This window comes from Sphaeramia orbicularis, chromosome 10, assembly GCF_902148855.1.
Source record: "Sphaeramia orbicularis chromosome 10, fSphaOr1.1, whole genome shotgun sequence".
Taxonomy (NCBI): domain Eukaryota; kingdom Metazoa; phylum Chordata; class Actinopteri; order Kurtiformes; family Apogonidae; genus Sphaeramia; species Sphaeramia orbicularis.
Genome location: NC_043966.1, coordinates 47,374,313 through 47,652,423, shown reverse-complemented (window position 1 = coordinate 47,652,423; position 278,111 = coordinate 47,374,313). Strand labels below are relative to the sequence as shown.

The window sequence follows — 278,111 nt, the reverse complement described above, 5'->3', positions numbered from 1 at the left end:
CATAAAAAACTGATGCACTACTATTGATCCTGCTGCTGCTGAAATGCACTGCTGTTTTTATTCTGGTTTAACATGCTGCTAATTTTTTAAAAATCCTGCACTGTAGTATTTATTTATGTATATTTATTCATTATTAGTTTTCAGATTTTTACTGTTATTACCAGATTTTACTATTATTATCTTTAATACAGGATTCATTTTATAGGATTTTACCATGTACATTGCTGGACCTGAGTACTGATTTCGTTCATGTATACACTACATGTAATGACAATAAAGTGAACCTTGAACCTTGAATTGGCTGGAGCTTAAGGCTGCCAATGGCCTAGCCATTCCTTAAATTGGTTACCTTGAACTTGATATCATTCTCTGTGGGAAGCCGATGCCTTGCTGCGGTGTATTGGTGGTCAGGGACCCCCCTGGATGTTTGCCTTCCTAAGTCCCTGATGTTTTGGGAATGAATATCATAAGAAAGTGTTACAAAGAGCTATTTGGTCAGTATGGCCCTGCACTGTTTGGGAAAGTGTCAGGTTCATTTTCCACTGTCATTGTGGACGCTCCGCAAAAATGTCATGTTGCTGGTGTGCAGGATTCCCCCACGCAACTAGGAAATGCTAGGGTCTGCGGGAGGAGAGCCTGTCGGATCCCTGGTGGTATGATGAAAATTGTGGCGGCCACCTGCTCATAATAATTTGCAGGCAGCACAGTACTGTTTGAGCCATTGGAGGCCAGGTTACCAGCAGGCCTCCTGGCCTCCACTGCCTTGGTTTGTGTCATTCGGGGCACAGCATATATACTGGTGGTGAATGTGGTAGTCACTGATGGGCTTCTACATTCTTGCTCTGTCCTTGGCACCCTGGACAATGTGCTAATTGTCAGCATGCCGACAGGTGTGGCTGAAGTGTCCTCAGTGATCGCTGATGGGGCAATACAAACTATGTCCACTTAAGTGCTGGACCAAATAGAGTCAACAGACCTCTCACACCTGCCTCCTGATGAGCAGGAAGCGGCGAGGGGTCTATTGAGAAAGCATGCTTCTGTTTTCTCTTGTAGTGATCAGAACCTTGGGTGCACCTCCCTCATCTCACACAGCATCCCATTACTGGATGATGCACATGTGCAGCAACAACATTGCCGTATCCCGCCACCTGAGTATGAGGTCGTTAAGGACCACATCAATCAGTTGCTTGAGGTGCAGGTCATAAGGGAGAGCTCCAGCCCTTATGCCTCACCAATTTTACTGGTTCATAAGAAGGATGGTAGTTTAAGACTCTGCGTGGATTATTACCAGTTAAACTTGAAAACGCGGAAAGACGCCTTTCCTCTCCCTCAGATTGAGGAGACCCTCGATGCACTTACTGATGCACACTGGTTCACCACCATGGACCTCGCAAGTGGGTACAATCAAGTGCCGATGTCCGAAATTGACAAGCCCAAGACCACATTTTGTACTTCATTTGGTTTGTTTGAATGAAACCGGATGCCCTTTGGCCTTTGCAATGCCCCCAGCACTTTCCAGAGGTTAATGCAGCGCATATTTGGAGAGCAGCTGGGTCAATCGCTTCTCCTTTATCTAGACGATATTGTCGTCTTCTTGACCAACGTGCAGCGACATCTGGAAAGGCTGGATGGTGTGGTAGCTCGTCTACATCGGGAGGGTCTTAAGGTCAAGTTGGCAGTTGCAGTTTCTTTCAGCATAAAGTTAATCACTTGGGGCATGTCATCTCGGACCAGGGTGTGTCCACCTACCCTGGTAAAATTGAAGCAGTGTCTAACTGGCCAACGCCCACAAATGTGACTGAGCTTCGATCCTTTTTAGGATTTGTGAGCTACTATCGCTGCTTTGTGGAGGGGTTTACCACGTTAGCAGCCCCATTACATCGTAGGGTGGCGGAGACGTTAGATAAGGCAAACAAGAAAGCAGGAAAGTCCAACACTGAGTTCTGGGATAGAGTGCCAGCAGAGTTTTGATGTCTTCAAGGCCAAGCTCACCCAGGCACCTGTACTTGCTTAGGCAGACTTCACACGCCCATTTATTTTGGAAGTGGATGCAAGTCACAGTGGCCTGGGTGCGATGCTCTCCCAAGAACAGGAAGGAAAGGTACGACTGATGGCTTATGCTAATCGGGGTCTCAGACCATCAGAAAGGAACATGACCAATTACAGTTCCATGAAGCTCGAGCTGCTAGCTCTCAAGTGGGCCTTGACAGAGAAATATAGGGAGTATTTGTTGGGACACAAATGTTTTGTGTTTACCGACAATAATCCTCTGAGCCACTTGATGACTGCAAAGCTCGGTGCTGTTGAGCAACGCTGGGTCGCACAGCTTGCCTCCTTCGACTTTGAACTTAAGTATCGATCAGGCAAGTCTAATAAGAATGCAGATGCATTATCCCATCAGCAAGGTCCTACCTTGCAAGAGCTTGCTACGTTGGTCCCAGGTACCATGATACCACCTTCCTTGCAGCAGGTTATGCAGGCCAGGAAGGTGGAGGTGGCACAAGTGGCTGTGTCAGCCTTACCCGGTCATTCACACAATGACATTCAAACTCTCCAGAGAAATGATCCAGTCATTCAGGAGGTCTTGAGCTTTTGGAGCCTCAACCGGCAGCCCGATGGCGAGGAGCAGAAACATCTGTCTTCTCCTGCTTTGGTATTCCTTCGCCAGTGGGACCGCTTAGTTCAGAGGGAGGGGTTGTTTTACCACCGAGTATTCCGCCCAGATGGTAGAGAAGCAGAATTTCAGCTGCTGTTTCCCAGAACACTTATTGAAGAGGTTCTGACTCAGGTCCATCAGCAACATGGGCATCAGGGAGTCAAGAGGACTCTAGCACTTCTGCGAGCACACTGCTATTGGCCAGGCATGACCAAGGAAGTGAGTCAGTGGTGCAGACGGTACGAATGATGCCAGATTGCTAAAGACTCCCGTCCCCCTGTTCGAGCTCCCATGGGTCACCTTCTTGCATCCAGGCCGAATGAAATCCTGGCACTGGATTTTGCAGTGCTGGAGCCATCACAGAATGGGTTGGAAAATGTCTTGATCATCACTGACGTATTTAACAAGTATACCATTGCTATTCCAACCCGCAACCAAAGGGCTCAAACAGTGGCACAGGTACTGGTGTCTGACTTGTTTTCCAGGTTTGGTGTCCCAGCCCGGGTACATTCTGACCAGGGACGTTGTTCTGAGAGTTTGTTAATTCAACAGCTGTGCAAATTCTATGGAATTGGGAAATCGCGCACAACTCCATACCATCTAGCTGGAAATGGCCAGTGTGAGCGATTTAACCGCACTCTGCACAACTTGCTCTGTACACTGCCTGTGTCCCGTAAACATAATTGGTGTTCTTGCCTGCCTCAGGTCCTCTATGCGTATAACACCACGCCCCACCGATTTTCCGTTGGGTCGTGTCGTGGATCCCATTGATGGAGGGACAAAAAATTCTCTCACAAATGTCATAAAAACTTTTATTACCTCTGCCAAGTGTAATGGTGGAGGTTATGTTTTCATCAGGGTTTGTCTGTTTGTCTGTTAGCAAGATAACTCAAAAAGTTATGGATGGATTTGGATGAAATTTTCAGGAAATGTCGATACTGGCACAAGGAACAAATGATTACATTTTGGTGGTGATCGTGGGGGGGGAAAGGATGGGGGGTGGATTTGGAAGGAATTTTCAGGAAATGTTGATACTGGCACAAGGAACAAATGATTACATTTTGGTGGTGATCTGGGTCAAACTGGTAGATTCCCAATTTCAGCCCTAGTGACAAAGCACTCGTCTGAGAACTTTTTGACTCTCCTTTGTCAGATACAAGGGAGAGAGTGATACCATTTTGGAATGCCACTGCTTTGTTGATGGACTTAAAGGCGGTAGGGTTACCCACAAACACAACTCTATAAAGCACACTGACACTTGTTAGTCCTTGTGTCACTTGAACAAACTGCGGTTTGAGTGGACTTGCCAGGGAGAGTCAAAGGGGAGAGTCATATTCCTTATTTCACAACAATAGACCCTCTCACACTCACTTAAGTGGGTACTAGCTTAGAATCCTGTACTGACAAGATTGGTTTTCTCTTCTTTTGTGAAGTCCTGTGAGCGTATGTCTGCATTATACTGTAGTGCAATATGTGAGCACATTGTAAGTACTAACATTTCATATTGATCTTCTTGCTGGATTTCAAACTAATGTTTCCTCACATTTAGTTCATATATGTAGGCTCTGACCTGTGAAATTTTCCACTATGTTCACTGTCTGATTTTTCATGGAACACTTATCCTTAATTTTTCTCTGCCAACAGCTATCCTCAACAATTTTATAACACATTCACTAAATCTGGGTCTAAATTTCCTCCTCTGTTCTTTCACTTTTACTCCAGCCTGACATCCCCAGCACTTCCTCCAGAGTTCCATGGGAACATCAGGCCTGGCTCCAGGCAGCACTGGGGGTATGGACAGCACTAGCAGCTGCTCATGAGTGTAGACAAACACAGAGCCACTCTGTGGTGCACTACAGCCAAACACACAAAGAAAGAAAGAAGCACCAAAAAGAGATAGAAATGCTCACAAACTGGTGCTTGGTTAATTGGGTGATAAGAGAAAAGATAAAACAGAAAAAAGTCGAAAAAGATACTAAGAATAACTTAAAAGAGGGTTAACACATGGAGCTGCTGTGACCTGCTGCCATTCTCTTCGGTGCCTTAGGTACCCTACATCTGCACTGGTCTTTGTATTGCATTCCATGTGAAATATGATCAATTTAACTACAGTCACAAAAATAAACTCACATCACCTTTGCTGTGCAGAGCAAAGGTCAGAGACTGGCATAAACCAAAGAAATTAACCCACCGGTTCTAGGCCCTGGAGCAGTTTTCCCTTTACGTTTACTGTGACCCTCTGCTAAAAGTTCATGGAACATTTCTATTCTGTCTGACCTTATTTGAAAAGGTTTGATAATCCTTTCTATTCCCTCTCATTCCTCTGAAATCTTGCTCCCTATGAAGGTCTCCCATTCTCTTAATCCCATGAGCTCTGACCTTCTTTATCATACACCCTTCTCTCTGCCCCATATATCTAGCTCTATATTTCTAATCAGCCTCCTCTTTCTGTTTTTCTTCCCTACATTATATCCCTGTAGGTTGAGAAACACATTTCAAAGCATATCTCCTCTGAAAGCAGCTCTTTGTTGTATTTTCTTTGGCTTTAGTGCCTCTTTCCAGGTATTAGCCTGTGGATTAGACACTTGTTGACTATAGCTCAAGTGATTTCTTGATTCAGCTGGCACATAGCTAAGTCGGCTCCTAAACCTGTGCTGCTTGCTATCTTTTCACTCTTTCTCATGGACAGAAATATCACAAGATATGACAGTGACATTGTGTTCTTTCAGATAGTCATGCTCGTTGAGGTGGGCTAACACCCTATCTTGTAAAAAAAACAAACAAACAAACTTGTAAACTTTTTTTGAAAACAAATTGACAAACAATTGAACCACATCAATGTCACTCTTCACTTTTCAAAAGCCTTGAGTTTGCTTTTTAGCCATCATCGTCTTAGCTTTTAAGAGCCTGAACTCTCCATATTTGTACAAGTGAGGGGTGTTGGGTCCCCCAATGGTAATACTAATACTGTGCTGAAACTGGTAAAACAAAATCATTTCTGATTGTAATGTGAACACTGTGTCGTATATACACACCATGTAACAATGACAACTCAATAAATAAAAACAAAAAAACAAAACAATCTGTCTCCTGACTGTCAATAAAATGTATCAACTTGGGGAGATGTTTGATGAATGCTTATGAGAGCAAGCATCTAGTGTCCAATGATAGCAATGATTTGTCTGTCATACTAATTGAAGTGGACTTAATATGTTACTTTTCTGGATATAATATTCAGTATAATATAGTTATTTGCTGGTTGGGCTGAGCACAGAATGTTTTTGCCTTGAATGAAACAATACTTATTTAACCAGGCAAAATCATAAAAGTTTCCATTTTCTAATTCCACAGTGAATAGTACTGACCAGAGTCCTGGACCAGGTCGGGTACCCAACAGGTAACCTGCAAAAACATACGGGGACTGATTAAAAAAAACAAACAAACAAAAAAAAACAAAAAACAAAAAAAACCAAAAAAAAAACACACACACACATATATATATATATATATATATATATATATATATATATATATATATATATATATATATATATATATATACATACATACATACATATATACATACATATATATATAAATTTGGTATGGGCACAGGTAAAATTGAATGAAATGTGGGCGGGTAGTGGGCAAGGTGTGATAACGTTAGTACAGGCACTGAATCCAAATGCAGAACTCGGACACAAAAAATAAGGTTCAAAAGATTTATTAATTACACACAGGTGTAATAATAGTAATAATAATAATAATAATAATAATAATAATAATAATAATAATAATATCAGTGACAGAATCTTGAGGATAAAGGTTGGGGATTTCCTCCTTAGATTCGTCCTCCGGATCGAGGGCGACAGCCCGTCTCCCCGAGCGGCCTTTGGGGTATTTTTCCCGACTAGGGAAAAGCAAAGGGAGGTCAGGGACGGAAACAGGTCATACACAGGCAGGCTATCAATCAGGCGACAGGACATAAGGACAAGGCAAAACTCACGTACCAGTAGTCAGGGCGAGAAGATCAGAACCAGGGAGTCAGATGAGGCAGACAAAACCGACAGGGAGCAGGCAGAAGGCAAAAAACCGAGGAATCCAAAAACGGGTCAAAACAGGCAGACAAACGAACAGACGAGGTCAAAACGCTGGTAAGAACTGCGAGAGTTACAAACTGGCGTCTGACAAGGGGAAGAGACAGGGTTTAAATACACAAAAGGGAGGGAAGACAACTAGACACAGGTGGCACAAATTAGGGTGGAGACAGGTAATCAGGGGAAAGGTGAGCACGATCAAGGAAAAGGAAGTAAAGACGACAGACAAGACACATGAGGGGAAACTTAACAAAATAAAACAGGAAATGACAGACAAAACATAAAAGACAGACAAAACCAGACTATCGTCTGGCTGCAGGTATGACACAAGGAAGTGAAAAAATAAAAGAAGGTTAATGGATGAAAATAATTGGCAGGACATTTAATAATGATGATCATCTAATTTCACCATGGTTGATCCACAGCCGGTTTGTTTTGTTTTGAAGTGAGCTTCACCTCTGTTTATATCTTCCAAAGACGTCACTGAGCAGCACATATTAGAGATTTATTGATAGTGTGTGTTTTAGCAAAAAATAAAGCCCTTAAAAGTAAGTTACCCTGTAAACAATACGTTTAATCATGGGTCGGGTTGCGATACTCAGCTTTGCGGGTACGGGTGGAAAAGTTTGGAAAATGTGGACCCGTGCAGGACTCTGGTACTGACCACCACAGTGATTTTCCCTCTGAAGCTTCGTATTTTACGTCACATCCATTTAGTTTGCATCCGCTCTTCATTCATTAGCTTCAAAACAAATGCACACCTTGGCCAGAGTTGTGCCCTTACGACAGTATGTGTTAGTGTTAATGGGAAGTGGAGCCTTTGTCCCTTTAAAAACACCACCGATTCCGGCCGAAGGTGTCACTGCAATTCACTTTAAACTAATTCTCTGTACAGGACCTTTTAAGTACAGTAACAAAGTACTTATACTTAGTTACTTCCCACCTCTGGTTAGTGGTATTGCTAATGCTGCCAGATGATTACAATTTAGAGTGACCAGATCATCAGCCAATCAAACTTGTATAAGAAAAGTGACAGAATGTCCCTTGAACCACTTTCTTTTATTTTCCAAACTGTTTAATCTTCTGGAAGGTTGCAGGGACGCTGCCTATCCCAGCCACCATTTAAAACACAAAGGCTACACTGTGGACAGGTTGACACTTCCTAATAGGTCTAAACAACCATTCACACCCACGGGCAGTTTTGGTTGATCAAAGTAATTTATCCTATTAGGGTGCAAATTTTTGGATGGTGAGAGGAAGTGGTAGGTAGGTAGGAAACTTTATTTATCACACAATGGGCAATTCAGTTAACAGCTATCAAATGCGGTTCAAAAAGTGAATCATAGTGCAATATACAAAAACAACACAGTCATCAAATATTTCTGACATCATATATACTGTCAGTGTGAGTAGTGTTATGTGGTCAGTTAGGCATATGTGTGTGCAATTACACACAACATTACAAAAAAACAGGTAAGTCGCAATATAGACTATTCAAACCAACTAGCTTGACTCATTTAGCAGCCTGATTGCAGAGAGAATAAATGAGTTTGAGTACCTGTTCTCCTCTGTGGCACATAATATCATCTCACTCATGGTATTAAAGTGAATCTGTCTATAAGGACATGGTCTGCTTGGCTTAAGATTCTTTTGGCTTTCTGGACAACAATCTAAAGAGAAATGCTGAATGCAGCAATGGTTCCCAAGCATTAACAGCCGATTTCTAAAAACCAAAGAACTCTGGTGTCAGTAGTTCTGATTTTCCCAGGTCGTTTGGAGCAAAACTGTGAAAACAAGACAAATTCAAGCCAAAATTTCAGAGTCCAAAAGTTTAGTTCACTACCAATAACCTGTTCAGATGAGTTTCTAGCTACATTAACTTACCTTGTGTGCAATAAAGTCTACACATCTGAGTCTAGTTTCAGATGATTTTTATTTATTCCAATAAGTTATTCAAAGATGTATTTGTCTGTCAGAGAAGATTTCTACAAATTAAATGTCCATTTTTAAGTTGCCATAAACCCTAACCTTAAACCTTGGCTGCCACCTAGGACAGATGTTGTGGCTCAACTTCCAGCACCCCAAAGTCAAAAAAGGTTTTGCACAGCACTTCAAGCAACTGTAATCAGTATGACTAGCCAATAGCTTGTACAACATAAACCAAACTTTTTTGTTGACTGTATTTACTTTTTAATACCAATGAGGATAGTGTTTTAACAGCCTTAACAGCTTTACTCCAGCAGCTGTCAAACATCAGGAATCTGAGGATGCATTTCGTCACTGAAAGCCCTGACAGAAACATCACAGAGCTTAAAGTGAAGATGATGTATCATCTTTACTTGAAGTCTACCACTGAGCATCTGTCTTAGCCAAATGATATATAGTATATGTGTTTGCGTTCTCATGGAGCTATCATTGTTTATAGGCCTGTGGTATCTCTAATATCCATCAGTCTCTGTGGATTATGCAGACCAGCTGTGTTGTTTTGTCAGCAGTGATGAGATTGGTCTACCTACATCTATTTCTACTTCAGTTCTTGTCACGCACTTTCTGTCTACTCTCCTTCACTCACTCTTCCACGGAGCCAAGCTTCTTTCAACTGATGCACCATAAAACATAAATGTTCCCTTTTAGTTTTATGTCTCCACCAATTCAAGTTTCTCATTTTCTAAGAAAGATGTTGCCTAATTCTATCTTTAAATGAAATTTGTTTTATAGAATCTCCTATACACTAGTACATTTTATGTTTGATATACAGATGTGTGTGTGTTTTTCTTATTTACTCTTACTAAACCTTTAATACAGTGGTGGGCCATGCATTTGGTGGCCAGTGGAGACTTCAGTAGGGACTTACTTGATTTAATCCACCTCTTAATCCACTATGATGTCACAATTATAGAAACCATCAACACAATACAAAGAAAACACAAGATAACAAGGTGTGGCATTACAGAGAGAGATTTTGCGTTTTGAGAGTGAATACCATTACCAAATCTATACTCTACAACCATTACTGTGCCATGTACATCACCTGGAGCAGTTCAGAATCAATATTTATCTAATAACATGACAGAAACATTAAAAAAATGGAAATAAAAAACATCATAGCCTACTTACCAGAGATGCTTATTAGTTAAGGTATATACAAAATCCATCCTCTTTCTTTGCACAGGAAAACTTCAGTGATTCTGTCATAGAGGTGATCTGTGCATTTTGGTTCCATAAATGAGATCAAATCATTTTCCTCCCCTATCTCAGCCATTGTGGGCATAAAAACAATTCTACCTGATATGTATGAATAGTTGAATTTGATTCAGTTCAATTCAAATGAGGTTTATTGGCATGAATCAAAAAGAATGTTGCCAAAGCTAGATCAAATAATAGTTTTGCTCTTGCCATCCAATCAGAGGAAGGATAAATGCTGACAACATTGTGGGCCAGCTAACTGGCCCTGTGAGGCCAAATTAAAATCTGACTGGTTAAAGCTATACTGTATGATGCAGCCTTTTTACACTTCTCTTTTGTCATCTTAAAATGCTCCTAATAAGTATGTGTCCAACTAAAATGTAAAAAAATTCCACCAGGTATTGAAACTCAAAAAAATTTAATTCTCATATATTGCTCATATTTCTGATAAAATTCTGACCAATCATTTTATTCGGTCCGAATAAAATAATTGGCCGAACCTGGCTGAGCCTCCTGTCAATCATCCATTATGGCCATCCAGCATCCGATCCATTATTGCTGTCCCCGCATCCACATATGGGTACCTCTGAATCTGATGCTTCACTCGCGCTGCTTCTCCTGTTACTGACCACAGTCTCCTGTCTAAGGATGTGAATGGATAGAACTGAAATGCACATGTGGAAGGGAAAAAACAGATTTATTAACATAAACAACAACTAAGGGGAACAAACAGGAGTCCGGTGAATGAAGGATGGAGATACAGTCCAGGAGTCTGGTGCACTGGATTCTACGGACAGGTCTGCACAAAGGTCAGCTTTTATGACCGTGGGCCTCATACAGGTACATGTACATGGTGTCACAGAATGTAGGATAATGTAGGATGATAAATGTATGGACTATGAATCCTCAAATGTCCATGCGCGTTCACAGTGTGGGCGCCCATCGCCTAGGCACCTCATGAGGTGCAGTGAAGACACTGACCCAGCGCTGCACAGACCAGACCCTTAAATACAGGGTCTACTGACGAAACAGGAGCCGTGGCAGGTGGATGGGGAAAAGCTCACTTTTATTGAGATTTAATTTGTAGTCTGAAAGTGTACCAAACTGATTAAGCAGCAGCAGTACAGGGGGTAATGAGACAGTTGGATGAGAGACAAAAAGTAACAGGTCATCAGCATAGAGTGAGACCTTATGTTCCATGCCACCCCTCCAGATGCGAGATATGTCTTTACAAGTGCGGAGTGCTGTGGCAAGCGGCTCAGTGGCTAAATCAAAAAGCATAGGGCTGAGGGGACACCCCTGACAGGTTCCACGATATAAATAAAAGGGTCTTGACCGTTGTGAATTAGTACGGATTGAAGCTGTGGGATGAGAATAAAGTAGTTTAATCCATGAAATTAAGTTTGGACCAAAACCAAATTTGTCCAGCACAGCAAATAGATAAACCCATTCGACCCAATCGAACGCCTTCTCTGCATCGAGAGAAACAACACATTCAGGGACATTCTCACAGGTAGAGTAAATAATATTAAAGAGTTGTCTTATATTGAAGTAAGCTTGTCTGCTTTTAACAAAACTGGTTTGGTCCTTGGATATGATTGTGGGAATGACATTCTCCAACCTATGTGCCAGAACCTTGATTAAAATCTTCGTGTCAGTGTTTAAAAGGGAAATAGGTCTGTAAGACGTGCATTCAGTTGGGTCTTTACCTTTTTTAGCTGTAAGAGTAATACAGGCCTCTGTAAAAGAAGGAGGGAGGGAATTGAGTTTAAAAGCATCTCAAAGAACTGAACATAAAAAAGGGGAAAGCAGTGGGGAGAATTTCTTAAAAAATTCTGCTGGGAAGCCGTCAGGGCCCGGGCATTTACTTGACTGCATTGAAGAGAGGGCTAGAGCTATTTCTGCCTGGGATATGAGCTCTTCTAATCTGTTCCTTAGATTTAATGGAAGACTGGGAATGTTGAGACCACTTAGAAAGTCAGAGATTTCATTGTAATCAATCTGAGATTCCGAAGTGTATAGCTGGGTGGAGAAGTCCCTGAATGCTTCATTAATTTGAAAATGATCTGTAGTTAAATGGCCATTCGGTAATCGAATTTTAGCGATATATTGTTTCACCTTGGAGCCTTTGAGTTGATTAGCTAATAATTTATTAGATTTATCTCCATGTATATAAAACAAGGATTTGCTTTTTAAAAGCAATTGTTCAACTGGATGAGTGGTGAGCAAGTCAAATTTGGTTTTAAGTTCCAATCGCTTTTTATAAAGATCTGGACACTTAGTCTGGGCATACTGTTTATCACTTTCTCTAATTTGGTGGGTAAGGTCCGATCGCTCCTTATGGGATTTTTGCTTCATTTGAGCGGTGTAAAATATAATCTGCCCACGGAGCTAAGCCTTAAGGGCAACCCATACAATTGAACTAGAAATGTCTGGAGACATATTAGTGGTAAGAAAAAAGGCTATTTCCTTCTCCATGAATTTGACAAAATGATCATCCTGTCACAACCGGGGAAATGAGAGGACTCAAATGCACGGTACTGAAGGGAAAAAACACAAGTTTATTAAACATAAATGAAAATTAAACAACAGAAAAAAAAACACACAAAACCTGGGTCAGAGTCCGTAGAGGAAGATGGATAAATGTCCGGGTTATGGAGTGGGTAATGGAGAGGAATGGACCAGCGCTGCATGGCTGCAAACCTAAGCCTTAAATAGGCTGGGAGGTGATTGGCTGCAGTCACGCAGTGCCAGCAGGTGAGTCAGATAATGAGGAGATGAGGAGAGGGAGGAGCTGAGGGCCACACAGGTACAGATCATGACACATCCGACAGCAAAGTTGAATTGAATTGCCACTGTCTGTCCCTTTGAGGAAGACCAGAGAAGGACATGGTCAAGACAATAGGAGCATGGTCAGAAATGACAATACTCTGATAAGTACAGGAAAGAACCAGAGGAATCAGTTGGTTATCAATAAAAAAAAAAAATCAATCCTTGAATACGTGTGATGCACATGTGAAAAAAAAGAGTATTCTCTGTCACATGGGTGTAAAAAGCGTCACACGTCGCAAACACCGTAATCAGAGAGAAAAGCCTGAATACAACGAGCAGACCCACTAACTGTGAGGGGGTTTGTAGAGGATCTGTCCAAGACCGGGTCTAGCCAGCAGTTAAAATCACCTCCAAGTATGAGAGAGTATGTATTAAGATATGGAAGCAGTGAAAACACACGTTCAAAGAAACCTACATCATCCATGTTTGGGGCATAAATATTTACAAATACCACTAGTGTGTTATATAATTTACCAGAGAGGATCACATAATGGCCAAACTTGTCAGAGATCACGTTATGCGGCTCAAAGGAAATATCTTGGCTGATAAGAATTGAAACTCCTCGGGCTTTAGCTTGAGAATGAGGAATGAAACCCTTGTCCTGACCATCCCGAAAGCAAACGGGCATTTTTTGGACGAATAATAATATATAATTATATATAATTTGGAATTTTAACATATTAAACGGCTAATTAGAAAAGCAGTCGGAGAGCGCAGACCTCCGCCAAGGCAGATCAGCACCCCGCCAATCACCACCAAAATGTAATCATTTGTTCCTTGTGCCAGTATCAACATTTCCTGAAAATGTCATCCATTGTTCATTTGCATTTGCATTGTTCATGTTACAGACTTTGTCTGCTAGCTGTTTTAGTTGATTTGGAGGACCTGCTTTAACATTAGTACTCTGCTGATCTCATTGAGTTGGGTTGATGTTTTCAGAGCACCTATGATTCTCATGCTTTCACAAGTTGCTAGCTCATGGTCCAACTTGGTTGAGCGTTTGCCACACTGGTGTGCATATATACATATCTATGTAATAAATATTCATTGTGTGATTCATTTCATTATCACCAGGGAGCTTTGGAGCACACCCTAAATTTGTCTCAAAATTAATTTTACATTCATAGCACAATGGGTAGAATCTGCTCATTACAATGTTTTCAGTTTATTAAAAGACTGACAGGACAAAATAGACTATGGTAGGCTGTCGCAGTCTATATCATTAATGGGAAACATTGAACACATTTCTTTGTATCTCACACCTCTCTTGCAGTTGTCTGAAAACCTGTTAGATTTTCATTAGATTACATCACATTACATTACATTAGATAGAACTTTATTGATACTTTGGGCAAAGCCCTCAGGAAATTATGGTTGCCATAGCAGCCCAATACTGAATGTACACACACAAGAAATACCACAAGAAAATAGCCATACAATTTTATTGGAACTGTGGTCTTGATCATGTGTAAAACTGGAATTCAAAGGGGTCCATTGCAGGTGTATATCTGGACAATATCATGTGAAGGGATTTTCGTTGGATCAGACCTTCCTGTGTTCTCTATGTAAGCATTAATGACAGATGAAATAAATATATATTCTTTTGGATCTCTTTGGATATTGGTCCTTTTTGTCTAGCATTACATCAGTTAACTCACTTTTTTGTCTCCAGGGGAAAAATAAATTCTCCCTGTACAGGTATGCACTGTAAGTATAAAACAATCTAATATACTACACAGTTGCACATTTTATTTTACAAAAAAACACCTAATTACATAATGTGTATATAATTCCATACAATTACCTTGAGTAAAATGACAGTTGAGCAGATTTCTGAACACCTCAGACCCCATTCAGGCATGCCTGCTATAACAGGTTTCCTTTTGTGTCCAGATCAAGCTTGATGTTACTCATTCTCATGGTATTTCAGAGTATTACAAGTGTGTCTTAGGCACACTCTCCATTTGCTTATTTTAATTTTATTCCTTCCTGGAATACCAAAGGAAGTGTTTTTCTCAGCATGCCAAAATCTCTCTGTGAGAATGGGAATATGTCAGTGTTTAGCCGTGAACTCCAGATGGGACACACTGTTGGATAAAAAAGGTTCATAGAAGCCAAAACCCACAGACTTTACATTAGGATGATGTCATGCACTTTAAAGACACTTTTCCATGCTCTGAAAACTTTTCTACATAAAACTCTCATGATATATGAATCCCCATTATAAAAGCTGATGGATTTGCAGTTAGACATGTCCTGAGAAATCCATTTGGTCATGGCGGTCTGCTTAGGTCTAGTCAACTGATTGGGGAGTCACAGCTGAGTCTGGAGTTGCTATACACCAGACAGCTACAGCAAATACCTAGCTCCCGTACAGGCCTTTGGGAAGAAGACTTAAGGCCCCCACAGAGTCGCGTATACTTGACTCCATGGATGTCCGGGCATACTTGAGGTGGACTCAATGCGAACCCAAAGCAGACGTTTGCCGGACGCCGTCCATGTAAAACTCAATTTTACAAGTCTATGCATACTCGGTGTCACACAATAGACTGCTCAGCAGGAAGTCTTCACATCAACTTATTTTAAATGTGACACCAAGGTGATATGACTTGATTGGTGCACTCAACAATAAAACCTCAAACGTCCGCAGACAGTGCATGCAGACTCCATGCTGCTCACAGTATGTGCACAGTATGCCCGACTCTGTGGGAGCCTTTAGAGTCCAAAGTTCAAAGACCACACGCTACAGGAATAATTTTGTTCTTGCTGTTCCTTTTTTTTTTAATAAATTTTAAATTAATGTTTTTTAAAAGTCTTTATGCACTTTTTAACCTTCTGCTTAAATGTACCTGAGCGATACTTACAAGTGCAACAGAAAAAACACCAAGTCTACATCCGTTTTTCATGCTTCTTTCTTTCAGCTTTCACCATTTAGCAGAAGCTCGACCAAGGCAGACTCTTGTCTTGTTCCTCATTTGGTCACTCACTCTTTTCTTAGTCCTCCTCTTCCTTTTCGCTGTGATGGTAAACAGATGTGAAATGAAGGTGTGGCTGGCTTGTGTTTACAGCTAGCCAGCCGTACCTGGCTGGGGGTGTGTTTGAGTCGCAGTGCCATAAGCTGTGAAGTTTCTCCTGAGAGACAAAATCTAGGCCACCAGGACAGTGGCAGAGAAGTTCCAAGTGGCATATTTGGTCCTGGAAACTCTAGTGGGAAGGCGGGGGGCTTCCATTCTCCCCCTAACAAGCCATTTAACCATCACAATTACTTTGAAGATGTTTAGTTAAGGTAAAAATCCTGCACAGTGTGACTTTCATATGTTGCAAGTACAGGGGTTGGACAAAATAATGGAAAGACCTTAAAAAATCAACAAAATATAATTTAATATAGTGTAGGTCCGCCTTTTGCGGCAATTACAGCCTCAATTCTCCGAGGTATTGATTCATACAACTTGTGAATTGTTTCCAAAGGAATTTTAAGCCATTCTTCAGTTAGAATACCCTCCAACTCTTTTAGAGACGATGGCGGTGGAAATCGACGTCTTACTTGAATCTCTAAAACTGACCATAAATGCTCAATAATGTTGAGGTCTGGGGACTGTGCCGGCCATACGAGATGCTCAACTTCATTAGAATGTTCCTCATGCCCTTCTTTAACAATTCCAGCTGTGTGGATTGGGGCATTATCATCTTGAGGTGAAGGTGTTTCCATTATTTTGTCCAACCCCTGTAGATTAAAATGTGATTATCCCTGCAATAATGTTACTTTTTCCCATAACTAAAGCAAGAGGAGATGCAGTAACTATATCCTATTAGTGGAGCTCTACTTTATTTTGCACCATTATGCATTATGCTTAAAAATGTTAGGCCTAATGCATCTGTGCTCTGCTTTGTGTTGCTTAGCCAACATACTAAATATTTGTTACTGTGTACTTATTTTATGAAACCTTGACAGGTATGTGAAGTAAACTTTCTATAAAAGCACAGGACTGTGATTTGCAGTAATTTTACACAAGCTTTGGTGGTTGTACGTACAGTGCAGTGCATATGTAGTGCAGCTGTTGTACTGTCACAACAAGCCATGGCCTTCTGGAGCATATTGCTTTATCGAAAGTGATTAGGGGCAAATTTTGCTTTATTTGATTCTTCATTCAATCCAGAAGACTTTCTGTTTTTTCTGTTGTTTTCTCTCTATTGCAGTGGCGATTTCTCATAGACTGCAAGGGAAGCCCGGCTTCCCTAAAATTACGAAAATTAAATGGTTAAATATGTACGGTTGTGTTGACATTTTATTGACTACAAATGTGTTAGAACACGTTCATCTCAAAGATGAGCTCATTCAGAATCAGCTTTATCACAAACCAACGGACATGATGTTGTTCACTTCTCCTCCATTCCCGTTGCGCTGTTTTCTCATTCGATCTCTGCTCAGTGCATTTGTCCGTAGACTGCGGGCGTCTATGGGCTTCAATGGGACTGAATGGAACAGCTTTTTTCATTGCGTCAAAACTGGACGGTAATTGGATAAATGCCACGATGTTGTCCCGTCCCAGGACACCGGTCGTCTCTGGGGGTGAATGGAGCTGTGGGTGGAGCTCGGCCGGGCTGGACGCCAGAACCCCACGTGCTGATTGGAGGATCAGTTGAAAGGCTGAATGCTGTTTGATTGACAGGTAGTTTCAGATCTCCTCCTTCACTGACACGGTTCAGTTTAATACCGTCGCACATTCTGCTGTGAAATCAAGAGAGAAACTACTACGAAATTACTCGTTCTGTCATGTCGGCTTCTGGACTTTGTCTGTCTTTTCTGTTTTGTTTGTCATTTCCTGTTTTATTTTGTTAAGTTTCCCTCATGTGTCTTGTCTGTTGTCTTTACTTCCTTTTGTGTTCACCTTTCACCTGATTACCTTGCTCCTCCCTGATTATCTCCACCTGTGTCTCATTGTCTTCCCGCCCTCTTGTGTATTTAAACCCTGTGTCTTCCCCTGTTCCTTTGCCAGTTTGTGCTCTACAACTTGTTTGTGTTCACTAACCAGCGTTTCTTGGATCCTGTTCGTTTGTCTGCCGTGTTTGACCTGTTTTCGTCCCTCGACCATCGATTCAGCCTGTTCCTATCCTGCCTGCCTGTTCCCGACCTGGTTCGTTTACCCGACTCTGTCTCTGCCTGCTCCTTTAATACCTCAGCCTCCAACGATCACCTGTGCTTCGACCCTCGCCTGTATTACTACCGTGAGTCAGCCTGTCCCCATGTACCGTTGCTTGTTAAACTGTCTTTCCGTGTATGACCTGGCTTGTTTTTTGACCACCCTCTGTCTGTCCCTAGTGGGGATTCCGTTGGGGTTTTCCCGGCTCGGCCAAGCTGGTCGTCTGCCGTATCCACCCGCAGCTCAGACGTTTATCCCCGGAACCAGAGGCTCCACAGAAATTATATTATCTCTGTGTTGTACCTTGTTCTCTGTGAAAGTGTTTAATAAAAACACTAAACCTTATTTACTTGTGGTCTTGCTTTTGGGTTCAGCCTTTGTACTTAGCCTTTCACAGTACAAACTGGCCAACAGTATGAACCCAGCAGACCTAGACCAGGTCCGGGAAGCTATCCGCCTACAGGGGCAACGCATGGGGGGACATGAGCAGCTCTTGCAGTCCCTTATGGACCAGATGTCTCAGCTGTCCTCCCAGATTTCCCAGCTCACCGGTAATCAGGCGTCCGCCCAGAGTCCCCCGAGCGAACCTGAACCCTCAGATCCATCTGTGAGGGCCACGGAGGAACCTAACATCCCTCCTCCCTCAAAGTACTCTGGTAACCCGGACACATGTCGAAGTTTTTGTACCCAGATTCGCTTAATTTTTGATTCTCAACCCAGACGCTTTTCTTGTGAGTCAGCTAAGATTGCTTATGTAGCAAGTTTGTTGGAAGGACCTCCATTAAGTTTTTTCAATTCCCTCATGGAGCAGAATTCCCCCCTAGCTCAGTCTGCATCTTGCCTGTTGGCCGAACTTAAAAGAATATATGATCATCCTATTCGTGGCCAGCAGGCTGCGATGAGACTTATGAGGCTGAGGCAGGGAGACCGATCAATCAGACAATATGTGAGTGAGTTTCGCTCTTTGGCAGCTGAGTCGGGTTGGAATGAGGCAGGATTAATCACTGCTTTTCAGTCAGGACTGAACCGCACCATTGGGCGTGAGATGGCGCTTCGTCGGGAACTACGCACTCTGGATGACGTCATCTCAGCTGCCATCCTGGTCACGGACCAATGGGGCATCTGGCAGACTGAACCGTCTGGGTTTCGACCAGCTGATCGTGACAAGAAGGTTGTAGATCCTCCGTTACCCGTACCGGAACCTGGCCAAGCCTCGAGGCAGGAGCCGATGCAGTTGGGCCGCACACGTCTCTCCGCAGAGGAGCATCGCCGCCGTCTGACAACCGGACTGTGTCTTTACTGTGGACAAGATGGACATTGGGTCGCCAGCTGTCCGCTGAAGCCCAAAACTCCGGCAGGTGAGGGCGCTCTCTTGAGCCATACTGTGTGTATGCTCAACACATCTCGGGTGCAGCCTATGGTTTGTTTGTCTTCTAATTCTGTCTCGCTACAGCACTCCGCCCTGATAGACTCCGGCTCAGACGCTAACCTCATGGATGAGAGACTGGCTAAGCAGCTAAACCTGGAACTGGTACCGGTGCAGCACCCCCTGGAGGCACGGGCTTTGGACGATCACATCATCTGTCGTGTGGTGCTGCGCACTCAACCAGTTACTCTTCAGTTCCAGGATGGTCATTCAGAGAAGCTTAGCTTTCATATCTTCCACTCTGATACTCAACCCCTCATATTAGGTCACCCGTGGCTCTTACTTCATAACCCCCGGGTAGATTGGAAGACAGGAGAGGTCTTGTCTTGGGGAGAGGCTTGTGTGGACCATGGGGTAAAGGACCGGTCCCAGGGTCTCCCATCCGCTCCAGTCCAGCCTGTTGTGGCTTCTGTGGAGGCCCTGAGGGAGCCAGAGACTGATTTTCCTGCCCTTAATAAGGTACCAGAATGTTATCATGACCTGAAAGAAGTTTTCAATAAGGCCCGTGCCACTGCTTTGCCTCCTCACAGACCGTATGACTGCGCCATAGACCTGCGCCCTGGTACCAGCCCCCCTAAGGGAAGGTTGTATTCCCTGTCGGGCCCGGAGACAGTCGCCATGAAAAAATACATCGACGAATCATTAGCAGCTGGTTTAATTCGGCCCTCATCGTCTCCAGCCGGTGCTGGTTTTTTCTTTGTAGACAAGAAAGACAAGAGTCTCCGCCCTGTATTGACTACCGTGGCTTAAATGATATCACTGTCCGTAATAGGTACCCATTACCACTCATGTCATCTGCTTTTGAGCTATTACATGGTGCGAAGGTTTTTACTAAATTAGACCTCCGTAATGCCTACCATCTGGTCAGAATCAGAGAAGGTGACGAGTGGAAAACGGCATTTAACACTCCCAGTGGGCATTATGAGTACTTGGTCATGCCATTTGGTCTCACCAACGCCCCCGCTGTTTTCCAAGCCCTGGTAAACGATGTACTGCGTGACATGCTCAATGTTTTGTATTTGTCTATTTAGACGACATCCTGATTTTTCCCCGGATGTCGAGTCACACGTCCATCATGTCCGCCAAGTGCTCCAGAGACTCCTTCAGAATCAGTTATTTGTAAAGCAGAGAAGTGTGAATTCCACCGGCCATCTGTGTCTTTCTGGGGTTCATCATTGCAGAGGGACGTGTGCAGATGGACCCGGAGAAGGTTAGTGCAGTTAGGGATTGGCCTACCCCTAGTTGTCGAAAGGACGTCCAGAGGTTCCTTGGATTCGCCAACTTTTACAGAAAGTTCATTAGGGGGTTCAGTAGTGTGGCTGCCCCCCTGCATGCTCTAACCTCTCCTAAGTCTGTGTTTAGATGGGGTCCCGAAGCTGAAAAAGCCTTTAGAAGGCTGAAGGACGTCTTCACTTCGGCCCCCGTTCTGTCAGTCCCGGATCCAGCTCTCCAGTTCATCGTGGAAGTGGATGCTTCTGACCTGGGGGTCGGTGCGGTCATCTCGCAATGGTCACCTAAGGACAACAGGCTCCACCCTTGTGCCTTCCTTTCCAGAAGATTGACTAAAGCAGAATGTAATTATGACATCGGCAACAGGGAGCTGTTAGCCATAAAGGTCGCGCTGGAGGAATGGCGACATTGGCTGGAGGGAACGGAGGTGCCGTTCCTAATATGGACTGACCACAAGAACTTAGAGTACCTGCGGACCGCCAAAAGACTCAACTCTCGTCAGGCCAGGTGGGCATTATTCTTTACACGTTTCAATTTCTCACTCTCCTATCGGCCGGGCTCCAAGAATGTGAAGCCCGATGCCTTGTCCAGACTGTTTGCACCTGATACAGCCAGTGTTGAGCCCGAAGCTATTTTGCCTGAGTCCTGTGTGGTGGGGTCGGTGCGTTGGGAGATTGAAAAGTCTGTTTCTGAGGCCTTAAAGGCTTGTGATATCCCGGCTGGCGTCCCGCCAGACCGTCTGTTTGTTCCCCCTAACCTCCGTCCACAGGTGATTCACTGGGCCCATACCTCTAAGCTGTCCTGTCACCCGGGAGTCCAGCGAACCATGTTCGTCATCAAACAGCGCTTCTGGTGGCCAGCCATGGAAAGGCTGGTGGCGGAGTACGTCGCGTCCTGTCCCGTCTGTGCAGCATGCAAGACCTCCAACAAACCCCCGGTTGGTCAGTTGCATCCGCTTTCCGTCCCTAGTAGACCCTGGTCTGATGTGTCATTGGATTTTGTGACAGGATTACCCCCGTCTGAAGGTAATACCACTGTTCTAACTATTGTGGATCGATTTTCTAAGATGGTCCATTTGTCCCGTTACCCAAGCTCCCCTCTGCTAAGGAGACTGCAGAGGCGGTTCTGTTTCATGTCTGTCGTCTGCATGGGTTCCCTAAGGACATTGTTTTCTGATAGGGGCCCTCAGTTTGTCGCACGTTTTTGGCGTGCTTTTGCTCCCTCATCGGGGCATCTGTCAGTTTGTCCTCGGCTACCACCCCCAGTCTAACGGTCAGACTGAGCGGCTCAATCAGGTGTTGGGGGCCGGTCTTAGAGTTTTGGCCTCCCACAACCCTGCATCCTGGAGCCGCCAGCTGATCTGGGTGGAATACGCCCACAACTCGTTACCCTGTGCTTCCTCTGGTCTGTCTCCATTTCATGTAGTTTTTGGATATCAACCTCCTCTGTTCCCGGCCCCTGGAAAAGGAAGTCAGCGTTCCGTCAGCCCTGGCTCTGATAAGGAGATGTAAAAGGACCTGGATTCGTGCCAGACAGGCTCTGCTTAAGGCGTCTGGCATCTACAAGACTGCGGCGGACCGGCACAGGACTCCAGCTCCGGTCTACCAGCGTGACCAGCGTGTGTGGCTGTCGACCCGGCATCTCCCTTTGAGGGTGGAGAGCCGAAAACTGGCACCCAGGTTCGTGGGTCCTTTCCCTATATCAAAGGTTATTAATCCTGTCTCTGTACGCCTCAAATTACCCAGGACAATGAGAATTCACCCGTCGTTTCACGTCAGTCAAGTCAAGCCCGCAAAGGAGAGTCCGTTAGTCCCCCCCACCCAGCCACCTCCACCGCCCCGGATCATCGATGGGGACCCAGCCTACACGGTGCGCCGGCTCATTGCAGCCCGTCGTCGAGGGAGAGGGTTCCAGTACTTGGTGGACTGGGAGGGATACGGCCCTGAAGAGCGTTCCTGGGTGCCTGCCTCCTACATTTTGGACCCGGACCTGATTCGGGAGTTCCATCAGCGCCACCCGGAGGTTCCTGGGCCGTCCGGTGCCGTCCCCTAGAGGGGGGGGTACTGTCATGTCGGCTTCTGGACTTTGTCTGTCTTTTCTGTTTTGTTTGTCATTTCCTGTTTTATTTTGTTAAGTTTCCCTCATGTGTCTTGTCTGTTGTCTTTACTTCCTTTTGTGCTCACCTTTCACCTGATTACCTTGCTCCTCCCTGATTATCTCCACCTGTGTCTCATTGTCTTCCCGCCCTCTTGTGTATTTAAACCCTGTGTCTTCCCCTGTTCCTTTGCCAGTTTGTGCTCTACAACTTGTTTGTGTTCACTAACCAGCATTTCTTGGATCCTGTTCGTTTGTCTGCCGTGTTTGACCTGTTTTCGTCCCTCGACCATCGATTCAGCCTGTTCCTATCCTGCCTGCCTGTTCCCGACCTGGTTCGTTTACCCGACTCTGTCTCTGCCTGCTCCTTTTAATACCTCAGCCTCCAACGATCACCTGTGCTTCGACCCTCGCCTGTATTACTACCGTGAGTCAGCCTGTCCCCCATGTACCGTTGCTTGTTAAACTGTCTTTCCGTGTATGACCTGGCTTGTTTTTTGACCACCCTCTGTCTGTCCCTAGTGGGGATTCCGTTGGGGTTTTCCCGGCTCGGCCAAGCTGGTCGTCTGCCGTATCCACCCGCAGCCCAGACGTTTATCCCCGGAACCAGAGGCTCCACAGAAATTATATTATCTCTGTGTTGTACCTTGTTCTCTGTGAAAGTGTTTAATAAAAACACTAAACCTTATTTACTTGTGGTCTTGCTTTTGGGTTCAGCCTTTGTACTTAGCCTTTCACACGTTCATTTCTTGCACTTTAAATAAAACACAGTCATTGGACTTCCTTGTTTCAATTTAACATAATTTCAGCGTTTTCTTGTTTCAGTTACATAGTCAAATCATTTCTTGTTCGAGTTTAATATCGTTTTGTAGATAGTTAAATCAATCAAACTGTTGGCCAGGTCGGAGTGAAAGGAGCATCTCTTGTTTAAAAAGGCTGAAGTCTTACACCCACAACACACTGGGCCAAGGCAATCTAAGCAGCCTAGCTCTGATGGATATTGAGAGGACACTGGTCCAGTCCCTGGGAAAGATGCCTACGCGGTACGATAAGGTCACTGAGCATTTTCTTAATTTTTTTTTTTTTTTTTTTTTTAATGTAAGCCGACAATGAGCTTCCCCTGTCTGAAAGACGAGCAGCCGCCACTGCTCTGTTGTCATTATCAAAATTTTTGCCTTTTGAATAAAGTCAGTTCCTGTTAGACACCTCATTCAGTAGAAACAGCCAGCAGTGGGAACAGTTTATCAGAGCTTCCAGTCATCCCAGTGACAACTTATTACACAGCTCTAAATCACTACTGTGTGCATCTGTTTCGTTTTCATAAAGGAAGTCAGATTGCTTCATCTATGACCTCCCAGCTGTAAAAGTCCTTTGTCCACATCTGTAGTGGGATACATTTGGTATTTGTTTGGATGGAAACTCCTTTGCAGTTCATTTGTCTATCAGTAAATGCATTAATCTGAGTGTTTATACCCACATTTCATTTTAATAAAGTACAAGATGTTTTTCTGTGCTGTGTTGTCGTACTTCATCTATGTTGTTTTCACTGGTTTTCTGATTTCAGGAAAAACATAACCCGTGTTTCACTATTTTTTTTGACTTTGCAGTAGCAACCATAAATCTCATCCCTTTAGCACATTCACTTCTGTGCACATTTAATCCTCAAAAACCTAAACAGTCACCACTGACCAAAAGCATCTACTGATCTAAAAAAAAATCTAATAACTTTTGAACGACTAATTCTCTCAACAGCCTATGTTTAAATAATTCAGGTTGCAGTTTTTTTTTTAAAGCTTTTTATGGTCAGCAGATATGATCAATTTGGATGTAAGAGGCTCTGTAGTGAACATGAAACATATACCATCATATTCTGTAACCTTGATTCAGCATTAAATTCCATGTAGTTGGCAAATCACAGTGTTTGTAGATGCTTGTTTGTATGTTCAGGAAATTTAAAATTTTACTGAAAAAATTCCTTTCACTTGAGGTTTCTCTGTTTTTGTATAAAAACCTTAATAATACTCTTAGCTTTTATGATCTACATGGTTAGTGAATTATATTTAGATAAACAACTGCTTTTCACTGCAAAATGCGGAGGATAATATTGTAATAAATGGTGATAAATCACTTAAGAACAAACCTTAAAAAAATATTCACAAGTTGGAAAAAAAGTAGTTGTAGGTCTTTAAGAATTAATGTGTTTTAGATGCTTAATTGAATGTCAACACACAACCAGTTCTCATTTCCAATAATGACTAAACTAAAACTACAGTATTAATGTATTACTACATTACTGCAGTATTAATGTCCTGAGTATTAACATTTTATACCAATTCACACAAATATTTGTCTTAATGCATTTGTCTGATCTGCTTTAAAAGGGTTGCTTCAGTTAACAATGGTATATGGAAATTGTTTTGTTTTTATCATTAACTGTAAAATGCTGAAGTCCCTAAAGCCCAGTCAGTATACAGTGTTTTGGGGGCATTCTCATAAAGCCAGTTTTCAGGATCAATATACAGGTATTGGGATTAAAGTCGTAAAGTTGTAAGGAAAAGATACAAATTTACAGGAAAACAGCTAAAGCCAAACCATGATATTTTACAAGACTTTGTAGATTTGGTGTCAAAACTAATCGCTATAGTAATGGTAGCTTTAGTAACCATAGTAACTACCAAACACACTACACACCAAACTACAATGGCAAATTTTGCAAGACTGTATTTTCATTGAAATAAGACTATTTTTTCTCATTTTTTCATTCCAACATTAATTTTGAGTTTAATCAACTTCTAACTCTTATTGTAAAATAGCAGTCAAGGGCATAGGTTTGCATAAGGATGTAGAGACATGTCCTTACCAATATTTTGGATGAACTGAAGTAAACAGAACAGAACTTGACTGTATTGTCCTACCTCTCTGATGGTGAAGCCCATTATTAGAGCATATAAGTACGTATATGTAGGCCTATACTATAAAAAGAGGAGTTACAATTAATGTTTTGTTTTGTTTTTTTCTTTTCTATGTGCTTTACACAGTAGCACATATAAAACAAGTTTGTCCTCAAGTTTGCCCTTGTCAACGCTTTCTGGACTTTGTCAAAAAGGTGTGTGGTCTTCAGAAGTTTTACATTGTTTTAAATGTATACATGCTAGCTAGATCACTAAGATTTATACTGTGGAAAATAATATTAACTGGGGTAAGCTAATCATGTTATTTTATGTTAACTCACAAAATATTCCTACGGTTGCAGACAAGGGCCAAACACATTGCAACAGGCCAATGCGTCTCAGTTAACAGAAAACAGCTGCAATTACAGAAACAATGCAAATTCACAAACTCAAACAGAAGTCTAAACAAGGTTAAAAAAAAAAAAAAAAGAGGAACATAGTTCAAATGAAAAATTGCACCGCAAGACACAAAAAACAAATGCATAATCATCAAATGCCCTGCAAATAAAGAAACAATGCAAGCCAAGAAAATATCTGCAAACGAAAAACGCTGCATAACAAGTCACTACAACAGCAGTGCGTCAGGAAAACATGGATATATCAAATCATCAGATGAATTTACTCTAATAATCCCACAAAAATGTTACTATTACTTACAATATTCAGAAAACAGCATAAAAATTGTGAAAAGATTGTGTTTGGAAAGCTGTAGGAGGCTCCTGTGTCAAATTATAGTTACTAACAATGGCCTGGACATACAGTTCAGTTATTGAAGTTCACTGTATTTTCTTACAGGAGAAAAAACAGACCCATCACCAAACGTTCCATAATAACATGTCACCATATTTTAAGTGGTATGAGAGGCAACTAGACCACTGCACCTCCAACTGACTCTGTTTGCTGGCTGGAGTAAATCTAGTCTGTGATGAAGTATTTGGCAAAGTTCTCTGCTGATGATCTTGGGATGGCAAAACTTTAACAGTTCCATCTCCTCCTTTGGTACAATACTCTCCCCCTCTCCCCAGTCTCTCTCTCTCTTTTTCTCTTCCGTAGGCCCTTTCCCACCAAAAGGCCCAGGAATTTTATTACCAGGAACTTTTTGGGGTAAAAGAGTTCCTGGTAACTTCCACCACACCCGAAAGTTCAGGGTAATTTATTCAAATCAGGTTGATGATGTATGAGGGACCAGTAACAGAAACTGTAGCCCAGTTCATGTACATTCACAAACTAACCTCTAGTTCAATAAAATGACACACTACTTTAAGTGGACGTGTTGGGTTTAACATTTTACTGGTTGTTGAATCACTTAATCCATCTGGAAAACATTTTAAATGAAGTTAACCATCATTACATATCCTTAATTTGTATTTAAAAATGGTAGAACATGTATTTTCAACTTCTCATTCCTTAAACTAAATCACATCTAACTTTATGTGTGATGGATGGTTCTGTTTCATTTCTATTGTTTTACAGATATAGTCCAGGTTTAACCCTTAAGTCAGACAGATTTACTCAAATGCCTGCATTTAATTCAACTGCATATTACTGATAAAAGTACTTATACTCATATTTTGATGCCTTGTAAATGAACAGACAGTATTAGGTTAGATTTTTTTTTTTATTAAAATTTGAAACAAAACAAAGGTGCCTTGAGATTAAAAGGGAAATAAACATGTGTGAAAGGTTCAGGCTTTTGGACCAGGGTCTGGTCCAGCTGGTCCTGGACAGCCAGTCTGGAACTCCATGGTCCTGGTCCCTTTTTCGCTTTCCTGCAGGAAAAGTAATAAAAATGTTAAAATGAATAACAGAACACATGATGACAGATTCCTACCGGTGTGATGTGACATGTCAAATGTCTGACCTGGGCTGTTGTAAACAGCAGTAGACGATGGACCAGGACACAAATGAGCCGCAGGTTCAGAAAAAGAGGCGAGTCCATCCGGTCCATTTCAGGTGGAAATCACAAACATACAGAATAAATCAGTGTTCAGCTCACGGCGAACACACAAAAACATCCAGTTCTGTGATTTAGGTTTAGTGTCAGACTGTTGACCAGTTAGCATTAGGTTAACCGGACTTCACTTCTGACTAAACAGCCTCTGACTACTGTTACAGGGTGGAACCAACTAAACAGTGAATATTTCTGTCATATACATACCATTGGTTTGTTCGACAGCCGGATCCACTGTGACCGTTGTGGTCCTTTAGTTTCTTTTAATTCTGCATAAGTTTCTTCTTCTTTCCTCGTATTTCTTTAGGCTTGTGTCTTATATTTGGCTCCAACAGCTTTTACTTGCTCGTTTCGTGTCGGCGATTCAAAGTCCGTCTGAATTTCCTTGTTGTCCGTCCACTTCTTGTAGCTTCTCTTTCGGCCCATTTTCCAAATTATCAAAATACAAAGCTTGTGGAAATTAAATGAGTTAAATATTGGCGGTGAACAGAATGCGGAAATGCTGCTAGTCTAGTCCACCACTCAGCATTCTCCAGCACACAGCCACACCCCTTAAAATTCCTGTTAATCTGGAAAGTACGACCTCTGTACCAGGAACTTCTTCGGGGTAAATTCGGGGCCAGGGGAGGCTCAGTTACCAGGGTAATTTTTGGTGGAAACGCACCAGGAACTTTGAAAGTTCAAGGTAATACAGAAAGTTCATGCGGTGGGAAAGGGCCTCTTTACTCTCTCTCTTTAACCCCAACTAGTCAATGCAGACGACCATCCTGCAGGAGTCAGGGTCTGCTTGAGGTTTTCTGCCTGTCAAAGGAAGTTTTTCCTTGCATTGTCACCAATTACAAGTGTTTGCTCCTGGAGGACTCTGTTGTGTTCTGTAAATTGGCTTGAGAGTCTGGTTTCAACCAGTTCTACATGTAAAGTGTTGTGAGATAACTTTTGTTATGATTTGGTGCTATATAAATAAAATTTGATTGATTGATTGATTGAATACCAGAAACTTTTTATATGAATGAATGGTTTACATCAGAATATAGTTGTGAGACAATTTTGTCACAAAGTTCACTGCTACTGCTGCAGTATCCAGTCTGTGGGTGGAAATTAGCTAGGCTGGCATGTGTTAGAACTATTTGGACCTGGAACTCACTTTCATGTCCAAGCAAGGTCACTTCTGTTCCTAAAAATCAACAAATTCAATTCAGTTTTATTTATGAAGACCAATATCGTAACAAAGTCACCTCACAGGCCTTTACAGGCATTATTGAATTGATAAAAAAAAACAAAAAAAACCACACACACACAATGAAAATAAGCAACAGTCAAAGTAATCAGTTAGTAAACATTCAGTGAAGCAAATGGATCAATGTCGTGGGCATCTCCATCCTTAGACCCTCCTTCTCGGCAAGGCAAAACTAAGAAAAAAATGAGTGGGAAAAAGAGAAACCTCGGGGAGAACCACAGTGAAGGAGAGATCCACTCCCATGGACGGACAGGCTGTAGATGTGACCAGGACTGATGGACATCCATTTTCTGGTGTAGGTCCAGTCTGTAAGGATGCAGTAGGGTGGGGACACATGCAGACAGCTGAGGGGTACATCTAGTCGGATGAGGCTGATGAGGTCCATCCAGATGGGGGTGAGGAGGTCCATCCAGAAAAGTGAGGGTAAGGGAGGAGGTCACAGGTCAGGACAGGGCACAGATGGGTCACCTTAGGTCCCGTTGTCATTGGGCCTTAAGCGGCCAGATTTGAAACAGTAGCCACTCCCTCAGAGGGGAGTGGGGAAAAGGGACACAAGGTGAATAGCAGTGAACAGAACAGTAAACTAAATATTATTATTATTATTATTATTATTATTATTATTATTATTATTATAATAATAATAATAATAATAATAATAATAATAATAATAATGGATTAGATTTATATAGCACTTTTCTATGAACACATACTCAAAGAGCACAGTGGATCCATTATTCATTCACTCTCCCATTCTCCCTCTGGTGGTGGTAAACTCCATCTGTAGTCACAGCTGCCCTGTGGCAGACTGACAGAAGCGTGGCTGCCAATTTGCGCCTGTGGTCCCTCCGACCACCACTAAACATTCATACGCATTCATACACCAGTGTGAGTAGCAGCACTGGAGGCAAGGAGGGTGAAGTGTCTTACCCGGGGACACAACAGCACATGACTGGGACAGAGCGGGATTCGAACTGCCAGCCTTTTGGTTATTGGACAACCCACTCTACCATCTGAGCCATTAGTAGTGAAACAGATGATAAGACTCAGTGCACTGTACTTCCCCCGGCATTATTACTCCTAGGGCAGCTTAGACTGAACTGTGGGGTTAAGTCTGTTTTTAACTAGCCTGACCATAAGCCTTATCAAAGAGGAACATTTTCAGTCTGATCTTAAACATGGAGACTGTGCTGGCCTCTTTAATATTAACTGGAAGCTGATTCCAGAAGACAGGAGCTTGGTAACTAAAGGCTCTTGTTTAGTGTACTTTAAGAGACCCTGGGAACTATCAGTAGACCTGCATTCTGAGAGTGAGGTGTTCTGTTAGGATGATATGGCATGAGAGCAAACAAATGTATCCACAGTTTAAGTACGATCTAGGAGGAGAATAAGGAAGAGCCATTTGAGTGGTCCTTCAAAGCCAGCAGGTGTCAACACAATCTCTGTATCCATTACTGACATTCATAAAATACAGTTAAAATAAATTGCAGGCAGTAAGTTTTGTACCACTATGAAATTACTGTGTGCATGTGTGTATGGGCTTCATCTGTAGTTGGCTTGTTATGGCCTCAGGGTCTAAATCTGTTCTGTCTAGCATCTGCCTGAGCCTGTTTGTTAAAACACAAACACGAACTCCCTTCCACACACTCATGGACATGTGCCCACTCTAACTTACACTTATCTTTTAACTGTCACTTAGGTTTGTCTTCAGTGGTACAGTACTATACATTTAATTAATCCATGTGTCTATCTATCTATGTACAGACAGGTGACAAAAGAAAAACCTAAATAAATGTCTGGAGGAGCATAACAGATGCAACTGCTTCCACACAGGTGCAGTTTATCGTACAGTTACATTACAAGTAACATCCAGTCATGCTCTGTGGCATGAAACTACAGAGCAGGCCCAATTAATGATGATTTTTGGATCAAGTAGTGAGAAATAAAGATCCAAGTGACTTTGTAAGAGGGATCATTGTTGGGACACAGATGGCAGGAGTTTCAATCACAGACTTGCTCAACTGGTGGGTGTTTTACGTACAGAAACTATTGTCACATGCACAATATTTTGTTCAGCCACCTTTAACACTGATTATAGGACGCATTCACCATGATGATGGAGAGTTCTTTCTAACTTATTTCAGGTATTTATTATTTTTTACAGCTTGGCATGGCAGCAGCCGCCTACTGGTGTATGAATGTGAGTGTGAATGGGTGAATGTGAGGAATTGTAAAGTGCTTTAGGCACCATTAAGGTGTAGAAAATGCACTATATAAGTTCAGTCCATTTACCATTTTATTTTACCAGGTAAACTGAGAGTTGAGAACCATTTCTCATTTCCAATGACAATCTCATTTGTTAAAGATTTTCTATGGGGTTCAGGCCTGCACTCTGTGGTGTCCGTGTGTGATCATGATGTCTCATGCTCCTGAACCACCCTTTACTAATCTGATCCTGATGAATCCTCATCTTGGAATATGTCTGTCATCAGGGAAGAAAAAATCCACTAATGTTCAGACCTGGTCATTCAGTATATTCAGGGTCATCTGACCACATTTTATAGACACATGACATTAATGAACCTAGGCCTGACCAACTGAAGTAACCACAGATCAGAACACTTCAGCTTGTACTGTAGGCATGAGGCATGATGGGTAATCATTTCATCTACCTCTCTTCTCACCCTGATGTGCCGATCACTCTGGAACAGGATCAATCCAGACTCATCAGACCACATGACCTTTTTGCATTGAAACACAGTCCATTTTCTAAGCTTTCTATCAAACTGATCGTTATTTCAGAGATGAGATGCTACTCATTGCATCTTGTTGGAACTTGTTGCGGCTGAAACATATTAATCACTGCAGTAATTATCCAATGGCAGAGAATGTTGCTGCAGTATGTGTTCAGAATGCCAGCTCAAATAAGCCACAGTTACGCACAGAAGAATCTTATAGGAGGGCTGTATGCGTAACGCTGCATAACTTATTGTTAAGATGAACAACCCATTTGAGAGTTCAATACAACTATCAGCACTGGTCTACAGAGATGTAAGAAAAGAATGGTCAGACAGGTCATTCTTTCTTATTTATTATAAAACACTATGGAATAGTTTGTTTATAGTAGTCTACAAAAGTTTTAGGTCTTCATTAAGGTTTGTCTTATTGGGGTATACTGGTCATAGTTTTGTATCTCTCAGTGTCTGTATCAAAGTTCAGTTCACCTTTCAAATTAAGGTAATGGAACTTACATAAAGTGTGTAAATAAAAATAAAAATTCCAATGGAGGTGACACCAAGATACTGACTTTTTTCCAGTATAATCTTTGTTGACCTGTATGATTCATCTTTTTAGTACTGTGCATTTAATTCTTCTGAATGTCTTTTTGTTTCTTAAACTCAATCAGATATGTCTACTATCCTTATATTGTAATGGGAAATATTGAATTATAACCCAAAATTTGTTTTGCAAGGTCACAGTGACATCACCCTTTGACCATTATCATTTCACCCTTGAGTCCATGTGAACCCTAACGTTGCCTGTCTTTAATTAGTAGAGATCCACACAAACACAGATATCCAAAATCATAAATTATTCACATAAATTTAGTTTATTTTACTTCTTTAGTATATTACATTCATTGGAATGTTGACTGAAATAATCTACTATTAATGTGATCTGAGTTTGAATTAGAAAATTATGTTTGTGTCATTGAATGTATCCAATATTTCACAGAACCTTTTGTACCTGTGATCTGTTTGTTTCATGTTGTTGCAAAGACGTAGCCTGATCTCCATTAGCACTGTAATAACATTTTTATTTTTGAGTAGTTGAAAGTCTGAGATGAACCCAGAGTGTACAAAGGGTGCGCACACACAAAAATGTGGTGTACGCACTTTTCCATGCTCACGTTCAGCTGTATCAAGAGTGAAATGATTGTGGAAAAGTGCGGTGCACCACACCAGCTTCATGGCTGGTGTACGTATGTTTCTAGTGCTTTTGAGCCGTTGGCGACACTTAGAGTTGATGCTGGGAAACTGTTCATAATGTGAAAAAGGTCATTCCTCAGAGTGATGTGCACATCAGGGATACACAGATGAATTTGTTTACGTAAACAGGAAGCATTTTCATTTTATCAATGTACAGATCATCTGTGATTCTCGAATGTAATTAAGTAACATTGTTGCGACGTGGCCTGATTCATTCATTCTGACTAACAGCACGGTCGGGAACAGGTTACAAGCTGGCATGGTGCAGGATGGGTGGCTTCTTGGTGAGTAAATTATTGAATTGTTCTAATATTAATCCCCCTGACACATGTTCAGCATGTGCACCCCCAAATATCATCCTGTTTTCACACAGCATCATTATTCGTCAGTGCTTAAAGTTAGTGACTTGCTATTTTTGCTGCTTAAACTACAGAGTCAGAGCTTTCCAACAAGCCCCTCATTGTCTCTGTGTGTAAAGTACTTATGTCAATGAACACTTGCATAAAATTTTAAAGCGACTTGATCAGCCTCACATTTTCCCGGTGCAACTGCATTCACTTACAGTAGTGTGTAATCCATGTTAGTGGCATGTCAAATTACCAAATGGAAACTGAAAATTGATTTTGTAAAGAATATACCTAGATGTCAACTCTGTTTAATTGACCCCAGGTGACCGTGGCTACCCACTGAAAACCTGGCTGATGACCCCTCTCACCAACAGCTACATTGAGCAAGAGCGGAGGTACAATGATGCCCATTCATGCACTCAATCAGTCGTTGAGAGGACCAATGGCACGCTGCCTGGACCAGACTGGGGGTGTGCTGCTGTACAAACCTGACAAGGTGTGCCACATTGTGATGGCATCCTTCACAATGTGGCACACCAGCACACCATTCCACTGCCAGAGCAGCACATCCCCCCACCAGATGATGGACCCTATATTGATGCCAGTCCTGCTCAGGAGGCCATTTGGGTCCAGGCAACATGTGATTTTAACCATATAAAGAGACACAGAATTCCCTTGTTGATAAAAGCATTTAATGCAGTATTAATGTCTGTGAGAACATTTAAAAGTCGGTCCAGGGGCTCGCTGATGCCGCCGATTGCCCTCACGATGTCCTCTTGTGACTCTAGCATGGGTGAGGACATGGCTGTTGGACAGGCATCAGCAGCTGGCTGACCGGAGGATCACTTGGGAGGCTGGAGGAATCCCACAGGTCTGTGACATGAGGCTGGTGTAACGGACCGAGTACAAAGCCTGAACCCAAATGCAAGACCAGAATGCAGATGACAAGTTGAGAGTGTTTATTAAACACAATCACAGAAGAAAAAACACAGCTTAGAATTGTTAACACGTCTGTGAAGGCGTGTGAGTCAGGACTCGTCGTCCGGGCTGTGAGCGGGGACTGTGGGCGGTCAGCACGGCCGAGCCGGAGAAATCCCGACAGCAACCTGACTAGGGCAAAACAGAGGATAGTCAAAAAACAGGCCAGGTCATACACAGGAGAGCAAATCAGGTGGCAACGGGACATGAGGAGAAGGCTTACTCACGGTCAAAGTCCAGGTGAGGGTCAAAACACAAAGGTAACACGTTGGAGGCTGAGGTAATCAGGGGAAAGGCAGAATCAGAAGTCGGATGAACGAACCAGGTCAGAACCAGACGAGCAGGCAGATGAGGAAAAGGCAGAATCGGTGGTTGGAGACAAAAACGGGTCACAACGGGCAGACAGACTGACAGGATCCAAAAACGCTGGTAAGTAAGCACAACAAGTGTAGCAAACAAACTGGCAGAGAAACAGGGGAAGACACAGGGTTTAAATACACAAGAGGGCGGGAAGACAATTAGACACAGGTGGAACACATCAGGGTGGAGTCAGGTAATCAGACACAGGTGAAACAATCAAGGAAGGGAAGTAAAGACACCAGACATGACACATGAGGGAAACTTAACAAAATTAAACAGGAAATGACAGACAAAACAGAAAAGACAGACAAAATCCAGACCAAACCGGATCCCAGTAGCTTGATTCCTTGGAATTGTTTGCCTGCCTGCTTAATGATTCTGCTTATTGATTCCACCTTCATTGCGCATGCACGATGACATCACGTGTACGCTGCATTGTTTTGGTCAGAACGTAGCCAACATGTCGTTGAGGCAGAAACGGTCTAAAAAGACGACACCAGGTCCACTGGAACACTTGCAAAGACTCGGAATCCCTCCAATATGCTCAAACATTTGTCCACACAGCATGTGATTCATTTACAGGAATGTCACATATTTGATTCGCTACTTAGCAGCACTTGTGAATCTAGTGGCAGAGTGAACACCAGACCGTCATCCGGGCCTGGTTCCGGTTCCGGTGCGGGCAACAAACGTTGTACCCCTTCAAATACAAGTTTCCGAAGTAGGGGAAAGGAAATAAGGTGCACAACAACGGGAGATGGTCAGAGTCAAATGGAGTAATAGAAGAATTGGTAAAGTGTCTTTAGTTTCACTTTCACTGTGCCCCCCGCCCCGAACCGGGCCCGACATCAGCTGTCATTATTATTTGTACATACTGTATATGTTATATTTTCTGTGCAGATATGGAAATATAAAAGGCAGTTAATGCAAACACCCAATGAGAATCGATAAGAGAATCGATAAGGAATTGGATCAATAAGCAAAATCGATAATGGAATCGGAATCTTTAAATTCTTATCAATTCCCATCCCTACCCACATGTGCGTCCACCACCCACAATAGCGGTGACTCTTTACTCAAATGGGGTGAGTTCATCCTCTCCTCTTCCCCTGCCTGTTTTGGCCACGCTTTGGCGGTGGGCAACAGTCCTCTGCTTCACATCCACCTGATGTCCGACCACTTCTTCTTGATCTCTGTGAGTTTGCGCTGCTCTGACCCCACAGCATTCACTGTCTCACACAGACTCTTCCACAAACTCCTCTTGTGTTTACTATTGATGCCTTACCTTTCTTACTCATGGCTTGTTACAATTATCTGATCATGTAGAGAAGGTAATCACACCTGCAGGCACTGTTTATACTAATTTGCATTTATTTAAATGGTGAGGGAGAAGTCTGGTACTCCAACATATGCGGTCAATTCCACACTGATTGGGTTGTACAAAGGAAATGTGCTTGGATCCAGGCGTACGCTCAGTTTCATTCATCTGGATCTTTTTGTGTGTATGGAGTTTTCTGGATTTAAGTGTACGCCAGGTTTCAGTATGAAATCCACACAAGTCTTTGTACATGAGGCCCCAGCTCTCCCAATGACTGATTTCAGATTGTTGCTCTTGATGTCATTATACATTAATTTAATATCATCATCATACTGTCAAACTCCTAGAGAAACTTGAAAAAAGAAAGAGAGACTGAGAGTGAGTGACCAATGAGTTTGTACTGAATTACCCCCTTTGTGGGTGCTGTGTGATTTCCATGCAACATTTTGTCTCATTTTCCTCAGTTTAGTGGCTGAAAATGCCATTTAGTCATAAAGAAACTCTAATTCATGATGTTTGTTTTTCCTTGAATTTGTGAAACATCTGTTGGTTGTACACATAACTTCCTGCATAAACTCCTTCATATACTGCAGCCAGTCTAGATTAAAGACTCTGAATAGTCTCTAATGAATTTCTGTTCGGCCTCAGGTCAGTGGGTGGAATGTGGTAGTTTCTAGTAAGCACTTGTGAAAAAAATTGTTATTGGCAGTTATGAAGCACTTATAGGAGTGGGTAGTCAATTATTCTGTCACTACAGCTTTAATCCTGCGTTTGATTTGAAGGTGTGTTACTTGTATTTTATTTAATTTGCTTTAATGGGTTTACACAGCACACTAAACTCCTATCAGTCCACTACATTGCACTACACTACACTGCAGTACACTACACTACACTACATGACACTACTTTACACTGCACTACACTACACTACACTATACTGCACTACACTACACTACACTACACTACACTGCACTACACTACACTACACTGCACTGCACTGCACTACACTGCATTACACTACACTACACTACTTTACACTGCACTACACTACACTACAACTGCACCACACTACACTACACTGCATTACACTACACTACACAGCACTGCACTACACCACATTACACTACACTACACTACACTACACTACACTACACTATGTCCACTATTTTCCACTGACTTTATTTGACTCTAGTGCTGGAGCAGCATGAGCCTTTTCTCTGTGGTCTTCAGCATCCATGACATCATCTGCTGCCTAACAGATGTGGACAATTCACCACATGTGATCTCAGATGACTTAAAAACCATCAGCCTCTACTGCTTTGAAGAATAAACACCACATCCTAGGATGCAGCAGCAGAAGGCTAGAGTTGGCATTGGTGGGAGTCTGCAGCTAGATGTTATTACTGGTCTTGATTGGAAGAAGTGCACAGAAAAGAAAACTTCCTCCTCCAGATGCATTTTTCCATCGTATGTGTTTATGTCTTTAATCCCAGTATGACATCATGTCAGTATTTGTGTATGCACCTTTTGCCTTGTGTTGTTCAACTCAACAGCTGCTAGTGGATGATTAATGGTTTGTCCTACAAGCTGAGGCTCTGAGGTGCATGTGTCACTTCATACAAAGTGGTCTTTGTGATATCAAGCTCCACCCTTACTTGGGGTGATCGTATTTTGATTTCCAAAATAGAGGACAATTGGCTCTGCCTTGAGATACTTAAATGGTCGCAAGCTACGCAAGTACTGTAGTATTCTGTGTAAAACACCTATAACACAGGAGAAAATATTTCAGTGAAACAGGCTGCTTGGAATTATTTTATTATTCTAGCTGTGGAAGTATCATGAAAACTGCTGTGGGTATGTACTTGAGTGTTTTGTTTCAGGACTGCTTCTACTTTCAATATCTGGCAAGGTCAGGTTTTGCTTTACTTCAGTGTTTTTCAACCATGGGGTCGTGACTTCATGTGGAGGCGCCTGGAATTCAAATGGGGTCACTTGAAATTTCTAGTAATTGATGAATAAAAAAATAAAAAATATTTTTTAATGATTCAATATATCGTCCACAGTAATAATAATATTAATAATAATGGATTAGATTTCTAAAAGCACTTTTACATTATTGATCCATTATTCATTCGCTCACACATTCACACACACAAGTTCAAATAAAATGCAGGATATAATATCTGAGAGGGCATATCTTAATTGACCCAATCATGTGACCATGTGTGTTACTACGCTTCAACCTTCCCGGACACAGTCACAGTCAGAAAACCGGACCGAACAGAGAATGGAAAGAATGGAAGCGAGCCTGGGGCTCGTTTCTGCACTAGTTCGTTAAATCGTTAAGCCCAGCACAATGTAAAATGCGTCTATTTAACACATTTTGCGCTATCCCATTTCTGGGCTCACTCTTTGTTCGTTAACAACTAGTGCAGCGCAAAAGCGTTCGTTCGTTCGTTCGTTAACCCCAACACAACGCTAAATGTGCTATCCCGTTTCTGGGCTAGTTCATTAAAAGCGAGCGCTCGCACCAGTTCCTCTTTAAACGCTGATTTTAATGCGGACGTTGGAGGTCTGCGGTAGAAGGAGGATGTATTCTTGTAGATTCATTTCACTTCGTTTCTGTCATGTATTTCCTTCGAAATATTATTTACATTTGTAGAAGAAGATTTTAACACAAGTCTGACAGTATCTTTAATGATATCAGATTTTTGCCATGGACATTTTGCACTGATAAAAACAAATTTACCAAGTAAGTGTAACAGGGTCAATTATCTAGCAGCAATGTGGTTATGTACAGGGTGGGGAAGCAAAATTTACAATATTTTGAGGCAGGGATTGAAAGACAGTGTATGATCAATTAGTTTATTGAAAGTCATGAGAATTTATTTGCCACAAGAAAATTTACATAATAGAAAATGTTTTTATTCTATGTGTCCTCCTTCTTTCTCAATAACTGCCTTCACACACTTCCTGAAACTTGCGCAAGTGTTCCTCAAATATTTGTGTGACAACTTCTCCCATTCTTCTTTAATAGTATCTTCCAGACTTTCTCGTAATAGTTTTGCTCATAGTCATTCTCTTCTTTACATTATAAACAGTCTTTATGGACACTCCAACTATTTTGAAATCTCCTTTGTGTGACGAGTGCATTCAGCAAATCACACACTCTTTGACGTTTGCTTTCCTGATTACTCATATGGGCAAAAGTTTCTGAAAAGGTATGGATAATAGTATTAGGTATGATTATGACATCAATATATGTTTGGTTTCAAAACAATTGACGTAGTGCCTGCTGAGAAAAAACAACTAAATGTTCATTGTAAATTTTGCTTCCCCACCCTGTATATTATATTGTGTATTGTTATAATTACACAAAATCTGTGCATTTTATTTTAATTTCTTTTGGTTTAGTACCTGACATTGTGGGCCTCCGGATCAGTGTGTGTGGAACTTTTTGTTTTGGTCTGTTCCCCATCGAACGGTTTACAGTGTGACGCTACGCACTATAACTTGAGTTTTCGCGCCTTTGCCTCCTCCCTTTTGTTCCGGTTTTCTGTGGGAGAGGTAAGCAGCCGTGTAGTTTGTGAAAATTTTTGGTTTAACTTCTGTTAATTTAATTTTTTTTACATGAACCAACTAGTTTAGGCTGTATTAGGCACTTATAATGTATTTAAACATATTTCTTTATTATTCGGTTTGTGCAGGAGTGTTTTACATGGGGATTGCTGGCCAGAGGTTGTTATGTTTTATCATTTTGTCAGGTATGTTGTATTTTGTTTTCATAATTCAATGTATTTTGTGCCCTTTTGTTCCGGTTTTCTGTGGGAGAGGAGTGTTTTACATGGGGATTGCTGACCGGAGGTTGTTATGTTTTATCATTTTGTCAGATCAATAAACGGAGACTACCTCCAAAGACACACACGTGCGGGTCTCATCATTAAAAGAAAAAAGAACATAACGCAGAGTCCGACACCACCGGTTACATAAGGACTGATCCACTCACTGAATTTTATTTCTATGGATTTATGGATTACTAGAAAAGCACTCGGAGAGCGCCGACCTCCGCCAAGGCAGATCAGTGACCCCCCCATCACTACCAAAATTTTATCATTTGTTCCTTGTGCCAGTATTAACATTTCCTGAAATTTTCATCCAAATCCGTCCATAACTTTTTGAGTTATCTTGCACACGGACAGACAGACAGACAAACCAATGCCAGCAAAAACATAACCTCCTCGGTGGAGGTAAATATAGATTAGTTCAGGACAAAGTGTGTGTGGCTTTGGGAGATGAATGAATGAATGAATGAATGAATGAGAACTGTATGGGACCAGTGCCAGTGAACTGGTGACATACACACCATCTGTGCGTGCGCCAAATGAGATATGAGCACGTGGATGAGAGGAACAGAACAGCGTTCAGTTTTTCTGTACAATCTGTTTGTCCTGTTGTTGCCGTTGTTACGACCAACAGAGACCATTTAGAGTTCTGTTAATAAAGTCACCAGTGCAGAATAACTGGGGTCATCCTAAGACGCACCATGTAAATGTGTAAATAATTCAGTTCAGTTCAGAGTATGCGTCTGTGTGTGTGTGGGTGTGTGTGTGTGAGGGGGTGCAGACAGCTGAGGGGGTCCATCTATAGTCAGATGAGGGTGAGGAGGTCCATCCAGACAGGTGAGGGTGAGGGAGGAGGTCACAGATCCGGGCTCACACATATCCTCTAATACTTCTTCATTCTAACTATAATGCTCAGATCAGATGACTGAAACAGCGGGAGCGGAGGCATTCATTCTGGGTTAAATAGTGAACGCACCTGTTTAGCGCACCCTTCAACGCAAATAGTGAGCGAATGATGGCTTAGCAAATGAAACGAGTACAGAAACAGAATTTGGGTTTGTTAAGCCTCTGCGTTCGCCAAACCATCGTTCACTCACTATTTGCGCTGAAGGGCGCACAAATGGCTGCGTTCACTATTTAACCCAGAAACGTACCCCTGGCCTGCTAAGACATCTCCAAGAGAAACTGAGAAGCAGACACCAAAAAGGTGCATTATAAACATTATATAGCCTAAATGTCATCTAAAATTACCATTTATTTGCAACATAGTATAGCAAACTATTACATGATCAAAAACAAATTAATTTCAGCAAAAAAAAAGTCTCCATTTTTAATGTCTGGGGTCACCAGAAATTTGTGATATTAAAATGGGGTCATGAACCAGAAAAGGTTGGGAACCACTGCTTTACTGTGTGTTTTAGGTGTCATAACAGGGTGGAATAACAGACAAAAAAAAAAAAACACAACAGAATTTTTATAGGTTTTGACTGAATAAGGAAACTTATTATTTATACATGATGAGAAGACTTCCAGTTGCAGGTTTGACGGGTCGAGTTGTAGCAAGAAAGCCATTGCTGAGACTTCAGAATAAGAAAAAGAGGCTTGCCTGGGCCATGAAACAGCACCAGTGGACTACCGAAGACTGGAAGAAGGTGTTATGGACTGATCAAACCTGCAACTGGAAGTCTTCTCTTCACAGTTGAAACTGACACTTGCTTACTATGACCACTATTGAGCTGTGCTTGAAGCTGTTGTCCTGTGAGTCTCCCATCACTCCAGCTGTTGACTGTCATAAACTTGTCTTCTGATTCTGTTGTGTCTTTGGATCTGCCAGACCTCTTCCTATCATCATTTCCCCCAGTTTCTGAGTGCCTTTGGATGGTGAAGGAAACTGGACTAGCTGACACCTTGACTTTCTTGGAAATTTCTCTGTAGGAAAGACCTAAGACCTAAGTAACTTTAAGTGTTACGATGGTCTGTCTCTCTTCTATCGCTAGTTGCCTTTTCCTTTTTTTCCATTTTTATAGTAACACACTACTTTCTGCTGTACAATACTGTTCAAATAATGCTCACAACGGTATGGTACCAAAGTGTGTTCCAACACTACTTTTATACAGACAGAGGGGTTGGAAGGAATTAAGAAATGTTGGGACACCTGTAGGAATTGGTAGCACCAACTTTTGAGGCTTGATCAACTATTTACTTGTTAATTTGTACATGTTGGATACATTTATAATAGTGTCTGACTTTAAAGCCATTAGAACTTTTCAGTTTCACTGATTAGTTGCTATCCTTCCACACATCAATTCTTGCCATTAACTTGTTAAGAAAAATATGGCAACAAACTTAAAAAAATAAATACATTGAATTACTCACATAACTATTTTAGTTGTTTCATTAAACTGATCTAGGTTATTGAAATTACTGTTTTTGTAGCAAATGGTTTGCACTAGGCAATAAAGCCCTAAAAGCATAGATTTGAAGCAGGTATTTGTACTTAAGTGAAGTATGTGAGTAACAGCACTTAGTTCCGTTCCATGACTGCAATGCATATATTTAGTATAGACATGATAACTACTTATACATCTGTCTTCCAAGAGGTCATGTGACAACAGATCTGCACAGCTGTACATAAAAGCAACACCTGAAATGAGATAAGGTTGCTCGTCAGTTTCTCATACAGAGGTTTGACAATATCTAATCTGGCATTCAGTTGTATGACTTGATAGGTTTGTAGATTCATCTATCTTCTTCAACAAGCTCCTATTGTTTTTAGTTACTTTATCAAAATATAGAACAGGATTTATGTCAAGGCACCAATGAAAAGTTGTAAGTATTTAATTCTATGTTCAGTGACAGATTTGAAAGTGTTTAAACCTAGTTTATTTTTCTGGCACTGTTGAACTGAATGAGTTGTAGACAAAAGACAAGTCTGCACAGAGATTCTGAATATCTTGCATCTGAGCTCTTTTACATATGACACACACCAGGCCTAACACTTCCCTGTGTTGAACCTAGTGTAACCTCTTATACTGTAGATAACCCAGTCCAGGAAAATGGTCCCATATAGCTGCAGGCTGAGAAACACACAGCCGAAAGAGAGACAGAATGAGAAGTATATAAGCAAACTATGGAAGAAAAAAACTGTACATCCAGACATTCCAATGCAAATGGACAGACAAGCCAACACACATTTCTGTAGAGTGGAGGCAAGACTGTAGCCACTTTTACACAGAGATCCTGGAAAAAAAGGTGAGACGGTGATCCCACCTTTTTTCCTCCATTTACCGATTTACACAGCCAAGCCAAAGGAGTAACAGAGGTGAGACAGGCTGGACTTTTAGACAGCGGACCTGTGTTCCGGGATCAAAGGGGCGGTGACACAACAAATAGTGTGACATATCACTTCTGTGTTGGAAATAACCTGAGCATAGCGATGTTGCTAACCTCTCCAGAGTTGGCCCATCTTTCACCATTCCACAAATGTTAGCATGGATAGAGTCCTCCGCCCAAAGTGACAACAGCTCACGGATCTCGGCATCTCCCCAGTTTGATATCTTTCTGGTTGCGTTGATATGCTTGTTTACTGTACATGGCCATTCCATGTGTATGCAATGGATGTTGTTTGTTCTATTATTACTTCAAGAGTATCACCAACAACAGCCTTCATCTTTTCACTTTCTACAACATACTTCAAGCTTTGTGTGATATGGCTCCAAAAGACTGGTCTGATGCAGAGGTGTTTGTAGCTGCCAAAAACATTGTTCAGAATCTCAAAGTTGTCAATAATTGTGCAGAGAGAGATTCAGGATTTCAACCCTGTTCTCACTAAAGAGGAAGAACAGCGAAAATACCTGCTACATGTGATTGAGGCTCACAGGCAGTTTGAATCCCGCTCTGTCCTAGTCATGTACCACTGTGTCCTTGAGCAAGACACTTCACCCACATTGCCTCCAATGTCACTCACACTGGGGTATGAATGTGGATAAATGAGTGTGTGTGTGTGTGTGTGTGTGTGTGTGTGTGTGTGTGTGTGTGTGTGTGTGTGTGTGTGTGTGTGTGTGTGAATGTGTTCAGTGGTGGTCAGAAGGGCTCTTTGGCACAAACTGGCAGCCACACTTCCATCAGCCTGCTCCAGGGCAGCTGTGACTACAAATGTAGTTTACCACCACCAGAGTGTGAATGTGAGAGCGAATGAATAATGGATCACTAATGTAAAGTGCTTTGGGAGCATTTAAAAGTGTTTTAGAAATCTAATCCATTAAAAATGAGAACTGCAAATTTCAAGTAGAAACATTTTCAGGAAAAAAAAAAAAAACAACTGTTTCAATGACACTAATTATGTTGTACAAAATAATTGTCAACTTAATAAAGCAACTTCCTTTAAAAAAAATAAATAAATAAAAATAAATAAATAAATATATATACAGGGTGGGGAAGCAAAATTTACAATATTTTGAGGCAGGGATTGAAAGACAGTGTATGACCAATTAGTTTATTGAAAGTCATGAGAATTTATTTGCCACAAGAAAATTTACATAATAGAAAATGTTTTTATTCTATGTGTCCTCCTTCTTTCTCAATAACTGCCTTCACACGCTTCCTGAAACTTGCGCAAGTGTTCCTCAAATATTCGTGTGACAACTTCTCCCATTCTTCTTTAATAGTATCTTCCAGACTTTCTCGTAATAGTTTTGCTCATAGTCATTCTCTTCTTTCCATTATAAACAGTCTTTATGGACACTCCAACTATTTTTGAAATCTCCTTTGGTGTGACGAGTGCATTCAGCAAATCACACACTCTTTGACATTTGCTTTCCTGATTACTCATATGGACAAAAGTTTCTGAAAAGGTATGGATAATAGTGTTAGGTATGATTATGACATCAATATATGTTTGGTTTCAAAACAATTGACGTAGTGCCTGCTGAGAAAAAACAACTAAATGTTCATTGTAAATTTTGCTTCCCCACCCTGTATATATATATATATATATATATATATATATATATATATATATATATATATATATATATATATATATATATATATGTATATATATATGTATATATATATATATATATATATATATATATATATATATAATTTTTTAAATGCAATAAATATAAAATAAAGTAACATTTCAAAAATGCAATAAAAACTAAAATCTGAGATGTTTAAAATTTGCTTTGCTTAGTTATCAAAAGCGCAAAGGAAAAAGTTACTTTTTACCACAACAGACCACTACAGCATCTGCATTTCTGCCGACGCTGCATTGAACCGCCTGTCAATCTCTCATTCCATCCTTCCGTCTCTCATGAACAAGACCCTGAGATACTTTAACTCCTCCACTTGGGCCAACCCAGAGAGGGCACTCCATCCTAGGTTTGATATATCAGAGATAATTAGCCCATTGTTATCAGTGAAGGTATAAAAGCAACATCTGTGATGATGTGGGGCCTCATCAGTGTCCACAGGGCTGACCTTTGTATGTGTGAAGGGACCACTGATGTGAAGACACAGATTGGAATTCATTACATAGATATACATTATGTATCACATAATGCTCATTGTTAAGGCTAATGACGTTCATTTTGTCTTCTGTTAATGTAATTATACATCTAACATAACGTAACATAACATCTAAAAACTATATGTTGCCTTGTCATAAATCATGCTGTCATCACATTTTTTCCTTGAAGTCTGTAGGTACTTCAGCAGGACAATGCCAGGCCTTGCTCTGCAACAGTTTCAACAGCGTGGCTTTATAATCACAAAGTATTGGTGATTGGTGGAGTATTGGTACCGAATCGTCCTGTTTGCAGTCCACATCTGTCTCTTTTTAAAATGCAAGGACATCAAAAAGAGAAGAGTCGCACCTAGGCCACTACCATTGTTGAGAAAAGAGCAGGAATGGACAGAGAATACACTTGTGCAAGTGCAGCAGTTAGCATCCTTGGTTAACCCTTTATCAGGCATGTGACTAATTTTGGTCATTTCTGCATACATTATAAGACAATTACAGCAACAGTTACAGTGAGGACAGTAAGGACAGTGAGGCAACGATCTCAGGTCAAATGTGGTCTACAGGATCTGCAAGGTCCACCTCTGCACGAACAGTGAGTGTAACTGCTTTGTTAGGTGCCATGAAGTAATGGTACTAATGTAAGGAATGATGTTCAAAGTGATAATGTGTATGTTGACAGGTGTCTGTATCAGCACTTATGGTGTTGTAATGTTCTAAAAGTGATGTTGTAATATTCTAAAATACATGATGCTCTCATATAACATGTGTTTTTCTTGTAATTTACATATTTAACTCTTTTACTTTTATTAATTCAGAATCATTTCATTCATTCATTCATTTCAAGTTTATTTAACACAGTGATAAATGTGTCCCTGTTCCAACTTTTTTTGAGTGTTGCAAGCTGGTCAGTTAAAACAGTAAAGATCTTAGTTTTGTACTTTTGTGGATTACATAAAGGTTTGAAAAAATTAACAAACCATACATTTCTTTTTTTTTCTTTTTTTTGCATTTCAGAAAATGGCTGAACTTTTATGTCTGATGAGGTTTGTCAATTAATAGGTCTTGTGATGTCATGAAAGCCTAACATATAAAGGCCGTATATTGAACGAAAACTACATGTAATTGTATTGTTTTGGTTAAGTCATTCCTTAATATAAGTTTTATTATAATAAGATTTAAAGTTGTGAAAGAAAACGTCACTTCCACTCCCCCTCCCCTCTCCGTCGTTACTGTCGCTGTGTGATGACGCCAGCCATTGGCGTTTACTATGGCGGCTATCTGCTAATTGGAAGAAAAATGGGGGTTTTATAGCTGCAAGAACATTCATAGTTTGACGAAAAATAGGCAAGAGACAAGTGCTTCAGAATGACCAATAGAACATCTTATTTTTATGACCCAGACGTGGGCAACTTTCATTACGGTGAGTTTGGATAGCGGAATCTGCAGGCCCACAAAGGGAATGTGTGCTAATTGGGCTAGCAGGCGAATAACGCCGAAGGTTTCTGTTATTTTTATTTTTAGTCAGTTTCACCCAGTGACATTGTTTTTTATTATTTATTTCTGCGTCTTCTACAGTAGCGTGTTTTAATATTTACTGATACACACTTTAATCTGTGAAATTGTTTGTTATATGCTGTTATAGACAGGCTAACGGTATCAGTGTATTAACATTGTCCTACTTTTGACAGCTGTAGGGCTGATTTAGTTGCTATATTTTCGTACATTAAACATTCAGGGGTGACCTGCTTTATCAGTTGTGCTCATTTGCAACCTTAAGTGTAAGCGCTTATGTTCGGTCTTTAAATGTCCACTTTGGTCCACTTTCAGGTGCTGGTCATCCCATGAAACCTCACCGTTTGTCTCTGACTCACAGTCTGGTGCTGCACTATGGGCTCTACAAGAAAATGATGGTGAGATATGTCTTAATCAGACACTGTATGCATATGTAAATCCCATGAATCTTTATATTATTTGTTATTTTCCTCTTTGTAGGTGTTTAAGCCATATAAAGCCTCACAGCACGACATGTGTCGGTTCCACTCTGAGGACTACATCGACTTCCTGCAGAAAGTCAGCCCCAATAACATGCAGGGCTTCACAAAGAGCCTGAACACATTCAATGTTGGAGACGACTGGTAAGAATGACTTGATGTCAAACTTTAAGACAGCAAATATTGTATTTTCAGAGCACAGAACAGAAACTAATGAGAGAACAAACTAACTAATGAACAAACAAAATCTTGATCCACCTTATGTGCTCTGTAGTAATTCTACAGTGTAAACTCCACTGCAGAGATAACACCATTCAAACATTTATATTCCCTCATTTGGTGTGTGGACCTTGCTGGAGGAGAATGCTGTCTAATATACTTTTGTACAATCTCCCATAGCTGTTCAGTTGGCTTGGAATTTGGTGATGGTGAAGGCATAGCATATGATTCACATAATTTTCAGTCACTAAATTATTTAGTGAATCCTCTTACCATGTGGATGGGGACATTATCAATAGAAAGCAACTGATAAGTGCTTCTTAGTAGCTTATGCTCAGTGGCGCAGAAAGGGTCCCCTGGGGCCCCAAGCAAAAAATAAATAAATAAATACATACATACATACATACATACATACATAAATAAGCATAGCACGCAACCTGTACGCAATATCTCACTCTGACAGAGACAGACAGGTGAGGGAGGGGCAATTTGGACTCAAGGGGTCCCTTCAGAGAATTTGAGACAGCTGGTTGTTACTGCAACTTCTCACTGCCGCTGTGTAGTGAACTTATTCTTTAGACAGTTTGTGTCAAGTCTGTTGGTCCTTTGGGGGCCCCTGCTGGCTTAGGGGCCGCAAGCAGCTGCCTGCCTTGCCTAATGGCAAGCTGCACCACTGCTCTGATTACTGACAAACAGTACAACTTTGAGAATAATTATCAGCTGAAATTTTATGTTAGAAACCTGCAAAATGACCTTTTTGTTCTTGAAATGTCAATTGTTTCTAGATTAGTTTTGACAAAAGTAGTGTTAAGTCACAAGGAAATGAAAAGTGGCTAAGTGTCTAGTTTTGCACATCATAGCAATATATTTTCCACTTTAAAACAAGAGATTTTCATGTTATTACGACATACAGCTAAACTTACCACATTATATGATATCTTTTATCATTAAAATATGTAACTCATGCTTAAGGATATGGTGCCTGGGTAATGGATGAAAAGAGGAATATTGACATGTCATATCGTGATACTGTAGTTTTCACAGTTTACATTCAACATGTTGATGTTGTGTCTTGAATGTTACTTAAAGCTGTATGTGTTTCAAGGACAATGTTTAAAAAAGTTTAAGTGCATTTAACGATGGCATTATTAGCAGATAATAACTCCATGTTACTGATGGAGAACGAAAATTCACAGATATATCCACTTTCATTTTTATTTACAGTTCTCATTAAGTAATCCCTGACTGATGCTGATCATTTTACAACTAATTCACAGCTAATAGATGTCTTAAAATGTCTTGAATTTCATTTGATAAATATTTAGAAGTCATAAAGTGGTGTTACATTTGAGGTCTTAAATGGTACAATTGGGAAATTGTGGGTGAATAGGTTAATGTAACCCACTCGAATAACCACTTTCCTCTCTCTGCACAGCATTACATACTGTATACACGACTAGCATCCTTTATACTCCATCATTATATGTGTTTCATGAAGAAAACGTGATTTGTCTAAACCTCAGTCTTAATTTTGTTTAGAAAACTCTCAAAGGTCAAAAGAGTTCAACTGAAGTGTCTGATCTTCTCATTAATTTTGGCAAACTTAACTTTGTCATCCTGTTTTCATCAGTTGTGTACATCTTTCTCTTTTCTCTTGGGTCACTGACATGCTTTCACTTGCTGATTTGTTTTTTGTTTGTATTTCAGTCCTGTTTTTCCAGGTCTCTTTGAGTTTTGCTCAAGATACACAGGAGCATCGTTACAAGGAGCTACACAGCTCAACCACAAGGTAGCACACAGACACACACACACAAGAGAGGGTAGTCTTTTCCCAGCGAAAGTTAACAATGTGTGATTGAGAGCATTAATTCCTCAGGTTCTGACATCTTTGTCAGCATTGAGACACTGCTCAGGGCTCAGAAGACAAAAATGTGACTTTATCTGCAGCGGTTTTTATTGTCATGTTCACATGTTTTCAGGTGAAATAAAATTGGGTCAGTGCTAGTATTATTCCTTTCATTCTTTGCTTTGATTTTGTTTCTACTTTTCTACTTTTCCGTTTATTGAAATGTAACTTTTTTTTTTTTTTTTTTCAGAAGTTAGCCCATAGTCATTAAAAACACTGCCTTTTTCTGATCCTTTGCTCTTTTCTTTTTCAGATCTGTGACATTGCCATTAACTGGGCCGGAGGTTTGCATCACGCCAAAAAATTTGAGGTTGATAAAACTCTGTTCATGGATGTGCTGGTTGCAGAATTGTAGGCTGATGCAGTGTTTAAAATGACAGATAGCTGATGCTGATACCATTTTTTTTTGTTATTTATCTTCACTTTTGTTCCAAGGAAATATTCATTATATTGGCAAAAATAGGTTAACTGAACTTTCAGATCTCCTGGACATTATCCTTTAATAAGCACGAATTCAAACATGCAATTTATGAAAAAAAAAAAAAAAAAGCTTATATAAACTGACAAATATGTACATCCCTGCTTCTTTGTGATGATCTCTGTGTCATTTCTCTCTGATAATGTGTTTAGTGAAGCTTTAAAGATCTAAAAACTTGTGTTGCAGGCGTCTGGGTTCTGCTATGTCAACGACATCGTTATCAGTATACTGGAGCTGCTCAAGTACGAACTCACAGAATGATCTGAATATGTTCTGTGCCTGTTTCTTTGTTTATGACACTGTGTTTGTGTTTATCACAGATACCACCCCAGGGTGCTGTACATCGACATAGATATTCACCATGGTGATGGCGTACAGGAGGCCTTTTATCTGACAGACCGCGTCATGACTGTTTCCTTCCACAAGTATGGGAACTACTTTTTCCCAGGAACAGGTAAAAACTGTTTTAACCATATGAGAGCTATTTTTTTGTTGTTAGAATATTCTGTGGATTTTAATTGTGGCATTTACTGAATTAACTGATTTTATTTTTAAAATCTTACAAATTGAATGTGCCTCGTCAGGTGCTGTGACATTATTGATGATATGTGTGTGATATGTGTTGTGTGTAGGGGACATGTATGAGGTAGGGGCAGAAAGTGGACGTTACTACTGCCTCAACGTACCTCTGAGAGATGGAATTGACGACCAGAGTGAGTTCCTATCATACAAACACTCAAACATTATATGGAGGAGTGTTGAATTTGTTTGGACCGTTTCAGTTGCTCTACTCTTACCTGGTTGTGTGTGTTCCAGGCTACAGGCAGCTGTTCCAGCCAGTTATTAAACAGGTGGTGGATTTCTACCAACCCACCTGCATTGTCCTACAGGTCAGAACGTCTGATACAGTCTGCATCTGTTTAATCCACTGATGTCATTTCACACAGTGCACCATTTACCCTCTGAGTGTGATAAAGCACATACATGCAGAGTTTAGTGGGATTACTATGATACAGATACCTGAAACTTTACTGTGCAGTTGGGGCTCTGACCAAAACATCATATCAGTATATTTTTACTTCAGTCACAGTCCTTGACTTGAATTGTGATCTTTATCCTCAGCTTTTTTACGTCAAAGGTACCACTTTTCCACCATAGATCAGATCTTAACAGAATCATTAATTCTCAGGTTTACTGGACAATTAAAGATTGACTACTTACTACGCCGCAGTTTCGTCCTCAACTAGTAATGTTTCAATACCTCTAAAACATCTCCTATGTTGTGTTTTTAGAGGTTAGCATGTTTGTGAAACTGTGAATATTGCGCTGCCCTTTTTGTTTCCACCATATGTTGCCAGTAACTGAAAATACAATACACAAACTCCTGCAGCTTGAATTGGATTGAATAAACACTTTACACTGACAGACTTAAAAAGACCATCATGGATGGACTTAAATACACTTACTAGCCTAGCACTTTAAACAACAGACATGGTCATGAGAAAAGTGGAATTTAAAGTTATAGTATTTTTTTTTTTTCTGAGCAATTAAATAATAAAATAAACAACAATTAGAGAGAGTAAAAAAAAGCATACAATAATTAACAAAATACAGTTTATATTTATGTATTTAAATGTTGTCACTGAAAATTGAATGATCAGTTCTTGAAAAGTTGAACACTCCACATACTTTATTTAAGTCAATACTCTGCACTGGTCCTACTAACCATGATATCACATAACCCAGCCCTACTTTAGGACAGTTTCCTCTGACTGTGAATGTGAATGGAAGTGTGTTGTCTTTGCAGTGCGGGGCTGATTCTCTAGGCTGTGACAGACTGGGCTGTTTCAACCTCAGTATACGAGGACACGGGTGAGACCATCTTACTGAGTTCCACACAAGTCCACAAGCTTCCATCTTTTCTATTTATTTTGATTTTATAGATGGGAAGTATCTTTTTACACATTTGTACTTTGCAGCCACTGAAGAAATGCATTACTCTAGTCTGCAATGCACCAAGACAGAGGGAATTTGATCCAGACTGTATTTACAACAGACACATTATTAATGTGTTCGGACAAAGAGATAATAAGTAGAAAGAGCTGCCTTTTCAGCTGTTGTCATGCTGTAACCTGTGTGTATTGTTGCTCTGTTTGCAGTGAGTGTGTAGAGTTTGTAAAGAGTTTTAAGATTCCCCTGTTGGTCCTGGGAGGAGGGGGATACACAGTGAGGAATGTGGCTCGCTGCTGGTAAGTCACAACTAAGACATCAGTGACAATAATGTATAGACCTGTAAATGCACGGTGGGACTTTTAAACATGTTAGTCTTACAGTGACTGTACTTGTGTTTTGTAGGACGTTTGAGACGTCTCTGTTAGTGGATGAATCCATCAGTGATGAGCTGCCTTACAGTGGTGAGTGAAGCTGTCATATATTTTTGTCCTGACAGTGTACTTGTATTGTCTTCATGTAATTCTCTAGGTGCCAAAATGACTCCAGTATCAGAGTTTATAGTGCTTATAGGTCTATCAGAAAATTAACTCAAGTAGTCATATTGAGCTACAGCATCCTCTGTTGGAAATACACTGTAACTAAGAGCATTACAAAAGACCACTTTACACTCATTAAGGACTTCTAATGGTTTAGAATCACTAATCTTAACAGCAGGTTAACCTTGGTCTGTTCCTTACCACATAGCAAGCTCTGAAAAAAAGATACCATATAGACTGTATGACCAGCTTTCTCAATTGGTGGGTTGTGACTCCAAATGTGGGTTGTAGACTTGTTCTGAGTGGGTCACAAACTTTGCGGCAAACAAAAATGTATTGCTTTTTGCTGCTTTGAGTATTACCCGATGTTGGACTTTTAACTTGACAGATGTATCAAAAACTACAGTAGGTATTAAATTAAGGATTGTCAATCAAATAAAGTTTCCGAAGTGCAGAGCAGAACCAAAATGTCATTTAGAACTGAAACTATGTGCATTATATGAAAACTCAGTATCTCTGATGAAATTGTATATGTGTATAGTATCCTTTTGTAAAAAAATAAATGTGAGGTAAGACCAGCTGAGAAATACTGCTGTATGTATGACTCTCCTATAGATGGTCAAACTTAACTTTACAAAAACTGCATGAATCCCTTTTTTAAACTAAAAGAGACAAGTGAGTGGAATAAAGATTCCAGATGAAATAAAAGTAGATTTTTTTTTTTTACCTTGACATGTTTCAGCTTCCTCAGAAGAGTCATGTGATGTTATTGTGATGTGTCTTGTCAGCTGTTTTATCCAGGCTTGGCTAGAACAGATCCCTCATTCCTGTTCATAATCCTCAGGGCCCGTTTTCTGATCTCAGTGGCCTCCCTAATCCAATGGTGGTATTTGTTGCTTTCTGAGCGGATGACCTTAGCTTCTTACCAGTCCATAATGTGGTTTTCTCTTTTGCAATGATCTGTTATGGCCGATTTCAGATTCTGTTGTTCTGCTCTTTCTTTAGCTTTGCGTGTCTCTTGCTGATGTCTCTTTCCCCCATTCTTTCTTGTGTTCATTTTTTCTTGTACCAAACACTCTTCCTGTTTCTACAACGTAGGTCTTGTTACATGACAGGAATGAATGAATAATGAACAGGGATGAGGGATCTTACACCTTATCTCACACTTGGGATGCTGACCTTCGTAGGATGCCAGACAGCAGGGGGCATAGTCATCCCGTGTTGTCTGGCAAGCCTGGATAAAACAGCTTACAGTAGACAGTCCGTGCATTTACATGACAACTTTTATTCCTGGTTTAATCTGAATAAACGTTAGATCCTATTTAAGATGCCCATGTAAACACCTTATTCCAGTTGAAAAAGAATAGTTCGGATTAAATTTAAATCCAAATAAAGTCACTGGTTTAATCCCCTTTTTATTCCGAACTAAATTATTCCTCAGACATGTAAACCCTTTATTCCGTTTGGACTTTATTCCTGCCATTCTGCACATGCTCGTGGTCTTGTCCCGTCGCGATGACGCACACATTCTGGCGGAAGAATATGCAATGCAGTGTAGTCAACCCAAACCGTTCTATTCTGATGGGATCTACCAGCCTCTAAAGCCCTGAAGGAAGAGTTCATCCCTTCTGTTTTTTATTAATTCATTTGTCATGCACTAATGAGTTAGATAAGTGGGCAAATCAGTTTGCATTGCAGTGCACCGATTGCCTTGTTCTCGCAGCCCTTCCGTTAGCTTAGCTTAGCCTAATTTAGCATAATCGCTTCATTCCTATGGTCAGACGTAGCCAGGCTTTTATGGGTGATCCATAGTATTTTATGAGTGATTCTGTGAAATTCAGTTCTCCCTAATCATTACTTTAGTCCGGTGGGGTCAATATGATCACAAATTGAGGCTCAAATCATGGCGATGTGATTTACTGCAGTAATAAAATCTTGGGAAATAAATCTAATGCAAAGCTAAAACGGTAAAGGAAGGGCTGCGAGAACAAGGCAACGTGAGCACTGCAGCACAAACCGTTTTGCTCACTTATCTACCTCATTAATACCTCATGTAAACCTTTATTCGGGTTTAAATTTCCATGTAAACAGAAGAGAAAATACTTTAGTTCCGAATTAATTTCTTCTGGAAAAATAAATCGGATTTAAAAAACATCATGTAACCGTACTCAGTATGAACCCGATCAGAATAATAATAAGAATAATAAAAAGAGTTCAAGTGTCTGGTTCAGACCAGCTCTAAATGTAAAGTGTTAGAAGATAACGTTAGTTATGATGTGATGCTATATAAATAAAGTGTCTAAATTCCAAGTATACCATTTAGTTTGTCAAACACTTTTTCAGATGTTACTGAACAATATGCACTACTCAGGTAGAAACAGTGGTGCGAATAAGTCCATGAAGTCAATGAATTGAAATACGGTATAAATCTCCTCCCACTACAAATATAAATGAGTCGATGCTTTAAAATGTCGACCATGCTACTGTTTGACTAACAGATTATTCGTGCATAACCCTATTTACAGTATTTTACTAGTATAGTATACAAATAAACTTAGATTTTTCTGAAACATCATGTGGTGGTGTGACCAGTGATGGCAAAAAGTTGACCAAATTTGAAATAAATGGTCCCATGTCTGTGGCTGAAATATCATACTGTCACGCATTAAATGGTATTTATATAGATATACCAGGAATTCTGTCTGAGATTTTTGTCCATTTCATTTCTAGGATATACTTCATCTGATTCTTTTTAAATTTCACACACACTCAAGTTTTACATTCTTTAAAAATGTTTGAAAAGATTGAAAGTGAAGACTCAAAATTAATCCCTGGGTAGGTAGAATATCAGTGAGCACAAGGGGCAAAGTGTTGTGCAGCTGAGCGGGGGAATGAGTAAACTATGCTTACTTTTTCACTTGTTTAAACATTTTTTTTACCAGTTTCCTGTAATTTTACATTTCATCACCCTTCTATTATCACATTCATTTGTCACCAAACCTAAACAAAATGCATTGTCTTTGTTGAAAAACTTTATTACTGAGAACTTGGAGGAAAAATGTCAGAGGTATTAACTTTAAGATGAATCTTGGTTGCACCATGTGACATTTTTTAAGTCACAGCCAGTCCAAAAACACTGAAATCACTGAATTTATAATTATATATGAATTTATAAAGAACACTCCAAAGATTTGTCTTGTAAAGTTGACCTTATGAAAATCCTTACCACTGTTGAGCCAGAGAAGGAAAAAAAAACAAACTAGCAAGATCACTTGGTTGCCTTCTTTCCAGTTCTTATTGTCTTTTTGTTGTTGTCTGTAGAGTATTTCGAGTACTTTGCTCCAGACTTCACACTTCACCCTGACGTCAGCACCAGGATAGAAAACCAGAACTCCAGACAGGTGAGTGTTTGCTCTCTTCTGTGTGGTTTAAATATTTGGCACGCCTGTCATGTTTGATTATGTAAAGCTAATAAATTACATAATGCTGTAAAACCTTTGCTCCCTTGTCACTGCAGTACTTGGAGCAGATCCGTCAGACAGTTTTTGAGAACTTGAAGATGCTGAACCATGCGCCCAGCGTCCAGATCCACGATGTTCCCTCTGACATGTTGAGCTACGAACGCAACGACGAGCCAGATCCTGATGAGAGGGGAGCTGAGGAAAACTACACCAGGTCTGTGCCCTGAATGCAACACAATCACAAAAGTGTCATGTCACGTGGAGCAAATTTTTTGTCAAAACTTGGCAAATGATTTGCAAATGCACAGCATGTTTCAAAAGTCTTATTTCACCTTTAGCTTCTTGTTTTTGAAGGGTTGAAATAAGCGTACATATTTAATTCTCCTTGTCTTTTCTTTAGATACAACAAGAATATATAGTGAATATTTTCACAGCCTTAAAAGACACAAAAAACTGAACTAAATGGATTATAAAGATTAAAGTCACTCTGTCATGTTGAATGAAACTTTGTATAAAACATCAGAGAATTAATGCAGTAAATCTGAACAAAAGGGTTAAAGAGATGTCAAAGGGAGGTCACACTTGGTTTGTAAAAGCTGTTTTCCTTCTGAAAAACAGCTGTTATAAACCTTTTATAGACCGGTTGAAAAATTGCATGAATTTTCATTTTGCACTGTTGAATCTTAAGGAAGTTCTAAGTAGAGTTTCAAAATGCAAAAAGAACTGGGAGTGAGACAAAAAAAAACTGAGTAAGCAATTTATTGAAAACAACAATTAAATTGAAATGGGCTGATCAAAAGTTTTAGACCACAGCCTTTAAAAGCCAAAATCTGCACAAAAATGTGGATTCAGTGTCGTTTTCTGTCACTGTCATGGCAAAAGCAAAAAAGGTTTCTCTCTCTGAATGTGGTCAGATTGGTGAGCTGCATAAGCAAGGCCTCTCATAAACACATTATTAATGCTGAGGTTGGACGCAGTAAGAAATTCAAATTTCTTAAAAGATCCTGAGGGGTATGGAACAAAAAAGTCAAGTGGTGGACCCAGCAAAATTTCACTGGCACTGAGCCAGAGGATCTGATTGGCTGTCATGACGCGGGACGTTCCTCAACCCAAATTAAGGCCGTTACTGGTGCCGATTGCAGCCCAATAACCATCAGACGGCATCTGCCATAGAAGGACTTTAAGAACAAAAAATGTCTTTGAAGGCCTCGTCTCCTTGAATGCCACAAAATTGCCTGTTTGGACTTTCCAAGAGAGCACCAAACATGGGACATTGAAAGGTGGAGGAAAGTTTTATTCTCTGATGAGAAAAATTTTAACCTTGACTGTTATGATGGCTTCCAACGTTACTGGCATGACAAGGAGATCCCACTTGAGATGTTTTCAAGGCGGCGTAGTGGAGGGGCGGGCACCATCATGATCTGGGGTGCTTTTTCCTTCAGCGGAACATTGGAGCTTCAGGTTTTGCAGGTGCGTCAAATGGCAGCTGGCTATGTGGAGATGTTGAAGGGGTATCCCTAGTAACTGAGGTTTCAACTGTAGTTGACAATGCCCGCCTGACAAAGGACTTCTTCCAGAGGAATAACATCACTCTTTTGGACTATCCTGCTGTTCCCCTGATCTAAATCCAGTTGAGAACATTTGGGGATGGATGGCAAGGGAAGTTAACAAAAATGGACGTCAGTTCCAAACAGTGGATTCAAAATAACTGTCTTGCTGCGTCCAACCTCAGCAGCGATGGCGCGTTGTGAGAGGCCTTGCCTATGCAGCTGAACAATTTGACCACGTTCAAAGAGAGAAAGCTTTTTTGCTTTTGCCATCAGGAGGTCATGACAGTGTGAATATCTGACAGAAAATGACATTGAATCCACCTTTTTGGGCAGATTTTGGCCTTTAAAGGCCGTGGTATAGACTTTTGATCAGCTGATGAACAGCCTATTTCAGTTTCAATAAATTCTTTACTCAAAATTTTTTTTGTCACACTCCCATTTCTTCTTTTACGTTTCGAAACTCTACTTAAAACCTTCTTAAGATCCAACAGTGCAAAATGCGAATTCTTACAATTTTTCACCTGGTCTTAAAATTTTGATCAAGAGTGTATGTAGCTGTTATGTGATGTGTGTGTGTGTGTGTACATATATACAAATATATGTGTATGTGTATATATATATATATATATATATATATATATATAGTACAAATTTTTATTTGCACAAATATAAGAATCATACGACTGTCATTTGTACTGCTGATTTTCTACAACATCCTCTACAACATCAAAAAAAGGAATTTAATATAACAACAAAATATTGTTATTCATGTTAAGTTTTGTTACTCTGGGATTTTCATAGACTCAACACACACAAATCTCAATGACTACAAAATGGACTCTTTGAGGGAAACGGTGATCCTTCTAATGTCTGAAAACAAAAGGATTGGGCTAAACTTGGCATTATTCTGCTTTTAACTGCAACCAAAGTGCCAACTGATGCTGGGGTGGGTAAATTACTCCAAACCACAAGGAGAAAATAGTCAACACTATGATCAGTTGTCCAAAATGTCAGCGTTTTTTGTTGTTGCTCAACAGACGTACTTTGTTTTGCATTTGATAAAACTCGTCATAGGACAGTGTGTAAAATGGGATTTTGGCAGGAGATTAGATCCATAATTCTCCCTGTACAGCTACTTTGATAAAATGTGAATTGACATTTTATTTCCTGTGTCTCACTGTTGATGATGCGTTTCTCCCACAGGCCAGAGGCAGCTAATGAGTTCTATGACGGTGACCACGACAACGACAAAGAGAGTGATGTAGAAATTTGACATGTTACAGTCAAAGGATGATTCTTTCTGAAATTATCCTCTGTTTGAATCGGCTGCAGTTTCCTCACATCTCAGTATGATAAGAGCAACACAAGGCAGCACTTTTTGCGCACAACTTTTTTCCAGAATTTTTTTTTTCTTTTAGCATTACTGTCAACCCTTGGGGCTTAGAATGAAAGATTAACTGCCAAACTTTAGATGAAGAGATATAAAAAATTTCTGGTAAAAATACCGGAATATACAAATACAGACTTTCTTATAACCTCAGTGTAGGTTTTGTCTGAACACTGGGCTGCATCAGATTCAATCAGAAACCACTCTTCTGTCTTTTCATTCCTTTCCTTTTGTCATAACTGTATAAATGTGTGTTGATGAGGCTGCCAGTGTGGTTGTTTTCAATGATCTCATGTTGCTGCATTGTATGTTTATTTACACATATATGTGATCAGTTTGAAGCTGCAGTAGAGTCTGTTTGCTGTCTATCACTGAAGTCCTCTTTTAGTCTGAAACCGCTTTTTGTCATTTTTTTGATAATGTTGTCTGTAGCTTTTGTTTTTAATAAAAGAAAAACACATTTGTGCATTTCCTGTTTTTAACACCACCATCAGAGGGCGACCTAATGACTATTATTTTAGTAAGAGTTGAAAATGAAGTTGAGTACTAGAGCACAATGGCAACCATCAAATAGACACAGAGGCAGAGCCAGGGTCATGTAGACTTTATTCCTCATTCATACAGTGATATGTAGAGCTAGTTACACGACAAATATAATTTAAGAAGAATTCACACAATTACCTGCAGGTTAACATCTCATCAGAATGGGCTGGACATACCAAAGCTACTCTGAAGCTTTAAGCAAAGCCACCATTTAAACCTGTTTCTTCCAAACTACTTCATAACAACAGTCAGAAATAATGTATCTGAGAGAAACATGTCCCTACTTTACATCATAACAGAATGATGATCCCATGTCCCCGATCTTAGCTTTTTTTAATGGCTTTTGTTACAACGAACAGACCAAATAATGGCCACGCAGGGTTACATGTCATGCAGATTCAGGCAAAAAATACAGGATTTTGGGAAAAGAGCTCCTGGCTGGACAAAAAAAACAAAAAAACAAAAGCAGGCAAAACAAGCGTCCTTTTTCATATCGCAGATGTTTTTTTCTGAAAGGCTCAAAGGTCAGAAAGGAGTGAGAGTTTGATGAATGTGAGGCTGACACACTGATAGCGACCATCATGTATTTATGTGAGGAGAGAACTGATTACCTCCTAAAGAGTAAAAACACAATGTATCTGCACTGCAGATGGGAAACTTGTACATGTGTGTTCTGCATGTTTAAATGCAACTTAGTGTGTGTTGGATTGCAGAGCACGTTCTCAGAATGGCAGCCTGTTGCTCTGTGTCCACACCACTGATGTACACCTCTGGTTGTGGTCTTTTGCAGACAGAGGATACATCCTAATATTGTCGATAAATAGCTTCATTCACATACACTGTATAATAGAAACCAACTGGAAGAACAAATATCGGCTGAGATGATTCCACAGCAGAGAATCAGGGCAGTAACTAAGAGAAACATCAGGTTAGTGACAAATACACCCCTGATTTGCAGTCCAGTAAGTGCAGCTTCATAGACACACGTCATCAGAAACAGAAAAGCAACAGTGAGGCTCAAACAACCTGATAGTGAGTTAAAGGGAAGAGGACAGGTGTCAGATGTCAGGATTAAAGTGCAGCGTGGTAGATTGTGGGTTGTACTAAAGTTTTACAGTGATATGGTTGGCCTCTAGGTTAGAACTGGCTGCCACGCTGTATCTGGGCCTATTTATACATGAGTGACCTAAACGCACCATGCAGCTGAGAGCAAACAGGACGAACAGAGGCTTATAGACATGAAGCACATATGAGCTACCCAGAATCCTTCAGGTTTCAGGTTATTCTGAAAGTATTTCATGACCATATTTTAACACATCGCTCTGTGTAAATCTGAAGGACTTGGAGCAAACACTGCACCTTCTCTGTTTTCTTTGTGTCTGACAGAAATAGAGAGAAAATATCCACAGTAAAACTAAGTACAGCCACAACCCTAGCCTGACTGGGTTTGGCCTCCAGAGCTGTGAGATATATCCTGGTCTGCTGGGATTTTTCTGCCTTGACATTTGACTGAAAATGCAGGCTCTCGTGCGTTGTTTTCTTCATTTCTGATGTGTGCGGCAGACAGTGGAGATGTGGCTTTACAGCTCCTCACTCTCATACAGCGGGGCCGTGTGCTGCCCGGGACTCTCCACACTCAAAGTGGGCACGTGGCTCAGGGATGACAGCAGCTTCAGGGTCTTTGAAGCAGGTGGCGCCGTTTTCATGGGTGGGGCTGTACGAGCTGGAACGATAATGCAGTTAGATGTCAATGACAAATTTGGATCTGAAACAGGATCTGAATCATTTGTAATGATGCATAACTTATTTTGTCAAATGATGTTTAGATGAAACAAAAATTTCCATGGTAGCATTAATAAACTCCGAATGAAAGTTGTGCTGATACTGTGTTAATTATGAGTAACACGTTTAAAGGTGCAGTATGTAGGAATTATGTTTTCAGTAATTATAAAATGGCCCTGTCACCAGATATTAAGAAATCCTTTTCATTTCAAATACTGATATCACTGACAGTAGTAGTCCAGCCTGAATATTTGCATTTGAAAAGCTAAGTGTCAGCCCCTAAATAATGTTTATGTTGTCATTGTGTGTTTTGGTCTGATGCTCCGCCCATCATCTGTCTTCCAAAGACAGAGTCAGTAGCCTTTGTTCATCCAGGCTGCCAGTTCCCACTAAGCTGCAGCTGGAACATTTCTGATCATAAATGTCTGACCTTAATAAATCTAAAAGGCCTCTTATTATTCCCAAATACATCGTGACAAAGTGAGAAACAAAACAAGGATATGTATAGGAGATGATTTTGAAACATGGAGATGACTGAAAGCAGAGAAGAATTTGAAGACCGACACCGGCTTTGCCTTAGTCAGTAAGAACCACAGAGAGCCAGGGCCACGGCCTCTTCACCTGGTCCCAGACCGTCAGGCTGGGCTGCGGTCTCTTCTCCTGGCCCTGGTGAAGACACTGTCGGTCCAGGACTGGTGAAGAGACCAGGTAGCGGTGTAGGACTTGTCTCTTGCCATGGTAGCTCCTTGTAGTGCAGTGTTTTCTGTGGAAGTGACCTCTTCATGTAGCGGTGTGTAATCTGAAGGGGGGGGGGGTTCAGTAGTCAAGCGTCTGTGGTTCAGTGGTGGTGGTGGTGGGGGGGGGGCACAGTAGCGATCCGTGCAGCTTGTACTTCACGGAAGTAAAAGTGAAACTTAAGGCTCATTTCTCTTTTCCCTATCTCCTGAATCTTCTCAAACTTTCCTTTGAGTGGGCAGGACTTTTGTCCTGTTCTATTATATATTATACATATGTAGAATAAGTCTGGTGATGATTTTTTTGTATGAAATTTATGGTGTGGTGGCAAGGATTAGTGGAAACGCTAGTAGTAGATGCTCATGCTGGATCTGGCAACCCCTAGCCTGGGGGGAGGCGGAGGGGATACCATGCTCTACAGTATTTTGAATGTGATTGCAGTACCAGTTTTGGCCACAACCCTACATACGGCTCCACTGGTACCACGGGTAGCAGTGACATCCTTTACTGGCTGACCACTCAGGCTAAGCATTCCTGTCATGCCAGGTGACAGGAATAACTACAGCTCAGTATAGCCCACTCACATGTATAACCAACATTTGTTAGCACAAACAATGGGGCCCCTATGCCTGTGGATCATCTGTTTCATTTTGGGATTCAAAGTAATATCACTACTTGTGGCTTTGTAGTCAAAGACACAGTTTTTCTTGATACAACACTTAAACAGCTGTGGGATAAAAAAGAAGAGACCACATATACTGTTAGGCCTATAACATTATATTGGGTGTATATTGAGTAAAACATTTGCAGAAGTTTTAGTCCCAGTTAGTGGAAACAAATTCAACACTTTTGGGAAATGTATTAATTTAGACTTTATTATACACGTTATTAACCTGATACATGCAACATCATTCTACGTGTCGTACGATACCTCCGATTCATTTCCAGAGAGCAAACATTTACAATACGTATGGTGTTCAATAATGGACAGAAAAGTGTTTTACATAATATCAGAATATCAGGGTGACGATAATGTTTAACTTTTTGAGCATAAACGTCACAATTTTTTCTTATTTATTCTTATTTGTGTTGAGTTGTGGCCAAAAATGTGATTCGTTAGTTCAGTTAGTTTGACCTTTGACCCCAACCAAATCTAATCAGTTCATCCTTTCGTCCAAGGGAATGTTTGTGCCAGCTATGAAGAAATTTCCTCATGGGAATATCACAAGATATGAAATAAGGCAAAGTTGACCTCTGGCTTTTTTGGATATAAAATTAAATCACATAAAATATTATCATAATACATATTTGTGTGAAATTTTGTCCTAACTATCATATTAATCCTCGAGTTAAGGCCAAGTCACAGTGACCTTTGACCACCAAAGTCTAATCGGTTCATCCTTGAAATGAAAGGGATGGATGGAAATGCCTCTGGTCCTGCTATCACTGGTGTGGAGGCAGAATTTGACTTTGTGAAGACTTCATAAATCCATATTTGAAAGAATATCTCTGATTTTCAGCTCATCTGATCATGTCCTACACCAGGTTTTCACTTTGCTGATTTCTGCCACTTCAGGTGCACAAATGAAATCAGGTCACATTTCCATTTGTTATGGATGGACTTTGACCATTCATCCTTTTGTAGTTTTCAGGTCCCGATCTTTTCCTTCAGAGCTGAATCACCTTTTCCCAGCTCAAACATAAGCTGCGGGGAGTCAGTAGGATCTATTCTACGTATGCACATTAACTGGGGCTTGACAGGAATCGTCTATCCAATAGTAAATAGAACACATGCTGCTAAAACTCCTCCTTATTTGTATGTGAGGTCATTAAGTGCAGTTGAGGCTCAGATGAAGTAAACTCACTTTCTGGTCATAAGGTTAACAGGGCTGTTCATGTGTAACAGAGGAACCTGTAGAGTTCAGAACAGCTTTTGACACTCAGCTCCGTCCACATGGCAGATGGTGTGTTATGTGAGAGGAGAGAGTAGAAACCTAATATGTGTGCAGTATTTTCAGTGACTTATTGCTGGGTCTCCTTGATTATGCAGTGTTCAGCTCAGTGCCTCGTGTTCATCAAGTTTCCGTTCGATCACCTAACGGGCCTAACAGAGCATTCTCCATCTGCTGTTTGACATTACAGCCTTGGCTACTATGGCAATTTAAAGGCTATCTCCTGCTACAGATAAGCTCGTCATCACATTTGCATAGGAAGTAGAACAGACTTACTGCCTACATCCAGCCTGGCGTTGCAGGTGGACATGCCAGCTTCATTGATGGCAGACAGAGTGTACCACCCGGCATCAGACTTCACCACTCGCTCTATCAACAAGCACTGTCTGCCCGAGCCGTCCTGGTACAGACTGAGGAGGAATTCAGGAAAACAGTTTATGGAATGTCACACACTGCTCTACTGCAGACTGTGACTAAGTAGACACTTTCACAAAATAAACAGCTGATCAATTTGATTATTGATTAACTGTTTACTCTATAAAAGGCAAAAACAGGCCACTGAGATCTCTGACAGAATTACCGGTTCAGTGCAGCTTATCACTTTACTAACAAATCACTTATGCCGCGTTTCCACTGTGTGGTATCTGCTCAACTCGACAAGGCCTTTTTGCATTTCCACTACGAAAAAGGACCTGGAATCTGGTACCCAGTACTACTTTTTTTGGTATCACCTCTGCTGAGGTTCCAGGACTGGGGACCAGATATTAAAACGGGACGTATAAACACTGCAGACCACTGATTAGTCAGAGAATTGTCTCTGTGACCTGCCATTTTACAAAAAAAACAGATGCAGAAGTTTACAGTAAATATAGCAGTAGGTTAATTCACATGATGACAGCCCGCCAAACTACACCATGGTTTGTCGAGGAGGTTCAGATGTAAAAATTCAGCATGAGCTTGACGAAAGAACATGAAACGAGCGAGTTTATCAGCAACTCTCTGAGCAGACGACATGGAAGTAACGCGCCGTATCGCTATGACGTCCAGGTACTGTAAAGTCAATAGTATCCTGTAATGGAAACGGTTTCCAGGAATAGGACCTGGTACCCGAGTCAAGTCAAGCCAGTTCCACGTAGTGGAAACGCAGCATTAGTCAATACATTCTTGCAGCTCTAATATAAACCAACAATCAATCAAAACAAAAAAATACCAAATTCAATTTAATATATAAAATGTACTACATGTTACTTTTTAAAAATGTGTGTGTGTGTGTGTGTGTGTTCAAAGGGAGTGCCCCCTGCTCACACATCCCAACTCCATATTCCTATTACACGCTGAACTATGACCACATTTCATGCATGTACAATATTAAGGATGTGCATGAAATATTGATTAAGTAGTCAAAACAATAGACAGAGTGGACTCTATTTGGGGTTGTGGTGGGAGGAGATTTATGTTTTACTACATAGAGATGGGAAACTAAAGTTTATACAGGGTGAGTCAGAAAAAACGCTCTTTCCATTTAAAGAAATTGTACTGCTAAAACGGAAACACTGATTTTTCTTTTGACCATACAGTCATATTGATGTGGTTATTGAGCATGTCTGGTGATGTAGTCATAGATTTATTGCATTGCATAAGAGAGAGAAGGTCCGTTGTTTATTGGGCACTGAAATACCTGCCAACACAATGTATGCCACAGTGAACAAACTTGAAATTGACAACAATTACAGGAGTCGGGGCTTTGCTTTCACACTCAGGACATAGGCCAACATGACAGTGCCCAGGGAGTTTTCATCATGGCAAGACCACAGCGATTGCAGGTATTATTTCCTCATCGAGTTGTCTGTTTGGGTCAGGAGAGAGAGTGGCCACCTAGATCCCCGGACTTGACCCCCCTTGATTTTTTCTTGTGGAGGTATCTTAAAAACCGTGTGTATCAGACTGTTCCACAAACTCTTCAGGAACTCCGAAATCGCATCACGGCTGAAATCCAAGCCCTACGACGAACACCAATGGCGAGAAGAGCTGTGTTAGAGATGCGACAACGAGCACAGATTTGCATCAATCTGAATGGTAGCCAGGTTGAAGGTCGTGCCGGACGACTTCGTTGAGACAAAACATTTTGATGGCGAGTAAACATGCTGTAATGGTTGACAATTTCAATTTCATTCACAGTGGCATAAACTGTGTTGGCAGATATTTCGGTGCACAATAAACAATGGACATTCCCTCTGTTATGCTATGCCATAAATCAATGATTCAATTGCCAGACATGCTCAATAACCACATCAATATGACTGTATAATCAAAAGAAAAATAAGCATTTCCATTTCAGTGGTACAATTTCTTTAAATGAAAAGAGCGTTTTTTCTGACTCACCCTGTAGTGCTGTTTCTGCCCAAGTGCTACATTTTTTAAAGGTACTTTAAAATATTAAAAGGTAATTTGAGGTTCACTCACTCGTTAGTTTGGAAGGTTTGTTAATGATGACGTTATGACTTTAATTAGATTGATTGGTCAACTTCAAATAGTCATTAAAATGCCCATCCCTATTGCAAATATACCACACTGTTCTAATGTGACCATTTTCAGAAGACAGAAAACAGCCTTGATACTCCATCACCTAAGGACATTGATGACTATCAATTAAGGCCTTTCAACAGCTCTAAATCAACACAGTGAGAACCTGTTAATGCCCTACCAATTATGTAAAAACTTTTTAGAAAAATATACTAATCCTGGTGCTAATTGACATATAATGTTGTCTTGCTACGTTACCATGGAAAAGTAATTTTCGACCACCTGAAAAAGCCTTAGAAATGACTTCATACTCCTCAGCGAGACACTTGTTAATGCCTTGGCAATTATCAAAAACATTGTGGAAACATTTACCAAACCCAGTCCAAAGTTACTGTTTTCAGAACATGCAGTATAACCTTACAACTGCACTACTAGAGGACACTGAACACAACTGATTAAAAACCTTCATGAAAAAACTGAGACACATCTAAAAGCATTTTGTAATAATCGATTATGCAGTCTTCAACAGCGTGACTCACCTAAAAGGAACATTCGCCTCCCAGAGGACTAGAGCTGTCCCATTTCACCCTCCAATTCCATTTCATTCAGTTTTTCTTTTCTCTACTCCATTTGTATTTTTATATCTTTATGTTAATAACAGTTTAAAAGTAATGGGTAAATAGGCCTTAATTTTGTGCAACAATATGGCCTGAAGTTACGATAAATGAGGTTTTGGGATTATAAAGAAACAATGAATAAATTGAAACCATCAAACAAATTATGATTTATATAATATTTGAATATATCTGTAAAGGAATGTACAGCATTTCTATTTTTATGAGGATTCAGATGCAAGGTGACCCACCTCATTCTGTTGGGGTCAATGCGCAGCATGTCTTTATCTTTCTTCCAGAAGAGCTGTGGAGGAGGAGAAGCGTCCACTTTACACTCTAATCGGACAGTGTCTCCCTCTAGAGCTCTGGAGTTTAACATCTTCTGGACAAAGGTGGGAGGGCGCAGAGCCTCCTGGGCTGTGTTGAGATCAGACAAATTTAGAAATGTAGCACTGGTATTCATCCATTACCTGACCTTAGTAAGTTGCTTTATTAATTAAATTTTATTATTTCATTAAGGTGTAATAAAGTAGTCTATTACAAGATTTGGTTATTTCTTTACCTATTACATCAAGCCTCATGGAGAATCTGCTCTCCCCTGCTCGGTTCCTGGCGACACATTCATAAACTCCAGCGTGGTGCACTGTTACAATCTCAATGATGAATGAGTGCATCCCTTTCTCACACACTAACATCTTGTGGTAGTCGTCAGGACGGATGGCTTTACCATCCAGGTACCAGCACACATCTGGGATGGGAAGACCTCCAACCTGAGGGAAAGGGGGACATTGTTACTTGATATATTTTTAACCTCTGGAAATCCCTGACCTTATTCTATGGCCGGGAGTGAAAGTTAATCATGAAGCCTGCGCATGTTCACCTTGAAGTCAATCCTACAGAAGCGTCCTTCCTCTACAGTGAGGTCTGGAGGGATCTGGAGGAAGCGAGGAGCGTAACATTTCTCCTGGATCACTGGGCCCTCATTTCCCCTGTCATCAGTCCCTGAGTGGTGCCTGCCCCTACAGGGAAGGAGATTATTTTTTCATACTGCTGTTATACTTCACTCTCACCAATCAAACTTTACTGAGATGTACACAACAGTACTTACTACAAAGACAGACAAAACACATAGACAAACAGCTGGTCTCTGTTCTGTATATGACAGTATGGTTAATTTAATGTGGGTGAATAGTATCTTGAAAGCTGGACTCCATGATCGATTCTTGAAGCAAACAGTGATGACCTGCAAATTTCACAATGTCATAAAGTACCTGACACTTTATGGTGGTCAAGAAGTCACCCTCTGAAACAAATGATCTCAACTCAATGACATCTGATTTATCTGATTAAAATTAGCAATTGAATTTTAAGATCTGGTAGTTACCTTGTGAGAGAAATGTCCATTGTGTCAAATAACCATATGCTTAACTCAGTGCTTCACTACATAGTTGACAGATTTTTACATTTCTGACACTCAGAGCCATGTCCACTTCTTTGAAATTCTTCACAGTGTATTACAAACACACACCTGAACACATGAGTTCCACTGTGATGCAAAATAGATTTCAGTAACCAAAATACTTAAGCCAAGAGTGGCCCATGCTGCCTTAACTCTGTGTGCCATCTACAATAAGATTGCAAAGCTTTGTTATTGAATCTACATGAACTTGAAGGTTTAAGTTTTACTTATGTTTTAATCAATGTAGAGAAATTCATTCTCTGCATTTTACCTAATTTAATATATACACATTGTACCTAGGTACAGCACATAGCACACACAATAGGGGTAGTGAGCTGCCATTGAAGATGCTCCAACTCCAGATCTTCATCAATACTGTGGTCAGGGGCAACCACAGGAGAATTAACCTATATGTACCTGTTTTTAATGATGGGGGAAAACTGGAGGAACCTAAGGAAACCCACCCAGCACAGAGAGAAGAGGTCATCACAACACAGAAAGGCTTTCTTGCTGTGAGGCATAAGTGCTAACCCCTATGCCACCATATCATGTAAAATGCACTTAAAAATACATACATTACGCATTCTAAAAAAAAAAAAAAAAGCACCTTTTATGCTATGTAACTGTAGCACCAAACAAATGCTGTGAATGTGAAAGTGTGCTCTATGCCTAATGTCAGTTCTGTGCTAAATGTTTTCTGATATACTGTAAAACTGTAAATGAAACAACACATCAGGCTACTACTAGACATCTACTGCAGGCCTTAAGTACACTATTGCCCATGAAGATGGAATAAAACATTTTACGTCTTCTCATTAAATGATACTGACAATATGATCTATGGATGAATAAAGTTTAACTGGGACTCGGTATGTAATCACTGCCCGTGGTCAAAGGTGATAACTGAAAACTGAAAACAAAATTATTCCTACTTCATGGACAGTAGCTCCAGTTCAGTAGTGGGCTGTGACTTTACACGAAAGAACTTCTTTATGCCCTCAGTCTTTGGGGAAATAGTCTTACCCCCTCTCACAATCCTCTCCCACCTATAAATTATTGAAGCCAACCAGCATCATGAGACAAAGAACAAACTGAACAATTCCTGTCATGCTGTACATGACAGGAACTGTATTTACACTCTTGGGTCACTGTAACTTACCTATACAGCAGTGAAAGTGGTAGAATATATTGACAACTACAACTATATTTTACCTACATGCACTTTTCAAATCAGTCTTGTTTTTTGCACTGCTTGGGCCCTAGTTCCATCTCTTTGGGTGTTTAAGCTTAAAAGGTTTGAGAACTCCTTGTCACTGAGCCAAAATGCAGCAGAGTTCTGGTCTACAGATATATTTTACAAGACAGCTACATTTAGCTGGTATTTATGAATTTTACAAATAATGATCATGGATGCATTTTGTATCAAACTATTGTAAAAGCAGTTTAGTTCACGTAGTAATGTGGTTAATTTGTGTTGAAAAACTGGATAATGAGACAAAACAATTGTGAAAACTGTGACGTGCTATTAAGTAAATAATCTCATACTGAATGGAAAACTAACTGGAAAATTCTGTGCCTGATACTGGCTGGTAACCTGGACCATTAATTACGAGCAACATGGATTTCAGAGTATATTTACCACAGTCCACCTGTGTGTCTTCCCTCTGGTGAATCTGGCTGTAACAGAAAAAAAACAATGCACATCAACAAAAACAATAAAAGTGGTGTGTGTGTGTGTGTGTGTGTTTCAGTCACAGCTAATAGCTGAACTGCACTCAAAAACTCAGCAGCACAGTTTGAGGGTCACTGTATGTGTTGACACAATAGTCCTGTTGTCACCAGTGAGGGGACTCTTCTCAGAACTTGGGCTACAAATAGAAACTGATGAACCTTGTTGACTTGAGAGGATGTATGTGTGTGAGAGACAGAGGATAGCTGGTGCAAAGCCCTTTGAGCCACAGAGGCTTTCTAACAGAACAATCCAAAGGCACACAAACACAAAAACACACACACATGCTGAAGTGGTCAAAATGACAGCATGAGAGGCTCACTGGGGCTGCTGATTATACTGGCAGCATTTGTGAAACCATCGGGAGGCCCTGAGAGGGAAAACTGTGCAGTCATTCAAACCAAAATCATAAACACTGTGTGCCCTTTACTTATTGGCTAATGGTTATTGGGCCAGAGCCAACATAAATGTCTCAGCGCAGTCAGAAGAGCCATACACATCTGTACAATGTGAGGACGTACTGTTAGAAATGTTGACTTGTGTCAGAACTCAGCTGACAAAATGACAGTTTGCAATTGTACCTGGTCAAGCTGTGAGTCTGACAGATTGTCTTGGTCGAACATGTAGGAGGCATTGTCTGGACCCAGCAGCCTGCGAGCCATTCGCTCCTCATAGGACAGTTTCTGTTAGAAACCAGGCATCCATGCTGTTAATTTATTGCCTTTGTTTTACTCAAATGCATCGTTCCTTCTAACATGGACATAAAGTCTGTAATGGGAACCTGGCTGTGTCTCCTTCTGGCCTCCTTTGAGCGCAGCTTCTTTTCCAGATCCTGGATCAGGGCATCTTTGGAGCCCTGGATGTCTTCATCCGTGGAGCGAGCAGAAGATGGCCGGGGAGCAATGACAGACTTCTTCAGAATGGGCTTAGGAAGGCTGGAGAGGAAAAAACACAAATGCAGAGTGAAAAGTGACACTATAGTATTACTAAACTATAATTAAAGGTAAAAAGTGTACTTTACATTCATTGTACACTATTTAGAAGTGGCACACTTGTACTTGTTCTTTTAAGTAATGACTACATTCAGGAAACATCTGTGAGGTAAACATCCTTTATCCTTATCCCTTACTGAGAAATGGATTTATAGTACAGATTTCAGTGATTGCTTCAAAGTGTCTCGTAACTTTGCTGTGTTTCCTTTACAGTAAAAGCATTTTATCAAGTGATTTACTCCTTCCATGTATATTTATAAAGTTTTAATATCTTTAATTTCTCTTTTCCTGACGGATAAACTGTCTGACCTCTAGATATACTCAAATGTGGTATTAACATGCACCATTTGTAATTTGATCACAAGTACAAGTAGAGAATCCAAGTCACTTAGACCACATTCATAAGTGGTTTCCAACTGAAATTTCAGTTATAAGCACCTGAATCATCCTTTGTTTATGTTGTAGAAGAGCCAATAAAAGGAAAATAAAGTGTCTTCACTGATTCGTCATGTAAATTCATGTATTAACCCACGAGAAAATACTCCACCTTAAAAGCAACAATTAATCTTCATGCTGCACTGCAACTTGCTGTTGTTGCCATCTAATATTATCTAGCAAATCATCTTGTTAATCATTCTTTCATACAATTTCTGTGTTCCATTATATTGCTAAAAAAGCCTATTAAAATTTCCAGCTTGTGTTAAATCTGAAATGCCAAAGGAAATGAAAGCTTGTTTCACCATGTTTCATTTTATTAGATCAGTGTATGTACTTGAAGTGGAAAAATGAGATCCAATCACCGAAGAAGCATGTTAAAATCTCAGCACTAACCCACATGATCTGGTCACAAGAGGACAGGTCCAAGTATGTTATTCCATACCTGTCATTAGAAAGAGTCATCCTCAATCTATCAATCAGTTACCACTTATGATCTGATCTCACTTTCACACTCTATGCAAATAAAAAAGGATAAAAAAAAAACAATCTAATAATCCCAAATCTAATCCAAATAGCATTTCCTTTTAACAGGCTGGTTGTATAATGTTCATTTTATAAATTATCATAAGAGATATCATATCATATCATATCATATCATATCATATCATAAGAGAGAATTATGAATGAAAAGATGTTTTAACCATTAACATTAGATTAGAAATTTAATTCACTGTGACCATCTTTTTTCAAAATGAGTAAATATGTGTTCTTTCAGTAAATTCTCACATAGAAAACATTTAACTCATGTGATTAATCAGCTGACTGACCAATCGTTTGCTGTGTCTCTAGATATTCTGATAACCCATGTAAACACGTGTGGTACAACAGGCTGTGTAGACTGGCGAGGAGACTGAATTAATACTTTGTTTTATTCATGAAAAAAGACATCACTGTGATTTTAGATGAACAGCAACAGAAGGCTCCGCTTCTTCTGTTTATTAGAATGTGTAATATAGCCAATAGCATCATCTGTTGATGATACAACGTAACTTAATTTACACCACAGCAGTTGATGGAAACCCACATAATTCACATTTTCATGCATAACTGTCCTCACAGTTGGTGTGAGCAATAAGGCTAGCTAGCTCTAAAGTGATTAACAAATGTGATCTGAGTGATCAGATCTCAGTGTGTCCTCAATATGCCATCACTCTCTTAGAGGTTTCCACTTGTGATCAAACCATGAACAAATGTCAAACTATAGCACGACATAGCCTTACGTAATAAACTACTGTGGATAAAACATATTAAAGCTATTCTTTATGACTGCCATGTTGCTGTGGAACTCATGCAAGGGAAATGTTTGTAGAAATGCACATGTGAGCATGTGCAGTTGGACTCACATGTTTGGAGTCCCTTTGTAGTTGGCAGGCAGGGAGACCACAGTAGGCTGTACTCTGTTTATATTGTTGGGCTGATGGAGAGAGGAGGGAGGAGAGAGTGGGGTGTGGGGCTGGGATGGGGACACTGGGACATGCTGCTGAGGAATGGTGGCAGGTGAGGGGGGGACCCTGGTGGGGAGGAGAGGGCTGGAGGGGTAGAGTGGGGAACGGGAGGGGGAGATGTTGGCACTGGGAGACAACTTAGAGGAGGAGTAAGGGGAGAAGGAGGACTGGGAGGGCAGGACAGAGCAGAGGTATGCAACAGGTGCTGACATGCTGTCCTGGTTGGCTGGCAGGGTGGCACTGCCCAGGCCTGTGGCACTGGGAACACTAGGGGTGAGGGTGATAGTGGAGCGCATGGTGTTGCGGGGAACAGTGGAAGTGGAGGGTGGGGAGAGGCTGGCAGTAGGACTGAGCAATGTGGAGGTGGAAGACAGAGGAAGAGCAGCAGAGGAGGCTGGGGTGGAAACAGGAGAGCTGACGCTGGAGGAGGAAGGGGAGGACTTGCTGGTACCATTGGCCTGACTCTGCACCTGGGTAACAGACTGACTCTGACTCTCACTGAGACTCAGGGACTGAAACTGTGACTGAGTCTGGGATATGGTTTTAGACACTGATTGAGCTTGAGAAAATGCCAGGCTCTGTGTGGACATCAATTTAGTCTCAGCAGCATTTGAAGTATTCTGGGAACTTATTATGTTCTGAGAGGAGTTAGTCTGGGTCTCCTGGGACTCCCTCAGCACACTCTCGTAGCTGGGAGCCTGAAAGGCCGGTTGTGACTGAATAAAATGTCTTGGTCGCTCATAGTTGAAGGCGCTGGGAGGGAAAGCACTGGGAGTGAAGGTAGGAAGGTCTGACAGGTTCATGTTGTTGCCTCCTGACTGGGAGGTCTAAAACAGACAAGAAAAATGTCAGGCATAGAAAAATATACCATTTTTGAGCCAAACAAAGCAGAGATAACAACAGCTAATTACAGGCACATCAAACACTCAGTGTGAGCATGGTCATGTACAAACCTGAATTCTGCACTGATTTCTGTTATGTGCTGGGACCGGGTCCTTTGGTGATATTAGCTAACTCCAATATAATGGTCAACATCCATGATAATGATTTGTACATTGATTTATATGTAGAGGACTTGTGACTGTTTTTTATGTAAAACTATCCTTGTTCCCAAGACCTTCAGTGTCTCTCTTCTACTCTTACTTCTGCAACACTGCAGCACTAGATACCATTCATTCATTTATGTTCGGAACCTCTTAATCCTCCAGAGGGTTATGGGTAGGGCTGGGTATCATGGCCAATTTCCATAATCGATTTGATTTCGATTAATAAGGTTCTGAATCGATTGATCACGATTAGATTTGATTCGATCCAATATCAATTCGATTCAGTATTAATTGATTGATTCAAATTAATTTAGTGTAATTTTGAGTTGTAACCTGATTATCTGACTACTGCAGTCATGCAACACATCAATACTGGTATCAATATTGATATTAGAAAGGAAATAAATATGACATTTCAGCAGGGAGTAGCTGAATCTGCTCTTAAATAATGAACGGGACAGAAACATTCCCATGTTTCTACAGTGGCTCAGAACGAGCTTCTTCGTCATCTTTGTTCTGTTTTATGGCTGGTGGCTTCTACTCACTGGGGGGGGTGGCGTAGCGGTCAGTCATTGTCACTTTACTATTCCTCTAACCCCATACTCAGCCATAGGTGATAGTATGGATCCAAGTTATTATTCCACGAACGACCGGCTTCCACGACTGACCACGGGGAACCTCTGGCAGCCAGTTCCTTCACACTGTGGGTTCGAGTTTGAGGCCGGGGGGACCGCCAGCGGAGGGGTTTTCCCCACCCTTCCTCCGCTTCTTTTCTGCGCCAGAGCCGTCACGAGCGAGACCAAAACCCCCAGGGGTTCGCAAGACGGAGCCGCTCGCGCTTCCACGTAATCCTGGTCTTGCTCTGAAAAATCGATCTCATCCACTGTTAATCGATTACGCAAAATTAAAAAGAAATTGATCTAAGATCGATCAAATCGATTTTTTTTACCCAGCCCTAATTGTGGGGGTGCTGGAGCCTACTCCAGCTACCACCAGACAAAGGTATGGTAGACCCTGGACACTGTGCCACCAGGTCATCACAGGGCTGACGATGAATGAATGACTGAATGACCAACGACCAGTACCCAGCACCATATTTGTTTACTTATAAGCATTATGTGTATGACACAGGAAAAAGTAGAATCATTTACAGTACAGTGTGAATAAATGCTCTTACAGTGAAACTGAGCTTGCTTGGAGTGAACAGTTTAGGTGTTGGGGTTTTCTCCTTGACTTGGGCAGGTGGTGGTGGTAGAGGAGGGCTTGGTGAAAAGGCTTGGATCGTGACTACTGATGAGCTTTGGCCTTCTGAACTCAGAGTACACTCCTCTTGGCTGCCACTAAAGGGCTCTTCAGAGGAGTGGTTGGCTGGCTGAGGCTCTGGGAAACTGACAGATAGATACACAGCAAAATGTTAGGAGGGATAAAAACAGAATCAGATCAACAAGTACCAAGATACAAGCTTCTATTTTGCTTAGGAAGGTTCCTAACAGTGAAAAAAATCTAATTTGCAGCCACAATGAGTCAGTGAAATTATCTAACTTAAATGCTAGAAAAACGAAATTAACTCCACTTTCATTCATATCTCTTTTAGCACAAGATACATTGGATCATCAGGCAAGGCCATAGTACTGTCCCACTATTCCTTGCTACACCAACTTCTAAACCAATGGATTGGTTTACTTTTACTGTTATTTGACATTTTCCATCACATGTAATACCTAGACATTTAAGTTGTAATATTCTTATATGTGCTGAACTTTAAACATTTATTGTGTGAACTATAAAATACTTTTGCAAAATGATCAAAATAAGGGCTAAACATGTTATTTCCTCAGTTTGAGTATTGGATTCAGTTTTGTATTGCTGGCTTTTAGAAATGCAGTGAATTAATCTTATTTCAGGTGTAAATGTTGAAACCATTGCCTTAATAAAACATGATAAGAGTGCACTTTAAGAAGTCAAATTTTCCATTTTCAATTAAAGTCAAGAAAAGGTGGTAGGGGAAAAAACCCATTTCTTCAAGTTTTCTTCATCTGTTATATAAATAAGGAAACAATGTCTCCAAAAGATCCAATTCATAAGCTTTCCCGTGCTTTGGTTCATTCGTTGGCAGATAAAGACAGTGTTGACATCTGATAACAAAATAACCACAAAGAAAAATTCTAACTTGGTTGAGACGTTGGTGTTGTGTACAACATAAAGCATTTACATTATCTAGTGAAATCCATGTTTTAAAAAACACATAATGCATCAACGTTATCAGCCAATTATACCAGATCACTGATAAAATACTTCAGCCAGTCTTGACTAAAACCAGTATCTTCCAAAATGAGACTGCAAATTCCCACAAAGGGGCTACCTGAGTATTTTCAAAACTAAATGATTACGGAGACAGACTTTAGAGGCTTTTTGTATGGAGATTCATATAGAGGCTTTTAGTAAACACAGTAAACTCAAATATGGATTAAGTATAATCACCTTAATTAAATCACTTTGTGTTGAGTTGGTGACTTGGTGCTCTGTGTTGTGTACATGCTAACATCTCATGTAAAGGCTGGGGCTAATTTTCATCATTTCTCAATCACTATAATTCCACCAATGGGTAATTCAGTCCTGATTCTGAGCAGCTTATGTTTATAAAGCTGGACACTTCACTGTGGTTTTACTCCAATCTATACAGACTAATAATGGGTTATTCAACCATTACACTGGTGAAAAAATTATGAAGGTATGTCTGCCATGGTGCAGAGGGAGTATTTAATGGACATCGCAAATACATGAGGTGCTCCTGTTTCAGCACACTCGAAGACTGGCTGCTCCCCGACTATATAGGAAAGAATGTTGTTCCTATGACTACCATGTAGTCTGGGCTACGCAGGGGCATAATGACAATAGCAGTCTGTCTCCTCACTCGCTTTTACTCACACAGTTACTTTAACACACTCACTCCCTGTTTGTCTACATTTCTGTCAGTCTCTTTACGGCACAAGACACTTTTAAATGTAGACAGCAGCATCAGTTGGCAAAACAGTTAAGATCTCTCTTACAGCAAAGATCTGAAACTCTTTTAACCAAAGCTATGGAATATCCAGTGTATACAGGGCAGAAGTGGTCTACATGTAGTTAAACTACTGGCTTGTCAAGTTAGTTAAACTACTAGTTTCATCAAGTGGTTCAAGTACTTTCTGTAGTACTTAACTTTTTGCTATGTACAATTGGATATGGAATACAATTATTAGGCCGTAAAAGAAATGTACATGTTCCACTGTTTCCGCTGGTAAGGTTTTGCTACCACACCATACAAAAAAATCATCACCGTCGTCTTACTACTTATTATACATATGTATAATATATATAATAGGTCAGGACAAATGTCCTGCCCTCTCAAATGAAAGTTTGCGAAGATTCAGTAGGTAGGGAAAAGGTAAATGAGTGTTAAGTTTGAGCGGTCCGTGCCATGCGTACCCTTTGTGAGGTACCGCCCCATATCCCCCACCACCACCTATTAATAAGTAGGACAAAAACCGTCCGACCCCCCCAGGATTACACACTGCCACAGGATCAATTCCACAAGAAACACTGTGGTCTTATTTTTATTTCACCTTTAACTGAAGCCCATTTGACCACATATTTTGCAAAAAACTCAACAGAGTGGCTGTTTTTTGTCCTTTTTGAATCCTTTTTTTAAATTTTATACACTACCAGTCAAAAGTTTGGACTCACCTGGCTTTTCTTTATTATCATAACTAATTTACATTGTAGATTCTCACTGGAGTTATCAAAACCATGAAAGAACACATATGGAATTATGTACGTAGTTAAAAAAAGTGCGACATAACTCAAAGCATGTTTTATATTTTAGATTCTTCAAAACAGCCACATTTCGCTTTTATTACTGTTTTGCACATTCCAGACATCCTCTCGATGAGCTTTATGAGGTAGTCACCTGAAATATTTTCCAACATTCTTGAAGGAGTTCCCAGTGATGCTGAGCACTTGTTGGCCATCTGCAGTCCACCTCATGTCATTTAAATGAGAAGGTGAGTCCAAACTTTTGACTGGTAGTGTATAATTTCACATCGCATGAACATTGTCAATGTGTCATTTTGTAAGCAGTTTTATATAATCTGACTAAATTCTCCCTAGTGCAGCTTTAGTGTAGTTCAGTCTCTTCCAGTTTTAGGTCAGTCTCTAAGTTGTACTTTGAAATTATTTTCCCCAACATTGACACTGTATTCTAGGGATTGGCAGGTTTTTTTTGTCTGAGGAGTCCTTTTTGGCTAGAAAGTGAAAAACAAGTGTCTTGATTCCTCAAGGTGGTTACTCTATAACAGACTATTTAGAAAACCTTGGTAAAGAATATATCTAGAATAGGGATGTAATCAGGGCCAGATTAACACTTCATTGTACCCTGGGCAACAATATTCAAGGGCCCTATCATCACAACCCCAGGATCCCTATAATCTGGCAAAATACAGAATAAGTTCCAGGAATATATGTAAATATACCCCATACTTCAATATCTAACTATCATCAAATGCATTTTGATGTACAAATGTGTAAATGCTCGTAGAACTACAAGTGCACCACTATAGCCTCTTGTCAAGGCCACTCACTTGCATATGATATGAAAACAAAACACATTAGCATCAGTATAATCTAAAATTGATCCACTACATTAGAAAGAGAGGGAAGTGTCCTCCATTTTCACAAAAAATAAATAAGAAACCATTTCCAAAGTATCCAGTATATATTTAAGAACACTTTTTGCCAACACAAATGTATTGAATCGTCAGAAAAAGCCCACAGACAAAACACAAACATAATCTGATAGACTCAGATATGAATTTTAACTCTTTCCCCGCCAGAGCATTTTCCAGTGAGTTGGTAGCCAGCGCCAGCCTTTTTGGTCATTTTCACTAATCTTTGGAGGCTCACTGAAAATGTTGTGTTAGGAGTATGTGAACACTGAATACATCAAAAGAAAGAACAGAACTTCAACTTTTAAACACAAAAAACGATTTTATTCTATCTTCATTCGTTCGTGAGATATGAATATTTGAATATTGGTCATTTTCAGGAAAAAAATGAATTTAGAGCAAAAAACTGAGAAAATTGAATTTTTTCAAAGACATTGATTTTCAAGATAAAACTGATTTCCTATTTACATTTTTGACTCTTTCTTCTTTACCAACCGTAACACTGTATTCAAAATCACAAAATAAAATAATTATAACAACAATAACAATAACAAACAGCTCTAAGATATTCCATCATTCCGCAAAATGTTAGTGGAATCCACACCAAACTTTAGACCAAACATCTTCTAAAGCACCAGGTTCCTTCTAAACTTTACACTTTGACATACATCAGTTATAAGTAACAACATATTAGTTTAGCTTTTTGATATAAACACTTCAATATTCCTCATTTTCAAGAAAAAAAGAAACAAATTCACTAAATACTGCAGATTTCTGGCCTTTCTTTGGCTGCACCACATCCTCCTGTTGGACCACCTGCTGTGTTTGATCTGTAAATAATTATATGGACATGTAGTTATTTATCTTTGGATGAATATATGTATTTATTTATTTATTTCATACAAAAGCTAAATCCAACAGTGTCTTACCTCTGTCCCTGCTGACATTCTATAGCTGAATCTGTTCTGTGTCCTCAGTTTGAATCTGAACTCACTCTAACAGATGAACACTAGCTGTCCTTTGTCTTGTCCCACGTCTGGTTGTCTGTCTTCTCCTTGAATGTCCCCTAGAAATGTCTCTTTTCTCTTCCTCCTGTCTGTCATTTTCTCCGTGTCGCTCCGTGCCCCCCCCCCCCCCCCCCCATCTCCGTGTCGGACCTGAGCCACTCCGTGTTTCCCGTGTCCGTCTCCCTCACCTTCTATTTCTCCGTTCCTGTCTCTAAATGGTTCTTCTGTAGCTCCATCTCATATTGAACTGTCAGACTCTGTCTCCATAATCATCTTTAAGGCTTTTGAAACTGCGCGCGGTTCCTGCACAGTCTGCACTTCCTCATTCAGTGACTGCCGCTGGATGTGTTGCCATGGGATACGGAGACTCCAGTGCAAAAAGCGTTTAAACCCGTCCTTCATTTTTCCGAAAAAAACTGCTTAACTGTTTGTTTTTGGACTAAGGAAAGTATTTCACATGATCCGCAACACCTCCAACTATAGCATAACAGTGAAAACACGGATTGACGGAAAATCTCGTCATTGGCGAAGAAAGTGTCATACCCGCAGCCAGACGTTAGTCTGGTCTCGTCTGTCTTTTATGTTTTGTTTGTCGTTTCCTGTTTTATTTTGTTAAGTTTCCCCTCATGTGTCTTGTCTGTCGTCTTTACTTCCTGTTCCCTGTTCTCCCTGACCTCTTACCTGATTACCTCTCTCCGCCCTGATTTGCTCCACCTGTGTCTAGTTGTCTTCCCTCCCTTTTGTGTATTTAAACCCTGTCTCTTCCCTCAGTCAGACGCCAGTTTGTAACTCTTGTAGTTCTTACCAGCGTCTTGACCTCGTTTGTTCGTTTTGTCTGCCTGTTGTGACCCTTTTTGGATTCCTCGGTTTTTTGCCTACTGCCTGCTCCCTGTCGGTTTTTGTCTGCCTCATTGGATTTCCTGGTTTCAATCTTCTCGCCCTGACTTTCTGGTACGTGAGTATTTGTCTAGCCCTTATGTCCTGTTGCCTGAGTGATAGCCTGCCTGTGCATGACCTGTTTCCGTCCCTGACCTCCCTTTGCTTTTCCCCAGTCGGGAAAAATACCCCAAACGCCGCTCGGGGAGACGGGCTGCCGCCCTCGAACCGGAGGACGAATCAGAGGAGGATATCTCCAACCTTTATCCTCAAGATTCCTCAAGGTTTTTGGACTGACCAATGAGGAGAGGGTCTCAGCTCACGGTCACAGACAGCAGGAGCAGGGTTTCTGTGCAGTGCAATAGCTCCGGACAGCGGACAGTTTCATTTATAAGCAAAAGATAACCAGATATTTTCGTTATGCCCGAGCTACCCAGGGCCCTTCAGACATCGCGGGCCCCTGGGCAATTGCCCAGTTGCCCATATGGTTAATCCGGGCTTGGATGTAATGATTACCAGTATAACGATAAACCACAGTAAAATTCACGGTTAGTATTTACTGTTTAAACTCTAATTATCATGAAAACCGTGTTTGATTACCGCACTTTGAGAACTCACGATACTGCTCATTTCCTAAAAAGCAGCAGCACTCCAGGTGTGCATGCACAGTTTGCAATGTTTGGCCTCTAAAAACATGGCAGAAGGCACCTGCACGAACAGCGCTCCAGAGATTCGGGGACAGCGGGCTCCCGTACGGACCCAGTCCAAATGCACAAAGAGAGAGAGAGAGAGAGAAAGAGAGAGAGCGAGATGTATGGGACGGAGATACACACGACCCAGCTCAAACCCATGGACCCGGTCCGAGTGCATGCGTACCTCCGTCCCATACGTCTCTCTCTCTCTTCCCACCTCTAGTGCAGATACCTCTTAAGGCCATGAGTTTGGCACCGTTAATGCACATTTGAATGTTTGATGTTTACATGTTAATATTTTAATGTTTCTTTCAACAGAAAGTACATTGTGCATGTTATTTGTTTGTTTTTTTTTTTCAAAATGCAACTTGGCTAAATTATTTCAGTGTGTATATACATACTTTCTGAACATTTTGAGCAGATTTCAACAATACCGCAATAATAATGATAACCGTGATAATTTTGGCCATAATAACCGTGATATGAAATTTTCATACCGTTACTTCTCTAATCTAGAATAATTAAATCTTTTGGTGGATGTACAAAATTAAACTACGTAACAGTGACAATTTGCTATTCTTCTGTATTCACTACATTCAATGTTTTTCAACCTTGTGGGGTCGTGACCCCACATGGGGTCACTGCAGCTTGGCCCAGGAGAAAAAAATCGCAGCCCGGCCTGAGAGAAAACAACATAGCTTAGCCCATGAGAAAACACCGTGACTCCACCTGGGAGAAGACATCACAGCCTGGGCCAGCAGTCTCACCACCCAGTAAGAGTCACTGAAAGCCAGGGGAGACAATAGCAGAGTCGGCATTGGTCTTCAAATTCTTCTCCGCTTTCAGCTGTCTCCATGTTTCAAAAGCATTTCCTATACGTATCCTTGTTTTGTTTCTCCCTTTGTCACAAGGTATTTGGGAATAATTAGAAGCCTTTTAGGTTAGTAACATTAGACATTAATGATCAGAAATGTTCATAGCTGCACCTCAGTGGGAACTGGCAACCTGGATGCTGAAACACTAGTGACTTGATGATTGGGAGATGGGTGACGGGTGGAGCATCAGACCAAAGCACAAAATGACAACATAAACATTTAGGGGCTGACACTTAGCTTTTCAAATGCAAATATTCTGACTGTCAGTGATATCAGTATTTGAAATGAACATGATTCCTTAATGTCTGGTGACAGTCAGGGCCATTTTAGGATTACTTGGAACATAATTCTTACATACAGCACTTTTAAGTATATTTTCAGTGAGTTGACAAATGGATCACAAATTACCTCATTCTGTTGGCTAGTTTCAGAATATGCACATGCCTTACAGACAAATAAGCAAATAACAAGATCTGACTGAAAAAGATTTCAAAGACAGGTTACAAAAAATAAACAGAAACTAGAAGCACTCGGAGAGCGCAGACCTCCGCCAAGGCTGATCAGTGCCCCCCCCCCCCCCCCCCCCCCCCCCCCCCCCCCCCCCCCCCCCCCGTGGGCCCCCCCCATCACCACCAAAATTTAATCATTTCTTCCTTATCCCATTTCCAACAAACCCTGAAAATTTCATCCAAATCTGTCCATAACTTTTTGAGTTATGTTGCACACTAACGGACAGACAAACAAACAAACAGACAGACAAACAAACAAACAAACCCTGGCAAAAACATAACCTCCTCGGCGGAGGTAATCAGGCCTGTACAGTATAAGGATCATCTACATTGCTCACAGTTGTTGAAATGTTGATATTTAATGCTTGATTTTGTGCTAAATTCAAATATTGTGAGTCTGTCAGTGTCTTTATCAGCATGTGGTGAAGCTTTTAATGGTACTCTGTGTATATGTCAGACATACTGCTGTGATAACCTACGACTCTCTCTGTGTGACTGTGTGTGTTTGTATGATCAAATGGGCAATGCTATATTTGTCTTGGAATTTGGACATCAGCTGGCAGGTGCAGACACTCTACTGTTGACCCCACCCTCCAGATACATATGCATATGGACGTAATGCCTGCACTAAATTGTGCAGACAGACAGAGCAAGCTATTCTGCTTCTATGACCGACAACAGCAGGCAGGACATACACTATAAACACTGAACAGAATCTACTACAGTAATAATGATGGAAATGGAACGTAATTTCAGTTCTGAGAAATCAGCCTCACCAAATTACTGCAAAGACCGACTGAATCCCAAACAAAAGTCACAAACGAAAAGTAACATTAAAACATAATAGATAGCCTAGATATAAAAATTTTAGTTGAGGAGATTAAATATTTACCAAATCTACAATGTTCTTATAAGAAGTTCAACCCCACAGAAGCATCCAATCTTCAGTTGCTCTTCCTCATCCAAAGATCAAATCGGTATAATAACTGAAACTGGATAAACTTCAAGTTGGACAAAGAACCTCATCATGACCTTAACTCCCAGACTACTGCCAACAGTTTCTGAACAACTGCTGTTGTATGTAGCCAGAGGAGGGGATGTAGAAGTAGAGAGGGGGAGAGGGGGCGGGGGGTGTTTCTGAAGGGCACGGACGCCATGTCTGCATTTCACATTACAGATGAGCTCATATCTCTGACCACCAATATAGAGTGGACGCATTACAGAAAGCCTAACATACTTCTGACCAGTGAAGCAGTCTGTGGGCTTTAATGTGAGCCCAAGTATCAAGTTAAAAGGTACAGAACACGCTCTTAAATGACATTCTACACCTCACATTTCACTTTATATCAATTATTTTAATCTGACATAAATTATTTTTAGCAGACAGACTATTTCATATTCCTAATTATTTAATCATTTACTTATGGTGCCATACCTATCTTGTCCAGAAGCTACTACGTCATAATTCCACCATTCTGACTTAAAATCCACACATTAGTAGCTCTTATCCTGCATATTGGTATTACTGTCTGACAATACCTCAATAGAAACAAATTTATGGAGCATGTCAAGCTAATGCTAGTAATAAACTGTATTTGCATAGTGCCTCCGGAACAAATGCAGCTCACGGTGCTTCACGAAAACGAAATTATAAGTTTTTCACATTAAATAAACAGAAACTTAATGGTACTGCTTCTACCATTGCAATCAGTGTTGGTTACTATTTTAATCACTATACAATATGGCGAGTATTAATCTTTTTTCAGTTAACTTGCTCATGGCTAGCGGATTAGTTAGACTAATTAAAATGAGGCGTAACATAGTATTTCCCTCCTCGCCTGTTTGAAAGTTCAGAGCCAGATGACACTAAACCCCAAAATAGAGTCCACTTTCCTAGTGCTCTAAACATAGTTTCACCTTTTTAGGCGGACATAGCATATTAAGTTTCCATGAAAGAAACTAAGGAAGGAAATTCAACCAGTTTAAACATTAACTTCAAAACGGAGTATTATGTTGGTTTAGAGATGCGGCTGCAAAATGCGAAAAAAAAAAAAAAAAAAAAAAAAAAAACTCCGTCAACCAGGTTGAAAACGTCCACACTACCACTGCGAAACAAACAGAGGACTAGATCCTTACCTTGCTTAAATACCTGCAGCTCCCTGCGTTCCTACTTTTGTACTTTGTGAGTGGACTTGGATCCGGTCTGAGTGAGTGGACCGAACTCTGACAGGCTGAAGTGCAACAGGTGACACCGCGCGCTTGACAGGGGAGTGCGTGGAGACGTGACGGAGCGTGCACTGTTTGATTGGTGCAGACTGACAACAGTTGACCATGTCACCGCATCTGCAAAATCGCTACGCCAATTCATCCGCGACATAGGATTAATACGCACAAAACTGATTTACATGGTAGTATAATGTGATGGAAATATTTGTATTTTCTTTAATTTACATGAGTTTCTATTTTTCATCTGGACTTTTTAAGCTTAATTCTAAATTTGCCCATTCGCTTCTACTGCATCTTCAGAGTGATAGTGACCTCTCCTGGACATAATATAGTACTACATAGGAGTGTCACTTTCTATGCCACAGGTGTCAAACATGCGGCCCGGGGGCCAAATCCGGTCCGCCAAAGGATCCAGTCTGGCCCGTAGGATGGATTAGTGAAATACAAAAATTACACTGAAGATATTAACAACCGCGGATGACAAAATCCTTTTAATTCTGATTCCACATAAAGACCAAAAGATATTACGTAGGTCAGACCAGTAAAATACTATCATATTAAACCTATAAATAATGAAAACAGCAAATTTTCTCTTTGTTTTAGTGTAAAAAAATGAAGTTACATGAAAATGTTTAAACTAAAAAACTGTTATTTTACAAAAAATGTGAATAACCTGAAATGTCTTAAGATAAATAAATGCAATTTTACCAATATTCTGCCTGTTATTAAATGTTTTGTGTATTTGTAATTGTAATGTAAGTTGTAAATGATAAACTGATAATCTGAGGCATAATATTGTTAAAATTGCAGTTGTTTTTCGTAGGACATTTCCAGTTGTTCATGTTATTCTGATTTTTGTAGATATTAACATTATCATAATTTAATTTTACTTTTTTCCACTGTTATTATTTTACTGGTCCGGCCCACTTGAGATCATATACTTGAGAGCCACCACCACTGGGGGCCAGCTGCCGGGCCAGGGGCCACCACCACTGGGGGCCAGCTACCGGGCCAGGAGCCACCACCACCGGCGGTAAGCTACCGGGCCAGGAGCTACCACCACCGGTGGCCAGCTACCGGGCCAGGAGCCACCACCACCGGCGGTAAGCTACCGGGCCAGGAGCTACCACCACTAGTAGCCAGCTACCAGGCTAGGCCAGGAGCCAAGCTAACACAGGAGACATGGCAACTAAAAAGCTTGCAGAAGACATGGAAGAAGTTAAGAAGTCTTTGAACTTTATGTCTGAGGAACTAAGCAAGGTGGCAAAACAACAGACGGGACTACTGGATTTAATTGAGGAAATGCGGAAATTGAAGGCGGTGATCAGGGAAAAAGACAAGAAAATAGACGAACTGGAAAGAAGAGTAGACGATTTGGAGCAGTGCATAAGGATGGATGATCTAATGATAACAGGACTAAAGACAAACCATCGCACTTATGCAAACATCACAGCAGGTGACAAGGACGGTGAGGATGCATCAAACACTGAATTACACTCTCTGGAGGAACAAGTTATTAAGTTTTTAAACAGCAAAGATATTCCTTTACACCGTAAAGATATAGCTGTTTGTCACACCTTACCCCAAAAACAGAGTAAGAGGCCAAACATTATTATTCATTTGGTGAGTAGAAAACAGAAGATTGAAGTGCTTAAGCATGCAAAAAAACTTAAGGGCACAGGGGTGTACATAAATGAAAATTTAACAAAGAGAAATGCTGCAATTGAAAGACAAGCAAGAATCTTGAAAAAGGAAAAAAAAATCCAAGACACGTGGGTAAGAAACTGTAAGGTAATGATAAGACTAAATGGTACTCCTGAACGGGCGAAAGTTATTGTTATTAGAGACATAACTGAGCTTGATCAATACAAATGAAAATGAAGAACAAAGTACAGAGGTGGACCAGTGGAGATATGTCATATCTGATTTTTGTTGTGATGGAGCTATGAAGTCAATTACTGTTGGGGACTGAAATATGAGAATGTGTGAATACACTGAATTTAAGTCTTTTGACTTTCAAGATCACAAACCCTGTTTTAGAGAATGATATTGATCCAGAGACCCACTTCTACCAGAGCATTAAAACAACATGTGAATATTATTCAGAAGACAAGTATAAGTCCAAAATTAAGGGTTTTTCGGTGATTCGCTTTAATAGTAGGAGTCTCTATAGTAATTTTGATAAAATTAAAGATTATTTGCAACAATTTCAGCATAAATTTAGTGTAATAGCAATTTCAGAGACTTGGCTGAGTGATGAGAAAGGGTTACATGATGAATTAGAAGGATATGAAATGTTTTGGCAAAACAGAGCCAATCAAAGAGGAGGGGGCGTGGCCCTATTTGTATTAAATGATTTGAAATGTAAGATAAATGGTGACTTTACAATTGCTATAGACAATCTGATGGAATGTGTAACGGTTGAAATTAAGATGGAAAAACACAAAAACATATTTCTTAGTTGTATTTACAGGACACCGGGGTCATGCATTGAGAAATTTAATAAGGTGATTACTGATTTATATGAAAAATATTGTGATAAGGTGATTCTGGTTTGTGGTGACTTTAACATTGATCTACTGAAATGGAATGAACATGCAAAAACGGCAGAATTTGTAAATACTATGTTTAGTTTGAGTTTTCATCCAGTAATTACAAAACCAAGTAGAATCACATTGGAAAGCGCAACATTGATTGATAATATTTTTACAAACATTATTGATGGTGAAATAACGAGTGGTCTATTTCGGACTGACATAAGTGATCATTTGCCAGTTTTTGTACAACTGGAAATGAACAACAAATTATCTTTACCCAACTATAAGCAAAAACCTTGTTTGGTTAGAACAAAGTCACCAGGAGCAATTATGGCCTTAAACGAGGAACTAATAAATTATGACTGGCATGACGTTTATGTAGATGATGTTAATGATTCATATAATGCTTTCTTAGACATATTCCTGACATTGTACAACAGACATTGTCCTGTGAAAGAATATAGGCAAAATTTTAAAAAGAATAAGAAACCATGGTTAACTACGGGATTGGAAAGGGCTTGTAAGAAGAAAAACAGGCTCTATAGGGAATTTCTGAAGCACAGAATGAAAGAAAAAGAGAATAAATATAAAAGATACAAAAATAGATTGACAGCAATCATAAGAACACATAAAAAGCCTATTATGATCAGTTGTTGGAAATACACAAAAATGATATTAAAGGCACTTGGAGAGTGTTAAATGATATGACTAAAAAAAGTAATAAAAAGGATTTTTCTACATATGTTGTTAAAACTGGTGACACTGTGATGGAAAATATTGAGGACATCGTGAACATATTTAATGACTTTTTTGTTAATGTCGGTCCAAATTTGGCAAAAGATATTACCAAGTGGGAAAATGTCCAAGGCTGTTGCGATTCTTTATAAAACTCGAGACTTGTTAAGCAAAAAATGTTTGCATATATTGTATTGTTCATTTGTAATGCCATATATGTCATACTGTGTGGAAATATGGGGTAATGTGTATAAAACTAATATAGACCCGATAATTAAACTTAAAAAAAAAAGCTATTAGAATCATAAACAAAGCTGGTTATCTCCAATCAAGTAATCCACTTTTTGTAGAATCTGGTTTACTAAAATTTTTTGATATTGTGTATTTAGAAACAATGGAATTTATGTTTCGCGTTAAAAGTAAAAACCTTCCTTTTTGTATTCAGAAATTTTTTTAAGTTAAGAGAAGGACATTATAATTTAAGAGGGATGTTTGTGTTTGAAAAATGTAAAGTAAGAACAAACATTAAATATCACAGTGTTTCAGTTATTGGTGTCAAGCTATGGAATGAATTGAAGGATGAAGTGAAACTGTGTAGCTCACTGTCGAGTTTCAAAAAAGACTTTAATTTGTCAAATAATGAAGGGCTATAAAAGTAATATGATTACAAAATGACTTATAACACTGAATGTAGTATAATTTGTGTTTAAGTATTTACCTGCTGCAACTTCAGGTGTGGACTTGGACTAAGGATGTGAATAGGAGAAGCAGAAATAAGCCTCCGGCCTCAGCTTCTTCCTTTTTTCAGTTACAAAATGTGTTAATTTTATGTTTGTTTGTTTTTTAATATGTATGTGTTTTGCTTTGTTGTTTTTTTTTTAATATGTATGTGTTTTGTATTTTGTATTTAACTGAAATAAACATTCATTCATTCATTCATTCATATTGGGCTGAATGTGGCCCCTGAACTGAAATGAGTTTGACACCCCTGTTCTATGCTGTCAAAGGGCTAGTTTACACCAAGTTTTAGACTGGGTTATAGTCAGATGCTTTACCTTCTCTGCAAACACAAAATGTTCTATTATACACAGTCTCACTTGCAGACTATTGAAGTTTCACTAGCTGATTTTCTACTTATTCTTCATACTTAGGGGTCCAGAGAAGTGTTGGGAGGTGCACTTCTGCTACGAACAATTAACATTCATTTTTTATCAGTATAAGTTTGTTCATGTTTGTGTAATTAGCCCTGCTTAAGAATGTCAGGAACTAAACAGCTTTTGTGCAGCAGATACTTTTAGACATCTAACTGATCGGAGTATTAACAGCTAAATTCAAAGATTATGTGTCTTTGTGAAATTGGTCTCATGTCCATTTACCGTCTTTTTTTCTAGAGCTTTCAGTCAAATCAAATGTTCCTCAGCAGCAAATGGTGAATGCTTAAATCAATGCTAGGGGTGTAATGGGGAATACAATCAGACATTTTCTGATACACATACTGGATTCCCATCTTTGCGTATTTATCTATATTGAGTAATATAAAATCAATTAAAAAAAGAAGAAGAAATCGATAAAAGGGTTTAATCAATAATCAGCATACTTCACTGTGTGGAGGGCACTGGGACCATTCTGCCATAAAGCAGCATCAGGCTTCACTTTATACACTTTCTAATGCACTGGCAACTTGGTAAAAATACTGATGGTGTAATATACCAAAGTTCTGACAGTGTTCATTTTTATAAAGACTTATTTTGTCCACTGATAATGTAATGAGGTACATGTTTTAATCATTAGGCATTATTAGAGTTTATAAGTTGGGGTCCCATTGTTGTCTGTGTGTAGATTGGTAATTATTTACATTGATAGTGACACGCTAAACTAAACTGAACTAAACTGAACTAAACTAAACTAAACTAAACTAAACTAAACTAAACTAAACTAAACTAACAGTTGGGAGGAAGGGCCAATGTGGTAGTTTCAGATCACCACCTTAGAAATATGTAAATAAGATGCCGTCTGCTGAAATTCCTCTTGAAAAGGTAAACCCAATTGTGTTATGCTGCACTGACTGTAAAAAGACCACACTATTATGATTATGATGATGATTATTAATGTAACAACAACAACAACAATAACTAGAAAAGCACTCAGAGAGCGCAGACCTCCACCAAGGCAGATCAGTGCCCCCGCCGATCACCACCAAAATGTAATCATTTGTTCCTTGTGCCAGTACCAACATTTCCTGAAATTTTCATCCAAATCTTTCCATAACTTTTTGAGTTATCTTGCACACAGAAAGACAGACGGACAGATGGACAAACCAACCAATGCCGGCAAAAACATAACCTCCTTGGCAGAGGTAATAATAATAATAATAATAATAATAATAATAATAATAATAATCATAATAATAATAATAATAATGTATAACAGTAGGCAATATTTTTGTCAATAATTCTTCAAAATAGAAAAAACAGTTTTGGTACTGAAAGACCATAATGGGCCTAAAAACTAGAATGAAAGAAACAATTTATTCAGGTTTTGCTTATTATATGCAAACAAAACAGTAAAGATAGACAAAATGTTATTAAAGTGAGTCGTTCAAAGCTTGACAAGATTATTTTTACTTTTTCATTGATTTTCCAGTTTCATTATTATAATTCCAATTATAATTCCTTTTTTGCAGTTCATGCAATGAGATGATACAATTCCAATGACCAAATTAACTCATTCAGCTACAGAATGCAACACATTGTGGGTATAATATCTGTATGTTTCATACATATGTATATGTCTGAATGTGTGCCTCTTGGGACCACTGACCAAGACTGCTGAATAGTCCTAAATCTGCTTCACATCAAGGAAGCAGATTCAGATCCACTCTTCAATAGCTAAAGTTCAACCGCTATCACCAGGCAAAGTCTGGAGACTGTCTATTTTTCTGTCTAGTTTCATTGTGTGTGGGTGCTGTATACTGACTCTGCACTGGGGATGTTGCCTTCCAGGAGGGTGTCGGGCCACTCTGGAGGGGGAAGAGTCACACTTTCAGGCAGCACAGGGGGAAAGTCCTCGCTGCTCTTCCTGGAGGAGGACGTCTGGACAGATGCACACTCCTGCTGGAACATGGCCTCCTTTTCCTCTCTGATGATGGAGTCCATTTCCTGTTGATGGACAGCCTCCACCTCCAGCTGTTCCTCCAGGTCTGTGAGTACAGGTGCACAGCATCACATGATGCATACCCTTCAGGGTGACTGTCACCCAAATGTAAATGCATCCAGATGAAAAGCCCACCATTGTAAACCTCCAGGATGGCTGAGCAGGAGACTGTGCCAAACGGGTTGAGGGCCACACATTTAAAGAGGCCGGAGTCTTCTGGAAAGGCCTCGGTGATCACCAGTGTACACAGTTCCTCTGCACAAACAAAACCATGTGAACACACATTGATTAGTCACAATACCACATTTATCTATATGAAGATTTTCCTCTAATGCCATAAAAGCTTTAGATAGTTTACAAATCTGAAAGAGGTATAAAAAGATCATGGGACAATATTTAATGTCACATGGGCTTAATAATTTCTTCATGCACCTTCTCTTCATCTCCACTAGATGCTGCTGATGCACTAATTTGCAAGATGTTTTTACTGTTATACCACTATATTTTAACACTACAGTTATGGCATATCAAAATAACACCTTAATTTCTTCTTTCATTCATTATTTGCCAAATCCTCACACTTTGAGCTCCTGACCAGTGTGTTGAAGGATACATTAGAAACTTGAAAACTCACAGATTACTAGTTACTCTAACTTTTCTAACCACTTAATGCAACTTTTGATAAACAACAAACTTCTATTAAAAGGCCTTCAGTATGACTTGAACATTTTATTATTTTTGATTTTACAGCATAACTGACAATAGAAGTGTCAAGTATGTAGATGCAAACAACTAAATCTTTAAGTAACTGAAACCTTAAACCAAGTCTATATTAAGTTCCAATTCCATTCTGACTGTTACAGAAACTCAGTCATACATTGATCTAAATTTTAAATATACTGAAATAATAAACAATATATAGAGTGATATAAATGAACAAAAATAATTGCCCCACTCCTAAAATACTGTTTTCAACAGAGTAAATTATATAACTCTCCTCGCATTTTTTGTAGTACCAATGACTGAAATAATAACTTACATTTGGATTCATAGCTGTAATTTAATTATATGCTTTTTTCTCACTTAACAATTACAATTACAATGATGTTATCATTTAAATTTATAACATCATATGTAACTGCTTCCTGAACCCCATACACTGAGAACCACCATTATTTGTAAAACAATATTCTTTTACTCACCTGGCACTGATGCTGAGCTGGCCTCTGAGAAAGTAGCAAAAAGAGAAGCAGAAGTTCTAAAGTTATTTCTACTGTAGTGAAATTTATTTTGAAAATGTACCAAAAAATTGCAAAATTACATGACAAAATTCCAAATTTAGTACAATGAAGCTCAGTCTGTCTGATGACTCCTGAAATGATGATTGCTCATTCATTAATTCCATTATTTGTCTGTTTTTTCTTTCTTTGTTTTATTGAGCAGATGAAAAATGTGAATTTCTCACAAAGGAACAGTGAAGTTAATCTATATCTGTTTCTTTAGGTGTTTGATCTATGTAACTGCATTAATGTAAAATGATTAATTCACCTACTTAGTGTATTAGTGAACTTTACTATCATGTCAGTAATAATTCTTCATCTCAGGCATAATGTTAACTTTCTTTGTTTGTGTAGTGTTATAGATTTTGTGTTTTATTTATAAATCTTTCAGGCCTCATATCAGTACATATTGATACCATATTGAGACCTGCATTCCTATACTACTCCTTTGACAGTTATAAACCCAACATTTGCAGATGACAGTGAAACCAGGGATCTGTGGATGGCTGCAGATCCCTTTAATATATTGGATATAATAATATGCTGATGTAGAAGTCATACCCCAGGAACAGAAAAGATATGAATCCTCATTTAACCATTTAAGGGTCTTGTGATTTTGCCTCATGGGCTGAGGTTGAAGTCATGTGGTTTCTCTTTAAACTTACTCTTGCGTAGTATCCTAAAATCATCTGAGTCCAGTATTTGTTCATCCTCTCTGTACCACATGACCTGCAGTGGCGGAGTCCCTCTCAGTCTGCACTCCAGGACCACCAGCTGGCCTTTCACTGTACACATGTCATGGAGACACTGCACAGAGATGCAGAACACAAAGACAGTTAACATCAAATTCATTTTCAGTATGTGTTTTATGATGCTGCTATGTAAAAATACATAACTGAAGGGTTTCACCTTAACAAAAGTAGGGGCCACTCCATTCCCTGAATACTGCTGATTGGAGATGGGACTCTGAGTCTGGAGATGGAGAAAATGTTAAATTTTACTCATTCAAAATCAGTATCTTTTAGATTTTTCTGTACCTCATGTGTATCAGTGTGAACTGAGTAGCTACTGTTACCCTCTGAGGACTGACACTCAGTGGTTGCACTAGGCTGGAGTGTCTCTGCGCGAGGACGGCTGAGGAGGAGGAGCAGGTAGCGGAGCGAGAGGAAACCTCTCGAGAAGATGAAGATGAAGATGAGATGGTCAATGACATGGTGCTGGTCTTCTTCTGCACCCTCTGGATGCTACAGGGTTGTAACAGATTATAAAACACTGTTGTAATGTAATTGCCTGTTATTTGTAATTGTTTACTGTCAAGGACATTTTGTCTGCATTTGTATTTGGTATTTGTACAGCTTGCAGCCTTACACTATACTGAATGTTTTTTAAGTTTTACATTGTTAAAGTGAGTTTGTGTGTCTTAACTTACTGTGCCATGTTTCAGGCGTACCAGGAGGCAGTGACACAGGTTGTTTTTACACTCTGCAAACACAGAAGCACATGCTTGTTACACTTAAAGTACCTCTCATAGCAATGCCAGAAGGTAGAAGCCACCACAGATTTTAGAACACCTGCAAAAAGAGAAGAAAAGAAAGCTGAAAAAAAGCCTGTGGTATGTTCGCAGACATGCACTGATGGAAAACTGATGCTGTACGTATTGGATCTATGTTTGTAATACATATGTGCTAAAATCCAGCACAATGCAGCACGTTATTCAGCAAAAGAATAGGGCAGATTACAGCATAACATGTTTCAGATTTTATTCAGGGTAGATGCCATTTGCAACCAGGTGTTAACAATACTACTGGGTTACTTACACCCAACTGGGTGTATATAATGGCAGATGCAAACTGAATTTGTGTGTCCATAAGTGTACAATTTAAACTTGCATGTTGTATGGCTATAAGTCATTGCAGACCATTTTGGCAGTGAGACAAAGTCACTCTTGAACTGTATGTGACATTTGCACTCAAGTACAAAGCCTTCTAACAGAAAGCTTTTCTAACACATAGATTAACATAACCTGACATTTTGTTACCTAAACCTAAATATTGAGTTCTACTGCCTAAACCTAACCAAACTGCAATGAAAATAAATTCTAACCCATATGCAGCAATCAAGTCAAGTGTCCCAGGGGGCACAGATCTGTTAGATAGCAAATGAAAAAACAAGACATGAGTCATCAGCAAAATAAGACAAAGGATTTTTTTTTTTTTTATATTTAAGCTGGATGAATAGCTTCCTTTTAAGAGCAACATAATAAAAGCCATAGATCTATTTTTGTTTGTTGGTGTTGTTGTTGTTGTTGTTGTTGTTGTTGTTGTTTTTAAATCTCCTTTTACTTAGTTGGTCATCATGACCTGGTCCAGTCTGAATTTGGTGTTTGGCGAACCTAGTCTCACATAGTCATAACCCTAACTTCACATGTTTATAGGTAGGTCTGGCACCATCCATTATCATTCTAGAATTATGGTCATGACCCTCTGGCTTGTTTTGCTAGATTGTATTTCTTTTTGTAAATCACACTTGTTTTGTGCTATGCACAGAACACAGCCTTTGCTGTCTTTAGTGTCAGGGTAGAACATGTTTGCAAGTGGAGGAGTGAGCTGTGGTATTAACCCATAAAGACCCAGTGTGACTTCTGTGGTAGTTCCCAAAGGAATTTTTTTTTTCTCTCTATTTAACTTTTCTTAAGTGATTTATCACCATTTATTCTAATGTTATCCTCTGTATTTTGCTAATGTTCAGTGAAAATCAATTATTTTCTTGCATTTAATTTACTGATCATGCAGATGTTCATTAAAACCCAGATTTAAGTTGAGGGTTATTATATCCAGACCAGGTACTCTAAAGTCGGTACTATCCTGTAATGGAACCAGGCTCCAGGAATAACCTGGTACCCGAGTTAAGTTGAGCTGGAACCATATAGTGGAAATGTGGTTACTGAAAACTAAATTGAGATTATGAGCAATGCAATGAACATAATGGGCACAAGGGTCTTCTTCTCTGTTATTCTGGCCTGTATGCCTGAATACACACCACTCATATTCATGGCTCCATCATAACCCTGTCCATGGCATTTTGATAGATCTATTTTGTTTTTCTCTATAGAGCCCAGTATTTTGTTATCAAGCTTGGATGCTGCTGATGAACCAGCAGTTGCTTCAAAACCCAAAAACACTTCATTGATCTGTATATCTGTTGCCATAACTATGTCATTCTTAACGACAGTTACGTATATAATGGTAAACCCGGCTCAACTGGTCTATCTTTAACACATCTTGTGTTGTGTCCATGATAATGCAATAAAATGGGGTATCCTTTATTTCATCAATTATGTCACCTTTCACCTTCTCAACCAAAGCATGAAGAGGAGACCTGCTGCTTTCATTTTCAGTGTCCGATATGTCCCTTTGAAGCGTGGGTTAGGAGGGGTGCTGCTGGTCAAGCACCAGGACTGGGTCTTCCCTGGAGCACCTAGCACCTGTCCTAACATCACTGCTGTACAGCCATGAGACAAATAAGGGCATATAAGTTTGGAGTTGGGGTAACTACAATAACAGTTGGCTTGAATCACTGCTAGCAGTTTTTTCTAATTCATCTCCAGTAGGATTAGGATTCAGATGGACAAAAAATGTGTCCAACTTTTGTAACTTGGCTTTTTCTTGCTCTCTCTTCTCCTTTTTTTCTCCATTTTTTCACTCCATTTTTATGCCTATATGAACTACCACTCATTATTACAATAGCTTAGATCCATATGCTTGCACTCTCTGTTGACTAGTGATTGATGATTACATTGGTGGACGGCTATTGATGATGATCTTACCCAAAATACATTTGGAGACAATATCGGCAATCCATTTGTAAATTTGCACATTGCAAAGTTAACTGTGAGAGTGAATATGAAACCAGCCACGCAACACACAGTTTTATGCAACGTTTTGAATAAACCTACAAGACCAAAGTCAATCTTCTAAAATTTTTTACTAACCATAACTCAACAAGGCTGGGGCAACCTATATAATCACAAACACATATAGGTTTAGTCATCGTATTGCCCGCGCTCATTAAATTATCGCAGAAAGATTTGAGCGTGAAAAAAATTCATTTCTTTGGAAGATGGGGTTGGGCCTGCTCCTCCATTCCTGGGACCCCCAAGACCCGGGCCGGGGGAACACTGCCCCCCCAGCCCCCACTGAAGCCCCTGTGTACGAACATTCTGTTATTACCCTCTTGTTATTTTTCCGTAGATAACAAAATAAAGTAAAGTAAGGTAGACGTTTGAGGAGCATTGATATATGAAGTAATGTGATGTCAAGTGAAATGATTAAAATATGACCAGCATGTGTTTCATGTGTTAGGGATCATGCGCTGTCCATGGTGCTGAATTACGCAATCCTGTAGAGAATATAGGGTGAAAACACTGACCTGCACTGTTAAACAATAAAAATTAGGAGTCATAGTAAGACATCAAATGAAGAAATTTGAAGTAGAAGATATAAGAATAAGACAAAGATACAAAAGAATAATAGAGAGAGCTGAATGTTAAAAACACTAACCGTCCATCACTGAGTGCCTAACCCTAACTGTCCATCACACATATCCTCTCCATCACCCTGATCCTCACCACCCTGTGAACTCTGCATTATGTCATCCTAGGTTTCGTCTTGTTTCGTCATGTTTATTTTTGAGTTAATATAACACTTTCCCTTCAGCACTGTGCATTTGAGTCCAGTCATTCAGTCTGTCTTGACAATAATAACAGCGTAATGTGTTCTTGCGATATACTTGCGGCCATCGTAGGAACATGGGGTTTCTATAATAGCCTCCTGATCCAAAGTCATGTGTTGTTCTTAGGCTGTTCCTAAGGCATTTATTAGGGCACCCTACGAAAGGGGATTTCATTGTGCATTCGTAGAAAATCTTGCACAAGATCATCCACCTGGCTACAAATTTAGAAATGGTCTACGAGCTCTCCATTCTTATAAGGCTTTCTTGAGAAGGTCGTACGAAAAAGTCCATAAATCGTTTGCATGGTATTCGTAGCCGTTTGAAACTGCATTTGTGGCAGAGGCATAAAACAAGCATCTCCATCCACTGTCATTTATTAAATTCCATGGGTTTTACTAGTGAATCAATGTTGTAGAAAATGATATTTCCACGTTCACTACAGAGCCTCTGCATGTCCAAATGGGTCATATCTGATGACCATGAAAAGATGAAAAACTCCTTTTTACACCAATTATTTACATGTATTGATAGGATTAGTGGATCAACAGTTATTAAACAGTTTAGATCAGTAGATGATTTTGGTTGACGGTGGATATTTGGGTCATTATTGGTTAAAATGACTAAATTCCAGCAAAATGGTGTCTATTGTTTTCAAAGGTTGGTGATTTTCTTTCACATGGAGGTTTTGGATAATGGCGACACACAGGTAGTAACAGTCATCCAGTCATTCAGCAGAGCACATCCAGGACACTGTACCTATTCTATCTGTGACACATAGCTCACTGTTAACTATATCCACTGCCCAACTTATCAGTTTTCTTTTCTACTGTAGACCAAGTGTTCCATCATTGTCTCACTTCTCAGAGACAGGTACTCCAGCTAAGTGAAGTAAGGTATAAGGAGGCTGATCATCACACACCCCAAAGACTAAAAGAAATCAAAAGTGCTGCCTCCTGAGCCTCAGTCATGGACGCTGACGGAGGAGGCTGAGGCTCAGGTTTCCAGGCTAAATTAAACTCTGCCACCTCCAGAACACCAAAGAGGCACTCTGACCTGAGATAAATCTCACAGCGGAGGATGAAACTCTCCTTCAACCCAGATCCCTGCATCGGCTCCGTCTTTATCGCCCTTTTTTACATTATTTTCCTTCTAAGTGGTAGCACTGAGGCACCCTAAACACAGTCTGAACCAGAGGATCACAATTTAAGAAAACAATTGCTGCAGCATGTACAACATACAGGTTCACATCCAGTTTTCCCCTTCGATAATCACTAACAGGTGTCTTTGTGTATGCACCCAGGTTGTATCTTCTTGGTAATACAACAATAGCTGTTTCTGAACCCCAAGTATCAATTGATTGTCTGATACATAAGCAATGCATTAAAATCAGCAGCATCAAGTGCCATTAAAATGATTGTAAATACAGTATGCTACCTAACAAACAATGGATTAATGGAGACATGCAGTCAGCAGAAGCCAACATTAATGATGAGCAAAGCATGTACATATTATACAGCTGTAAATGTGAAGCTCAACTTCAGCAATGAACTACAGCTAACAAAAAAAAAAAACACCATTTTACTCCTTAGAGTAAGCCAGTCTCTAGAATCTATAGTTATAGCTATACTAACTACGCTGTTTTCAAATGGAATCAATCTCAATCCAGTTGAATTAGTTTCAGAAACTATCAGAGAACATCCAAACACACCTTAGACACATATCAAATGTCCAGTAGGTAATACTATGGCCGGACAAATGGTTTATCAAAAATTGCTTGAATAATAGGTTGCCTGTTGTGAATGCATTGTAGTCAGTGGTATGATAAGCAGAAAGTAACTGCACAACAGCTGCTAACAGAGATGACAAAGACAGAATAAGCAGTCACCACCATGAATTAATGTTAATAAATGTATGTTGAATTAACACCTTGTAGTCAATGAATGTGGGTCAATGAATAAATTAGGGAATATATGTAGTGAGTCACCCCAGGGGTTTGCATCATTGTCTCTGAATATCTTAGTTTTGTCTGTCCACATTACAACACAAGTTCCTACCTTTTCAGAGGGTTGAAATACTGGACTAATGTGGATGTGTGGACATGGCCTATGATATGTAATTTTAGTGCTGAGCCAGTGTTGGAGAAAGCCTGGTTTAGATCTTTATCATTGTGGAATACGAGGAAGAACTCTGTGGGTTGATGTTTTTTTTTTAAACCTACCACCATAATCTTTAACAGTACTAAGTCAAGGACAGAAAAGAGAAAGACTGTGCATAAAAATGATTGAATCCCTGTAAAAGAAAACACCACAAGAATGAAGGAAAATTGTCTCATTGCATAATACATTTTCTCCAAAACTTGTCAGTTTAAGGAAGTAGTTTATCACTTAGAAGTTTTTGCTTCATGTAGTGATGAGGGACTGAGACACAGAGATAAATAGAGTATTCCATTTGACTTCACATTACAGACATTACATTTCCATTTGAAATGCTTTACCACTAAATCTGCTTAGTTATAACTGGCAGGACCAAGCAGCACAAACGACCACCTGAAAAACCATAAGCAAAAGCAAAACGCAGCTTTTGAAAACAAATGCTATAGACCACCACTGCTGTTTATGTACTACTAGTGTTGCTGGGAAAGTGGAGATCTATACAATAACATAATTATGTGGCCAACTGCCAGTTGATGTTTGTCTGAACTGAACCGAATGCATCGTCCAAACGTCTTCAAATGGTTGACACAGTTTCTCTTGCTTCTCTGAGGTTTATTACTAATTCTAAAGCCATGACACATCATTGTGAGTTGTAGTCCAGAGTGGGTTGGCCTGCCTTGTCCACTAGGAGGTTGGGACACTGGTACACCTTTATTTACAAGGCCATAATTGGGCTACTGCCTTCCTATATCTATACTTTATAACAAGAAGAAGTATTGATTCTTATTGTCTGTGATTGAATGAGCATTTGTTCCTCTTTGTGCCATTCACCCGTACAGAGCTGGGTAAAAGGGCATTTGTCTACTCTGCTCCTTGTACATGGAATATGCTACTAAGAGACTGGAAACTGACTGAACTGATCTCTCTGAATGCTTTTTAAATCCAAACTCAGAGTGCTAGAGAATAACTCAATGACTTTCACATGTTTTATATAGGTTGACTGGTCCTGTAAATTATTGTATGTTGTAAGTGTATGTTGTAACTATGTGTTGTGGTGCCTCTTGGCCAGGACTCCCTTGGAAAAGGGGTTCTTAATCTCAATGGGATTTTCTTCCTGGTTAAGTAAAGGTTAAATAAAAAAAAAAAAAAAAAGAACTGGCACTGGCATAAGTGCTGGGTGGTAAAAACTGGCTGACTCAGTTACTTCTGAAATGTAAACCATCAACAGGACTACTACTAAATTCCACCCACATCATCAACAGAATAATGTTATATGGTCTTCCCATATACATCAAGTGTTGTGATGTTATGTGGCCGTGCCATGTCTCATCTAAGGCCATATCAGCCAGCAGTAGTATTTCTGTTATCAAGCCCATGAACACATCTGTTTAAGCCCCCCTCCACTCCTACTGAGCCCAAAGTGTACTGTAGTCCCGGACTGACCCATTAAACCACTCGACTGACCTTGAGTCATGTGTGCAGCTGCATGCCGCTTTTGGATCATCATCCATAATTTAAGAAACATGTTTACTACCAGATTTACAACACAAATAGGTCCAAACATACTGGGCTACACTGTTCATCTTTATCTTTGGTTGCACTGACACACATAGAAAAAAAACATGAAAGTCAGTGTTGAGAAATGGAGAGGTACATGTACCAGGAATTGGTTCACATTTCACAATCTGTGATTTATGCACATCTTTAAAAACTGGCTTACTTATCACACCAAATTAAATCAACATAGCAAACAGATGTTCCATTAAGCTGTCGAAAATTCTGACCCATGGCACAGTGAAGAATCACAGCTGGTATTTTTTGTTCCCTGCATCCTCCTGGGATGGTGTTTATCACCACCTGCTCAGTTAGCCGCCCAGGAAAGAGAAAGGACGGCTGCACTCTCTCTGACATTAACAGTTAATACATAATGCAGGAAGTGTTTTTCCAAGTTTCCCAGCAGACAGTAGAGGGTTACAGTAGATGTATGAGGTGAGTCACTGTGGGGAACTTTGTCATTCACTTCGCAATTATATACAGAGTTGAGAATATGACAGAGATGAATGATTGTTTTTTTTTTTGTTTGTTTTTTGTTTTCTTTAGGACAGATCTCTAATAGGCTGAAAGGACATACGAAATTAATGCAGGGGAATCAATTTTAAAGAGGTTGCCATAAAAAGCAAGTATGAGTAATGTGGCCATATATTAGATATACAGTGTACATCTTCTTTTCAGCTAAGATTTTAAAACTTCAAGTAGTTTCCGTTGCTTGCACAAATTCACCATGTGTACAGGGGAGAGTGGGGTAAAATGACCTGGGTAGCATGTGGACCTGTCACCAGTGTCTGAGTAACTATACAGTACACTTTTACCTTTCACATGACCAGTGGCGACTGGTGAAATTATTTTTTGATGAGGCGCAGTATCCAAGTCAGGTTTCAGCTGCACTATAACCACATATCACCACTAGGATACACCAAAATACATGCACTACTATTTAAAAATATGAATTTCAATTAATATAAAAAATATACAGCATGTGTTTTTGGTCATGTATTTTTTATATGTAAATTTCACCCATCTATCCTTCAAACATGGACATTTTTCTATGACTATTGTTAAAGTCAGGCATGTCCTTGACAAGTGTCTTTTCCATTGATAGCATGGACAATGCATTTAGACCAGGGGTGAAGGTAGTGCAGGTACATGTACACAAGTACCAGTGTAAGATGTACACTTTATTTGGTCCTATTCTTATTCTATTTCATCCTCTTATTTTTCTTTCTTAAAATGCAGGGCATTTAACAAGGTGAGGGAGAAACAGTATCTCAGTTCTCTGTATGTCCTGTACATTTAGTGAAATGACAATAAAGAATCTTTGAATCTTAAATCTAGATCACATGGCATTAAAAAAATAGAAAATCAACGTAAGGGCTAAAGTATAACAATGACATGACTCATGCCAGGACACGGTCCCCTGCCTCCTGCATCATAGACAAGTGTTCAGAGAATGCAAACCTCTGCCAAGCACCCCGAAGGGTGTGCGTGTGAGGATCAACTATTTCTTTTTAAATTAAACAGTTTCAAGGTTGTTCCATACAGCAGAAAAAGTTGAAGCTTGGTACCAGTCATGTGTATGTCAAATTATATTAAATTCCAATCAATATTTGTTGAGTTATAATGAAAAATGTGTCATAAATGGGATTTTCAGTGTTAAATTGAAATGTCCACAGAGTCCACGTTCCACAGTGGATGTGGACAATTTTGTGCCAGATACAAGATATTGTTATAAGCTACGGGTGTATCAAATTGGAGGCTAATCGGAGTCATTTTGAATTTTTTTTTAATTTTCGAAAATTGCTCAATGATGAGAGATAGGAAAATTGTAGATTTTATTACCTTGCTGTGACCTTGAACTTTGGCCTACTTGGCCCAAAATTTAATGGGTTCGTCCCAGGGCCTAGGTTTATCTGTGGGTACAATTTGGTAAACATGGCTGTAATAGTTTTCCCGTAAAGTTGCTAACAAGCATACAAACAAACACACAAACAAACAAACACACAAAGCAAAGTGATCACAATACCTCCTGGCGGAGGTAATAATTATGTTAACTGCTGAGCTATCCAGCTGCTTAGTCACAGTTCAGTGGTATTAGTTAGGGACCTATTTGCTGATTCCATTTCTGAGGATGGTTTTGATTCTTTTCAGGATGTGATGTTTATTTCTGTGGGTGGTACTTGTGTGCAATCTTTTGCACCCCGAAGCTCTCCTATCTCTTGTATTGAAGGGGCTCTACTGCTAAATAAATTACCAAAAACATTTTTAAATTACACATGAATGCAGATTGTACATGGTACTCACAGGCTGCATCATGTATAGCTTGTATATTTAAATATAAATGTTTTTGTAAAATTATTTTGGGTGATTCCCACTGTCTTCTTCTTCATGTGAGACAGGTGGGGCAGTGCCCTAGCACCCTCTACTGACAAGCCACCACTGTACATGATCTTAAATTTAGTGTACATTCTCCATCATCCAGTGATCCAAGTGGTAAGTAGTAGTGTAGTCAAAACCACAAAACTGACAGTTATGACAGGACAAAATCAATACTTTGAGGGGTCAAGACCTAAATGAGACTACATAAACAGCAAGGCATCATAGTTATGAAGTTTTTGTCAAATATCAGACATTTAGATGAATGATTCCTGGTGCCAATGAGGAGCAGACTGTGGAAAGAATAATCAAGATTTGGCAAAAAGTTTTTCACCAAACTGAGATGTTTGAAAGCCCTAATGGACTTCTATGATTTAAAACCCTTGGTTCACAGATACCAACCTTTCAACCTAACCTCTTAAGCACAGATCACTGAAGCCTGTGGTTACCATGTAACCATTAGCCAAGTGGGTTTTTTTTGTTTCATATTCTGTTAAATTAGAGTTCTACTTTAAAACACAGATGTGCTGGAGATTAAGCTGAATTGTAACAGGTTGAATAGGACTAAAAATTTGTTACCTGTGACACTTAAAACAGGGTAAATGTCTGCTTCTTGTTCATTCTGGAGTCATGAGAGTGTCTGTATCTTACTCAATGACCCACTGTGACTCTTCAATCTTTCAATGAGAGCAAAGTTTCATGTCACCTGCTCAGTGAAAGTTTCAGGAGCCACATATGAACTCATCTGTTCTATGATTATGGAGCAAGAAAATATTAAACAAAGAAATTTTCCAAATATAGATCAAACCGACTTTAGTAAATGTTGACATGAATCATAAGAGACAGAAAAAGTTTTCTTTTATCCATTCAATGATTTTCTGAGCCACTTATTCCTTGCCTTTCCAAACAATGAATGGGTGAAAGTAGGGTACATTCTGGATGTGTTGCCACTTTATCACAGAGTTGACATATATGGATGAACAACCACCACTCTCACAATCATATTGATCGATTAACTGTAGGAGGATGAAGGTGTACCCCTAGAGAACCCATGCAACTTCTCTATACCAACATACTATCCCTATGTTTTACAGTATATCATAATAATTAAAATATTTTGTTAGTTCAGAGATATTAATACTGCAACCTTACTGTTAACATTTAAAATTCTGTTTCTAATTTATTTCACTTCAATGAAATGACATAACATGAATATATATCAATAATTGTGATGTGAATAAAACTATAAAGTATTTTATGAGTTATTACTCAGTGTACGTTCAGAGCTTTTTATCATGAAAGATAACAACAGAAGTGGTGGATATGCAATGTGTGGCAGAAAATACATACTGTGTGTGATCTTACTCCACTCTCCCATACACATATGTAAATACTCTCACTTTTTTGACCAAATCAAATGACAAACATCCCTGCCAGTAAAACCCAAGCTTTCAGGAGGGAAATCAACACCAACATCTACCCACAATCTACTTTGTTAAATTTAAACAAACCACCCACTGCGTAATTCCAGCCCTGCATACAACACCATGCAGCCTCCAGCCATGAGCAGCTCAGAGCTGAGCCGTGGACAGATTTAGATCAGCAGAGGTATGTAGCAGCAGCAGAGAAGGATGTGTGGACGGTGTTGAAATGCACTGCTCCCAGTCATTACATAAGGCTGTGGGCAATACTGTCAATCATACACAGCCATTAAAATCTATTAAACAATAAGATCAGCTGCTATGAAAACTGTTAATGCAACCCAACACTGTTACCATCCATCAAATTATCACAGACCTACATCATTGCATTGGCTGTCAATCAAATTCATCAGTACACCTGAAATATTCAATAACATAATAAACATTTTTTAATCCAATGGCTGAAAATAGTACTAAAACAAATACATGACATGAAAATGAAATGTTACATCTAATGCAAGAACAAAATCTACCAAAATCCATTTTTTATAACATGTCCTATGTTTTTGTATTTTGATGAGAAAGTATTAGGAACCTAGCAAATATCTTACAAATCTTTACAATGTGACATTTTTATGATCAGTTATGAGCAATGATAAAACCATTCTGTGGTGCACTATACTGCTGTGGATCAGTTTGTGCCATCAATCAAAAATGTTTAATTTTCACAAGAAATTGCTTACCAGTTACAAAAAATTGGACTAAAGAGAATGTTTAGATAACAGAAGATCATTGCACTAGCAGCATGGCAGCACAGTATGGAGTGTCTTTTTGTGCTCCAGTGTGGAACATGGCTTGGTGATCCATTTTAGTTCTACTAACATCTATTGCGATCAGGATAACTCTGTAAAATCTGTAAAAAATGGTGGCTTAGTGACAGTTTTGCAGTATTTTGCAGTAGTTCTTCATTGTTGTTACTAAAGAATTTACGGAAACACATTTTTGCCACTAAGCCAAAATGATGGTGTTACATAGCAAAGTAGTTACTGTGAAATACTACATCAGTAGTTTGAGATGCCAAAGCATTAGTATCCAAAAAACAGATGATTGCATTCAAAAATTATCATTATTTTTAGACACTAATTTTTAAAGTGATTCTCATTGTTTTGAGATACCAAGTCAATATTTTAAGACACTATCTCATCATCTTCGGATATGAAGTTGTTATTTTAAGAACATTTTACATTATCTATGATCACATTTCACACATTTTACATTATCTGTGATCACTTTTTATCCCAGCGGTGCCAATGGGCTTCCATGAACTTTCCCAAAGAGTAAAATCTGTGAAATTTTCTGTCCATGCTAACATTAACACTAACATCACGAAAACACTGGCATGATGGAAGAGAACCTTCTTTGTCTAGTGAGACTTTAATTAAAAAGGTGAGAGGACATAAAACTCTTACAATGAGAGTCTGGTTTCGACCAGCTCGATATGTAAAGTGTCATGAGATAACTTTTGTTATGATTTGGCGCTATATAAATAAAATTTGATTGATTGATTGATTGACTGTACAGAATAGTTTTTTGTTTGTCATTTCATTGCTCCATCTCTACCACCAGCTCTCCAGTTCTCCTAACTCTTCAGTTCATTGGCTTCGGAGGACCGATTTAGCCTGCATCAGGTCACCTGATCCCTCTGTCGGCCAACCATGGTTCATCTGCTGAACACAGCGTCATGCAGGCATGCCAGGCTTGCCCCTTCCCCCGCCTCTGACACCAACTCAGCTTTGGCTGGTATGCCATGGGTTGCCTCACCCAGTGGGTATATAACTGACACACATTACTTTTTTTCATGTCCACCCTTTAGACTCACAAACGGATGTAACAGGTTTTTCATCCACAGGAGCTCTAGTGCGGTGGATGGTTTCATCGCTAACAACTTGCACATAAACAACATACACAGTTAAGAAAAACACATATTAGATATACATCTGACGGAAAAAGTGACAGATATGCACAGATAATTTGTGTATTTCAACCTTTAACCTAAAAAGTAGAGTATGCTTTCAGTCCAGCAGTTATGTATGTACTAGAGAAATTAACCAAACTCTTCTTAAAGGTTCAATATGTGACATTCATGTGTGTCTACATGAGGTTTGTATTGTTCTGGGACCTAGTTATTTATTTACATAAGTTTACTGCATTTCTATGCTAATGGTAGCTGGTGTTAATGTAGCTTTGCTGTTGCTGCTGCAGAGAAACAGAACGGAAAATGTAAGAGTGAGCATCAGGACAGAAAGTTTGACTTGGTCTGAAGTTGAGTTTGCTTTTTTCCCTCCACATATACTAGCCTCTTTCAGGTACCCCAGCATGTGTTTTACACAGTATCTTGTATGCCAACTTTATAGAGAGGTCCTGCCCATTCCAGTTGTATCCCATGGGACCATCCATTGATCCATTTTCTGAACTACTGAATCCTTGTGAGGTTCATGCAGGTGCTGGAGTCTATCCTGTCTAAAAGTGGGGTACGCCTTGGGTGTGTTGTCTATGTGGCCTTGTTTTAAAAAATATCACAACAATGGAGAGATAATTCTTCTAATGCTGTTTGAAATGTACATAATTTATACATATGTTTGTCAATTCAAAGATAATTTTACAGGTCAAGAAAGTCGCAGTTTGTTGTAAAACTGTCAAAGTAAAAGTATCAGACTGTTAAATATGTAAATACAAAGACTACACACCTGAAAGTTATGGAGGTGAAATAATTATAACTTTCTCCCTCCATGATATGTTCAGAGTCCGTAGATGTCTCTGCATCTTCAACCTGACCTGTCATGTCTTTAAACATTTTCAAACTTTTTCACTCTACTCTTGAAGATCTTGGTAAAATATGCTGAGGTAATGGTCATTTGGTGTCTGTGATGTGTATCATGAAGAAGATAGATGCAGTCCACTGAGCTATGTCACACAAAACTAGATGTTATTTTATTATGTTTTTGTGTAAATGGTGACAACAGCAAGATGATCAAACAATTATTTTTGTCTCATTGACCGCCGTTCATATTTTTTCCCAAAGTTTGGTCCCATGGGACACAACGAAGGGGCTGGGACTTTTTATACAAAAAGATCCTCTGTGTACAATGATGGTGTAGGGATGGCTTTACTCATGATGAAAATGAAATGGACACATAAAACGTTCACTTCCTGTCAGAAAGGTTGAGGACATACACTAGAGATACAAAAGTAGGTCCAAATACAATGATATCACATTTTGGTTGGTAACACATTCTTTTATCATAATTATCACTTGTTTAATTATTACCTCCGCCAAGGAACAGAGGTTATGTTTTCATCGGTGTTTGTCTGTCTGTCTGTTAGCAAGATAACTCAAAAAGTTATGGATGGATTTGGATGAAATTTTTGGGAAATGTTGATACTGGCACAAGGAACAAATGATTACATTTTGGTGGTGATGGGGGGGTTGTTTGTTTGTCTGTTGGCAAGATAACTCAAAAAGTTATGGACAGATTGGGATTACATTTCCAGAAAATGTTGATACTGGCAAAAGGAAGTAATGATTAAATTTTGGTGGTGGTGGTGCTGGTGTGTGTGTGGGGGGGTGTTTAGATTAAATTTTCAGGAAATGTTGATACTGGCACAATTTTCTTCTGATCTGTATGGCTTAAAATGTGTTTAAATGTGAGTATGTCAAATGCGGCTCAGTGAAAATGGGTCCTTGGGTGAGTTTTAGGCAAAAGAATTAATCAAAATCTTTACATTATGTTCACTCCTCCTGTTGGACTGTATGGGACAGAATCTGCCTCTACCTTCCTAAAGGTCTAGGGTGGTGGAAAACCACATGACACTGATGCAGGAAGTCACTCCCCAGATCTTTGACTATAATCACAACTAAGCTTTGGAGAAGAATACTTAAGAGCTTAGACTAAACAGTAGTCTACACAGGCTTCCTGGCCAAAGTTTGCCTAAGGGCTCGCTGGTAGTAAACTCACACTAAAATTAGATCCCTAAACCAAACTAGTTTACTACTTGTTTATCTAAATGCTTTTATATGTAAGATTTGTGTATGTTCTTACCTGAAATTTATGTTGGACTATGTGTTGTGCTGGAAATCTGATCATTTGTTGCTGTTAACTAACTCCATTTCCAAGCCTGTGCACTGATTTCTGTGTAGAGCATTTGGTGATTATTTCTAGGAAAATCTTCACACTCCCCAGTTCTTCAGTGCCTCTGTTATGCTCCTCTACAGCAGCAGCAGCAGCAGTGTACAACACCTCCTACCAGTAGCTTAAAAATGTCAACACAAACTTCAAGTATGTACAACTTCGAACACACACAAACTGTACATATAGGACATTTCAAGTATTTTTGTAAATGACACCTGTAACTTCCGTAAACTAAAAAGTGGATGACCATAATGAGAAAACAATTGATATGTATATGTGCACTTGTTGTTTACTTTGAAATATGTATTTATAGACTAAGAGATACATGAGTAGTACGTATAATGTAGTTAACAGTATAAGCAGCACAAAATATAAGTTAGATATCAGCTCCATGTGCTTGCACAAACTACACTTAATAGCAGAGTTTTTATGATTAAAGTTAGGTCAATTTAGGACTAGTGAAATAGCACACTTAAAAAATGTTTACTACTAGTACACTGGTATAGGTTACTTACATAAGGTAAACTTGAAATTAACATTTCTTCCTTTTAAAAAACTGAACTTGACTTTTTTGAGAGCTGAGATAGAAAGGCACAAAGCTAGCTAAATGCACAGATACATAGATAAGTACATGGACACATGACACAGCATATAAATTTAGTTCCAGACAGATCACCACAGCTGTGGCTTTCTGACTGGAAATGCATTCACTCTGACTCTGAGTGGTATCAATAACATGCTGTATCAGGACCTTTATGGCCCTGGACCAACTGAATTACAACATTTGATTATCTGATTACTTCCACTTCTTGTTGCCAATCTAATCAAAGAGCAGACAGCTATAGATAAATCATGACTGAACCATCCTCCGTTGCGTTCCCACCTTTGCCAAACTTTCAGGCTTATATTTGTTAAAATACTAGTGAAATACTAGGAAAATAAAATACAAGTGAAAAATGCTGAGGATCTGATGTGTGGGGTTGATCTGGGCCTCAGCAAAAACGTGCACTGGGAGTTTATTTTCTGATCATTTTGAAAGTGTGTTGATTCAGCCATGCACATGCCAAATAGGCCTTGACATAGAAACTTCAGCTGAAATGTCCCCTTCCTTACCTGCCTGGCCTTTTCCCAGCAGGATCAAAAAATCAATGTATTGATCCACCAGCAAAATGTGAATGATCCAAATGCTAAATGTAAAATCTGCTATGTGGCTGTGTGTGGCTGCCAGTCATGGCTTCAGTTGCCGGACGCTCACAGCTCCGGGTGAGCTGACACACACATTTACAGGAGTGTGTATGTATGTGTATGTGTGTGTGTGTGTGTGTGTGTGTGTGTGTGTGTGTGTGTGTGTGCGCGTGCGCATGTTGAGGTGGGGGTATGGTGGTGGAATGGGGTTAGGAGGGAATCTGAGGCTGGTGGGGGGAGAGGGGGGTTCAGCTGGAGGGGTACTGAGGGGCAAATTTAGACAGAGTGTGTGTAAAGTCCTCGTCAACAGTGACAAATTTATTCCAAGTAAAAGAAACCAGCTTCAACTGTCTGTGTGTTAGCCAGTGCTAAATGCTAACCACGATGACTACAGGTGAGACAGGCTTCACTTGAAACTATGACTGTTTTAGGGATTTGGGGCAGAAAAAAATGACCATTCACATTCACACTTTTAGAAGGATGACAGAGTGTTAGAGGTGGTTAGAGCCTCGATGAGCTAAGGTAACTTCATGGGACAGTGTAAGTCAGGGGCCAGGAAACCAGCAACTGGTGCCAGGGAGTCTTCTGGGGACACATGAGACGAGAGAGAGGACAGACAGAGAGAAAGGGACACTTTAGGTTTCCCCAAAACAGAACTCCTTCACAGAGAACTGACATCCAAGTGGAAGGTTGTACTGTTGAAAACAAGGACTTGACATGATCACACAACCCCACGTTTAGACAATGAAACACACACATAAAAACCAAAAGCAGTGATTTATATATAAATACTCTTTGAAATGTGTTTCATTATATTATATACCTGGGGGTGCGGTCCATAACTAATGTAACTAACATTGGCGTGAAACGAAAGTGAAACTTTACATACTTTCAACGTCCAACTCCCAGATTCTATTCCTCTATTATACAGCATGTGAGAGTGTGTGTGTGTGTGTGTGTGTGAGAGAGAGAGAGAGAGAGAGAGAGAGAGAGAGAAACAGAGCTAGTGTAAGTGTTTGAGAACTACCTTAGTTCATAGGTGGCAAATAATGTTCGTCTTATCAACGTCTCTTTCATTGGGACCTGATGTGATCCCAAACAGGACTGTAACGATGGCGGAGGGTCTTCAATCTCTCTCTCTCTCTCTCTCTCTCTCTCTCTCTCTCTCTCTCTCTCTCTCTCTCTCTCTCTATATATATATATATATATATATATATATATATATATATATATATGTATATATGTATATATATATATATAATAGATGTCCCATTGATGCGTCTGGGGTAGCACTCCTTTTAAATGAATGATTGTCAGATGGAGCCAAGATGTATACACAATTAAATCCCCATAGATAGGCAAATTTGAGAAGCAGTGTTTTATGTCTTCAGTTGATACAAATGTCAGACTTGTATTTACAACCGAGCCACGAATAAAATGATAGAGAAAAGTGTTTATTGTCATTATAGTCTACTTTACGTTGAAAATGTAATGTGCATAAAGGCAATTCTTCCATTCCAAATAAACTACACACCTACTACATGCAGAAAATAGGCCAGCAATGTTTGCTGACATCAAAAGACCCTGACAATCCATCAGTGGTCATAAGTACCCTAAAAACAGGTGAATGGATCTTCATCTTTGATATAAATGTAAAAAAATATGAAGTATTTTCCTTGCCTGGAAAATGTATTGTATGTAGTTCATTGTCTATAGTTCTCTACAAATCTATAGTCTACTGTCTATAGTTTGTTTACAAACTTATGTAAGCAGGCTGTTTGATGTATAACCAGGCTAACCTGTAATTTTAGGGGCTTGTATGACAATGTAATTGTAATGACTAGTTGTGGCCACGAGGGGGCATGACGAATAAAAGACAGTTAATGTGAAAACGGAAGGAAGGTTAATAAAGTTATCTGGGAAGCATCCTGAAAGTCATGTCCTTAGTGATGGTGAGATGAAGCCTCATGAGGCATTGAACCACTTGAGCCAATTGGTTCAAGAAAAGGGTTCATTTCTGGAAGTTACATGTGCACACGAAACCACCTACTGGCCATGTGTATAATCACAGGCAGCTGTATCTGAACCACAGAATGGGTGATGCATTGAATTTTTGTGTCTGTCGTGGCTCTTGGGAATGACCATGAATTACAAAAAATGTATGACCAAATAATTTGTCTACATAAATTATCACATATGTGTATAATAAACTATTTGTTGAATGTATTCTGTTTGTGTAAATTTTCCCAAAATGGTAGTATCATATGATATGACAGGTTGTGTAATAATGTTTTTCTGTCACTTTAGGAAAATGGGTTGGGCTTAAGCAGGCAGAGGACAGTGAAAGTACTTGTGTAACTAGGAAAGTGGAACTGCATGTGCTTGTGTAACTAGGACAATGATGTCCAGGACAGGGTAGATTTTATTCATTTTTATTAAGAAACAACAGTGTCTCCACAGTTTTTGGTTTTAAACAATTTCTTTTTTTGGTTACAACTTCTCCAGCCTTTGAAAACACCCTTTCACAGGGGACAGAAGACGCCGGTGTGCACAAAAACACATGGGCAAGATTATATAAATTTGGGTACAACAGTTTTTGCCTCTCCCAGTATTCCAAGGGGTTTTCCCGCCGGCTTATACTTGGCTCAGACAGGTAGCGCTGGACCTCCACAGTGGCATCTGCAGTGACATTTTTGTTAGAAAAATTAGGCTATTAGACTATATCCTGTAAATACCAGGTATCCAGACCACGACTCATGGATGGGTTATGACGACATTTTGCAAGAATGCCTGGCCATATCCACTCAGGATATGTCTACCATTTCTTTGCTATCTGCTTGTTTTGTTCTAGTTTGGGACCAAAGCGTACTTGTTGTCCATCCAGTTTGGGACCAGAGCGGGCTGCTGTCCTTGAGGAGATCAGGCCATGGGGCAGGTGGGGGAAGAGTACAAACGCGGTCACTGAACCCATGCATCGCTGTGTTTTGAATACCTAAGCCAATGGTGAACTTGATCAACGTCATAATTTTTGTACACTTGGTCCAATGATTGTAATACTCATGTTCTTTCATAAGATCTTACACTTCCTGTTGATAGTCAGTCAACTGCTGCATCTCACTGTATGTACTTGACTCCTTGCAAGTAAAATCTTCTGATTCCAGAATCCAGTGACTCCGTCTTTTGTCTCAGAGTGTATCACAGAATTTTTCTATCAATTTTGTGTTTTTTGTGCCTCCATTACGCTGGTGTCTAAACAATGCCACAGTTTGCTACTTAAAAAGAAACCGCAGATCATGTTAGTATGTGTTCCAATAGGAATAACTGATCTCAAAATGTAAAATAATGGATTACCTCCAGTGACATCATGAGAGGTGGAAGCCTGGGGAATTTCCTCTCTGTTTTGTTTTGACCTTATTATTGCGGCACACTTGGAGGTCAGTCGCTTTATATGGCTTCCGTGGCTTTAGTTTGGCTGAAAAACCCTATGGTCTTAAATCGGGGGTCCAGGAGTGTAGCCAGGGACATGATGCTTATCGACTGCAAAGTATACAGCTTCTCCTGGAGTTGCCTGATGAGCTGCTCTGCCATTTCCAAAGCCACTGCAGGTGCTGGCTTTGTTGCCTCCTCCTGCAGTGTTTGCCCCAGCACTTTCATGAGCGGCACAACTTTGGATGCAGACACATTTTCCTATGCTGACAGCTCTACAGTGGCACCCTCTAATAATGTTGAACTCATCTGGGGTCAAGAAGGGGATGTCATGTTGCAAGCCAGCTAATGCTGCTCCTACTGACTCCCTTAGTTCATCCAAACGTTGCAGCATCAAATATGTGCTGTTCCATCTGGTCTTCACTTCTTGCATTAGCTTCAATTTATCCATCCCCAGATGAAGCTGCACTTGTGTAAGCTTCTCCTTTAAAGATACAGATGAGTAGGCCATTAAATCACTGAAGTAGGAACACAGACAAATTATTAGCGTTATTATAAATTGGAATACAAGGAAAAAGCATAGCTTAGCAGTGGTGCTAAGTGTAAAGTAACCAACCAGCTTCCTAGCTTTGGCCCAGATGCCAGACAGCACAGGGTGCTGGTCAAGCACCTTCTTTACAATAATGTTCAGTGTATGGACCATGCAGATATGGTGCCGAAGCTTCAGCTTCCTTGCACAGGCAACCATATTGGGAGCACCGTCAGTGACCATGCATGTCACCTTATTAGCAATTCCCCATTCCTCCATCAGGGAGGCTTTCACACGAGCTATATTTTCAGCAGTGTGAGACTGCACTTCATTTCAAAATTCTTGTGCTAACTTTCCGGGCTCTACATGGCCAGGCCCCTGCATACATTGCTTCCCTGATCCAGCCCTACAGCTCGACTCGTAGCTTGAGGTCTTCAGGACAGCACCTGCTGATGGTTCCACGCACCTGTTTTAGCAAACGCGGTGACAGGTCTTTTAAAGCTGTGGCACCACGTCTATGGAATGACCTGCCTCTACATCTATGGTCCATGGACTCTGTAGAGAGCTTTAAGAAATACCTCAAAACCCTCCTGTTCAAAAAGGCTTTTTAGTCTCCCACCTGACCCAGGACCACCACAAACTGATTACACTCTATGTATTCATCATAACGTACTCCATGTGTCATTCCCCCCCAGTCTCTCTATATCTCTATCGCTCTCTCTTTTCTCCTCCTTTACTCTCTCTCTCTCTCTCTCTTTAACCCCAACTGGTCAAGGCAGACAGCCATCCTTCAGGAGTCTGGGTCTGCTCGAGGTTTCTGCCCGTTAAAGGGAAGTTTTTCCTCGCCACTGTCACCAATCACAAGTGTTTGCTCCTGAAGGATTTTGTTGGGTCTCTGTAAACTTAATTTGATTCCGATTTGAATTGATAAAGCACTTTGTGACTCTGTCTGTGAAAAGTGCTCTATAAATAAAATTTACTTACTTACTTACTTACTTACTTACTTACTTACTTACTTACTGGGGGAATACTTGCACTCCCAACAGCACTGAACTGAGACGGGTTTTCTCATCCACAAAATGGCATGTTACAGCCAGGCAGGCATCCATGTTGATGGATGTCCACGTCAGAAGTAAGGCTGACAGCAGCCACCTTTTCCACTTTTGCCTTAGCCTTCTCCTTTGCTGACTCGTACTTGGCCTCCACCATGGCCTTCAGGACCTATAGGAAAGAATACATAGTGTTGAATTGTGTGACATACAATAAAGTACTCATTCGTTTCATGCATGCACCCATACATACCTGCCTTGTAGGGAGAACATAATTGGGATCCAGTTTGGACACCAATGTCCTGAATCCAACATCATCCACAATAGTGACGGGCTGTGTATCCTTCACTATCATGGCCACAAGGGCTTCATCCAGCTGTTGTTTTCTGGTGGCTGGTTAAAAGAGAATAAATTCAGTGTTTGTTACATGTCTGTATTTGCACAATAAACAAAAGTCAACATAGAAAAATTGTGATAGTGCGTTTGCACTATTGTAATGACTTACCTTGGCTGGGTGAAGCTCCAGCCCCCTCCTTACTCTCATGCAAGGCACGGTAATGCCTTAGCATGGATGAGGTGTTATTATTGTACTCCAACTCCTTGGAGCACAACAAACACCTCACCTTTGAAAAATCAAAAAACAGTGAAAAATACAGTTCTTGATAAGCAAACCTCATGCATCTGAAATAATGTTAGATTTAGCTAACCTTATTAGGGGTGATCAAATCAAAATGTTCCCACACAGGGGAAATCCTCCTCTTCCTAGCTGGCTCCATCTTCTTCCTTATCCTCTCCTCACTCTCCTAAATCTCCAAACTCTCGCCAAACTACCACCAAACTATCTCCAAACTACCACCAAACTATCTCCAAACTACTTCCAAACTATCTCCAAACTACATAAATGCTATCCAAACTCTGCTATCCAAACTCTATCCAAACACTGAACTGACAACTCCTCAACAAAAACCCACATCTTGGATGGAGCCTGAGGGGTTTATATTGCTGTCAAACCTCGCGCCGAAATCTGAACCGCTTCCCGAAGCAGTCACGTGGTACAGCCGGGCAGCTAGGCTTCGGACGTCACTATTTTCGGTTCCTCCCCTAAATGAAGCAAGCCTAGATACGTGCTTTATGGAAACGCCCCCTCCATTACTCGACACATGCTCTGAAGCCTCGGCTCATCTCGTAACATCACTACGTATCCTTGAATACAGATTATAGGGAACGATACATGGTGTCAGGAGTTTTCAAATCCATGACAGAGTCTAGAGTGGCACAGATGGTATTCGGAGCTGTTTATGGTGGGGAGAAGGAGAACGAGTGACGTGGGGTGCAAAAGGAGTGAGCAAGTCCATGAAAGCTACCACACTGGCAGCAGGCCATTTAGCATGGACCACATATTCACCATCACACCACTGGGACCATTTGACTTCGAGTCGAGTTCATGGCCTGCATGGATCAAAAGGTTTGAATGCTTCCGACTTACATCTGGATTAAAGGAAAAAGACGGCGCATATCAGGTGAACTCTCTCATTTATACTATGGGGGATAGAGAGGATGATATTCTCACATCACTGCGATTAGCTGATGATCAACAAAATAACTATGACCAAGTTAAACAGGCTTTTGGTCGACACTTTGTGGGAGTGCATAATGTAATATTTGAAAGAGCCAAGTTCAATAAACGGTGTCAGGAAGTCAGTGAATCTGTGGAGAACTTTATCACCTCAGTGCATAAGCTAGCTGAACATTGCAACTATGGCGTCCTGCATGAGGAAATGATCTGAGATAGGACTGTGGTCAGCATATGTGATGCTAAATTATCAGAAAAACTGCAACTCAACCCAAATCTCGATTTAGCTACGGCCATACTCCATGTGAGGCAACATGAGGATATGAAAAAGCAACAAGCTGTCCTGCGCTCAGTCAGTGCACCAGGGCAAATAGATGCAGTGTCTCATAACAGTAAGAGATCGGCATATAAGAAGAAGTCTGCGCAATCTGTTAGTCATTCTCAGTCTCAGCCTACATCAACCATGTCAAAGAAGTGTGGGAAGTGTGGCAAAACTCCAAAACACTCATGGAAGGAATGCCCAGCGAAAGATGTTGAATGCAGAAAATGTCAAAAGAAGGGGCATTTTGCAGCTGTGTGCAGATCAGCTCAAAAGTTAGAATCCACTGAAGGAGATGAGACTGCAGCTTATCTGGGAGCTACTGATCACCCACAGTCGTCAACATGGACTGAAATACTTACAATAAACGGTGGTCAGCTGTGCTTTAAAATGGACACTGGTGCATCTGTGACTGCTATTCCAGAATCAGTATACACAAAGGATAGGTATGGCCACACGCAGACCCCTGCTGGGCCCTGCCAACCAACCGCTGGATGTTAAAGGGCAAGTGCACGCTGTCATTCAGAGAGGGGATAGAAAGATCGAGGAGGAGGTGTTCATTGTGAAACATCTAACCACACCTTTATTGGGCCTCCCTTGCCATTCGCAGACTGCATATGATTCCCCAGCCCCATAGCATAGATGATGCAGAAGCGTTATTCAGATCAACTTACCCAGACGTTTTTAAAGTGCTAGGTAAACTAAAAGGAGAATATATAATCAAACCAAAAGAAAATGCCACTCCCTATGCAATCTCAGCCCCCAGACGAGTAGCAATTCCCCTCCGCACCAAAGTTAAAGAAGAATTAGACTGGATGGAGAACATGGGGGTTATAGCCCGTGTGGAGGAGCCAACTGAATGGTGTGTCAGCATGGTTCCTATTGTAAAACCATCAGGGAAAATGAGGATCTGTGTGGATTTAACCCATCTCAATGAGAGTGTCATCAGAGAGAGACACATCTTACCAGCAGTGGATGAAACACTCGCTAAGCTGGAAGGTGCCAGAATTTTCACTAAGTTAGATGCCACATCAGGATTCTGGTAGGTTCCACTCCATAAAGACTCGATACTGTTGACCACGTTCATCACACCAGAGGGCCAATACTACTTCAACGACTACCCTTTGGTATATCATCAGCTCCCGAACACTTCCAAAAGAGGATCTCTCAGCTAGTTGATGGCATGGATGGAGTCCTGTGTCATGCAGATGATGTCCTCATAATAGGAAGGGACAGAGCAGAACATGATGACAGGCTGAACAGAGTGCTATTGAAATTCAGAGAGGCTGGGCTCACCCTGAATGAAAAATGCCAGTTTGCTCTGACAGAGATCTGTTTTCTGGGCCGTGTCATAAATGGTCAAGGCATCAGAGCAGACCCAGATAAAATAAAAGTGATCATGGAAATGCCTGAGCCAAAGGATGTAGCAGATGTCTGCCGTTTCATGGGCATGGTGAACTTCGTGGGAAAATTCTCGCCACGCTTACCTGACCTGACAAAGCCCATCCATGACCTATTGAAGTCAGAGAACAGCTGGATATGGGGAGCGCCCCAACATAAATCTTTCTTGGAGACAAAGAAAGAGCTGGGATCAGAAACTGAGTTAGTCCAGTACAGTTCACATCATGAAACTATGTTATCTGCTGATGCCTCGTCCTGTGGGATAAAAGGGGTCTTGACACAAAAACAGCAGGGTGGTGAGTGGAGACTTCATTTCCAGAAGTCTGACTAAAGCCGAATATAGATATGCACAAATAGAGAAGGAGGCTTTAGCAGTAACTTAGGCCTGTGAGCGCCTGCGAGGGTTCTTAAGTGGACTGGACTTTACCATAAAAACGGATCACAAGCCACTCATAACACTCCTGAAGTCCAGACCACTGGACGACCTCCCGCCTAGGATCATCAGGTTCAGACTCAGGCTGCTCAGGTTCAATTTTGATATCATTCACATCTCAGGCAAAAACCTAATAACAGCTGACGCCCTGTCCAGAGCACCTCTTCTGGCCACAGCCACAGAAGCAGAACAAGACCTGGAAAAAGAGTGCAAAGCTTACCTGGACAGCATAATTGAAAGCCTGCCAGCCACCCCAACAAAGCTGGAACAGATTAAGGCAGCACAAACCTCAGACAACACATGCAAACGTCTCAGTCGTTATATTGTAAGGGCTGGCCTGAACACAGACGAGATGTGCATGAGCTACTGCTACCTTACTGGCCCGAAAGGTCATTCCTGCATGATGGAGGACAACTGCTTATGAAGGGTGTGAGACTCATTATTCCTGAAAGTATGAGACCTGATATCTTGCAGAAGCTGCACCAGGGGCACCAAGGTATTAATAAATGCCTAGCTAGAGCAAGAGAGTCAGTATGGTGGCCAGGCATCACATCTGCTGTAAAAGAAATGTGTGAAAGATGTGAAGTCTGTACCCGTGAAGCTCAAATACCAGTGGAGCCTCTGCTCATGACAGATCTACCAAGCAGACCATGGCAGAAGGTGGCAGCAGATCTATTCAAATGGCAGAATGGAAATTATCTAGTCATGATAGACTACTTTTCACATTATATTGAAGTTTGTAACCTACCTGGAAATACATCAGCAAAACAGACTATTGCAAGATGTAAAGCGGTGTTTGCTAGGTTTGGATGCCCAGAGGTGCTGGTCACTGACAATGGGCCTCAATTCTCCTGTCATGAATTTGCTCAGTTTGCCCAAGATTATGACTTTGTTCATGTGACAAGCAGCCTCCGTTATCCATGCAGCAATGGAGAGGCAGAACGGGCTGTTAGAACGGTGAAGTCTCTGTTAACGAAAGACGGGGATTTCCACAAAGCCCTGTTGGCTTACAGGGCCACTCCACTGTATGGGAGCTCCCCAGCTCAACTGTTGATGGGGAGGAGAATCAGGACACCAGTACCAGTGTCAGCGGAGCAGTTACAACCACAGTGGCCTAATCTAGACAGATTCAGAGAAAGAGACATGGAGTTGAAACGGCAATAACGACAAACATTCAACCAGAGACACCGCACTCAGATCCTGCCACCTCTCCAGCCTGGTCAGCAGGTGTGGATCAAACCCACACACACAGCTGGGACTATCGTGGGACCAGCACCAACACCACGTTCATATGAGGTGGAGATCCAGGGGGGTGGACGGCTCCGACGTAATTGTTCACACCTCAGGGTAATACCAGTGCAACCACCACCACAGGACAAGATAACTAGTGACGTGGCAACAACTAGGTGAGGGAGACTGTCAAAGGCTCCTGATGGACTGGACTTACGAACAATGGACATGTGAAGTTCACAACATGGACACTAGTAAAACCTACGGTGAAAATGAAAAGATAGTTACTGACAAGATAAGTTACTCTTGAGAGGATAAACGCGTTTTGTTAGTTCATGTAATCATACTTAACTTTGAAAAGTTTTGAAGATATTCATAAAGTTATGTTATGAATGAATAAATGAAATGCTTAACGAGCAATACTGTTGAATTCATGTTAGTTACTTAAAGGTTCTGCTTAACAGTTAAACTCTCATCCAAAAGGGGGAGATGTAATGGCTGGTTATGGCCATGAGGGGGCATGACGAAATAAAAGATTGTTAATGTGAAAATGGTAGAAAGGTTAATAAAGTTATCTGGGAAGCATCCTGTAAGTCGTGTCCTTGAATACAGATTATAGGGAATGATACAGTAATGTTATGGGGCTTATGACATGACCCCCTTTAAATAACACATATACCACTATTAGGTTAGGTTGCTGTGAGGCGACGGTGCTTGCAATACTTATGAGTGTTATGAACATTGTCTGACTTAATCAGTTCTCTGATTAAAAATAAGCTTTGATGTCTGTCATGTCAAGCCTTGATTGACAGGTCTGACTCGCACGCCGAGGCTGACTTTTGGAGTTTCAATTTATTGATAAAACACATTTTTTTCTTGACATTGCTTTGACAATTTTTTCTAGCCTCGACTGTTGTAGCAGTAAACAGGTTCTGATGACATGTCTGTAAAGTTAGTTTGTAACACACTTCTTGAAGCAGTAGCTCAGTACTAATGCTTAATAATACTAATACTTAAGGTTGTCCCTAATGTGGATCAGGCACAAACATTGCGTTGACAGTAGAAAAGTCAGTAATAACGCAGATGGTATGGAAATTCATGAAGTATTTTTATAACTTTTGATCGGGGGAGACCCCTAACTTCTCTTTTCTCTTACAGATATGGGGATACAGACACACTAGAATTGGCCTAAAGATGGACTAGATTAAAGGTTTTTGATCAGTTAGTGTGTTGAAATGAAATAACTCACAGTCACACAATGAAACTCAACATCTTTATTGTTGCCTCACTGTCTTTAACATGGAAACACAAGTTAGTGTGTGTTCATATCAAAACATCAAGAAGTACAGTATACAACACGTTGGTCAAACAGAGGTCCAGTGCAAACATAAAACAGTAACAAAGAGGAATCACCTTTATAATGGTACAGGATAGAAATACAGTATATTCTTAACATAAAGGATCTATCTAGAGAATATTTGGTCTCTTATAATCTCAGTTTCTCTCCACAAAGAGTTTCTATGACTTATTCCTATCAGCCTATTCCTGCTCTAAAACTGGTGATACTGAGCAGGATGATTCATTTTGCAAATAGATAGTGATGGTAAAAATATGGATATTTAAAGCTAAAAATGCTGTTGTTCTAATGACTGTCACATCTATTTCACATCCTCGCCTCATCTTCTTTCATAAGATCGCATTCAGTGGCCACTTTTTGAAAGTCTTTTGTCTCCATCAGCCCCTTTTGACAATAATGGTTTCACTTTTAAACTACTCTAAATGTCTGACAATGAACTGACAAAAAGGGATTTAAAGTAACATCCATGGTCCTTCTATAACTCAAACTGAGCACCTGCTCTCCCCCCACATCACGTCACACCCTCCCAAACACACATCTACATAGTTCATCCATGTCCTTTTACAGCCTGTACATGTTGTAAAACCCTGCCATCTATCTGTAAATATCAGACTTTGTGCAAATAACTTCATACTGATTTGTATATTTATGCATCATCCTTCACCCTGCTTCACATAACAGCAACAATATAAGAGAGAAAAAATTATTCTGTATAATCAGTTTACACCTTACAGCTACATTCACTGGAATAAACTGGTCACAGTGTCCTTTGGTGTGAGTGAGGGTGGAATGAAGGAGTAATCGAGAGTGAGAGATGTCAGAATGCAAACAAAAAAAAGAAAGAAAAATTACACTTGCAAGCAATAATACTTGGGTCTGCACTGCTGCAGTTCAAAACCAAAGCCATTTGAAGTGAAGCCATGTGTTCAGAACTTGTCATACTTGTCAAGTGGGTCAAGATGAACATCCATGGATTAGCTTGAAAAAAGTAGGTTTTGCATATTTTGGTAAATTTTATGCATAAAATTACTGGCTAAAATGGGTGTGACCGATATCAGCAGATTAAGTTAACATAAGCAACATGTTGGAAAAGATAACAAATGCAACTGTGTGAAGTACTGTTTGTAACAGGATATAGATAAAAGAATATTGTCATTTTTATCACCCAGCAACTCATAAATCTATACTCAACATCCCAGGGTAAAACTTCATGTTCTAAGTAAAATAAGAGGGTTTCATATATTTTGAAAATTTGTTATTAGTGGATATTGGTGTGGCCTGTATGCAGCTGAAAGAACACACAGACATAATGCATCTGAATGTGTGATGCACACTTTATATTGAACACAACATTCATGTTTATTCTAGTGCCCCCTTGTGTTTGGGAACCGTTAGTGCTTATCTTCTGTTAACATGTAATTTTTATACCATTTTAACTTTTGTGCCCGTGATTAGTTATTATTACTATCAGAAACATAATGATAGTGTCAGCTAAAGATTAGGAAAAACAATAAAGTTCTAAAGCCACTGGAGCTTGGACATCTAAAAAGGTTATAATATGGAACAGAGTTGAGCACAAGAGGCAGAGAGACTGAAAGGCAGCAGTCAAATGAGCACAGCAGACCAACTAAAAGAACAGGGGTTTGTGGGAGAATGAGACATGAGTCACAGAGAGCAGAAAACAGAATTATTGCAGCATCATCTGAACCAGTGGAAGATGTAGGCGGAGGGGCATTGATCTCTCTCCCTTATTAGCGATAAAGTTATAGTCCAATGTTCGACATCAGGGAAGGAGGTTGGTTTTCAGCACCCAACAAAAGCATCTTTGTTGTGTCTGAAAACTGGAGCCTGGTCTGATTTCTCTGTTGTTTGTGGAGGCAGGATGAAGGATCACACAGATACAACTCTGAGAACGTATTGGTAAAAACCAAACATCTTTGAAAAATAGACAATAGGTCCATAACTCTTCATATAAAAATGCACAGAGAATAAAGTTTTTAACTTTACAAACCTAACATTTTTTCTTTGCACTGAACCCATCAATTGCAGTATAAGATTGCCAGTTTATCTGAAACAACATGGCTCCATTATTCATTATGATACTCTGGTCAAATTTGACCAAATCCTAATGATTTTGATGTTCTGCTATAATGGCATAAAAATAAGGTCAATGTTATTTATAAACACCATGGCTTTCAAAAACAGACACATACGCCCAAAGTGGAAAAAGGCAAGCATTAAACCAAATTGAGCTAAATTCCTTTCTATTGATGCATGTCAAGGCCAAACTGTACAGTCTTGGTGCTAACTTAGGATGCTGCTGTAGCTCAGGACCAGCTTAAATCTGGTCCTCTGCACTACCTGAACACTAGTGACCAAGGTCTTGTTCGGGAACCTGGCCACATATGCCATCTGATAGATAGATGACTGGACCAAATATGAGCCCAGAGCTATCACGGAGATGCACAGATAACAACACAATTCAACCATAACACATGTAGTGGGATATTAACTCAAAAGGGATGAAAAGTGATAATAAATGAAGTCAAAAAATTTAAGTTAACTCGAAATCCACACCTACATTAGCCCCACGTTCAAACCTAAGCTTGTTCTATGAACAGTGAAACTGTTTCTGTTAGTTTGCAAACAAATGTTACAGTCATACATTGTACCCATTTTAGCTAGCTATGTGGTCCCACGTCCTTGTAAAAATACTGTGTACTTTTCTAGTTGAAGCAAACATGACCAAGTCAAGTTTTGGTGGCAAATTAGCAACAAAACACCAGAGCTCATCATCCATTTAAAAATATTCTCACAGAACCAGCTGCAATATTTCTATTAAGTTTATAATAATAACTAAAACTCAAAGTATCATTGAATATGAAATATTTGGCACAATTTCTGATAGCCTTGGAGTTCCAGAGTAAATACATTATAATCAGGAAACACAAGGTATGCACTTGGAACTAAATCTGTTTACATGAAGAAGCTTCTGCCAAGTTAGAAATGAACAATTACAGTATTCACATTTCAAGGTTAAACCAATTTTTCTTCACTTAAACTTGACTGTTGTTATCAGTCAAACTATGAACAGAACATTCAATAGCAAGCCCTCATGAGATCTAGGGGTGCAACGGTACAGGTAGCCTACGGTTTGGTCCATACCTTCGTTCTTGGGCCACGGTTTCGGTTCGGTTTCGGTACGTGTTTTGAGTGTAAAGAGAACAGTTTTTTTTCTCCCAAAATTACATTTTTATTTTGCTTGTCAGCAAACTGAATTTCACAGTAGGAACAAATTATATCACTGTACTGAATAAAATAACACTTTCTGTACTGAACAATAGAACCCTTTCTTATTCCTTAACTACTTGTCTACAGTTGTATAAAACAGGCATGTGCACACATAGGGCCTAAAGGGAGGTTTTTTTTTTTAAAATAAATTCCTGTTCTGCATAGGGATATAAAAGAAAACAGTGGTATAAAAATGCCACGGTATGCATTTCCTTATAATAGCATGTCACAGTACTGTTTGTGTCAGAATCCTGCAGTGGGTTGGGTACACCGGGTTGCGGGTATGGGCACGGGTAGAATTAAATGAAATGCAAGCGGGTAGCAGGTAAGGAAGTGAAAAAATAAAAGATTCATGGATGAAAATAATTTGCAGGACATTTAATGATGATGATCATCTAATTTCACCGTGGCTGATCCACAGCTGGTTTGTTTTATTTTGAAGTGAGCTTCACATCTGTTTACATCCAGCCACAGACGTCACTGAGCAGCACATATTAGAGATTTAATGATGGCGTGTGATTTAGCGAAATATTTTTAGCCTTAAAAGTGAGTTACTGTGTAGACAATGTGTTTAATTACAGGTCGGGTTGTGAGTCTAATGTACGTGAATACGGGTGGGTGTAAGTTTGCAGGCAGACAATATTGTCTCTGACCGCTGTCTCTCACTGAGGGGTGGGGCTTCCCCATGCTGCATGTTCACATGCAAAATCAATTGCAAAACCGAAAACCCGCGGTCCATAAGGGCGGATTGTCCCGTGCAGGGCGGACCGAACGATACACGGTTTTCCTGAGTACTGTTGCATCCCTAATGGAATCTGCATTATATGTTCATATATGACTTCAATGAATCAAGAATTATGTCATACACACTGAAAGAAGCCAATATTTTGAAGTCTTAGTCTATGATTTCTTGCTGTGGAAATGATAGAAATTATCATTATGACATTTCAATATTTATACAATGAATGAGGGCATTTTCACTTTTTAGTCAAGCATAATCCATCACGCCAGCAAAATTGTCCAACCATGGTGACCCATCTACAAACAGGCAAAACCTGTCATCTAGTGTAAATAATACCCATCTAAAGCTGAAGGCTAGCAGTAATCTCCTCGTTTCCTACTACAGGAATGGCTCTAAATTGGACCGTAAAAATGACCTGAAAGCTGAATATATTCAAAAAACATGTACAGGGGGATGTTGTGCAAAAAGCCTCATGCACATATGTTAAGAGAATATCAAGCACAAATAAAATTCACCTGTCAAATCCATGTCTCAGCTCAGACTGGGAAATGAACAAAAGCTTTCAAAGCTCCAGTCCCTTTCACTACACTGAACTACCTGAAAATCATAGATATGACATGAAAAGACTCTGGTTTGGGATGGAATTTCACATTCAAAAGCCTGTAATTCTGTACAAAGATATAAAGATCCTTTATAAAATATAGAAAACAGTGCATTTAATGAGACTATTTACACCGTAAGCTGTACAATACAGAAAAGCAGACCCAGCCAATTCATGTTGAGGAGTAATTTCCGAAGTATTTGTGTACACCCTTTTTGTTGTACATGATAAATGTTCAGGTCCCCATAATGGAGAAATGAGAAATGTATGACAAGGTCCACATCTGGCATGGGGTGAAAGCTTCAGTTGGTGGAGTTATGCTAATATTGGGTTGGTAAAAACTATTAACAGTAATGTAAATTCTGACATTGGCCATTATTATTTTATATGTATATATATATATATATATATATATATATATATATATATATATATATGTGTGTGTGTGTATATATATATATATATATATATGTGTGTGTGTGTATATATATATATATATATATATATATATATATATATATAAATAAATAAAATAAGTTGTGGACGGACTATGTATTTACATCCACTTTAACCTCCAGACAAACCTCCCAACATCCACCAGGTAAGTGGTGATGCATGTAAGGGTTACATTTGAGCTCTGTTTGAACTCATGTGTCCCTGCACTTCTGTTATCATAACCCCAGTCCCAGACCAGAAGTGAATCCTATAGTCATAAGAACTTTTCCTTAGAGTCAGGGTTTCATGAAAACAGTTAAAGTTAAAAGGTGTCTAAGATCCCCTAAAAGAAACAACACTTCTGTCAATTACATAATATTTGATAGTGCATATTTTATAATGTAATACTGTTTTGGCATCATTTGCGTTCATATAAATGTTTCAAATTCCCTGGGGATTTCTTCCGATTTTTGTTGCTCACTCCTTTTCGGACAAATGGTACTTATAGAGATGAGTCAGATGATGACTGAACACCAGAGGAAACATCCCACACCTATGTATTGAGCTTGTGGAATAATAATCCAGATGCAACGAGCTGACTTCACAAGATCCAAAAAGTGAAGTCGAACGGGCTAAAGCCGCTAAGTGATCTGGGAGAGCTGACATGAGAAACAGACCCAGTTGTTTCACACAGAATTTGACCTTGTGCTACTTAAAAATCAATGCACAGTCAATGAACAGTTGGGCGAGTTTTCCAAGTGGAATTAGATGAAATTCCGCCACTCAGCCTGAATCCCACTGGCAGAGACCAGTCCAGGTGTTAAATTTAGTGTGCTTTGACACTGAAACTCGCTGAATGTCAGTTCCTGCAGCTGAAGATGCTGTGCGGTGCTCTCTGTTTCAGGGCTGGATTCAAGCATATCTGCTGCCGCTGGACTTATGATCAACTCATGTGTGGCTCCAAACAGATTTACAGATAAAAAAACGATTCCTAAGACTTATGGATCCAGGGATATTCAGTTGATTGATAAAGGTCAAGGGCAGAACACCAGTCAGCACATATATAATTATCCAGAGTGGTGAGGGCAGACAGCGCCAGGAGATCCAGAAAAACAGCTCCAGCTGTTACCAGCTGAACAGCGAGTTCTGTCCCAGAGTCATGAAGTAAATCTGACTACTGCCACCCGACTGCACTGAAGCAAAGAACACCTGAAACAACACAGGAAGGCAGGGTAAGGGGGAACACATTAGAAATACATTTGGAGATTAACATTATTTATTTACTTTTTAATTTTTTTGTATTTTATTCATAGATATTCTCTATATTCAGAAATGACAGGAAAAAGTATATCATCATAAAGCATCATTCATTGTACAGTACAGTACAGTATTTCGTCAAATAGTGACTGCAGGCTGGCGTACCAGGCCTTTATTACAGAGTGGGGTCCGACTGTGGCATGGGCGTTATTGATGTGCCACAAAAACGCCCCAGTGGATGTTCCTGATAGCTTTTCATCAACCAATCAAAAAGAGTTTTGTGCAGCATCCTGGGAAAAATGTCACATCTGCTTACTGCTTCTGCTTGTCCTCGGTACAAGTACATGGTAAAAGCGCCAGGTTGCAGCAGGTTATGTCTGTAAGTATAATTTATTTGTATAGTTTGGATTGTAAACTGATCTATGTTACATCACTGATAAACCATCATCATAACACAATGTAGTGTTATGTTATTCATCGTGACTACAAAAACAATGGCTAGCAAGTTGGTTAGTAATGATGTTACGGCTAATGTTAGTTATCAACAGGTCATGCTAGCTGTACTTTTAAGTTTAGCTAGACTTAACTGAAGTACAGATTCAACTGTGTTAAGGTGAGGATGGGGCAAACAAAGTGTGAGGGTGGAGTAGAGTGGTGATGTAAGTGTGTCAGGTTAATGGGTGGTGGACATCAGTGTGTGAAAGGTTGGGGTCATTGGTTATTCTTAGTATTTATTGTGTGTATAGATTTATAGATTTGTGTATAGAGCCTATAGAGACAGTTCTGCTTTCTCTGCTGATCTGACATGTCTATTTGACATGTAGAACTACATACTGCACAACCCATTTTTAACTGCTATGGAGTCTCCCTGTCATTATTGTAGTTGTATCGTAGTATTATTTTAGCCATGGCTAAACTAACCATGCAACCGACTGCGACATTTGGTAGCTGGCTTTGCTACTTAATCTTAGTTTAAACTTCTTTTACTGTTTATGGTTGGCTATCTTTGTGTCAATGATAACATCAACGTAGAACTACAACCCTTATTTTGAAGTATTTGTTAGACCGGATGGTCACAATGATAGCTCAGAAGGAGAAGAAGAAGGGGGGGTTCTCACGTATGACTGTTTGTCTGAGATATTGATACAAATTACATAATAACCCAGAATAAAAAAGTTTTTATCATGGTGTGATTATGTTTTTACATTTCTTAAAGTGGACATTACGTTTAACTGCCAAATATATAATATAACAGGCATCAGGAGGGTCTAATTTTCTTCTTGGTTTGTACATGATGGTTGACCTTTATTACTCCATCTGCCATCATTAGCCACCTGGATTAATCCGGTATTATGGTAAAATAGAGTAAGAGCACTTAAATACAAAGATGAGATGTGAGATGTGCTAGTAAATTCAAGTCTCTGGATACTTTGGCTCAAATCACTTTTAAATCCCACTGAGAAGGAAAAAGAAGTCCTGTTTTTAACTTCAGAGTTCAGTGACATGTATTCAGAATGTACGTAGAGAGTAATAAGAAACATTTAGGGCCGTAACAACCCAACTACTTTTAAAGCTTTAACGAAGTGTTATGTAAAAAAAGCTGTAGGGTGTTGTTACATAATGAAGTGCAAATGTATTACATTTGTTCACAATACAATGTTTTTACAGAGTGTGTTTTCACAAGACCTGGTTAATTAAAGAGTGCTTGATTAAATAATGCCATTAATTGTATTTATAATAACAATGGATTGGATTTCCTCAGTGCATTTTAAGGCACAGCTGCTCTGGAGTAGGTGCTGCCATTCCACACCAAACATATGCATTCATACATCAGTATGACTGACACTGGAAGAAAGGTGGGTGAAGCGGAGGACACATGACTAAGACAGAACAGGATTTGAACCACCAACCCTTTGGTTATTAGACGAGCTGCTCTACCTCCTGAGCCACGGCCGCCCTGTTTTATCAATATTTGCTGTGAGAGTACATTTAAAATTGATTTCAGACCGAAACTGAATCTGACCTGAAGTTAATATTGCTTATTGTTGCCTATCAGTATTTTTATTTAGTAGATTGATGCTCCTCTGACTATTTAATATAATATGTGTGTTGTATTATGTGTGTCGTGTGTGCATCATATTTGTGTGAATAATTTCTGGTGGACAATGTGAGATAAACTGTAACCCTTGTGCTGGATAACCTAGTATAAGACATTTTTTGGTACAAAGGAAAGTGGATTAATTAACCATTGTTGCAAGGTCTTCGTTGGAGCTTTGTGGATGAAAAATATAAAAACACACAATGTGTTTAAGTTTGCAGTTTACACCCTGCTTATATTTCAGTTTAATGGGAGATGAGTGAATCGGTGAATAGACATGAACTTTAAAGGCCATTGTCTGTATTATATAATATGTCTGTACACTCAGACTAAGACATATACTAATTACTGCTCTAACCTTAAGGGTTTAACACAGTCTTTAAGTGAAACCTCTGCACATTAAAGGTCTGTGAACCTAAACTGGAAATCCTACCTTGTCATTCCTTTCACACAGGAACTTGAGTTTTTGGGCTTTTTTATGCATGAACACCCCCTCCAGGTTTCCTGTGTTGGCTGACCTCAGTTCTATGGCCTTCTCTCCCCAACCCATCACCTGGTTGGACTGAAGGTAGGCTGGAGACAACAACACAAAAGACACACAGATCAGGACATGGGAACTGAATACCACTACACAATGAAATCAGGTAGAATAATTCTGCCAACCAGTCAAATTAGATTTTACATCCATATCTGTCATGTAATATGTGTAATGAGGATTATGAGGGCATTAAAGCGTGTCTTAAAGTTGTCACTGTACTGTATAGTGAACCCAAAGCCAGCGGAGAGTGGGAGAAGACCACTCACCACACACCCATTATGACCTCTAAACAATGATAAACAATGAAACGCTCCTTCCTCTGTGTAGCAGTACAATGATTTATAGGTATAGAAAACACAATTGACCAAGGTCTGACCAACACTCTTAACACCTCCCAGGACTTTTCCATCCTTAGAACTGGAGACTTTCACTTTTCTTAAATCTTCACGTGTGCAGCCTGTTGCATTAGACTCAGTGGAGCCAGAGGCCACAGTAGTGACCTGCTGATACCAAACTGAACACAGCTGACTGATGCTAATGTTTCCTCAAAATCAAGACACCAACAGACAATGCAGAAAAACCATCATTGGAGTAACGTTTGCTAAAAATTTAGATTAACTATCTACATTTGACCTTAAATGCTTAATTACAACATCCATTCATTCATTTTCTGAACCTGCTTTATCCTCACTAGGGTCACCAGGTCGCTTGGAGCCTATCCCAGCTACATAGGGGTGAAGGTGGGGTTCACTACCTCTATTATAAGACTGAATATTATAATAACTGATGAATATTTTTAATGAACAATTATTTTAATAAATACCATGGGTAAGATAAGTGGTGAAAAAATTTTCGTTTTCTACAACTGACATGACATGTCTGATTCCAGTGAGTTTCCAGTTAGAAAGATGTCTGCATTTACAGAGTGGTTTTACAAATAGGTATGTTACTTTTTACACAAAGTTGACCTCTGGCATTGTGGATATAAAGCATTTCATCATTTTATTCTATTACATATCTGTCTGAGATTTTGTCATAATTACAGTATGAATTCCTGAGTTATGGTGAAAAACAATGTTTATGAGGTCTAAGTGGCATTTGACCTTTGACCACCAAATTCTAATGAGTAAAATGTAGAGCATATGTATGTGTGCATGTGTGTAGTAATTGCATATATTCCTGACAGACACACACACACGCGCGCACACACACACGGGCCATTTTATTTTTAGTCCACCCTGTCCCAAATCTGTCCTCACAGAATCTAGTTCAGTCAAAGTTCTCAGTGCTCAGAGGACCTGCTGGTCTAGAATCAGTCATCAGATGAACAGTAAGAGCAGTTAGTTAACATCAAGTGCGTCTTTACTCTTCACTTTTAACTGCCCAAAGTGGATGTCATAGTGATATGGCAATTTCATCATGACAGAAATGTAATTATTAATAATGATTGCAATAAATTGACTGAAACTTAAATTTTGGTCCTGAGTGGTTTTTTAAACTCTTAAGTTAACATGACAAACACAGTGTAGGGGTAGATTAAATCAACTATAAAGACAAAACGTTTGTTCAGCATCAAAATATGCACAAGTAAAACTGACACAAAAAACAAAACATTGAGACATTTTGTGGGTATTTTAGCACATAATGTAAAATAAAAATGCACCCAACCTTTCAATAATAATCTTAATTATTTTATTGCTCCTATCTATGTCAGTCTTTCTTTTCTATCTGTACTCTATGTTGTGTGTGAGGATTTTTACCGACAGATGCAGGCATTTCCCCCCACTGTAGCACTGTGTCCTTAGTGATGCGTCCATATGTATCAATGTAAACGCCCTCGTCCTCGTAGCAAACCAGGACCTCTGTTCCTGCACTGTTTGGTAAAATGATGATGGCGTGAGGGTGGATGGAACCTTGGATCTGCAAAAGATGCACACAATACTTTGTTACATCCGTTATACAATTATAAGGAGTACGGCACATACAGCTCTGCGGCATGTGCAAAACAAAGTAAAGCAAGTGCCTACTGCTCAAAAGATACACAAAATGAACAATGCTATATACAAGAGTAAATGACCACAAAGACACGCTGCAAAATGTAGTTGTCGTCTGACAGCCTACTGATGTGTGATCTTTACAAGTCGCATAGGCATTGATCTAATCTGAACACAAACTGACATCTTTGAGGCATATATACAGATAGTGATGTGTCTCCCCTGTCTTTAAAGTTGGGTCTAAACAGGACTACAAGTCTGCAATCTAGCAATTCTTGTGAAAAGTGATGTATTAGGTGACAATTCATGTCATTCATATATTTGCAAAAGGAAAAGAAATGCAAATTCTTGCAGCTTATTTTTTCATTTAGTGTGTAGAGAGAAAAAGCAATATAGTCTTTTCAAACTACGACAAATTATTAAACTACTTTTTAGTTGTGCCTTTTTTTTTTTTTTAAAACAGCATGCATAAAATACATTTCAGTCACTCCTAAAACAAAAAAGTGACCTGAGAAGTTAAATAATAAACCATCTGTTTATCCTATAATTCACTACAGTTCAACAACTCATTTCAATAAAAAGACATTCCGTACAGTTGAGTCATTTGCTGGTGTGGTTCCTCTGATCTGGTCCAGAAACTTACACCAGTTTGATTTATTCAAAGCGGTTAAACCGACATTATGGTATGTTGTATGAAATGAAATAGTGTCCTTCCTCAACAGTATGACCCCACCAGGGTCATGGTGCTAACTCCAACTCATTCTGCATCAGTAATAAACAACATGACAATATGATGAACACAATATTATACTGTTACCTGTTCAATACATTATATTGTTATAAAAGGTATTGTTATAAAAACTGGTGTCTGATAAACTGTGTGTAATTTACTGCTGATTAGGTTAGAGGTGCATTACCACTATCTTGCTGATGAACTCAAGTTGTTATAATATAGTCACTCTCATGTCTTCCATTGCAAACCTCTGCCGAGTGGGGCTTTCCCTCTCTCTCGCTCTCTCTCTCTCCAGGAAGGTGCAGTGACAGAGATTGGCACACCTGCTATCCATCAACAAGTGGCGTACGTTTACGGGTTTGGTTCCCTAGTGAATTAAGATTAAGATCTCGACAAGTGATCAAGACATTGATATCCTTTTAATCCTGTTCTGTGTTTCCCCTCTCTTCAGACAGAGTCTCCTGTGCCGCCACCATTGTCCTGGATCCCTCTACTTCATCTCATCCACATCCCAGTCCATTCTCAAGCTCAGCTGCTCCATCCCCATCTCCAGCCTGCACAGCTTCCACAATTCTGGCCTGATTTCAATAAACTGTGTAAACCACCATGCATGCTTTTCTGAGAACCAACAAAACATGAAGACATTCCTTTAAACAAATAAAAGAAGAACACAGACATTGGTCCAGAATTTCAGGAATGGTCCATCATACACAATTTGCTTTCTAAATACTGCAAAAGTATTCCACTACTCACCAACACTGCTAACCTCAAACTACCCCGCCCCCCAAAGAAAAAAAGTAAATAAATTGGCAAAATTTTTAATTGCAAATATAAAACAACAAACCCACAAAAAAGCTACATGTGGAGTACTGATGTAACCAACCAGCAGCAGCAGCATTTACCTATTGACGTGCATTCAGAATCAGTTTTTAACAGGTGAGCAACAGTAACTACTCATGTGAAAGAAGTCTGTTGATGCACTGTAAGATATCCTTTCAGCATCTATCCTCTGTATGAACTGGAAACCAACAATCTAAACAGCCTGCGTCAAAACCAAAACACCAAAACAAATACGTCCTGTAACCATCTATGTGGATGGAATCCACTCATCTACACCAAGAAAGAATAAAGTGTGAGTGATACATTACCAGAGTGTGAGCCACCACAATCCTAAGCATGAGCACAGGCATCCACAGTCGCAATGCAATCTTTATCCTCTGCCTTGGAATAAGCATTGTTTCATAATCTCAAGCAACAACAGCAGATGCTCCTGTGTGTGTGTGTGTGTGTGTTTCTTTAAGTGGGTGAGTGGGGGTTTGTGTTTTGGTAAATGACTTTTAATGACTGATGTGGAAATGAGAAATGCTTTTGTTGTCAGGGAAAAATGTTTTCATGGTGATGCAGGTGGGTGTGTGGAGGATGAAAGGGAGCGTGTGTGTTAAAATGAGTGCGTGGTAGAATGAAAGAGAGAAGCCCATAAGTGTGTCTTGAAGAATACTCAAGGAAAGTGCAGCGTGAGCATGTCTAGGTATCAGTGAGTGGGTTTAAAGAACTCTGTTACTCTGTGTGTGTGTGTGTGTGTGTGTGTGTGTGAGAGAGAGAGAGAGAAAACAAGAGAGCTAAAAACTTAAGCATGAAATAGATAAATCAAAAAGAGCAAATAAAAAGAACATGGAGGTTGTAGCGCTGAAAATAATATCGCAGCAGCAGCAGCAGTAGCAGCAGCAGGAGTCTAAGGCACCAGTGTAGTAGGCAGCTGTGTGCAGCATTGCTTAATATACCAGAGGAACGGCGAGGGGAAAAAAACACACTCTCTACAGGCGTAAGAACAGGTCAGGACACAGCCATACACACTGAGTTAATGATCGCCTGAGAAGGAGGACAGGAGTGTTGTATTTTTAGAGCTCAGTCCTTGCTGCAAGTCTGACGCTCACTTTAACTCCCTGCTGCATACAGAAAGTAGCACATACTAAGTGTGAGCCGATGACTTATAGGAAAAATACATGAATGACAGAAAAGTAAGGAGGAAAAGAAAAGACTGAGAGCCAGAGAAACAGTTGAACAAACATTTGTTTTTTTCATTTTCACAGCTTTCTAAATTCTAGATGCTTTGTCACTGAATATGTCTAATATTTTTGTGATTCGTTGTGACATTAAATTAACAATGGAACCAAAGAGAGCAACACCCCCCCACCAAAAAAAACCCAAAAAAAAAAAAAAAAAAAAAAAAAACAGGTAGAAGCTAAAGAAAATTTAGTGTATTAGTGTTATTGTGATAGCGGAATTTTAGACTTTTATAGAACAATCTGAAAAGTTACAAAATTTAATACAGTTTTCAATACAATAGGGAAATGCTGACAGAAGAACATAGAGGACATAAAATTACAGATTTATTCAAAAAATATTTACTTTTTTCCCCTTAGCTTAATAGAAGTGGAAGAGCCAGAGGAGATGTCTGGAGAGAGAAGTCTCTGCCCTGGATAAGGGGAAGAAGATGGATGGCTGGATAGAGCTTAATAGCAATGATACCTTTATAAATTTCTTGAATTTGAAATAAAAACAACCCGAGTGCTCTACTTTTAAAAAAAATGAGTTAACAGGCTGCTCTTAGCTTCAAAAAAAAAAAAAAAAAAAAAAAAAAAAAAAAAAGTCATCTAGCGTCAACTAATGACCAGCTCCCACCACAAAAGAGACTCCCAATACAAACACATTAGCGCAGGGCCATGCATTTTACATACTGAACCTCTAACTGATTTTAGAAATTACGTGAAGGTAATACCATGATGCTACATACAACAGTTTCCAACATTAACTTGCTTTTGATCACAGTGATCTGAAACTGAGATTAGCTGTGTAATAACAACATGACAACACACTTACTATCAGTTTACTGGGAAGTTTAATGCTACAATGAGTGATAGAGACTTATTGAAATTTGTTTGTGCAACAACATTTTTAGTTACCACCTTTTGTTAGCGCTCCTCTGTGGCATTGATCACATCACATTGTACTTGTTAGTATCCTTTACCTTGTTTTAGAAAGTACTTGCAAACACCATTCCTGTGAAAGCACAGATGCTACCATTCTACAACTTCAGCTCACATTCATAATCAAAGTGTGTTGAACAATCCATACTTCATAACACTAGCATCTTTGTCTCACATATGAATGGTGAATGGATTATCAATATTATTGTCTATCAATTATATTTCTTGTCTCTTACAGCTATAAAAAAAAGTGAAAGAGAATGACCAGGATGTCAGCTAGCTGAGGCTAGATTTTAGACAACTTCATATATAAGTCTAGAAAAGAGGAAGAAAATCTGGAGAATAAAGTGCCAAAACCAGAGGAAGATTGTTTGATGCTCCAGCCGCCCACTCAACCCCATAATTATATTCAGTATTTTAATAGCCTGATATTCTCCAACGTTCAACCCACTAAACAAATAAGTTATCATTTTGGCACTGCTACTGTAACAGGTTAAAGAGGTTAAAACACTTGGAATTACCATGGCAGCTCTCTAGTTCTTGCTAAAAACATACTTCCGAGGTTTTGTCAGAGTGTGAATGTGAACATGACTCACCAGAGGCTACAGCCAGAGTTACATGCCCACATATAGCGGGGGAGAATGGAAAAAATATAACTGCTCTGTCTCTAATTGTACCAGCAGTGGGTGATTTGGTCAAATTTAACACTAATTCATTCGCAGAAGCTGAACAGACATGCAGCAGTGATTGTAACTTTTCTGCTCTGGATCTTACAGAGAAAGTTTAGCCTTGTAATACAGTCATCATATTAATCAAATGAACTCTGTATGTTTCTGTCATTCAGTGAAAGCATCCATTGTGTCATATTTAGAACTTGCAGATCAAGTCCAAACCGACACTGGAGAAGACATGAAGCCAGCAGCAGTTCCTTATACTACACTGATGGCATGATATTTAGCAGCTCTGCTAATAGGTCCTCTGGGAGTCTCTGCTCTCCATGTTGGAGCTATTAATAAAAATAGGAGTCTAACAGCAGTCTTATACATGTGTAGGAATCTACATACTGTATATATCTACATTATGGCCTCACTCAGTTGGTGTGACAGCAGAAGATGCACTGGGTTCATGATGCACAAAAGCTGACATCCTTCTGTACTAGTCAACATTTGTTTAGTAGTTGAGTATGCAAATTTACTGTACTGTACTTTGCTTTACTGTACTCTGTACGATATAACTTCACTGTGAGAAATGACCTTTCTTAACAGTTAAGAGGGAGACATGCTGTCTCACACAGTGGACCTGCATTCAGGAATCAAAGGGGCTGTGACGCAGTGCAGAGTATAGTGTGACGCAGGGCTGCTCGATTATAGAAAAAAAAAAAAATCACGATTATTTTAGCAATAATTGAAATCACGATTATTAAAAACGATTATTTGTTAACCTTAAAGTTGTTTATTTTTTTCTTGCAAAACAATGTAAAATATACTCCTTAAACATAAATAAAGCTTTTAACCACTAAAATAAAGTATGTTCACTTTTGTACGAAACAAAAAAATCTTTGAATGCAAATAAGTGTACTGTAAATTCAAGTATGTTTCCTTTTGTAAACAAATAGTGCACTGTAATTAAACTGCTATAGACTTGCCATAGAACTGTAGCAATTAAAAAACAAAAACAAAAAAAAAAAACCCAAAAACTCACGTAAAGTGGAAATTATAAATTTAAGTATGTTCAATGTAGTATGAAACATAGTAAACTCAGTGGCGTGCTGTAAGGTTTCAGTTAAGGCCTTCTGTATACATCAGCCATCTAGAATACGCACGTTAGGGTTATACAGGTTAGGGCAGTGGTTCTTAACCTTGTTGGAGGTACTGAACCCCACCAGTTTCATATGCACATTCACCGAACCCTTCTTTATTAAAAAATAAAATGTGATTTTTTTCAAATTCAAGACACAGGTATATGTTTTACTGGTGCACAAAATGAACCGTGCATTAACATCACTGTGTTCAAAGAACAAAACCAATACAGTGCATGAACTCACAAATTGCATACCTTTTCACAAAGACATGACCTTTTTTGATACTACCACACTGAAATGGTTTTAATTTTTAACCGTATGTATTCCAATCATGAACTTATTGTATTTATGCTATTTATCATTTTTAACATTTTAACACACACCCATCACCTAATTTCCGTCAGGCTACAATAATAATGAATATTTACTGCAAATCAGTGTGACTGACGGCTTTAGCATAATACGATTTCTCCATCCACGATGGTGCGTCGGTCGTCGCATGATTGTAACTGACCAGTGCGGTGACCGAAAAATGTAAACAAACGCTACATATGGCTGTCTCCGTGGTTAACAGGAAGTACCAAAAGTCATAACAACGATGTGGAAAATACTCAAATAATTCGTCAGACGAGTGGAAGAGATTATAAACACTTCCGGATTGTGTTGTAGTGCTATAAGCAACAACAATACACCGCGTATATTGGATGTCAATGAGAGAAAGAGTCTCTGAAGCCGTTTGTTTATATACACGGACCTAGCCCCCCACACACACACCCAACTAATGAGTCGAGTGTGTGTCTTGACATCCGCCGAACCCCTGAGACTGACTCACCGAACCCCTAGGGTTCGATCGAACCCAGGTTAAGAACCACCTGGTTAGGGTTAGGTTAATACGGGAGTTGCAGCGTAAAGAGATTCGGAGACTGAAGATTGCATTGCGGACGAAGTTGTAGACGGAGTTGTCTTTATGTGTTTTAGTTTTTCATAAGATTATGATAAAGGTTGCGGTGGTTAAACTTTAGATGGTTACAAAGGTTCGTTGTGTTACCGGTCGGTGCGGACACAACTACGAAACACTTTTTGCACGTGATGTGTTTTTGCTCTTCGTCTTCTACATCAAACCCAAAGTGATTCCATACAATTGAATTTGACTTGCCTTTTTTGTTTACCAAGCACTTCTGCTGTGATTCTCCTGCCGTTTTTCCAGGCCGCTAGGTACAACTTTCCTCTGTGGGTGGACCTGCCGGCTAGCTGGCAGCTGTAGCTTAGAGGGGGGCGGGGCAGAGCAGCTCATGGGAGCTTGCGTGCGTGTGAATTAAAACGACTCAAAATTAATAATCGTTTTTTCTCGATTACATAATTTTTGTAATCGTTGCGTGTAATAATCGAAATCGTAATTGAATTTCGCTTAATTGCACAGCCCTAGTGTGACGTATTACTTGCTAATCGGAAATACCCCAAGCATAGCGGTGTTGCTAACCTCTCCAGAGTTGAGTCATTGTTCCACAAATGTTAGTATGGACAGAGTATTCCACCCAAAGCGACAACAGCTCACGGACCTTGGTGTCTCCCTAGTTTGACATCTTTCTGGTCGTGTTGATATGTTTGTCTACTGCACGCGGCCCACGCTAATTTTTAAATTCCCCCAGTGTGGGGGTCGCACACGCAATACATCATCAAATCGTCACACCTTGATTGCGGAACAAGAGGTGTTTCTTTTACATAGCGTTCTGGAATCATGATTCCACCTTTATCACAGCTCTGTTACTACCTCCAGAGGCGTTACAGAGCTGTGACAGAGGTGGGACCAAATCATCCCACTATTTCGTTTACACAGACGTTGTTCTGGAATAAAGGCGGAATATTTCCATAACAGAAGTGCTTTGTAAAAGGGGCTAATGTCAAATTAAGCTGTAATAGAGTTACATGGTGTAAAAGAGTGCATTGTGGTATTTTGTAACTTAACACCCCATTTTCATTGCTAAGAACATTTCCAAGAACCAACTTCCCAAAAACAAATGAGAAAAAACAACAATAATCATATGACAAGGCATTTTTAGGCTTACAGAATGGCTCAATTTCTCGTTAAGTACATAAATAGGCATATATACTCCCAACTGTATATTAGAATCTAATCTTGGAATGTTGGAAAAAGTGGAAGAAAAGTTCTTGGCTCTGTCCTATCCTTCCACCAAAAACAGTCAAAATCAAGGCAGCGGAGGGTTTGATAACCTGACATGTACTCTTTTGTTTTGAACCAGGCTCCAGAAAACTCTGGATTTCCCATAATGCAACTGGTTACCTACTTTGATTAGGCCCCCTCTAGCTGAAAAATGCTCCATCTCCATAAATCTACTTTGTATTGAAGTTTGTGAGATAACTTCAATCTAACATGATCAGGGTTATTCTGTCTGATTTCACAAAATTCTTCCACAGCCACAGAGGACCTTTTAACCTGATAAACAACAAAACACTAAACCAAAATGTATTTAAAACCTATGAAGCAATGAATCAACCATCACTGGATCAACTTTGAAGAATTTTAATGTACATTTAAAGACTATACAAGAAACAAAAACAGCTACAGTCTGAATAGGAATGAGAATATGAGTCACTACATTCTGTGTCAGGTCTACCTGCCCACGTACCGATGGAGACAGAAGGAAATGGAGAGAGAAGGGGATGATGGTTATACAAAGAAAGAAATTTAGAGAAAATGAGTACATGAACAACATCATGATGGATGATAAAGGAGGAGGAGGAGAAGAGATGAGAGACGAAAGTGTTTGACAGCTGTAAAGCGAGTGGTGAGGCGAATGAGAGACGAGGAACACAAGCAGAAACAACAGGGAGGAGAGAGTGACATCTGTACACTGTGAGTGGGAGGAGGAAGAGGAGGAGAAGTGCATCCTGGGGGACTGATGGGTGTGAGATGATATGGTGGAACAGAGAGGAAAGTGGATGGATAGGAAGCACAAGTCGAAGCCACTGAAAGAGCTCTCAATTAAAAATACAGCAACAGCAACAATAAAAATGAGTACACTTCAAACAGCAAAATGCTAAACACGATAAATGTTCCATAAAATAGAGTTTATCGGACTGTATGGATGTGAGAAATATATATATATATATATATATATATATATATATATACACATATATACACATACTGTATATATATTAGAATTTCAGTACTTTAAAACTGGATTTTTGTACCACCTGATGTCTTAGATTAAGTTAAGAAACAGTTATCAGTCCTTGTCTAGATTAATCAGAATGAGGATGCCATGAATGTCAAGAATGCATTAAAAAACTGTGTAAGTGGATATTGATCAGGACGTAAAGTTAATAATTAGAAAAATGGCTTTATCATATCAAGTACAAAGACTTCGTTTCGGCACTTAACTGAAGTTTCTAGTTATCTTTGCTTTAAGCATTTATTACCTGACAAATTCTTACTGCCTGTATTTTAACACAAATGTCTGTGCTTTCTAGTCAAACTTTCAAAACAGACCTTAGTTTTCATGCCAGGGCCTTGTTTTTTACTCTGAATCACTGTGTACCCTCACAAAAACAAGAGTAATTTCAAGGATGGGACAAAAGCACACAGAAAAGATGATCCTGGGGTGCTGCCATTACGCATCACAAATGATAATGTAACAAGATGAAACCTGTATAATATGGTCCTTGATTTCATGATTTAGTGCTAATTTGTTGATTTTGATTACAATTCTGTTTCAAGACAAAAACAATGGAAAAAATGTAAATGATGGAACAAGAGAAAAATGATGTACTAGACAAAACAAGATGAAACCAATGCAAAAGATGAAAATAACTTAAAACATGGAAAAAAGATGTCATGTTTACAATGTCAAAATAATGTCATCTTTACTTTTATGCCACATTTTGATGTGGACTTTTTCACTTTCACTGCAGTAAAGAAGTTGAATCAATACTTGTAACTTTCTTCACCTGCAATTAAGATTTCATAGTTGCTCTACACGTTTCAGCTCTTTCCACACTACAAGATGGGTCTCCCATTGTAAAGTGAGACAAATTAAAGAATAAAGTCATTAACCCTGTGTATCAGCTCCCTTTGAACAGTTTCAATGCATTTGCCGTGAAGGATAGTGATAAATGAAAGTGATACGATTTAATGGAATGTTTCATGTTACCCCCTTCATGAGGATATCACAAACAGATCTGTCTGTCAGAACATGTCAGAACTCAAAACCTACAAAACATTTTGACTTTGACATTTTATAGAACGTAGGTCTCTAACATATCTTGGTCCTCCTTAAACATGATCAAGGTTTTTAAAGAATTCTTCACTATAGGGCAGTTTTTTTTACATTTTTATCATTAGTTCAATGATAATGACAAATGATAATGAATGATTAAATGTGGTGAATGTGGTGGTTATGATCTAAGTGGGCAAGGGTCTGCAATCTGTAATTGTCTCGAATTGTGAAAAATGCCAAAATCAGATTAGTGCATCATCTGCAGCCACTAAGACAGCAGTTTTTCTGCACAGTACGTCCCAGTAATTATACTGCGTGCAGCCACACACACAACAGTCTCAAAACAAACTTCGACAATTTCAATGTCTTTCACTCAGGTCTTTTGTTTTGGACACTTTTGCAACATATGCTAAAACAGAGTTCAATAGTTGTCTGACAGTCTAGTGACCCAATACACTCACCTGGGCATGGAAATGTCAATCCTCACACCTACTGAAAAACCTTAATACTCCATGTTAGCAGCATCACTATTTACACTATCTGTGAAGTACAGTGAACTTGTGAAAAAGTAAGCAGAGCTTACTAATGGCCCCATCCCCACTGCACAACCCTTTACCCCTCCCTGCTCATTGATACCCTGCCTAGTCAGACATTAATTTTAAATTTTAAATTTAATGTAACTGTTAAGTAGATTAAAGTGTGGGCTCAGGAGGAAGAGTGGGTTGTCTAATAACCAAAGGGTTGGTGATTCGAATCCCGCTCTGTCCTAGTCATGTGCTGTTGTGTCCTTGGGCAAGACACTTCACCCACCTGGCCTCCAGTGTCACTCACCCTGGTGTATGAATGCGTGTGAATGTTCGATGGTGGTCGGAGGGGCCATTTAGTGCAAATTTGCAGCCACGCTTCCGTGAGTCTACCCTAGGGCAGCTGTGGCTACAAACGTAGTTTACCACCACCAGAGTGTGAATGTGAGAGGGAATGAATAATGGATCAACAATGTAAAGCGCTTTGGGTGCCTTGAAAAGTGCTATAGAAATCTAATCCATTATTATTGTTATTATTATTTTTAAAGTAAATTATTGTCATTTTTTGGGTAGTTTTCATTTTCATTTATTTATTTATTTAGACAGGGACAATACACAATATACATTAACCTTAAAAAGGAGAGACGTAGTGTGCCAGGTTCTAGCACTAGTGCTAATTTCTACCTGTAGTCCCTGAGCAGGCTAGTGTTATTATTAAAAAAAAGACATTAATAAAAACTAAAACATTAAAAAACAGGAAAAAAAAATGCATATTTATAACTCTATCTGTATAAAATATTCATTCACATCCAACCATTCACTCTTATGTCCCACTGCAGTCTGTCACACACACTCTGAGCATGTTTACATTACATTACATTATGGCTACAGGTTTGGTTTGACAGTAGCTGTTTTTTCACCATGTGAGAGAATGTGTGATAGTTTGTAATTGTTAGTAGTTCTGTTAGTAATGTGTTCCACTGTCGCCTGGCCACACGAGAATCCTGAATTGGAAATGCAGTTTTGTGTCTCGGAATCATGCACTCGGTAGTTCAGTCAAATTAAGACAAACATTAAATTGCCCAAGTCTTCACTCTCAATCTGATTGCACTTTGTCTGCCGAATTGGGTAAATAGTCATCAAGAAATTGGCTGAACAAATTTCAAAAATTTGTTAAAAAAATTGATAAAGTGAAATTCAGCCAATGAACTTGGCCCTGCGCCTCTCCTCGTAGTAAAGAAAAAAAGAGCGTCAAATTTGAAAAGAATCGGGTGTGTAGTGTTCGAGATATCGGTTGGAAAAAAATCTGACAGGTGGACAGACGTAATTCCTAGTATTACCTGGTATTAACAGGGAAGGGGTAAAAAAAAAAAAAAAAGTACTCTGGGGCATTTAAAATGATTGTGAACTGAGTAGAAATGGTTTGGTAGCACTACTACTTATTTAATGACATGATCTGTACAGTTCCTCTGAAAAGTAGTTCATATGATGAATTCAGATCATCTCACTACGGTGATAAGACTTGTGCTCAATAGTTTGTTTGATTATTTATAAATCAAGTGACAGTGGACAAGACATAGTAACACAGTAGGGCTGCACGATTAATCGATTTTAAATCGAAATCGGATTTTTTAATTAGTACGATTTTTAAAAAAGGGAAATCGTAAAATCGATTTCATCTCTCTCGTACCTGCGGGCCGCGCGCTTGCGGGCTCCCGTAGGCTCCTCCTCCTATCAGTGACAGCGGTCTGTCACAGAAGTCTGTGTAATGACTGGACTTTAAATGTGTTATTGAGCCCGCAGTACTTATAGTAATGTAAGCCATGGCTTCACGCACGGATCCCGCAACTGAAATAGAACTGCATGTGGATCACTCATCTTCCGTTGTCCCAGATCCGTACTGTACTGTCTTCTTCCGAACCGGGTCCGAGTCTCGGGGTCATCAGCCTCAGCAGAGGAGCCCACACAGCCCCCTGCCCACACACATGCACCAGCTCCACAGATAGAATCCCTCCAGCGTGTCCTGGGTCAGTCTATTCCACGCACGGATCCCCCAGTTTAAATAGAACCGCATGTGGATCACTCATATTAACGTGGTCAACGCACACGCGTGCGCACGACTGATGCCTGTCACTGACTTACATTGGTATCACTTCTGTGGGCCCAGATACCCAGGAAAAAAAACAAAACAAAAAACAAAAACAAAAACAAATATATATATATATATATATATATATATATATATATACACATATTTATAATTTAGTCCTCTTACTTGCTAAATTTTTCATTCACAAATGTAAGTTCTGTTACACAAAACCAAATATTATTTATTTTTTGAAGGATGTTGAACTTTATTTAAAGCTGTTAGGTAAATGTGGAAACAAAAAGGCTATAAAAAACATAAGTATTTGCTCTGATTTGGAGATTGTATTATATAGTGTATCCCCCCTGACAAACTTCTGCTATTTTCTTGTTGTATACATTTTTTGTATACTCTACTTCATTCAATAAAGATTTAATTAAGAATAAAACTTCTGTGGGTTCATCATGTGATCCCATCACAGATTTGAGGTTAGAGCAGTGCCTTGCATTGTTGGCTGCTCACGAAAATGGCATGCTGACTTCTGTTGTCTTTTGTAGTTTTACCCAAAAATCGAAATCAAAATCGAAAATCGAGTTTTTAGAGGAAAAAATCGGGATTTTTTTTTTTTGCCAAAATCGTGCAGCCCTATAACACAGTATGTGTTTGATATACAGTATGTAGTCACACTAGTAGTAAAATTCAAGTAAATACCTGCATTCTGGATATTTACTTATTCGTGTAGTAAATTGCGTGGTTTCCAAAATAATTTTTTTCCAGACCTCCAGGTAGCCTCTTCATATGTTTTGTCTTATGAAAATGGTTTGAAACCAAAGATTCTTTTGACAATAATACAAGTAGATACAAGCAAAAAATCATTTGAGATACTGAGCAAATTTCTGGTATTTCATCTTTACAAATTAATAGCAAACAAAAGATAAACAAAGTTCCAAATGGTCAAATGTGCATGTAGAGAACACATCTTAAAGCAGACACTTACATGGGTAGGCAGGTATAGGTCATAAGGTGTCCCAGAGTCAACATCAATGGCATGGAAACCAGACACGGAACCATAGATGACCTTTAACCTTTGGCCTTCCTCCACTGTCAGGTCAACAGACAGTGGTCTTTGAGGCAGAGACCTGAACGACTGAGCAGAAACAAGAAACAAGTGATATTTCTCTTCAAATGTAAAAGCAAACTGTGTACTTTAACATTGTAATAATGATGCACGTAATGAGGGAAATTATCATTAACAACAGGACATAGCGTGACGACAAAAGTTCTCAAATGCTTTGACAACCTATATCCAAATGTGACATTCATGTTATGACATTCAGGGATATCACAGCATTTATGGCCTTTTCAGCCAAGTCAGAGTTAAACTATGTTATGGAAGGAGGAGAAAGTAGCTCGGACCACAGAGGACACAGAGAAATGGGACACAGCCCTGTTTAGAATGCGTGTGTGTGTGTGTATGTGCAGGTGTCTCACAATGAATATGACCCTATTAGTTATTTTTTCTCTTTGTCTTGTCAATGTTTTGCCCCAGATAGGTAAAGATATGTCGAGGACAGAAAAGACAGAGATGGTGGATTCACTGCCCAACCAAACACTGTGTAATTAAATGAGCTGGAATATGCATTATACACCAAAAGAATTACATTCGTTAATGAGGGGTAAGACAGACCAGTTCATAATATTCACATATGTGGTTTAAATGTTACTGACCTTGAAGGCCATAAATTTATGGTACGGCTTTGGAGCCCAGGCATACACCTCCACAGCATTCTTTAGAGCAATCACTAAGAACTTGATCTTCTCATATCGCACTGAAAACAAAGCGGACAGACCCATCAGATGTGGATACGTGGCAACTGTGAAGGTCTGTACTTCAGCATGAAAACATGTCAGCAGATACTCCCTGGTTTACAGAGTATTGTGTACTCACCCACTTTGTAGTGAACACAGCCTTCCAATTCACCTACTGAAGTCCAGCCCTGTCTCTTCTCAACCTCTGGATCATTATGAAGGATTTTATTCCTTAACCAGGACAGATAGTACAGACGGAGCTTGTTCTTTTTACCTATAGACAGAGAGAAGTGAAGGGAAATATATAAAACTCGAAATATACAGTATGTGTGGGGTAACAATGTAAAGATGGACAGCAACTTATGTTTTCTTTTGCAGCCATAAATATGCTTTATGTTACCTATTTATATACATTTATACAATAAACATATACAATGGGGCAAAAAAGTATTTAGTCAGCCACTGATTTTGCAAGTTTTCCTACTTAGAAAGATGAGAGAGGTCTGTAATTTTCATCAGAGGTACACTTCAACTATGAGAGACAAAATGAAAAAAAAAAAATCCACGAAATAACATTGTAGGATTTTTAAAGAATTTATTTGTAAATTATGGTGGAAAATAAGTATTTGGTCAATAACAAGAGTTCAGCTCAATACTTTGTAACATAACCTTTGTTGGCAATGACAGAGGTCAAACATTTCCTGTCAGTCTTCACCAGGTTTGCACACACTGTAGCTGGTATTTTGGCCCATTCCTCCATGCAGATCTCCTCTAGAGCAGTGATGTTTTGGGGCTGTCGCTGGGTAACACGGACTTTCAACTCCCTCCACAAATTTTCTATGGGGTTGAGGTCTGGACACTGGCTAGGCCACTCCAGGACCTTGAAATGCTTTTTACGGAGCCACTACTTCGTTGCCTGAGTGTTGTGTTTGGGATCACTGTCATGCTGGAAGACCCAGCCACATTCCATCTTCAATGCTCTCACTGATGGAAGGAGGTTTTGGCTTAAAATCTCATGATACATGGCCCCATTCATTCTTCCCTTAACACAGATCAGTCGTCCTGTCCCCTTTGCAGAAAAACAGCCCCAAAGCATGAGGTTTCCACCCCCATGCTACACAGCAGGTATGGTGTCCTTGGGATGCAACTCAGCATTCTTCTTCCTGCAAACACGACGAGTTGAGGTTTTACCAAAAAGTTCTATTTTGGTTTCATCTGACCACATGATATTCTCCCAATCCTCTTCTGGATCATCCATATGCTCCCTGGCAAACTTCAGATGGACCTGGACATGTACTGGCTTAAGCAGGGGGACATGCCTGGCGCTGCAGGATTTGAGTCCTTCTTGGCGTAGTGTGTTACTGATGGTAGCCTTTGTTACGTTGGTCCCAGCTCTCTGCAGGTCATTCATCAGGTCCCTTAGTGTAGTTCTGGGATTTTTGCTCACTGTTCTCATGATCATTTTGACCCCATGGGATGAGATCTTGCGTGGGGCCCCAGATCGAGGGAGATTATCAATGGTCTTGTATGTCTTCCATTTTCTTACAATTGCTCCCACAGTTGATTTATTCACACCAACCTACTTGCTTATTGTAGATTCACTCTTCCCAGCCTGGTGCAGGTCTACAATTTTCTTCCTGGTGTCCTTCGACAGCTCTTTGGTCTTGGCCATGGTTGAGTTTGGAGTCTGACTGTTTGAGGCTGTGGACAGGTGTCTTTTACACAGATAACGAGTTCAAACAGGTGCCATTAACACAGGTAACAAGTGGAGGACAGAAGAGCTTCTTAAAGCAGAAGTTACAGGTCTGTGAGAGCCAGAAATCTTGCTTGTTTGTGGGTGACCAAATACTTATTTTGCACCATAATTTACAAATAAATTCTTTAAAAATCCTACAATGTGATTTCCTGGATTTTTTTTTCTCATTTTGTCTCTCACAGTTGAAGTGTACCTCTGATGAAAATTACAGACCTCTCATCTTTCTAAGTAGGAGAACTTGCAAAATCAGTGGCTGACTAAATACTTTTTTGCCCCACTGTATGCCTGTGGAGTGTATAAATATATCTTCGAAGTGAACCTCATGAAGTGAAGGTATTCCTCAGAAGGAAATACATATTTTGGTATACTGAGAAAGGTTAGTCATTTCATCAAACAAACTGTCAGCATACTCTGCATAATTCTCTAATTTATCTCTGTTTATTATAAGGAATACTTTTCCAACTAATTTCCATTAAGCTTTGGTTCTTCAATCCATGTTAGTTAGTTAGTTAGGTTCACTTATACCCACACTTATCACACATATCATATACTGATCATATATTTACATTTTGTGCTTATATCAATATTTCTATTGCCATTGTTGTTGCTATGATACGACTATCATTAATTTACCATCATTTTTATGTAGTCAGATTATTTTCTCTAAATAAATTCTAGGCACTTCATAACTAATTTAAACCTGCTTGTGTAGATTTACTCACAATTGTCAATAAAACTTAAAAATTATTGGAGTCAAACAAAAAAGGATGAACTTGCATTTTAATATTATTTCATGGTTCCTAAAAAAATATGTCCACTTATAGTGAGTATACATTAAAGTATATATATAACAAACTGTATACATTGTCATACACCTCACCAATAGAAGCATTTAAACGCTGTTTTTCAGTCTGTGTAGAACCATAATTCTATTAATTCATAATTCTAACAGGGGAAAACCTCATCATATTTACAGTCACTGCTTAATATTCACATTACAAGTCAAACTCTGCATTCTAGAAGCTTCATCAGTCTGCGCATACCCAAATCCTGTCCCTCCTTTGCTGCTCCATTTTTTTAAAATTTTTCTGCTGGAGATGACTGGAATCATCTGCAGCCGACTTTAAAGCTGAGCTCTTTCATTCCACTTTCCTCCTTCAACAACTCCATGTAACCATTACTACAGGACCATTACACTTGCTTTTAGCCAGTTTGTTTTTAATACACGTCCCCATATGTACTGTATCTGTTTCTTTTAGCACTGGTACGGCATGTAAAACTGTATTATCTGTTTTTATATCTTACTGCTAATAACTACTCTTACAAAAAAACAAACAAACAAACACTGTAAATAATATAAATAACACTCTCTTTTAGCACTATCATGGCTTGTTATGTGACTTTGTAACTTGTAAGTTGCTTCTTTGTTTTGGTTCTGTTTTTTTCCCTGTTTTAACTGCCTACTATGCTGCCTCTTGGCCAGGTTGTCATTGTAAATGAGAACTGGTTCTCAATTGACATACTTGGTAAAATAAAAGCTAAATAAATGAGTAACATTTAACTTGCATAATATCAAAATGCCAATGAAAACTATTTACCCCTTGGAACCCCCCCCCCCCCCCCCGGCCTTTTTAAAAAAATTGTTTTCAAAAATGGAATCACGGTCAATATAATTATAATTAAGCTTTTTCTGATGAGAATTTAAACCAGAGCATAGCAAGACCTCCTCAGCCTGAAAAAATGTTGAAATTGCATTGCAGACTTTTTCTCTGACTATCAAAGTTTTACAGTACCTATCTTTGAATCCAGGCTGAGGGGGTAAAAACTCTTGTCAAAGTACAAACACATGTTTACAAAGTAATGTCAGTTAATAATAAATGTATAATGTAAATGGTGAATGCTTTTCATAGGTACTGTATATCACTACTAGTGTATCAGATTCATGGTCCAAGTACCTGATATAGTGATGAGAACATTAAGTCCTTCTAGCACGTCCATCTGCTGAAACCTTCGTCTGCTGATGAGGGAGTAGACTTTCCCCTGACCGCTGCGATCCAGAAGCCACAGCCCACTCTCTGTCCCCACCAACAGGTTTACACCTGTGAATATACACAAACTTAACACTTCACAGTGTCACACACCTATACAACATCCAAACCCAGTGGCTTGGTACATAAAGAAAAACAAAATAATTTACAAACCCCAAAGTCCAGCACAGAGAATTTCGGCGTTGAATTTCTTTTTGTACTTGCGGATCTCTGGAGTGTCACTCTGCGGTCTGATGTTGGTGGGGTTTACATTTACTACTGAACCCTTTCTGTGATTCTCTCTCTTGATCGGCTCACCTTTGACACCTGCTCCACAAGGACAAATAATATAAAGCATACATGAGTGAAATACAGGGGTTTGATCTCTTTCTATGCACTAACCAAAAATAAAACTATTACAGTCCATAGCTAGTTTACTCAAACTTAGTAAACTTACTCAAAATGGGTAGGAGATCTATTGGGTTGCCAAATGTCAGAGTAAAATACATGAAATTAATATGATATGTGAATTAATTTTCCAGATCAAAATAGTAGAAGAGCCTTCTTTAGAAGAATTTATGTTTGAAATGTAGACATAGGAGATGTTAGTAGATAAAAACAACATAAAGATGCAACAAAAAGAAAATGATGTAAAATATGGGACCATAAAAGATGTGACAAGATGAAAATTTATGTCAGTAAGAGTTCCGAAATTATAACACTTTAAGGTGTATTTTTGTAAAAGACAAAGTTAATTTTTCTGCATCACAACCTGAAAACTTTGGAAACAACAGTCCATTTTTCACATATCACAGTTGATAAAGTAAAATCCCTCTAAGCAAGACCAAACTGATGTCTTTATACATCTTTTTATTTACCTTATGTAACCATCAGGGATATTGTCTGCAGGTACTTATCTGGTAAATATGTACATAACCAATGAAATATGAGGTAGCCTAATAATGTTCACTGCCCAAAGCTAATAAACTGACAACTGAGTCAGCAGCGACACCCCTTATGATGAGGTGCTCAGGCCACTGTTATTGAACAGCAGTGAACATAGGGCTTAATTTAGGTACAAATACAAAACTTTTCAATCCACTGGGAGTACGTGCCACAATCTGGAGAAGTCTTCTTTCATATTAGTCTGTTTATTTTCTCAGTTAAGAAGTAGCTTTAAAATCCCCTGGAAATGTCTGTGGGTAAAATGTCTCTGCGCAGGGGATCCAAGTCTGCTACATACTCCGTGAGAACAGAGAAAATTGTTTGTTTTGTTGGGGTGGCAAGAAAAGGAACAAAGTTCATTTAGGCTGGGACATTTCATATTTCACTAGAAACACAAGTGCCGAACTCATGGGAGGTTCTCTGCTCATTAACCACCCCCACACTGATTATCTGTCCAATCACGCAATAGCGCTCACACATAAGAAGAAAGTTCTGCCCAGACGATGTGTTGAGAAAAAATAGGACCCAATGGCCCTGTAGCTTATCGGCCAAATTAAAAGCTTTGGGAAATGTATCCAGATGCCATTTATTATCACCCAGTTATGTGTATTTATTATATTACAGAAATAGCCCATGTTTTGGTCATATTCCAATCAGATCTGTAAAAAATTCAAATTCCAACTCGATATCATTGATACTTAGTGATTTATTGTATCGATCCACTTCCTATCTCTTACAATGGGAAAATTTTTCAAAGCCACACCAAATCCAGAATCAGATCCGGATCGAAATAATTTCAATACCTTGTGTTGACATCATCATAAAGAAGCTGTTTACCAAGTTTGAAGTCAATCAGAACTGTAGTTTCGGAGAAAAAGATGATTGAAATTTTTTCCCCATAAGAGCCCATGTTAAATTTTCCGTAAGTTCCTGGATCCAGAAGAAGATCCTGATCAGCATGTGGACATTATGTTTTGGTCATCTCCCCATCAGGGCTGGACTGTATAAATTTCAACTTGGTATCATTTATATTTACTTAGTTATTGCATCAATCCACTTCTTATCTCTTATAATGGGGACATTTTTCAAAGTCGCACCAAATCCAGAATCAGATCCAAATAATTTCACTAACTTTTGTTGACATCATCATAAAGAAGCTGTATGCCAAGTTTGAAGTCAATCGGAATTGTAGTTTCGGAGAAGAAAACGATTGAAATTTTTGTAACGGACGACAGACGCCGATGGACGCCGCATGACGACAATAGCTTACGGCCTGTCGGCCGGTAAGCTAAAAACTGTGAGAAATCCCAAATCGGGTAACAAAATTCCATTGTTTTGTTCTCAAAGTCCAGGAAGTGAGAAGAAATTTTTCTGTTGTCATGGAGTATGTAGCAGGCTTAAAATACAATTTCTTACTCATTTGAGCAACTTAATCATGAATCCCACAGAATTAAACTCTACATTAGTTTGTATAGCTTAACAACTCATTTCATTTGTTCATTATGCTGTCACAAATTCCTTTACTGATCTTAGGGAACATTCTTCCCTAACACTAGATGCAAGAACAAAGTTGTAGCAGAAACCCTTTTACTGTGTGTAAGTAGACTATATTGCATGTAACGGTACTTACTGGGGCTCTGTGGAGGTGATGATATGTGCATCAGTCTTGGATCAATGAAGGATAGGAAGGAGGAAGAGGAAGATGAGGAGACGTTTTTACCAGTAGGGCTGCAGATCTCCTAATGAGCAGAAAAACAGAATGGAAAACAAAGGAAGAATTTCAGAGCAGAAAAAAAGATTTCATTCAAACTTTACAGTATTCATTATTTAATGGATGTGTGTTAGTTTTATTTAAACAGAGACATATCTGAACATACTACAGCATACTGTAATTTCAGACTACATTAATTTGCATTAGTCTGCTAAAAACAACAACTATTGATGTTGTCTTTCTAAATGAAGGTAAAAAGTATCATCAGATTACTTTTACTGAGGTGATTCGACACTCCAGTGAAAGTTTTACTTTAAACTTGACTAAATTTAAGTAATTACTACCAATAAAATATACTTAAAGTCTAAAACCTCAAATGCACCCTGTCAGTGTTTTGCTATCATACATATTGTTTTAGTATTCATTTTACCGTATGTTACATACTGGTGAGTAGTTTCATCTATTGCCACGAATCATATATTAAGATCATCATATGTTTATAGCCTTGCAGTCCTGTGAGAACCATCTCTTGCTTCAAAAGTCTAGATTTCATAAGCTCAGGGCTGTTAGTAGTGGCATTCAGTAGCATTTTCCAGTCTGGGAGGGTTTTAAAAGAGCCTTTAGGTGTAAACAATGATGAATTTAAAACTCAACCCATGAAGGAACACTTCCACCTTCTGTTTATATGTGAAGATAGATGATAATCTGAAAAAAACTAAAACTGTAGGATCACTGTAGTGGAACAAAAAATAAACCTCCTTAAACTTTTATCTATATAGTAAATAGTATAGTAGAAGCACAGAAGTACCAAACATAAAAATACTCAAGTACATCAGATTTGTACTTAAAGGCAGTACTTGAGTAAAAGTACAAAAAATAACAGTTATGTGAATCATCAACTTAATTGCATCTTTCTATCATAAAAACCATGTCTTTGCCTCCCTCTAGTGGATGACTGTAGCATTTGTTTCCTTTTTTGTTTTGTTTTTTTAAAAAATCATCCACTGAGCTAAATTGTAACAAAAATAAATACATTTCTTCCAGTGACTTCTTAAAGTACTTAGAGTCTTTTTATTTAATGCAGATTGCTTTCACAGTTTGCCACACCTTCCGCAGCATTGTGAAGTCTGAGAACAGTAACAAGAAACAAAAAAATAAATAAACCAGTGCAACTATCAGCGTAGCGTGTCCTGGATCTGTGTGTCTGACTGCACTTGTTCCTGATAAACTCACGTGTCTCTCCTGGTGTGTGGGGGATCGAGGGGTTGTGGGCGACTGTGAGTAGGTGAGTTCTCGTGTTCGCTGCTGCTGGCCCGGTGCATTGTGGGTAGGGCTGGAGGAAGAGGTTTTCTGCAGAAGGTCTGGTAGCAGGTAGGTGGTGTCGTCTGAACCCATCCGAGATATCTTTACAACGCAGAGGATTAGTAAGAGTGCAGCTTCTGACAACATCAGTGTGGAGACTGCACCCTCTAGGTGTTAAATACTGAAATTTAACCAAGTGTGTGCAGGAGTGTGGGGGTGTGTCAGAATAGTCATCTTTGTTCAAAAAGTTCCTAACTGAATGTCAGCCATGATAAGAGCTGTCTGAATTCTCTAAATGCAAAACAAAAGAACGTTAATGCTTCTTTTAGTAATAGCATATACTAAACCATCCTTTAACAAAGAAAAGGACAGAGTGCCATCCCACAACCGCTGCAGCAGCAACATCATCCAGCCTGACCATTTACTTAAAGAAAGAATCAACATGACGATAGAACGCACATTTTCATGATTATGTTGACATGATGATGATGTTGGGTACTTAAAACACTTGCTGTAAAATGTGAAGTTAATTCAGCATAACCTGAGCTTAGTTTGCATGAATTAGTCTATAGTTACATCATTGACTAAGTTTTGTGTCCTTCAGTCACAGACGCCTTACTAAAACTAAACTGTAAACAGTGAACTTCAGCGGGAAGAGAAATGCAGTCGAATCAGGCCAGAGGAAGTGTACTTGTGGGATAAAATATTATCAGTGTGGGCAGATGATGTTTTTAATGCATCAAGTAGACTTTAGAATAACCACATGAAGGCTTGCAGATGTACAGATATTTACAGCTTTATACTTATTTTGTAAAGATTTACTATTTTGATACAATCGTGCTGAGTCAGGATCAATATTGACAAATAGACACAGACAGGAGGACATGTGCGGAGCTATAGCCTTTATTTAGGCCTATTTCTGTCCCAACCTTGGTAATGAAATCACATTTTTAATATGCTGTCCACATTTATATCCTGAATTAAACATGGGAAGAACACATTGAGGGCAGTATCCAAGATGCAATTTTTGTGGTCCATCTTCATGATATTATATGTACTTTCACCATGGCTGACTGATGTCATACCCATCTAGTGTGAGAGCAGTTGGATTCTTTCAGTGTAGTGGCATCTTTCCCTATAAATAGAAATTCTATTTTCCATCTTTCCATGGAAACCCCCACGGGGGAAAGATAAGGAAGAGTAGATGGGATAGGGTGTGCTTTTGGATGTTTTGGCCCACCCTGTACGTGTGTGGGTGAGTCATTAGTTGTGCATGTGTAGGTACCTGGTTCAGATTGTGGTGAGGCTGCAGGACAATGCCATCAGGTATTCCTCTGAAGTATTTCCCTTTCCCGTTGGACAGGCCAGACCTTGAAACACAGAGAGGGAAGGATTTCACATCAGAGGTGGAGTACAGCAGGCACTGTATTGAGTACTAACAAACAAGATCAATACATCCTCATGGTGGATCTGATGGAAATACAGAGCATTAACTTCCATATGAGCAGAAGAAAAAACAAGGGACATATTTGTTACCCAACATGATAAAATCTAAGATCTATTTACCTTCACCATTAGCAGAACTGTGATTTGTCACCATGGTTTTGTAATGTAGAACATAAGCCTATGATTTCAATCCTGCATTTAAATGTGTGCAGTACTTTAAAGCTACTGTGTTGTGGGTTGAACACTGATTTAGCAATCAGCAGAAACACTTCAACATACAGCTGAATTCTCAGGAAGGATAGGAACTCTGCTTAAACCACCAGTTCTCAATATCTGTTTCACAATTTCTTCGTTACTTTTTCATCTCGCAAAAATCATGTTTCATCATTGTGATGTTTGGAAACACTGCTAGAATTGCTTCATCTTTTTGTGTGCTGTGAGAACTGTTACAAAGGCACTACATTCCTAATATGACATATTTGAGTAGTCTTTGTAGGAAAGATGCTTGAAATGAATCACAGTCCACATGATTACACTGCTGAGAAAGTTCTTACCCGTTTCTGTCTTCATCGTCACTGCTGCCAACCTCATCGCTGGATGATGAATATTCAGTGGCTTTGTTCAGTCGACCAAGGGCAGATTTGACCCCCTGCGTGGTTGAAGGATGAAGAACAATATGAGTAAATATAGTCAGCTGAGTGAGAGGATCAAAGAAAAGTCTTGGAGGAAATGAAAGAGAAGGGGAATTCTGCTCACATTTGTAACTGCTGTTTGTTTGTCAAGACTTAATGACACCATGTTAATTTTCCTGATAGTGTTATCAGTTTACAAGCAGAACTTTATAATGTGACTCATTTCCTCTACATGGACTTCTAAGAAGTCTAACTTACACACAATTTGAGTACGGAAAAGTTATTCATAGTTACAAAACTTACTTGTGAGTGTCCAGTTGTTATGTTTTCCTGTGTCTTCCTGTGATGCTGTGGACGGTGTTGTAAGAGAGGGCTCTCCAGTTTGAAGTAACCTACAACACCCATACAGCACACTCACATTACACTGGTCTACAAGGAAAATGCTTCCAGAATAAAAGTAATGAAATTTTACCACGTGAGAGTCACTGATAAAGAAAAATCAAGTCAAAAATGCTGGTTGGCTGAACTTTCCAAGATACAGCCTTGGGTCAAAATGTGAAACTCAAGAATTAACAAGAGAATGGGTTTGACTCAAAAGGAGTATTTTTCTCAGAGCTACAAGATCTACTTCAAAACACTGTCAGCACATTAGAATACATTCACTTTACAGGTTCTATTTAGTGGAAGATTTATAAAACTATTATATAAATGTACATAAACCAAAATATATGTGTAATAGCACTTAATCATATACCTTGAAAACATCAGCAAACTGGCACTTTTGTCATTTATTTTCCAATTAATCTTATTAAAATATGTAACATTTAGCACATTTAATGTCTGAAACAAATCATTTCTAAAAAATTGTAGACCAGTGTTATTATTAGTGACACAGGTGAATTAAAGGAGCAAGGTGATGGTTAAACTATTTATTATAAACAGTAACTATAACTATCAAATAGAGTGGTGATACGTTTGTGCAGCAGATGTACATTAAGTGGAGGTCAAAGCATGGCTTCTACACTGCTAGTGATGTGTGGGCACAGGTTGAAATAGTCATGTACTTTACGAATTCACCTGCTCAAGTTATAACCAGCAGTTAACCACCAGCAGGATTAGTGGCATCAGGTGTTTCACAGTCTACAAGATGAACACTTTAGAGAGGTAATATCAAGTCTGCAGTGTGACAATGTTTATATCAACACTCATCCATGGGGTGGGGTAGGGGGTGGGGTGTTCCTTCTTAATAAGGTCAAAGAATGTTTTTTGTAAAAAAAAAAAAAAAAAAAAAAAAAGGCACAAAAAACAACTGCATATTAATCTCTGTTTATGTTTTATCAAGCCATCCTGAATATAAGTTTATAATATAAGTTTAAATCACTGTTGCAATGTTAAGTTTTCCATAGGCTTAGATTCAGTGTTCTTCAAATAAACGATGAGTATCTTCTGCAGCTTAGATAAGTACTGGCTCTGAATATGGTATATTCAATTTCATATAATTTTAGACCATTACTATTATATTTGCATACAACATCTGCTGTGGTTTTGTTCTATTATGCACTTCCTCCTTCTTCCCACCTTCCATCACCGTTACTGTATTGCACTAGTGCCGCTATAGTAAATAGATTAGATTCATATATTTTGTATTCTATTATAGTTTATCTTGTCTACCCTTTCATTTATTCGTATTCTATTTCAGCTTTTTTTTTTTTTTTATTGCATGGCATTTAACAGTAAGTTGAGAGAGAAACAGCATCTCAGTACACTTTATGTCCTGTGCATCTAGTGAAATTACAATTAAAAAAATCTTTGAATCTTTTGAATCTCTGAATCTTGAAAAGCTAGACCAGATGATAAATAAACAGCATGTCAAAAAGCGAACACCACAGCTCACTGAAGAAGGCCACTCGGGACCAATTGTAAGCATTAGTCAATTTCTGTTAGTTTTGCTGCCTTCCACACTGACTTAAGACAAATTTGGCTCAGGTTTTTCCCAAAATTCTTCAGGTGTTGCATGTAAGCCTTACAATGGTTGGAAAAACCCTGGACTGTGTAAAAGAAGTAGATGAATCCACCATCGTCACCCACTGGTTTGTGGAGTACAGTTCTGAAGCTTTGAATTTAACATTTGACCATCACTGCTTTGGTATTTGGAGGCAAAATTGACCGTATTTGGAGGATGGCTACAACAAGAGTGAAACCCAACAACTCGCCCTACTGACTTCACTGGTAACTAGGAAAATCTATGTTTAACATCCCAAGTCATTTCAGCCACATGCCAAATGTTTACACGTTTTGTTGAGAAAAGTTGATGTTTTTTGAGTAGGAGTCAACTGGGCATTGCATCCATCAGCTGTTAATTGTATTACACATACAGTACTTTTGGAATGGCTTCATCTTCAACCCATGGCTGTCACCTATTAAGCATTAAAGTGGGAAATGTGGAAAATACAATATGCAGTGAAGCCTGGTTTTACAGAAAATATGGTTTTAATGTCAAGAAACATAGCTTCACAAGCACCTCTTGAGATATGGATTCAAGTACTCCCTCACTCACATTTGAAAATGATATTCCCCTCCAATGAAAACACACCTGACACTTTTTCTGCAGATACAAGATTTTATTTGACAGTAAACTTTGTGGTTCTCTGGGAGAATCTATGATCTTCAGCTCCCATCAAACATGACCGAGGCCAACAGCCAACTGAGTGGGAGGCATCAAAAGTTGTCTCTTCCCAACCGCACAGAGGGCAACTTTGAAAGATAAAACATACTGTATCCAACAGCCCCTCTTTTTTCTACCTGCCTGTAGCTACAAGTGTGCATACCTGGCTGCCACACACAGAGGACACTGAGAGCACAGCTTTGAAATAGATGACTTGTTTCTTTCCATCTCTCCAGACACACAGGTAGAGAGGGCAGACTTTGAATGCATTACTTGAGTTATGCACTGTCCACTGTCTATCCTCTTTCAAATAAATGTATGAACTATATGTAGACAATACTGCAGACGTGTCCAAATCAAACCTTCAAAGAGCCAAAAAGGCATGAAACTACATTTGGTTAGAGTCTGTTATATTTGATAGAAAATGAATGCTCTAAAAGTTTACAAAACGTACTGTCAAACTATGTAGTTTTTATATAATTATTTAATGTTTTAACTGTATTTGACATTTTATTCTGTTTAATTTTTTTCATACAATTAAGACTTGGTTCTGAAAATATCATTATTTCATTTTCATAATATATCTTTTTTTATTCTAGTGGAGGAAATTAGATTTTTTGTCATACATCTAAAAATATAATGTATTATTTTCAATTTTCAATTATATTACATGTTTATTCTAGTAATATTCTGACTTTTTTTCTGACTTTTACCTAGTTATTCTCTTAATAGTGTTTTTCTCAAAATATTAGAACCTAATCTTGTGGCTTTTTTCCACAAAATATAACAGCTTTATTCTTCTTTATTCTATCATGACTTTTGTCCTTTAAATATTACAAGTTAATTCCCAAAAGTAATACTGGACTTCTCAAACTATTAGGATGTTACTATAACACTATGATGACTGTATTCTTGTAATACCTAATTTTTGTCCATTTAGTGTAGGTCTAATATTCTGTAGTTTACACACATTCCTCAGATTTGACCTGTGCTACATGTGTGAAAACAAGTGCTAAACTGAAGGGAAACTTGAGGGGAAATCCATAACAGTGCCAATAATCCAGAGGATAGATGCTGCTCTGTCGGGTGATCTTTTGGCTGTTTGTACCTGTGTGGTTGCTGCTTGTCGATGAACTTCCATGAGAAGACGCTCTTCCACTCTGATCTGCTCCAAACACTGGGCTGCCACTAGATGGAGAGAGACACACAAAGACACAGAGGGAGAGTGAGCTAAATCAATTCATTTAACACCTCTGTGTTATAATCTGGTCTTATTCCCTTGATGCTGCTTCTTTACTAATTTTATTTGATCCAAACTAATCTCATCAAACCGTGATCACCTGTTCCCTAGTGGTGTGGGCAAAAATGCTAAGTTACAGGCCAAATCCCAGGTCACCCCTCAGCCCTCTCCCTACCCCTCCATTTTCTGCATTCAGGTGAAGGGGTAGGTGTGTCCCAATTCTCAATGAGTCGGAGGGGAAGGGCTAAGGGGGAGGGCTGTTTGGCCCTCGAAATGGAGATTTTTCTGGACCACACTACACACAGAGGGGTATGAGAAACCTCCCATAATTCTGTTTGAATCATCAGCTAGATGGAGGTAACCACAGCTCAAAAGTGCAGCAATGTGACAAAAGAAACACACAAATGTATTTTCCTTGTAAACAGCTCAATCTTTTAATCGACCGTTCAATGCGGTTTGCAGTTGATAGCCGCAAAAAGTTGCTCAAAGCCCATGCAACCGAGACGGCTACAGCTGCTGATCGTATGGTGAATTCTTTCAGAAACAAAGTTTTCGCGTCTGTTAATAGTGGCATCGATGACTGATGATGATGTAACAGGTCTCGAAAGGTTGTCTCATTTCATAGGGGAATGTTTCAACCCCTACACCTTGCAGTTCCGTTTTAAGGGGTAGTGCCAAATGCAAGTAGTAGGGGTAAGTTGGAGGGCCAAAGGGTGAATTGGGATTGGGTCACAGTCTTGTATAAATGCAAGGTGTAAGATATTCATTAGCACTTAAAGCTCCTTATTGTAATCCAACAAAATCCCACTGAATCAGACAGACCGTACACACATTGTAACACAGTGTCCACTTACATTTCTCTTTTAAGTAAATGTTATATGACTAAAGCAATATGTTATACCTTCCTTTTCACTGGGATTTGACAGAGCTAATTTTGTATTTTTTCCTGAATCATGGATAATTAAATATGTAGGAGTCAGCGAAGGCAGTGTGTTACTGACACATTAGTCTGTGAAAGATCATGATGTAAAAGTGAATAAGAACAGGGCTTCAGAAGAACTTTTTACACTAGTCACATGGTATGAACACATATAATGAAATATAATAGAATATCTGCAGTTTGCATAGACCAATTGGCATTTGTGTTTTAAACAATTGTCACTAAAGTGTATGTACGAGAGTCAATAACAAAAAAAAACAAATGGAGTGGCTTCAGGAAATCTTCATATTGATGTCTAAAGCCCATTTCAGACCACAGACTTTTGACAAGATAAGCTGCAACTTGCAACAACGTACAACAATTTGAAACCTGTCAGTTCAGACCAATGCAGTGAGATGAAACAAAGATGTATCACTTCATCAGCAACAACTCTTTGTATATCTTTGTACAGCTGTTGTTGCTGTTGGCTGTTTTTGTAGGTGGTTATACTTTGTACTGTCTTGTAATATGACTGAGTGATAGTGAGTTATTTAGTACTGCTACATTAAATTTTTTCAGCTACTTGATTCCTGCAGCAATTAGGAAAAAGTAGAGGAAACACCGGATATAAAGACAGGATTTCTACAGCTGATGATAATGCTGCACTTTGTGGTAACAGTTGTAGTACATGCCATAAATACTGAGAAAAACACACACCATGTACATAGAGCAATGCTGTAAAATCAGCCTCTGGAGATCTGACAAAGTGAATTGCAAGTAACACCATCTGCCAGTTTGGGTCGAGCTGAGACTGGTCAGTTCACAACACCGCAACATTTACCTGCAACGTTGTAAGATGGTTTCATCTCATCTTTGGTCTAAACTGGGTCTTACATTAAGATTTAGGGGTATCAGAGGATATTTTAGGGGCACCCAAAATAAATAGTTCTTTCATGTCACTTGGCAAGAATTCCATTATTATATTTGAGCATATTGACATTCAAGTGTCTGAGAGCAAACAAGATTTGTGCATCTAATCCTAGCTGTGCTTATGTGCTGTGAAACATACCCCCACGATGGGAGGTTTTGGCCACTTGCGCAGTTATTCAGAGTGGTAGGAAGGTTAAATCCACGTCTGTAATTACAGATCACTGTTAAGATTCAGTGAGATGTGATGTAATGTGACACATCAGGTTCACCTATTTATGTACTGAGTCTTTTGACTTGGGCCAAGATGAGAAGCTACAGAGGGAGGATAAGTTTTTTTTTTTTTTTTTAATTCTTTCCACTGGTTTCGGTTCCTGCAGCTTTAACTTAAATTATTATAACTGATGCTGTCCAAAAAATGACTATCCTCATTGTGATATGAGCATGTCATGAAAAATTGAAAAAAGACTGCATGAAATGCCATGAATAAAAAAAAAATAACTGTATTTACACATGCCAGTAGTCCATCTGTCAGAATTTTGTGAGTTTGTGTGAAACTGAAAAAGAAATAACCAAAGCCTATGTTCTTTGGCTGAGGAAATGATTCTGATCATTTATATTTTTATTTATTTGTTTTCAAAATGCAATACATATAAGGCTTCTCATATTTGTTTATCGCAAGTTAGATTATTATTACAATGCCGTGCCCTGATGGAAGCTGTTCCTCATACTACGCAGGTCCAATTATAGCTATAATTACTTATTATAATTTTATTTGGAAAATAATAAAATATGAGATTATTATAGTGTTTCTAATTAGTCACTGTTTCAGTTTACCACTATAGAGAGAGGACTGGACCTGTGTCTTGGATACATTAGGTTTTTTGAACATTTCAATTCAGTACCAGTATGTTCATTGTCTGACAGTAAAAGCAGTGTTTATAGCCGTGCTTTGGCTGCACAGATTCATGAATGCAATGCATAATATTGGTCCTTTTGTCATATCTGAGCCATAGAAACTGGACAAGCCTCTTTTTGTAAAGACAGATATTTTGGCCTTTTTGTATGTGGATGGCTCCAGTTATTAGTTTTCGATTTATCATTAGTTTTCAATTGTATTAGTGTTTCATGAGTGCAAAAGTACTTTTATTTTGATTTCTTGATGATTTTTATTTCATTTCAGCGTTAGTTTGAGGAAAGCATTGTTTTACAGAGAGAGTCTGTAAAAGTGAGGATGGCATGTGTGAGGATACATGACATCAACTACGAACACTATTTATTCACAGTCCCCTAATGTGAAAAGGGCATTTTATTCTTGCTCATTGTGAACCATTAACATTAAGGGGGAAACAAAGCAGATTGTACCTGCAACTCAGTCTCAGTTTAGTGTGTTGCATTGTTGATCATAGTTTTTAACCACTGGATTATTTTTATTTAAGTTAACAACACTTTTTTTTCACTGCTACTTGCGGTTTTAGTCACCAGTTTTCACTTAGTAGGCTGCAGCTCTGGTTTAGAGTCAGATGAGGCCATCTTAGCAGTATTGGGTATTTTACCACAGGGGAAGCCACAGTTCACTTATTTATTTATGGATGAAAAGAAAGCCCAATCAATATTTCTCCTTCACTTTGAATTATCTGCATCTTTTAATGTTAAGATGTAATTACAGAAGAAGTACACAGGACAGTTCCACACATCTCCCTCAAATCCATTCAGTGAAGAAGAATGTGATAAGTAGAAATGATGAGACAGAGGCAGTGTAAGGAGAGGCGGTCTTCATAGAATACAGGTCAGTAAAAATATTGATACACAAAGCTGCTAAATATCTGGTGCACCATTACAAACACTGTAAGGCTAGTGACGTTCATTTTGTCCTCTGTTTATGTAATTATAATTTTCCTTTTCTTTTTTTGTTCAGATAAGGTATAGTTTTTCAGATGTTACCTGCTTGACAATTTCGACTATGATTCCAGTTTTCCTCAGAAGCGTCATCCGACGTGCTGCTGACGTGGAAGACAGGAGTCACAGTCGAAACTGTCATCCAGGTAACATCTATTAAACTATACCTTGACTGAACAAAAGAAAAAAGGAAAGAATAATTATAATATCTATAGTGTCTATAGAGATGAAGGGTACTGAAACATCAAATTGCAAGACATTGAACTTTTAACCACTACATGAAAAAAATCTGTGGAAAACTCAACTAGCCAAATCGATATAGAATATAAATACATGTAATAAAATATAGAAAATACACAGACATTGTGTAGGGTGTTTACTGTGTCTTCTACCTTGAAGCAGCCCTCTTGTGTCCCATCACCAGCTCTCTACAGTAAAACTTGGAGGTAGTTCGTTCTGGGACCTGGAAGAAGCCATATCCACAGAGACAGAGGTAAGAAGAATTATTTTAATATAATCAACAGAAAAAAACACATAAGCTTGCTGTGTCCCAGTGGTCATGACTGCTTGTTTCACTTTTCTTAACAACCCTTTACAAGATTTTTATGTTGAGCCAAGTTGGGGATCATTTAATAACAGCAATGTTTTTGTGGTTATGAAACCTTTATGTAGAACAATTTCTACTGCAGGGCCAAGTGTAATAAAACTTTAACAACCAATATCCAGATATGTATGACTGAGAATCTTTTTTTTTTTTTTTTCTTGTCTTGTCCAGCATCATAACAGCAGGATGGTAGTCTAGCTGCCTTTTTGTGCTGAACAAATTTGCTTTGCCAAGGGAAACTTCATAAAGTATATGAGGCTCCCCTTGATATTCTCCTGTCTTTATTTTGAGTTTTGTTTGAACCACATTTTGATGCTCAACCTGACATGAAAGAACAGGGGGGCAAGAGGAGGAGAGAGAGTGAAGGGGGGAGAAAAAGAAAGAAGAAGGTGGCAAAGACCCTCACAAGAGCATATCACCAGTACTAACAATAACAGCCATGGTGATAATTATAATGGTAACAATAACTAGAACCAGAACTCAGTAAACTAGGCAGAAGCCACCTGCCCCCCCCGGCAGGGGCTCCATCCAGCACACTGGTAGACTAGCCTGTCCCAGACAGCCACCCACCGCTGGCCAGTACACACCTCGATGCGCTGGCCAAGCGCCCCAGGGACCCGGAGAACCACCTCCCACCCTCAAACCCCACACCCCCTCCAGTCCCCCACACACATAGCCACATCCACATAAGCACATGCACACATAATAGACACCCAGACACACACACCACCTACACCCCCACATGTACGCTAATGACTGAGAATCTAATGAAAGTGTTTCTTAACATTTAAGCCTGTGCAAAATTTCTTCCTTCTTATACTTGGTGTGGAAATATCTGAGTCAGTTATATTTCTCCACTCTCAGCATGATGTGACAAGAGGAGCATTGTGAAAACAACATCAGATCAATGCACTGTTTGAAATGGTTTTACAACATTTCATTCTTTTCCGACTCTCTGCTTTACCAACCAGCTGGTGACTTTTAGCCTCTTGTCTCCTGGGTCATATGAGCGAGTTACAGAGAGGAAGACACACCCTGCATAGCAGGGAGTCATCCTCCTGACGAGTTGCCCACATCCTGCATCTGGCTCCTCTGAACACACAAACTGAACACACACATGATGAGCTTTGTGTGTACTGTTTGTATGGTCCCATGAAGCTCAAAAAGAACTTGTTAAAATCAGAATATGCTGACAATTACTGCCGTGAAGCTTCTCCGCAAACACACACTCTGTGATACAGAGAGATCTAGATCATGTCTGTGTATAATCAGTCAGTTCACACTGGAGATCAAATATTCAGACAGTTTCTACAACATAAAAAATAGGACCAATGGCCCTGTAGTTCACCAGAACGTTTTATCAAGAATCAATAACAAATTGAATTTGTGAGGTTGTCAGGTTCTGGTCTACGTTAAAGTCCTACGGTCTTGATGCAGGAGATTAATCTCCCAAAAGATGTGGGGGGTACTTTCACTGGAGGATAAGTCAACAAATTAAATGAAAGTCCATATATGACTTCCTATCAATGCTCAACAGCAACCATACTGATATGTCTAATCATTTCCATGTTAAAAGACATCAAAATATGAACCATTATAAGTAAAGGCAAATGCTTAATATTTCAAAAATCTGTCAAAAATTAAAACACCTAAATTTCTCAAAACTGTCAACAAACTTTGTAGACACTATTTCAAGGAAGCTACATAAAATGTACATGGCCCATTGGCCGCTGAGCTAACACTGAATTACTTCATAAGACTGTCTTAAAGAATACATTCTCCCTGCACATGTGATCCAGTACTAGACTCACTGGTCAATCATAACTGATTAGTTAATACCTATTAAAAATGTTGATTAATGCAAAAACTACATGCAGTAATTTATCATGGGTTTCCAACAAATTTTTAACAACAGTCAGACATTTTCTGGACTGCCGAGGTAATGTAACTCAGCAGATGAGCCTGCCAGTGTCACAAATGAAGTTGAGTCTGGTTCAAAGACTCTTAATTACATTACTCTTAGTTACACCAGAGCGATGCTTAAATAGTGGTTTCGTTTGTGTTCAAATGGTGTTCTGTTTTAACCCTAAGCTTACAGTGTTTCCCTGGTGGTGGAGGCGTGGTGGGGCAGCAGTTACCACTGTTACAGCATGAGGGTCTTTGATCCTTGTATCTGCATGTGTTTCTTCAAGGTGCATTTGATACAGAGAGTGTGTGATACAAAACTGGAGGATCATGTGAAATGACCCCATGTGGGTGTCAAACTGTCATGTTGTTATGACTGTATGAAGCTGTCCTTTAGATATTTGTAACTGACTGTCTTTTCAGCTCCTTTGTGGCCGTCTTTTGAACAGTTGTCAAAAATGTTAAAGTGAAGAGTTTTGGATAGGTCCTTGCTCCATGGGTTAGGACTTGCTGGTTTTTGTTACAACATGTAAGTGTTAAATTCAGAGGCTCTGCAGGTCCGTTTAAGTTGATGGTTTTAAAGCCACTCTTCTCTGTTAATGCAGTCTCAAAATGCACTCAGAAGACAGAGCAGAGAGTAATTAGCTGCTCTATCAACTCCATATGGCCTCCTGTAAGTTCAACAACATAACAATCACACTGCTTTATTGGGCTCCCCTCCTCTCTCTGTGGTAGTTATTAGTTGTTCTATCAACTCCATATGGTGTTCTGTTTGTAAATACACCTAAATGCATATTCTGTTCATACAAAACACCCAGTAGGAGGCTGTGATATCAGACAGATAGTCACAGACATGTTTTTAGTTAAAGACAGGCCTTGGGGTAAAACACAACCCCTCTCCTCCCTCACCACTACACTACCTTCTCTACACGGGGGGAAAGGGGGCACCTTTGGGTGTTTGAGGGCATGACATCCAGGAAGAAACATTTTAAAGACAATTTTGGCTTGAGAAAAAAAAAAGAAAAAGACACCCTAGACATAATATAATTTTAGTGCAATAAAAGTACGATAATTCTGAAAGAGACAATAAGCAAAACACAATTCTCAGTCAAAGTAAAGCAAATTACCACAAACATCGCAACCAGTCTTGTGTTTACTCACATAGTTTTACTGACTTTTATACCCTACTTTCACACACACAGTGACCACAAGAAAACTGTAACAAGGTCATTTCAATGTAGCTTAATTTTCTGTAAATGTGGCATGAAGACTGTAACATTTCAGGCTACTGTAACATTATTTTGTTACGCTATACACATGAGAACAACTTGATTATACCTCAATGTAATTTCATCCTCTGCTGTGCTTCATGCCTCATTGAGGAGGTTTTAGAAATTATTTTAATTACTGATTCAGGAAATGAATGAATGGGTAAATGAATTAATCTAAATCCAAACAATGGGCAGCTCAATAACACAGTGGATAGCACTGTTGCCTCACAACAAGAAGGTCCTGGAATTCTGCTTCTTCTCCCCGTGTCTGCAAAGGGCCTGTCCTCCTACCATCCCAAGACATGCACCTTAATAGGTTCACTGGCCAATCTAAATCGCCTGTAGGTGTGAATGTGAGAGTGAATGGTTGGGATGAAGTGGCAACACGTCCATGGTGTACCCCACCTTTTCCCATTTGTAGCTGGGATTAGTTCCAGTTTCCCTGGGATCCTCCAAGAGGATTAAGCAGTTCAAAAAATTAATGAATGAATCTATGTACATCTTACAAGTGAGCCAAAGCAATACTAAACATGAAAATATTTTACCCACCCTGATACATACACAGTACTTAGCATTAGCATTAGCAATTAGCATTAGGACATAGTACATTAGGAACAGTGAGCTGCCATTAAAGGCTCATGGACCAACTCCAAATCTTTATCAGTATCCTGGTCAAAGGCACTGGCAAGAGAATTAACCTTCATGTACCTGTTTTTAATGGTGGGGGAAACCAGAGCAGGAAGAATACATTAAAATTGTTTAATGTTGTGAGACTATGACAATTAACCATTCATTCATCCTTTCATCCATCCATCCATCCATCCATCCATCATAGATTCATTTTCCAAACTGTTTAATCCTTGAGAGGGTTGTGGAGTGCTACTCACTGTGTATTTATCCTCATAGTTATCAGTATTAAAAGTAGTATGAAGTAGTTCTTTCCAGTAGTGATGCTTATAATCTGCCTTTCCACTACTTGGGATCAGAAACCTAAAGACTTGTTTTTGCTGAGTAGAATATGTAGCAATGCTATGGCAAATCAAATAGCAGAGGAGCTTTCTTTTCAGCTTTGATGTTCTTCTCACAAATCTGGATATGAGACCTTAAGATTCTGCACAGGTTCTACAAACTGTGTCACACTTCCTCCCTTTACAAAGAGACCTGTTGTGTAGTTTGAGAGAAGTAGAACACTGAGCATTTGGATGCTTCTGAAATGTGATACGAGTCCTGACCTTGGTTAGAATGACAATTTTTGCATTTCATTCATTTTCCATGAAATAAATAAATACAAAAATAATGATGTGACATTTGCTGGGCTCTGTGACAGCTAAGCCTGCTCTCTAAAGTCTGGACAATATGATTTACAAGCCTGGATGTTTCAACAGGTCTACCATTTTTATCACTTCGAATGGTTTGTTGGGACATATTTTACCTCTATCAAAACACTGCACAGGCATACGCACAATGTCAGCCTCATGCAATGTGCACCACTTCCTCAGACTACAGGATGCTGAACACACACATACTTTTGCCAACCTCATAAGCTGTGAGTTACATCCTGGGTGTGACAAGATAATAATATCTACTTCCTCTGTATGACATTTACAGGAAAACAAGACACACTTCTAATTAATGGAGTCCCTTGTTTATATATGTCTTCGATGTGTACTGTGATAGAGCTTACGGGACAGTTGACTCACCTTAGGTGGGTTCTCAGAGTCCCAGAACACATCGTCAGTTGGGGACAGAGGGGAAACAGGAGAGAATGGGGAAAGAGCCATGTCTGACATAGAGCTGCTGTGATGGGCATCCCGACTGGAGCGCAAGTTAGCATTCTAAGTGAAATAAAAACAGTACAACCATAGTCATTATAACACACAGCGCACATTAATACAGCTGCAGTAAAGATGTAACCAGTACTATCACAACATTGCATATCATTAATCACACACATCAGTCATAAAGTGCATGGAAAAAAAATATAATATTCAATATTTCATAATACAGTATATTATATGGATCATGTCACACCAGCTGACCTAGGCCCTCCGTGTGTAGATACTTTTCTGGTTGCAATGTGATATAACAAAAGATTCAGGGTCCTTTTAACAAACTGAAGTAAGTAACATACCAAAGTCAGACAATACTGCATACAAAAGAACCAACTGAAACAACAAAAAAGTTGAGCAAATGGTCACGGAAGTCTGAATACTCTGAATGGCACTTCAGAGCTTCTCATCTTATGACTAGGAGGAACTAAATAAGTGATATCTGCTGTACATATCCAGTCTAGATGTCAGATGTGCCATCTGCAGTATGACATGTATAGTAAACACCTTCTTCTGCTTTACTGGACAAACTTATGTCACTTAGCTCCAGTCACAAACAATGAATAATAAAATAAATAATAAACATATACATGTAAACTATGTTTTTCCATTAGCTTGGCCTGTAATGGCTTCTGTAGTGGCTTTGGTACAAATATTAAAAATGAAACCTGCTGTATGTCATTGCTTTTTTCCTATAAAGTTTCCTATAAAGTCATTATTAATATCATTAGCTTTTCTCCCACTCAAAAGTATATTCTTGTATCTATTTGGACTGTTTGCTGTCAATTGGTTTCAACTGTCATGGTCTTCAAGGGGTTGCCTAATACATAGATTGTGATTGACTGGTAGATTCCAAAGGCAGTGCAGGCAGGCAGATCTCGTACCACTAAAAAAAGTTTTTTAGATGTTAGTCTATCATTTGTCCTACCTACAGCACTTGATTGACATACAGGGTGACCAGTCTGAGATCTCCTCTAACACATGGTCATCACACACACACTGTCAAACATGCAGTCAACTGTGTGAGCTACTGCTAAACTCCAGCGAGGCAGGTCAACTAGTTAACTTTTCCTTTATTTCAACTAAAGAAGGGGTATAAAATTAGTAGGAGAGTTGGACCAAGAAAGATACCCAAAACTTTCCCATTCCATGTGGAAAGGGAGAACTTATTTTTCACTATGTCCTATTCAGAGTCATCAGACTACATTACTGAACAGAAGTGTATTGAATTGTGCCATCAGGGTTTATGCAGTAATGCAAGGTGTGCCTATCATGTTGTATATATAAAGTATATTCAAGGGCTGCACGATTTTGGCCAAAAATAAAATCCAGATTTTTTTTCCTCTAAAAACTTAATTTTCAATTAAAATTTTTGAGTAAAACTGCAAAAGACAACAGAAGTCAGCATGTTGCTTTCGTGTGCAGCTCGCAATGCAACACACTTCTCCCTACCTCAAATCTGCGATGATATTACAGAATCGCAGAAAATTCCGTGATGGGCCCACAGTAGTTACACCAATGTAAGACAGTGACAGGCATCAATCATGCATGCGTGCATGCGTGGACCATGTAAGATGAGTGATCCCCATGCAGTTATATTTAAACTGGGGGATCCCTGTGTGGAGGAGAGCTCAGGGCTGACCCAGGACACACTGGGGGGATTATATCTCTGGGCTGGCCTGGGAACCCCTCGGGATTCCCCCAGAGCTGGTGGATGTGGCTGGGGAGAGGACTGTCTGGGCTACTCTGCTGAGGCTGCAGCCCCTGCGACCCGGACCCAGATCAGAAGAAGACAGTACGTTACAGATCCGTGTGTGGATAACGTAAGATGAATGACCCCCATGCAGTTATATTTGACTTGGGGGATCCGTGCATGGACCACAGCTTACACTGGTATCACTTCTGTGGGCCCATCACTGAATTTTTGGCGATTCCCTGATGCCATCATAGATTTAAGGTCCATTACACGGAATTCTGTGAAAGACCACTCAAACAGTTAGGAGGACGAGCCTTCCATAGCCTGGAGGCTTGCAGCCCAGAGACACAAGAGAGATGAAATCGATTTGATGATTACCCTTTTTTAAAAATCGTCCTAATTTAAAAATCTGATTTTGATTTAAAATCAATTAATCACACCGCCCTAATTGAGCATACAAATAGATATATATTTAGCAATTTTTAGTGTAGGTATAGCATTTTGACTTGGTCATTATAAAAGTAGCTTGCAAGCTGAAAAAGTGTGGGTACCCCTGCTGTATATGTGGTCATACTACACGCTGAAAAGTTTTCAGGCATGTGATATTATACCTGGCTGAGGTGAGCTCTCTGCATGGCAGGGGTACAGGGACTAGAACTGCTCCCGGAGACCAGTTTGGAGTGCATCTGAGTGGGCAGACCAGCAGCCAACAGCAGCCGCACCAAGTTGGAGTCCCGGAGATCCACCTGCAACACCACAGTCATGTTTGACAATATTCGTAGAAGTTAAGTGTTTATGTCTGCAGAAAAACCCAAACACATTCAGCGCTTCAATGTAGCGGTCTCACTGAAATCATAATTTCATTTTAATAAATACAATTTGTCCTAAACATTTTACCCTAATATACTTTACACATCAAAATACCCTTCATTTTAAAGATAATACAGAGTTGCAGAATCTTCTAGAACTGACACTTAGAGTAGGTTTCATTCCTAAATTTCTGACTCCCCATGTGATAGTGATGCCTTCACACCCAAAGATCATAATTTTTATCACTTCTAATGAAGATGTCACAGTAGCCCACGTCCCACACTGCCTCAAGAAAACATGACTAGGACGTTTCCTGTTTGCCTATTGGTATAACAGTTTTTGCATGATAAAATCATTAAAGGCAGGTCTACTCAATCCACTGTCAGTCTGGCGTGGTGGTAAAAATTCTTTTGCTTGTTTGTATTTCTTTAAACCAACGCCTTTGCAAAATTGTGTTGGGACACATACATTTAACATTCACAAATTTCTGACAAAGAAACTTGGAAAAGAAGGAAAGTAGATGAGCTGGTACAAGAATAAGGTAAGATTAGTGAGGGACCAAAAATATTAACGTATACACCCTCAACATTAATCATTTTACAGGAGACAGAAAAAAAACACATAAACATTTTCATCCTTCTGCCAATATTATGTTCATTTATACACTTTGATTTATTTAATTGGCAGAGTTTTGATGAACTAAAGCTCAGCAAAATTTAAGCAGTAACAAGCTAAAATTCTGGTTTGAATGACATCCCAGCAGAGCAACAAGATTGTTTTCCTTATTTTAAGAGAGAGACACACAACTTCACAATGCACTACTTCCTAATTCTAACAATGTTTTTGTTGCTTATGAGGACAACTTGGCATTTTTCAAATCCATTATAGTCTTCCAGTAACTATAAACCTTTATTCTAGTTTAAAGAAATCTAGCCAAGCAAACGCTACCAGTCATTTTTTTTTGCTTACAAGAGAGTTTGGTTGTATTTTAGTACATTTGAGTTCTTTCTAGAAGGTTATTTTTGCAGTGTAGATTATTTGACAAAGCAAACAAACGCATGACAGAACATAAAGACTAAAGCTGTTAATCCAGTGACAATAAATCACTCAAGAGAAGTGGGGAGGGATAGGAAAGGGAAGGGTAGGCATGTGGTGTGGGCTGTAAAGGTGATAAAGGGTGTGACATGGCTGAGGAGGCGGGCTTTTACCGCTGAGCACTGGCTGTTTATGGGGCGGCTTGGTGATGAAGCAACAGCAGTGGCCATGGTGGCAGCAACAGCTGTATTTCCAGGAGCGACCGTTAGTTTCTGGATGGCCGCCACAGGCTTCTCTCTCTGCCTCTGCCTCTCTCGCTCCCTCTCCCTTTCTCGGTGTCGGTGGTCGTGCTGCAGTGACAGGAGCTGGGTTTGGTCTTTGGGGAGGGTGCGGTGTGATCGTCTGCCCGCTGAAGGCTGCTGGTGTTGGGCTATAGGCTGGGGCTTGGGTTGCTGCTGGAGCTGAAGCTGAGCATGTGGAGCCTTACGCTGAAGCAGCTGGTTTGGAGCCACTGCTCTCTATGTAGCAAACATGAAAAGCACACATAGGAACTGACAGAACCTGGGAGGGCCTTGAACAAAAGTTCAGACACAAACTGCTTCGCCTTTGGCCTATCTAACTTTGACTTGTCCTTCAGACAGATTACCATGAGGAGTCAAGTTTAAATTAAACAAAGAAAACACTGCATTTATCAGAGACATGAATGGATTATTAGTAATTGTCTATTGTTTTCAATTTATTTTTTCCACCCAAATTTCTAGTGTTAAAATCCTTGTTTGACCACCCTAATACATAAAACACCACATTGAGTACTTAAGCCAACTCACGTAATATGCACAGTCTAGGAGGGGTATAATATTCTGGGAATAAATGGAAAAAATCTCTGAGATGTTTAAATTCTAAATCTGTAATAAAAAATTACAATTTCAATATTCACAAATTTCAAAAAAAAAAAAAAAAATAGACACTTGTAAAAGAAGGAAAGTCGATGAGCTAGTATTATGACAGGTATAAGCTTAGTTTTATCATTTGAGGGACCTAAAATGTAAACAAACCCTCAACCTGAAAAAAAATTACGAGACAGAAAAAAAAGAACGACAGAAAAACATTCATTCTTCTCCCATTAGTATGTTCACTTACTTAATTTGATTTATTTAACTGGAAGTTTTTTTTCCCAATTTGGATTGTGTGACTGTTCTTATGACACAATGACCAATTTTACAAATCAAATTTTACATGAGGAAAACCCCTTTCGGAAATTAACCCCAAGTGATAAATTATTATTAATTTCATCTTATTACAACAATAATGACAGGCAATAGTTTCAGGTTGTGTTGTGCTCTAAGACTCCCAGGATCTGTTGAAATTGACAAGACAAGACATTGCTGCTGCATTAAAACCTCACCAAACAAAATGCTTTATCATCAAACTTGTAAAGACACACACTTGAAACAGAAAGCAGAGAAATATAGCAATCATGCTACACCAACAACAAAGCTTGGACATGGGACAGCTTCTTTGGCTGCTTCTCACTTGAAAATCTGGTTTGCAAAGCAAGCACAACTTTCTCCAGAGGAAATGCAATAAAGAACCACAGCTGTCATCCATACTTTCTGAGAGCTAAAGCTGCTAGAAAGTCCCTTGTTTAACAGAATTTACAAATGTTTCTTATTGCCCTCAGTCATAACTTAAAAATTACAGATCTGTAGATTTGTCACATTATTATTTTATGTGGAAAAAAATGATTTTCAAGTGTCAAAACCACAAGCTTGCAGTCATTTTCTCACGAAAATCAGAGTTTGTGTTGTACATGCAGCATACACAGATGTACACAACTTTGCTACAGTGACCCCTTCATCAACACCCTTGGGTTACAATATCACTAGAAAAGAACATTATTATTTCTGTTTTACACACTAAAATGGTTGTCAAAAGCCAACTGAATAACACATGGGAATGCAACCATAGAGGATAACTACCATTAACCATTAACATTCATTGCTGTTGCTGCTGTTTTCTTGAACAACATGGGACACAGAGCTAATATACTAACATACCTCATCTAAACAGCATAGTTGATCATGATGACCAGCAGCCTTCTCTGAGCCTGAAAACAAGACTATTCACAACAGTATGACAAAACCCTCCATGGCAGTCATCTGCAATGCAGCATCCAAATCACCACATTAGAATGGTGAGCTGTGGACTGTTACACAAACTATGCACACATTCTGCACAAATTAGGTCCACATTCAACAAAACATTTAAATCATTCAGTTTACCCCTGAAGCCTTATCAGAGTTTAAATGAACAGTGCCATATTTTTAACGACTCTGATGTCCTCTCAAAACTATTAAAAACAGTGGCGCAGAAAAAGTTTTTACCATCCAGTGACAGGATAATATGTAACATATGTGAATTAATTCAAACATTTAATTTAAAATGTGTAAATGGATCATAACAGACCCTAAAAAACAAGATCATCCTCCCATGTCTCATCTACCTCAGTGCCATCTCTCTTCTTTCAACTCTCCCAATAGACTAAGAGCTGAAATACCTATCACACTACACTCTTGCTATAGTTGTGGTTGAAAGGTACCGCCAACAAGATCATAAAATGATTTTGTTACACAACACTTGATGATGTTACAGTTTTAACAACTCAGTAAATTAGCACTTAGCATTAGTACACCCTTGACCCTTCTAAAGATGGCTATGTCCCTTTGCATCTCTGCAGCTCAGCCCCTTTTGTCCAAATATGATCACTTCAAAAAGGCAACACAGTGAATATCATAAACCACCAACTTCAAAATTGCAGTTCAGAAAACAATGCATAATGTCCGAGTTCATCCACTAATAATACACTCTATGTAAAAGGGTGATAACTCTACAACAGTCCTGTAAATAACAGAGACATCAAACAGTGCAACTATCAAATAAACTGGTTCTTATTATTGATTAAACAAACACATTCATTACAAAATTGCCATTCATTCATTCATTTTCTGAACCATTTCATCCTTGGAAGGACTGACAATGCTAGTGTTTTACACTGTTGATACCATAGTGGAGCTTCAGAGCACTGAGGAACTCAGAAGCAACCATATGGATTTTCACAAAAAAATTACCACAGAAGTCCTACATAGAAATCCCATGACACAGACATGTAGGTACACTTCTTCACATATGTTACATATTGAACCTTAAAATAAATTATCCATGCAATGGATCAGATGGTGCAACCTTTCACATGTTAATATAATGTTCAGAAACTGTAGAAATTACATCAACTCGGGTTATGTGTGAATTTAAAACAAAGCTGGTGCAACTTGTTACTGAATGTACACACAAGTAAACTATCCCATAAACAGAAAAACACAGGCCAAATGAATCCACCTGGTAAATATAAGTGTATTCTAATGAGGTGTAATTTAAAGACATACTCAGTATCAGAGTACCAGAAAGAGAGGAACAGAAAGATATGGAACTTAAGGAGTAAGAGAGGATGAGATGTGAAAAAGTTTTAATAATGACGTGACAACAAAAACAAAACAAGATGTTTGGTGAATTTCTGTTAGAAACACCCTACCGAGACTAGACAGTAGTGTTTTGGTAGAAAAACTAGAGGCAAGATTTAGAAATGAAATAGGATGCAAGCTGTGAAGAACAGAGAGAGTGATGAGGAATAGGAAACAAGTGAGTAGAGAAGAGAGGAGGCGTGCTGCGAATGGCAGGGGTATGGTGAGACATGGAGACAGAGAAGGGCGGCTTTGAAATTAAAGTGATGGCATGCTGCGATAAACACTGGCTTAAAGGCTCGACAAGTTCTGGCACCACTGGTACAGTACAGAATAATACACAGTTGTGACTCTAACTGGGGTCACAGACAAACACAGCACCTCTCTCCTTGATTTCAGAACCTCAAAACAGTGAACTCCTTCACTTCTGTGAAAGGTCCAAAACACTCTTTCACTCGTGCATAAATCTGACATATTATGTATCTATGTCTGTAAGCGCTACTCTTGTTCTCTTGACTTTACATCACAGTTCCTTTTACATGGGGTCATGGACATAAATAACAGCAAACATCAGCATCTAATTCAATATGAAGCATGTTTCCTTTCTACTTCATGAAATTTTCTTCTTACCAACTATAAATTTCTACACTGCTGTTTACACAGTCATTAAAACACAATGCAACCCCCCCACCCCACCCCCCCCAAAAAAAACCCCATCATCTCAGTTACATATTTACCTCATCAAAACAGAGGCAACAGATGACAAAGGAAGGATAACCATATCACAGAGGTAACACAAGCAAGAAAACAGAAGACAAGAAAGAAACAAACAGCAACAGGAGAGAAAAAACAAAAGATAGAAAGGAAATGTCATAATAAGGACAGAAAAACCAACAAACATGCAAAGACAACCCAGACAAAGAAATATAACGATGATGAAAAGGGAGACAGAGCAGAAATATATTCAGAAGAAGGAAAAAACAAAGAAACAGGAGAAAGAAAATCTGGGATAGAAACACAAAAAAAAAACGAGAAATTCTTCTGAAAACCTTTTACCTGAGTGAACCCACCACATTGCAGACTCTGGGGCGGTGCCCCCACTGACCAAATCCATCAACAGCATTAGAAATCACTTAACTTTCAGAATATTCATGAAAAAAAACCCACATGCATGAAAAATGGACGACTAATGATAACGCAGAGCGAAAGAAGATGCACTTGAATGTTTGTTACCTGCTCTGCTGTGGAGTCCAGAGGCCTCATTGACACATCGCGTCCAGTCCGCTGTCTGCCTGCCTGCTCCTGACACATGCACAAACACCAACAGACGCATGCACGGTTAAAAAGACATGGGTCAAACTTACGTTACAAGTGCTACAGGATCCATTTTAAGGATACATCATTTACACTTAATGCAAATATTAAGTAATTCATATTCCATAGTAGTATATGCTCAAAAACATAGGTATCGTAAAATACAACCCCCCAACACACACAGACTATTACTGTAATCAGGATACACTAAGCTGAATTCTAAGAGGTGGCAACTAAAATATTCAGAGTTTGCAAGATGGCAAGGAGCTTTCAGCCAACGCCTTCAACTCTGAATATTTTATTGACCTCGTTTTAAAGTTCTCCTGGAAAATTCTGGTATATCCAAGTATTCCAAAGTGGATTTGGACATTAATGTTGTTAAAATGAATCCAGTCTGTTTACATATTTGCAGTTTGCTGCACTACTGTCTTCCAACTGTATTTCAAACTCAGGAACATGTAGCTATACCAGGGATTAAAGCAAAAATTTTTCATCTGACTGAAAATTTTCTTCTGGTCAAAATCACTGGCCACTATTAAAAATGATGCAATACAATACTACTATAGCGTACAAGTTTATATAGTCAAATTTGGCAATACTGTAAAACACACTGAATGGGAGAGTGTACAGGTGTAGAAGATTAGTAACATGGATAGAAAAAATGTCATGAGTGGTATTGGTGGGGGGTCTGGGGGTCCTCCCCCAGAAAATTTTTAAAGCTTCAGGTCAATTTTGGTGCTCTCTGGTTAATTTTAAAGGGTATGAAAACCTTTGAAGCAAGTGAAAATAATAACTAGGAGAAAACCTTACTGCAAAAAATGAGTGAAAAACTTTTTATATAACAATTTAGGAACTCCTAAAATATAACTCCAACAGCACATGAATTTTGGGGAAAATGTCTGTGTAAATGTAACCCTAACCAACTAATCTTTTATTTTTTCTGCTTTTTGGCACTGCAAATACCAAGGGTGTTACTCATTCATTCAATGTTATTTTCGTACTGTACCACACAGATAGAAATAAGATGCTAAACGGGTCAAAATAAAGCACTTATGCAGTCGGGCGCATAACCGCGTAAGGCCGCGGCGCGCACAGCCGCACACACGGGAAGGGCACATACACACAAACACACACACTATATACCGGCAAGAGGAGATAAGCTATGAACCCAAACATGAAGGTCCATGTAGATCAGTTCTGTCTTCTTCCCTTTTCGCTGTGGTTCTTTCATAATGAAAGCTACTTGTTAGCACTAAACTAAAGTTAGCGTCTGGAGGCTGAACTTCAATAAAGCTGAACTTGTCCATGTGTTTCTGAGGCACATAATGAGCAGCGTTTCCTTCCAAAGATAAATAGTCATCAATCTCTCCTCCCGACATAAAAAAAAGAAGTCATCTTATTATCATCGCTGTTAAACCTATCAGCCCCCTGTGCGTGGCGTGCCTGTGTTAAACACCTGCAGACCCAGGACAGGATCGCGGTGCCAACTGGACTCCGCGAAACACGTGGGGAAGTTACTTCAATATGACTTTTTTCCCCCTCAATTTTTCCATTTGACGGAAATCCGTCGTGGTGACGGAGAACTTTAATCCCTGAGCTATACAAATGGAACAATGGTTTCTTTCTAATTCTACAGCAACAAAAAATTCAGATTTAAGTAATACTCATTTTATTTGGGACTCATTTTCCTTGTGGCTATTTTTGTGTCTAAATCAGAATCTAAATGTACATCTACAGTCGTTGGCAAAGTTGCCCAATACACACAGTACAGCTCCACTGTACTGACTGGTATTACAGTACATGTACAGATATAACTGCCTCTTTTATCCATTTGTAAGAGAAAGGAAGAAAACAACTCCTAGTACAGTCTTGACCCCTAAATGTTGGTAAATTCAAAATTTTTCTTAATACAATAGTGGCATTATACAATCCTTGTTAGCTGTTAGCACAGTGCTAATCCCTGACCTCATTAAATAACATTATACCAATAACACCATACAGTATGAATTACAAATATTAAATGTAGAAATACTGGAAGACTAGTGCATCCATGGGAATGGGGAAAACATGCATATATGTACAGTTGGGTGATTTGACCAAAAAATTTTATCTGGATCTGTTTTAATGTCTTTGACAATTGATGATTTTAACTGATGTTTCATTCACAACATATAATGTATATTATTACAAAAAACAGGTTGCATTTTGCAAAGAAAAACACAAATTTTGTAATTTAGGTATCTTCGGGGTGGAAAAACAAACAAACAAACAAAGTAGTCTGTTGGTTAAAATCTGCAACCTCCCCTCTCAATGTCCTCAAATATTAAACAATAAATCTTTGAAATACTCCATCTAATAAAGCCGTTATACGTGCTTCTCTTGTTCAAGGAGACTACAGCCTATCCCAGAATGCATTAGAAAAGAGTCTGGGTAGACAGTAAAGACATCTCTCAAAAGATGAACTTACACGACCTACTTTCTCAAAACAATGAAGTGGTAAGGGGAGTGGTAGGAGTAGGGTTGTGTAAGTACATCACTGCTGATTCACTTTTCAAAATGTGTCCTGTGCAGGGATTTCAACCTTACTTCTGTTTTATTTTACCCACCAAACTGCACTTCATATACACACAGCTCGAGATATCATATCAATCATTGTGCAACTTAACTGGAACTGCTGCACATGTTCTTCATATGACAAAACAAAAAATGCCGTATCACACACTCACTGAACCTGTCATAGAATTAAATGCAGATGCATTCAAACTTAATGAAGCATCAGATAGGTCCATTACGCATGTTGAACTTAATGACTTTGAGGTGATTTGTATAATCACAAGCTAAGACGCACAGAGTGTTCACCCCCCCACACACACACCTAATATAACTGGACAGATATTAATAGCATTGAAACACAGTATCTTCTACATGAAGAAATCACAGTCACTAAACTGCTCACTGGTGTTAATATACATCTATTTGAAGCCATTGGTGTGTGGGATAGATTCATTAGGCATGGGTTAAAATTTAATGACTAAAGGATGAATCTGAGAGATACAAAGACAGAGCTATGTGTCTTTGTTTAAAATGATGTGGATGAGCAGAGACATTGGCCCTGCTTCACTAGTGCTCGCACATACACATAGCTACAACTTTACAGAAAGAGCCACTTTTTTTTATTTCCTACAGATTTGCATGATGTTCTAAATTAATTTCGACAAGACTGAGGATATTTTAGTAGAGGGTTTGAGAAAGTTTGAGACTTTGATGTAAAAAGAAGCAGCAGAATTGAGGCAAAACCAAGGAATTTTATTCAAACTGACTAAATTATAAAAGCCTTTGAAAATACAGGTATGATGGTATTTTTTAAATATATACCATCCTCGGCTATTAAAAATGAATCCCTAAAGATTTTATTCACCCTGTACGTGCACAATGAAAGCACCATTTGATGTAAAATTTTAAAGGACGGCATATAACAAAGCTTGTGTTCCTTGTGTTATGATGGGATCAAAGGTGATGGAAAAGTTCACTTTCTGCGAATACCATTATGTCTTTCACACACAATGATTATAATATGTAAAGACCCTCAGCTGAAATAAGCCCACCATTTCTAACAGAGGTGTGACGCAAGCTGATGGGTACAACTGCTGCATCAGAGCTGTGTGCATTGTACTGAGCTGTAAGTCTTTTGGAAGAAGACAAGTTCATGTGTGAACTTTCTACAGCATCAAATATGGAAGAATGAAAACACAAAAGGCCAGATCTACTAAGGGTTTGTGTGTATTACAATGTGTGCAAACTCACTGCACACGCAAAAAAAAAAATGTACAAACTGATTTAATAACAGTGTGCACTAGGGCTGCACGATTCTGGCAAAAATGTGAATCACAATTCTTTTGCTTAGAATTGAGATCACAATTTTCTGGCACAATTTTTTTCACAAAATGTTTATTGTACCGCTGTCAATGAAAATGGGTTCTTTTACCTCTGATTCGCATCTTTCATATCACTCTCCAAGTAGTTTGGTCACTTATGCAGTGTTTGCTGTGGAATTGATCTGTTGGTGTGGCTGTGTGTAATGTGGGGGGGCACATGCATGGTTTGGTGGGGGGTGCACGCAAGTGCGTTTCAGTCGGTGGTGGTAGTGGTGGGGCTCGGCCGCACGCACGCAGTTCAGTCGAGGGGGTGCATGAGTTTCAGCCGGTTACCCATGCACATCAGTTACCATCCTACTTATACAATGGGGGTACTGTGGTCCGTGCCCCCCGTAGAAGTCAAAGTGAAACTTTATGTTCATTTCCCTTTTCCCTACCCTCCTGTCCAGGCCTATTATATATTAAACATATGTGTAACACACGACGGTGATGGTTTTTTTTGTATGAAATGTTTGGTGTGGCGGCATGGATAAACCTTACCAGCGGAAACGCTGCACTTACGATCCTGGTTGCTAAGCGACATCAGCTGATCTTTGAAAGCGTAATCTTTGAATGCTTTGAAAGCAGCGCAAAAAAACTTCCCAGCTGGCACAATGGAATATTTTTCATATAAAATTTTTGGAGAGGGTGAGACTTTTGATTCTTGGTTAAAGGCTGAGTTATCCTGACCAGCAAAGAAAAGAAAAGGAGAATAACAACAGCAGCAGAAGTCAGAGAAGTGAAAATGAAAACACACTTGGATCTGGATGACAGAAAAGAAGACCGACATGAGATTAACACCGCCTAATGTGAACCTTAATTGGACACCAGTTCAGGTGGATGACTCACCAATACCACTGGGGTTTTCATCCATTTCACTCTCTTTACCGCAGACATTCCTCCGCTGTAATTCACTCTTTCTTCACTCAACTCCAGCAGACAGCAGCAGGGTCATGTGTTGTAAAGACACTTTACCATTGGTTGAGGGAAGAGGCGGCAGCGGTTCTGCATTTGTGGGCATTTATTTGTAATGCAGCCCGTGAAATAAAATGCTTAAAAATCGTCCATGTTTAGAAATGAGATTGCATACATGTGTGAATCCAGATCGCGATCTTTTAACGATTAATTGTGCAGCCCTAGTGTGCACTAAGGGTTGCGTCTTTCAAAGGTGCAAAATAGCGCGTCTGCATCCAGTTAGTATATTGGCCACAATGAATATGCAAAATGGGGCATTTATAAACAGTTGTGGGTGTGCTGGGAGGAGAAAATGTAACTATATTAATTTAGCACACGCACAGTGATTTATCAAACCCGAAAGCAATTTTGCTCATAGAAACTGCGTCTATTTTAACACGTCTCAAAAGGAGGAGCAAACTGTTTGTATGCATCATTGCGCACACATGAACATTTTTGAAGTGACGGAAGAAAAAAAAAAAATTTAGACGTATGCACCCCCACCACCACCACCACCACCACACATACACACACACACTTAATTTACAGGACTCTTTTCCACTCCTGATGAGTTGATTAAAAATACGCACCAACATTGGGCTATAGTGTGACAAAATTATGTGCGCCTGACAGTCATTCAATCCAACAACCTCCCCCCCACCACCACCACCATCACCACCACATTTAAAATGAAAAATAAATGAATGAATGAGTCATGCAATACCTTCTATGACAAAACTCCTCCAACGTTACATTTCCATGTGTCTGGATTACTCAGCACACTGTTTCCATTAGTGCTGGCATATCCCAGAGCAGTTTAGCGTACGCAAAATGCTCATTTAAATAGGGTGGTCTGCAAGACTTTGCACCTGTTGACATTTGCGCAAGCAATCTTAGTAAATCACCCGAAAACCGCAGTTCAACCCCACAAGCAAAATTCTAGATTGCACACGCAAATTAGTACATGCAAATTGGGATCTTAGTAGATCCAGCCCATACTCTCAACTCAGGTGTCTCATATTCCCATTTGTCACAAGGTATTTCTTCTGATGACCTTACTTTTAGGTAAATACAGACCTTTTATAACTTTGTTTTGCCTTTAATACCTTGTATTTATCTGAAATGTTTTTGCATGCAAGGTCTCACTGAGAAAGGAGGTTTTGATGTATTGGATAAAATTTTACAGATTCCTTACTTTGTCACATTACAAACTGACAGATTAGGTTTCATCAGGAGTCTCATTTCTATTAGAAACATGTTTTCATAAAGCTTTCCAGAACAAGGGTTGTTCCTGGTAATGAAACTGTACAAAAAAAAAAAAAAATCTTACAATTTTGTTTTCATTCCCATTTAAATTAACACTGAAAAGGTAAAAATTGTTCGCTGTGCAACTTAACTTTTAAGAGCTCTCCTATGGTGATCAACTGTTGGGAGTAGCTGGATGTAAGCAAAGGAGAAAATGGCGAAAAGACAGACAGAAGAAATATTCTCCAAATGCAGAATGACAGTTACAAATGACAAACTGTAACAGAATGACAAACACTACACATAAAATCATACAGAGAGAATGTGTGTGGTTGATTAGTCAGCCATCACTACTAGTTATTTTTTTCTTGTGAATGTCAAATAAATTAAGTACTAAAGCAATATGGTACATAAATGTAGCAAACTGATTGAATTCTGGTGTTTTCACTAATAATGGGCTGGGCTACAATATATAATTTGTAAGGCACTGAATATTGTTGTAATAAAGGTTCTTATTTTGCCTTTAGGGTTAATTTTGTTTAAAAACATATTTTTTTGATTTTTACTTAATTTTGCCCAATGGTAACATTTTTTGGCAACACGTTTTATCAGAATTTTTTAAAACATGTTCTATCTCTAGATTTCCAAAATAAATAATCATTTTAAACTCAAACTAACCATCTGCTTTCTTCACCTCTCACTCAGAAAAAAACCAGCCAAAAAAGAAATTCTGATTTTGATATTTATCATGATAATTATGGATAACAACTAACAAAAACAGTTTATTGGGATAATATTCCAAATGGGAAAAAATGGGAAGATGGGAAGTCCTTCAAGCTGTAGGTTTGATTTGTCCCAGTATTTCTGACCACATGGTGTAAGTGTCTAATGTCAAATTAAGTCAGTTACCAGCTTTATTTGCTTCAAAACTTAGTTTAAGGTTATGTTGTTTTTTTGTTTCTGTACTGCTTCAGGTATGATTATTTTGTTAATGTATGCTTTGGGCCAGATTGGTTGACACAAAAATGCTGGTAAATTCACCCCTCCTCATACTCCAAAAACAACACAACATGCCTACTACTATTTTACAGAAATTTTAACACTTACTAACGATTAAGAGCAAGATTTAACTTGTAAGTTATTCCTCTACTGAAACTGTTCTGCTTGGAGTAACTCTTAGCTAATAGCACATAAACTTTGTCTTAAATTATGAATTAAGATTCAATGAGGATGCTTTTGAACATGTGCACAGCAGGCACAAACCAGTACTAAAAGTGATAAGAAAGAAGACAGTAGACAGAAAGGAAACTCTCAATAAAGTTCAGTTTTCTCAACTCCAGTGTGGTCAAACAAATAAAATTGGTCTTTTGGTAGGTAACATTTTAGGTAACACAGATTAATCAACAGGAAATAAACCTTTTGGTTTGTCACACGTGATCCCAAAAACATTTATAATGGTGCTCCAGAAAGACATGCCAGCAAGCCAGGAAACTGAATGCACCTGGACAGAATGCATCCATTGAAAACTAAATAAATTATACCCGTTCATTTTCAACCATAATGAGTCAATATGTCTGTTATGAAGAAAGTCTGGAAAATCTTTTTATTAGCTGGACAATCTGAGCTGCTAATGGAGCTAAAACATACTACATTGCTTCCAAGTCATCAGTTTTACAGATTTGGTGAAATAAGAACATAAAAATACAAGTTTATCTTTACCTGTCTGGTGTCACTCTTCCTGTTTCGATCATCCAGTAAAATTCTGTTGTCATGGAGATCAGACTCCTCCCCAAGCATGACCTCTTGAAGCTCTGCCCACTGGAAGGCACAGTCTGCAAGCTGCCGCCTCTGCTGCTGAAAAATCATCACAAGACAAGAACATTAATATTGACATCCTTCATATTAACTTGAAGAATAACATACTGATTTTGCATTTTAGATATTGATGAGACTTTCTTAAAAAGTACAAATGTACCGCAACCTAATTTTTTTACAGTTGCAGGTTATTTTGGGAAATGATGATGACAATAATGTGACTTGTGTCGAAGCTGACGTTGTGACATCATGCTGGATAAAAGATGGTAAATTTACACACACACACACACACACATATGTATGTATATATATGTGTGTGTATATATATATACACACACACACACACACGTATATATATATATATATATATATATATATATATATATATATATATGTGTAACTCTGAAGGGAAAAGGAACATAAATACATCCTTACATCCTCTAACTTCTGCCGGTGTTCACGCTGTTGTTGGATCCTCTTCTGTCTGTCGGCCAGTAGCTGCTGCTTGTATCGCTCCTGTTCTGCTAACTGCTGCCTGTGCTGCTGTAAGGCCTGAACAGAAATGAATGATTTAAAAAAAACAAAACAAAATAATGATATTGTTGCCTTGGTTTTATAACAAAAAAAATACATAAACAAATAAAAGACAGTAGTGGATTATTTCTAAATTGTACACATCTATCTATCTATCTATCTATCTATCTATCTATCTATCTATCTATCTATCTATCTATCTATCTATCTATCTATCTATCTATCTATCTATCTATCTATCTATCTATCTATCTATCTATCTATCTATCCATCCATCCATCCATCCATCCATCCATCCATCCATCCATCCATCCATCCATCCATCCATCCATCCATCCATCCATCCATCCATATACACAAAAAAACATTTTTACTGTTCAGCTTCTGATCTCATTGGGAACTGACACATTATGTTTTCCATCAGCGGCGTTTACACCCATCGCCTTCATCTGACATTTTTTAAGAAATTATCGGTATTTAAAACATGTCATTCAGCTCTGTTCATTAGTTCTATGTAGAGTCTGTATATAATTAGTGAACGGAGCAACGTTGGCATCACCCTGCTGCGCTTTGAAAGCCAGTACTTTGCAATCAGGCCATTACCATGTGTGATTTTTGGGGCTGGAAGTAACCAGATTTTGACAAAAGGGGTGGAGCTATATGAATGCAAGGTATCAGAGCTGTATTTGGGGTCAACAGTGAGCTAATTCTAAATAAACAGCAAACTTCATCACTGGGACTTCTTGGAACCAACCCCAGCAGCCAAGTTCCCTTGGCAAGTTTTCATTAAGTTTTCTTCAGATTCATCAGTCATTTGTGTTGTGTGCTACATAACTGAACTTAAAAACTGTTAGCAATTAGCTTGCTAAATGGACAAACTGGGCATTTTGCAGTCATGTGTAAGATGTTAAATTGCAATGCTAAAAGCACTAACCGTAATCACAACAAATGTGTCTCTAATTTGAGTTACATGAGCAATTTGGTAACCGTGCTGTATTCTTTTGCTAACTTGTGCTATCAATGCTTTATAAGTCTAAGATAATCATCAGACCTCTAATCTACTTAATTTATAGGTATTACATATCAAGACAGCAGTGGCTGTGAAAACATAAATGAGATTGATGGATGTTCTTTTATATGTGCTTTGCAGACCACTAACATACACACTGAATTAAAAAGACTGCTTTGTTGATCTTCCAATCAATGCCAACTAAACAACATTTTCAACACACAATCAACAGCACTGAAGCCAAGATACATTCTAGCTCATATCTGAAATGATTTCTAAGACATAAATAAATGGTGACACATTTTGTGCTTTACAGTAAGGCAGCCTTTTGTCTGTTATAAATGGACATAGTTAATATGGTGGCTGACAAACAAATAGGATAAGGTAAACTGAGCAACAACTAGCAAGATCTGAAATGTAGTGCAACAGACAGATTGATAGTACAGCAGTACTTCTAAAATATCTGCTCTGCTACATTACCTTGACCTGTGCCTATGTAACAGTTTTTATGGCTTTTATAAAGTTCTATATTAATGACATATTAAGTGATTACAACCAATGTAATGACATAATTGTAAACCAAGTCAAAATTCTTTTGAAGGGTAATCTTACTGTGAATTGGACCCTTACCAAAACTAATGCATGGATGAATGTGTGTAAAACTGCATAATGCATTTTAATTGTACCTGCTGTCTTTGCTGACTTCCACCTACCCCCTGGCCTCCCTCCCTGCTGCCTTCACGATCCTCTGTCTGTAAACGAAGAAACTCCCGCCTTAATGTCCATTCACCAGGAACATTCACTATGGAGCTGGAAGAGAAATACACAGAAACCATGAACGACATAATGAAGAGACAAGGACAAGCACTGACCAATGAGATGATCATGAGTACAGTTATCTGCACACATACGCAACACACACAAAGCTTATGGAGAAAGCGCTCATGCATCTGCTGCTTGATACCAGGGGATGGCAACAGAGTGGCTTTTGCATCTGTCCATGCCCACACAGACATGCACATGCCCTGTAGTGACTTACAAAAAATGTATGAACTGTGCACTTGACAACAGAGGACATAACTTTGGCCTGGTTAATAATACAGAACACACAAACAACAACACAACAACTACTTGAATCCTTGTTGCTGAATATGATGCCAATGTACGATTTTTCAGAAATGAACACCTCTCTGCACATGGATATTAGCTAGTGTCAGGTGTGCATTTTTTCAAATACTTCCTTTGAGTATTTACACTTACTACATTTGTAAATAATCCACATGTATATTTGATTCTAATGTGAAAAAGTTGTACCTTGGTTCACCTTCTTCCTCTGTCACTTCATCATCTTCTTCTTCACTGCCACTGTACTCATATTCTGGACCCTCTGAGGGAGACAGAAAACAAAAACCACATATGAAGTAAATACACTGTGATACATTGTGACATCACCCATTAGTTCAGGGACTGTTGTTCAGGAGTCTCAACTTTGCACTTTGGCTGAGGTGTTGCCATAATCTTTTTCTTCAGAGCCAAAAGTGCCCATGTTTCAGCAAAAAAACTGAACGAAGGAAGAGGGAGGGGTGAAACTCACCAAGGTAGTGCTACTGCTAACTGACTGAAACTGCCAGTCCAAACTAATAACTACTGCTAAACACTGAAATGTTTTTCTAAATGCCTCCAAGTAATTTCAGCTTAATGGAGTAAAGAATTAATGCAGGGAATCTGTATGTATTATTAATGATCTTTCAAAAATCCTTTGATGGTTGAGCTAGTCTTGTCTGTCCAGAGCAAATAAGTTTTATTCAATGAATAGAAGTTCTTGAAAGTCCATTTCGAATCAAATGATCAAAAGTGGCATTACATTTTACAATATTTCCGTGATGATTTGAATTTCAAGCCACAGTTGTTACTCCTTGGATAAAATGGGTAAGTATTCAGTGCCTGGTCAGAGCTGTTTGATTGAAGGCTTCTAATGAAGAGCACTTGTGATCTTCTCTGGTGTAGACTACTGCTCAAGGTTGTCTGATTTCTAAGCAGCCACAATTTCATTAAAAGTGCCTCTGTGCCTGCTGTCTCATTCAGCCATCGTCTAGTGCCTGAAGCAATTTTGTCATTATCAAAGCCACATCAAAGTGGAGAGTGCAGGCAAATTTGGGCTACATGAAACTAAATGACAGTCTTGTTTAGTGGAAGAACCACAGGACAGAGTTGTAACCCCAAAGCTTCAGAGTAGCAGTGCTGATTCATCTTCTGGACCAGTGCATATACAATGAAGCCAAATTTTTTCCCTCCACATGAACCTTATACCATAAGGCACAACAAGTGTGAAATACAGCTGCTTTTAAATGCATAAGAGACCCATTAGTTTAAATCATGTAGTCACCAGTGGTAAGTGTTAACTCTTGAAGCAGCATATGACTTTTATCACATTTTTTTTTTTTTTTTTTCAAAGTCGTAAAACCGAACGATAGCCTAATTATCACTAATCCATTAGTCTTTCTGTGCTTACACACCTGAATCACTTCCCTCACAGTGAACCACTTCAAAGATGACTCCATCATAAACACAGTCCACTTGTTTACATGACAAACTGAAACATCACTCAGGCCTTTTCGGATATTTTGTCGAGTGCATTGTGGGAATGGGAATTCCACGCAGCAGCAATTTCACTGTGTCTTCATGAGTGCTGGACCCAAATGTGGCCTTTACCTCCATCCGCCAACTATACTCATTCTTTAAAACAACCCTGGTGGACTGTATAATTTTATATTGTAGCGATCTGGCTCCTTTTCTTGCCGAATCTGTGAGAAACCGCTTTTGCTTGGTCACCATTCCCACAATGTACTTTGCAACAAAATTTCCGAAAAGGCCAGAGTGACGTTTCAGTTTGTTATGTAAACAAGCGGACTATGTTTATGATGGAGTCATCTTCGAAGTTGTTCGCCATGAGGGAAGTGATTCAGGTGCATAAACATGGAAAGACTAATGGATTAGTGAGAATTAGGCTATACCTTGGGTTTTACAATTTTGAAAAAAAAAAATTGTGATGACAGTCATAGGCTGCTTTAAGTAAATTAATCAAGTTTCATGTTCAGTGTATAACATTCATGTGTACTTGTGTGCTTGAGTGAAGTTTGTGGCCTAGAATTAGGATTAGCACCAGAATTATAGCATACACACAATGGAAGCAGTGAATTGCCATTGGAAGTGTTCTGGAACAAGCTCCAGATCTTCACCAGTACTGTGGTCAGGGGCAATGACAGAAGAATTAACCTACAGTATGTGTACCTATTTTTAATGGCAGGGGATACAGGAGCACCCAGAGGAAACCTGCACTGTGCAGAGAACAGGTAAACTCAGCATAGAAAGACTTCAGTCTGACTTCTTGCTGTGGAACATAAATGCTAACCACTACCTCACCACATCGCCCCAAGATATGCTGCATTTGTTTCTGAAACATGTTAGGTTGTGAATTTCTTTGAAAGATACGTAGGTAAGTTGAATTTGCCAATTTGACAATATGTTTTGTATTTGTAGCCCACACTTTGTTGGATAATGGAGCTAGTTTTCTGCCAAACCTGAACAAAAATCTAAGTCATCTACACACAAATCAGTATACAAACTGTTATCATGTACGCAAGCAACACAGACAAGAACTAACTGGCTCCCGACTCAAAACAAACTTTAACACAAACTTCACATAAGCATGTGCAGATCTAACATACATGATCCATTAAATCTTGAAATTGTACACTGAATGATTGTGGTTCTCCAAGTGTCATATAAAGTTCAGTTTAAGCTAGTGAACCAGAAATCAGTGAGCAGTGACCAGAGCCATTTCAGGGACTTGTTCTGGAGCCAGCTGAGCATAAAAACATTTGGCCAACACATGGTGTTAAAAAAACCCTTACTTGACATGCCATGTGTTTCCATTAACACGCATAAAAGTAATACAGGTGCATTTGTACAGACCATAAGGTATAAAACAAGACCGGCAAAGTCTACAACAGACAAAAAAATTTGTGCTGTTGCTGTGATGTCATCTTCCAAAGTTTTGGATCATGTTGTTTCTATTTGAGCCAAAGCTGCAGGAAATAAGACTATGGCTAATGCTTACTTTTGTAACCAAGAAGGGAGAGGGATTCATCTTCCAAAACACAGACAATCTTTGTCTAAATAACACTCTTGGGCATTCTCAAACTGACTGGTCCTTTGTGCATCATATCCGGTGATTTTTGGTCATACAGCACCGACTTTTTCCCACATGAATGATGATTACTAACATTTCATTTTTATGTAAGTGAACAGGGAATGTATATGCACGTCTAGTCTTAAACACATTGCACACACACACACACACACACACACACACACACACACACACACACACAGATACACAACAAAAGCAGCATGCTGAAAGCCTACCAGTCATTAGTGTGATTTTATAAGTTAACACAAGATTAGAACCAGATGGCCATTCTGTTTCCTCCTTCCTTCCCCTTCCAGCTTTTCTCGCTCCCCCTCTCTCTCTCTCTGTTGTTAGTAGTGTCTCTGTCTCTTCTGTCTACACCATCCCATCTGTGTTTCGGTTTTCTGAATTCAGAAGAATTCACCTAATGAATTTGGTGAGGGTTTCTTACACTGCTTGAAAATGAACCAGTAAAACCAAGAATAAACACTGCATATATCTCTCTTCTTCACTTCTGTTGTTTTCTTCTCACCCCCCTTTCCCCTCACTGTTTTACTACACATACTGCAACATTACACTGAATCTGTCCCCGTCTCTCTTCCTCGTCTTTGTGCTTTCCTACGCATGTCTCTTGTGTAAACTCCTAGCCCAGCAGTAGAAGAAAAGTAAACTGATGCCATATTTTGGTTTCACATATGTATGTCTCCCTCTCACACTCCCTCGTTCATTTTCTTGTGGTCTCACTGTTGCTCTTCTTTAATTCTCTCAACATTCATGTCAGTGAAGTTTCTTTGACATTTTTTAGAGAATAAGTTTAATCTCATGAAACATCTATCTATTGAGTATAACAAACATTGCAAAATCAAGTAAAGTTTTTGTAATTGTGCCATTTTTATAAATTTTTTCTAATGTGATATTCAAAATACACATGAATATACTGATGGAAACAGAGTTACATAAATGGGTAAGTGAGTTTAAATGTGATCGCTGCTGATTGGTCATATTAGCACCAGCTTTGGACAAGATAATGACTTTGATTTACTGATCCATGGCTAATAGACCCTGTCAAAACTGAACAACATATCCATTTTGTGTGGCCTGAAGAGTACATCAAGTGATTTAAGTTCTGTGCACTGTGGTCATGTCGTTTAAACTTGTCTTGACTTCAGTTAAATTAATTATAAGTGTGTTGATATGCAAAACAAGGTGTTACCCCAAACACTAGAAAAGCAATAAAACATTTCTGCAAACAGCAGGCTCTAATAAATTACCCAAAATGCAGTGTTTCTGACAGCTGGAGCAAATGGAGCACTGCTGAACTGTGTAGGTAGGTGCAAAATGATCAGGCTGAGATCCCAGATACAACAGAGAAGACAAACGTGAACTGCTCAGATATTCCTCTGTGGTGACCTATTTATAAAACTTCCTGAAATTTTTTTTTCTAAAAAACATTTAGAAAGCTCCTTGACTTGGACTGTTTGGGAGTCAATGAACAATGAGTGAGTTCAAACACCAGGAAAAGCCTCTAGACCCTGCCAGTATACATCATCTTACATCAGTGTCTCAGCAAAAGTAGTTCAACTGAACTTTTTAACATCAATCATTTTCGTGGAACCTAGGCACAGCTTTCACTTAGGGTTAGACTTACACCAGAACCAACATTAATGTATTAGAGCCTTTGCTTGAAAGGGTAACTCTTCTGTTTTCTCTGTTTGACGTGTGGGTGACACAGTGGTTCCCAAACTTTTTCAGCTCAAGACCCATCAAATCAGTTTTAAGTTTCCTTAAGACCCAACCAAATGTCACACAAACCAAACAATTACAACAAAAACAAACACAACTCACCATCTTTTCCACTGTCAAAACACCTTCTGAAAGTCTACTTTTCATGTTGTTTTTATCTGTTTGTTTTTGGTCATTTCACTTTTAATGTCCTTTTTGTGTTTTTGTGACTTCTATCTTGTTTGTCATATTTTTGCATCTTTTGTCATTTTTGTCTTCTTGCATCTTCTTTCATCTCATTTTGTCTTTATATTGCTTTTGTCTTGTGCATTGTAGCGTGTTCTGTCTTGTTCTGTTTTCTACATCAGTTTAATGTTTTACGTCATTTTCATCTTGTTGGGTCCTTCACACTTTATGCCGTTACATTTACGTTTACACTTTACAGGTCTTTAGTGATGTCAACATTTGCAAACTCTTCCAAAGAAAAATCTCCTACAATAATTATTTAATTTGCCAAATGAATTCACATATCATTAATGTCATGTATTTCACCCTTGATGACCAATTAACCGCAGCTCTACAACCCATGTGTGGTCCTGGCCCCAAGTTTAAGAAAGGCAGAACTCAACCATCAGTTCCATCAGTGTATTAATTCTAAACTAACTCTATTATCTCCCTACATTTTTAACCACCTGCACAAATCACTGTTGCCTCTCTTCACCTTTCTCTCTCTTCTTGCGAGTTCTGTCCAGGTGGTCTTTGAGCATGATGCGGACTTGTCTCTCGTTAGCTAGATCTCTGATGAAGGCATGTCTCAGCAGGACATCAGTGGTGGGCCGATGCAGATGGTTCTTGACCAGACAACTATCGACAAACGACAAGAACCGCTTTGACCTATAAGAGACAAGGAGACAGTGATGGCAGAGAAGAGATGACAAAGTCAAAATGAAGACAGACTAAGACAAAATTAAGCTTCCACAGCTGTGAAAATATGTAGGAAATTAAGATAATATGCATTAAGATGAAATAAAACTCATAGAAAAAAAATCCAACTCATGAAACTACAAAAATATTCTCAATTCAAGATGCATAATTCTTATTGTCTAAAGTAAAAGTAAAGTAGGTGGAAATATGTGTTGCAGAGGTGTGCAAATGTCTCTTCTAAGATGCACTGTGATGCAAACTTCTACATTAATGCAGTACATCAATAATCGAGAGTCAGCAGTGTACAGTACAGGCCAAAAGTTTGGACACACCTTCTCATTCTTCGCATTTTCTTTATTTTCATGACTATTTACATTGTAGATTCTCACTGAAGGCATCAAAACTATGAATGAACACATGTGGAATTATGTACTTAACAAAAAAGTGTGAAATAACTGAAAACATCTCTTATATTCTAGTTTCTTCAAAGTAGCCACCCTTAGCTCTGATGACTGCCTTGCACACCCTTGGCATTCTCTTGATGAGCATCAAGAGGTAGTCACCTGAAATGGTTTTCACTTCATAGCTGTGCCTTGTCAGGGTTACTTAGTGGAATTTCTTGCCTTACTGATGGGGTTGGGACCATCAGTTGTGTTGTGCAGAAGTCAGGTTGATGCACAGCTGACAGCCCTATTGGACAACTGTTAGAATGCATATTATGGCGAGAACCAATCAGCTAAGTAAAGACAAACGAATGGCCATCATTACTTTAAGAAATGAAGGTCAGTCAGTCTAGAAAATTTCAAAAACTTTGAATGTGTCCCCAAGTGCAGTCGCAAAAACCATCAAGCGCTCCAACGAAACTGGCTCACATGAGGACCGCCCAGGAAAGGAAGACCAAGAGTCACCTCTGATGCTGAAGATAAGTTCATCTGAGTCACCAGCCTCAGAAATCGCAAATTAACAGCAGCTCAGATTAGAGACCAGATGAATACCACACAGAGCTCTGGCAGCAGACACATCTCTACAACAACTGTTAAGAGGAGACTGCGTGAATCAGGCCTTCATGGTCAAATAGCTGCTAGGAAACCACTGCTCAGGAGAGGCAACAAACAGAAGAGATTTATTTGGGCCAAGAAACCCAAGGAATGGACATTAGACCAGTGGAAATCTGTGCTTTGGTCTGATGAGTCCAAATTTGACATCTTTGGATCCAACCGCCGTGTCTTTGTGCGACGCAGAAAAGGTGAACGGATGGATGCTACATGCCTGGTTCCCACCGTGAAGCATGGAGGGGGAGGTGTGATGGTGTGGGGGTGCTTTGCTGGTGACGTTGTTGGGGATTTATTCAAGATTGAAGGCAACCTGAATCAGCATGGCTACCACAGCATCCTGAAGTGACATGCCATTCCATCCGGTTTGCGTTTAGTTGGACCATCATTTATGTTTCAACAGGACAATGACCCCAAACACACCTCCAGGCTGTGTGAGGGATATTTGACCAATGAAGGAGAGTGATGGAGTGCTGCGCCAGATGACCTGGCACAGTCACCGGACCTGAACCCAATCGAGATGGTTTGGGGTGAGCTGGACCGCAGAGTGAAGGCAAAAGGGCCAACAAGTGCTAAGCATCTCTGGGAACTTCTTCAAGACTGTTAGGAAACCATTTCAGGTGACTACCTCTGGAAGCTCATCAAGAGAATGCCAAGAGTGTGCAAAACAGTCATCAGAGCTAAGGGTGGCTACTTTGAAGGAACTAGAATATAAGATATGTTTTCAGTTATTTCACACTTTTTTGTTAAGTACATAATTCCACATGTGTTCATTCATAGTTTTGATGCCTTCAGTGAGAATCTACAATGTAAATAGTCATGAAAATAAAGAAAATGCAAAGAATGAGAAGGTGTGTCCAAACTTTTGGCCTGTACTGTATATAGAAATTATGTAATCCTAATGCACATTATTGATTTTTCACTGACCAAACAATAAAGTTGTTGCTTAAGTGCACTCTTGCAATGAATTGTGGATTAACTTCAGACTTATGTTCCATACGTGGCGGAGGTGGACTGCAAATGTTTTTCTTGATTTAATGTGGAAAAAAAAATCTATATATTATGCCTATAAATAACTTAAAAAAACAACATTAAATAATAAAAATATTTACATTAACAACATATCATTTAGCAATAAAATGTGAATAACTTGGAATAAATATGAACTGAAAAAAGGACACCACACTTCTACAGCTAGAATAATAAAATAATTCCAAACAGCCTGTTTCACTGAAATATTTTGTCAGGGTTTATGGGCGCTTACACATAATACTACGGTATTTACATGGTGTGTGCTCAAGTATCTCAAGGCAGAGCTGAGTGTCCTCTTTTTTGGAAATCAAAATATGGTCACCCTACTCAATATAGATATTCAGGACAAACTCATACCAGTTAAAATGGGACCCAAACAAAGTGAGCTTCAGCTTTACAAAGACACTTGATATGTGGAAAAACCAAAGGAGAGGAGGCTTTATGGACTGAAGGAAATTCAACAGTAAATCCAGTGACTGACCTCCAGTGACTGACTGGACCATATGCCACTGTTGGGATTTGTCTGTCACTCACCAGGAGTGCCACCACTGATCAGTCTGGATCATATCACCCCAACATGTTTTAAAATTGTCATTCTTTCAGAATATTTACATTTGTACATTGAACAGCGTATGAAAATATGACTGTGTTTCACTTTCTGTTTACATGTTCACAATGGTGTATGTGTGTGACATTGTGAATGATTTGATCTGGAACATGAAGATGATGAAACAAACAATGTACCTTTTAAAATGTAAGTTCTGTTTCGGGACTCAATGGTATAGCAGTGGGACTCAACAAAAAATCAGAAGGACTCAGTCTTTTTTGGTGTGAGTGAGTCCCAGGACTCACTCACACCAATTTGTAGATGAAACACTAAGTATGGCTGTGGCACCAAGAGGCTAATGAGTATAACCGTATCCAAGATTGGCGCTAGTACAAATGCTAACATTTGATTGGCTCTGTGGCAATAGACAAACTGATATTTCATGCCACAGTACTGTGGCAGTAGCCTTTGCCAAATTATATTACTAGCTTTTTGTTTTGATGTAGAAATACAGTCATGATTTATTTTTTCATATACTGTTGCTGGGAATTACTGGAAAGTTTGGGTTTGGGGACTTTAAATGATGTCTGACTAAAAACTGCATATATTCAGATAATATTAGCACAATGTTTACATTTGAAGATGCAGAACATTTCATTTGGCTTAGCGGCTGTGGAAAAAACATAACAACGTGATATGCCTACATGTTATGATGGCAGGGAAAATGTTGCCATATTCAGGTATGTCTTGCTTTTTTTCAGTGGTTCGCTGTTACACTACCTGCTCTGAACTGCAACATTACTGTCTATTACTGTCTACTTATTATTTATTTATTTTTGATCAGTTCATAGTTCATTTACTTTTCACTGTCATTTAAATTTGAATGAAATTTGATTCATTTTCTGAACCCACTTTATCCTCACTAGGGTCATGGGGGTCGCTTGGAGCCTATCCCAGCTACATAGGGGCGAAGGCGGGGTACACCCTGGACAAGTCGCCAGTTCATCACAGGGCTGACATATAGAGACAAACAATCACTCTCACATTCACACCTATGGGCAGTTTAGATTAACCAATTAACCTATCATTGCATGTCTTTGGATGGTGGGAGGAAGCCGGAGTACCCAGAGAGAACCCACGCAGACACGGCGAGTTTTCAGCAAATAAAGTAATTAAACAGGGAGACAGCTGATGGTACCACCAAAGTAGCACATTTTTACCTTCAGTTATTTGATCACATTTCACATAAAAATATAATCTAAAAAAAAAAAAAGAACAGATTTGATAATTGGTCTATCTCTACTGCAAATATCTCTCCAACTTCTTTTATTGTTATTATTATTGCAGTGACTATTGTGCTACAGAGTCTAGTTTATGAGACATGGACCAGGTATAAGCAAGTAAACCTCTGGCCGAATAGATTCAACTGTGTGAATCTACCCACAATCTAACAGATAGGGAGAACTTCTAGTGTGTTTTCTTCCCAAATTGATCCTCCCCAACATGTTATGTTTTTTTTTTTTTTTTTTAAATATTAATTAATTGATCGGTTTTTATTTAGTTATAATCTCCTTTCTTGTGAGAAAAATCTTGTTGATAAAAACTATGTTGAAAACTGTTTGTCATCATATATGAAAATGATTTTTTTGAATGAAAAGAGTGCTGTACTATCGTTTGTCTACAGTTGTGATGCATGAAAACCACATCAGACAAAAACTAAAAAAAATAGGACCAATGGCCCTATAGCCAAATTAAAAGCTTTGGGAAATGTATCCAGATGCCATTTATTATCACCCAGTTATGTGTATTTTTTATATTACAGAAACAGCCCATGTTTTAGTCACATTCCAATCAGATCTGTAAAAAAATTCAAATTCCAACTTGATGTCATTGATACTTACTGACTTATTGTATCAATCCACTTCCTATCTCTTATAATGGGAAAATTTTTCAAAGTCGCACCAAATCCAGAATCAGATCCGGATCAAAATAATTTCAATACCTTGTGTTGGCATCATCATAAAGAAGCTGTATACTAAGTTTGAAGTCAATCAGAATTGCAGTTTGGGAGAAAAAGACGATTGAAATTTTTTCCCCATAAGAGCCCATGTTAAATTTTCCTTAAGTTCCCGGATCCAGAAGAAGATCCCGATCAGCATGTGGACATTATGTTTTGGTCATCTCCCCATCAGGGCTGGACTGTAGAAATTTACACTGGATATCATTTATATTTACTGAGTTATTGCATTGATCCACTTCCTCTGTCTTATAGTGGGGAAATTTTTAAAAGTCGCACCAAATCCAGAATCAGATCCGGATCCAAATAATTTCACCAGTTTTTGTTGACATCATCATAAAGAAACTGTATACCAAGTTTGAAGTCAATTGGAATTGTAGTTTTGGAGAAGAAGATGATTGAAAGTTTTGTAACGGATGACAGAGGACGACGACAGACGACGACACCGGACGCTGCATGACGACAAAAGCTTACAGCCTGTCTGCCGGTAAGCTAAAAACTCCTCCCTTTTGATGTATGTGTGTGAAAAGAATCGTGTGTGTGTGTGTGTGTGTGTGTATCCATACCATTTCTTTGATTTCAGTTTGGGTGGAGGGTTTCGTGGAATCAGAAACAGAGCTCTCATTGGATGCATGTCACAAAGAGCTACAAACAGGGATCGAGAGTGGGAAATGAGAGACATGGTGACACAAAGGGAAAGATCATGAAAGACAAGCAAAGAGATTTATGGATGTGAAGACAAAAGGAAGTTGTGGAAACAAAGAGAAAAGTGGATGAAAAGGGGAAGAAAAACAAATCTGGGATGTAAATATGTGCAGCAAAACAGACAAACTATTCAACACTATCAGTGCACAGTGAGTGAATGTGTAGGTGGGTGGAACTTACGAGGGGCTCCCTCAGCCATCTCTAAAGCTGTGATGCCCAAAGACCACAGGTCACTCTGAGAACAAGGAGGAGAAGCTTCAGAATGGTGCGCACACAGCAGGGCCTGAGCTGTGTTTATTTTACTGGACATACTTATGTCCTCTTCATAATACATTTAACTGTTACATACACATTAGAAAGTACTCTCAGTTGATGAGAGTGAACCTACAGTGCTTCTAAGACTGGGGTTGTTTTCATAAATAAATTTCCTAAAAAAAAATGACCTAACATCTAATAATGCTCAATGTCCATTTTGATCATGACGTGACAAAGCTGACTGACATCCATCATGATGCTGAACACCAGTGAAAGCAAGTTTTCATATAGACAACAATATAAAACTCATTGTATTGGTCCCTCAGTAAGTCAGTATCTCAAAACTGCGAATTCATACTTAACTGCAGACAGACCTGCCTTATTCTCTGCTGTATATGTCTGAAACCAAAGATTTCTTACAGTTACAGTTGCATTGCTCTTAACCTGCTAAATAATTCTCCAGTGAAACCACCTTCAGCACAACCCCAATATCACAAATCATACAAAACCTGAAATGACATTTTCTTAAATTTAGATTAAATTTTTTCTTGTCTTTTTTCTTTTCTTTTCTTTTCTTTTCTTTCCTTTTTTTTATTTTTACTTATTTTGAACATAAAACTAAATTTATTGGTTAAAAAGCTGCTGAGTATTTGGGTTTGTATATGCTATATTATGCTTGTCTGCAGTTACAACGGATAACAAACATAAAGAATTTTAGCACTCCAGAGCAGAAATTTGAAAATAGCTTAAAAGTGGCAGCTGGTTAACACACAGTCTATATGTGCCGAGAATATATTACAATTTGATTCTCTTTCAGTTGTCAGACATCACAAATGAAAAAATACGAGTGCGGCTAGAGAGTATCTAGTGAACCAAGTTGTATTACATCATTACATCAATAGTCAAAATACATGAGGTTGCCATAGGTGAACAATATATTTGCATTTGTTGTTGAAATGTGATCACTAAGTTTCACATTTGTCCAGCAAAATAAATTCTTTCTGGATAAGCAAGAAAAACAACCTAGCAGAAACCCCCATATGAATAGCGTTAAATGGTGTGAATTTATGGCTTTGTGTGTGTGACTAAGTACCCTGTAGTCATATGTGGCCTCTGGGTTTTCATCACAGGCAATGACCTCTGGGGCCATCCAGTAGGGAGTACCGATGAAGGTGTTCCTCCGTCCGATTGTCTTGTCCAGCTGAGCAGACACTCCAAAGTCAACTGGAACATAAAACACGTACGAGCATAAAAAGAGACGCCTGAGACATCTGCAGAAGATATAATGGGTCAGCACAGTGTCTTTGTGTGGTTTGTGTGTACATATATGACTGTGTGATTGTTGCAGTTCTGCCTGAAGGAATGTGGAACCACAGCGCGTGTGGATGTGTCATACCCAGTTTGACTTCGGCATTCTCTGTGAGCAAAACATTTTGTCCCTTAATGTCTCTGTGGATCACATGATGGGAGTGAAGATGGGAAAGACCCTGGAAGACAAACAGACACACGCATAAACACAAAGTCAGATGACCACTACTACTCTAAATAAAGTTACTGACGATCCCCCAAAAGACTATGAGCACTGTTTTATTAGTAGGCTGAATAAACAGTACAACACTATTGCTTTTGGTGGCACAGTGGACTTGTAGCAAAGACAGCCGATCAGTGGCACAGTTTGATGGCGTCTGTGTTTGTACTCTCGCTTCTTCAAAGGAGGTTAAATAAACAAGAGGAAGTCAGTTTCTTTTTAGACAATGACTTCACCATGCTATGCTGAGTGTTTCTGTGTGTGTGTGTGTGTGTGTGTGTGTGTGTTGTGTGCGTGTTTGTTGCAATACTGAAACAATGAGGAGACAGCATGGCTAACTGAAAGAGAAAATCCTGGTGTTGGTCCAGATTCTATTTCCAAATATAACCTCCAATACATATGGTCAAATATTGCATCTATTTTAAAGACATTCTTATGTTGTGTCTGCATTTGTAAATTTTTTTTAAGAAGAGCCAAAAAAGTAAGGCAAACATCCTGGGGTCTTTCTCAGGACCTTGTGATCTCTCATAATGATAACCATAACATCTTACAGGCATGTGTTGTAAACTGGGCTTTTAAGTTCATACATGGAAAAATAAATCGCAGAAGGAAAACGAGATAAACTGATCCTTGAACATAAGAGAGAAGAGAGCTGCTTTGGGATCTTCTCTTTGATGTTTCAGTAACAACCAGCACTGTGTTACGTACAGTACTCAACAGCAGCTCTCACTTTAGTCAGTCTCTGCACACAAATTACCACCTTGGCTTTCACCAGCAGTAAATCAGGGCCTTTCTTTAACAACACCTCCAAGAGACAGTTTGCTGGTCTTTGTGCACTGTTGTCAAGATAGATTTGCTTAATCAAGAGTGTTCCTTTGTGTGATTTGACAATCTTGGAGTAGATCAAACAATCACATTTGGGGTGGCCATGGCTCAGAAGATAGAGCAGGTCGTCCAATAAACAAAGGGTTTGCGGTTCGAATCCTGCTCTGTCCTAGTCATGTGCCGATGTGTCATTAGACAAGACACTTCACCTACCTTGCCTCCATGTCAGTCGCATGTGAATGCATATGAATGTTTGGTGGTGGTCGGAGGGGCTGTTTGGCGTGGGTTGGCAGCCAAACAAACGTAGTTTACCACACACCAGAGTGTGAATAATAATGAATCAATAATGTAAAGTGCTTTAGCTATAAAAATCTAATTATTATGAAAAGAAGGACTTTTCATTAAGGGTACTCTGAATGAACTTTAAATCTGGAAATTGATTTAAAACCACAGGTTGAAGTTGAAGATAACGGTAAAATATCTTAAAGAGTAATATTCACTGATGAGGCAAAAAGAGACTGGCTACAACTGACTACAAGTCAATAAATGTTAACATCTGTCTAGAAATACTAAATTAACTTATTTTTTTCAGGATGTCTTAGTCGCCCAATTTGGACCCTCAAATAAGTGTACAAGTGGTTCTTTTGAAAGTCATTGCTCCAATAATAACATTTCAGGCCTTAAAGAAGCTTTAATGCTTTGATCAACAGTTTGTTCTTTTTGGGCTTAAATTTATTAAGACTAAGAACACAATAATATTTATTCCTGTCAGACAGCGGTCCTGTAGGTGACGTTTATTTATACCAACAAGAACATTAGAGGTTTTGTTATGCACAAGTCACTTATCCATAATACCTGGCCTGCCAGCATAATAGGGCAACATAAGCTAATTCTACCATTAGTTTGGTGTTGGCCTATCAGCTAGCCTGCCTATTAGTGTGTGTATTAGGCTAAGTTAACATTGTTACCAAACACAACATCTCTTGTTCATCCCAAATTCCAGCCTGTTGCTGAAACATGGACAATTCTGACTCCAAAACACCAGGTTATAGGTATGGTCTTGGTGGTGCCATCAACTTATTTTGTACAGTTCAAGAGTTTATGTAAGAACAACTAAAAATCAAATACTACTACACAACACCCTTCTATTACCCATCCTGTTAACAAAGCCCATTAACAGACATTAGTAACTGACAGTACTATTTCAGTATTGCCATTATATAGTCTATCAGCTACCCTGGTAGTTAGTATTAATATAATGCACAAAGTTGACAGTACTGTTCAAACACAACTGCCCATGTTTACAATTAGAAAGTAGTTTTGAGAGTCACTTGACGACATTTCTTCATTAGCAGTGCAGCTGGTCCATATAAGCTAGCAGGAGCATTTGTTGGCGAATTTCACCCAATATATTCCCCCTACCCCTTCTCCACTCTTTGTCTAACCATTGTCAATTCTGGTTCTGAAAGAGCAATGGGAAAAATCCAAACTTGGCTTCACAATGGTATACTACAAACCAGTGGATGACATCCCGGTAGCTATGTGCACTTCTTTAACTCATTGTGTATCTCAAGTCAAGTACTTCTTTACTAACATTTGCTATTTTGAGCATATTCGTAAGTTCATACTATTAATTTTAGCACACTGAAGTGAATTAATATTTCATAATTAATAAAAGCTGAGTGTGCAACACTGCATACTTGTCACCCTCAGTGGTTTACTATATTGTATGAACAGATGGACCATAAAGTAAAAAATAGGACCAATGGCCCTGTGGTTTATCGGCCAAATTAAAAGCTTTGGGAAATGTATCCAGATGCCATTTATTATCACCCAGTTATGTGTATTTTTTATATTACAGAAACAGCCCATGTTTTGGTCATATTCCAATCAGATCTGTAAAAAATTCAAATTCCAACTTGATATCATTGATACTTAATGATTTATTGGATCAATCCACTTCCTATCTCTTATAATGGGAAAATTTTTCAAAGTTGCACCAAATCCAGAATCAGATCCGGATTGAAATAATGTCAATTCCTTGTGTTGACATCATCATAAAGAAGCTGTATACCAAGTTTGAAGTCAATCAGAACTGTAGTTTCGGAGAAGAAGACGATTGAAATTTTTTCCCCATAAGAGCCCATGTTAAATTTTCTGTAAGTTCCTGGATCCAGAAGAAGATCCTGATCAGCATGTGGCCATTATGTTTTGGTCATCTCCCCATCATGGCTGTACTGTAGAAATTTCAACTTGATATCATTTATATTTACTGAGTTATTGCATCGATCCACTTCCTATCTCTTATAATGGGGAAATTTTTCAAAGTCACACCAAATCCAGAATCAGATCCAGATCCAAGTAATTTCGCTAACTTTTGTTGACATCATCATAAAGAAGCTGTATACCAGGTTTGAAGTCAATTGGAATTGTAGTTTTGGAGGAGAAGACGATTTAAAGTTTTGTAACGGATGACAGACGACTATGATAGACGACGACAGATGACGACAGACGACGACGACGGACACCGCATGACGACAACAGCTTACGGCCTGTCGGCTGGTAAGCTGAAAACTGTTTACCTTAACTTCAGCGATCAGATAATCTGACAGCTAACAATTTCAGTCAAATGTTGTCAATATTGTTGGTAATACTCTGACACAGAGGTAAATTATTATTACTAAGAAAAAGAAGAAAAATGTTGAAATCACCATTTCTAGTAAGTGCACTACTGTACCTGATGAGACAACATTACTTTATCAAAATTCACACACTGCACAAGAAGACAGTGAACGCCATTTACTGCCTAGAAATTTACTAAGAGAAGTATCTGAACTCAAACACAGTGCATCACTCAAATACACACAAATATTATTATTTTATTGTGTGTACATTTATTTTATTTTAAACTTACCCTGAGCACCTCTCGACAGATGTAAGCAATCCAGTCTTCCTTCAGGCAGTTTCCTTTTGTCTTTTTCACTAAGTCTGTGACAGAGCCAGCTCCACAGTACTCCATCACCAGCTACATGGACAGATAAGCACATTGGTTAAATATAAAAATTCATTGTGATTGTACTGTCACAAAGGAAGATGGCTGGTTTACAAACCCAGAGTTGGTGGTCCTGTCCAGCAGGACCTTTCTTAATAAAAGCTCCATAATAAGTGGCGATATTTCTGTGGTGAGAGTAACTCTTCAACATGTTGATCTCCAGCTTTATCTCCTCCTCCTCCTCCTAAACATGACAAAGGAGCAAAAATTAGATAAACATGTAATACTATGATAAACACATCAAGTGCCTTTTAACCATACTGACAAAGTATTGAATAGTATCAAATGCTGAACTTCTTTGAGAGCAACTCAATCAGATCTCTATCCTCATTTCCTGTTTTTGTTCTCTTAAAGAAATTCATGACACTTCGCATCATAGTATAGATAGGTGATGTTTAATCCTGCATGTATGCTAAGACTTATCTACACATGTTTCCCTTAATATCTCAGATTCCTGGAGTACATGCAACACAAACACGTATACTTCCAGGCTGATAGCAGCTCCAATCAGACTGCACGTAACCCCTAAATAACCTTTCACCCAGCTATTGGACCTGAATTCAACCACCAACAAAATGACTAAGGTTGGCCAGTGTTTTCAGATGCATGGACACAAAGATAAAGCAGAAGGAAACACAGGGCGGCAGTTTTTTTCTTGTTTACGTACTATAAATCCCTGAAATGACTTGAGACTTTCTCTGACTCACTGAACCTCTAAATCTAAAGAAGAAGAAGGAGAAGGAGAAGGAGAAGGAGAAGGAGAAGGAGAAGGAGAAGGAGAAGGAGAAGGAGAAGGAGAAGGAGAAGGAGAAGAAGAAGAAGCAGAAGAAGAAGAAGCAGAAGAAGAAGAAGAAGAAGAAGAAGAAGAAGAAGAAGAAGAAGAAGGCTGTGCAAGGCAGTTAGGAGGAGTTACAAGAGGAAACTAGAAAATGCTTCTCCCAGTCTCTGACCCCCTTTAAATCTCAGCAGGACAGAAGGAGAGAAAATGACAAGGCAGAGTTTGAACTTTCACCTCCATCTGAAATACAAAGCCTCCTGCCTGTGTCTGCAGTTTGTGTGTGTGTGTGTGTGTGAGCATCTAAGAGAGAGGAGGGAGATAATAACCAAGCATTTCCTGTTAAAGTTTGTCTGCCACAACACAGAAGACCCTGAATCCCATCAAGGGCAAAAGAGAAACCAGTGCGGCCTGCAAAGTTGCAGAATGTGGGGGGAAAAACCCTTACAGAAGTTTGGTGTATGCCTAATTTACACAAACTGGACTGGTGCATTCCTCTGAGACAGAACATCCCAGAGAAGAAAGAAGGATTCAACTCGACCGCATTCAAAACACTGTGGTCAAATGCTGTTGTGCTGCATTATGGCCAGCCTGCGACATACTTTTACTGGTCCATTCGCTGTTGCTCTACATCTGTAAAGCCCGAACAAAATCTGATTTACAGCATCATGAGGTTTATTAATACCTTATATCACCCAAACTCTCAGAGAATGTGGCTTTAAAACTATAATGCGAACACAGCTTTAATATCTTCACATGGAATCTAATAAAAAAAAACAACTTTGAGGTCAAAACAGAGATATTGGTGGGAACTGTAGAAGAGTATGGGAGAGGAGAGCATTTCATGTAATTTCATTTTGTTGGGCAACCGATATATGAAAGCTGTTTTTTTTTTTGTGATCATTGTTCTGCGTGTGCTTTAGAGAAAGGTTGGGGAGTTGGGGAGGGTGCCAAAAAAAAAAAAAAAAAATTATATATATAGATATATATATATATATATATACACATTTATAGGAATAACTGAACTGAGAGAGAAGAAGATACAGAAATGCAGTAACAAAATGGTCATTTAGTTGGCTATTGAACTTTAAAATACTAACATGTAATTTGCAAAAGTAATAAATAGTGTAGTGCTGGTAGATAATATCTTTGGATTTCTATTCAAGTCCATTTCTGTCTACAAATACTATGTCAACTTTTTTCTGGGGACCCATTTTGTCTTGGTCAGTTATTTGGACTGGTATAACTGTACTGGTGGTCCTTTAGTAAATTGTTGTGCTATTAGGATTTTAGAGCCGAGCAGAGCAGAGGCTTTGAGATATGCTGTTTTGGACTTTTATTGACAAACTCAGGGCTTAAAACCAATCTACAGCCTACAAACCAATGGGGTCACATCACAGCACATTTGTCTACTTCTAATTTGAAAAAAAAGAGAAAAACAAGAGAAAGAGCGCTACAGAGGAAGCTAAGAAAGCATCTGTTAGCATTTCCTGATGCCTTAAAATGAAACAGCAGTCCGCTCATTTCCATGTGGACAAACTTGTGACACTCCTTTTTTTCAGTCTGTCCTCCCTCCCTTTTCATCAGCTGTTTTATGACTGCTCTGCCTTTATTTCCCTGAAAGTGGATTACCTCAACCCATCTCTCTTTGTCTTCCCACCTTTTCAATACGTTGACCACAATTTTGCAAACTTACACTTTTGTTTAAGGAGGACACAGGGTCACTAATTTATTTGTGAACATACAGAACATTAGTGCAGAGGAAGGGAGACAGAGAACGGTGAGACAGATTTCACATAATGCACTCATACCTCTGTGACCTCCATGACTTTGATAGCCGCCAGTTGGCCCGTCTTGACATGACGACCCTGGTGGAGTAAAATGAATAAGAGGGTGAGCTCACGACATATAGACATTCCACATGAAACTAATTATATTAAATCAAGGAAGAAAAAAACAAGATATAACCTACAGTGACAGAGTGCAGAAAGAAACATGAAAAAACAGTAATGTTCAAGGGACAGTAGGTAACCTGTGGCCCAAATATGTAAGGAATATTTCTAAATGTAGGCTAACTTTTTACAGGTTACAGCAGCAGTAGAGTACAGTTATCAGAGTCACAAGCAAAACAAGATGGTGAGCTTTCTGTTATCGGGTGTGTTAGGGTTAGGAAAATCAAGAGCCCTCAGGGAGTTAATGTTAGGTTTGATTTTACTGATTGAGCTTCTTTTTTTTTTTTTTTAGTTTCTATTACCATGTTCCTGTCTTTCATTCTATTGTTTTAGTCTCTCTTGACAGCTTGTCAAGGCAGTGGAAAGGGTGAACAATAAAAAAAAAAAAAAAAAAAAAAAAATCCAAATCATACTATAATTAAGCTAGACTATACCAACAGTTTAAATAAAACAACATAGAAAGTATGAATCCCTTTTGTGTGAATGGGACTCACACACACATATTATTATTTCAAACATCTGTCTGTTTCAAGATAACTGGAGTTCTAACAAGTTAATGGACAGATTGATTGTCAAAAAGCAAACAAACACAACACCGGTTTTGCTTGGCTATTAAAGAGATTGTTAGAAAATGGATGTGGAACTGTCTAACCTGATGTATTTTTTTAATATTCCTGTTCACATCAAGCATTAATATAGATGCACTTTTCTTTTTTTTTTTACTTAAATTAACCAAGTGCCAATACTCCCTTTCTTTCATGAAGAGGTGGCTAATAGGGTTTATTGATCAATGGACCTGGATTCTAGAAAACCCCTTCACAAGATCTGTGTGTAAAATAAGTAAATGATATTTGCAAGTACAAAAACATAAATCAGACATGCATTTAAAGGGCTTAGATATTTTTCCAGCTCTAGATGGATTTTTTTTCCCGACCCCTGACATCCAATTACAACAAAACAAAATGAACGCAGGGCTCATGAACCATTTAATATTCCTCAGAAGTTCATATTTATTAGAGGGTAACTGAGTGATTAAATTATTTTAATGAGAACAGAGCTAATACAAAAGCACTGGGGGTTCACACACACCTCAAAACCCCACAATCACCCACCGTAATGTGTGTCTGGCCCCGTTAATAACTCAAATACTAATTATAATACATGTCCTGAGTGAATACTTGGATTATCACTTTCATTTTTTAAAGGACAAGGCTGCGTCTCTATAGTGTCATTTTCTCATGAGAGTCCCGATCTGAAAGAACAAGGCAGGATGCAGGATGAGAGATGGAGACAGTGAGCAAGACCAGAGAGAAAGAGCAGTAAAGTGCAGTCAGGTGAAAAGGGGAAAATTGAAAACCTTGTCATGAGTCAGAAAGCTGACAAGATACTAGAGTAGCTACCTCTATAAGCCTTTAAGCTGTGATGTATGACAGAAGTCTGTGTGTGTGTGTGTGAGTGTGTGTGTGTGTGTGTGTGTGTGTGTGTGTGTGTGTGTGTGTGTGTGTGTGTGTGCGCGTGTGCAGGAAGTACACCAGAGGGCATGACAAATCGTACTCTACTCAATCCACTAATATTCAGATAGAGAAGAGAGGGATGAACTCGAGATAAACATAGATACAGACATTGAAAACAAACAATATGTTCAATATCTGCCTAAGGTTCTTTCCCCATGCAATACAGTGTTACCAAGACTCGGCCATAGGGAACATGTGTTGAAATATTTGTGTCTAAATCAACAATTCCCACATCAGAGAAGACTTAAGGAGTTTCCAAGAATGACACTTCAGACTAAACAGATGCAGTGTAAGCAGTACAGAGCTGTTCTTGTGGTTTTTATAACATAACACCTTATGATCAGGCTCACACTCACAGTGAATCATTCAGCTACTTCTGCCATTAGAAAAAACACTGGAATGTCTTAAACTCAAGAGCAACAAGAGATACTACCCACTACTGTTATCTGACCCTTCATCATCAAAAACATTTGAAATGAATTTTCATGATAAAGGCCTTTATGGGTACATGTGCATCTTCTTTTCCTAATGTTTTCTTGTCTGCAAAGTTAGCAATAAGTACAACACTATCTCTTAAAGCAGAACCATTTGGGAAAGATTTGAAAATGGCTGAACATGGTGAAAGATTGCAGTGCCATTCTTCTACCATGAAGATGTCACTATATTGAAGTACATAATGTTGCCGTTAAAAACTCCCAGTTATTTGTCATTTTAAATTATTCATAAAATAGGGATGTAATAATTACCAGTATAATGATGAACCGCGGTAAAATTCCCGACGATTAGTATTAGCTACTTTCAAACTCTAATTAGGCTATCATTAAAACCGTGTTTAATTACAGCTCTTTGAAAACCTCACAGTGAATTTCCTGGACATACAGCAGCACTCCAGGCACGCATGAGCAGTTAGCAAAGTTTGGCCTCTGAAAACATGGCGGAAGACACCCGCATGAACAGCGCTCCAGAGATTTTTCCCCCCACTAACAGGTTTAATGTGGATAATGTTTCTGCCACATTACTTTCTTTAAAATGGCAGTGTTAATTTTATCTTCACGTTTGATTTCTAGATAAGGTACATGAAACAGTGAAAGTGTTCTTTCTGTACCAGTTCTTAAATCTGTAAGACTAGATCTAATTTTGAGCGTTGAATGTAAAGAGTAGTAAAAATAAGACCAATGGCCCTGTAGCTTACCGGCCAAATTAAAAGCTTTGGGAAATGTATCCAGATGCCATTTATTATCACCCCGTTATGTGTATTTATTATATTAAAGAAATAGCCCATGTTTTGGTCATATTCCAATCAGATCTGTAAAAAATTCAAATTCCAACTTGATATCATTGATACTTACTGATTTATTGGATCAATCCACTTCCTATCTCTTATAATGGGAAAATTTTTCAAAGTCACACCAAATCCAGAATCAGATCCGGATCAAAATAATGTCAATTCCTTGTGTTGACATAATCATAACTGAAGCTGTATGCCAAGTTTGAAGTCAATCAGAACTGTAGTTTCAGAGAAGAAGACGATTGAAATTTTTCCCCATAAGAGCCCATGTTAAATTTTCCGTAAGTTCCTGGATCCAGAAGAAGATCCTGATCAGCATGTGGCCATTAATGTTTTGGTCAGCTCCCCATCAGGGCTGTATTGTAGAAATTCACACTGGATATCATTTATATTTACTGAGTTATTGCATCGATCCACTTCCTATCTCTTATAATGGGGAAATTTTTCAAAGTTGCACCAAATCCAGAATCATATCCGGATCCAAATAATTTCACTAACTTTTGTTGACATCATCATAAAGAAGCTGTATACCAAGTTTTAAGTCAATTGGAACTGTAGTTTCGGAGAAGAAGACAATTGAACGTTTTGTAACAGACGACGACGACAGACGACGATGATGGACACCGCATTACGAAAGTAGCTTACGGCCTGTCGGCCAGAAAGCTAAAAATTACTATTAGTTCTAATCTACTATCTGCACAAAGTGCAGTTACCTCTTATGGCCATAAGGTGCCATCTTTAATGCACATCTGTATGTTTGATGTTTCCACGTTAATATTTTAATATTTTAATGTTTCTACCAACAGAATGTACATTGTGTGTTATTTTGTTTGTTCTGGTTTTTTTTCCAAAATAAAACTTATTTTTGGTGTGTATATAAGTACTTTTTTTTAACATTTTTAGCACATTTCAACAATACCACAATAATAATGATATTTTAATCATTTTGGTCACAATAACCATGATATGAAATTTTCATAACGTTACCTCCCTATTCGTAAAAGATGTTGATATGACAAAAATCACATATGAGATCAAGCAAGACAAAAACAGAAAATAGAATATATCCAATGATGAAATCGATATAAAGAATGAAACTAGACAAAAATGACTTGAAGGATGAAACAAGATGTAAATGACAAAAGAGATGCAACAAGACAAATAGGACAAATGGCCCTGTAGCTTACCAGCCAAATGAAAAGCTTTGGGAAATGTATCCAGATGCCATTTATTATCACCCAGTTATGTGTATTTATTATATTACATAAATAGCCCGTGCTTTGATCATATTCCAATCAGATCTGTAAAAAAATTCTAATTCCATTCTTGATATCACTGATACTTGCTGAGTTATTGCATTGATACACTTCCTATCTCTTATACTGGGAAAATTTTTCAAAGTCGCACCAAATCCAGAATCAGATCCGAATCAAAATAATTTCAATGACTTGTGTTGACATCATCATAAAGAAGCTGTATACCAAGATTGAAGTCAATCAGAACTGTAGTTTCGGAGAAAAAGACAATTGAAATTTTTTTCCCCATGAGAGCCCATGTTAAATTTGAACGACAGACGACGACAGACGACGACGACAGACGACACTGCTGGATGCCGCATGATAAAAATAGCTTACAGCTTGTCGGCCGGTAAGCTAACAAAAACAATGAAAAGGTAAAACAAGATGGGTATGACGTAGAAGATGGAACACGGTGACAATGACCTTAACAGTGTCAAAAACATAAGATGTTGTAACACGAAAACACAAACATGGTACATGATTAAATTGTTTTAGTGCTTGTTAGCTTACCGGCCGACAGGCCGTAAGCTTTTGTCATCATGCGGCGTACGGCGTCGTCATCGTCGTCGGCGTCTGTCGGCGTCGTCTGTTGTCGTCGTCTGTTACAAAACTTTCAATCATCTTCTTCTCCAAAACTACAATTCCGATTGACTTCAAACTTGGTATACAGCTTCTTTATGATAATGTCAACAAAAGTTAGTGAAATTATTTGAATCCAGATCTGATTCTGGATTTGGTGTGACTTTGAAAAATTTCCCCATTATAAGAGATAGGAAGTGGATCAATGCAATAACTCAGTAAATATAAATGATATCAAGCTGAAATTTCTACAGTACAGCCCTGATGGGGAGCTGACCAAAACATAATGGCCACATGCTGATCAGGATCTTCTTCTGGATCCGGGAACTTACGGAAAATTTATTGTAAGAGATAGGAAGTGGACCGATGCAATAACTCAGTAAGTATCAATGATATCAAGTTGGAATTTGAATTTTTTACAGATCTGATTGGAATATGACCAAAACATAGCTTATTTATGTAATATAATAAATACACATAACAGGGTGATAATAAATGGCATCTGGATACATTTCCCAAAGCTTTTAATTTGGCCAGTAAGCTACAGGGCCATTGGTCCTATTTTTTGGATTTGTTCTTGAGAGTCTGATGTTTACCAGATACTTGCCTGTGTACAACCCAATTAATGTCAAGCTCAGGCAGAAAAATTCCACATAGGAGACAAGAGAATGTTGGTATTTGATACAAGTCTCTTGGACCATAAAACCAAAACTAACCAGATCAAATCTATACAGTGTTAACAAAAACATGCAACTTGTTTGGCACTTGCAGGTATGAAAAGGCCCAAAGACACATCAGATTGGCTCCTCCTTTAATTTGTTGGCCTTGTGTATGTTGGATTTGAGATATACTCTATCAACCTCACTGATCCCTATTCATCCAGGCCTGAATTCCAGCCTTAATAGGACATTGTCTCTAGAATTGCAAAGAAATGTGGCATACAAGCAGCAAGTGGCCTGACTGTGATAAATAAGGAAATAGCCTCCCTGTCCCTTCAGACTCTGTAATGTCTCTTAGCTCTGCTGTCACCACAGCAAACCAATGGGCAACTTATTAATAATATGTAGCCGTGATTTCACTCACTCTCACTCACACACACACACACACACACATACACACACACACACACACACACACAAAGCTCTCAGCTCTCCGACAGAGTTAATTGGAGAGAGCTGTGCACTTTCTGACACTGAAGTGTAATGAGTCATGCACGCAGGCAAACACACGTTATGACACTGTAAAGTGCTGCAGTCAAACATGCACTGAAATGAATCCAGAAACATTCTCGATTTCTGCCTGTCATTTGTTCTCAGACACACATACACACACAATGACAGAACAAGGGAACACTACAAATATTGTGTCAGTGAAAAGGTTACTATAATATATTCATACATATGCTAATTAGATACTAGAGAGACATTTATAATGCAGACAGCACAGAGACAAATGAGGAGAACACTGTTACAGCCACTCGCTTGCCTGTCTGTACATTTCTGTCTCCCCTCCCTTCCCCACATTCACCCCTTCTACACCCATACCCTACCCATGGTTCTCCCTCACTACAATTACACGCACAAAATATTCAGGTTTTTGTTCATGTTCTGAGAAAGGCAATCTTCCCACATAGCTGTTAATACAGCCATTGAAAATAACTATTCCAGTAATATTCCAGAATAATAATGCCCTAACATGTCGTTTATCTCATCAAGATATGGACAAGTGAGAAGATGGTGGAGTATCTAGAACTCAGTGTTCAAATGGTACAGTTTAAGGCCACCCTTTACGAATACCCAGAATCACTGGTTTGCTCAAATGTGAAACTGTGCCAAGTGACTGGAAACCTGTGTGGCCAAAAATGTCAACCTTTACCTCAGGTCGAGCATGTACTAAAACCGTTGGTTAGTGGCAATCAGTTGGTTTATGTTGTGAAGACACGAATGCTGGGATGGCTGTTAGCACCAACTGAGCTTGACAAATTCCAAATGAAGATTGATGAAAGGTGGAAGAATGAAGGAAGATAATGAGGATGATATCAGGAAATTACCAATGGGCCTGAACATTGAGCCATGAGAAACACTGGGAAGAAGAGACTGGATCATCTTAAAAAGGTTGTCACTGCACACCAACACAAAATCAAAAGCCTGCTGATGGCCAAGTGTTTCACAAGGTACAGGCCTAAAAATAGGTGAATTCCTACTTCTGATGAAAAATGTCCTTTTAGTCATGAATCTTTAACCAAGCTGAAAAAACTGATGGCTTTTTGGTTTGTGTATGAGAGATGACCATAAAGGTCATTGATCACAAAATAATATTGGCATATGTAACATGTCTTAATTGGTAATGATCCACACAAAACACATACCAAAAACAAACTGAAACCGTGGCCCAAGAACCAAGGTACGGACCAAACCGTGGGCTACCTGTACTGGTGCACCCAAGTAAACAAGTGGACTGTGTTTATGATGGAGTCATCTTCAAAGTTGTTCACCATGAGGGAAGTGATTCAGGTGTGTGAGCACAGAAAGACTAATGGATTAGTGATAATTTGGCTATCGGGTTTTAAAAATTTGGGAAAAAAATTTGGGCTGAAAGTCGCTGCTTTAAGGATTGTGCTGCTGGAGTGACTGGATTAACACCATGACAGGTGTGTCCGAAAAGATAAATTGTACTCTTTATCAAAGGATGTTGAAAAATAGAACACAGATTGTATATGATGCATAGTATGAGGATTGAGATGCAGTAGAATATTTGTGTGCATGTAACTGTGGCATCTGTCTTACACTCTCTCTCTTCAGAACAGCCTGTGAATTACATTTGTGTACTTTATGCTTGGGTGAACAAAATCACTGATTCTTTTCCTCCACACATGTAAAAATAGTGCTGTTTTAAGATTACGTGTGTATCAATGTGTGTGGGGTCTCAGTATGTGGACTGTTTGCAGAGTTTTTTTGTTCCACTCAAACGTAGCCTGCACTGGCTGGCACAACAGTGTCAAAAAGGCTGTACTGGTTCCCATTATGCAGAGAATAATACTGTGAAAAGCTCTGTGATAACTTGCTCTTTGTCACTCTGATTTGAGAAGAACTGAGAAAATGAAGTGGCCCCTCCTGCATTTGTGTGTACTGGTCGGTCAGCAGAGAAGTACACTACTCTACACAACTGCACATGGGTAATCAGCACAAACTCTCTAGCCCTAAGCCTCACAGGGGTTGCTTTCCTCTCCAGTGTCCAGTTTTTGTCCCTGTCTCTCCCTCTTCCTTCCTCCTCTCCTGTCTTTCTGCCTTTCACCTCTGCCTTCCTTCCTTTGCCATTTCATGCTTTCCATTGTCTGGTCCCCACTCTCTCCACTTTATGTCTGACCAGCACAGACACGGTAGGTCTACAGTATGTCGGAGAGTTGTTTCCTGCCACTGTCTTTGTTTTCTCAGCTGAGACTCCAACTCACCCACCAACATGTTAACTTTATCTTCAAGTAAAATGAGATAGGGTGACACTGAAGAAAATGTTCTTATTCAAAGAGAAGTCCATCTAGTTGGGTGTACAGCTGCACAAAGACCACAGAGTAGTCTGTGTGATTACAGCTAAAATAATCAGTGTAAATCTATACTTGAGCTTCTTTTTATGTTTTGGTAATCAAAACTATGTGCATGATTGGAGTTAGAATGATATGTGGGTTACAACGAGAGAAGTGCTGAAACTAGAAAGAGGAAGTGTAGGTGATGCACTTTGGGAATTGCAATGTAGCCAGCTGTTTTATGGCTGTACATTGTCCACAATGTTTCAACATAGCTGAGATGTATCAAGTGTGGGACGTGTGTGGATCATAAATCTAAACTGCAATTGTTATAACAGCAAGTGGAAATAAAAAAGTTCAATGGTAGAAACTGAATGGTAGTCATCATATCGTTGCTGTATTATTTTCTTACAAATAGGTTATATACAAATTGTTTAAATGTGACAAAGCAACCATTTCAGTTCATTCATAGTAACTAACGGTCCATAATTTCAGCATTACTCAGAGCAGCACAGTGTTGCATCAGCAGTCTTGGTTTTGGTGGAGTTCACATTTTCCCTTTTTAATACACACGTGTTCATACATGAACATGCAAGCACACACATACACAGAGATGACTCTATGACAGTGGCTTACAGAGAAGGGAAGTTCTTTTACAAAAAGGGATACGCCCTGTAACTGTGTCTGTGTGTGTGACTACAGACTAAATGATGAGTAAGAGGACTAAGCACAGTGTTTGGCTCTTGGTGATGCCTGCATACATTCTATTTAGTTTATTTGTTTAGTTTACATTTGAGCTGCAATGTAGGGATGCATCAGATGCACCAATCTGTCTGTAGAAGGTGAAGAGTGTGAGAAACTATTATTTAAGAAGGCTAAATAAGTAAGTAAGTAAGTACGTAAATAAGTACAGGGTGAGTCAGAAAAAACGCTCTTTCCATTTAAAGAAATTGTACTGCTAAAACGGAAACACTGATTTTTCTTTTGACCATACAGTCATATTGATGTGGTTATTGAGCATGTCTGGTGATGTAGTCATAGATTTATTGCATTGCATAAGAGAGAGAAGGTCCATTGTTTATTGGGCACTGAAATACCTGCCAATACAATGTATGCCACAGTGAACAAACTTGAAATTGACAACAATTACAGGAGTCGGGGCTTTGCTTTCACACTCAGGACATAGGCCTACATGACAGTGCCCAGGGAGTTTTCCTCATGGCAAGACCACAGCGATTGCAGGTATTATTTCCTCATTGAGTTGTCTGTTTGGGTCAAGAGAGAGAGTGGCCACCTAGATCCCCAGACTTGACCCCCCTTGATTTTTTCTTGTGGGTGTATCTTAAAAACCGTGTGTATCAGACTGTTCCACAAACTCTTCAGGAACTCCGAAATCGCATCACGGCTGAAATCCAAGCCCTACGACGAACACCAATGGCGAGAAGAGCTGTGTTAGAGATGCGACAACGAGCACAGATTTGCATCAATCTGAATGGTAGCCAGGTTGAAGGTCGTGCCGGACGACTTCGTTGAGACAAAACATTTTGATGGCGAGTAAACATGCTGTAATGGTTGACAATTTCAATTTCATTCACGGTGGCATAAACTGTGTTGGCAGATATTTCGGTGCACAATAAACAATGGACATTCCCTCTGTTATGCTATGCCATAAATCAATGATTCAATCGCCAGACATGCTCAATAACCACATCAATATGACTGTATAATCAAAAGAAAAATAAGCATTTCCATTTCAGTGGTACAATTTCTTTAAATGAAAAGAGCGTTTTTTCTGACTCACCCTGTAGATAGGCTATCGTTGGTGCAGCGTCACATTTTGTTTCTGACTATTTGTGGTAACACCTTTACCCCCATTCTGACTCTAAATCCACCCACTACATGATTCCACAGGGGTTCAGAGCAGGTATGTTTTTTTTTTTTTTTTTGCAGAGCAGAGTAATCCAAAACTGTTAACTGAAGGTGTAAAAACATTTTTGTAACTTGTAGATTTTTATGTATATTATTGCTTGCCTTGATGTGTTTCTTCAGAACTGAGTCATCTAATTAAAATTACAGCTGAAAATGTTTCAGAGTTTACTGTCAGTTCAATGGTGATTGCCTTTTGCCCATTGGTTTGAAGACTAGCATGTTGAAGCCTTGACTTTTGGCATTACAAATTTTGGCCATCACCTTCTTGGATCTTTGCAAGACTGGTGCTGTCGCTAAGTAATTGTTGTTCATTAATTGCCGTCAAGTAATTTCGGCTTCTTGCTCAGAGTTAAAAGATAGAGTTGTTTGATAACAGTATACAACAATAAAACATAACTGCAATGTCAACCTTTTGTAATGTAGACTAACTAGCAGACTGATGCAATTTTGAATTCATGCTAAAATTAGCAAATGGTGCAATGGTGGACTAATAATGTCATAATAAAGCAGTGTTTCTGCTCGTAAGGTTTTGCCACAGCACAGCGCCTCAGCAAAATCCTTGCCACCACACCATACATTTGATTCAAAACATCATCACCATTGCATTAAGGCCCCTGTCCGTGTGTACTCAAGGTGAACTCAATGTAGACCCAAAGCAGACATCTGCTGTGCAGACTCCACATACACGTACTCGGTGTCACACAATAGATTGCTTGGTGGGAAGTCTTCACATGGACCTGTTTTAAACGTGACATTTATACGCTAAACTATGAAACCTCAAACATCCGCGGAGAGTGAACGCGGAGTCCGCACTGCTCACAGTACACTTGCAGCATGCCCGACTCTGTGGGAGCCTTTAGACTTATTACACATATGTATAGTATCTATTTACAGTATATAATATATATAATATAATATAATATAAATAAGGCCTTCTATTTTCAGTAACAAGCCCTGCGCTCAGTGCCACTGTACAATTTTTACCCTGTATTTTTTTTCCCCAAAGGATTATGCGCATACTCCAAACTGTCAGGCATGTGCCACCGTATTTTTTTTCTAAATAAACATCCAGTAGTGATCCAGTAGTGAAACCTGTCGTACTGAATTTACCCCGTGTATTTATCATTTACTATCGTAAATTTGACATTATTGGGATATTCAAAACTACACAGTTAATGGGGGTAAAAACAATTTGGGTGTAAAACCAACATGCTGCGTGCTGTACCAAATTTACCCACATAGTCTGCATGTGCAAAAACACCAGAAATACAAAAATAGTATGGGGGTAAGAATTATATGCTACACAACACCTTTCTTAAGTAATCAGAAGATCAGCGCATGAAGGGATTTTTTTCCACACTGAGTAGGCCCACTCATTGAATAAGGATGACACACCGCCGCACCAAACGATCAGTTCTACAGGAAACACTGTAAAGTTTCTAGTTCATGAAACATTTGTATGACACATTTCTTGGATGGTCTTGTTAGTGGAACTTTTAACCACAATACAATACAGCTGTCTGTCAGTAAAAATAATCATTCTAGAAATGTTTATTCAATAAAAAGAAGCTCTTAAAAGCCAACATGGCAAGTGCTGGATTTTGCTGTCAATCATGAAACAATGAAATCCCACAAACAGACACTCAAGCCTTCTAATTACTATTAACTGTTATTTACAGAGCAATCATTTCCAAAAGGGCTACCAGTGCACACGTTAGATGGTCTAGATGGAGTGACTGATACCAGAATGACTCCTGGAAAAAAATCTGACTTAGCCTAACATTCTCCAGAAAAAATATATTTTTTGAATACAAGACAGCTGGACCCAGGGATTTCTATAGCTAGCATCCAGTGGCCATTACCGGTACTAAATTATGAGAAATTTGCACAACGCTTTAATATGAAAACATGGTTGTTGCACCCTGATGTTAACTTTCCATAGATTCTGTTTTTCACCATTTCCTCTATTTTCCTTTTCAATTCACAGACATTCCTTTTAAAAGACATTCCACTTTCAGGAGTTTGAGACTTATAGGTTGCGGCCACAAAATCACTGGAGGCAAACTACAGCCATGTGACAACTACTGGACATAATGCACCCTTTAACAGCAGTGTGCATGTATACTCTACATCCACAACCAGGACACAAATGAGTTTGTGCTTTGCTCAAGAAATATAGGGGTTGAGTTTGCAGAGTGAAATGTCAGTAACCGGTCAATCATGAGCCTTGCAAATGATAAGTTGTGTAGTACTCTAATCAGCTCTGACTGTGGCTTGTTTTATTATGCATATTGTATGTATTATAAGGGAAATTGCTAGGAAAACATGTTGTCATGTTTTCATTCTGCCTCTCGCCTTCTCCTTTCCAGTGTCCAATCAAACCTTGCAGTTGTAAAACAGTGATGACTCTGTTGTGTCTTGTTAAGTCTCACTCTACACTGTGGCAATTTCATCTGACACCCGTCTAATTTCTCTGTCACACTTCTTAAGATGTGGTCTAGCAAAAGTGCACTTAAAGATGCTTTCAGTTCTTGAAGCAATTACAATAAAAAGGCCTGACTGTTTTGTGCTGCCCTCACAATTGCCTGCCTCCTCTAATTATGTATTTTGCTCATCAGATAACTCTGTCTGCTGACCAGGAAGCAGTTTTGCTGTATTGAGACAAAAATTAGGTTAATGATGGTCACTGTCATCTAGTGTTAGTGCTGTCACCACATTATAAGCTTCAATTTAGAGCAGAACTAATTGAACTATAAACCATGTCACTAAACAATATATTGTAATAGGACAGGAATGAATATGTTGATTTGCGTGGAATACACTGATTTATTGAACTATTTATATTCACCCATAATTATGTCAACTCCTTCTTAAGAGCCATACTGAAAGTAAAACTTTGGCCTCAAGACTAAAGTCAGTCTTTAAGAATCTGGGAAATTTTGCTGAGTTTAACACAAGAACTTAAAGAAGAGTCCATAGAACAGATGCTAATACCTAGTATGGTAATACACCGTTCCTGTACATTTGCAAGTTGTTTGCATTTTATTTTTGTAAACATAAACCGCTGATACTAAACAACAGATTTCCATTGACATTACACAGTAAATGGGTATAAGCAACTTTCAGTACATACATAATGCAAGTCAATTTCCGGTAACCATCTAGCTACTAACATTGTACACAGGTCCACCTAAACTACAACCAAGTCATAATCAAGACCAGATTGTATCAAAATTAGGACAAGTCCAAAAGTTAGTGCGGTTGAGAGTCATTGAGATGAGGTCAAAACCAAGACTAAGACTGAAAGATCAAGTCAAAATCAATCTGGAAATAAAATATCAAATGCTCTTTCTACAGAATTGGAGTTGGTTGGTTTCAGATACCCAGTACCACAATACAAGTAGCCATTCAGTAAATAAAATGTGTCTCCTACACCAAACTCATTATTCTGTAGGTAGGCACTACTATTCACTTTTCATCTCATCTCTCTTTTTACACTCATTCTCATTCATCTCTTAACACATATCTATAGCACAGACAACAACCTTATCACATTGTACTATAAGTAAAAGTTCTGTGTACACTGCATCAGTTGCACACTTTTAAATGTGACAGTGTCTACATATCATGGCGTCTCACGTTTCCTGCAGGCCTGAATCTGCTACCTGGCCCTCTCCCCTTGGGTATTTTGACCTGGTTTAACCTGGTTACTTCCTGCTGCCTTAGCTCTTTGCCAACTTAAGCTTAAACTGCTTTGCAATACAGTGAAATATTGTCTCTGTGTGTGTTTCTGTCTATCATCCTGTTACTTTCTACCAGTGATCATGCAACAGTACCAAACCGCATAGCTCATTATCAACTATGAACCAGTAAGTCATCTACAAAAAGCCAGCCATGAACACAAGATGTGAATCATGGAAAGCTGGAGTTGTATCTGACTGTTATCTCTCATGAATGCAAGGTAAGAGGTTGCAGTTGAAATACTGTTCAAGTGCAACCTTTCCTGCCTAAACAAGGCACCAAAAGCATATGCACACTTTAAGGCTCATTATATATGAAGAATATCTGCTGTAACATTGTTCAATATTGTGATGAGATAGTTTATGGTAAATATTGTAGTGGTCACTAAATGCTGAAGTCAACAAAAACATCTGTTCAAATAAAAATATGTTTGTCTTATGGTAATATACTAATCTGTACTACTCTAGATTCAATATCAGCTGCATGCTTTTAAAGTGCTGAAGTTATACACTATGTATTTCTTTATATGATATGATACAAACACATGAGAATGAACTTTTATAATCCTTTTCAGAAATATTCTTTTATCATTACAATCATGTGCAGATGTTTAAGTCAGGGATAAAGACGTGAGGGAGTTCATCTAAAAATTCCATGTAATTCAACACACAAAGAAATAAACAGAGGAAAAACCCACATGCTTTGTCATCTTCTCCGCTTGTGTAACTCAGCAACTAGGTGTTTAGTTTAGGAACAGTGTGTCTGCGCATGTACAGTATGTGTATGATAACTCATTGTTCTAAATAGTCCTGTTCCTGTTTCCTAAGGGATCCACAGAAATCCTGAAAAATATGTACAATTATACACATGCCTGGGTTTAACGTTAATGTTTTGGTTCATCTTCCCAGTAGACTGGATCTGAAATCTACTAGAACCAGGGTCATTATTTCTTGAGCCTACAGAAATTGTTTCATTTATTAGCAATAATCAAGTAATAAAAAGTTAATGTGATCTGCATTTTCAGCTGTAACCAGAGAGAAGGAAGCATGATAGTTCAAAGAATGTGAAGACTGAAGAATGTGCTTAATTGTTTTTACCAACAGACACACGTTTCTAATGACCTTTTTAAGTAAATCAGACTCTGACAAGTGTCACCAATCAAAATTTGAATTCTATATTGCTCCATTATTTACAGGAACTTGCAAAGTTTTTGGAATCTGTAACTCTCACTAACACGGAGAAACTTAAAGGAAACATGTTTGCTTTGCAAAGTATCTGCATCACTGTGGATAAGGCTTCGGTCATATCTGAAGGTTTCCTCTTCCTACAACATAAATAAACGAGACTCAGAGAATGGATTTGGTCTTTTGTGTGGAGCTCTGTGCATGTGTCACAGTCAACACTTGACTCACTGTCCTGTGCATCTCTTGCAATATTTCCTCTTTCAGGAAATCAAGCAGCACTGAAGGCACACACCCACCTTCTGTCTTGCACATATTCATCACACTCATTCATTAAAATCTTTAAAAACACCCTAAATGTTCTTATTTGCTCACTCAACAGCTCTGCTAGATTACTGATCATACCCACTGAGCACAGTCACGTCCAAAAGAGGCCAATTCAATGTTCAAAAGACATCCATCAAGGAGCCTTCTTGGCATCACTTGACATCAGAGTAGATTAATATATTTCAAATTGAAACATATTTCATCCTTCTTGGACTCATTTCACACACCACTGTTTTACTGTGTTCATTAACTATCAGCTTTATTGAATGCATAGGCTAACCCCGATCCTAAGTCAGAGGACACCTATGCACATCCACAGACATACATAGGGTTCATGTTAAGACACTCATTTGTACAATCTGTCTAACATGACCAAAGAGGACCAGGGTCCAACTTGTACCAGTACTGCACATAGGGATGCACTGATCCACATTTTTTCACTTCCGATCTGATCCCGATACCTGAATTTGGATATCTGTCAATATCGACATTATTCCAATACCAGAGCTCTGTTTGCTTTAATATTATTATTATCATTGTTGTTGACTTTATATGAGGCTGTAATAAACTCCTCTCTACGGGCAAGTTTGATATGTACGAATGTATGCATGTATGTCCCAAAAGGAAACTTGAGGTAAGTATAAGGTTAGAAAAACAGGAAATCCTGTTAACAGGAAAAATCCCATCCTGAAAACAAATATGCAACTGTAACGGTTTCAAATTGACTGTCAATATTTATTCAATCCAAGAAGATACACATAAAGGGTAAACTTGTCGACCACTACAGTGTTTCATCTACAAATTGGTCTGACTGAGTCCTGGGACTCAGCTCACCAAAAAAGACTGAGTCCTTCTGATTTTTTGTTGAGTCCAACTGCTACAGTACTGAGTCCCAAAACAAAACTTTAATTTTAAAAAGTACGTTATTTGTTTCATTATCTTCATTTTACATAACAAATCATTCACGTCACACATATACTCCATTGTATACACACGAATAGAAGTGAAACACAGATTTTCCTGAACTGTTTAATGATCAAATGTAAATATTCTGAAAGAATGAAAATTTTAAAACATGTTAGAGTGATATGATCCAGACTGGTCAGTGGTCAGCTGTAGGAGTGTCATAATAGCCACTGTGTCCTTTTTTCAGTTCATATTTGTTCAAGTTATTCACATTTTATTGTTAAAGAATAGTTTGTTAATGTAAATATTTTCATAATTTAATGATTTTTTTAAGTTATTTATAGGCAGTATATATATATATATATATATATATATATATATATATATATATATATTTCCCCATATTAAACCAAGAAAAACTATTGCAGTCATTATTTATAGATTATTATATTATTATTTTACTGTAGATCATATTGGTCTGCGTGTGGAACCTGAACTAAAATAAGTTTGACACCTTTGACTTTTAAGAATTTCAGTATAATTTTTGCACTTTGCAAATTCATACTGTGGACCAGATTAGACCCTTTGATGGGCCGGTTTTGCCCCGCAGGCCGTACGTTTGCCACCCCTGCTATAGTGCATCTATGGACAGGTCCGTCTATCCTCACATCCACAGGCTGCTGTGGATCAGTGCCTTTCACTGCCTTTATGTCCCATATGTCACTGGAAAGACCAAAGTCTATTCTTCCAGTGGGATCTGGAACTTTTCCAATTGAACAATCAGTGACAAAGTTACAGTCATCGAAACTGCGCTGGCAGTGGTACATACGCATTTAAAGAGTTTTTCCTGTGAAAACAATGAAAACCGGACATTTTCACTAATTTATAAAAAGTGCCCAGACAGGACATGAAATGAGGACATGTCCAGGAAAAAGAGGACATTTGATCACCCTAGTATTGAGACAGTTTTTCTGTTGGGTGAGGATTTGAAGCAGCGGGGGTGGGAAGGGTTATCACAAGTGCAAGCAGGGATACGTACCTTGGCACAACACCGGGACGAGCCTTGTCAAACCATAGTTGGGGGCGCAGCCTACACACGGACCACACTAACCACATATTAAATGGCTGTCTCATAGGAAAATGTGAACAGACATTTTTACTTTTTTACTATTTTGACCGCTTGTGGGGAAAAAAATTATCATAAATTTTGTTTTTATCTTTGCATCCTCTGGGACTCATTTGTTCATTTATTTTTTTTTGTTCTTTTCAAATTTTATGCATATAGGATGCAGGACGCAGGGGTACATGAAACACTGCACTACCCCTCTCCAAATAAAATACAAAGGGCTGCTTCATCTGATCAGCAGTGATCAGCGGTGTTTATGGTATAAAATATTTCCACTAGGGGTGTAACAGTACAGAAAAATTTCATTTTCAGTACAGTGAAGGAGATTAGTGTGTGTGGTGGTGGTGGGGGCTTCGTAACTACATAAAACGAAAAGTGAAACTTAACAGCTTTGAATGTCCGACCCGGCTTCTGTGCCTCTGTTATACTCTCTGTTGTCATGTTTACACCCCACCCCACCCCTTTTCGGTGCCCCAGCCTCAGAATAAAGTGTTTTTTTTTTTGTTTGTTTGTTTGTTTGTTTTGTGCAGCGGCGCTGAGAATTCAGCAGTGGTGCAGTACCACTACAGAATGTATATAGGTGAAACCCTGCACATGGGTTCCTCTTGCGGCCACCTTGTTTCCCGAGTGTTTGCATTCTTCACATAGGCTACATGTATTCCTTCAGTACGCCTCCATATTGTACTGAAGGCCCCTAACCAAAATGGTTTGGTACAAATGAGTGCACCATTACACCCCTAATTTCCACACAGCGGACATGCTGTGATCAAAAGTTGGTTAGCCACAGTGCTGCTCAATGCTCACCTGCTAGCTGGCTGCAAGTTGTGGAATGGATTTCCTGAACAGAGGCTTGTCTCATTACTCACTGAAACACACCTCTGTTCAGGAAATCCATTCTAGAATTTGCAGCCAGCTAGCAGGCAAGCATTGCAGGGAATCACTTGTGGAGTCATTTCAGCAGACAACATTAAAGCACAGACATGGCTCACAGATCGGAAATCTCTGCAGGTTGGATCAGAAATTTCCAATCCGTGAATATTCGTGGTATCGGAACCCGATACTGATACTGGATTGGATCGGCCCCATCCCTAAGTGCACATATACAAAAGTAGATAGAAAAGACATGGTATGAACATCTCTGTGATATGGCATTTTTTGTATGAACTGCTCATAAAGTGTAGAATAAATTGAAGAGTAACTAATTGTGCACTGCAAAAACAGCATGAGTTAATGTTCAAGCTAATTTATTCTTGTAGGAAAAAAAGCTCTCTTCCAAATTCATGTAATGAAACTTTTACTTCTGAATAAACACTTCATTAGCAATATGCCACGGTGAGCAGAACTGTCATGTTTGCACCTCTTATTTACAATTTGGTTAATTTCACTTTCATAAAAAGGTCTGTTTTTCTCTGCAGTCACACCAAAGAAAACCTCCTTTTTAAAACTGTTCCACAAATGAACAGTAACATGCAGTTTATGGTGTTACAGAAGCATGAGTACTTGATTTGCACTGCCAGCTGCACAAGCCTTAATAAGACTAAACACCTCTCCTGTGACCACAAACCACTCATATACACGTACACAAACAGATATTGAGATAAGGAAGTGAGCCCCACCCAGGGTCCATTAAAGATGCTGCAGATGTGACAGCAATGTGTGTGTCTATTAGCTTTTATTTGTTTGTGCATTCTCCGTGTGAGAGCCACAGGATATTTCGGTAAACTGAGAATTTCTTCTTCTTTTTTTTTTTTTTGTGAAGTTGTACTAGTCTTACCAGAAGTGACACATCATATGTTGAAATGTCTCTTTCTGCCCTATGAAATGGTGGATCATGACACATAGCTAACAAAAACCCTGTTGTGCTGTCAAATGAATGATTAATTTTGTGATACATTATAACATTGAATGCATTTGAAAACTTAGCTAAATTAGTATAAATATGTATTGTTTAGTCCTTGTGGCAGCTGTTCCATGACCAATGTTTGATTGTACAAAACCGCTATGAAAAAAAAATCTGAAAATAATAATAAAAATAATTTCTGACTTGCTGCTTTTTTCTTAACAATACTCCCTTTCTTTATTCACTCTCTCGCTCATTTAAGTGTGTGTGTGTGAGAGAGAGAGAGAGAGAGAGAGAGAGAGAGAGAGAGAGAGAGAGAGAGAGAGAGAGAGAGCGAGAGAGAGAGAGAGAGAGAGAGAGCGTGTGTTCTTTGTTCAATTTACAGCAGGACACTTTCACATACATTAACATGTACACAAGAGACACCTCCTGTACCAATATGAGGTGGAAAAAAAGTTACATAGGAGTACTCACTTTGTACACCTGACCATATGTTCCATTGCCAACCACCTCCACCAGTTCAAAGATACCTGCTGGATCCTACAGCAAAAGATAACATGGTGGGAAAAAAGGAAAACATTTCAATTAGAAGTGATGATAAGCTGCCAACGGGAGTCATACAGAGCTGAGCAGGCCACAGCAATAAAATAGACAAAAGGGTACATTTCAACTTACATCGGGGTGTTAAAGTCATTTTAGTTCAGGGGCCATATATAACCCAATATGATCTCAATTGGGCCAGACCCATAAAATAATATCAGTGAAAAAAGTAAAAGTTAGTAAAAGTTACATTATGAAAATGTTAACATCTACAAAGTTTCCTTAAAATGTGAATAACATGAACAACTTTAAATATCTTAAGAAAATAAGTGCAGGTTTAACAATATTATGCCGCAGCTTATCATTTACACATGCATTACGGCTTACAGATCACGGTGGATCTACACAGGCACAAAACATTTAGTAAAAGAGATAATATTATCAAAATTGCACTTAATTCTCTTAGACATTTCAGGTTCATATTTGTTCACATTATTCACATTTTTTTGTGAGAAGATACTTTGCAAATGTAAATATTATCATGTAACTGTACTTCTTTTTACACTAAAACAAAGAGAAACATTTGAAGTTGTCATTATTTATAAGTTATTATGATAGTATTTTACTAGTCTCACCCACTTGAGATTGAATAGGTCTCCATGTGACCCCTGAACTAAAATGATTTGACACCAATGACTGTTAATAACTTCAGTGCAATTTTTGCATTTCACTAATTCATCCCACGGGCCGGATTGGACCCTTTATCAAGCCGGTTTTGGCCCACGGGCCATATGTTTGACAACTGTGAGTTAGATCATAATGCAAGAAGTGTTGTAAGGAAAACGATAACAGCTCTATATGGTATACGCAGCATGGAGAAGAACAATGCATTTTATAAAGATATGTGGTCTGAGGAAGTGTAGATGAACATTACTTACGGGGTTTTTCATTTTACAAGTCAGTGGCTGTACTCACTAATCCTTATATTACCCAAATGGACCTACAAGAATGCTGTTTTTCTACCTTGGGGTCGGGACCCAACATGGGGTCACCTGGAATTCAAATGGGATCGCCTGAAATTTCTAGTAATTGATAAAAATAAAAACTTACTAATAAAAAATATATGGTGAGTTGAGAGAGACAATCATAATACATAAAAGACATGACAAACTGTGAAGCTGAAACTGAAGCACCGTGGTACTGTTTATCTTTCAAATGTTCATTGTGGTCGGTTTCAGATGCTGCAGCTCTTTCATAATTCATAGTTAGAGTTATTGTTTGTTCAGTATTAATTGTCAACCTTGTAAATCCAAGCTGGACTGACTGTACATATCCTGACTAAGGAAAATAAAATTCTCATTTTGTGCAGTAATCTACACCTGGCTTTTCTGCCTCCGTCCATAATAATATACATTATATAGACTAAATGTCGTCTAAAATTAACGTTTATTTGCAACATAGCAGAGCAAACTATTACATGATCGAAAACAAATTAATTTTGGCAAAAATAATAATAATAATAATAATAATAATAATAATAATAATAATAATAATAATAATAATAAAAGTCTCTGTTTTGAATGCCTGGGGAATTTGTGATGTTAAAATGGGGTCACGAGCCAAAAAAGGTTGGGAACTACTGCTGTAAAGCCTCTTGACTCACCCAGACATCGTCATTTCCTACAGGAACAGCATCAGTGTCATCAAAGTGTCATTAAAAAAAGAGTTGAAATGTGACTAAACCGGTGTCAACTGAGCTGAGTATTGGGATGAAGTGATTTAAGGTCAAGCAAATGTTTCGCTAATGTAAGCCATACTTTTCATTCCATTATCCAAAACAAAACAAAAAAAATTGCTATTTTGGCCATTTGCTATTCTGTGTCCACCACTTGTTGCAGTTTAACTTTTTTTCGTCAAACTATCCAAAGTGAAGCGGTGTATGTAAACACCTCAGCCTGTAAACTTACACCGGACAGAGTACAGTGCATACAGAAAGCCAAGTGTTTGAGTGTAAACCAAAGTCTATACGCTACATACTCAATAAGGAGACGATACAAGTTTGTTGAACAGTACCAAATTAAGTCTGAGCAGTCGAGTTTATGTCTTATCTTTTTGGACTGTCTAATTCGCTTTAAAGTAACACTAAGTTTTCAAGCAACACCCACCACATCCTGCAATGTTTACCCTTAACATTTCATTAAAAAGGGAGACAACGTCCCTCCAACTCACCCTCAAAGCAGCGAGGTCTATACTGTCCAAACTTCGAGTGGTGTTTTCTCTCGACATTGCTGTCAAGTTTTGTCAGCGTGTTAATATCTGTAAACAAGACATGGACAGCTCAAAGTTTCTCCTCTACAAACTAACGGCTCTCCCCTGCTCGGCTCCTTTCTGAAGTTTAGCTAGTAGCGTCAATTACGCAGTAAAAATATAATTTCCGGTAGAGGCTTTCAAAATAAGGGAATTCATTACACATAATCTAAATAGAAGGGTATTTTTTGTTTTATAACAACTATTCAAACTTTATAAAATAGTTTAAACTCCCTTTTCCGTACACATTCACATGTAAAGTTATAAAGTGATTATCGTTTACTTCTGTCATGTTATTCCGAACCTTCTATACGACACTTCCGGTTGGATTCACAGTATTGTACTTAACACTATACTAAGGGCTTGTCAAAGTGCGACCTACAGAAAACTAAACATTCCACCTGAAAAACAGAGGTGACTCCTGAACTGTCTTTCTCTGTTTCTACAGTATGGTGTTCCTGTCGCAGCTGATGAAAGTGAGGACCACACGTGTGTTTGTCTTGGTGCCTGGCCCGTGGCTTAGTGACTGTGGGGAAGTCCTCAGTAGGCTATCCTGTTTAGTTACCATCCACTTGATACATGCTCTCTGACAATAAGTGACACATATAACTATCAAACTGCCAAATTAATACCTTTAATTTTCATCAGTACCAAATCAAACATCTACTATTATGAGGAGCTTTTTTGTAACGGCTCTACTCTTCTTAAACTGAACATTATGTGAATACTCCATATCACTTAAAGGTACAATATGTAAGTTTTCCACTTGATGCCAGTTATAACTAACAATGACAGCTAGGCACTAGTAAATTGAATTGTCAGGTTTGTTCATGTTATGTTTTGTTGACTTAACTCTCTACTAGAGATGTAAACAATTAATCGACAATCAGTTATTAGTCGATAAGAATTTGCTCGATTGAATTACAATAATTATTGGTTAATTGCCCTTTTCCACAGAGGTATTTGTGGTGTTGACAGTAGGGGGTGTTCTGCTGAATTCTACTCCCTGCTGAAAACTGCATTGCGCAGCAGCTGCCAAAAACAGCTTCCCCTTCCTAAGTTAACCATGAAGAGGACAAAGTGCACCAAATTCACCCTGTCACACCAGAATAGCTCCAAATGTGAGCTGCTAAAGTCATTTCACTCCTTTGGTTTTGCAGTCTTATTCTGATAGGGGATGCAGTTTTCAGCAGTATCTGGTGCCAAATTCTGCTCCCTGCCGAAAACTGCATCCCTGAGATGCCCTACATCACCCTTGTGATGTAGTTTTCAGCAGTATCTGTTTTCATCGTTACATATCTTGTGAGTTGTGTATCTCAGATTTAACTTGAAAAGGTTTTATATACCTTACTGTATGTACATTCTTTAATATTGAACAGATAAAAAAACATAACTGCAATATCTTACAATATTATTAATTACTTAAATTGCTACATAGCTATGATGGTGTTAAGAGATTGAATAATTCACACTTAATTTCATACCCTACAGTCAGAAAGGAGAAAAAGTTGTGACGGTGAATTTGGTGTGCATTGTCCTCTTCATGGCTGACTTAGGAAGGGGGAGGAGTTTTCGGCAGGGTGTAGAATTCGGCACAACAGGGGGTACCACTGCTCAAAGTAGGCTTCATCGCTGAGGTTGAATATTGGGGGGAGTCACACTGTCCACCTGTCCACACCTGTCTGAAGGCTGCTGGCTTGTCCGCACTGTGACAGCACAGCTGGGACTGGGATAGCCGGTCACCGAACCGGATCGTGGCGTTGATGAGTTAGAATCATTTTAGGGACGTGATGGAGCGAAACACAGACTGTCCCAGACTGCCTATTTGTGGGAGCAGTATATCCCTGCCAGCAGGAGGAGGCCCAAATACGCGCACATATGCGGGGTTGGTATCAGTCCAGTCGCAGACGGAGCAGGAGGGGGGTTGGCACAGCACCACCCAGCTCCTTGAGATCCGTCCCATGTGGGAACCTCCTCCGTACTGAAATCTTGCTCCATCGTGTCAGGTAGTGATGCAAAGTCAGAAATGCCCATTTCTTCTGAAGAATTTGTTACATAAATGTCATTGCTTGTACTGTATTCCTGATGGTACAATAAATCAATAATTAAGGAATATGACATGCTTTTTTCATGAAGTATATAAACAATATTTAGCTTTTATTCTTATAGACCCTACTGAAAGAAAGGTTCACTGGAAAATCGCCGCTTATCAATTTATCGTTAATCGATTGACAAGGTCAACCAACTAATGATTAAGAATTATTTGATAGTTTGCATTCCTACTCCCTACATAAGCCTTTGTTAAATGTTTCAAACAATTGTCAAATTCAAAGAAATTTGAAATGTCATTAATTGTTAGTCAACAGTCAATGATGTCAGTTTTAACATTATGTAGAAAACACTGGATAAAACATCAGATAATCAGATTAGATTTAATTTATTGGTCCCCGTGGGGAAATTCATCTTCACTGACTGAAAACATTACAGGAAAAAAAAGACATTACATAACATTACAAGAAAAAAAAAAAAAAAAGAAGACAGTAATATTATACAACACAGATGACAACAACAACAGTAGGGGCAGACATAACGAAAAGAGACATTTATGGAGTGACAGTTGCAGACTGGTCAGCCTGTCAGCGGGACCTGGTGTTTAGGGCGGCTATGGCTGAGGGGATCAGGCTTTTCCCAAGACGGGCCCTCCTGAATTTTAATGTCCTCTATCTGCGTCCTGAGGGTAGTGGGATGAAGTAGCAGTGTAATGGGTGCATGATGTCCTGGACTATTGTGTTTGCCATTCGGGTGATGGATCTGTTATTTAGTTCTGTGAGGTTGGGTGTGGGGAGGCCGATGATTTTAGCAGCTGTGTTTGTGATGCGTGTGAATTTGGCTCGGTTGGTGACGGAAAGCATGGTGTAAAAACATGTGGAGCAGTACAGGAGGATGGGTTGGATAATACTTTTGTAGAGTGACAACAGGAGGTGGGGTGCAACATGTAGTCCTTTAAGTTTGCGGATGGCTGACAGTCTTTGTTGGCTCTTTTTTTGAATGTCTGTGGTGTGCTGATCAAAGGTGAGTTTATTGTCCAGAGTTATTCCCAGATATTTGAAGGTGTCGACTGACTCAACTGTTTGTGAGTTTATGATAATGGGATCCTGGGGTGAGGGGGGGTTGAACCATAGTTCCTTGGTCTTGTTGACATTGATCTCCAGATAACTGTCCGTGCATAGCTTAGTGAAGTGGGTGACTGTGTTGTTGTAGTCCAGAGTGGATTGACTGTCGGAGAGAAGTGCAAGGATGGCTGTGTCGTCTGAGTATTTTAGGTATGTTGTGGTGGGTGAGATGCTGCGGCAGTCGTTGGTGTAAAGTACATACAGGAAAGGGCTCAACACACATCCCTGTGGGACCCCGGTGTTGATGGTGAGTACAGGGGATGTGGTTGAGCCCACCCTTACTGCTTGCTGTCTGTCGGTGAGGAAGTTATGGGTGAGATGGATCAGTTGAGGGGGGATGTTGAGATGATGTAGTTTCTGGATCAGTAGATGCTTCTGCAGGGAGTTGAAGGCGGAACTGAAGTCCACAAAAAGGATCCTGGCGAAGTTGCCTGGGGAGTCCAGGTGCTGGAGGAGGAGGTGCAGCAGGCAGGCCACAGCGTCCTCAGTGCCTCTTTTAGCCTTATAGGCAAATTGGAGGGGGTCCAAGTGTGGGGTGACAAGTGGAAGGATGATGTTCAGCAGTAGTTTCTCCAGGCACTTCATTATTATGGACGTGAGGGCTATGGGGCGGTAGTGGTTGAGTTCTGTGGGTCTGGGTTTTTTTGGTATTGGGATTATGGTTGCAGTTTTCCATAGTGTGGGTATTGTGGCAGTCCGGTATGATTGGCAGAAGAGTGAGTGTAGTATGGGGGCTAGCTCCATGGCGCGGCTTTAGACAGCAGTAGACATCACACACCTAGACTACATAGTAACAACCAGTAACATGAGCAGTATGTGGGTATCCTGCAGTGTTCTTAGAATTTGCCATTTTTAATATAGTAAGTCAAGCTAACAAGCTTGTGTATACGTTGACATAGTGTTGATAGCTTGAAATTCCGTTTAAAAAAGTTCACTCATCTAATGTTGACGTAATCATTAAAATGATGTTGGCTAATCTTAACCTAATGTACATCAGAAAATGTAAGATAAATTAAACATTAATGCATTACCTTGCCTGTCAACATGATTACAGATTAGAATTTCATTAACAATGGCGGTGAAAAGCAATAACACCCATGATCCCAGGTCATTTCACAATATCATTAAACTACATTTTTTGGTATTGTTTTGATTGAGAGACCCCGGTAGCCAAAATTATGCACAGTGCATTTAACAGATGTGAATTATTAAGATGTATTAGCTGTTATTGCATCTTAAACCCTAAGATTAGTATTGACATATACGGCTGTATGAAATCTGAAACTTTGTCATATCAGGAGCACTGTTACATGCTAAACTTCTTCTTTGACAGTAACTCCTCTAGGTTTTTAAACTCAGTTCCTGTTTTTCCTTTCATTTAGAAAGGAACAAGAACCTGTGCGTCATATATACTGTAAATTGTGTTTAGTCCCACAGGTACACCGATTCATATCCACAACAGGCGGTGTGGTTTGCAAAAGCTTTCTTTTGCATTTGGAATTCATAACTATGCTGGATTGTCCCAATAGCTTCTGCTGTGATTGTGAATGTCAGTAGTAGCATGATGAAATGCAGCACTGAACTGTAGAACAGCTGTTTGCAGAGATAAGTAGGATGGAATTGCCTGTCATTCAGCATATTGAATTAACAGCTGGTAGTCAAGTCTGATGTCCAAGTTTCTCACTGAAACTGTCATGTGACGGGGCATGATCAAATGGAGTCAGTGAATATGGGCGTATGTCCTCATTTTCAAAAGTCTCTGTTAATGTCCGTCCATGTAACCTAACCCCTGAGTTTCTAAACTACATTATAAAGTTCTCCATTTAATAATAGTCTGACTGTATTTAAAGAATACCCAAACTTTTAACCTGCAATGTACCTGTGCCATTTCCCTTGGCTCTAATGTTGATAAAAAAAATTCATATAAGTGAACAAGAATGTGCAAATTTGCATATCAAACTTGAAATTGAAAAAATGACTGTTTCTGAAAACAGAAAAAAAAAAACTTAATAAAAACTGTGATGAAAAATACAGTGTGATCTAAACTGAAACAGATTTGCAGGTAAAATCAGCTCAAAGTGATACAATAATGGACCTTCAATAAACAGTTGTTTGATGTCATGCATTCATTTATCATACCCTTTCCAGCCTCTATGAATCAAGGCTTTCCTAATAATACCTGTAATAACGCTGAAACTAAAATGAAAAGTATGGTAGTCAATTACTCTAAATAAATAAATACATACAGTTCATACATACATAAATAACATGTCCAAATTCAAACTTAGAGAATAAAAACTATTGAAAATGTCACTGTAACTATAATAACTGTGGTTATAGGTATGCTTTTAAGTTTGAAATATATTGGAAAGATGGAGCTTGACATTCCAGTCTGCTGACAGAAGCTGTGACTCACAGTCAGCATGGTGAAATAAGGGCCATTATGTGGTGGGACATACTCATCGGGTGTGTGTTGGAAGAAACAAGAAGGACCGCTAGAGTTGTGTTTGTCAGTGTGAGTGTAGAGAGAGAGAGAGAGAGAGAGAGAGGTGGCTCTCTTGCTCCCTCTGTATGTGTGTGTTAGTGAATGTGACGAATCAAGAGTTGGAGAGAAGGGGAAAAAGAGGAGGCTGTGAGTGTGCAGTGTGTGAGAGTGCTAGTGTCAAACTGAAGAATGGCCTCTCTGTAGCCTCGCACAGTGGCCCTGTTCACGCCAGGGTCAGCTGCCTATGCACACACACTTCTCTGGACTCCTATCCAACCTAAATAAGACAACAATCTGAGGAACAATTGAATAAGAAAATTCCAGAGAAAAGGAGGCCACTTGTCTGTCTTTCTGTCTGTCTGTCTTTCTGTCTGTCTATCTGTCTGTCTGTCTCTGTCCCTCTCCACATCTCCATCATTTCTGTTTTTCCTTGTGTGTATAAAGTATATGTGTGTGTCTATGGACAAACATTTTCATGTGCTAAGAGGAAGTTAACTTTCCACTTACTGAAACCACATTCTGGGGGCATTTGCATGTACAACACAAGCACACACATATAGCATATTTATGAACAAACATGTACACAGCAGTAGTAAGAACATCACACTTTGTGACTTTCACACCTTGATTTACAACAATTCAGTGCCAGATTTGACCATTGTCATGAGCCTATCTGAAGTTAGAGTAGAAAAGAAAAGGACATAGTTACTTTCAGGTCACTTGTGACTTTATGGACAGCCATTTTGAAAAATCAAATTTGTATCAGGGCTTTGGTGGCCAAATGTGCCCATATTTGACAAAAAGGTGGAGCTGTGTCACCCATGTAGCCACTGGTGTGCATGGATCTGCCAGTGCCATCTAGATTTAAGGCTGGGTCAGGAGCAGAGTCTTGAGAAATTATGCGTTAGCTGCAAATAAAAAGAATGTATGAAAATTCATGAAGAATTGAAATGTAAAGCACAGGTTTAGAGAGGACAGAAGAGGTGGGTGTAAGTCAGAGATGCGAAAGCAACAAGCAAGTCTCAAGTTTTAACCATTAAGTTTCAAGCAAACCCTTAGTTTCTGTTTTGGCAGGAGTGCTGTCCGGACTCCGGCATGGTCTTCTGCTGCTGCTGTGTCTCAGTTGTTCAAGGTTCGACATGTTGTGCATTCGGCATTCCTTCTTCATAAGTTGGTTATAACCAGTGGTTACTTTAGTTACTGCCTCTCTTATAGCTCCAACTGATTTGGACATTCTCCGATGACCTCTGGCATTAAGGAAGCATTTTTTCATCAGAGAACTGCCACTCACTGGATTTTTTTCTCAGTGAGTTTAAAGATCTTTTTCAGACCATTCTCTTTAATGGTCTGAAAAGGATCTTTAATCGCAATGAGTCTTTCCTGGTTAAGGTTAGAAATGCCTTCAATAGGTAAATACACCATGCGCATACGCATATTTCATAGAAATATACACTTGATAAATAAACAAGCTGATAAATATACATATAAATTAACAACTTTCTTTCATGCATGACTTATTGGAAATGTACACATCTTAAATACTTGAGTAATTATGTTGTGAGATAAAATATATGTATTTATTTATATTACACAGGCGCTCATCACATTCTTCCTGTCATCACTGTAACAAACACAATATACACCACCTTTTTATATTCACATTAGTGCTATAACTACAAATATCATAATAATCCAAATATTAAAAAAAAAAACAACTCATGACCTGCTTAAAATATAAACATACAGCCTTTGGGAGATTTTTAAAGGTGACTACTGGCTGGCCAGAAAGACTCATCAGGACTGAACACATCCATCATTACCTCTGAGCTCTAATCCCCCAAATTCTCCTGTTTTTTTCCAGCAATTTTATGTTCAACTGCCCTCAGCCACATCTGAAACAAAATTTGTCTCCTCACTGCTCAAACAGCTACATACCAAGAATGGAGACCAGCATCCTTTTGGTATTTTCAGTGGTCCCTGTTTAAATCACACTGCAGAAGATGTTTCATGCAATGTCACTATGACCAAAAACACTTGGGGAATGATACACATACAGGAGAAAACTAAGAGCCAAGAGCCAGTATAGTCTAGTCACACTGAGCAGGAAAATACTGCATCTGAAGTAAAAGTGTTTTCTTCAACAATAAACATGAAGCTCCGCTGCTCCTCCAGACTTTCCATGAATGGTCGTTTAATTTATTTTTTTCTGAAATAAATCTGAGATTTAGATTTAGTTAGTTGCTGTGTTCATTTTGACAGGTTTGACAAGTTTCGGTTTAATTTCACTTAATGTCTCTTGACTATAACATTAGTTTTTGTTATATTTTGACAAAATATCTATAAAATCTGAATTGTAGTTTTAGTTGATTAAAATCATACTGTATAATAATAAAATGTAAACCAAAAATGTGAAAGGATGATTGATTTTGTACAATCACATGCATTGTATTGTATAGAACTAATAACCTGAAAACATTTTTGTCTTGCTCTAATTTGTTGATGAAAAAATTAATACTTTCTTGTCAGTTCTTGACATCATAAAGTTTATTTTTCTTCATTTATTTAGGACTTGAAAAGTAAAGAAAAAAATGTACAGCAAAGTACATCACAAAATTAAATAAATAGCAAGCAGAAAGCTAAACTGAAGGTAGAAAGACCAACAAACAAGCGGCAACTCAGGTTGGCTGTAGTAAAGGGCAGTCCAGGAGGAAACTCAACATTTGGTGATGTTCATAGGTTCCAGACATCAGGCAGTCATTGACTGCAAAGGGTTTTCATTTAAGTATTAAAAGCAATCTTCATATTTATAACAGTCTTTGTTTGTCCAGTTACTTTTGAGAATAGAATAGAATAGAATAGAATAGAATAGCTTTTATTGTCATTTGACAGCACAACATTGATGTTAGGGCATCGAGCCGCTGCAACCTAGTGCGCCGCCACAGACCCCTTCTTGGAAAATGACAGTACAGCTCAGAAACACATCTGCATTTGACGAAGGACAGTCAGAAGAACCTCTGAAAATGGAAGTATAATGTTTAAAATGGTTGTAATTTAAATCAAATCAAATCAAATTTTATTTATATAGCGCCAAATCATAACAAAAGCTATCTCATGACACTTTACATATAGAGCTGGTCGAAACCAGACTCTCAAGCCAGTTTACAGAAACCCAACAGAATCCTCCAGGAGCAAACACTCGGTGACAGTGGTGAGGAAAAACTTAATTTAACAGGCAGAAACCTCGAGCAGACCCAGACTCCTGGAGGATGGTTATCTGCCTTAACTACCTGGGGTTGAAGAGAGAGAGTAAAGGAAGAGAAAAAGAGAGAGAGATTGGGGGGAATAGGGGGAGACAATGGATGCACAGCAAACTGAACTAGTACTGTTAAAAACTAAAACAGCTGGTGCTAGTATAATTACCAATAGCTAGAACAAATGTCCATAACTGTTAATATAGATACTACTGTTAATACTACTACTACGAATACAACTATTAACAGTGGATGTATTTCTACTGCAACTGTTAGTACAAATAATAGTACTTACTGGACACTGCATCCCTAACAGTTTTTGGGCCGAGCACAGTGACTTCAGTTTTGTCTGAGTTTAACAGCAGAAAGTTGTTGGTCATCCAGTTTTAAATATCTTTAATGCACTCCTGTAGTTTGGCTAGCTGATTGGCTTCATCATGTTTAATAGATAAATATAATTGGGTATGATCTGCGTAACAAGGAAAGTTGACATAGTTTTTCCTTGTTAAGTTACCTAAAGGAAGCATGTTTAAGATAAACAGTATTGGTCCAAGAACCGAGCCTTGAGGAATTCCATAAGTAACTGTAGTGCACTGAGAGGATTCATTATTAATATTAACAAACTGAAAATGATCTGTTAGATAGGATTTAAACCACATTAATGCAGATCCTTTGATACCAACTGATTGTTCCAATCGTTGCAGAAGGATGTGATGGTCGACAGTGCCAAAAGCCACACTAAGGTCTAATAAAACTGATATAGAAACAAGACCCTTATCTGAAGCAGTGGGAAGGTCATTGGTAACTTTGACCAATGCCGTTTCTGTCCTATGATGTTCCCTAAAACCTGACAGGAAGTTCTCAAATAAACTGTTGGAGGAAGTCACGTAACTGACTGGCTACTATTTTCTTAAGAATCTTAGAATGGAAGATTTGATATGCGTCTATAGTTTGCTAAAACTGCAAGGTCAAGGCTGGGCTTTTTAAGAAGAGGTTTGATTACAGCTACTTTAAAAGACTGTGGCCTGCTAATAACGACAACTTAATCATATCAAGGAGGTGGCTGCTAAGTAAAGGTGAAGCATCTTTGATGAGCTTTTTGGAACTGGGTCTAAGAGACAGGTAGACTGTTTAGATACCAGGTGTCAAACATGCGGCCCATGGGCCAAAACCAGCCCTCCAAAGGTTCGAAACTGGCCCACAGCATGATTGTATTAAGTGCAAAAATTACACTGAAGATATTAACAGTGCGGTGCAGAGCAGTGGGTAATGGATGGATGGATAGATATTAACTCTTTCAATGCCATGGGCCGATTAAATCGGCTTTACGAATACAACCTTTAAAGTGCCACGGGCCGATCAGATCGGCTTTGGAGAACACGCCATATTTGTGTACAAACAAACCATCCACCCCCATTTCTTTCTCACATTTCGATGATGTTCTTTCTGTGTCCCCCTTTTGAGACCAAGCAGACGGGAATTTGAGGTCACACGACCGAATAATATTTTTTATATCTTTTTAATGTTTCTTATTCTCCGGTGTTTCATCAGAGGGAGCCCTCCATGCCGGGGGGCGGCTGTGGACTCCGGGGGCTGTGGCGGCTTCTCTCACTGGGGTCCGCTCCTTTCTGGTGGGTGGGGGTCCCAGTTGGCCCTCTCCCACTAGTTGGGATGCGGGGCTGTGTTGCTGGTCGCCGGGGTCGGCGGCTGCCTCCTGGTGCGGATGGCTCCCTGAGACAGCGCCTCCTAAATTGATGTTTTACTTTTACTTGTACATTTTTGTTCTGGTCTACCCGTGCTCAGTCAGTCTTCTTAAGTATGTGTGAGCTTGTGGGTTTGCATGTATATGTGTGTGTGTGTGTGTGTGTGTGTGTGTGTGTGTGTGTGTGTGTGTGTGCGGGTGAGTGGGTGGGTGTGGGTGGGGGGCGGTACTGATTTTTAAACTGATATGTAAAGCACTTTGTGCTACAGTTCTTAATGTATGAAAAGTGCTATGTAAATAAAGATTATTATTATTATTATTATTATTATTATTATTATAAATTATGCAAATTACGATCAATAATGAATCGGCTGCGTCCGGTGCGTTTTGAATCTAATCAGCAATCGGTCGGATGTTACCGAGCGGTTTCCTGCAGGATTCTTCAAGTATTATAAAAACGATGCGAAATACTGAAAAACGGCCAAATTCTGTGGCACTTTTAAAGCTTATTAGCCCCTTAACTGTCTGGCACCGAAAGAGTTAACAGTCAAGGGTGCTGAACTTGTTTTAGTTCAGGGGCCACATACAAACCAAGTAAAGTAGTAGCATAATAATCCTTTAACAATAAAATGTGAACAACCTGACAATTACCGTAATTTCTGGACAATTGAGCGCACCTGAATATAAGCCACACCCTGCCCTCTCCAACATCTCACCATCAATTCAGTGATGCCAGGCTTAGGTGCAGCAGCTCTATTTTCTTCTTTGACAGCAAGATTGATCGCCTATAACTTGAAAGCTGCCTCATATGCATTTCTTTGTGTGTTTTCCATGATAAGGATGTGTGCATTATGCACAAAATGACTGATCAGAAGAATTTAATGTGAGTGCGTTTGATTTATGGTGAATTGGCCGCATCATTGTTTAAGCCATAGGGTTCAAAGCGTGTGAAAAAAGTAGTGTTTTAGGGTCCAGAAATTACGGTAAGTGCAATTTTAACAATATTCTACAACTAAATGCTATTAAATGTTTTGTGCATTTATAGATCCAATCTGTAAGTTTTAATAATAAACTGACATGTAATATAATAGAAATTATTCTTGTTTTAGATCCAAATTCCAAACTCCCAGATTTCAACAATATTATGCCTTTTACTAAACGTTTGTGTAACATTGTGTGTAATGCACATGTGCAAATGATAAGTTGATGCACAATATACTTTTACATATTTTTCTTAAGAAATTTCATTTTTTTCCTGGATATTCATCTTTTTTGTGAAATGGTATTTTGTAAATGTAAATATGTTCATAATTTAATGTCTTTTAGTGCACTAGAACAAAGAGAAAAAGTGGAATTGTCATTATTTATAGGTTATTATGTTATAATTTTAATGGTTTGGCTCGCTTGAGATTGAATTGGGCCGAATGTGACCCCTGAATTAAAATGAGATTCACACCTCTGGTTTAGATGAAGAGACTATCGAAATTAGCTGACTGATCTCTATGGGACAAAAGCAATCCATATAACCAAATGGTTCAGTTGTCAAGTCTGTGGTTTCTGGGTCTGACGGATTTAAAGGTGGACTAGAATTTGTGGAGGACAGGAGGAAGAAGTTCATAAAATCGTTGCTATGGAGGGTTGCAGGAATACTAGGCTCTTATGCACTGTGGTTCTTTGTCAGTCTGGCTACAGTACTGAAAAGCAACCTGTGCTTGTTCTCATCTGGACTGGACTGACAACACAACTGCACTTTACAAAAAAAGGTCAGAGCATACTCTATCTGCTCAGAAGCCTGAGGTCTTTTGGGGTGTGGGGGGCACTCCTGAAGACCTTTTTTGACTCTGGTGTGGCCTCTGCCATCTTCTATGGTGTGGTCTGCTGGGGGAGCAGCATCACAGCAACTGACAGGAAGAGGCTGGACAAACTGATAAAGAAGGAGAGCTCTTTCCTGGGATGCCCTCTGGAACCTGTGGAGGAAGTGGGGGAGAGGAGGTTGACAGCCAAGCTGTCCTCCATGATGGACAAAGACTCCCACCCCCTCCAACACACACTCACTGTTCTGAGGAGTTCCATTAGTAACAGGATGATACACCCAAAGTGTGTGAAGGAGGGTATCACAGGTCTTTCCTTCCTGCAACTGTCAGGCTCCACAACAAAAACTTCTCCAAAAATTATATGCAAAAACTGTGCAATAAACAGTACAATAAACCGTGCAATAAATCTATGGCATGATCAGCATGTGCACAGCTGTAAATAGTGTATGTAGCTTTCTTGATTTGTGTTCATCTTGATTTTGCACTTCTTTTGCTTTCGTGTGCGTTTGTACTTTGCTGTTGTAAACCTGGAATTTCCCCTTGTGGGACTAATAAGGCTTATCTTATCTTATCTTATCTTATCTTATCTTATCTTATCTTATCTTATCTTATCTTATCTTATCTTATCTTATCTTATTTTATCTTATCTTATCTTATTATCCTCTATTAATGATGAATAATAAGTTGCTCTAGCAGAGCGAATTGCCTCCCCATATTTATTTAGACTGTCCTGCCAGGCTGAATGAAACTTTTCCAGTTTAGGAGAATGCCACTTTCTCTCAAGTTTGCAGGTATGCTGCTTTAATTGGCAAGTAGGAGAATTGAATAATGAGAATGAGAATAACCAGGGAGCTCACTTCCCTTGTTTTATAATCTTATTTTTTAGTGGAGCAGAGTTTTTCACAGAGAGTCTGCTGTACTATGAACAAACACATCAACTTGAGATGGACTAATATTGACTGAGTTAGGCAAAGAATCTGTTGTGAAATTTAGATGGGGGTTAAATTAAGTGCTGTGGGGATTTCCTCCTTAAATTAAGATGTAACATGATCTGTTAATTATCTAGTAAAAACATTTTTGGCAGGAAGGGAATCACTGAATAACAAAAATTCAAAAGTTATTAAGCAGGTGGACGGAGAAGAGAGGATTTTGTGGAAAGACTATTAGCTAAGTCTTCAAGTTCCACACTGTAAGTCCAGACTAAGTCAAGGCTGTGATTAAAACAGTGAGTGGGTTTATGAGTGACCAGTTGAAAATGTGTTAAATGTGTTGTAGTTACAAGACGAGACCAGTGGGTGAGCTCTATTCTAATGTTTAAGCCATCAGTCATAAAGAAACATGGGAAGAAGAAAGATGTGTCCTTGCTTCTTTTCATTGTTATTCCCCTGTTTCAGGTATCGTAACTTTACAAAATGATAAAACGAACCTCAAGTAAAATATTTAGAAGTTTAGGCAATTGTAAATTAGTTATTTAGACTTGTAAGGGTGACAGGATGGTGCAGTGGATAGTGCTCGTCCCTCACAGCTCCTGGGTCCTGGGTTCGATTCCAACACCAGTCGATGGGGGTGGGACCTATCTGTGTGGAGTTTGCATGTTCTCCCTGTGTCTGCATCTCTCTGGGTACTCTGGCTCCTCCCACCATCCAAAGACATGCCCTAATAGGTTAATTGCTCAATCTAAATTGCCCATAGGTGTGAATGAGAGAGTGATTGTTTGTCTCTATATGTCAGCCCTGCAATGAACTGGCGACATGTCCAGGGTGAACCCCGCCTTCACCCATAAGTAGCTGGGATAGGCTCCAAGCGACCCCCGTGACCCTAGAGAGGATAAGGTGGGTTCAGAAAATGATTGAATAAATTGTAAAGCATTGTTTGGCCTATACACTGTTTATTACATTGAATTAGCTTCACTAGCTAAGTTAGCATTGTATTGTTAATGTGTTAAGAAGTAGTTGTACGGCTGTATATGTTGAACCTGATTGTGTAACATCATGCACGGTCATTTATTTGTTATATTTATATTATTGAGTCATGTTCATTTTGTACAAAATCATTTTGATATAATTTCAGTCATAAAGAAATGTGGGAAGAAGAAAGACGTGTCTTTTCATTATCATTCCCCTGTTTCAGGGCTTTTACATATGTACACACTGACTGAAGCCTATCGAATCTAGTAATGACATAAACACATTTCTGAGGCTATCATTGTCTACATGAATACTGAAGTCTCCAACAAATATTATTTTATCTGTTTTAAGGACTAGACAGTCTAGGAACTCAGCAAACTGATTAAAATTCAGTGTATGGACCAGGAGATATTCTAAGATGGTTGATGAAAATGGTTGATGCAACATTTTATTTAAACCCCATAAATTAAAGCAGAAAGTCCACACTGTGATCACATTTTGATGGTTTTATATCAATCCACTGTGGGGGTGTAAAGAATCAAAATTACAAAATTTATGTCACTGTCCAAATACCTCTGGACCAATTCAGAGTACAGAGTATTTTCACATCTCCCAGTGGTCTAAAAGTACAATTCTGAAGAACTGAGTTTGGCATTATGGATTTTTGCCATCTTTTTCTCCATTTTGGGTTTGACTGACTACATAGGTATAAGACATATGTGTATGACAGGTATTATTGAATATTAAACTTTTTTTGTATGGTTTTCTTCAGTGAAAAAATGTTTTTGAAAAAAACTGACAAAAAGTATAGTTGATGAAAGAAGAAGGAAAAAAGATGTCAGAAGTTTAATAGAAGTTGCTCTTTAACTGCTGACACTTCATACACATTACAAACATTTAGAAACTTCAAAGAGATGCTGCAAAATTCACAACATGTGGGTAAAGTAAAGATGTAGTTGAGCAGTTCTTCTGTCTTTATAAACGTGAGATTTTCACACAGTCATATGCTTTAAAAAAGGGTCAAGAGGAGAACTGTCTTGTCGTATTATCATTCCAGTATTTAAAGTTGGTAATTAGTCTCCATTAACTTTTTATGTTATGTTTGAGGCACACAATCCATCTACCTTTCTTTTTGATATGCCTGTTTACCACAAGAGAGCGCTGTTGCATATGTTTGCATGTGTACTTGTGTCTAAGCTGTCATTTTGTTGTGTATGAGGCCAATAAAGAAACCCCATCAACATAAGGCGTAAGACAGAACTGCTTTCATTTCATTTGAATGTCTGAATCAAGAGGAAGTGGCTTCTCTGAAAAGTTTTATTTGGACATCTGGGGATTTTTTTTGTTTGTTTGTTTTGATAGCCTACTCACTTTTTTTATGATAAAAGCAAAAAAAAAACAAAAAACCCACACACTTCCTGGTGATCTGATTATGAAACACAGTGGGTGTCATCCAACAGTTTATCTTTTCTATTTGAGACCACACATCTTTGCAAGTTTACTCAATCACTAATAATAATGCCACAGTTTTATCAATAGGGCTAATAAAGCACACAGGAAGAGAGGAAGAAGGACCAAGGTGTCAAAAAGTGAAAAAGGAAGTCTGATTAAATGACAGATTAAAGAAAGTTCTCATATGCTGATCATATGATGAAATATTTGCCATAGGCTCTGTGCTTTGTGTCCAAATAACTGCGTTGTTGAAGTTTTTATGAGCTTTCAAACCTCAGTATAGCATGATGTGGCATACAAACCAAAATCCTTACATTTTAGCAGTCTATTTAATTTAACTCTATAAGCCTAATCCAATTTGAGTTCCTTTAAGGCTAAGAACTGGCGCTAGATATTAATGGGTTCATTACTTTAATAAACAGATAGTTTGGTAAAAGAGGTTACCTTATTTATGTTTATGGTCTATATGTGCCACAGCTAATAAATGTTCCTGACTTAGCAAGACAGGGAAGTGAGAAGTGGAGTCAAACACAGATACAGGCAAAGTAACAGAGGTTTAATGAATTTATTGTGAACAGACATGGAGGTAAAAAGGTAGATAAAGGGAGGGTCTAATCATTCGGACAGAGGAATCCACGACACACAAACCTAAAACTGTGGGACAATCATGGTTATTATCGTTAACGAAAACTAACAAAATGATGAAAACTAGAATTGTAAAAATATTTTCGTTAGCTGAAATAAATAAAAACTATAATAAAAAGAAAAAAAACTATAACTAACTGAAACTGTATAGTGTGCTTACAAAACTAACTAAAACAGATAAAAATTATGAATAAAATTCCCTTTGTTTTCGTCTTTGGCAATGTTGGATTGATACGAAATTGATTTATTTCCCTCAAGCAATTTTAGCTAGCAACACCATACGGTACTTCACGGTCCATCACTTCTCATCACTTGTGGTTTAGAGTCATCTTCTGGTCCCCACTCTACCTGGAAACATGGAGACTAAAGTTGGAAGAAAGCAGCAGAGTCCTGTCTGGGATTTATTTGAATACAACGGCGAAGCAGATAAAAGATATAGAAAAAAACTAAAGCTAAACTAAAACTAAACATTTAGAAAATAACAAAAACTAATAAAAACTACCAAACCTGCTCTAAAAACTAATTAAAACTAAGTGAATTAGAGAAAAAGAAGTCAAAATTAAATATAACTAAACTATAATGAAAAATCCCAAACTTTTATAACCTTGGAGATAATACCAAGGATCAAAGACTTCGGCTCTAAAATGGGTTAATAGAATGATGTCTGCCATGTCAGGCTTTGATTAATAGGTCTGAATGACTTGAATGACTTGCCTGTAAAAGGTTCCACTATCAGTCTTGATGGTGAAAATTACTTTGTTTCGCAATGCTTGATAAAGTTTACCATTAGACTGAATCAGTAAGCTAGCACTTACCAGTAACTCACCTCTGATGACTCGCCAACATGGTGAGGGTTGTGTCACAAACTACTGGTTTCAAAACAGCAATTCAGGAGTCCTAGGCCTTGGGGAGGACCTGGGACACGTTGGAGAGACTATGTCTCTTGGCTGGCCTGGGAACACCTCGGGGTTCCCCAGAAGAGCTGGAGGAGGTGTCTGGGGAGAGGGAAGTCTGGGCATCCCTGCTTAGACTGTTGCCCCTGCGGCCCGGCCCCGGATAAGCAGCAGATAATGGATGGATAATGGATGGAATTCAGGAACCAGTGCGTCATGTCAATGCGTGGGTCATGATCCTCCATCTGTTATATAGAGTCTACTAGTGTGTTGACCCATGGGAATCAACGGGTTGTCAATGATTAAATGGTTCAGGCTTTACAGGGTTAACAGTGGGAAAAAAATTACTATATTCAAGCGTGAGTTCCATGTCATAAATGTCATACATATTTCATTTCATACCATTGTCTGTGTTTGTAAATGTGTGCTTCCACTTTGTTTGGATATAGTTTGAAAGGCCAAGGAGCAGCAGACAGGACTGAGAAAGAGAGAGAGAGAGACAGACAGAGAGAGAGAGAGAGAGAGAGAGAGAGAGAGAGAGACAGATTTTATCACAGTTATATCTAATAAATGAAACTTAAATATGGTGATATTATAATATTATTACGTTATTGGCTCAGTTATTACATTTCCAAGGATTTTTTTTTTTTTACCAGGCCAATAACGTAATTTAACGTAATAAGTTATTACGTTATTGGTCAAAAGTTATTACATTATTGGTTCAGGACTTTTATTACGTTATTGGCCAGTTATTATGTTATGGGCCTATTACATTTTAAAAATAGCAGATTTACTACGTTATGGGTCGTTATTACGTTATTGGCTTCTACAGGCCCTCGTTTTGTTTTGTATTGACATTGACCATAGACTTTTACACAGGACTGAACAAGACAGTTTATTGCGACACACTGCCATCCTGTGGACTCCGCTGAACTCCAGTCCGTGTGATCTGAGTCTGTGCAGAACGGTCTTTCAAGGCAGCATAAGACTTTTAAACAGGACTGAAAATGACAGTTTGTGAATTTTCCTATTCCCAGTAGCACATGAGGGCAGCATAAGACTGTTACACAGGACTGAACATGACGGTTTATTGTGACTCACTACTGTTCTTTTTTTCAGATCCGCTGGATTCTAGTCCATCTGATTGGAGTCTGTGGAGTCCATGTTATGGTGAGGGGGGGGGTCCGGAGGGGGACATTAACAGGCCGGGTCGGATCAGGGACCGGCAGAGTGGAACCGGGCCACAGAAAGAAACAGACAGACCTTGTTAGTGTGTGATCACAGCCAGACCCGGTTCTCTCGTCATGTCCCAGTGGTTCTGTTGATCTAGTTTCAGCCCCACCCCCCATTTGTGGCTGTGGATGGACTCCTTTGCAGGCCGCCTGTAAGTCCATTGGAATTTTAAAAACAACTAATAACTCAAAAAGTATTGGTCATATCAATAAGCTGTTTTCGCCTGTGGGATCCTTGACCAAAAATACATAAGTACTCCAAAAGGCAAAGGCTAGCTCTCTCCAGTTTTTCAGTTATAAAGCAGACACACAGACATGAACACACACAGAGGTCACTTGACTTTTATAATATAGATGGGCAGGGCTTAATTTGAGCTGGATCCAGTCGGAACCTATTTAATTGGATCCAGCACCTCTATGAAAAAATGAATAGCCTAAATGAAAAAAAAAATTGTTTGTTATCTGTCTTTTAGTCTCTATCGAAAGTACACAGAGATTTTGGGTTCAGATGCATTTTAAGGGAAATTTTAAGGGAAACAAGAGCGTAATGGAGACAGTCTAAAATGCTTAAAAAGCTTAAAATTGCTTAATGTCCAAAAACTGCAATCAATTATCACCAAATGCCGTGTGGACGTGTCTAGTCATGCCCACTTTCACCTCTCTTAAAATCAAAACAAAAACCTCACTTTTATGAACGCTATATCCATTAAAAGTTTTCCTCTCCATACGCACACATTATAGAAAAAAAAAAAAAAGCTTAACGTAGCTTAATGTTAAGCTTAAAACACAGTGATCAGTCATCACCAAATTATGCATGGACATCTCTAATCATGTCTACTTTCACTTCTGCAAAAATCAAAACAAAAACCCTAATATTATGGATGCTGTCTGCGTTAAGCCTTATTTTTCGGTTAATAAAACACTTTCCCTTCAGCACCGTGCGTTTGAGTCCAGTCAGTCACTCTGTCTGGACAATTTATTAGAGAGAGAGAAAGAGAGAGAGAGAGAGAGAGAGAGAGAGAGAGAGAGAATTAATTAAATACATTCAGTGATTGATCACAGTTTTTAGACATTATGTTACATTAACCTTTTTGACATGAAGTGTTTTAGACTGTCCCCATTACTACCACCCCTGTTTTGAGTCGCCGGCGGACCCCCCCCCCACAGCTCCCTCTTTACAAATCAAGCACTGTAGATGGGATATACATAAGGAAAACATGAGGCAACACTGGCAAGAGCTCACAGTAGGGAGCATACAGTATGTACAGATGATTTTCTCACAACAGAGCAGTGTGAAAAATCAGGTATACATAGTTTGCGGTTACATGACTAGCTCACTCAATTGAAGTGCTGCACAGGCCTAAGTTTTTTTTATGCTTTTCAAGCCACAAATATTTAGATCACTTCTCAAAAGAACAAGACAACCTAATATGTGTGAGATACTGTTTTTGTGCATATAAACATGATCCTGTTTCAGATATATCACTGACAAATGTAAAAGTAGAAGACATGTTTTTTATTGCCTGTTGCTTTCATTTCTCAGTGCTTGCATGATGAACAAACTAAATCTCAAGGGTGATGTTGCATTTCACAGTCAAATTCTTTTAAAATTGTACTATAAACATCACAGGCACCTGTGCAAAGACCACACGTTAAGGACTAACCAGAATACTGATGTTTATTATGTAAACATAGATATTATTAATCCGAATCTTTTGTGTTCCATTTAACCTCCTAAGACCCAGTTATGGGTTTTCCGTCCACATTTGTGGACAAGAGTTTCACAGCTTTATACAAAAAAGAAGAAGAAGAAAAAAAGAAAACTGTCCACCATAAAGGACATTCCATAAAAATTTTAAAAACTGCATCTGAAAAAACTGTTGCATCATGATATTTCCAATATAGGTACTTATTTAATAAAAAAACAAAAAAAGTTTGTACTTTGCTGACATTTCCTGGGTCTTAGGAGGTTAATGATATACTATGAATATAAACAAAAGTTTAAAAGTCTCATCATCTGCTAATTAAATCCAGTGTCTCTCCTACACTTGTGTAAGGGGGGTGCCCTGCCCCCTCAACTGCAGCTCCCGCCCCCCCAAGATCACAGACCGGCACCCTGTAATGTCACTCAAGTGTGCAGCTGCAGCAGTACAGCTGCAGACGCCACCTGACCTGGCGGGCATACTACATTGATAAACAGGAAATTTGCATGCAGATTTACCCCCAAAATGCACGTCTAAATGCGGAATTAAAAGTGAGAACGCAACTTTTGAGTTTTTTGTTCAGATTTTTTTCACAATTTAAGTCTCTAAAATCCTGATAAAGCTCCTGGTCCATTTACTGCAGTGCATGACTTCACTATGAGTGCAACTATATGTTGATATAAATCACAGGTGCCAAACATATGGCCTGTGGGCCACAAGTGGGCCAACAACAAAGGGTTCAATCTGGCCCATGGGATGAATTTGTGAAACGCAAAAATTACACTGAAGATATTAACAGTCATTGGTGTCAATATCATTTTAGTTCAGGGGTCATACAGACCAATATGATCTCAAGTGGATCAGACCAGTAAAATACTATCATAATAACCTATAAACAATGACAATCCAAAATTGTTCTCTCTGTTTTAGTGTAAAAAAACTAAAATTGTGTGAAAATATTTACATTTTTATGAAAAATGTGAATAACATGAACAAATATGAACCTGAAATTTCTTCAGTGCAATTTTGACAATATCATCTCTGTTAAATGCTTTGTGCCTCTGCAGATCCACTGTGGTCTGTAAGTTGTAATGCATGTGTAAAGGATAAGCTGAAGCATAATATTGTTAAACTTGTTTTTCACTAAGACATTTCAAGATGTTCATGTTATTCACATTTTTAAGGAAACTTTGTAGATGTAAACATTTTCATAATGTAACTTACTTAAAGTTTACTTTTTTCACTGTTATTTTTTAAGGGTCTGGCCCATTTGAGATCATATTGGGCTGAATGTGGCCCCTTAACTAAAATGAGTTTGACAACCCTGATATAAATCATTACGTTATTTACCTTCCCCTGAACTGGACAGAACAGATACAACTGACTAATGAAACATGAAGTGTGAAAAACCTGTGCATCATGTCTTATTCTATATCAGGGGAATCTATGCAGATCCAGTTTGGCAGATGTAGTGGGAGTTAATGTTAGTTAACACTGCTACCAAAGTTTTGTTTCTCATTAGTGTAGGAATTTTAACTTTACTTCATTCACTTCTTCTGCTCTTCATCGTCACATGTAAAGTGATAGAGTGACTGGATGTGTTTTATGGACCCATGGACACAGTACTGCAGCAGACTGAATACAGAGGAATGATCAGAAGTGCATTCCCAAAATGCTGGTTTATGACAATGAATGGCTGGATTTGTCCATATTTGATCCAACACAAGATTCTCAGATGATTATTTTTGTCCCAACAGTTTTCAGGGTGCAGGTAGGTGAGTGAAACAAGAGAGAAAGGAAGTGTGACAGGACCAAGACAGACAGCGCTCATGACAGTTTGGAGTGAAGGCCGTCCATCCTCAGCGCTCAGAGACAATTACTGCACATCATTGTTCATCGTGATGCACTAAACCTGCCCAGGTTTTAATGTACTGAGCCATTAGCACTCAGGCATGGATGGCACTCAAAAGCACTGCTGTGTGTGGGTTTAAAGGACATTTTGCTGTTTGTGAGGCAAAACATATCTCTGTATCTGACCTTCTCTGGATGGAAATAACTCATTTCAGTAGAAAAAAAGTTTAAGATCTTCTCAACTCAAGGCAACATTGTTGGACAAATCTAAATCTAAAATCTGTAGTAGACACTTTATCAGTGAATATACTTATATTCTCATAATACTCATAATTATGAAATAAGATTTTGTACTATGTAATATTTCTTTTTTTTTTTTTTTAATCAAGGTCTTTTTTATTTTCAATTTTCAGATGTAATACATACAACTTGAACATGAAACTGTTGTATCCAGGGGCCCATTGCAAAAAACTAGGACAAGGGATTAAACCGGGATAACTTCGTTATCCTGGCTCAATTTATACGTGATCTGGTTGCACAAAAGCAGGATAGTGGAAAGTGGGATATGTTATGACTTAAGTTACCATGGAGATTTATTCTGTGGAGCTAGCCTGCTCCAGACCAGCCTAAGTTCCAGGATCTATTTAATCTCATCCCTTATCTCAGTCAGCAGTCACCACAAATGGAAATAGTTATTCCTCTGCCTGCTACACAATGGTATCACATTCAACTGTCATTATTTAAACATTTGTGATCATTAACTTTAATAATTTTAGAAGATTTTGCGATCGTTGACTCAGTTCAGTTCAGTTTAATTGTGGTTATTCAGATATTTCAAGCATTATACATGGTGCCAGACACAATGTTTGAAAAATGAAAGAGTCTGAAAAGGAATAGATAGATAGATAGATAGATAGATAGATAGATAGATAGATAGATAGATAGATAGATAGATAGATAGATAGATAGATAGATAGATAGATAGATAGATAGATAGATAGATAGATAGATAGATAGATAGATAGATAGATAGATAGATAGATAGATACTTTATTCATCCCAGAGGGAAACTTACAGGTTCCAGCAGTATCCACAAATTTTAAATAAAAAACTTAAAACACAATAGTAAAAACACTTTTAAACACAATAGTAAGACCACATCCGAGCCCACCTTTCTCACCAGTTTGTCCAGACGTAAGGCGTCCCTCTTCTTGATGCTGCCTCCCCAGCACACTGCCCCATAGAGGAGGGCACTCGCCACAACAGTCTGATAGGACACCTGCATCAGTTTTTTGCAGCCGTTAAAGGACGCCAGCCTCCTGAGAAAGTACAGATGGCTCTGTCCTTTCCTACCCAGAGCGTCAGTGTTGGTAGTCCAGTCCAGTCTGTCACCCAACTGCACTCCCAGGTATCTGTAAGACTGCTCCAGCTCCACACATACACCTTTGATGGCCACAGGCTCTGGTTGAGGCCTTGGCCTCCTGAAGTCCACCACCATCTCCTTACTCTTGGCAGTGGCCACTCGCAACGGCGCTGGAAGTATAGTATGGGTATGGTATAGTATAGTATGAATAGGCTGAAGCCTAAGTTTATTCTTCAGTTCAAATCACCTAACAAACTGAATTAAAATAGCTACCAGTGCTTTTTGCTTAGTAACATTAGCAACAACAAAAAACTAAACAATTCAATAGTTTGAGTAGTGAAAAAATTAACATTCAACTTTGTGATGCATAAAGCGGTGGGGACCATATGTGAGGTGTTAGTATCCATGTTGGTGCTGCCCAGGTCACCTAGTAAACACAGTGTGGGGTGTGCAGGAATAGTACATCTGAGCCATGTGGACAGGTCCTCACTTACCTGAAGCCAAAACCTCTGGACAGGTGCACATCGCCACAAGGCATGTATGTAGTTATCCACAGAGTTATATGTACACTGTGAGCAGATAGTTGACTGTGAGACCCATCCTGAACATTCTGTGTCCTGTAAAATGAATTCTGTGGAGAAGTTTGAACTGAATTAGTTGTAAATTTGAATTTTTAGTCATTTTAAATATATTTAAACATGTTTGTGACTACATGTTTTGATTAAAACAACTGAATAAATCTGTCTCCCATTTGGAAGTCGGTAGGTAGATAAAGTCATCTGATTTAGCTATGAGTCTATATATTTTTGATAATAACTTTGTGTCATGTGTCGTCGTTTATGTTGATTTAGTTTTGGGTTTTTGTCTTTTCCTGTTTTATTTTGGTGATAGTAGTCTCCTTCCTGTTTAGTCTGCACTCTGTCAGTCTTGTCTCTGTCTTCCCTTTCCCTTCATTGTCTGCACCTGGGGTCCCCCTCGTTATTGTTCACACCTGTTTTTGATCCCTGCCTCCCTTATATATTTTCCCTGCTCCCTTTGTCTCTTGTCAGTGCGTCGTTTCTGTGATCTGGAGAAGACCAACTATATGTTAAGTATCTTGAATCTTGTATTTCGAATCCCATGTTACCTACCTCAGGCTTTTTAGTTAGTATAGAGTACGTTGTGCTTCTCTTTTAGTTCTTAGGTTTTTTTAGAGCACGTTGTGCTTCTCCTTTTGTTAATCCATTTTTGCACGTTGAATTTTTGTTAAATAAATCCTTTTTTGACCACTGATCATAGTGTCTCGTTGCATTTTGGGTCCACATCAAGTGTCATGCCTTAACACTTTGGGGTGCGGAGGTTCAAAAATTCTGCCACCTTGATTGACAGTCGCAGATTTAACTGGTTGGGGGTGTATTTCTTTACCTATAAAAGATTTAATGATATTGTAAAAATTTGGTGCTGCTGATCCCATATTGTGAAGTGAGCACGTGAACACACACACACACACACACACACACACACTTGTAAATTCACATAAATAAATAAGAGGGGGGATTAAAAGTAAATGAATTAAAAAAATAAGTAAAAGGGTACACAGATGTTGGAGTTACACAGATATGTTGGTAGTTTTCATACCTTCTACAAAACTGTTAAATGGCATAGAACTTTTTGGTGGAACCCCTAATGGTATATCAAATTTTTTCTATTTGAATATGATTGATAACCTCTCTAATCCATTGTCCATATGTTTGGGGGGGGGGGGCATCCTTCCATTTAAACAAAATTAGCTGCCTGGCCAACAAACAGCAAAAGGCAATAATATTTATATAGCGCCCAATGAAGGGAGCATCCACCGGAGCCACACCAAACAATGAGATCAGTGGGGATGGGTGCACTGTTTTCCCACGTATTTCAGAGAAAATCTCAAAGATAAATTGCTAAAAAAGATGCAGCAATGTGGCAGGAGCCTGTCTGCATCGGTCACATAGGGTCAGTATCTGGTTTAATCTTAGATAATCTGTCTTTGGACTAATGAAGACGATGCACTACTTTAAATTGAGTGCCTAAGGCATATTGAGGAAGGGTAAATTCTTTGTACGATTTTTTACCATATTGCTTCTGGAATTGTTTCCTCTAGGTCTGCTTCCCATTTAGTTTCGTGGACAATCTGAACTGTTCAGGTTATGTGAGTTAAGCATTGTATAGATTCTGCTTATCATTTTTTGTGTCAACTTTGCATTTAAAAATTTAATCTAGTAGAGATACAGAAGGACATAATAGGAAGAATTAGAGGCTAAGAAGCCTCTAATCTGTAAGTACCTGAAGAAATGAGATTTATGAAGATTACATTTCTGTGACACCACTATATAATATTTCATTTTTAAAAAATTATATAATATCTGGTACATTCATCAACAATCATTTTTATTTTAATATGCTATTCATTTATCTTATATCAAGTTTTGAGAAGAGCAACACTAGCCATTAATGCAAAACTCTATACTCTTCTATTTTATACAAGGCTTAATTTTGACATTGATTCAAAATCCTGATTTTGTTAATGTGAGATCTTACTACTTATAGTTACAAAACAAATGTGTTTTTGCCTAGTGTAAATGCAATGCTCGTCTGTACAACTACACCACAGATCTCTGCCTCTGCCCAACCCTATATTCTTCCTGTGAATTGAGTTGCATCCTCATGAGTTCAGATTGACACTCATACTAAGATGAGTTAACTGAGGAGTAAATGGAGTAAAAGCCATAAACCATGCAGATGCTGCTTCCTGTGGTGTAATCTTTTGATCTCTGACTCAGCATCTTTGCATCAGTCTGTGAATCAATACAATCACACATTATTATCACTGTGATCATTCAGTGTTTGGGGAGGTGGTTAAACAAAATGAGACACAAATTAGCAACAAAAAGACATTTATTGCACATCACAGGAAAATTATGCTGTATATAATTAATTAAAAATAAAAAATTCTTAAATAATGACACAATCCTCATTAATACTGTATGAGGATGTGTATAAAAAGAGGTTTTGCTGGTGAAAATTTAGGCAGTGTGTAGCCTTATCAACAACAAGAGACAGAATATTTTTGGACAGTGGTAAGCACAGCTTGTGTCTTCTTGTCTACATTATGCAACAAAGGATTTCCTCCAGTCAACAGTGCTTTTCTTTGGTCTAACCAAAAAAAAGAACTTTATTCAAAAAGGAGTTTGACAGTGTCATGACAAAACAGAAAAATGGTTTCATCAGATTTACTGTCTGCTAACTTCCTATAAGTGCAGAGATATACTGCACTCTTTTTTCATGACAGGATATGAGTAAAACAAGAAAAAAAAGTGACATTATTAAATCTTTGCCCAGTAAATCCCTGCATCTTAAAAGTCAGCCACCCAAATGGGTGAAGTTCAAGGATCGTGCCAGAGGTTTCAGATGACCAGATTTTGCGGAAAACTATGTATGTTAGTCATGACCACGAGAACAAATTGGCTCATAGTTATATTAATTGTGGAAATATTTAGTCTTACAGTAGTCACTCAAATAAAAATAGGACCAAGGGTCCTGTAGTCCAACAGCATATTTTAAGACATTATGTGACATTTATTTGGCATTTCAAGGTCTCTCAAGGTCAAAAGTCATGGCACCAAATGAAAGCCCATATATGACTTCCTATCTACTGCCAATTGTAATTATATCAATATCTTCAACTATTTGCAAGTTACAGCACTTTGACATCTTCCCCATTATAAACCAATGGGGATTTTTAAAATGTCAAAAAAAAAAAAAAAATCAATATTTCCCAATTCTTTGAACAAACTCAGTAGTCCTTACCCCAAAAATTTCCCACAAGAAATTATAAACATTCTGGCTGATGGTTTCCAAGAAGAAGATTCTTGATTCTTGAAAAATTGGATGGATGGACGACAACTGATACCAATAGTCCATCGGACCTCCATTGAACTAAAAACTGCCCAAAAGTGAAAACAAAAGAATGAAGGTCATCAACCACAACAAAAAGCTCCAACAGTAAACAATGAAATAAAATTGTGTTGCTCTGCATCTACAAGGAAATTCAATAAATGTGTTAAAAAAACTCCACTTCCTGGTTGAGAAGGGGTGGGACCTAGCCTCACCTATCAGGCCACACTCAACCCTTTAGATTTAATTTATTGGTCCCCATGGGGGAATTCGTCTTTTTTCGGTATTGGGATTATGGTTGCAGTTTTCCATAGTGTGGGTATTGTGGCAGTCCGGTATGATTGGCAGAAGAGTGAGTGTAGTATGGGAGCGAGCTCCATGGCACAGCTTTTAACCACCCTGGCGGGAATGCCATCAGGCCCCGGGGCCTTGCCTGCCTTACAGCGGCTCAGCTGGCACTGTACCTCCTCCTCTGTGAAGGGGGCCGGTTCTTCAGGGTCTGGTGGTGGGAGAGCTCTCAGCAGGTCCTGACACTCTGATGAGAAGTCCTGTTTATCAAAACGGGTGTAGAAGGTGATTAAGTCCTTGGTGAATGTTTCTGGGTCACTGACTGTGCATGTGAATTTGGGTTTGCATCCGGTCAGGGTTTTCACCTTCTGAAAGGCTTGCTTGGTGTTCATGTGGCTGAATTCTGTTTCCAGTTTGTTTTTGTATTCCAGTTTGGCTTTGAACACCTTGTTCTTTAGGGTCCTGTTTGTTACTTTGAGGCTGGTCCAGTCCTTGTGTCTGAAGGATTTATGTTTTTCCCTCAGGCTCTGTTTTAACTGTGGAGTAATCCATGGTTTGGAGTTGGGATAGATCTTTATTGTCTTGGTTGGAATTGTAGAACTGATGCAAAATTTGATGTAGTCTGTAATGGCAGAGACCCTGTCATCCAGATTCCCATCAAAAATGTCCCAGTCAGTGCAGGCTAAGGAGCCTTGGAGTTGTGTGATGGCATCCTCCGTCCACTGGGGGGCACTGCTGCAGTGTGGTTTGTGGCGCTTCAGTTCCTGTTTGTCGAGCGGAAGTAAACAGATGACGTTGTAGTCAGCGGCTCCGAGCGGTGGATATGAACGGGCACGGAAGGCATCGGTGATGTTCCCGTAACATAAATCCAGTATGTTTCCCCTTCTTGTTGGAATATCTACATACTGTTGGAAAGATGGTAACACATTGTCCAGTCTGCATCCGTTAAAGTCCCCCAAGATAAGCAGTGGAGCCCCGGGGTACTTAGCTAACATAGCATTAGCATCCTCGGCTATTAGCTCCGCTGCCGTGTTGATGTTAGCGCTGGGGGCTACATAGACACAGCTGACCACAACAGTTGGAAATTCCCGGGGGAGGTAGAAAGCACGGAGGGAGAGGGTCAGCAACTCCAGGTTAGGTGTGCACACTTTACGGTGCACTTTGATGTTAGTACACCACCTGCCATTGATGTAAAGGCAGACCCCACCGCCTCGCGTCTTCCCCGAGTGCCTTGTCCTGTCGGACCTGATGATGGTGAAGTTGTCTAGGCTCACCTCAGAGTCGGGAACCGACTCGTCCAGCCAGGTCTCACAGAGAGCGATGATACAGATATCCCTGAAGGCCCTTTCAAATCGGCATCTTGCGTGTAGTGGATCCATCTTATTACGGAGTGATCTTACATTGGACATGATGATGGTCGGGAGGGGAGGTTTAAAGGGACGTCTCCTTACCCGGCTTCGGATACCTCCGCGCTTTCCCCTTTTCCTCGGCCGAAGCTCCGATAGTAGGACCACGGCAGGCTTGGTGTTACTCCACAGTGAGGCTCGATGTAGCAGGAGTTCATCTCGGCTGTAGGTGAGTGGCCGGTCGCCGGTGTCGGGCTGTAGTGCGAGGCTATCGCAGATCAGCCATAGGATTAAAAGGAGGACGGCGATCACTTCGTAGCTTGTCATGGCTGAACAGTCCGATTTAACCCATGTGTGGTGTAACAATTACACAGAATAGGCACATAAAACGTACGTAAAAAGACACAAAAAACACAGAAGACGTAGTGTACAGTCAGTGCTGTCGTAGCAGAGCGTGCGCCATCTTTCCCTTTAAACCCTAAAGGGTCTTTAAGAAAGATCAGGCCCAGCACATCCTCTTTTTCTTTGTTTGATGGAGCATACGGCCTGAGTAAGAGACTAGGTGTAATGCGTTGACTGGATATAGATGCTCTGAGTAAGTTGTGTTTATTTGAGTCTTCTTAAGTATGTTTGAAATTGTTTTAATAATGGAACTATTGTTTTCCTTTGTTTAACATTTACATAATCTGATCCATGTCAACATCTGATCCGTTCATCCTGTAAATAATCCTTCTGAAGACTAAAATAAAGTCATAAACTGAATCCCTGACAAGTATCATATCTGACCATATACGAATGCAGAAGCTTTAATTATTCAATCTCAATCAGCCCTTCAGCATCACCCTTCATAGTTTTTACAAACTGTAATCATCATTCAAGATCGACATACCACTGTGCAAGCATTGCTCATACGTAAATTGTCATCAGAAACTCATTAAATGGGCGAAAAGCCCCTCTAACTTGTTATATTGTATAAATAATTACTGGATTCAGTCTATAAATACCTACAATAATTTTTGCAGTATGAATATACTTAATCCAGAGTGCTAAATAACGTGTACAAACATTCTAATTGTTGAACATTTGGCATTTCTGATATGAGCACATTGCATAGCCACAACATATGCATAAAATGTTGGTTTTCATACTGATGTTGTAATTGTAGTTGTGCAACTGAAGGCGTTGCAGTCTCAGGATGTATCATAAGAAAGCTGACATTTTGTAAGGAAGTTGTAACACTTTTTAACAGTTTCCTACTGCAGTCCGATATTTCTCCCATATATCCAAAAGCTGTCCAGCGCTGTCTAGTATTGTTGTAATGACACTGGTCCAGTAACAGTTACTCACAGTATAGGGCATTGATGTTCTAAACAAATGGCTATTGGGAGGATCTGTCAGTGCAATCCCCAAATGTCTCAGACAAAGCCCAACATACACATCTTCAATATAAACAGCTTCAACATGTACTGATGCCTCTACTATCTTCTTGGGTAAATCCAGTGAGAACACATAGCCCAGTCCCATGGTGTAAGGTGGGTAGATAGACTCAGAGAAGGCAGAATGAGGCATGTACCACTTTGATGTATTGTCTCGAATGACATGGGCACCTTTTACCACCATTCCTGTCATGTAAAGATGTAGGGGAGCTTCCAAAAGCATGTTCACGAGGTTGTGAACATTGAGGAACATGTCCGAGTCTACCTTCATGCCATAGGAGGTATTAGGGCAGTGGGTGCTGAGCCATTTGAACATGACCATGGTTTTAATTGTGAGGTTCTTGTAGCAGTCCAAGAAATCACTCTGGAGAAGGTCATGGTGTTGTTGGCTTTCTTCTAAGATCTGAAAGAGGGAGATGGATATCATTTTTAAGAAACCTACATACAACTGTACCAGTGGCGGCTGCTTGTCTTTCAGACAGGGGAAGCTCATTGTCGGCTTACATAAAAAAAAAAAAAAAAAAAAAAGTCAAGTTATGTAAACATAAATTCGTCCTCCCGTTCGTTTTTAAGAAAATGGTCAGTGACCTTATCGTACCAAGTAGGCGTCTTTTCCAGGGACTGGACCAGTGTCCTCTGAATGTCCAGCAGAGCTAGGCCGCTTAGATTGCCTTGGCCCATTGTGTTGTGGGTGTAAGACTTCAGCCTTTTTAAACAAGAGACTCTCCTTTCACTCCGACCTAGCCGACAGTTTGATTGATTTAACTATCTACAAAATGATATTAAACTCGAACAATAAATGATTAAATTATGTAACTGAAACAAGAAAACGCTGAAATTATGTTAAATTGAAACAAGGAAGTCCGATGAGTGTGTTGTATTTACAGTGCAACAAATGAACAAGTAATTTCGTAGTGGTTCCTCTCTTGATTTTACAGCAGAATGAGCGACGGTATTAAACTGAACTGTGTCAGTGAAGGAGTAGATCTCAAACTAGCCGTCAATCAAACGGGATTCAGCCTTTCGATTGATCCTCCAAACAGCACGTGGGATTCTGGTGTCCAGCCCTGCCGAGCTCCGCCCACAGCTCCATTCACCCCCAGAGATGCCCGGCGTCCGGGGGCGGGACAACATCATGGCATTTATCCAATTACTGTCCAGTTTTGAGGCAATGAAAAAAACTGTTCCACTCAGTCCCATTGAAGCCCATAGATGCCCGGCGTCTACGGGCAAATGCACTGAGCAGAGATCAAATGAGAAAACAGCGCAACGGGAATGTATGAGATGTGAACAACATTGAGTCCGTTGATTTGTGATAAAGCTGATTCTGAACGAACTCATCTTTGAGATGAATGTGTGCTAACACATTTGTAGTCAATGAAATGTCAACACAACTGTAAATATTTAACCATTTAATTTTTGTAATTTTACGGGAAGCCGGGCTTCCCTTGCAGTCTATGAGAAATCGCCACTGAACTGTATAAAGAATACTCTGCCAAATATTAAGCCATTTGCCATAGGCAGAATGGATGGATAACAAACAAATATATCTGACCAAGGTGGGGATTTTTTTGTCTAATTGTGGTAAACATAAGACTATCAAGCAGAGGCGATTTCTCAAAGACTGTAAGGGAAGCTCAGCTTCCCCTAAAATTACGAAAATTAAATGGTCAAATATGTACGGTTGTGTTGACATTTCATTCCGTGCATTTACATGACAACTTTTATTTCTGGTTTAAACTGATTAAAGGTTAGATCCTATTTCAGATGCCCATGTAAACACCTTATTCCAGTTGAAAAAGAAAAGTTTGGATTAAATTTTAAACCCGATTAAAGTCACTGGTTTAATCCACGTTTGAATCTGGTTGAAATTATTCCTCGGACATGTAAACCCTTTATTCCGTTTGGACTTTTTTCCTGCCAGTCTGCGCATGCTCGTTGTCTCGTCCTGTCCGTCTGTGCGCAGATGCACACATTCTGCGTTGGCGGAGGAATATGCAATGCAGTATAGTCAACCCAAACCATTACAGTGGGCTATTCTGATGGTATCTACCAGCCTCTAAAACCCAAACGGAATAGTTCATCACTAGTTTTATTAATTAATTTGTCATGCACTAATGAGTTAGATAAGTGGGCAAAACAGTTTGCACTGCAGTGCACTGACTGCCTTGTTCTTGCAGCCTTTCCGTTAGCTTAGCTTAGCCTAGTTTAGCATAATTGCTTCATTCCTATGGTCAGACGTAGCCAGGCTTTAGGTGATTTGTAGTATTTTATGAGTGATTTTGTGAGATTCAGTTCTCCCTAATCATTACTTTAGTCCGGTTGGGTCAATATGGTCACAAATTGAGGCTCAAATCATGACAATGTAACTTACTGCAGTAATAAAATCTTGGCAAATAAAAACTAATGCAAAGCTAAAACGGTAAAGCAAAGTTAATTTAGCGCATGCATCCCTTCAAACAAAAAGATTTTCCAACTTCTGTCAACACAACAGTCCCAAGATTGTGTGAGTGCAGTAAGTCGCAGATCTAAAGAAATAATTAGGGAGAATTGGATTTCACAAAATCACTTACAAAATACTACAAATCACCTTTAAAAAACTGGCTACGTGTGACCATGGAAATGCAGTGACTATGCTAAGCTAAGGTAACAGTAGGGCTGCGAGAACCGAATAAACATTTCTCATGTAAACCTTCATTCGGGTTTAACATTTTCATGTAAACAGAAGAGAAAGTACTTTAGTTCCAGATTAATTTCTTCTGGAAAAATAAATCAGATTTAAAAAAACATATAACTGTAATCAATGACTACAAATGTTTTAGAACACGTTCATCTCACAGACGAGTTTGTTCAGAATCAGCTTTATTACAAATCAACAGACTCGGTATTGTTAACTTCTCATACATTCCCGTTGTGCTGTTTTCTCATATGATCAGTGCATTTGCCCGTAGACGCTCAGCGTCCATGCATTTCAATGGGACTTCCTGGAACAGTTTTTTTCACTGCCTCAAAACTGGACGGTAATTGGATAAATGCCACAATGTTGTCCCGCCCCCGGACGCTCAGCGTCTCTGGGGGTGAGTGGAGCTGTGGGTGGACCTCGGCTGGGCTGGATGCTGGGCTTCCACGTGGTGATTGGAGGATCAGTTGAAAGGCTGAATCCCGTTTGATTGACAGCTATTTGAGATATACTCCTTCACTTGACAGAGGTCAGTTTAATACTGTTGCGCATTCTGCTTGTGAAATCGAGAGAGAAACCACAATGAAATTACTTGTTCATTTCTTGCACTGTAAATAAAACACACTCATTGTACTTCCTTGTTTCAATTTAACATAATTTCAACGTTTTCTTGTTTCAGTTATGTAATTTAATAATTTCTTGTTCGAGTTTAGTATCGTTTTGTAGATAGTTAAATCAATCATATTGTTGGCTAGGTCAGAGTGAACTAGCTATCTAGCAAGGTGCACATGATGGCAGACAATGCTAATGGAATGGAGGGCTGAATTTATGTTTAAATAACTTGACAATTTTTTTGATGTAAGCCAACAATTAGCTTCCCCTCTCTGAAAGACGAGCAGCTGCCACTGCTATCAAGAATCTCCATGACTATTGACTTCAAAATTGGTATACAACTTCCTTATGATGATGTCAACAAAAGTTAGTGAAATTATTTGGATCCGGATACGATTCTGGATTTGGTGTGACTTTGAAAAATTTCCCCATTATGAGAGATAGGAAGTGGATCGATGCAATAACTCAGTAAATATAAATGATATCAAGTTGAAATTTCTAAAGTACAGCCCTGATGGGAGATGACCAAAACATAATGGCCACATGTTGATCTGGATCTTCTTCTGGATCCGGAAACTTACAGAAAATTTAACATGGGCTCTTATAGGGAAAAAATTTCAAATGTCTTTTTCTCCCAAACTACAGTTCTGATTGACTTCAAACTTGGTATACAGCTTCTTTATGACGATGTCAACACAAGGTACTGAAATTATTTCGATCCGGATCTGATTCTGGATTTGGTGCGACTTTGAAAAATTTCCCCATCATAGGAAGTGGATTCATCCAATAAATCAGTAAGTATCAATGATATCAAGTTGGAATTTGAATTTTTTACAGATCTGATTGGAATATGACCAAAACTTGGGCTATTTCTGTAATATAATAAATACACATAACTGGGTGACAGTGAATGGCATCTGGATATATTTCCCAAAGCTTTTAATTTGGCCGGTAAGCTACAGGGCCATTGGTCCTATTTTTGTCCATACCTGTAACTGAGAAAACAGCATGAGTAGATAATGATAATGATACAGAACTAGTGAATTTTCCATAGTGGCTAGAACAGAGGTGAATTGTTTTTGAGGTGAATTGTTTTTGTGAATTTTTTGATAATACTCACCTCCTGCTCCAAGGGGTCTGAGCTGTCTTCTTCTTTGGTCCGTCCCAGTAAGAAGTAATGGCTGACCACTCGACCCAGCACCATGGTCTCTTTGCCCCAGGTTTTGCGGATAGCATCACGGGCCTCCTTGTTGTGAGGTGCCACTGGGATCATAAGAACCAAAAATGGGCTTTCCTGCCTGCATCTGTCTGGTTCATCTAAAAGAAATCTACTGTTGTATGGATATGTCACAGGGTACTCAGAGTCCACTGACCCGTGCAAGTCCTGTACAAAAAAGAGATGGTGTTGTTCAGGAGTAACCCTTCATTTCTGCTGTTAAAAAACTTAAGTAAAGATGTGTGTGTAGTTGTAGGCTACAATGAAGTGTGTGTTGGATATAAAGTATCATCCTGGGAACTGGAGTTGTCTTGACATTGGTTAACTACATTGCAAAGCTAACAGTAGTTAATGACATTCAGTGTTGCTGGTGCAGAGGAGCAGAAAATAGGGATTTTCACAAAAAATCAGTCCTCCACATAAAAATTAGTTAGGCTATGGATACTATGGATGTAGGCAACTGAAACAGTCACAAACATAGCTTATTAGGTAACAAATGTCAACAAACACCTGGTTCCCAACACAAAACAGAAGCCAACACACACTTCACATTAACACACAAGCATCTGCAATCCTTACACAGTGCTCCTTTAACAATTACAATCAATTCTCAGACAATGCCACTTTTCACCCTAGCACCAAAGACAAATGAGTAAGGTTCAGTAAAATGTACAGAAAGTATTTTTGTAATTTACCAATTATCATTAAAAGTAATGAAGCATCTACTTTATAAGGATACTCAGTTTTGATATTTTACATATATAATTTAGAAATTTACAACAGTAGAACAAATAGGAATTTAATTCCACTGTAAAAAAAACTTTGCCCATTAAAAACTGTGAGCAGCAGAGTGGTGAAGAGGAAGTACTTGGGAAGCGTACTGGAAGTACTTTTGTAAAGATTGCTTTATTAATGAAAATTTTACATAAAATGCCCTTTACATTTGAAAGTACCTGATGTACAGTATACTGGCTGTACAGCCTCATCAACGACTCTGCCATGCATTGATTCATGACATTTGCATCTCATGTTCTATTTGCTTGTCACTGTGATAAGTGATTTTGTTTTAACATAATTAAATGCAGGTTGCATAGACTTACACTGTAAACTGTTGTCATATTGGTGTCAGAACTGGTTTGCCATGAGCTGGATGTCCATGCTCCAAAAGACCAAGACACTTGGTAGTTTGCATTATAGAAAGCAAACATTAACGTTCCCATCATGAGGCACACAAATAAAAAATAAATGCAACGTCTAGTTCTTGTCCCTGAAGTCTTTTCACTGTTGAGACAAAAGTGAAAATGGACATCTTTAGTGCCCTGCAACTGAATATCAAAAGCACTTTGGTGTCTGTTTCTAGAGCCAGATCAAGAAGGGCTTCCTTCCCTTCTTTGCTCCCTGCCCAGTAATGGAAGCATTTTACTAGCAATGATTTATGTGTGATTGCTTAAAAAAAGAGGAAGGAGGCCTGATTAACATCTGCATCACAACCTACCTCTGCCACGAACTGCAATGTGAATCCAACAGACATGTAATATATGTTAACACTATACATTATACAATATTAATATTGTACATGTCAGCGCCACCAGCTGTGCTTTATGAGCTTCTCTAAAGATTGAAGACATGGATTATTGAGTCAAAGCCAACCTGGTATAGACCACACTGAATCTCAACAGGGAAGAAAATGCATGAAGTTTATATAAACTTTGCATTTAAACTCCAAAATCTTGGATTAAGTCAGTGGCTCTCAATCTTTTTCTGTCGTGCCCCCCTTTTGAGGACGAAAAATCTTCAGGCCCCCCTCAACCTCAACAACATTGTAACAGTGGTGCAATTATAACTTTTATTGAAAGAAACATCAATATTGTAACAATACTTTTTGTTTTTCCTTGAATAATTTGTTGTGCAAATTAAAAATACCTTAGATTTTTGCATACAAACAAATACAAACTCAGCAGGAGTACTCCCTGGGACAATATTTTTCCAAGTAAAAATAGGAAATGCGCAATTATCTTACAACTATGACAATGAAGTTACTTTTTTTAGGACAACAAATAAATTTGGTAACAAAGACAAACATTTTAACAATATCAGTGGCTGCAATGAGCCCGTTTACTTTGCACATGTCAGAACATTAAGTGCAAACTATGCAAAAACAGAAACATAGCACATTTTTCTTTTCCAGTAAAATCCTTGTCCATTCTCCAAACCTAAACTCTTTGTCTAGCTCAGTGACTGATCACCATGGCAGTAGATTTGTTTGTTGTACGTCCCTAAAATGAGTCCAGGGTGCTCTAACGCTAAAACATTAGTTCCACCTGCTACATGTTCTAACCTGAAAAAAACAAACAAACTGAAAATGATCAAAGCAGTGTTTGGGGAGCAGTTGTACAAGAATATTATATAGATGCAGATGTAAGTCAAAGGGAAAAAAAGAAATGCATTTAGACTCTTTTAGCATGTGGCCATTTTAGAACAAACTTTTGATTTAGATTGTAATGAGGTGCACATGAATACTTTGCTACTTAATGCAATGTTGATTGCAGAGGTTTCAAATTACACTTTAATGCTCCATATCATCTGTGTGCCTTTCTGTCTTAACAGAGAGCAGAGGACAGAAACACCAGGAGGCAGTTTACTGATGAGTTATAGTTAAAATCGGTAATTCCACAAATATTGTAGAAAGCAACTCACCAGCTGGGTATTAATCAAATTAAGCAATTTTTGACACTTTAATAGTGTCCTGATCGCTGGGAAAAGGCTGCAGCATGTTGTGTTGGCTGCACTAGTAACAAATTGCAGGTAATGCATTTATAGAAAGGGGTAAGGACCATGGCCCAATCCAGTGGCGGCTGCTCGTCTTTCAGACAGGGGAAGCTCATTGTCGGCTTACATCAAAAAATTTGTCAAGTTATTTAAACATAAATTCCGCCCTCTGTTCCTTTTCAAGAAAATGGTCAGTGACCTTATCGTACCAAGTAGGCGTCTTGTCAGGTGTTGATCTGCCCTGCTGTTTAATTCAAAGTTTCTCCTCATAAGGAAGACTATCAGATTGCTTTGCCAAAATCAGGTCGACAACATTAGCAGTCTGCCATCATGTGCACCTTGCTAGATAGCTAGTTCACTCCGACTTAGCCAACAGTATGACTGATTTAACTATCTACAAAACGATATTAAACTCGAACAAGAAATGATTAAATTATGTAAATGAAACAAGAAAACGTTGAAATTATGTTAAATTGAGACAAGGAAGTACAATGAGTGTGTTTTATTCACAGTGCAAGAAATGAACAAGTAATTTCGTAGTGGTTTCTCTCTCGATTTCACAGCAAAATGTGTGACGGTATTAAACTGAACTCTGTCAAGTGAAGGAGTACATCTCAAAACAGCTGTCAATCAAATGGGATTCAGCTTTTCGACCGATCGAAATGGAGATTTTTCAGGACCAGAGGGGTATGAGAAATCTCCCATAATTCTGTTCAAATCATTGGTAAGATGGAGCAAAATATTATTATAATATGATATTATTATACAGCAAAAATAGTGCAGTAGTGTGATGAAAGAAACACAAATGTATGTATTGTCTTTGTAAAGAATTTAATCAATTGATTCACCATTTACTGCTGTTTCAATGTGTCGTCGACCACATTTCTGTGATTTGCGGTTGATTGCCACAAAACGATGCCCAAAGCCCACGCAACACAGACGGTTACAGCTGCTGATGGTAGGGAGAATTTTTTCGGAAACAAAGTTGTCGCATCTGTCGGCATCAATGACTGCTGATGACGTAATAGGTCTTGAAGGGTTGTCTCATTTCATAGGGGAATGTTTCAAACTCTACCCCTTGCAACTCCATCTCAAGGAGTAGTGCCAAGTGCAAGGGCCAAGAGGTGAAATGGGATTGGGCCCATGACTTCAAAGGGAGTGGAGGTATTCTGACCGCCACTAGATGCTGAAACCAAAAACTGTCACATCTGCTCCCAGACAGTAGTGTATTTTTATGTTGTCCTGTTATTTCCTGTTTTATTTTGGCATCCACCCTGCTGTGTCTTGTCTGGTGTCGTTACTTCCTGTTCCCTCCTTTCCTACTCATATGATTACCTTCCCCTGCCCTAATGTGTTTCACCTGTGTCTTGTTGTCTCCCTCTCCCAATGTGTATATGTACCGTGTGCTTTCTCCTTTAGTTTGCCAGTTTGTATTCTTCTCTTGTGAGATACCTACCGGTGTTTGTTCCTGCCTGCCTGTTTTTCCGAGCCTCGTCTTCCCCTGCCAGTACCTCTGCCTCTCCTGCTTCACCCTGTGATCGACCCTAGCCTGCTATGGTACTCTGTTTTTTGCCTGTCCCTCATATGTGCCTCAGCCTGATTCCCTGCTTTTCTGTGTATGACCCAGCCTGCCTCTTGTTACGACCCTGAGGTCGTATATATGTGTATCTGTTATTTGTTCTGTTATCCCACCCTGGCCTGTAGAGGGCCAGTGGTGTATTTGTCTATATATGTATGTGTGTTGAAGTCCAGGTGGCTGTATTGGATTGGTGGAACGCGCGTCCTGGGGATTGGCCAGCCTGGAGCGCACAGGCCGCTAATTGGTGGAGGAAGACGGAGTCCGCCTTTAAAACCACCTGTCGACAACCCAGCCCTGCTCCTCGTCCTCACCTTGCTCCTAACTAATGCCGCCAGTTTCGCATTATTAGAGAGAGAGAGAGTTTCGACATTTTGAATTCTGTATTTATGCACATTGTAAATAGTTTATGGACACCGCAGCACTTGTTTAGGGTGAGAAGTCAATTTTATTTTCATCACGTTTTCTCCTGTTTTTGAGTTAGGAGGCCAGGTTAGTCCTGTGTATTTTTGTTCTTTTATTTTTATTAGGGAAGTACAGAGTGATTGAGTTGGTTTTGTTTGTTATTTTTGTCACTGCTCACCCTACATTAAATAAACTGCTGCTTGGTTTTAATTTAACATTATTTGTCACGGTCTTCCTTGGGAGTGGGAATCGAGTGGGGAGTCATTTTATGTTATACCTTTTTTTTTACCCCTAGACTAGGGCGTAACACTCGTAACTGATCTATGCCTGTCCCTAGTCGCTTGCCTCTGCTCAGAAACCCAGTTTGAACCTATCCGTCTGGCAATCTACCACACGTCTGCCCCTTGCCTGCGGTGGTGCATACTGGTTCTCCTGATGACCACCATCGACTCTTTTTCTGTGTCCATTATTAAATATTTTTTTGTGAAGTTTAATTCGGCCTCCTAGTCTTGCATTTGGGTTCTCTCGTCCGAGTTCAGTCGTGACAAAAACATCTGGCTCTGTCTTACATAGAACTTATATTTAAAATTGTTAGGTAAATTATGAATTTCCAAGAGCCATTCTGCTTTTATTTATTTTTACGTGGGTCCTCTGATATGTGATGTGATCCATGTTCATCTTACTCCTCTGTTATTGTCATTTTTGGGCAAATAGGAGGCTTTAATTGATAGCTGTGATTGACAGCTCACTCTCCTATTGAAATAGAATTTCAGAACCTCTGTTTATTGAATAAAACTGGGCTGATAAGTTATCAACACGTCATATAGGTTTTCTCATGAAAATGCTTGTAGTGGTTTTACAGTGTCCGCATACTATCATTTGGCATCACCTCAGCCATCCTATCAGGGTTTTTTTTTGGCAGAATATGGTTGATTCAACCATCAACACAAATGCCAAAATACTAATGACTGGCTTTGAAATGTTTGTCCAAAAATCACTGGCTGACATCATGGCAGCTTCTTCCACTTCTTCTACATGGTCTATTTTTAAGAGCCACACATCTGGAGCTGGTAAATTATTCTAAATGACTTACATTTAATTTGTTTTTGTATTATTTCAATATAGAATTAGAAAAGTGCTAGATATTTGAAATATCAGTATATTTTACTTCTCACATTTTATTTTTTTTTTTTTAAAGAAGTGACTATTGCCACAGTACTGTGGGACTAACTTTCTCATTTATCTGTTACCACAGAGCCAATCAGCACCCTTGCTATATCATGTGTTAACTGGCAATCTATCCAGTCCCTCCAGGATTTTGCAGGCTTTTTTTGTGATTGTTGTGGCCTATAATGCCTGATTTTGTGGCAGCTTTAAAAAAATTGCGATGAAAGTTGCAATGATTTGAGGCTTCTTTTATTAAAGTCATTGGAACATGGGCATTTGCAAATTACCTAGAAGAGTCTTTTTTGTGTTTTTAGCCTTAAAAAGCACCAGGAAGCAATGATTTTAAACAAAACAGGCTTTTTTTTCATTCATTCATTCGTTTTGAGCAGAAGAAAAAAATAAACATTTTTGTGTAAAAGAACTAATATCAGAGCAAATACATTAATAAATAAAGGTGATCAAGACAAAATATCAATTGCCATGTACACTGGTAATAAAATAAATTCAATATGTACTGCTCAAAAAGGAGTGGGAAGAAGAAAACTTATTAAATCCCACCCTCATCTCACATTTATACAACACAACACATGACTTTTGCTTCTTTAATGATATAGTAGTATATTTAGGATTAGGGTGAGATGCATTACATGGTTAGATGGGTTACATGCACACACAGACACATTCTCACAGGGCAGCCAAACTTGGGTTGCTTTCTAACAGAGTAAACATTAATATTAACACCAAGTGTAATGACTGTTTTTGTTTGTGAGCTTGTTTTTTAACTCCACACACAGACTTGCGCTTGCACTCCGTCACGCACACGCACGCACACACAATACAGAAAAAGGAAAGCGTGCCTCCACAAGTTATTTATTCTTCACTTATATTGCCTTAAAGAGTATATCCGTGCTAACCTTGATCCTTTCAGCTCCTACTATTGTTCTAGATACAACAGCCTTTGTCATTGTGACTTGTCTCGTCTGCCCTCTTCCAGTTTCACCTGTTCTTCTTGCATGTTTTGCTGTTGAAAAGAGTCTGTGGAGCGGCGACTTTTGTTTGTGTTCCACCACAGAACAGTTTACCTCCACTTTTGTATAACACATCTGGAAACTGACTTGCATGAACTTTGGCAGTGATATTCGTCGGTAAATGTGGGTGTTATGCATCACACATGTCTTCATCTTCTCAAACGTCAACAAGGAAGTGAACGTGATGACGTACATGTCACGTAGAGGGGGGTGGGAGATAGGGGGCTAAGGTGATTGGTCAAATTTGCGGAAAATTTGCGGTGATGGGACGAAATTGCAGCGCCGCACAGAATTCGTGGTGATTGGTTGAATTTGCATTACTGGTTGCGATCGCAACATCGCAAATTCCTGGAGGGACTGCCTATCACCCTGATGCCACAGTATTGTGGCAATAAGCATCGCACATGCCATGTGTGTCACATCAGCCTCCAGACGTTAGTCTGGTTTTGTCTGTCATTTCCAGTTTTATTTTGTTAAGTCCTCCTCGTGTGTCATGTCTGGTGTCTTTGCTTCCTGTTCCCAATTACTCCCACCTGTGTGATTACCTTTCCCCGCCCTGATTCGCTACACCTATGTCTCGTTTTCTCCTGTCCCTCTTGTGTACTTAAGCCCTGTGTTACCCTCTGTCCTGTGCCAGTTCGTATTCTACCTTCATGTGATACTTACCAGCGTTTTTGGATCTTGTTTGTCTGTTTGCCTGTTTTTTGACCTGGATCGCCTTTTTGACTCCTGCCTTTTGCCCAACCCTTGTCTGTGCCTCTGCCTCCATCTGATTCCACGTGTGTTCGACTTTTCGCCTGATTTACTGGTACGTGAGCCTGCCTGTTCCTTATGTCCTGTTGCCTATCCGTTTGCTTACCCGTGTATGACCTGGTTTGGACTCTGACAATTCTCTGTTTTCCCCTAGTCGGGTTACCGACGCATGTTACCAGTCCTGGCGGTGAAGCCCAATCTCCAGTCCTGTCTCTGGATCCTGTGAAGAGTCTGGGACCCATTGCCTTCAAGGATCTGCTTATTAATATTGTCTGTGAATTGTCATTTATTATTGTGTTTAATAAACACAGTGAACTTTTACGTCTGTCTCCGGGTCTTGCAATTGGATTCAGTTCCCATACTCTGACCATTACAATGTGCCTATCCAGTTACAGGAAAAGGCTAGGGTGCCAGTTAGCAGAGGCTACGTCCAGATAACAACGTTCATGGTATTTTTCTTTTGTGGATTCTAAAAGTTTTGTGTCCATACACATATTGTTTCTAGAAATATCTGCATCCAAGTGGAAATGGGAAAACTGGGTTAAAATGATGTGATATGTATGCCACACCTATATGTGGCACTATAGACGAACACAGACAGGATACACAGCAGGATACACTAAAATCACAGAAGAATATGCAGTGAGCATGCACATGAGGTTACATCCAGGGTTCTTCTTCTGGTCATATGCTACTATGGCATCATCGTTTCCAAAAAGTGGTGTTTTGCCATATGGCATTGCGAGAGCGGCGTTGTGAGATTTTTCTGCTCTGGGACCCGTTCTCCAAAAATACCATTTCAGGGCACTGACAATGTAGATTGACATAATTTTGTTGTTGTGTGTACATTTGTGGTGAGAATACGCCATATATCATCACAGTACTGTGGCAACAAGAGGCTAATGAGTTCATGTAACGATATCCATGATTGGCTCTGTGGCAACAAAATGTTACTGCTTATTGTCACAATACAAATGCTAACATTTGATTGGCTCTGTGACAATAGACAACCCGATATTTCATGCCACAGTACTGTGGCACTGGCCATTGCCATTTTTAAACATTCAGAGGACTGGATGGAAATCACTGGGGGCTCGATGTGGGCTGTGGGCTGCCAGTTGATGATCATTTGTTCTAAAGCAAGAGCACTCACCTGACAAATTTACATTTGTTTCTTTGATCATATATTTTTCTTATTGATCAGCAAATCATGGAATCTCTCTTTTTAAAAGTGAAACAGCAAGCTATCAGTAGGTTTGTTCCTTACAGATCATCTATGTTCCATTTTAGCTGTTGTCAAGCTCATGTTTGTTCCTGTCACATGTGTGTGGTTGCTGTTTCTGTGAAGTTCTATTCATATGTGGTAAGAACAGCAGCAGAACAAACATGACTTTCAACAAACGAGTTTGAAATGCACTCTGGGTTAGAAGTTAACGATTAAAATAATAAAAACATAAAATACATAGTTATGGTGAACATCCCCCACTATTTCCATGATCTCAGGACCTCAGTCTTTCCATTTCACCTAAACTTGATTATGATGTTATCTTATCTTGGTTTTCCCTTGGTTTTCAGATGGTGTAGGTCTTATTAGCATTTTTACCAAATGTGTGGAAGATTCAGGAACCAACAGCCCCATATAAAATGTGTTGTTTTTCAATACAAAATATAGAATTTCACATATGTTTGGACTATCATCAGCATATCTTTCTATAAAAAAAAAAGAAAAAAAAAAAGAAAAAGAAATAAAAACTGGTAGACAAGATGTGTGATCGTGGGAATGCTTGCGTGGGTGGTTTTGTGTGGTGTATGTCGACTGCGTGTGAGTATCAGTGGGTGGTGATGAATACATAGGTACTTTGTTGGGGGGTGGGGGTTGAGGGGATATGTGGGTGAGGATGTGATCAGTTGCTTGGGTCCCCTATCTATAAGCCCTCTTGCTTCTTTGGGGTTCCCTTTCATGTACATCTGTTGTAAACTGCTCATGCATAATATATTTTTCTTTCTCAGTGCATGAATAAAATATCTGAATCTGAATCAGACAATGAATAAACAGCATCCAAAAAGCTGATTTTACATTTTTGCTACATGTAAGGGAAAGTTCTACATATACATTTAGGAATTCAAGACTCACAACAAAATTTTGAATTATAAAAAGGCAGAGAAACCACAAAAAGAAATGAACCATGATAATGTTTTTGTCATCATGGGGGTGATTAAAACTTAATCAACACTAATTTAAAAGATTGAATTCTTAACACTGATGATGATATGACTATTATTGACCATATACACAGCCCATGACCTCATAATGTCACAATAAACAATAATGTTGTCTTGGGATATATTTTGCTTTGTTTTGTCCTGTCATGTTAGTGGAAAGCATTTCATATTCATGTCTTTCAGTTGTAGTTTCACTATGGACATATTTAATTAGTGTTGCACTGTGGTAACATTAAAAAACATATACAATGTATGTCGTTCACATAAACATTTCAATGTTGCAAAACCAGCAGGTTTCTGTGGCTTGCTGTGAATTTCGGCATTAAATCCACAATAAAAACCACCAACATTCACTACAGTGTCTTAGATGAAAACCTTTGAGAATGAGTCTGTAGTAGTAAAGATATTACTGTTCTTTTCCCACATTGTTATTGTGAATCTGTCGTTGACTATGTGTTAAAGCCAAGTCATTAGTGCTTATTAAGACATCAGCCTTAAAGTTGGCCAGTAACACAGTCTCCACACAATTTATATCCCCTATCACTATCAATAACCACCAGAGCAAATCATTCATAATGACTTTTACATTCTAAAACTTCACTCTATGATTGTTTACTTCAACATATTTCTATAGAATATAATTCACATATAGACTCACCCTTTGTGCACATATTTCTCCAGCATTTTGAAGAAGCAGTCTAAAGACAGCTGTTATTGTGACAGCCCTGAGTACAGCAGCCAACAGACGGCACAGAAAGAGGATGTTGCAGTAGGAGATGACTGTCTGAGATCTGTGGTTTGTGGCAGTGTTAGAGTGCCTAACAACTTTGTCTAACATTCTGTCTAACACTCTGCCTTATGAGTGGACAGCACCCACCACACTGGAAAAAATAAATCTGACGACACAAAAACTAAATGAATATGAAACATGCATGTAGCTGTCACAACGTAAAGTGTTTTAGGTGAAGTGAAGCTCTCACCTCACACTCTTAACAACATTAAATAATACTCATTACAACATCATTACATTACATTGCATTATATTAAACTTCATATTTAATCTTGTAGTTTCTGTGTGTAACATGTACCTAAAACACAATTGCCCAAATCTCAGTTTTGGATGTGACCAGAAAAACCATCCATAATATGTATATATATATATATATATATATATATATATATATATATATATATATATATATATATATATATATATATATATATATGTGTGTGTGTGTATATATATTTATATATATATGTATATATATATATATATGTATGTATGTGTGTGTGTGTATATATATATATATATATATATATATATATATGTACACATACATACATATATATATATATATATATATATGTATATGTGTGTGTGTGTGTGTTTGTGTGTGTATATATACAGTATGTGTGTAATTTGTCCCCTGTGTCACTTCTGCTTTCCCACACAGTCCAATCCTCTGTGAACACTAGACCCATGAGGCCTGTGAAAGATGTCACTACCACTGAAAATGCTGAAATGGAATGCATATGGAGCTAGCAATCCTGACAACACAAAATTTAGGGCAGGGGACTGTATTTTTGTTTTTCTGGAGCTAAAAAGTGAAACAAATTGCCCGATTGTAAGAAATTTAATCCCTCTCCCTTATGGTGGCCACTGAAAAAATGAAAAATGAAGAATCCTCTCAAGAGTCAGTGCTTGGAGTGATCATTCTGGGTTTTCAAATATTAATTTTGGTTCACATTCATACACTATATTGCCAAAAGTATTTGCTCACCTGCCTTAACTCACATATGAATTTAAGTGACATCCCATTCCTAGTCTATGGGGTTCAATATGACGTCGGTCCACCCTTTGCAGCTATGACAGCTTCAACTCTTCTGGGAAGGCTGTCCATAAGGTTTAGGAGTGTGTTCATGGGAATTTTTGACCATTCTTCCAGAAGCGCATTTGTGAGGTCACACACTGATGTTGGACGAGAAGGCCTGGCTCTCAGTCTCCGCTTTAATTCATCCCAAAGGTGTTCTATAGGGTTGAGGTCAGGACTCTTTGCAGGCCAGTCAAGTTCATCCACACCAGACTCTGTCATCCATGTCTTTATGGACCTTGCTTTGTGCACTGGTGCGCAGTCATGTTGGAAGAGGAAGGGGCCAGCTCCAAACTGTTCCCACAAAGTTGGGAGCATGGAATTGTCCAAAATGTCTTGGTATGCTGAAGCATTCACAGTTCCTTTCACTGGAACTAAGGGGCCAAGCCCAGCTCCTGAAAAACAACCCCACACCATAATCCCACCTCCACCAAACTTTACACTTGGCACAATGCGGTCTGACAAGTATCTTTCTCCTGGCAACCGCCAAACCCGACCCGTCCATCAGATTGACAGATGGAGAAGCACAATTCGTCACTACAGAGAACGCGCCTCCACTGCTCTAGAGTCCAGTGGCGGCGTGCTTTACACCACTGCATCCGGTGGTTTGCATTGCACTTAATGATGTATGGCTTGGATGCAGCTGCTCGGCCACGGAAACCCATTCCATGAAGTTCTCTGCGCACTGTTCTTGAGCTAATCTGAAGGCCACATGAAGTTTGGAGGTCTGTATCTGCGATTGACTCTGCAGAAAGTTGGCGACCTCTTTGCACTCTGCGCCTCAGCATCCGCTGACCCTGCTCCGTCAGTTTACGTGGCCTACCACTTCGTGGCTGAGTTACTGTCGTTCCCAAACACTTCCACTTTCTTATAATGCAGCTGACAGTTGAGTGTGGAATATTTAGGGGTGAGGAAATTTCACGACTGGATTTGTTGCACAGGTGGCATCCTAGCACAGTTCCACGCTGGAATTCACTGAGCTCCTGAGAGCAACCCATTCTTTCACAAATGTTTGTAAAAGCAGTCTGCATGCCTAGGTGCTTGATTTTATACACCTGTGGCCATGGAAGTGATTGGAACACCTGATTCTGATTATCTGCATGGGTGAGCGAATACTTTTGGCAATATAGTGTATGTCTGAGCATTG

At 39.1% G+C, this 278,111-nt stretch overlaps 4 protein-coding genes across 10 annotated transcripts; 1 reads left to right on the top strand and 3 right to left on the bottom strand.

The window, feature by feature from the left end:
• Positions 1 to 46,387: 46,387 nt before the first annotated feature.
• hdac3 (histone deacetylase 3) lies at positions 46,388 to 59,100 on the top strand. The gene is made up of 15 exons (XM_030145024.1): positions 46,388 to 46,579; positions 46,987 to 47,069; positions 47,152 to 47,294; positions 49,077 to 49,158; positions 49,529 to 49,585; positions 49,940 to 49,995; positions 50,074 to 50,207; positions 50,386 to 50,466; positions 50,570 to 50,643; positions 51,561 to 51,625; positions 51,913 to 52,002; positions 52,109 to 52,167; positions 55,564 to 55,643; positions 55,760 to 55,917; positions 58,457 to 59,100. The coding sequence occupies exons 1-15, from the start codon at positions 46,525 to 46,527 to the stop codon at positions 58,524 to 58,526; spliced, it is 1,287 nt and encodes a 428-aa protein (XP_030000884.1). The 5' UTR covers positions 46,388 to 46,524; the 3' UTR covers positions 58,527 to 59,100.
• Positions 59,101 to 59,229: 129 nt separating this feature from the next.
• On the bottom strand, positions 59,230 to 94,032 carry myot (myotilin). The gene is made up of 17 exons (XM_030145025.1): positions 93,981 to 94,032; positions 93,627 to 93,795; positions 93,461 to 93,523; positions 93,217 to 93,358; positions 92,474 to 92,497; positions 91,407 to 91,526; positions 91,095 to 91,317; positions 75,136 to 75,346; positions 72,811 to 73,739; positions 70,759 to 70,912; positions 70,559 to 70,660; positions 69,888 to 69,925; positions 67,670 to 67,808; positions 67,352 to 67,559; positions 67,041 to 67,206; positions 63,929 to 64,062; positions 59,230 to 60,906 (listed from the first exon to the last, which is right to left on the bottom strand). Exons 1-17 carry the CDS (start codon positions 93,986 to 93,988, stop codon positions 60,764 to 60,766), a joined length of 2,973 nt encoding a protein of 990 aa, XP_030000885.1. The 5' UTR covers positions 93,989 to 94,032; the 3' UTR covers positions 59,230 to 60,763.
• A 21,626-nt stretch (positions 94,033 to 115,658) lies between these two features.
• Positions 115,659 to 230,274, bottom strand: LOC115426787 (misshapen-like kinase 1). Of its 6 annotated transcripts, XR_003936394.1 has the most exons (34): positions 230,134 to 230,274; positions 227,839 to 227,904; positions 207,975 to 208,031; positions 205,447 to 205,572; positions 205,251 to 205,361; positions 201,380 to 201,470; positions 201,077 to 201,207; positions 199,909 to 199,963; positions 199,590 to 199,668; positions 194,173 to 194,345; positions 188,852 to 188,924; positions 188,224 to 188,347; positions 186,430 to 186,546; positions 185,899 to 186,033; positions 177,986 to 178,054; positions 173,408 to 173,752; positions 172,001 to 172,135; positions 169,565 to 169,699; positions 164,477 to 164,547; positions 160,208 to 160,287; positions 156,738 to 156,826; positions 156,357 to 156,451; positions 155,642 to 155,726; positions 154,288 to 154,458; positions 152,974 to 153,082; positions 150,573 to 150,728; positions 150,327 to 150,470; positions 146,755 to 146,889; positions 146,535 to 146,635; positions 145,804 to 145,953; positions 132,201 to 132,360; positions 130,336 to 130,475; positions 127,240 to 127,756; positions 115,659 to 115,670 (listed from the first exon to the last, which is right to left on the bottom strand). XR_003936394.1 is itself a non-coding variant. In XM_030145019.1 (33 exons), the coding sequence occupies exons 1-33, from the start codon at positions 230,188 to 230,190 to the stop codon at positions 127,673 to 127,675; spliced, it is 3,849 nt and encodes a 1,282-aa protein (XP_030000879.1). In that variant the 5' UTR covers positions 230,191 to 230,274; the 3' UTR covers positions 126,617 to 127,672. The 6 variants fall into 6 exon arrangements, 5 of the variants coding, with proteins under 5 accessions (XP_030000879.1, XP_030000880.1, XP_030000882.1 ...); XM_030145019.1 differs by lacking the exon at positions 115,659 to 115,670 and having other exon boundaries at positions 126,617 to 127,756; XM_030145020.1 differs by lacking the exon at positions 115,659 to 115,670 and having other exon boundaries at positions 126,617 to 127,756; positions 150,573 to 150,725.
• Positions 230,275 to 260,445: 30,171 nt separating this feature from the next.
• LOC115426588 (beta-1,3-galactosyltransferase 2-like) lies at positions 260,446 to 275,902 on the bottom strand. 2 transcript variants are annotated; one of them, XM_030144688.1, is made up of 4 exons: positions 275,752 to 275,902; positions 266,273 to 266,453; positions 265,077 to 265,340; positions 260,446 to 261,067 (listed from the first exon to the last, which is right to left on the bottom strand). In XM_030144688.1, exons 1-4 carry the CDS (start codon positions 275,775 to 275,777, stop codon positions 260,471 to 260,473), a joined length of 1,068 nt encoding a protein of 355 aa, XP_030000548.1. In that variant the 5' UTR covers positions 275,778 to 275,902; the 3' UTR covers positions 260,446 to 260,470. The 2 variants fall into 2 exon arrangements, with proteins under 2 accessions (XP_030000548.1, XP_030000549.1); XM_030144689.1 differs by lacking the exon at positions 266,273 to 266,453 and having other exon boundaries at positions 265,077 to 265,219.
• Positions 275,903 to 278,111: the final 2,209 nt, after the last annotated feature.

What these genes read in the sequence shown, in the direction of transcription:
- hdac3 (XM_030145024.1), top strand. Translation starts at nt 46,525, where the DNA reads ATGACCAATAGAACATCTTATTTTTATGACCCAGACGTGGGCAACTTT. An exon ending in CTACACAGCTCAACCACAAG is followed by an intron (nt 49,159 to 49,528) that starts GTAGCACACAGA and finishes TTTCTTTTTCAG; the next exon opens with ATCTGTGACATTGCCATTAA. An exon ending in CCACCTGCATTGTCCTACAG is followed by an intron (nt 50,644 to 51,560) that starts GTCAGAACGTCT and finishes TTGTCTTTGCAG; the next exon opens with TGCGGGGCTGATTCTCTAGG.
- myot (XM_030145025.1), bottom strand. An exon ending in CAGACTCACAGCTTGACCAG is followed by an intron (nt 69,926 to 70,558) that starts GTACAATTGCAA and finishes TTTCTGTTACAG; the next exon opens with CCAGATTCACCAGAGGGAAG. An exon ending in CGCCAGGCTGGATGTAGGCA is followed by an intron (nt 60,907 to 63,928) that starts GTAAGTCTGTTC and finishes TTATCGTTCCAG; the next exon opens with CTCGTACAGCCCCACCCATG.
- LOC115426787 (XM_030145019.1), bottom strand. Translation starts at nt 230,190, where the DNA reads ATGTCGAGAGAAAACACCACTCGAAGTTTGGACAGTATAGACCTCGCT. An exon ending in GAAGTCAGCAAAGACAGCAG is followed by an intron (nt 186,547 to 188,223) that starts GTACAATTAAAA and finishes ATTTCTGTTCAG; the next exon opens with GCCTTACAGCAGCACAGGCA. An exon ending in CACAAGAGGGCTGCTTCAAG is followed by an intron (nt 160,288 to 164,476) that starts GTAGAAGACACA and finishes CTCTCCATCTAG; the next exon opens with TGGCAGCCCAGTGTTTGGAG.
- LOC115426588 (XM_030144688.1), bottom strand. Translation starts at nt 275,777, where the DNA reads ATGCTGGAGAAATATGTGCACAAAGG. An exon ending in GAGAAATATGTGCACAAAGG is followed by an intron (nt 266,454 to 275,751) that starts GTGAGTCTATAT and finishes TTGTCTCAACAG; the next exon opens with TGAAAAGACTTCAGGGACAA. An exon ending in CAGACCCCTTGGAGCAGGAG is followed by an intron (nt 261,068 to 265,076) that starts GTGAGTATTATC and finishes TCCCTCTTTCAG; the next exon opens with ATCTTAGAAGAAAGCCAACA.